The sequence below is a fragment of the Loxodonta africana genome, chromosome 14 (genome assembly GCF_030014295.1).
Source record: "Loxodonta africana isolate mLoxAfr1 chromosome 14, mLoxAfr1.hap2, whole genome shotgun sequence".
Taxonomy (NCBI): domain Eukaryota; kingdom Metazoa; phylum Chordata; class Mammalia; order Proboscidea; family Elephantidae; genus Loxodonta; species Loxodonta africana.
This window is the reverse complement of record NC_087355.1, coordinates 55,170,346-55,458,703: the sequence shown is the minus strand read 5'-3', so window position 1 is coordinate 55,458,703 and position 288,358 is coordinate 55,170,346. Positions and strand designations below refer to the sequence as shown.

Sequence of the window (288,358 nt, the reverse complement as noted above, 5' to 3'; positions counted from 1 at the left end):
CAAGTGGGTTGAGACCAATCGATGCATCTTAGATGGCCGCTTGCTAGCTTTTAAGACCCCAGACGCCACTCTAGATGTGAGAAGTATTTTGTTGGTCATATTCACTGGGTACAACGCAGGTGGCGGAGGCTCCCTGGATTTCAGCAGGAGCCAATGAAATGGGGAACACGGCATGAGGCTCAGTACTGAAGATAGTGAGGTTAATTTTTAAAGTATTGTAAAAATGCCATGGGGTGGTGTCTGACCTCCTCCAACCCCACAAGGGGAAAAGAGAACCAAGATCAATAGTGCAAGGCTGACTCCCATGAGGTACAGGCCAGACAAGCCTCCTCTCTCTGCCATTTTCACAAATTCTGACACTAACCATCCCTCGCACAACACTCTCTACTTCTCTCTTGGGTTTCATAATTCATTGCAGTGGCCACACAGAACTCACAGACCATACTCACAATTATGGGGTTTATTAGGAAGTAACAGTTACAACTCAGGCTCAAGAACACTCAGGATACAGTTCTTCCATTAGAGTAGGCTCTTCCCAGCCATGCTCGCAGGCACTCCTCTCCCTGTCCCTAAGCCTCCGCCCAAAGGCACTCAGCTTTCTCGATCCTTGAGCTGGGAAGCCCGCCACGCAGTTTCCTGCTGCTGATTCACCTTGCTCGTCTCTCCTTCCGTGGTAGTAGACTCCTCCTCTCTGCTCCGGAATTGGCTCTCTTTTAAAGCGAAACTGACCAATCCCCTTGGTAGGCCACAATTACCCTACGCACAATCACCTGGGTGAGAGTTATAAGACAATGGCTAGAAAGGCCACATACAAAAGTAATTAATTGTACTGCAAGTATTCATTTTGAGATGCCTGTGAAATATCTAAGAGGAAGTATGGTTAGATATATGGTTCTGGAGGTCAACTGAGAGATATGAGTTATGGTTATAAATTTATAAGTCATTAGAAAATATCTGAAGCCATGAGAATGATTATTTTACCTTGAGTAGCATGAGAAGAAATGAAGGTCCAGGGAAAGTCCTGAGACTTTCAGGTAAAGAAGGAAGAGCCTCAAAGAGGAAGAAAGAGAAAAACCAAGAAAGCATGGCAACCCAGAAGCTAAGGGAGGAATATAAAGGAGGAGTGGTCAATCATATCAAATAATGATAAGAAACAAAGTAGAGGTAGTAGATGACATGGTGCATCACCCAGGTGCACATTCTAGGGCTGAACCTCTCATACTTCCAGCTACTGGAACTGCTGGAAACCAACAGTTCTCCCCTGAATCCCTCTCTGGGAATTGCCCTCAGTTAAAGAGAACCACTTTGCCTAAAGTCATGCCTCCTTCCTGGGGTAGCCGGCAACTGAGCATCACAGGGAAAGAACAGCCCAGCACTAACCCCAATTCAGGACAACTCTGAAAGGGCATCTCAGCCCCAGAGTTACCCTAAGGATTGGGCTGCAGTCTTTATTGCAACTGCATCACAGGCTGATTTCTCCCTCTGCGAGCTGCCTTTACGGTTCCACTCCTGTTGAATGCTCCCTACTAACCACCCTTCACGCAAATCTTTATTTTAGAGCCTGTTTCCCAAAGAACTGAACTTCCACAGTAGGATAAGTACTAAGAAAAATTGTCCTTTGAATTTGTCAACATGGAGACATTGGTGACTTCAGCAAGAGAAGTATTTTTCAGAAATACAAATGCATTGTATTGCATGGTGTAAGGGGAATATGATGTTCTACTGATAGCTCTTCTGTCATTATTTTAAAAAACTATATCCTTGTACAGATCTGTCATTATGATAATATTGAACATCTTGAAGAATTTACCTTGCCTCAAGCAGGGTGTCTTAAACCAGTCACCTCATAGCAAAAACATAGGGAGGAAGCACTATCTGAACTCAAATCTCTCAGGTGTTTCTACAAATCCTGTTCTTGAGTATTCAGGTTCTAGGTTAAATCCATCAAACATATCAATAATGGGAAAAAATACTTTGCAAAGAAAACCATTTATTTCCTTTGGATGATTTAATCTGTGTACTAAAAGATTATTTAAGGAAATATATTCTCAATGCAATACCATACCCAAGGTAGATGTGCTCAGGTAGGTTTTTTTTTTTTTTTTTTTTTTAACAACATACATAGTTGCTTTCAGGCTTTGTATACATTTGTTATAGTTTTCTTGCCTCTCCACTTATTGAGCATACAGAGCCTGTTTTATAATAATTTGACATGCTTTGACCTAATATCTCTGTTGACATCCTACATCATTTGTTTTTGGCACTTGTCTGAATATTGTGAAGGTCTCCAAACACTAAAGCACATGGCACTTTAAAAAAAGATATCTGAAATGTCAATTGATACATTTCAGGTCCCTTGCCAACAATGCTTTTCCATGAGTCTTGGTAAAAACCCCTATTTCAGTGATTTTCCCCTCCTGGACTAGCTTTCTAATGCATTTTCACTATAATTTTGCTGCTTGGCAAACACTGCTTATTTGTTCATGAAGGTAGCATTGGTCACCTGTTGACCCTTATGGCCTCAAAAAGAAGAAATCACCAAAGTAACACAAGTCAGCATGACTGCCAAGCACAAGCCTATAAATTCATATTTGACTGTTGGAAAGTGTTTAAAAGTTCCAGATGTTCAAATGGGAACAAAAATGTATTTTAAAAGAGAATAAAGAAGGTTGTGTAAAGTAAATTAGAGCAAACCATAAGAAATGGAGATTAGAAAGAAAAGATAGGTTAAAAAGGGGAAGACAGGACTTCCAGCTTCAGCTTCAACATGTAAAGATCTTAAAAGTTGTCACTCCTACCCTTGCAACAAGAGAAAGCTGGACAAACTGAAAGTCAACGACTTTTCTTGGACTCATGAAAGAACAGAGATCTCCCGGCAAACCACCACTCCAAAATCTTGAGAGACAAGAACATATAAAGAGACAGAACGACAAAGTCAAGATCTGCTCATGTGAAGCAGAAGCTGCTGGAGTCATAAGCTGGTAGAAACAGTTAAATGACAATTGTGACAAAATGCTGAAGGCTGAGTATGCGCTAGCATGAGACCGAGAAACTCCTAGAGACTACAGTATTAAGGGCCTTACCTCCAGGAAACCCCATCAGGTTCTCAAGGTGAAGATCCTAGAAAGATCCCTTATGGTTCTGAAAGGGGGAGAGGAAATGTAATCATTGTGAAATACACCAACAGTCTTCTCAATAACAAAAGAATGTCATCCAGGGGAAAAGACTATACCAAAGCCTTATCCTACCTGGGGGAAAAGACATTTGCCCACTCCAGCCCCCTTTAGCCTTCCTGCTTCACCTAAAAATAGTGAGGGGAAAAAAAAGTCAAAAGAGGCAGAGGATTCAAGGAAACAGATTTCAAATGTCATAGCTAAAGCAGGGAGTAGAGGCATGGGGTGGAGGTAGCTATACCACTAAAGAAACAATTGTGAAGGTCACAGCCCCAAGACACAGGCTCACTAAAAGACTGACATTTCATTAGAAGATTATGGAACGCTACCTCTCCTGACACACCTTACTATCACACCAACTAAGCTTCGGTACATTAACAGTGGATACAGCTAAAAGAGCTGCAAGACCCAGACTCTGTCTAAGGAGGAGTACTTAGGAAAATCCAAAATCAAACGAGGACACTAGAGGAATTTGACAGTTCTGAAAAACATTAAACACGGCCCAATTCCTATGTAGTTTAACATAAATCCTCACACCAAAGGTCTATTTATCTCAGTTGCTATTACCCAATACATGTCTTGCTTTCAACAAAAAAATTACAAGGCGTGCCAAAAGGCACGAAGAAACACGGCCTGAAGAGACAAAGCATGCATCAGAACCAGATTCAGACATCACACAAATGTTGGACTTATCAGAAATAAAAATTAAAAATAATTATGATTAATATACTAAAGGCTCTAATGAAAAAAGTAGACAACATGCAAAATGGGAAATGTAATTAGAGAGATGAAAAGTCTCAGAAAAATTCTAAAGTAAATATTAGAAATAAAAAATACTGTATCAGATAAAGAAAGCCTCCAATGGGCTCATTAGTAGACACAACACGGCTGAGGAAAGAATCAGTGAGCCTGATGATAGTTCAACAGAAACTTCCCGAACTGAAGTGCAAAGAGAAGACAGGATTACTAAAACAGAATAGAACATCTAAGAACTATAGGACAATATCAAAAAGTGTAACATACACATAATTAGAATAACAGAACAGAGAGAGAAAGGACAAGAAATATTTGAAATAATAATGGTTGAGAACCTTCTAAAATCAATGACAGATACCAAACCTCAGATCCAGGAAGCTAAGAGAACACCTAACAGGAAAGGTTTACACAGCAGTTTATATTCCCATTCAACAATTTCTGCACAAGTTGTTCAGTGGCACTGGCCACATTCTTCACAATGCATCAACGGTCTCATTATTTGCATTCTTGTTTCATTTCCATTAATCTAGTTTCTCTGCCCCTTACATTCTCATCTTTGTTTTAATGTGGTTGTTGACCATTTGGTCTCATATAGGTATATAGGTGATTTTTTTAAAGGAGCACATACTTATAGGTGATATTCATTTTTCTCTTTTAGAAAATTAGTTATTTATCTACAAGGTGATCTCAGGGCTTAGTTTCAACTTAAGTCTGAAGAATATCTCAGGGCAATAGTTTCAGGGAGTCCTCCAAAAAAAAAAAATTTTTTTTTTTTTTCCAGTCTCAACCAGTCCAGTAGGTCTCTCTTTTTTTTTTTTTTTTTTTTTTAGGAATTCAAGGTTCTGGCCCACATTTTTCTTCCATTGTATCAGGGATCATCTATCATGGTCCTGATTAGAATGGTCAATAGCTGTACCTGGGCACCATCTAGTTCTTCTGGTCCCAGCGTAGATGAATCTATGGTTCATGTAGACTATTTGTCCTATAGACTAGTTTCTTAAGTCTTTGGTTTCCTTCTTTCTCTTTGTTCTGGAAGAGTAGAGACCAACAGTTGTATCTTAGATGGCTGCTCACAAGCTTTTAAGACCCTAGATACTACTCACCACACTAGGATGTAGAACATAACTTTATGAACTGTATTATGCCAGTTGACCAAGATGTCCCATGAGACTATGGCCCTAATCCTTCAAGTCCAGAAATCCAATCCTGTAGGATGCTTGGTTATACCTAAGAAGTATCTATAACTGTGCACCTGGCCTTTTTTTTTTTTTTTTAATTGGCTCTATCTTGAAAAACAAAATATCAGTACAAAAATCTACATGTATAAATACAAATTAACAATATTTTCCTATAAATATCTGGAAACAGGTATTGGACTATCATTCAATAACCATGTATGCAATATCTTATTTCACTGAGATTTAAATTTATTGATGTCAATCATATTGTCATTGAATACATGTAGAAATTCGGATTTTACAATACAGAAAACAAAGCAAAGCAGGCAAATACGTCTATGCCAAATCTGTCTCCTAATTCTTAACGGAGCTTTTCAAAAACCATGACTAGCTTCTGCTGTCTCATGCAGGAGTGAACAAACTGCCAGAAAAAGCCTCTCTCTGCTCTCTCTCCAGGGACATTTGCAGCCCTAGACAGAAAAACTGAGTAACTTGGGGCACAGGTGGTGTGTTCATCTTCAATCCCTGTATAAGGTCACAGCTTTGGAAGGAACAAAAGAGGACCAGCTGGCCATGTGGATGATGCTGAAGTTCAGAATTTGTCCTCAGACCATGGCTTATAGTGTGAGAACAATGAGGTCCTGGCAATGGATTTGATGCCTCTTAGGAAGACAGGGAAGAGTGACTCTGGCAGCAGACTAGCTGAGCTGACCAAAGCTGACCAAAACGGCTCTGACCTAAAAGGCAGAAGGAGAAAAATTCACCAATTAGACCCTAAAATTACTATTAGGAAGGACAAAAGTTGTGTTAAAGAAAGTGCAATAATATTAGAAAGGCTACAAATTCATTTCAGTGAGAATAATGCAGAATACAAAATTCAGAGCAATATTTAGATCTCGTGTCTTAATTAAATTTATAGAGTAGTCTAGGCCATTCATAAAATAAGTCTTAATAAATGTAAAGGGACTGAAGTCATATAAAGTATGTTCCCTGACCACCATGGAGTTAAGTTAGAAATCAACAACTGAAGGAAAGTCAGGAATTCACAAATGTTTGGAAATTAAGTAACACATTCCTAAATAATTTATGGGTAAAAGAAGAAATTTCAATGAAATTCAGAAAACATTTTGATCTGAATGAAATGAAATTTACAGAGAATGAATACAGTAAAATCGATGGCAATAAAATAACATCACAAACAGCACGTTTTGACTGTTCACTATTTGTCTAATGTTTTCCGCTATTTTCTCCTTTAATTCTCACAGCAGCCCAGTGAAGTAGGTACTACTATCATTATCCATCTTCAACAGCTGAACACAGTGAAGCTTAAGGAGGTCACACACCAAGGAAGCCAAGGAAGTGGCTCGGTAAGGCTTAAACTCAGGACTATCTGACGCCAAAATCTTTGTTTTCAATCACTTAAGCTATGCTGCCAACACAAGATTAATGTGGCCTATTGCTTAATTTTGCTTAAAACTTAGCAATTAATTGAAAAAAATATGTGGTGCAAGAGGTAGTGACATTTTGTTTCAAGAAGGCATTCTTGGGTTTGGAAATCCATGTTCCTGCTCATGAAGCTATGTTGTAGAGAATTTAGGTGAAGATAAGGGAAAAGAGGCAGAAGGCAATTTATGGATAGGAATTTCCCACTGTCCAGTTGGGAGGAAAATAGGTGATTTCCTAAGACTCATTTCAAAATTTTCACAGAGATAAGATAAGGAAGCATTTTTTGAGCAACTACCAAAAGAAAAAAAAAATTGCTATTGAGTCAATTCTGACTCACAGTGACCCTACAGGACAGGGTAGAACTGCCCCATAGGGTTTCCAAGGCTGTAATCTTTACAGAAGCAGACTGCCACATCTTTCTCCCATGGAACAGCTGGTGTGTTCAAACTAGGGCTTTGAGCCGGTTCATTCTGTTTAGAACATTTGCTTAGAATTTGCATTTCTAACAAGTTCCCAGGCAATGCTAATGCTGCTGGTTAGGGACCAACTCTGAGAACCACAGTAAAGTAGTGGTTCTCAAAATGTATTATACATAAGAATCACCTGGGGATCTTATAATTCTGATTCAGTGTATCTGGGGAGCAAATACAAATTTTCAGCAGGGGTTTGAGCTGGAACAAACCAGTCGAAAGCCCTGGTTCAAACCACCACGATATTTTGGTTGGCAGTTGAGTGCTTAACTGTTGCACCACCAGAGCTCCTTAATTGAACAACTACTGCCCTTTAAATATAAAGATAAATGAGACTGACTCTCTGCCCTTAAGATACTGACAATCTGCTAAAATTGGACCATGAAGATGAAAATACTCATGATTTAAATAGGGTTCCCCAGGGAGCCTAGAACTTACATTAGTGTACAGGAAGCTTACTGGGGAGTGCTCTTGTGAACCAGGGTTTCGAATTGGTTTGTTCTGATTCAAACCCCTGCTGATAATTTGCATTTCTAACAAGTTCCCTGCTGATATTTTGCATTTCTAACAAACTTCCTGTTGAAAATGTGCATTTCTAACAAGTTCGTGGGAAGCTATACATAAGAATCACCTGGAGACTTGCTAAAACGTAGATTCTGATTCAGCATATCCAGGTGGAAATGCAAATTCTCAGCAGGGAACATGTTAGAAATGCAAATTCTCAGCAGGCCTTTGAACCAGAAAGAACCAGTTGAAAGTCTTGTTGTGAACGTACCTGTGAGGAAACAGAGGCAACAGGATTGGCCTGAGGAAGAAGTAGAACTCCCATGTTGTCGCAACAGAGGCCTAAGCCAAAGACTAACAAAGACATTAAACTAAAACCAAACCTGCTGCTGTCGAGTCAATTCTGACTTGTAGCGACCTCATATGGCAGAGCAGAACTACCCCACAGAATTTCCAAGACTGACTGCTAACCAAAAGTTTGGAGATTTGAAACCACCAGCGGCTCTGCAGGAGAAAGATGTGGCAGTCTGCTTCCATAGAGATTTACAGCTTTGGAAAACCTATGGGGTCACTATGAGTTGGAATCAACTTGATGGTAGTGGGTTTCTTGGTTTTTTAATCTTTACTGAAGCAGACTGCCACATCTTTCTCCGTGGAGAGGCTGGTGGGTTCAAACCAGTGAACTCTTGGTTAACAGCCAAGTGCTTAATCGCTGTACCAACAAGGCTCCTTAATAAGGACATTAGGTCCATTTATTGACCAGACTTTGAATGAGGGCTGCCCTCAGAGAGAAGGGGTAAACATGGAAGAGGAAGCTCCCTTCTGTAGCAGGAATTCACCATGAAAAAAGACTGAACCATAAACCTCCAGCAGCCAATATTCTAAGCAATTGAGGGAGGGAGTACTTTGGTTCTGAAGGATGGGATCCTGGTGGCCCACTACAGTTCATCCCTGCATTGTTTGGATCTACTTGCTTCATATAATAAATTAATCCCACCTAAGACCAGCTCCTCCAGAATTCTTATTGGAAACTTATAAGAGTTAGTGGGACAAGCTGCAGCCCCCATGATTGTAGTTGGTCATGAAGTCATAACTTGTATTTCCTCTTCTATCCACTCTACATTCCAATTACTCTCATCAAGGACCTTTGCTCCTCTTGGGAACGATATCTATGAGGGAGTGAAATAAGTAGGATTGGGCAGAGCCAGAAGTTAAACTAACATGCAGTTAAAATGCAATATTAAGTCTCCCCACTGATAGTTTTGGGGCTTTGGTGCCATTTGGAATTGTCTTAAATTGAGGAAAAGGGCCTCTCCTTTGTCCCTCCACACTCACCAGGTCACAGGATGCCGGCTGCCCTGGAGAGCTACTCCCTTCAGCAGAGGGCAGCACTTTGGGAGGGGCTCAGCTGTCAACAATAATACTCCCAGTAGATGAGCAGATGAAAGACTGAATGCTTCAGTCTGGAGGGGGGATCTGGGTGGTACACTGCAGTATTCACTAATTAGTATTCTTTGAGCACTGATTAGGTACAGACACTGGGCTAAGGGCTTTGAAAAGATTTTTGGATTTAATCATTATAAAAGCCCTATGAAATAGTTATCATTATTTTATGGACAAGGTTACTATTCTGGAGGTTGTCCTAGGTCATACAGCTAGAAAGTTGAAGAAGGATTAAAACCTGGAGCCAAGAGCTTAACCAGTATGTTCCCAGGTGGCTATGGGAACAAGGACTGGAAAAGAATTAAATGACACATTTTAAACTGCTATTTGTATCAGTTGTTGTCAGGTACCTTCCTATAGGTTCTGACTCATAGCAACCCCATGCACGAAAGAACAAAACATTGCCAGGTCTAGTACCATCCTTACAATCATTTCTGTGTTTGAGCCCATCATTACAGCCACTGTGTCAACCCATCTCGCTGAGCGTCTTCCTCTTTTTTGCCAATCCTCTACTTTATCAAGCATTATGTCCTTCTCTAAGAACTGGTCCCTTCTGATAACATGCCCAAAGTACATGAGATGAAGACTGGCCATCCTCACTTCTAAGGAGCATTCTGGCTGTACTTTTTCCAAGACAGACTTGTTCGTTCTTGTGGCAGTCCATGGTATATTCAAAATTCTTCACCAACGCAATAATTCAAAGTCACAAATTCTTCTTTGGCCTTCCTTATTCATTGTCCAGCTTTTGCATGCATACAAGGCAACTGAAAATACCATGGCTTGGGTCAGGCATGCAACTTAGTTCTCAAAGTGACATCTTTGCTTTTTAAGACTTTAAAGAGGTCTTTCGCAGCAGATTTGCTCAATGCAATGTGTCATTTGATTTCTTGACTGCTGCTCCCATGGATGTTGATTTTGGATCTAAGTAAAATGAAATCCCTGACAACTTCAATATTTTCTCCATTTATCATGATGTTGCTTATTGGACCAGTTGTGAGGATTTTTTTTTTCCTTTATGTTGAGGTGCAATCCATACCGAAGGCTATAGTCTTTGATCTTCTTCAGTAAGTGCTTCAAGTCCTCTTCACTTTCAGCAAGCTATGCTGTGTCATTTGCACGTCACAGTTTGTTAATAAGTCTTCCTCCAATCCTAATGCTGCGTTCTTCTTCATGTGGTCCAGCTTCTCAGGTTATTTGCTCAGCATGCAGTTTGAATAAGAAAGGATACAACCCTACATACCTTTCTGATTTTTAAACCACTCAGTATTCCCTTGTTCTGTTTGAACGACTGCCTTTTGTTCTATGTACATATTCCTCATGAGCACAATTAAGTGTCCTGAAATTTCTATTCTTCACAATGTTATCCATAATTTGTAATGATCCACACTGTCAAATACCTTTGCATAGTCAACAAAACACAGGTAAACATCTTTATGGTATTCTCTGCTTCCAGCCAAGGTCCATACGACATTAGCAATGATATCCCTCGTTCCATGTCCTCTTCCAAATCTGGCTTAAATTTCTGGCAGTTCCCTGTTGATATACTGCTGCAGCTGTTTTTGAAATACCTTCATCAAAATTGTACTGCATGCGATATTAACAACATTGTTTGATAATTTCTGCATTCTTTTGGATCACCTTTCTTTGCAACAGGCACAAATATGAATCTCTTCCAGACAGTTGGCCAGGTAGCTGTCTTCTAGATTTCTTGGCATAGACAAGGGAGTGCGTCCAGTGTTGCATCTGTTTGTTGAAACATCTCAATTGGTATTCCGTCAATTCCTGGAGCCTTGTTTTTCACAAATGCTTTCAGTGCAGCTTGTACTTCTTCCTCCAGTAAAGCACCTTAGTCTTCAAAGTGATATCTTTGCTTTTTAACACTTTAAAGAGGTCTTTTGCAACAGATTTGCTCAATGCAATGCGTCAATTCCTGGACTGCTGCCCCCATGGGTGTTGATTTTGGTTCTTTATCATCTGCTACCTCCTAAAATGGCTACATTGAACAATTCCTTTTGGTATAGTGACTCTGTGTATTCCTTCCATGCTCTTCTGATGCTTCCTGCATAGGTCAATATTTTACCATAGAATCCTTCAATACTGCAACTCGAGGCTTGAATTTTTTTTTGGTTCTTTCAGCTTGAGAAATGCAAAGCATATTCTTCCCTTTTGGTTTGGGCATTTCATTATAATACTTTGTTTTCTTGAGTTGCCCTTTTAAATCTTCTGTTCAGCTCTTTTACTTCATCATTTCTTCCATTCACTTTAGCTACTCTGCATTCAAGAGCAAGTATCAGAGTCTTTTCTGATATCCATTTTGGTCTTTTCTTTCTTTCCTGTCTTTTCAGAGAACTTTTGCTTTCTTCATATATGATAATCCTTGATGTCATCCCATAATTCATCTGTTTTTCGGTCATTAGCGTCCAATGTGTCAAATCTATTCTTGAGATGGTCTTTAAACTCAGGTGGGATATACTCAAGATTGTACTTTGGCTCTCGTGGACTTGTTTTAATTTTCTTCAGCTTCAGCTTGAACTTGCTGATGAGGAATTGATGGTCTGATCCATAGGAACTCTCGCCTTCTTCTAACTGATGATATTGAACTTCTTGCTTGTCTCATTCCACAGATGTATTTGATATGATTTCTGTGTATTCCACCCAGCATGGTCCACATGTGTAGTCTCCATTTATGTTGTTGAAAAAGATAATTTGCAATGAAGAAGTTGTTGGTCTTGCAAAATTCTGTCATGAGTCCTCTGGCATCATTTCTATTGCCAAGGATATATTTTCCAACTACCAATCCATCCTTTTTGTTTCCAAGTTTCGCGTTCCAATTACCAGTAATTATCGATGCATCTTGATTGCATGTCTGATCAATTTTAGACTGCAGAAGTTGGTAAAAATCTTTAATTTCTTCCTCCTTGGCCTTAGCGGTTGGTTCGTAAATTTGAATAAATTCGTATTAAGTGGTCTTCTTTATGGGCATATGGATATTATCCTATCACTGACAGCATTGTACCTCAGGCTAGATCTTGAAATGTTCTTTTTGACAATGAATGTGACGCGATTCCTATTCAATTTGTCATTCCTGGCATAGTAGATCATATGACTGTCTGATTCAAAATGGCCAATACTAGTTCATTTCAGCTCACTAATGCCTTTGATATCGATGTTTATGTGGTCCATTTCATTTGTGACGACTTCCAATTTTCCCAGGTTCATACTTCATACATTCCACATTTCAATTATTAATGGATGTTTACAGCTGTTTATTCTCATTCTGAGTCGTGCAATGTCAACAAATAAAGGTTCCAAAAACTTTACTCCATTCACGTCATGAAGGTCAATTTTACTTTGAAGAGGCAGCTCTTATCCAGTAATATTTTGAGTGCCTTTCGACCTGAAGGGCTCATCTTCCCCTCATTCTTTTTCGGAACTAGACTGCCAGGTCCTTCTTCCCAGTCCATCTTAGTCTGGAAGCTCCACTGAAACCTGTCCACCATGGGTGTTCCTGCCGATATTTGAAATACCAGTGGCATAGCTTCCAGCATCACAGCAACACACAAGCCACCACAGTATGACAAACTGACAGACAAGTGGTAGAGTCTTTGCGTCTAGACTCAAACAAATTCTATACCTATGTACAATAATCTTAAGAAAAATTAGAGATTTTAAAAGATTTTAAAGACCAAAGGAAAATATTAGGTTGGGTATGAGGGTTATGACACAGAAAGCAAAGATGGAAAAGATTACTATGTCCTACTTAAAAACCAGAGCCCTGATGGTGCAGAGGTTAAGAGTTCAGCTGCTAACTGAAAGGTCGGTGGTTCAAACCTACCAGCTGTTCCTTGGGAGAAAGGTGTGGCAGTCTTCTTCCATAAAGATTACAGACTTGGAATCCCTATGGGGCAGCTCTACTCTGTCCTACAGGGTTGCTATGAGTCAGAATCAACTCGACGGCAATGGGATTGGTAAGGTTGGTTTTTTAGTCAACAAACATTTCAGTATGAGTCAACAGTACAATGGGGCTATGAAACAGTGAATGCAAGTCTCAGGCTGTGTCAGGATAGAGTCTATAATGAAAGATATATTAGATCTACTCAGCTTTCTCCTATTCAAACTGCTTCTGAACTTTTACATTCAGTTCAAGGTATCATGCTTGAAATCAGATAAAAGAGAAAAGGAAGCAAGTTTGGAGAAGGGGAGATATAATTTTGAATTAATTGAAACCCTTGTCTTCTAGGTACCAAACCAAATCTACTGCCTCACTGGTAAGTGGAGGATGCCGTGCAGTTCACGAGCTACCAAAAAAAAAAAAAAAAACAAACCCAGTGCCATTGAGTCGATTCTGACTCATAGCCCCTAACGGACAGAGTAGAACTGTCCCGTAGAGTTTCCAAGGAGTTCCTGGTGGATTTGAACTGCTGACCCTTTGGTTAGCAGCCGTAGCACTTAACCACTACACCACCAGGAGCTACAGGTCTGTTTAAATACAAGCCAGCAATCAGCATCAGGCCTGGAGTTCAGGGGCAAGAGAGCTAGCCTCAAAGGTGAGTGGTAACAGCAAGTAAGGAAAAACCAGGTACACGAAGGAGTGGGGGAAGCAAACTGCCATGTTGTGAGCTTTTCTCTGAAGAGATCCACATGACAAGGAACTTCTATCCCTGTCCAATAGCCAAAGAGGATGTGAAGCCTACCAGCCACCATGTGAATGAACTCAAAAGTGGATCCTCCCCTTCTGGGGAACTCTGACCGCAGCTCTGGCTGACACCTGGCTTGAAGCCTTGTGAGAGATCCTAAACCAGAGATACCCAGATTACTGACCCACAAAAACTATGAGGTAATTAATAACTGTTATTTTGAGCACTAAGTTTTGGGGTAATTGCTACGCCACCTGGATAATACAAGGGATTATGATTCTTTCGTCCAAAAAGACGAAATAGTGAGTGAAAATGCCCTGAAGCTAGAGCAGGCTTTGGTGAACTGTATTTGAAGAAGAGCAAGTAAGCCTGTGGGAGGAGCTTAGCAGAAGGAGGGTAGTAGGAGGCGGGAGCCATATAGGTAGCTAGAAACATGAGGTAAGGACTTTGGTTTTATTCTGCATTGGATTATAAAGTTCTAATCTATTGTCTTCATCCAGGCTGAAATCTCTTGCACCTCAGGTCTGTATGTGCTGGCCTGTATTTAAAAATATCTGTAGCTCCTGAACCTCACAGCATCCTCCACTCACCTGTGAGGACACCCCTGATACTTTATGTCAGCTACATCTCCCCATACCCACCCAACTACTTGCTTAATCACTAGATCTTGTTTGTTGCTAAATTACCTGGACACTTTGTTGTGTCTTCCAGACTAGACTTTCTCCAGGGTTTGACTACAGGGCTTGATGTCCTTTGGTGGGCAGTTCTTGGTGCAGGGCAGCCCCTTCATGCTTGACCCACTTTTATAAATGTAACTGTGTATCACCCATTTATGTCTTAACCAACAAGAGTAACCTGGATGACAGGTTTAGAAACCAGTTGATATGTAGAACACCAAAAGAAAATGGTGATGTGTAGCCAAATATGATCTAGAAAAGGCCTGAAAGGTAGCTTCAAATGATGGAATCTCTGTAATACAGAATAAGGGGGTTTCAAATTTGATGCAGCTTCTGGAGTTAGAACAAAGACCAGATTCAGGTTTTATGTGGAAAGAACTAACATTTAGTATAAAGAATAGAAGATTTCAAAAGGTAGAAAATTCTCAGTCATTGCATGCATTTATACAGGATATATGGCATCCGTGAAGGCTGTAGTAATAGGAATTCCTGTAGTCTTTAGGAGCCCAAATGATAGAGCTACTCCAGTCCCTTCCAATGTACACCACTTCAGCAATTGGAATGTATCATAGATAAATTTTTGCAAGCAACTATGACTGTTTTCTATATCTCAAAAAAAACTTTACGTTCAAAAGTTTCACGCATACAAAAAAACAACATGAAGGATCATCTATGCAATTGGACATTGCTTCTACATGATTATAGTCAGAACACCAGTTAAAAGGAAGTTGACTTGTGAGCACTGAGCAATTCATATTTTATCCCATCCCAAGAATTTATAAAACTACTACCACCAAAACTTACATGCAACAAGACAAACACATTTTTTAAATGCCATATTAGGTCAGAACAGCATTCAGCCAATACACTTTTCTATCTTTGGAACTGCCCCTTGGAAAAATGTGTTCTTAAGAGATGAAGGTTTTATGAAGCTCAGTTTCAACAGCACTGATAAAAGAAATAAATTTGTTATAGCAAAGACAGACTATGGCAGAGAAAAAATCTGGTGATGGCTCTAAAAATTCATACTTCAACTGAATTTTTATCCTATTTACATTACAATAGTGTTCTGAATAGATGCATAAAATGTAAAATTCTCCAAACTCTGTGTGATTTTCATCTCTCTCTGCTGATTAATGCCAAATCAATCGTCTCTAGCCACAACATCTTCCCGAAGCTCCAGACTTGTATATCCAGCTGGCTGTTGGGCACTTCCACGTGGATGTTCCATAAACACCTGGAACTCACTGAGTTCAAGGATAATAATCACATTATCTTCATGTCCAAACCTGACCTTCCTCCTGTGTTTCCTATTTCTATAAATGGTATCATTGTATGCCAAAGCCAAAAACTTCCTCTATCCCACATTCTCAACAACGCTTATAGTTTTGACCTCATTGTTATCTCTTATTAAGTCTTATTTTCTTTATTTCCAAGGCTACTACTATAATTCAAGCCATTATTTTCCACATCTATCTTATTACACTACCTGTAACTGCAAGTTTCCCAACTGATTTTCCTCCTTTGTTTCTGGTCCTTCTCCAGTCTTTTCTCATCAGAGTGACGTTTTAAACTACAAACATAACCTTACAACTTCTTCAATGACTTCCATTCCCCATGAAATAAAGTTCACATTTTTAGGGCGTATTATAGAGGCTAGTTATCCTAGCCCCTGCCTCTCCTTCCACCTCACAATCTACACTGCAGCTATTCTAAAATATTAATATCCCTGGAAATAATCTTGCTTCAAATGCTTGTTTCTTTCACTGGAACATATGTCATATTCTTCTTTTACCTGGATAGTTTGTATTTGTCATTCAAGACTGATTCAACTTAAGTGCCATGTGATGAAGACTAGGAAATATAGTTTACAGACCTCTATCCTCAGCATTATTACAGTACAAATTGCTGTTTCCACTTTGACTGCATTTAAAGGCTTTTTAGTTCCCTTAACCTCCAGGATAGACAGCATTATCTCAACAAGGAAGTTGAGATTTTACAAAAGACAGAACTAAGTGTTCATTAAAACAAGAAAATGTTCTACTTTCTTGTCTGCAAAAATACGAAGACAAGGAATTACTAAGGGTTTTTCTCCATAGATAAAGTAATGTAGGAAATTAAAAAGAAGAAGAAGAAAAAAAACACTATCCCAAAAAATGGTCCTTCACAGTGGCACTAAAGTAGCAGAGTGAATATGCAATTGGTTAAAAAAAAAAAAAAAATTGTAATCCATACTTTTTGGAGAATCTTTGCATCCCATAAACCAATGCCTTTTCCTTTCTCTATAAACCACTACCTCCCTCATAGCCTGTGGGTTTTCAGTAGCTATGTTTGTAGGGCATGACCTCATCTCTTAGTCACAGTTGATTTGACCAGTGGTGGTATCTTAGTTATCTAGTGCTGCTGTAACAGAAATACCAAAAGTGGGTGGCTTTAGCAAACAGAAGTTTATTCTCTCACAGTCTAGTAGGCTAGAAGTCCAAATTCAGGGTGTCAGCTCCAGGGGAAGGCTCTGGAAGAAGGTTCTTGTCATCAATCTTCCCCTGCACTAGGAGCTTCTCCAAGCAGGAACCCTGGGTCCGAAGGATGCACTCTGCTCCCAGCACTGGTTTCTCGGTGGTATGAGGCCCCACCTCCCGCCCTGCCCTGTCTGCTCACTTCCCTTTCCTTTTATCTCTTGTAAGATAAAAGAGGGAAACGCTGGTAGCATAGTGGTTAAATGCTATGGCTGCTAACCAAAAGGTCAGCAGTTCGAATCTGCCAGGTGCTCCTTGGAAACTCTATATGATAGTTCTACTCTTCCCTACAGGGTCACTAGGAGTCAGAATCGACTCCACGGCAGCGGATTTGGTTTTTTGGTTTTTAAGATAAAAGGTGGTGCAGGCCACATCCCAGGGAAACTCCCTTTACATTGGATCAGGGATGTGACCTTAGTAAGGGTGTTACAATCCCACTCTAATCCTCTTTAACATAAAATTACAATCACAAAATGGAGGACAACCACACAATACTGGGAATCATGGCCTAACCAAGTTGACACATATTTTGGGGGGACACAATTCAATCCATGACAGGTGGGAATCTTGATCTAGTTTGGGCCAGTTAAGATCTTTTCCCTAAGAATTTGGAACTGAGACCAAGAGAGATCTGACTTGTAACATGCGAATGCAGGAGTTGTGGGATGGCTATGGTTCCCATCACAGGCCTGAGAAGAAGAGAAACCTGGTCTGCAGAAAGATGTTATAAAAAAAAATGAAGCAGACATACACAGAAAAAAAGAGAAGAAAAAAAAGACTGCCATGATTTCCTATTGCTTTCCAGTTTTTAGTTTCACTTTTTTTAAGGACCTCCCAAACTTTTATAACCTTTGGTTCTATATACTTATAATTTATTTAACTTGTATTTATTTCTGTTACTTGCCACCAAAATAGTCCTAACTAATACAGAAATAATTGATTATAGTTCCTAAGCCCCATCTGTTTTAGTCTGGGTTCTCTAGAAGAGTGAAACCAGTGAAGTATATATAGACATACCTAGAAAGAGAAATTTACTTCAAGGAAATAGCTCATGCAATTGTGAGGAAACAGCTCATGCAATTGTGGGAGCTTACAAGTCCCAAATCTGTGGGTCAGATGACAAGCTGACAATCTCTGTCAGCTCATGTGGTTGCAGGGGCTGATGAACCCAAAATCTGCAGTTCAGGTGACAGGCTAGATGCCTCTGCTTGCTGACATCCCAAGAATTGGAGCTCAGACACGGAGAAGAGTTGAGAGAGAGAGAGACAGAGAGAGTTTTGCTAGACATCTGTTCATATACTGGGTGCAGGCCACACCCCCAAGGAAACTCCTCTTCCAACTGATTTGTCACTCACATCAGATCACAAAATGAGAGGTGATTGTGTAGGGTCTGCCAAACCACTCAGAATCATAGCCTAGCCAAGTTGACATATAACGTTAATCATCACAATCCACCCCATGTTAACTTGGCACCTATACACATCTCTTTAAACCATACATAAAAACCATAACCTATTGCTGTAGAGTCAATTCTGGCAGTTCAAATCCACCAGCCACTCCTTGGAAACCATGTGAGCAATTCTACTCTTTCTTATAGGGCCACTATGAGTTGCTCTGAGAGTGGTTAAGCGTTCAGCTGCAGACCAAAGAACTGGCAGTTCAAATCCATCGGCTGCTCTTTGGAAACTCTATGAGGCAGTTCCATTCTGTCCTATAGGGTTGCTATGAGTCAGAACTAATTCAGTGGCAATGGGTATGGGTAATCTCTAAATAAAAATTATAAAGTCATACTTGCACCTAATGATACAACTAGTATGAGCATAACCAAAAACACATTAGCCCTGTTTACATCTTTTATTTTATAATAAATAATGAGATAAAGGAGGGAAGAAAACAAAGATATTTACTATACCCTGGTGGTGTAGTGGTTAAGTGCTATGGCTGCTAACCAAAGGGTCGGCAGTTCAAATCCATGAGGTGCTCCTATGCTGTCCTACAGGGTCGCTATGAGTCAGAATCGACTCGATGGCACTGGGTTTGGTTTATATATACTATTTACCATACATATCCATGGACACACACGTATAACAAAACGTGGAAGTTATCTAGCTACCTAGTACTGTTGTAACGGAAATACCACAAATGGGTGGCTTTAACAAACAAAAATTTATTTTTTCACAGTTTAGGAGGCTAGAAGTCTGAATTCAGGGTGCCAGCTCTAGGGGAAGGCTTTCTCTTTCTGTCCGCTCTAGAGGAAGGTCCTTATCATTTTTGAGCTTCTGCTCCTGGGCGATCTTCATGTGGCTCAGCGTCTCTCTTCCCCCATCTCAGCTTACTCACTTGCTTGTTTAATCTCTTATATCTCAAAGAGCCTGACTTAAAACACATCCTACACTACTACTGTCTCATTAACATAAAGAAAAAACATTCACAAATAGGATTATAACCACAGGTATAGGGGTTAGGATTCACAACACATATTTTGGGGGACACAGTTCAATGCATAACACCACCTATGATCTTTACCCCTATTCATTCCTTCAGTAAACACTTACTGAATAAATTCCATGCCATGCCATATGCTAGTCAGTGGGGATCTAGAGAGGAGCTTGCCATTGTCCTTGGACAAATTGCTAAATCTGAGCCTCATTTTTCTCTTTTATTTAATCAGGAGAGTGATAACAACAACGCCATATCAGACTCATATATATGAAATAATTTTATAAATTGAGGGTACCAAACAAATGTTATGCACTCATTATGGCATAATTTTAGGCTTCCTCCTTTTCCTGTGTAACCTCTAGGATGAGTATGTTCCCAAGTTTGACATTTATCTCCAAAACCTGACTTTAATAATGAGGCATGTTAGTAGCATATTTCCAGGCCAGTTGACTCCAGATCATAAAACTATTTTACTGTAATGTAAGGAACTCCTCAGGGGCACAAAACACAAAGATCATCAAGGTGAGGCACAGAGGGAAGTGATCAAATCCAGCTTCATCTAGTTTAAGATGTCCTTCTGCTTAGAAGCCCTTCTGTCCTTTTGCCCTTCACTTTTCTGTCCACTGCCTTCCTCCTTTTCAAAGCCACACAAATGAGATATGTAGATTTTCTTCCTTACACTACTCAACTTTACTTCCAGCACAAGCTACAGATTTATGCCATAAATACCTATCCACGCACACACATCTGTATATATATATATATGCACACAGTGTGTGTATGTGTGTGTATTTCCTTTTAAACTGGATAAATTCTCCTCGTCAATAATGAAACATGTAATCCTTCTGGTACTTCAGGTCCTATCCCTAATTCAAATCCAAAGTAACCTCAGCACTGAGTGTCAAGATCCTCAGAGAGCCATTATTCTCACCAGCTGTAGAAATCTGACCACTCACAGAATAAAACTTTCTAACTTCCCTTTTCCGCTTCTTATACTATCTTGTTTTGGGATACGTGAGACTTAGACTCATCTCTTTTATGAATTTTGAAGCACTGTCACTCCACCTACACACCGCTTCCGTACTCCATTGGTGTAAATAAGCACAGAGTTTACTTACTGAAGGTGATAGTCTGCGTTTAGCAAAGGGATAATCAATGTTCTAGTCTAGTTCTCTATATAATTCTATTCTGTCACTCGTTAATGGAAAGGCCAAAGGTCTAACTGAGTCAAGGTTTATTTAAGAAGTTCTTGGAGATTCCTGACTCTAATAAACATTGAATTTGTGTCTGAATATCTGTAAAATTTACCTAAACAGTATTTGTTTAGTATTATTACCAATATACACCCCCGTCCTACAAAGGGTTTTTCAAATATCACTCAAAAAAAAAATTTTTTTTTTTTTAAGTTAATAATAATCAAAAGCAAACCAAGTGTTTACTAGGCAGCTAAGCAATATCTTCACTAATGGCCAAGTTCTTTTCCAAGAAGGTTATTGGTCTTCACTTTTCTTTCAAGTCTATAACTTTTATCTATGGGATATATTTTAGCCATAGCATTCATTGAAAATATGTTGAAGACTCATACAGATTTCAGATTATTAATCAAGACACGTAATTCATCACTAAGTACTAACCCAGCCTATCTTCTTAATGTACAGTTTAGTTAAAACAAGAATGATAGTGTATATTAACTCCAAAGGTTTACTGCACTTTAGGCAAAGAATGGTTGTACACAATTTATTAACAGTAGGTTGCTGATTCCCAGATGGTGTGTTACTGATTATAAAACAATTTGACTGTAATCATTCTGTTGCAGTGCTTAAAGCAATGCACATTAACAGAAGAGGAATTCTTGATTTATTTTATTTTTTTTCCTAGTATGGCTAAACAGTACAAATGTAAACACTGAAAATTCCCCAGTCAAATGTCACACTGAGTAAAGATTCTCCATATGGATCTTTGATGTAAAGGAAAAACTTATATGCTTTGTGGAGAAAACATCAGAGAACAGAGTAAGGCATAGCATCTAGTGAAAAATTCCTCTCCCTATTTACTCTGAAAGTATACAACCTCACCAGTTTTTGCTATACTAAAGGAGAGCCTATAAGGCAAAGAAGATGTAAACCGTCTTCAAATAAAAATGGCTCTGCAAAGTTTTACCTTTGTTCTCTGGAGACTCTTGGTTGTTGTATCTTGGTACCAGTTACACAATTAGGAATCTTGATCCCCACCCCAGAGAAAAAAAAAATAAGCAGAGCTATTTTTCCTTACGTACAGTTTCCTACTGAGCCCTAATCTCTAGGGACCTCCTCTGTTATTGGTATTCTCAGAGCCCTGGGTACCCTGCAGTATCTCAAGGACCGCCCGCAAGATCAGAAGAGAGAGGCAGGTAGGATGCTGGGCTTCTCATTGCTCTTCAAGTGAGAAAGCTCTTCTTTTATAAGTTTTATATATTTGCAGTTTATTTTTTGTTTTGTTTTGTCATTTTGTAAGAATGATTTTTTGTGAAACAAATTTGAAATCTGCTGCTATAAATAAAATAGCTGATAGACCCAATATAACAGACCAATATATGGCCCAGCTTAAATATGGCCTCTAAGGATGTGATCGGAAAAGACAGTCCCATCAAATTTTGCCCACATACCTACTGCATAATTTACATATCTCAAAATGTCAGAATTTCATGTTTGCACTGCTTTTTTTTCCTTTAGTCAATTTAAATATATGACTTTAAAGATGTCTCAGAGACTAGAATCATCTTTCCATAGATGAAAAATACTGTGAAAAACTTTTTTTTGTTTGTTTGTTTTTTTTAATATAATGCCTGTTTGGAGTCCGGGTAGTGTAGTAGTTAAAAGCTCAGCTGCTAACCAAAAAGTCAGTAGTATGAATCCACCAGCCATTCCTTGGAAACCCTATGGAGCAGTTCTACTCTGTCCTATAGGGTCGCTATGAGTCGGAATCAGCTCAACAGCAATGGGTTTGGTTTTGGTTTTGGTTTATTTTCAAAAAGATTCTGAAGCAATAAAAATAACAACAATTTTGAAATGGGGCAACAGTTTAAAAATTTCAATCTCCTTACCCCTCAATTTTTTCTTAAATTGTATTGATCACACACGTAAAATAAATATATATAGAGAGAGAGAGAGAAGAGAAAATATACACTTAAAAAGTATGATGCACTCAGGAGGAATTGCTTCTGAGATGAGTGACGTCCAAGTATAATTTCTCAGCTCATACGAAGCAAGAATTAGAAATCGAGTGATGTGTTTTAGGACAGTATTTTTTTTTTTTTTTTTAAGAAGAAGCTTGTCTGGGGAAAAGCAGACTGTGTTATTTTAATCAGTACAGCTCCTTGCAGGTTTAATTTTAATTGTATGAATTTTTACTTTTGCAAAAGTTCCTCCTCGTATCAAGAGGTGTGTTCTAGTACTTTCTTTGCTCAATGGAGCAGCTCCATCTGGTTCCTTCAGTCCCCAGTGGGCCTAGTTGTAAGGGCCTTTCCTTCTTTCACCCTGGTTCCTTCCCTTATTGTTTAAAACCCTGATCACTCGTCTGAAAGCAATGAAAGGAGTAGGACATGTAAGAAGCTGAGCACAATCCTGGGACATGGGCAGGAATCATTCCTGAGAAACAAGTCAGGGATGGCAAGAAGCTGTTGATAGCTGTCTTCACTGTGCAACTGTGAGAAGGGTGTTGCAGCAATACCGGAATGAACTCTACACCTCCTAGGGAAATTTAAGGCTGTCTTTTGCCTGCTTCCCAGACTCATAATTTTGCTAGTTCTACTACATAAAAAAAAAAATTTTTTTTTTTTTTTTTACTACATGGCATTTCAAGAGGACATGTCTACTAGGGTTTCCTTTTCCCTGGGCCTCATAAACCACATGAAATACAGGTTCTGTGTACTCTCAGATCCTCGGACTTAGAGCATATCTATTATGCTTCGTACCTGAGGCGTGGAACAAGAGAAAAGATCTATGTCAAGGGACAGAGACAGAACACAGAGCCTCCCACACAAACTGTGTTGCATCCTTACTATCTTTCCTCCTTCCCCTCCTTCCAAACTCAGAGGATCTGTAACAAGATAGGAGCAGATATACAGAGAACGTATATGATCATGGTCATTCCTACAGCTTCCAAAACCTTTTTTAATTTCACATTTGAATCAGTTGCCTTTGAACTTAGAAGCTATAAATTTTAAGTTTCAATTCTAATAACTGCCCCCTGGGGCTCATGGTAGACCTATGCCTTAGAGAAAAGAGAAATGATTGCCAAGATAGAGAAGTAAGGGGAGAAGAAAGAACAGCCTGATTAGTTTTCATTTAAAAAAAAAAAAAACAAACAAAAAAAGTTTTCATTTAGTAATTATTTATTTATTAACTACTATATGCCAAACACTATTCTAGGCACTATATTTCAAATGATTACTCTGCCACTTCAGTAAATACAAGATTTTTATTCTTTTAAAGTTGAACTGATCTCAAATCTAGAAGCAAAGCAAAGGTATTTATTAAAAAATGAGACCAGAAGAACTGCCATGAGACCAGAAGGACTGGATGGTGCCCGGCTACCATTACCGAACATTTTGATCAAAGATTCTATAGAAGAATCCTGATCAAAAGAGGGAAATTGCAGAATAGAATTTTAAATTCTCATGAACTCCAGACTTTATGGAACCATGGAGGCTGAACCCCCAACCCCCAAAACTATTGCCCCAAGATAATCTTTAAACCTTAAACCAAAAATACCCCCTGAAGTCTTCTTAAAATCAAACACTAGTTTAACTTAACTAGTAAAAAATGGCTGCCTTGAGAATGCTTTTCTGGGAACTATCAATATGGGATCAAATTGACAACAGCAACTTGAAAGATTAGATAGGAACCTTAGGGAGCAGAAAGTTTATGTCAATGGGGAAGGAACAACTTAGAAAAAGAGGGTGAGAATGGTTGAAGAACTCAAAGAATATTATCAGTGTCACTGAATTGTACATTCAGTGTACAACTGAATTCGTGTATGTTTTGCTGTATATATTCTCAACAACAATAACAAAATAAATAACATAAAAAAGTTTTCTATCTTATTTCATAGATTTGCAGTGTGAATTAATTCAAGTTCCAGATGTTTTGTGAGCTCTTGACCCTTTCCAGTATCTACTTAATTTCTTTCCAAAATGAGAGTATCTGAAGCTATAGAATGTTATCAATAGGCCAAAATTTTACCCTGAAATAAAAGGAAAAAAAAAAAAAACTATAAACTGTCTGGAACTACAATTACTTACCTGGGGAATAAGTCCTGGAGCGTAATCTGGGTTTCTCATACTTTGCTGTAGTGGACAGCAGTAATGCGTAATAATTGCCCCCCCCCCCCAGGAAATACGTTCCCCAGTCTTTAAGCCCAAATGCTTGTATCACAAATTATTCTGAAATGCCTGAAGAGTCATAATATAGGTCTCTCTTCCTCTCTTTATAAGTAATTTTTTGAAATTGCATCTTTATTTGGAAGAAAATGGACTCCACCTAAGACAAGTTTTGCCTGTAAGTCTCTCTCTGACACCTCTCACTTCGGAAAGGTTCTAGCCCTTTCTCCTATCAATAAAGAGACATTGTGTTTTCAGGGCTGTTAGAACAAAGAGATTGTTTTCCCTTTCCTGAGAAGCCACTCAAACAGGATTAAGTAGCACAATCCAATGGCCATAACAGAGACAGATGTGTGGGTCATAGGCAATGGATGAACTGGCTGAATGCTTGGAGAGACCATGTCTATCACTAGTGATAGAGAATGCTTGACTATTTTCAGAGAAAACTAAAGAAACCAGACCTTTGCTTAAATCAAGAAAGCCTTAGGCCATTTTCTACTATAGGTGCATACAGAGGCAATGTTTGAGGAGAGCTACTCAAAATATTTCATTGGCAAAGCTAAACACATACATGAAACTCCAAGAGTTTGTACTAACGGCTAATAAAGAATAGTAATTTTCAAATGCTCCCATTTGTGACCTACAAAACCTTGTTACTTTAAAATCCCTTTAAATGTAAACCTTCTAAATGGATTTTAGAAATAAGAAAACTTTAAACATTCATTTTAACCTCTATTCCTGAGTATATACTAGGTGTTCAGTAATTATTTGTTAAATTGCTCCAAAATCCCTCAAAATTTTCTGCCATGTTGATAATTGTCCTTATTCATTAGGATTTCAACTCTTTTGACTCTTCCTATCATTTTAGGGCCAAGTATATTAATCCATATTATTGGAGTGCCATGAAGTCAGAGGCTTAGCTGGTTTGGCTAAAGACATATCCTCTCTCTAAAATAATTATACTGATATCTTGTTAGATGAGTTGATTTACTGTGCTTTGTCACCTGTATAAGAAGGGAAATAAGAGTTAAACACCAAGCACCTAAAATTCAAACCTTGGAAGATGTTAAGATTGTCTTCTTAGAGCAAGCTTCTTGTAAAGTTGCTTCCTTGAAATAAATCTGAATCTAAAAATGTTATAACAGAATTTCTTAGTTGTATTCAAGGAGTTTAACCTTAGTAATTGTGTGAAACATTTACACTAGATAATTTAATAAGTCCTCAACTTCTTTTTCCAAAAAGTAAATGGTTATCTCCAATGGTAATACTTCTCTTTTCAATAGTATTTTCACATAAATAAATGTCCTGATCACTTAAGAAAAATTATGAAAACTGAACACAAAGTGAGTTGTTTGACCTTTTAGTAGCACTGTGTAATGTTGAAATCAATATAAATATTAAATTCTTGAAATGGTTTAGTTTGATATTCTCAATATCTGATTTGATAGCTGGAGTAGTTCATATATTGAAGCTATTCTACCAATGCACAGTGTCCTGTGCTACTTCAGTTACAATGACCAATAAAACACAGACTCTGTCCTCAGTAGTCTGACATTCTAGAATGGCTTAGAGGAGGAGGAGTGATAATCAACCATATATATAACTGTAGCATGAGACTGCATTTTATGTACCAAAATTGAGGTGTAAATGAAGTGCTAGTGTAATTGGAAGGAGGAAAGAAAGAGATGATGTGTTTGACAGGAGAAGTTAAATTATTAAAATCTTCATGGATTAAATGGCATTTAAACTCTACCTCAAAAGATGCCAAACAGATAGTATCTAACATACAGCATGAGCTTAATAATTACACAAATTAATTATTGATGAGATTTGTATAGACAGGGAGATAGGGATAGAAACTTCTAGACAGAGGGAATTACATTAGCAAGGGCTCAAAGGCAAGAAATGACAAAGTGAGATTGGGACACAGGGAATAGTTGAGATAATATTTATAGTATACAAAAAGAGTTATATCCATGTATATATATATAATGTATAAAAATGTATGGTTGGAGCAATAAAATATAAGGCTCTTAATAATCATCTGAGGAATGTGTACTTAATTTGAAAGGCAATCATTGTAATAACATCAAAATGGAAAAATTGAAAGATGGAAAATATTTCTAAATCTTTAAATTATTTCAAATTTGTCCATGTTAAGTACTACCATCACAATGTATATCTGCAAATACTATGGGGTGAAAATTCTATGAATTTTCTAAAACTCAAGTGTCATAACTTATCCACACTGCCCAGCCAACGACTTTTACTGGGCTCCTGAAATGTTTGTTCACTTGTTAAAATCCATGTCAAAAGCCTTCAGTGCGGCAGCTAATATTTTACAATTGATCAAATAGTCTTGGATATATATTCCAAATATGTGACTTAATGAAAACAACATAAAGATTTATGCTCCATTTAATGTACTTAGCTAAACTCGTGGGATTTCAAAAGAAGATAAAAAACAAAAGGCAACATGGGTTAATGCTTAGTTATCTTTTGGTTAACTTATATAGCTTAGCAATCAAAGAACATCAAAGAGGAACCTTTGATAAAACTTGGTTGCTTTTTAAAATCCATAAAAGGCAGCTGCTGTTCCAGGAAGAAGCATATTAACATTGGAATGTACAGCATTTAAACAAAAGTTCTTACTAAGCTTCATTTGTAATTGACAGCCAAGAAACAATTTTTTAAGCTATTGCCATCCAGTGACATTAACGAAATGTCACTGTCTAAAGTAGGAAGACCATTTTCTTTGCTTATTACATAAATGAAACTTGAGGGCCTTCTCCCAGGTTTCTTTAGGCTACTCAGTATTTGAGAAAGAGCAAGCATGAGTTTCTGGGGCTCACTGATAATAGACTCATAGACTTGGTAGTTCTGATGGACATCTGGAGGTGCCCACTCTGTCTCAGGGTTTCTTCCGAACGTAACTGAAGTTTCCATAACTTTATCAAATATATCTCAGCGTATAGGTCAGTCCAAAAGTTTCCTATAGCTGAAAATGATAATGAAATACTATAGTGTCAGCAACTCTAAAGCTCCGTGAATCTCCCTGGGAAGCTACCACAAAAGATGGCAGAACCTGGACCACAGGAGGGTGGGGTGGCAGAATTTGAGCTGTGAAAAGGAGTGGCAGATGAGGATCCAGGAACAAACATAGAGGGAGCGTTGATGTTGGAATGGTACTGCCAAAGTTCCATGGCATTCAAGGGGCTGGGGTGGAATAACAATAGCTAAATGATAGGACCTCTTTAAGTTGTTAAAAAGCAAAGATGTCACTTTGAGGACTAAGATGCGCCTGACCCAAGCCACGGTATCTTCAATAGCCTCATACGCATGCAAAAGCTAGACAACGAATAAGGAAGTCTGAAGAAGAATTGATGACTATGAATTATGGTGTTGGCAAAGAATACTGATTATACCATGGACTGCCAGAAGAACACACAAATCTGTCTTGGATGAAGTACAGCTGGAATGTTCCTTAGAAACAAGGTTGGCAAGACTTTATCTCATGTACTTTTGGACATGTCAGGAGGGACCAGTCCCTGAAGAAGGACATTATGCTTGGTAAAGTTGCGGGTCAGGGAAAAAGAGGGAAACCCTCAATGTGATGAACTGACACAGTGGCTGCAATGATGGAGTCAAACATAACAACAACTGTGAGGATGGTGCAGAACCAGGCTGTGTTTCTTCTGTTGTACATATGATCGCTGTGAGTTGAGTCATTGATCATCATACACCTGGGGGCATTTACTCACCAGGTACAGGTTCACCTATACCCCAGACTACAAGACCAACTGTATTCTTATCAAGGGGAAATAAAAGAAGCAGGGGGCTATGTCTCAACATTAAGTTGGATCAGAATGAAATGTTGCCTGGTCCTGTGCCATCTTCACGATTGTTGCTATGTTTGAGTCCATTGTTGTGGCTATCATGTTAATCCATCTCATTGAGGTTTCCCTCATTTTTACTGACCCCCTCTTTTACCAAACATGATATCCTTTTCTAGCAATTGATCTTTCCTGATGATGTGCCCAGAGTAACCGAGTCAAAGTCACACCATCCTCACTTCTAAGGAGCATTCTGATTCTATTTCTTCTATGTCTGATTTGTTCATTCTTTTGGCAGTCCACAGCATATTCAATGTTCTTTGCCAACAAACAATTCAAATGCATCAATTCTTCTGTCTTCCCTTTTCACTGTTTAGCTTTCATACGAAGTGATTGTATCCCCTGTACCTTTAAAACTGACTTTCTCTAAAAGTTCACCCAAAGAGAAAATTTCTTCCCATGGAATTCAGATCGATCTCATAATCTGAATATAAAATCTCTGTTAGGGAGGCCTGATGTGGACCAGGCCACCTGTGTAATGGACCTCTAACTGCCACAATCCGTTCCCAAGTTCCCTTTCCACTGAGAATGTTCACAAAACGGAACACTCAAAATTTTATGCTATTTCACTTTCCACCCAGCACCCAATCATTTTGAATATTTTTTTTTTAAAAAGCTCTCAGTCTATACATTTGAATAATTCCCCTTTCTTTCTTTCTTTTTTTGGTAAGTATCTATATACCTGGTTTCTTGGTTTGCGCTCTGTTTCATTTTATGTCATGAAAGTTCTTAAAATAGGAACACTTCTCATTTTTCTGATTTATACATTATGAATGAAAAGAAAGGAATAGAATTTTATGGGGAAGAAAGAAGGATAGAGTTGAAACCTTTGATTATTTAGACAGCAATGTTCATATAAGGATGCCTTTGATTTAAGGTTAGAGTTAGGGTGTCCAATTTACTACGTGCCACTAGTTAGTGTATATATTAGTTTCTTATTGCTGCATAACGAATTACCACGAACTTAGCATCTTAAAATATGACACATGTATTATTTCATAGTTTTCATAGCTCAGGAGTCTGGGCATGGCTTAATTGGTTCCTCTGCTCAGGGTCTCACAAATGTGATATAAAGGTATTGGTTAGGGTGCATTCTTATCTGAAGGCCTGATCAGGGAAGCTCATTCAGGTTGTTGGCAGAATTCAATCCTTGTGGTTGTATGACTGACAGTCCCAGCTGCTTACTGGCTGTCTGAAGAGGCTTCCCTCAGGTCCTAGAAACTGCCTACAGTTCCTTGCCATGTGGCCCTCTCAATAAGCAGCTGACAACATAGCTGTTTGCTTCTTTAATGCCAGCAGGAGACTCTCTCAGTCAAAGAAACTAAGACAGAGTAATATGTAACTCAATCAACGAGGTAATATCCCATCACTTTTGCCACAGTCTATTGGCTAAAAGCAGGTCACAGGTTACACTTGTACTCAAGGAGAGATTATAAAAGGGTATGAGCGATGGGATATCACCTTATGGTGTATCCACTAGGGTATCACATTAGGGTGTATCCACTATAGTGTACTTTTGGTCAAAAGAAATAAAAATGATACCGTGAATCTACCTTAAAAATTAAGGACAATGTATTAATCAAAGCAACTTTCACATTATGATTTCAAATTGAAAACTATTACATTGTCTAGGAAAAAATATATACTATTAATTCACCTGTTTACTGTGGCTCAGAATGATGAATGCCCTCTCATATTTAATTGATCTAATTCCTTCTCCCTGCAAATTTTCAATTAGATTGTTTCTCTCATGCCTCCTTGACCTCTGGGTGCTAAGTTCTGAGCAGTTGTCTGGAAGCTCTCATCTAAGTCATGGTGTCTACCAGATTCGGAACAAGTCGCTTGTTCTACGACAGTAAATAGAGCAACTATACCAGACTTCCTAATACCCAGCCAGAATTGCTAGTTCAAAAATATAAAGTTGGTCACCCTGTTCTTGGATCATTTCCCTACAGAGAGAAAAGCCGGCTTAGGAGGGCTGTGTTTTCATAGCATCAGGCACAATGCTGGACTGAAAGCAGAGCTCAACAAATCATGTTGGCATAGCTTGAAGAGAAGCTGAGTTTGAAATACCATTTCAGTCAATGGAGATACTTAAATTCTGCCATTTGATTCATTCTGGGGCAAAGAGATACATAGTTAAATTTAAATGCCTGATGTTCCTTCCCCTGGATCATGAACATTTCTATGAGGAAGAAAAAAATACTGGCATGAGCTTTTCTTTTGAAAATCTTTCCTGTGTAATCAAATATGCTGCCTTAGAAACCATTCATAGTGCCTGGTTGACTGCAACCTGTTTAACAAAAAGTAGAGTATCCTGATTATACATCCTTAGGTTGACTATACCTCAAACACTTTTTCAGTTATATTTTTTCCTATTCAACTACCCAGAGACTTATAGACGTGGCACATGTTGTTACGACTATATATTTTGCCTTGTAATATATAAGACTAAGTGATATTATAAACCTTTATTTCTTTTCATGTTTTAAGTGTACTCACCCCTGACCATACTCATGATAGCAGAGATCTACATGGGTATTAAGTTTGCTTCTTCCTAAAGGGAAATAAAGTTTCTATGAAAACCTGGTTCAACCACCTAAGTTGAATACTACATTCTTATAGCTCAAATTTCCTCTAACAGGTCATGAAATTTAAAGGCATCAAGTTCAATGCTAGGGTTATAAAGATCTAATCTGAGAATTCTGGATAACTGTACAGCTAAAACCATCTCTGACACTCCTGTTTTCCTTTGCAGTTCTACTCTGTCCTATAGGGTCGCTATGAGTCGGAATTGACTCGACAGCACTGGGTTTGGTTTTTTGGTTTTATACAACACTATAGAAATTTTTCAACATTATTAATTTGCTGATAATGATGATGATGGTGATAAAATTAGCTAATATTTATTAAGTACCTAAAACTTGCCAAATGCTTAAGTCAAGTAATTAACATGCATTATTCACTGAGCTTCATAATACCCTGTAATGGCCTTCATTTTACAAATAAGGAAACTGAGGCTTAGAAATTAATAGCATGCCCCAAAGTCATAGATGTGGCAGATCTAGGACTCAAACCCAGTTTCATCAAAATGCATGCAATTGGCCTCTGTGTTCCATTATGTCACTATGTCTTCATAGTTGCTCAATTTTAGAAGTCATGGTAATGATACACAGAAAAATGTATGAATCTTCAACATGTATATGCTGGAAAAATTGTAATGCTCTGTATACAGCCTTTACTATAGTATCTATTTTCCGTGAAATTTGACAATATTGCCACAAATCTGGAACCACATTTGGTGATGTACCAGATTAAAGTAATTTTAGCTTCAAAATATCTGTGTATGAAATGACCTTGGTCTCCTAGCTTAGCAGAATATGCACATTTCCCATGTGATACGGTGCTTTCTTTAAAGGTGTTAATTATACTCTGTGGTCATTTTTAGATGTTTCCATAGAAAAATGAGTGGCTAGGTACAATTACATGCATGTTGCTGATAAAGAAAATACATACAAGAGACATATTTTGCTATACAAAATGAAGAAGGCATATTGACTGTCACAATTCAATAATACTGTCAATAAATTTTAAGATTATAACCCTCTTAAATGGTTCAATAAAACAAGGTAGTAAGATGATATTGGAGGCATATCCTGATGACTGCCCAGCAAGTAATAAGAACACTTGACTGGGTTGGTGCCAGAGAATCCTTCCCCTTTCCTTGTGTGATTTCCTAAACAAAACAATCAATAAATTATGGAAGAAAATTCAAAAGTGAAAATACTGACAGACAAGTAACAGTTCTTACCCTTAAAATGAAACAAGCCATAAAGTGGTTAACAATTTCCAAAATGCAGAAATTTCCTCCTAAATTTCAGGTAAGTAGCCTAGAATCCACTTTGTACTACATAGTAAATAATTTTGACAAATTGTACAAGGTCAGTTTTGGTAAAGGAAATCATATTTTCCTACTGACTTTCGTTATGAAAGCAGAGATGCATCTCCTGGGCACCAAGGACTCCTCTGCCTTTCTCCTCTGAACGATTCGCAGGACCAATCATCACCGATCTTTTGCTTTTGGGTCAGTTCCAGTTACCAACACTTCAAAGAAGCAAGTGATAAGTAACAGTAACCCATATGGCTTCTATGTTGCACAGGGGTTTCAGATCTAATTTTTTTTTTTTTCTTACAGTTAACAAATAGTACAGCAGCCCTTGCTGAGTATGTGGTTGGGGGCTCCAGTGTCTTCGTTTTTTGCTAATTCATACTCATTTCTCACTCAGGCTAGAATTTGGCATAAAACTTGTGGTAGCAATTTAAGTTTGAAATCAGAGCTTTTGAAAGCATTAGGCAGTGATAAAGAAGAGGGTAGGGTGAACTCTAAAAAATGTAATACAGTAGAGGTTACTGTTAATCATTTTTAAATCATGGACTACTGTGAGGAACTGATAAAAAGCTATGGAGGCTCACTTGGCCACAATCGCACAAAATTTTACACAGCATTTCAAAGAGTTTAAAGATTTCTTAAAAATCAGTGGCCCTCAAGTTAAAAATGTCTTTCATTAAGAAAAAAAGGGGTAGGGAGGTTTGGAGACTCCAGTCTTAGCTCAGGAACACAGAAATCTTGAAAGCGCCCAACTCCTAATTAGACACAACCCCCGCACTAAAGGCCTAGCAGAAGGCCAAGAATGTTCGTCTCAAAGCGTAAAAACTATGTACTTTAGTCTTAGTCTCTACCACTACATAAGATATCTGTCTTTCAACAAAAAAACTACAAAGTATACAAAAAGGTAGTGGGAAAGAAAATCCCAAGAGACAAATCCACCATCCAAACCAGACTTAGGTATGACAAAGACATTCAAACTATGTGACAGAGAATTTAAAATGATTTAAAAGCATGATAAGTATGTTAAAGGATCCAATGGAAAAGATGGACAACATGCTAGTAATGTAAAACACAGTAACAGAAATGACTCGACACAGCCAAAGAAAGACCATTGAGTCAGTTCCGACTGATAGCGACCCTATATGACAGAGTAGAACTGCCTCATAGAGTTTCCAAGGAGCGCCTGGTGGATTCAAACTGCAAACCTTTTGGTTAGTAGCCATAGCTCTCAACCACTATGCCACCAGGGTTTCCAGAATAGCTGAATTTAGTTAGATATATAGAAATTACCCAACCTGAGACCAAAGAAAAGAGAGTGGAAAGGAAATAGAAGAGGGTATCCAAGATCTATTTTCTATTTGTTCTATCTGTTCTTTGTTTCAGTTAAAAATATTTTTTTACTTCCTTAGAGATTTTCTCTTCAACCTATAAGTTCTTTAGAAGCACGTTGCTTAACTTCCCAGTATTCGGATATTTTCAAAATTTTTCTGTTATTGTTTTCTAGTTTAATCCGATTAGAGTACAAGAACATACTTAATATGATTTTGATTCTTTCAAATATCATAAGGCATGTTAATGGCCAAGAATATGATCAATCTTGCTGGCTTTTCCAGATGTATTTGAGAAAAATATGTATTTGCTGCTGTTGGACAGAGTGTTCTAGAAATAAGTATCAGGAAAAGCTGTTTGATAGTGTAGGGGGATTATCTGTATCTTTACTGATTTTCTTCCTACTTGGTTTTTGAATACTGAGATAAGCATTAATGTTTCCAACTATAACTGTAGATTTTTTTATTCCACCTTTTAGATCTGTCAGCTTTTCTTTAATGTATTTTGAAGCTCTTTTGTTAGGTGAATACACATTTAGGATTGTTATATTTTCTGAGAGAATTGATGCCTTGTTCAAACTTCCAGAAAAAAAAAAAATCCTGTGTTATATTGGATTTGGCAAAGAACTTTTAGACACAATAACAAAAACAACAGCAACAAAATAAAATAACTGATAAAAAGAAATCTATCAAAATCTAAACATTTTTCTCTTCAAAGCACATCATAAGAGAATTAAAAGACAAACCACAGAGTAGGATAAAATATTTGCAAATCAACTCTCTGATAAAGGTCTTATACCTAGAATATATAAAGAACTCTCAAAATTCAACAATAAGGGAAAAAAATTAATGGCAAAAGATCTGAACAGGTATTTCACCAAAGAAGAGATGTGAATAATAATCATATGAAAAGGTGCTCAATATCACTAGTCATTAGATAAATATCAAAGAGAACCAAGTTACCACTACACACCTGTTAGAATGGCTAAAACTTGAGGAGAAACAAAATCATAACTGGCAACTCCTACTGCTGGTGAGAATGCCAAGCAATCAGGACTCTCATATATTGTCAGTAGGAATGCAAAATAATGCAGCTACTCCGGAGAGCAGTTGGACTATTTCTTATAAAGGTAAACGTGCACTTGCTATAACCTGCTGCCATGGAGTCACTTCCTACCCATAGTGACCCTACAGGAGAGAGAGCTGCCCCATAGAGTTTCCAAGGAGTGGCTGGTGGATTTGAACTGCCAACCTTTTGGTTAGCAGCCAAATGCTTAACCACTGTGCCACTGGGGCTACTGCACTTGCTATATGACCTAGCCATTCCTCTTCCAGGTGTTTACCTAAGTGAATTGAAAATGTATATTCCCATAAAAACCTGTATGTGAATATTTACGGCAGCTTTATTCATAATCGCCAAAATCTGGGAACAACCTAGATGTCCTTTAACAGGTGAATGGGTGAAGAAACCATGGTATATTCATACAATGCAATACTACTCAGCAATAAAAAGGAATGAATTCATCCACACAACACAGATGCATCTTAAATGCATTTTTCAAAGTGGAAGAAGCTAAAACCAAAAAGCTACATATTGTATGATTCAATTCATAGAACATTCTCAAAAAGAGGTTGAGGACAGGAAGGGTGTTGACTACAAAAGAGATGCTTGAGGGAATTTTGGGAGCTGTGGAACCATTTTATATGTTACTATGGTGGTAAAGAGATGACTTTGTGCATTTGTCAAAACCCACAGAAATGTACATCACAAAGAATAAATTTTACTCTATACATATTTTAAAATGGCACAAGACCAGGCAACATTTCATTCTACTATACACAAGGTTGCCATGAGTCAGACCCAAGTCGCGGGCAATTAACAACAACACAACGTATTTTTTTAAAAATCAACCGGATTGTCAAGGGTCTCCAAGATGGAATGCAAACTACTAACAATTGCACTGTGTAATATATTAACATTAAAGAAAGCTGGGTGACAACTATATGTGAACTCTGTACTATTTTCAACTCCTGTATAAGTCTATATTTTATTAAAATTAAAAGAAAATAGTAGCTGTCTGGCTACATCGCTATCACTTAATATAATAAATAACACCTTAACACCAAAAGAGAAAGAAGGATATAATAGCATAATAAAATTCTTAAAATTATTTCCTGTCCTGATGCATTTTAAGCAATCATTTAAAGGATAGATGTCTGGAAGGTGCTTAGAATAGGTTTCTGAATGAATAAAGAAGTAACAAATACTCAAAATTCAACTCATCATTTTTCCCTTAACCCCAGTGCCTTCTTCTAATTTCACAATTTCAGCTAAAAATAATTTTATCATTCCAGCGCCCCAGGCTCAAAACTTTGGCATGGTTTTGACTCTAGGTTTTCATCACAACACTTTTTCCCACACTACATACATCGAGTAAGTTACCAATGAAGCCATTTCTATTCCTTCTTTTCACTTGCTCCTCTTTACCACAATAGTTAAGGCTCCCATAAATTCTTATATGTGCGATTGCAATATCATTTCAAATGGCCCCCTTTTTAAAAAGTTGCTGCCAGATAAATATCCCTTATGTATTACTCTGTAAAAAAAAATTTTTTTTATTACTCTGATCATGGCATGATCATGCTACAAAACTTTCAAGGATTCACTATTTTACATTATATAAATTGCAACCTGTTTAGCACATTTAGTGGCTCCCAATATTTATCTACACAGGCAAGCTGAACTGTTCACTAAAAAAACTAAAGTTCACTAAGACAGTATCAATTTTCCCAGCTTTCACGCCATTGCTATTGACATTCCTTCCACTGGAATGTGCTCTTCTTGTCCATTCACAGAAGTCTAACCATCTCAGTCCACATTCCATATTCTTCATGAAGCTCTGCCTGAATCTCTGGAAAATGTATGCAAACCTTACCCCCACCCTTCCCAAACTTCCTACTGGTTTTTGCAAACCTCTCTGATTAAATTTATCACATTTCACCTTGCATTATGATTAACACATCTGATTTTTTGCTTCTCATTCTTCTATAAGCAAAATGAGAACAGGTGCTATGATTCATCTTTGCTCTTTATATTTCTTACTGGACAAAGCAAAATACCTGACACATAGTCATAAAGCAATAAATTCTTGCTGATTGAATAAATAAAGATCAGTAGATGAATGGGTGAATGCTGACTAAATTGTGATGGAGGAGGAGGTAAACGTTTGGACCAGAGTTTTATTTTTAAAATACAGATTATTCTTTCTCTTCTATCAAGACTATTGGAAAGGAAAATGAGCTTAATAGCAAAGAATACCAATGATTATTCACAAAATCTGCTGGCTATTGAACCTACTGTATTAATCATGATCGGTGACTACATGGTTTCTCCAAGGAGTTTCCACGATTAAAGGAGGCAGCCAGCCTCCCTCAGTCCTCAGAGCTGATTTTGTGGGCTCTGGCAATGGCTACTTTGATTCTTAGGAATATAAGATCTTCGAGTGCGCTTCCATGCACTGAAAAAAAGCTAGTATTATAGACACTTGTTTTATCTCTTCTACATAAAAGAAACTAGACCATAGAGAAAGAACACTAAAGAATTTACCTCAGGTGATAGCAATCTCAGTAAAAAGCACCTGCTGACCTACACAAAATTAAGACATCACATGACACATATATTAAAGATACACATCAAATCAAATTCTAATACTCCAAACGGCACTCTTCTTTATTAAGCATAACTGAAAGCCAAAGCTGATGAGTGACAGATACTTTTCTAGGCAGCCATAGGTAGAGGATATTTTATGGTTGAAACATGTTTTAAATATAACATAGAATGTACTAAACAAAGCATACTTGGTTTTTTTCTTTTAGAAGATAGTCTCAATCCTATTATTCTGCTGTGAAATGTTTTGCAAATTTATACAAAATTACTTGAAAACTCCTCACTTAAGTTAACAGATCTTGCCTAAAATCATTCATGACCACAAGAAAAATAGAGTACCCTGAGTTACTTCTGCTGCTTTGTTCATGAGACCGGTCAATGGCCCTAGACAAATGGCCTTAATCATGTGTTAGAGAGTTAAGAGTACAGTGTTGAAATACCAACAGCCTACCTACTTATCACTAAATTTCCCTTTAAAAATCTTGAGTTTCACGTATCCATATTCATCTCTCATTACTTTCATATCCCTGGAATAAAACACAAAAGTAGAATTTTATAAATTCAAATATATATGGCATTGCCATAGATATAGATTCTAAGGAGAGGCAAACTCTTTATTTAAAACCCAATGTCTGATACCATCTAGGTAAACTATATTTTACAGAACTCTGGGCACATGAACAATAATTCTATGGCTGGATTATATTTTATATGCACAGGCAGCATTTTAAATGGTTATCTATGTAGTAGCTTTCTCCAAACTCACGTCAACTTTTAAATCATTGGATTCTACACAAGCATCCTCAAAAGGTTAAAATATTTTGCACCAATAAATCTGGAACACACAGGTTCACACAAATTTTAGGTTAATTTACATTAAATACATAATAATTTTTAAAGTCCCTATTCTAAATACTGCTGAGTCCTTGCTTTAAGAAAAATTGCAATTAAAAAGGAAAGAGTATTTAAGGGAATTCTCTAGTGAATCCTTTTGTGAAGTGAGTAATCACATTCTAACTTATCTGTTCTGTAAGTTAGGATTCTTGTTTCTGTATCTTTGGTAGAGGAGATGAGAAGGAGGGCAAAGAGCATCTTTTGGATGGCCCAAGAGGGAAGGGTGAGATGAGAGGAGAGAGCAGTTGCCCAGGTTCTCTCCCTGGAAAGTTAAATGTCAGCAGGGTTAGGCCTTGCCAATATAAATACAATCACAATGATGGTATAAAAAGACATGCATTTTCACCTCTATTGACTTTTCACGTTCATGGGATAATTATTGTAACATTTTCTTAAAGGGCAAAAAGCTTTTGATGATGAATACATCTCATTACATGGAATTTTACGTGTAATCCTAACATGAATCTCATTGTAATTCAATGGATGAATTACGTGTTAATGCTAGCATAACAAGCCTTTAACCTATTTGACTTAATTACAGGCATATCATCAGATTTACTGGCAAAAGGTTTCTTCCCTATGCTCTAAAAAGTCTTTTAACTTTTTTAACCCTTCAGTTAAACCTTTGGAAGATAGTATCAGCTTCTGTTGCTCACAATGTTTTACAACCACTTCCTACAGACTTCACCCATAACTAAGCATAATAAAGAAAGCATTGCTTAATTCAATTTTGGGTGTGTCTATCTAGGTGTGGGGGGTTCCCAGAATCCCTGACTTCTTACGGACGAGACCTTTTACAAACCAAGAAATGAAACAGAATGAACTTTGGTCTGGGAGTTGGAAATCTAGCTCTGACACTCACTAACAGGGTAGTTTTGAAGAGTCGATTAAAATGAATCTCAGCTCTTTTTTCTGTTAAATAAATATCCACCTGCTTACTTGCAAGTTTTGGTGAAGATCCAATGATAGAATGTAAGTGTTGTAGTAGTGCTGTGTAAACAACAAAATAATATAATAAGAGAGTACTGATGATGTCGTCGATGAGGATGAAGAGGTAAGGCTGACTGGGAGGATCTCACTTTCAGTGGGGGAGGGCTCTAGTTTAGATCTGGTATTAGCATAAGTTGCCTTCAGATGGAACTCCTCTGGGGCCACCTTGGACATATCTGGTTTGTCCTGAGTTAATGGCTCACCTGACCACTAGGCAGGGTGCACACAACCTGACAATTAGACCCTTTCTCTTTACCACCTCATCATCTACTTATACCTTCCCATTTAACCTGCAAGGAAAAGCCGCCGTCTTGAGCTTTCAACTTCCGCTTCACCAACTTCCATTTTTCATTTCACCTTTAAACTCCAAGGCATAAACTTTGTTCTACTAAAGTCACTAACACCAGCCCACCAAAAAACCAACTTTTTCCCCAGAGGCTCTGCCCTGATCCCACAGCTGATTGTTATCTTCACCTTCCTTTAGTGTGTCCCTATAGGGGCTTATCAACTCCTCTCTGCTCCTACATTTCCAGTCCTAGCTCAAGCTCAGGTGATCGTCTCAATGCTTCTGGGTACACATTATTTTGTATACTCTGATCCAGCATTTGAAGATAAAAGGGCATGGAGGGGCTCACACAGGGTCTAATCAGAATTGCCACAGTGGGGATTCAAACATGCCAAGTTGAGGAAGACCTGGGAGGGAAGGATCCTATTTTACAGGGACCTAATGGGGACATGCCTGGGAGCTCTGCCTAGAAAGGAAGTGGCAGGGTTGAGACTGGGAAAAGAGACAGGGAAAACATTGCTTTTAACCTTGTGGGTAATTTAATGAATTGCAAGAGTGGCAACCTGAGGGAAGATGGTCCTATGCAACAGTTTGGGTCAAGACCACCAGTTAGATGTGGGTGAGAAGGACAGTGTCATTTGTTTTGTCTTTTGACCCAACTCTCAAAGGAATTTAAGTCACTGGGAGTCAAAAGTGGGGCAAGGCACCAAGATCTCTATCCAATGGAGTGACATCAATGCAGTGAGTCCTGAGGCCAAGAGGACTGAGTGTGCAATGTAGGGACAGCCAAACCCAAAAGCTCAGAAGGGTCAGATGGTGACATAATTGCAGAAAGTAGCCCAGTGAATGGCAAAACATGCTAAGAGGCTGGGACTGTGACTAAACCCCTAGTTATACTCTTTGTTTGGCCCCCAAAAACTGTGTGGGGTCCAAGCAAACACCTTGATGGGCCTGAATTCCTCCAAACAACAGCAAGTTTGCAAACCCTGCATATACTGTAGAGGGAACAGAAACATAGTACTAAAAAAAAATGCTGATAGGAGCCAGGCAGCTAGCTACTCACTGCTTTACATGAACAAACTCAATTACTTCTAACAATTTCACTCTGCATTAGATGCTACTTTTAATCCCATTTTTATCAATGATGCACAGAGAGGTTAAGAAATTTGCCCAAGCTCACACAGTGAGTGGTGGATCCAAGCTTTGAGCTCAGACAGCCTAACTCCAGAGTGCATATGATTAGGTGCTGCTTCAGTTAGCAACTGCCACAACATCGTGCATAACAAACATCTCCAAAACCTCAGAGATTTACATCAAAAGTATTTATTTTTCTAGCTCACAGGAAGGCAGTTGATTGGGGTTCAGATAATCTCTGGCTTTGCTCCAGGGTACAGATCAGGTTCAGATTTGTTCCACCATGTCTCTTCAAAAGGCCCAGTCTAAAGGAGCTGCAGCTACTCGAGGCATGTTCTCATGTCAGTGTCAGAAATATGACAGAGTTAAGCCAAACTTCAAAGCACATGTCACTCTGGTAATGTCCCACAGACCAAAGCAAGTCACATGTCCAGGACCAGATCCAAGAGACAGGGCAGTACATGAGGCCATGGATGTATAATGCTATTAGAGGGGATTGAAGAATTGGGACCAATTATTCAATCTACCACAGGCACTAAACTCAATTACCTCAACATCAACTTCAAAGGACAAATATAAGGGCCAAAGGATGTGCAAGTTCCCCTGGGAGTTTTCAAAGGAAGGGAGGTTCATGGATGTGGGGTCTGAGGTTTCAGTTAAACGAATGATGGTGCTGAGGCAGAATTCACTATTGTTGTGACCCACATTCTCTTGGTTGTACCCCAAGACTGAGGTAACCTTAGAACCACTGGCTGTATTTGAAAGATCCATCTATGGTATCCTGGTGACCTTGAGGACTTGTAGAATTATAACCATTTATTTTGTGGGTCAGTGGCATTGCCATGATGAGAGGACTTGGACACTGAGCAGATGAGAGTCCTCAAGATCACCACAGGTACACAGATGTAATTTCCCTGGCCTTTTTTTCAGCCAGCATTCTATAAATATTTATTTATAAGAACCATGAGAGGGCCTAGGGGCATGAGAGTGAATAGGAAAAATATCAGCTAAGGCTTCACATAGCCTTCAGACTAGTAACAGAAACCGAGAGGTAATTAGACAGTTATGATTCAATGCAGACAATTCCCATTTAGAATCAGGGATGTGTTCCTATAAATAAGAGCACTAACCGTGTTGTCTCTACACAAGGTCATTTTACCTGTGTCCCTAAAGCAATGCATTCCAAACATGGTGCATTGACAATTAGTATGCCTTTCTCTTTAATCATCTGAAGCCATGTCATGGCTCCAGCCATATTGGCTTCAGCTGCCTCTAATACAGTTATTGGTCAATCCTCCCAGGCTGCAATGATGTTTATGATCTTCAAAAGATCAAAGGAGAAATTCTCTCACTGATGTCAAACTTGCATTTCCCTTGGACATCTTCTGTCAGCTGTTACAGGTCAAGGCTGTTTGCCTGGCAAGAAATAAATGGTGGGAAGGGAGGCCAGAGCAAAATAGAGAGCCCACATTGCAGACCATACTCCACTCAGGATGCAGAGGCAAAGTACTTGTTGGCTGGGAGCTTAAGCAGTATGCGATGCTCACTCATTAGCCAAGAATTCACAGTGCAGTCTGCCTCTCTAGTTCTCATCTGCGGAAAACAAACAATGGCACTCATACTTACTTATACTTACTGGAATGGTAGTTTTATATATACATATATATTAGAAATTAATTCAGAGGCCAATAATATTACAGCAAATTACTTTACAGAACATTATTAGAAATGTCATGAATGTATATGCAAAAATAAGGAAAAAATGGAACACCCAAGGAGCACGTAACAGGGATATCTAACTCACAGAAGGGTTCTCAGAGCAAATGACAAGTCTGACACTTGAAGGATAAGTGGAAAGAATTAGAAAGGGAAATGTGTTGGGGGTGAGGTGAGTATGGAGGTAAGAAGTTGCAGAGTTCTCAAGATAGGGATTATAATTTGTGCCTTACTACAAAGTCAGGAAGGACCCAGTCAGTTTTTGCTGAATGAATGAAAAAGAGAACATATTTGAGCAGACAGTGCAAGCTGAAAAAGTGAAAAGAAGGTGAAAGAGTAACATAACGTGGTTCAGTTATAAAAATGTAACTCTGGCTACAGTGTGAAGAGCACTGTAGAGATAGTTAGGAGCAGGAGCAGGGAAACCAGACAGGAGGCTTTGCAGCAATTCCATGACCTTAGAGAGATAGAGAAGGACTTGACCAGTGACTGTATGTGGGGTGCGAGGATGGCCTGAGGAAAAGGTTAAGTGCTGGCATCCCAGATTTAACAAGGATGGAGGCACAAAGCTAGAGATTCTAAACTTCACTCCCAGTTACAGGAGCATATGAGAAGAAAGGCCAAAATCTTTGGGTTATCAGGAGAGACTTTTTTAAAGAACTTTCAGTGGCTGAGTTCTAAAGGAGCGGCCCCTACCTAGCAGAGACGCTCCTCGTGGAAAAGGAAGAAGTGCAGAAGGACAAATGAAATATTCAAGGCCTGGAAGCAGATTAGAACCAGCATACTATCACTTGTACCCATATGCCACTGGCAAGCAAGTCACGTGACCAAGGCCAAAGTCAGCTCTGGTGTAAGTACTGCAAAAACTTATATAGCTAAGGACAGAGATACAGAAGGTGGTAGGGCAGTGAAAAATGGGATCAACAATTCACTCTATCACAAAAAGCATTCAGCAGGGAGAAGGTGTATGAAGAAAGAGTGTGTGAGGTGATCAACCAGCAGTTTGGCTCAGTTATGGAACACAATGGAAAAAGGAAATAAGAGGAGAAATTGGGATGAAGAAAAGTGGGCTTGCGCTGTGCGAAGGGTCTGTTATAAGTCATGTTAAGGTAAGAAAGTGCTAACAATGCAGACAAGCACAGGGTGCTGTGGGAACAGATGAGGAGCAAATGGCCTCCTAGCCTAGACTTGGGGAGTTGCTGGGTAGACTTACAAGGCAGAAAGAATGGCTTGTGAAAGAACCATGGGTCACCTGTGGAATTGCAAGCTCTTTAACAAAGGGGAAGCTCGTTGGCTGAGGCACACTGCATTCATGGTCCTACCATACATGTTTTGTCAGGGATTATACTTAAGCAAAGTAACCAGGCTCTTCTGTTATACTTCGGTGGATACTAGGAAAGGTCCTCTACCCCCTAAAATGACTCTTCAACACATCTAGAAAGCCTATGGAGTCTGGCTTCTCTGCTTGCTGAGCATAGCCCACCCATGGCAGGAGCTCAGGTAGGATTAAACTGTTTGTTCTATCAATAGGCTAGTTAATCCTCCAAAACAATTGCCAAGAATATGCAGAGTAAACATTCTGTTTTTTGTGAGAGTTGTCCCATCAAAAACCCAAAGAGAGAGTTTACTCCTTTGCAGAACTGAAGACCTCTCTCAATCCCCTTTCCCTGCAATTATCAAAGATAACTGATCTCCAAAAACGATGACAGAAGCCTACAAATTCCTCTTTTTATCAGCCAAGGAGAAGCGTGTGTGTGTGTGTGTGTGTGTGTGTGTGTGTGTGTGTGTGTGTGTGTGTGACTGAGTGAGGCCAACAAACTCCCAAGAGTTACTTGAGGTCACAGAGAGTCAGTGGCTCAATGTGGATTAGAAAAACCTCATGCTCTGCCTGGTCCCCAATCCTTTTTTATCCAAGCACAGAGCAAGTTGCCATACAAACAAAACATAAAAGGCATTAACCTCTGATAAGTTACATTTATTTTCTTGTGTATTTGGCATTTATTTTGATTGTTTCAATTTGTGTGGCTTAGTATATAGAGTTCTGTACATTGTCCTCTGATTCTGGGTCTTTTGTTTCTGTTGGCATTTCCCTTATTCTTTAAAGTTACAGTTTTCCACTTCAATAAAAATTGTCTTGAAATCTGTGCTTTGGTGTCACTGGAACTTGGACTTCAGCAAGGTTTTCTCCACCCCACACTAAGATAGAAAGTCATTTCAGCATCAGTCATTATTGATCAACTGATTTGAATGTTTCCTAAGACAAAATTATTTTAACTGTGATTTCACACATTTTCATTGGCCATTTGTCTTCCCAGTGAAAGCCTCTGGCCTTTAAATATGCCCTAACATTTTCCCCACTCACAATGTAGTTGATGTCCATTTAAATCTTTGGTGCACCCATGTCTGTGCAGGCCTGCAGCTCATTTTCTTTGAAATGCTGCCTGTTGACTTCAGTGTGGCAGCACCACAGGCCAGACACTCTGGTTCCAGGGCCACCAAGGAGTTTCTTTCTGAGAACAACAGAATTGACTCCCAGAAAATAAAGGGTTTCACCTGATACAGTCTAAGCAGCTCATATGTATCTGCTTTGTGCTAACTACGAAGCACATGTGGTAAGATTCATAGATTGGCCAAGTACAAATGAGCATAAAGATGAACTCAATTCCCTTTGTTGCACCACTTGAGAAACATGAGCAGTTCCCAATGTCTCAAGATTACTGTTTAAATGATCTTATGGTGTTGGGCAAAACAAACAGCAACACAACAATTTCCAATAACGTGGTTTACCTTAAAATAGCTGAGCTTCTAAGTTGGAAAGAAAATCATCATCTATAAGTGTGATGACATCGTCATTAATGAGCTCATGACCGTCCATGTCTAAGAATATGCTGGCCTGCTGTACTGGCAGAGCCATGTCTAGGGCGAAGCAAGTAAGGTACTCAGTTTGAGTGTGAAATTTAAGGGACTCCAAAAACACAGTAATCAAGGTACATAACATTAAAAACCTAAATTAATGCAAAAAAATCCATGATGAACAAAATATGAAAATTGATCAATCAAAGCTGATTGATTGTAGCAGTCACTACACTTCAGAGGGCGACAACATCACATGAAGGGCAGGAAAGGTAATGTATGGTTGTGAGATGGCTGAAATATATGGTTATCAGGACAAAACTCTATATGCTCCAAGGGACTTTACAGAGAGAGAGAGATCTGTACTTGCTCAATTTTGTGCTTTACCTACCTTAGCTTAATCAGTTGTCTTGGAGTTGATCTGACTCATGATAACTCCATATGTTTCAGAGTAGAACTGCCCTCCATAGGTTTTCATGGCTGTGAGCTTTTAGAAGGAGATCACGAGACCTGTTTTCTGAGGTGCTTCTCCTCTTAGGGGCTTGAACTGCCAGCTTTTCAGTTTGTAGCCTAGTGCTTAACCATTAGTGCTACCCAGGGACTACTTCCTTAGATTAAAGGGGACTGGAATTGGGGAAAGGACCCCTGGTGACTCAGTGATTAAGTGCTCAGCTGCTAGCTAAAATGTTGGTGTTTAAACCCACTAACCACTCCACAGGTTCCATAAAGATTACAGCCTCGGCTGTGGGGACCATGGTCTCTGGAAACATCTAGCTCAATTGGCATAACATAGCTTCTGAAGAAAATGTTCTACCTTCTACTTTGGTGAGTAGTATCTAGGGTCTTAAAAGCCTGTGAGCAGCCATCTAAGATACTCCACTAGTGTCACCTCTTTAGGAGCAAGGAAAAATGAAGAAAACTAAACATACAAGGGTAAGATTAGTCCAAAGGACTAATGGACCACAACTACCACAGCCTCCACCAGACTGAGTCCAGTACAGCTAGATGCTGCCTGGCTACCACCACTGACTACTCTGACAGGGATCATAATAGAGGGTCCTGGACAGAAGTGGAGAAAAATGTAGAACAAAATTCTAACTCACACAAAAAAAGGCCAGACTTACTGGCCTGACAGAGGCTGCAGAAACCCCAAGAGTATATGGCCCCCGGACACACTTTTAGCTCAGTAATGAAGTCACTCCCGAGGTTCACCCTTCAGCCAAAGTTCAGACAGGTCCATAAAACAAAACAAGACTAAAGGGGCACAACAGCCCAATGCCAAGGACTAGAAGGCAAGAGAGGACAGGAAAGCTGGTAACAGTAACCCAAAGTCGAGAAGGGAGTGTGTTGCCATGTCATGGGGTTGTTAATCAATGTCATAAGACAATATGTATACTAACTATTTAATGAGAAAGTGGTTTGTTCTGTAAACCTTCACATGAAGTACAATAAAAAAAAAAAAAAGATTACAGCCTCAGAAACCCTATAGGGCAGTTCTACCCTGTCCTACATGGTCGCTATGAGTCGGACTCAAAGGCAATGGATTTGTCTGTTTGGACTTTGGGGAAGAAGAGAAAACATATGTTATTATCTGCTTTGAGTCGATTTCTGACTCATGGCAACCCCATGTGTGCAGAGTAGACCAGTAACTCCATAAGGTTCTGAAGGATGTGGCCTTTCAGAAGCAGATCTCTGAGCCTTACTTCTGAAGTGACTTGGGGTGGGTTTGAACCACCAGCCCTTCGGTTAGCACTTAACCATTTGTGACACCGAGGGACTCCTGAGAAAACCTATATGAAAAGGAAAAAGAAGGCTTACAGCTGTTCAAGGGTGTCATTAACCTTGATCTGTTCCATCTATTTAGGGACTCTGAAAAGATGACAGTCTCTGGATTCAATTCACGCTCTCCCAACAGCCCATCCCTTTGTTCACCAACTTTGTACTCTGGAAAGCTATCATATCCATGTCATAGCTCAGTGGTAACTGAGGGCCTGGCTTTCAGGCCAAGGGGATGTCCAAAGGCATCAACAATATCTCAGGTAATGAGGCAAAAGCATCTGACCAAAGTTATCTGGAGAATCATCTTGTGAAATATTTTAACTATTAAAGTTGTATTTGGAGACAGTGGAGAAAAAAATGTTTATTAAAAAAAATATGGTGTCACAATGTGTGCTATGTAATATTCAAATGTAAAGTGTTATCCATCACAATCACTGGAATAGGAAAAGTACACATGCCAAAGTACCACTCAGGGATAGGAAGTCCCTGAGAAGAGGACAAGCATGCACCCCATGTAAGGCAAGATGAGGCCACCATCTGTGTGCTATTTGATATTTTCTAATTAATTTCCACTGCTGAGAACTTCAGATCTTTTCATTATTAGTATATTTTACTGAGCTTGTGCCTTCAGGCTTTTCAAGTAAAGGGCACAATTTATAAAAATTTAAACTTTAAATCATCATGCATTAAAAGTTTTTCATTACCATGAATATGTGTAAAAGTGGGGTGCTGAAGTTACCACATAAATCTCCCAAACTGGAATCAGCTAAAGGGGAAATGTATCTTTGAGAAGAAAGGCCCTAGGCCAACAACTCAGATCAAAGAGTACAAGGTCCACATAGGATCAGTCTGACTGCCTTCATGTCTATTCAGGCACACCCAATGGGTAGATTTATAATAACCCATTCCATTCATTCAACCCTCAACAATATTTCTTGAGTACCGACTATGTGTCAAGCACTAAACTAGATCCTGAACAATACAGACCCAATCCCTACTCTCATGGAACTCATAGTTCTACACCTTTAAGCAAATGACCGCCTAAGTAAATGTAGAAAGACAGGCATAATAAACTTCAAGAACAAGTAACTGGGGAAAACTTATCTAAACTAGGGGTTCAGTAAAGAATTGCTTGAGGAAGTGAGATTGATGTTTACCCTGGATGAATGTTATAGCTAGTTGGTTAAGGGATGACCTAGATGGTACAAACTGTCAAATGCTCAGCTGCTAACCAAAAGGCTGGAGGGATTAGATCACCCAGAGGTACCTCAGAAGAAAGGCCTGGAGATCTACTTTCAAAAAAATCAGCCATTAAAAACTCTATGGAGCATAGTTCTACTCTGACACTCATACAGTCACCCTAAGTTGTGATCAACTCAAAGGCAACTTTTTTTTTTTTTTTAATTTGGTGGAAGGATACATTATGGGAAAAGATGAAGCATTTGTTAAAAAGGGCAAAGAAGGAGCCCATGATGAAACCGAATGGAAAATTTTAAAAATATATTTTTTTTAAGTGAATGCAGAGAACTTGCAAGAAAAGTAGACAGGTGTGGGCTTAATAGAGGAACTAGAGTTTACACAAAAGTGAGAGGAGCTGGACAAGTAAAAGTCTGGAAAGATACAGTTAGAAGATCAGAGAAATGGTTACCAATGACTTCAGGTTGGAGCACTGGAGTGCAGATGGAAAAATAAGCTTGCATGGAAGCTGACAAAGCCCACCTAAATTACAGAGTGGAGTTCCCAGAAAAGTCTGTGAAGTTGCTGCATGTGTGGCAAAGCCCGTGGGTCCAAACCTCATGGCTGCATGAGGATAAGCGTTCCCCCTCACTTCTACCTTTCAAACTTGCATCAGCTATGCTCATCATCAATTTCTCCCCCAGGATCATGAAGGGAAGGTGATTCTGGGAAGCTTTGCTCCCATCCTTAGGTAGGAGTGGCGATGGTGCTAGGAACAGCAAAGCAGGCACAGACCTCTTAGGGCTTGTTGTCCACCTCATAATTTGAATTTTAATCCCCAAAGCAACGGGACACCATAGTACGGAACAGCACGAATAGATGTTCATTTCCATCATTCTACTCTGGCTGTGTGGAAGGCAGCTGTGGAGAAGCAGGAATGTAGGCTAGGAGGCTGTTATACACAAGAGATAATAATTTGGACTAGAGTCAAGAATGAGGGAAGCAAAAAGATTAGGATGTAAGATAGATGGGCCTTTGTTATGAATTGCATATAGGTGGTGAAGATAAGAGAGGCAGCGATAGAACTGCCACACGGATTCAGTGCTGGGGCAATTCTTCCACAGTCTAAATTCAGGCAGATTGAAGGACCTTCAGGCCAACTCATCTCCCTCCCTCCCAATGTTGTTTGCCGTCTTTATTCACCATCACATTGATTAGGTGAATGTATACTGATTAGGTGCATGCATGCATGCTCTTTTCAAGAATTGGTTTCAATACACATAATTTCCACAACTTTGCATGAAAATGTCACTGTAATGGTACGAATTCAGGAAGCATACATGAACATTTTCTTTTACTGCACACAGGGAGCAGAGAGAGCAGCACATTAGATAAGAACCAGGACAAGCAAAGTCCAGCGTTCAGTGAAGACAGGTACCTCCCTTCTGACGAGTAGGCAGAGGATCAAGTTTAGAGATGGGTAAGAGTGGAGCTTAAAGGGGATTTGAAGGTGATGAGAAGAAACTCTATGTGGACAGAGAAAGCACCACTGCAGGCGGCGGAGCCAATGCTCCTTACCATTTCCCTTTATCTGCCTCGGAAGCTCCGTGGATAGGCAGGAGCTGGCTCACTGCCAGAGAAATGCTAAGTTAATCATGTGTTTGTACTTGATATCATTTGTTAGAAAAATGCCAACTTTTTACCATTCAGCAATGTAGTTGTTGTAAATGAGAAACTCTGATGATACAGATAAGCCATGTTCTAAATAAATTTGATGGTAAGCTTTCAAGTTTTTAAAACTTGATCAAATTAGCAGGAAGATGATTTCTTCCTCAAACCTTGAAGATTTTTTAGAGTTGTGAATCGTGTGTGAGACGATAAGACCTACTGGTAAAATGTGATGTTGTAACCTAGTATAACCTAGTATAGTTATGGGGAATGATGACCTAGGTTTGGCTTTACACAGTAAACCAAGAAAGAATGCAGAAATGTTTTGCTGAGTTTGAGAGGAAAGTCAAAGAATCAACAGAAAGAAGAAAAATATGTAGACCCTGTTGACCTAAGAAGAAAAGAAGATTAAAATCTTGGCACCTGACACCCAATAGAAAGGATACTGTCATGTGGCTTGTGTGTTGCTGTGGTAGCTTGGGTTCTGCTGTGATGCTGGAAGCTATGCCACTGGTATTTCAAATATCAGCATGGTGGACAGGTTTCAGGGGCGCTTCCAGACTAAGACAGTCTAGGAAGAAAGACCTAGTGATCTACTTCTGATAATCAGCCAATGAAAACCTTACAGATCACAACAGAACACTGCTCAGTTTGCTTGCTTTGGTTATGTCATCAGGAGGGATTAATCACTACAGGAGGACATCATGTTAGGTGAAGCAGAGGGACAACAAAAGCCCGGGAGACCCTCGGTGATATGGTTTGGCACAATAGCTGCAACGATGAGCTCAAATATGCTAGGGATTTTGAGGATGGCACAGGACCAGGCAATGTTTCATTCTGCTGTACATAAGACACTATGAGTGGGAGGCAACTTATTGGCAGCTAACAACAGTAAAAGTTTAAAAAAGTCACAAAAAGTAAAGTTCTATTAGTTCTATTTTAAAACTTTCTCCAGACAATATTGTATGAGTTCAGTGATGTACTGTGAGGTCCGCTAGCTCTAGAACTGGCAAAAAATCTTAAACATTTTTCCCAAAATACTTCAGATCCCTCCACTGATGAATTTTCCACTGGAGGAATTAATTTTTAATTTTATAACAAGCTCCAATCAGAAATAGCATCCACTTTTTAAGAAATATGTTTCATAAAACTTCATTATAAGACATATCATTGTGTTTTATAAATATTTTATAAGTACATCATAGATACATGTTTACAGTCATGAAAGTTCCGAATAGTATAAAATACCTCTGAACTATAAAACCATTATTTCAACTTTAAAATAAAAATATGATATGCAGTTACAAAAATTAAATCTTCATCTCCCTCATTCAGAAATGCAATGCGTCTCTCCTTTATAGTTCCTTAATATACAGTTGTCAACCAATGAAGTGTGAAGCTTTCAATCAAATTACTTTCGAATATAAAATAACAGTGTACTTTGAAAAGTTAATTTTATTTCTTTTACTGGAATCAAATTTTCAAAAACTGTGATGTGTTATTCAAACTCAGAAGGGCTAACACTGCAGGCTTCAGACAAAGATTAGTGGCAGCCTCTAAAATAGCAATTTTCGGTTCATGAATGACACAAAGCCATTTTAGATGGACCTGTTTGCATCCTGAGTAGGATCCTGATGATTTCTATAATGTTGAATGGTAATGTATTAATGTGCCCTGGTGGCCTGAGATTATTAACACCCATATACCTCTTAACAATACCCCAGGTCACATTCCTGCTGCATTTCTAATGCTGTGATATACTAAAAATAACCTAATGGTAACAGCCTCATAAGTTTTGGCAAGGATTAAATGAGATAATGCCTGTAAAGCACTTAACACAGTATCTGTCATAAAGCTAATGCTCAATAAACAATTGCTATTATTATAGTTTAACCTTTCTGCCAACCAGAGGAATTCCATTAGATGGACCATGAGTACAATTTTTCTACCGGAGGTTGAGGTGATCTCAGTAATTTGTGTTCTGTCATCTTTATCCAACCACAATAAAAGAGAACAACCCAAATCAGCTCATTATCCTTTGTAGGTAAATTTCAGGGAAGTATAAATCACACATATGTCTCAAATCTGAAAGAATCTAGTAAACATCAAATAAATACTTTAAAGTCCACAATAATTTGGGCTCTCTGTTTAAGTTGGGCACAGAATCAAAAGATGGAGTTTCTATTCTTAACTCACAAAGTAACTCACACAAGACCATAAGGCTCATCAGCAGACTTTTTGATGGAGATGTATCTCACTCTGTAAAGCAGAGTTGTTAATAATATTACCTCAAGGACAAACTATAAGGGCTATGAGGCCGGGAGTGCAGATGACTGTGGTTCTCCTCCTGGCCACTTGCCTTTTTCTTCATTTCTGTACTTTAGTAGGCCCCAGCAGTCACCCTAATTATTGTTTATTTTAAAGTGGTCAAAAAAAAAAAGCAATCTTTTTGGGCCCAAGTAGCAAAACATCCAAAACAAAATGGTTTAACTGGTAAAGGTACTGCATTTTTAATGTAACAGACGAATCCAGAATTAGAGCAGCTTCACTCCTGCTTTAATCAGAGCTACAGCTCAGTTTTTGCACAAATGCAGTATCTCTCTACCTTCATGAGTCAGCCTTGTCCTCAGGCTGACTTCCCACATCATGGAAAATGGCATCATTAATTCCAGGTGTTACAGCCACACATGACTTTTTCCAGGAAAAAGGACTTCTCTTCCTGTAGCCATCAATTATGAGTCCTGAGGTTCACTCTGGACCTCTTTTGTCCTGTGCCCATGCTGGAAACCAGTCCTAACAGTAGAGAGATGGAGGCATTGACTTAGGGCTGGGGTGGGAGGGTTGGTAGATTTACTGCTACCCACAACATGGATGCTACACAATGAAGAAGGGATAAATGTTGAGACAACCAAAAGCTGTACCCGACTGATAGATTTCACCACAGAGGCTAGAAAGTAGCTCCCTAAGACTTAGAGATCCTTTTGTGATCCAGTCTGTTGCATTCACCATGTCTGAGATCTACTCAAGTCCCTGAATGCCAAAGAACAATCTGAAAGTTATATTTCTTTCTCTGCTAAAAACTGGCATCCCTCAACAGCTCATTGTCCTGGGACCAAGCTTATGTATGACCTCCTTTTCGCATGAGATGAACATTTTTTTTTCTTTTCCATAAAATTCCTTTGTCTCTCATACAAATAGACCCTTGAGGAATTCTACCCAGAGTGCTGGGTATATAGCTTAAATTGATGTCTAGGACCTCTGTTGCACATTTATACTAAAACCTTATATATAAATGAAGAATTTTATAAGAACTAATTGGGATTCAAAGTCCCTGAAGAGAAGTCAATGAGTGAGAAATAAAAGGTAAACAGAAATTACATGGATTTTTCTTTGGAGGAATTTCAGTACACAGGGCCATGTGCATCCATTTTTTTAAAAGTCTTTTATAGGAAATGCTTATAAGGGTGTCATATTGTACTTTTTTTGAGACTCATTTTTTAAATTGTAAGAAAGATTGCAAAGTCCTGCAATTCTCTTAAGAGTTTTCAAAAATGATTTATATAACTTGAATGAAATATTTTAACATGTTTAAATCATTTCAAAAGAATTGTTTTCCTTTGCAGAGTTTAATTCAAAAGGTAATGAGTGTACTTCTTTCTCATGTATTTAAGGTATCAAAAACACTATCTCACTACTCACCTTCAAAAGCATAAATGCAAATCTCCTATCAAAAGGACCAACAGACACCAAAATACAGCTTATGGGGAATTGAGGGGAAATATTTGTATGTATATATGTGTGTGTGTGCATGTGCGTGTGTATTCAGACTATCTCAGGCCACCCAAGTATCTGTGTATATGTACATTTGTGTGTTTAGAAAATTTTTCTAAATAGGTTTTGTTAAAGTGATCGACTATTAACTGAAATGTCGGTGGTTCAAAACTACCAGCAGCTCTACAGGAGAAAGATGTGGCAGTCTGCTTCTGCACAGATTTATAGCCTCAGAAACCGTATGAGGTCAATATAAGTGGGAATCAACGGTATACAGGCTTTGTAAACTTGGGCTCTCTGGTGAAAGCTATGGGAAGTTCCTTATAAAAATAAGATTACAAAGAATATCAAGTATATTAAAACACAGCTGTCAAAATAATAAATTTGTGATGTGGTAATACATGTGCTTCTTTATTAATGTGTTCAATAATAAGATATAGAGGAAGGTCTACTAACTAGTGTAATTTTGAAGTAATTATGACCATGAATGATGTTTCAAGGTGTCTGAAAAACTGTAATGTCATATGAAAACATAGGTGAGATTGGTAGCCAAGTCACAGGTACTGCTGATACTACAATGTTTGTTGCCCTGACTTAGGTCACACAGCTGAGATTCAAACCCAGTCAGTCTGGCTCCAGAGTCCGTTCTCTTAACCACATTGCTATTCTGCCTAAAACAGACATGAGACAATTTAGCTCAACTCCTTCATTTTGCCAGTAAGATGACTGAGGTTCAGAGAGCAGGACTGACATGTACCAGCAACTACAGTTAAGAAGTGTTTTGTTTTGATTTTGTGACCCTGAAACTATGATCATTGCTTAATGACACATCATCATTATTGGTGCAGGCATGGTCCTCTTCTTCATTAACTAAATAACTTAAATAAAATACACTCCCCACCCAGCCCAAGGACTATAGAGATGTTGACAACTTATATCTACCTTTCCTATCCAGTCCTTTTCCTCTCCACCAGAGGTGGCCTGAATCCTGAATTTTATGTTTATCATTCTTTTACACACACACGCACAATGTACATTATTTTTATCATGATGTAGGCATGTATAAAAAATGTTTAGTTTTAGTAGTTTATGAGCTTTATCATACAATAGGTAATCTTCTGGAACATAGTTTTCACACTCAACACCACATGGCTAGGATTCATCCATACTGTTGAGTATGCCAATACTTCAATCAATGGTTTAAGAAAAACACAAAGTTCAGCTTTATGCTGTTATTTTTGCCCTTATTAACTACAGTAGAGCCAGTCCCTGACTCATGGGTACACCATGCATAATGAGATTGGACTGTTGCAATCCACAGAGTTTTCATGGGCTGATTTTTCAGAAGGAGATCATCAGGCCTTTCTCCCATGCTGTTTATAAGAAACAGGAAATAGATTTGGACCCCAACCCCCTAAACAAAAGACCCACACTTGCTCCACTACCCTAAAACTGCTACCTTTTTTCCATCCATGCATTCTTCACTTGTCTGGGCAGCATATTTATTCAGAGGGAGTTTTTCCTAGGAACTCTGAATCAACAGTACCCAGTAAACCCAGTGCCATTGAGTCGATTCCAACAGTAAGGTACTACCAACTATACCTTGGGTAAGACTGGCTTGTTATCTCAAACATGTGAATAAATTGGGAGTGAGCATCTCTGGCCTGATGGAGAGAAAAAAGAAAAGACAACTCACAAGGTATGCACAGGCCTAGGGTATGGGCCCACCTGGGAGGAAATAGTAGCACAAGGTCACAACTGATTGAGCAGTGGGAGATGGGAGTTGAGAAAGACCCTCATATTGCTTTACTTGGGCTAAGACCAAAAGCCAAGCATGGCTGAGACCTTTGGGAGGAGGATTCAATGCCATGTTGCTATGGCGATTCTTCCACCAGCACAGAGGCTTCCTCTGCTCTAGCAGAGACCAACCAGCTTTAAAAGATAGGAGGTGGTAGTAGGGGATAGGTGAGGGGAAGATAGGGCTAAAGAAGCCAAGGCCAGAAGAATTCTGCCGTAAAATTATGAGATGAATATCCCCTTCCACTATGTAGATGTGTGTGTGTGCAGGCGCACATGCCCATGATGGGAAGTGAGGGCTGAAGAATGGATATTCTCTGCTCTGCCCATCATGGGAATACAGCTAACTAACTCATTGCAAATGTCACCCTCTTCCCAAATGATGATAACTCAGGTACCTAACTCCATGTTACAAAATTTCTCTTTTACTGGACTGCAAACAGATCTTATATGAGTATTCTCCTCCACAACAAACACACACCCACAGTCACACACACACACACATACACACACACACAAATACACCCTTCTGCCATCTTTTCTAAACAAACAACAGATTGCTTTTCTGCTGTTCAGAATACCATGCCAGGAAAACAAGAAGGGGGAAAAAAAAACTTCTTCATCAAGATTCAAACCAAATGTATGTGCCCACCAAGTGATACACTGCACAATCATAAGCAGTTCATAAATGTTCATCTAAGCCCATGCCTGCAAAGATTCAGGGAAACTGTTCCCCAGCCGTACTCTCTGGGGAAGGGCCATATGTAAAAGTGAGTCATATTTGCCATCTGCACAATGCATTCCAGAATGCTCAGCAAGCATTCTCTTTGAGGTCACTCCTATGGCCCCCATTTTATGGATGGATAACCAGAAAGAAGAAGAGAGATGCTGTGATTCCTTTTGCCACTGCTTCTCTCAGGGTCCAAAGAAATACATAATCTCCTTTTTTATTCATTGAAATGATATAAAAATGTAACAACTTTTGCCAGATCACAGGGGTACAGTTCACAACATGATCATTTTTCAGGAAACATGACATCTACCATGACTGCCACCAAGTATAAAATGAAGAACTTCTTTCTTCTTTTTGTTGGGAACTCAATTTGAAACTTACATGGCACTATACCAACCAAAATCAACTCTGGGTAAACCACTCACAAGAACTAAGCCCCTGCTGTTTTGTAGCATCTTTGTGATATTACTTTAACGGTGAAGTGAAATTAAGACGCTTAATACCATAAATTTCTTTTCTAAAATGAACGTTTACAGCTATAGCAATATATACATATTCAGCAAGATTCTTTAATTACATTACTAGAGTAAGTCATTACTCTCTGTATGGCCCTGGACAAGTTATTTAATCTTCCTAAGCCTCATTTTTCTCATCTGTAAAATAGGGATAAAAATAGTATCAACCTCTTTGAGTGATTCTGATGATTCAATGAGTTATTGTGCATGTGAAGAACATGGTACAGTGCCTAGGACCCAGTAAGAGCTGAAGAAATATTAGGAAATCCCAGGCTATGCCAAGTTTAAATTACTTACTTGAACTGACCAAAGATTATCCTTCCCAATGGAAGTATAAAGAGATCCCTGCTTTGCAAATTGTTCATCTCGGAGCAGGCATTAGCGAAATACTGATCACAGACAAATACATCTACAAATTATTGCTGAGCACCCATTATTTATAATTTACACGAAAAGAGGGCTGCTGTATAACTTCTAAAATGATGACAGTACCTTCGGCCCCAAGGTGAACTCTGCTGCAGTACTTGGTGAGCTGCAATGGAGAAACCATATGCAGGGAGGAACGGAGGTTGTTCCAGGGCATAGATTCCACCTTTATGGCATGGATGTGGGCAGCTGGGCAACCCCAGCTGCATCAGCCTGGCAGCAGCAAAGACTGGAGCAGCTCCTTTGAATAAAGGGTTCCAGTTGATTGCACACCTAAGTGGCAGGGTCATGAAGGGCCTTAGGTTCTGGGAGGCTGGGCTATAACCACAGTTTGAGAAGAGCCTTTACTCCAAGGACATACAAAGAAAAGGGCTCACCTCCACCAGGATCTTGGGCCACAGACACATATGCTAGGAAGGAAGACCCCCCCCTTCCCCAAACAGTCACCTTTAAGTAACAGAGAATGGCCGGTTATTACGGAGAGTTTCATAACTCAGTGGATATATTAGTAAGTCTCCTAATGTAACATGATTTCTTCTTGTAGCCATCCTAAGAGACAAATTGCTATTCATCTCAATTAGCAATTTAGGAACATGAGGCAGTTAAATTAGTTTGTGTCCAATACTATCATGGAATCCTAGACTTGTAAGAATCAGAAGAGAATGTAGACATCACTTCACCCACTGTCTCCATTATACAAAGAAAATGCCGTCAAGGGAGATTTGTTGACTGGTCGAAGCCCTCACAACTTTCCCTAATACAGGATAATGCAAGAACTTGGTGCTGTTCCCAAAACTCACTAAGATTAATAATTCAGGTGAAAACCTATCTGCCTCTCCTCATTTCCCAGGGCCATGACTCAAATATTCTATCAGTTTAAACACAAAGAACATTCTATCAACCCCCATAGTTCTAGGAAGTCACAGAGGTCTTTCCAACTGCTCCTGAGATTGAGCAGCCTCTTCGTCTCTGTAAATTCCCTCCCCCCGCCACTGCTTGCCTACACACATACAACCAATCAAGGACTGCCGAAGATACTTAGATTCCAATCATAAAGTCTCCCCACCCTCCTTCCAAAAATCTCAAGCTAAGAGAAAGCTCACCAGTCAGAGGCTCCCTCAAGACTTGCCCTTTCTACTCTGTAAAACTCACCCGTCTTTCAAACCTTCTAATTTTTACAAAAGCGTAAATTATGGTCAATGGTTCCCTTGCTTCAGCAAGAGTATGAATAAACAGCCTTCACTAATTTGTTCTCTTAGTTTTATTTTTGCACAGGAGAATTTGAATTGGAAGGTGTTACTAAAAGGCTCTGCTCATTGAATAATACTTTCAAAATACAGACTTTAGAATCCAGTGACTCCAGAACATCTTAACAGTTATTTCTACATGAGGTACCTGCACAAAGTATCACCTTTCTCATGCAAACTTCTAGCCAAATTATTTAGTAACTATAAAAATCATGTCTTGATTTTATCAATTGCCCAAATAACAGAGAATTTTTGTAGACTCTTATTTAATTATTATTTTAGTCCTGCAAACCCACTACCCAACAGAAATGCAGGGTGGCCTTTATTCTTATTGCTTCCTTTCCCTTGCTTCTCATCTCCACCCAGAGAAGTTTTTCTAAGCACAGATTTAAGGATATACCTTCCTCAAGTCCTTCTCAGATCCCCCAAACAAGGCTAACCTAACCCCACTCTGCTCTCAAAACACTTTTTTATTTTTCTATTATAACATTTAACATGGGCTGACTTTGTATGAACAGTTACTATGTCTATGATTCTCTTATGTCTCCTTTAGCCCCTATACAAGGGCTAAAGCGTCTTAAAGATTGGATGATATAGACCAGAATTATGTTGCATCAGTTCTTTCCAATAAACTTCATGAATAAACATATCTTCGGTACTTTTTCAATGCAGGGTACTTTCCTAGGTATTTTAGTTAGGATGAGATAGGTTATAGTCCTGTTTTTAAAAAATCCCTACGGTGTGGTACAACTCATGTATATTTCTTACACCACACAGGCAAAATGGATCAGTATGGATCTCTGCACCATCAGTGACTCAGGTACACAGGATGACTGAGAACTTGACATGTGTAATGTGGTTGATGGTTGTGACCACGCATGAGCTTTGCACTAGCTCTGCCCAAATATGACATGTGTCACTTTAACTTGGTAGGATTGCTTACCAATCCTACACTGTGATAACATGACCCTTAACCAAGGGGCTCCATCAAGGTAGGGTTCTCCCTCACTGTGGTTATCAATAAACTTGGCTTAACTGAAGTAAGTACAAACTTGGCTTTGTCTTATCAACGGGCTTACTTGGAGATATTTTGGGGAGCCAGCATTTAACAACTGCCACCTTTCCAGTCTCCATTGTCTGTTTATTCACCACCTGTAACCTGATCTCTAAAGTGATATATTTTTGGCTCATCAACACTCTGTTTCTGGTCTCAATTTCTGTATTAGTCAATATTTCACTGTGGTAACAAATTACCCTAAAATCTCAATATCTTAATAAAACAAAAGTGTAATTCTTGCTCACATGACATGTTCAATGTGGGTCAAAATGGAGCTGCACACCATATAGCTACTCAGGAATACAGACTGATGGAGGCAGCACATTAACCTCCAAAACAGGAGAAACCGCAGGATCGTTCCTGGGTTTTTCATGCCTTAGCTTTTGGCCGTTGTTGTTAGTTGCCACTGAGGCAGCTCTGACTCATGGCGACCTTATGTATAACAGAATGAAGCACTGCCCATCTTCCCAGTCACTGGTATGTGTGAGTCCACTGTTGTGGCTATTGTGTCATTCCATCTCATTGGAAGTTTTCCTTATTTTCGCTAAACCTCTACTTTACTAACCATGATGTTCTTTTCTAGCGATTGGTTGTTTCTGACGAAATATCCAAAGTAAGTGAGCTGAAGTCTCTCCATCCTTGCTTCTAAGGATCGTTACAGTTCTATTTCTTCTAAGACTTATTTGTTCTTCCGGCAGTTCAAGGTATATTCAATGGTCTTGGCCAACACCACAGTTCAAATGCATCAATTCTTCTGTCGTCCTTTCTCATTGTCCAGTTCTCGCATGCATATGAAATGATTGTAAAGACCACGGCTTGGGTCAGGTACACAGAGAATTATCCACATAGCTCAACCAACTTGATGGCGTCAGGAAATCTGATAAGAAATATTGTCTCTGACAAGCTGAGATTTTGTAAGAAAAATAAAGAGATGGCCAGCAAGGGACATAAAGTCCGGTGAAGAAAAAACACTATAATAGCACAAGACACATGATAAATGCCTTTCTGAAGTCACTTCAGTCTGGTGCTGCCTCAAAACCAAACCACGATTATTCGTAGAATACTATTGACAGATAGGCTGGATCTAGACCCCCAGGTTTTGCTCCAATCCAGGGAAGAAAGAGTCTAAGTCATGTAGGCATGCTCTGAACCTCTCCTCTTTTACCCACCATGATGTTCCCTTGATCAGATTTGAACTTGGAAGGGAAGAGAAGCCAAGATTTTGGAGATTAAAAATGATCTGCTGACCTGGGAGACCTCTGAAAGTTCACTAAATTAGTTCAAGATAATAGTACAACCACGTTTAGCCTTGCTCAGGATGAATATGAATAAAATGACTAGGAAAGCCCTAAAATCATCCCAGACACTGATAGATATGAGTACAGCCTCCGCTCCACACCAGAAACTCTGTTGAATACGAACATCACTATCAACCCAATAGATGACTGAGTGGCACAAGCAGTTTGTTATTGGCTACTAACCTACAGTTTGGCAGTTCAAACCCACTGAGTGCTGCCTGGCGACCTGCTTGCTTAAAGATTACAGCCAAGAAAACCCTACGGAGCAGTTCTACCCTGTAACACATGGTGTTGCTGTGAGTCAGAACTGACTCCACAGCAAAGGGTATCATCCTGGGGTGGAGGATGGGAGACTCTCTTTATTTGTCTGCTGGATAATCTGGCTCCTCCATTGGATTCAGTGTTCCAGAGTCCTATCCCAGTGCTTTAGAGCTTAGCCATGGGTCTAATCAAGTGCACATACATTCGTACTTCTGTTCTCATTCATTCAGATGGCGAGATGCTTGTTGGAATTACCGTGATCCTAAGGCTCTGGATGTCAAAGGCCCGATAAACTGAGATAAACCACCGAAAATCAGGATGAGTGACAGCCTTTCTGCAGGAAGCCTCTTCTGAGCAATGGTGATGCCACGTTGGCCCCTTAAGATTCTCTCCATAACACTCTATCTACTCACAAGTCTATTCCAAATCTAAGAATAGCTGTAAGCGAAATAAAACAAATACCCAGAATCTAAATGCTTTTCTCTCTGCCAGGAGGACAAACTACAGAGTGGCAGGTGCTCAGAAAACCCAAGGCAGCCCTCTCCAGACCAGGCCAGCCATGGAAAATAAAAATCATGTTTGCATTTTTTAAAAATAAACATTTAAAGTGTATGCTTCCCTCTGCTTACTTCGTATTTCCTTTTGTCTTCCATCTCCCTGAAGGTGAGCCATGCTGGCAGTTCTGGCAATTATTTCAACCACCTGAAAAGACACCAACTTTGTGGAATCAGCCTGTCATGCTGTACATATCTATTCAGTATGGTATGAAATCCCTTTTTATTAAACTGTACAAATGAAATCAGATAGAGGAACAAGTGCTTATGCCTCATGTAGGGAGCAACTGAGGGAGCCCCACAGAGAAGCAAATTCAGATTGCATCAAGACAGAACAAACCTGGGTGGGGGGAAAAGAAAGTGAGGAGTTTTTCAGGGAAGGGGGCCTGGAATCCTGGCTGCTTTGTAGCTGAGGCTGTGACTATCAGCCTCAGAGTAGGGGGATTCGGTAGGAGGAATGGTACCCAGTGTCTGAGCTGATGACAGTTGAGAACGGGGTGCCCAAAGAATGGATTCAACAGGAAGACTTTTTAGAAGCTCTGCTTGCACTGGTTAAGAGGCCCCTGAAAGAAAACAGTCTTTACCAGCACAGAGAAGTAACACTCAGCAGTAAATTTCTGAGACAGTGCTGTGGTGAGACAGAAAGAAAGCCTAATTCAGGTCTTAAAATAATACAATATTAGAATGAGATTATTTATCACATCTGTTAATTTTATAAATAAGGAAACTGAGGCTTACTAAGATGGCATGATTTGCCCAAAGCCACAGAGTTCCTCAAGACATTGTTTTGCAAATAGATTTCAGGTGAATTCCCATAAACTTACATTTTAAAACGAAAGTAGAAAGCCCATAAAACCAAATCCACTGCAGTCAAGTTGATTCTGACTCATGGCAAGTCCAGGTATTGCAGAGTAGAACTGTGCTCCCTAGGGCTTTCCAGGCTGTGACCTTGCTGAAGCACATCACCAGGCCTTTCTTCCTAGGTGTCTCCAGGTAGGTGAGTCCAAACCACTAACCTTTCGGTTGGTAGTTTGTGCCACCCAGGGACTCCTGGAAAGTACATAACATAGGCAATTATCATAATTTGGGTTACCCCAGGTGCATACCTAAGACAAGGATTTGCTTGCAAATAGTTTATTTGGGAGATGCAGGAAACATCTATAGAAGCTGGGAAAGTAACACAGGGATGGACTTGATACCAATAAAACAGTAGGACAATAAAGGGTGTATATTAATCATGTTTCACCTCTAAGCAATTGGAGTTAATCCTGCTGGGGAAGTCTGGGTTGGAGTAGAACTCTTCTTTCTAAGTTCTTCCATATGTAGAATGAGGAAGCTGGGGTATCTATCCCATAACCCCCATTCCTCACTGATCGAGGGCTGTTCCTAAAAGGAGACAATTCCCTAGCCCTTCCAGCTTGCTCTGCAAGTGGGCCAGGCAGACTTCCTCTGCTTCATAGAAAGTCCTGGCAAATGGAAATTAGCATGAGGGCACAGAAATAAAAAAGCCCAAATGATATGGACAAGGAATCAACAATGTCTGCCACAGCAATTAGAAGTGATTGTTTGGATTATTCAGTACATATTTGGCTACACTTCTGCTCATCACTATTCCACAGATAATTAAGAGGTGGAGACACCCATTTATCTCTTGTTTACTATGCCACTCAATTCCTTATGGACATAAGGGTGGCATACACTAAAACACTGCTCAGTAACCGAGTTTTTCTTCGATGCAGTTTTTCAAACTCTGTACCATAAATGCTACGTCATTGGCTTGACATACACACAATGTATTTTATAGCCAAATGCCCCCACTTACCAACATGAATCATCACGATGCACAGCACAGATAACACGGGTACATTGTTCATTTTGTTAGCTTCCAAACTAATACAAGTAGTCCCCAAATCTGTGAATATTACAGTGCTTTAAATTTAATGAACTGTGAGAGGACTGCATTAATATCTATAATTCAGGTCATGGAATTTGGAAATATGACCTGATCCCCACTGTCTCTGTTAATACATCAAAGGAATACATAGGCATACATCACATCAGCCTTACAAATAAACGAGTATATCTCACCAAATTGAAAAGGAAGTCGTATCTCAAATAAAACTGTAAGCATTCTACTGCAGCTGTCTGGATAATGATTTGGAAAGTTCATTTCTAAAATAGTTAAATTTAAAGTCATTTTAATGTACAAATCTCTGACAAGAACTAGAACTGCAACCTATCACCCCGGAAAAAAGATAAAATAAATGTAGATTTAAAAAGGACTTGAATTTCTTTAAAGCCCTCAGAAAATGTTGCCATTTAGTAATGACATTCCCTATTCAGTTGACCTCAGTTTGACACGCTGAGTTGCTGTGAACAGCTGTGGCCAGACACGTTAAGTTCTACGTCTTAACTCTTGCTTTTCTAATTTGTACAGAAATGCACAATAAAAGAATGCCAAAGCTATGGTAAGAGACAATAAACAAAGCAAAGGCATAAATAATTATAAAATCCACATCAACCAGTGTAAAGATGTTAGCACCATTTCTCCTAAAACTTTGATAACATTCCGCATGGAAATAGCTCACATTCAGAGATATGTCATGCCTCTTACCTGATTTCACGCTTTCAAAATACCTAGATTAGTACTACCTGAACTAATGTCTCTCAACATAAAATTTTTAAACAAAAGATTCTCATGATTTTTGGACTACCCACTGGATTGTAATAGATTTTGAAGGGAGATGTGAGGTGTAGGAGGAGATGCTGGTTTTTATTTCAATATAGACAAGAAAATTTAGAAAATCAGTGACTCTATGAATTAATTTTGACAAATGTGTTAGCTGCTCTTTATCACGTGATACACTTGTGACTCAGCCCCATATTAAGTGGAGAAGAGCAAAAGATTTTGGGATCATAGCGTTAAGTGATTCTTCACGGTCTCAACCCTGGCTGTACATTGGAATTATGTGAAGAACTTTCAAAGTACAATGCCCAGGACTCACCTAGCATCTGTGAGGTTAAACCAGGGATTGAGACAATTCTAATGTTCGGCCAGAGTTGAAAACTACCACTCATTTTAGGAAGAAAAGAACAATGCAGGTGTCTTTATAGACATCATTTATTAATTTCCTGAAGGTTGCAAAGGGGTAACCCACTTTGCTGCCAACCGAAAGGTTGGAGGTTCAAGTCTACCCAAGGCAGCTCAGAAGAAAGGCCTGGTGATCTACTTCTGAAAAATCAGCCACTGAAAACCCTCAGGAGTTCTGTAAATAAAGGAGTTATTATTGCTGTTAGCTGCCATGGAGTTGGCTCCAACTCACTGCATCTTTATGTACAACCGAACAAAACATTGCCTGACGATCCTGCATCATCTTCATGATCGCTGATACCTTTGGGTCCATGTTGTGGCTATGATGTGAATCCATCTCATCAAGGATTTCCCCCATTTTCATTGACCCAGTAGTTTACCAACCATGATGTCCTTTTCTAGCAACTGGTCTTTCCTGATGACATGTCCAAAGTAAGTGAAACGAAGTCTCACCATCCTCACTTCAAAGGAGTATTCTGGTGTTTGTTCTTCTGGCAGTCCATGGGATATGCAATATTCTTTGTCAATACCACAATTCTAGTATATCAATTCTTCTTCTGTCTTCTTTTTTCATTGTATAACTTTTGCATGCATATGACCTGACTGAAAAGACCATAGCTTGGGTCAGGTACACCTAAGTCATCAAAGTGACACCTTAGCTTTTTAAAACTTTAAAGAGGTCTTTTACAGCAGATCTGCTCAATGCAATACATCGTTTGATTTCCTGACTACTGCTTTCATGGACATTGATTTTTGCACCAAGTAGAATGACAACTTCAATTTTTTTCTCCATTTGTCATAATGTTGTTTATCAGTACTGTTGCGAGGATTTTTGTTTTCTGCGCAATCCATATTGACCTTCAACAGTTAGTAAGTGCTTCAAGTCATGTTCATTTTTGGCAAGCAATGTTGTGTCATGTACATATTGCAGTTTGTTAATGAGTCTTTCTCCAATCCTGATGCCACATTGTTTTTCATATAGTCCAGCTTCTCAGATTATTTGTTCAGCACATAGATTAATAAGGTGAAAGGATACAACTCTGCTACACACCTTGTCCCATTTTAAACCACACAGCATCTCCTTGTTCTCTTCAAACCAAAGAGAAGGAAAGAAGACTATATAATAACAATAATATAATAATAGTACAATAAAAGAATTTGTATAGAAGAGTAGATTCTGATAATACAGTGTGAATTACTATTAAATTCTATAAAAGATTGTATAAGTCTCTTGGGGGTAGTTTAAGAACACATTTGGATACTCAGCTGGAGGAAGCAACCATTTGACTTAAGGCATTGGAACAGAAGGCTGAACAATGGTACACTAAAGAAGGTACTTTTCTTATATTTATACTGGGATAGGATGGTTATCTTAGGCTGGGTTCTCTAGAGAAGCAAAACCAGTGATGCACATATGTGTGTGTGTGTGTATGTAGAGAGAGAGAGATTTATCTCAAGGAAATGGTTCACGCAGTTGTAGAGGCTAGAAAGTCTCAAGTCCATGAGGCTAGAGGCTTCTCCTGACTCACATAGTTGCAGATGCTGAAGAACCCAAGATCCACAGGTCAGAGAGGAGGCTGCTGGCTCACAGCCTGAGAAGGCTGACGAATCCAAGGTCAGCAGGTAAGATAGCACGTTGCTGGCTCAAGTCCCAAGAACCAGAGGTCCGATGTTGAGGCACCGAATGCAGGATTCAGAGCACAGCAAAAGCCAGTGAGCTCTGCCAGAAAGTCCACATATATTGGATGCAGGCTACACCCCCACAGAAACTCACTTTCAACTGATTGGCTACTCATAGTAGATCTCATCATGAAGGTGATTACATTATATCAGATCTCATCATGGAGGTTATTACATCATTACACAACTGCCAAACTATACCATAACTGCCAAACCACTGAGAATCACAGCCCAACCAAGCTGACATATAACCTTAACCATCAATAGTACTCTAGGAGAAGCTTGACCCAAATATGGGGGGCCTGGGTTCTAGTTCTAAAACTGGACAGAACCCTAAAGAGCCATAAAATGGACTTAAAAAGAACAAGGAAGGTTGTTCAAGGAGAAACAGGAGAATTTGGTAAAAGCTGAAAAAAGGAGAGAAGTGGTAAGAGAGTGGTTAACAGAATAACATTTGCAAAACTCAAAAAAGATGATGGTTAAAACAAGCCATATGAGTGAAATAAGTCAGACACAAAAGGACAAATACTGTATGATCTCACTTTTATGAAATATCCAGTCTAGGCAAATGCATAAAGAACAAAGTTTAATAGTGGCTACCAGGGGCAGGTTGGAGAGGGAAAGAAGGTGCTGATTAAAGTGCATTGTGAGTTTCTGTTAAGAGTGATGGGAAATTTGGAAACAGATAGTGATAGTTAGCATGGTTGTTGTTGTTAGGTGCCATCGAGTCAGTTCCGACTCATAGCGACCCTATGCACAACGGAACGAAACTCTGCCCGGTCCTGAGCCATCCTTACAATCGTTGTTATGCTAGAGCTCATCGTTGCAGCCACTGTGTCAATCCACCTCGTTGAGGTTCTTCCTCTTTTCCGCTGACCCTGTACTCTGACAAGCATGATGTCCTTCTCCAGGGACTGATCCCTCCTGACAACATGTCCAAAGTATGTAAGACATAGTCTCGCCATGCCTGCCTCTAAGGAGCACTCTGGTTGTACTTCTTCTAAGACAGATTTGTTCATTCTTTTGGCAGTCCGTGGTATATGCAGTATTCTTCACCAACACCACAATTCAAAGGCATCAATTCTTCTCCGGTCTTCCTTATTCATTGTCCAGCTTTCACATGAATATGATGCAACTGAAAATACCATGGCCTGGGTGAGGCGCACCTTAGTCTTCAAGGTGACATCTTTGCTCTTCAACACTTTAAAGAGGTCCTTTGCAGCAGATTTGCCCAATGCAATGTGTCTTTTGATTTCTTGACTACTGCTTCCATGGCTGTTGATTGTGGATCCAAGTAAAATGAAATCCTTGACAACTTCAATCTTCTCTCCATTTATTATGATGTTGCTCATTGGTCCAGTTGCAAGGATTTTTGTTTTCTTTATATTAAAAAAAAAAAAAATTTTTTTTTTTTTTTTGTATTGAGGTGCAATCCATACTGAAGGCTGTGGTCTTTGATCTTCATTAGTAAGTGCTTCAAGTCCTCTTCACTTTCAGCAAGCAAGGTTGTGTCATCTGCATAACGCAGGTTGTTAATGAGTCTTCCTCCAATCTTGATGCCCCATTCTTCTTCATACAGCCCAGCTTCTTGGATTATTTGCTCAGCATACAGACTGAATAGGTATGGTGAAAGAATACAACCCTGACGCACACCTCTCCTGACTTTAAACCAATCAGTATCCCCTTGTTCTGTCCAAACAACTGCCTCTTGATCTATGTAAAGGTTCCTCATGAGCACAATTAAGTGTTCTGGAATTCCCAGTCTTTGCAGCATTATCCATAATTTGTTATGATCCACACAGTCGAATGCCTTTGCATAGTCAATAAAGCACAGGTAAACATCCTTCTGGTATTCTCTGCTTTCAGCCAGGATCCATCTGACATCAGCAATGATATCCCTGGTTCCACGTCCTCTTCTGAAACTGGCCTGAATTTCTGGCAGTTCCCCGTCAATATACTGCTGCAGCTGTTTTTTAATGATCTTCAGCAAAATTTTGCTTGTGTGTGATATTAATGATATTGTTCTATAATTTCCACATTCGGTTGGATCACCTTTCTTGGGAATAGGCATAAATATGGATCTCTTCCAGTCAGTTGGCCAGGAAGCTGTCTTCCATACTTCTTGGCATAGATGAGTGAGCACCTCCAGTGCTGGTTAGTGTGGTACAACATGGTAAATGCAAATAATGAATTGTACACTTAAAAAGGATTGAAATGAGAAACATTTTGTTATATATATATATGTGTCATAATAAAAAAAAATCTAAACAAAAAGCAAGCCATGTGATTAGTAATTAAGAGATTATTACAGAACTTAATGAAAGTTGTTTCATTAAAGTAGGAGGAACACAAACCAGATTATAGTAAAGAGTCGAAATGGAAGAAGTAAAACATTAACTGTAAAATATTTTTTAAAGAACACTGATCATAAAGAAATGATAGGATTGCTTGCGAGTAAAATTGGTGAATTAAAAAATAAACAATAAGCTAATATTTGCCAAAGCAAAATATATTTACCCATTGCTATGACAATTAATCCTGAATGAATTATTCTGAGTTTTAACAAATTGGTTCAAACTTCACGTTATATTTTGGATTAAGTAAACCTCAGACATTTCCTATCATATTTTTCAGTGTTCCTATGTCATTTTTAATAATCACAGGACCTTAATATCTACTAGAGTTTTGTAAATGGGATCAAATAATCTCATCTCCCGTCCCAATTCTACAATGCGCCGCATTTATTAAGCATCAGTGATTTCATTTCAAAGTCTTTTGGTTTTGTCTTGTCCATGTAACCCTCCGGAATGTAACCCTTGCATTGTAACCCTTTTATCAGCCACACCCTTCTACAAATAATCTTTAGAGATATTCTTTTCATATGCCACCTGCCTTGCAGAAAAAAGTACCACTATTATAAAGTTATAGGAAAAAATTTAATTAACAGAGACAATTCATTACAGCCAAAAAGATTACATGCTCAGAAAAGCCCTATGCTTCTTATGCAAAAATTTTTGTTCAATTCACAGGCAGTAGAGAAGAAAGGGAATGAGGAAATAGGGTAGTCTCAGTCCCTACATTGCCTACATCTATCCATAAACTTTGTTTTGTTTTTTAATTCTTCCACAATTGTTGTTTTGCTCCCTAATCACTGCCTGTTCCATCTTTGCTTATCATGCATTCTTAGCAAGGCCACCTCAGGGGACCTGCAGAGGGAGCTGTGGCAGTCACCTATACTTCAGCTTAAAAGAGCTATATTCAATTTCAACAAGGCCAGAGGCTCATGACTTGGCCACCTCCCAGGAAACACACACCTCTAATTGACATTAGAATTCTACAATCAGAAATGATTATACCTTGCAGAGCCTCTTAATCACTCTCATGCCTGGGACAGGACAAGTAGGTTGCCTAACAGGAGGTACTTTCTAACACAGAGCTGAAACTTCCTCCCCATTGGGAACATAACTGGACAATTGATCTAGCACTTGGACTTAAAAAAAAAAAAAAACAGTTGCCTTCCAGTCAAATTTGACTCATGGTAACCTCATTTATGTGAGTCAACTTTTCTCCACAGAGTTTTCAATGGCTGATTTTTTAGCAGTTGATCACCAGGCCTATCTTCCTAGGTGCTTCTGAGTAGACTTAAATCTCCAAACTTTCGGTTAGCAGCAAAGTACAGTAATCATTTGCAACACCTAGGGATTCTAGCACCTGGACTTACATTCTCAAAACTTTAAGGTATCTCAGTCTTGGCGCCAAGAGGTACATAATGCCAAAAGACCAGCCCTAGAAAAGTAGTCAATTATATAAACATACCAGGAAGGCCTGAGTCTAAATACTGTGGTTATACTACAATGCCATACTGGCTGGCCAACTTGGCCCATGCAAATTATTTAAAAAGGCTGTTACAAAGATGTTGGTGAGCCCACCTATGGCAAGAAACGGTTCAGGCATCAAAAATAGGCCTGGCCCACCCAAGGGATTGCTGTTCCTGGAATATAAGTACATTATAATACTCCGTTTTCTTGAGCCGCCCTTTGAAATCTTCTGTTCAGCTCTTTTACTTGATCATTTCTTCCATTCACTTTAGCTGCTCTACATTCAAAAGCAAGTTTCAGAGTCTCTTCTGACATCCATTTTGGTTTTTTCTTCCCTGTCTTTTTAACAATCTTTTGCTTTCTTCATGTATGATGTCCTTGATGTCATCCTACAACTTCAGCCTCGGTCACTAATGTTCAATGCGTCAAATCTATTCTTGAGATGGTCTCTAAATTCAGGTGGGATATACTCAAGGTAGTATTTTGGCTCTCATGAATCCTATGTATTTCATCTGATGAGGTCCATGTTTATAGTCGCCATTTATGTTGTTGAAAAAAGGTGTTTGCAATGAAAAGTCATTGGTCTTGCAAAATTCTATATGCAATCACAGGTGTTGTTTCTATCACTAAGGTTATATTTTACAACTACCAATACTACTTCTTTGTTTCCAACTCTTGCATTCCAATCACCAGCAATTATCAATGCATCTTGATTGCATGTTTGATCAACTTCAGACTGCAGAAGTTGGTAAAAATCTTCAATTTCTTCATATTTGGCATTAGTGGTTGGTGCATAAATTTGAATAATAGTATTAACTGATCTTCCTTGTAGGCATATGGATATTATTCTATCACTGACAGTGTTGTACTTCAGGATAGATCTTGAAATGTTCTTTTTGATGATGAATGTGACGCCATTCCTCTCCAGTTTGTCATTCCTGGCAAAGTAGACTATATGATTATCTGATTCAAAATGGCCAATACCAGTCCATTTCAGCTCACTAATGCCTAAATGGAACTTTATGCATTCCATTTCATTTTTAACGATTTTCCAGTTTTCCTAGGTTCATACTTCGTACATTCCACGTTCCAATCATTAATGGATGTTTTCAGCTGTTTCTTCTCATTTTGGGTCATGCCATGTCAGCAAATGAAGGTCCAGAAAGCTTTACTCCATTCATGTCATTAAGGTTGACTTGACTTTGAGAAAGCAGCTCTTCCCCAGCCTATTTTGAGTGCCTTCCAACCTAACGGCTCATCTTCTGGTACTGTATCAGACAATGTTCCACTGCTATGGCCAATTTTTTCAGACGTAGACTGCCAGGTCCTTCTTCCTAGTCTGCTTAGTCTGGAAAACTCATTGCCATCAAGTCATTTCCAACTCATAGTGACCATATAGGATAGGGTAGAACTGCCCATAGAGTTTCCAAGAAGTGGCTGGTGTATTTGAACCACTGACCTTTTGGTTAGCAGCCATAGCTCTGAACCACTACGCCACCAAGGCTCCAGTCTGGAAGCTCCACTGAAATCTTTCCACCACGGGTGACCCTACGGGTATTTGAAATATTGGTGGCATAGCTTCCAGCATTACAGCAAGCCACCACTGTACGACAAACTGAAAGACAACTGGTGGATATATATGTATGTATGGGAGTGTATATACATATATATATACACACACACACACACACACACACACAATACATATACACACACACAATACATATACTATTGATGAGATAAAAAGTTTTAATAATTCACGCAAAGTATCCGTACATACCAAATGCCCAATAAATTAGTTTCATTATTTCTGCTCAAAAAACTCTTGCTATCAAAAAATCAAGACATAAACATTCTTTTACTGTTTGCATTTGGTTATTATTGCAAGATTTAATGTAGTTCAAGAAAACAGCAGGAAACAATCAGGTTCTCCTTCAACTAGAGCACTAAGCTCATTGTGTTAAAAAAAAAAAAAAAACCCTAAAGAATAAAGAATCTTACACCTGGGGACAATTCTTTCAAAGTTTTTACCAATTTGCATTTATTGCAGGGAAGTTGAATAACCTCCTCCATACCTTACTCCAGCCCCTGTCCCTTCCTCTGAAATGTTATAATTTTTTTAAATGCCTTAGAGACATCCTATTAGGTTAGTAATTTAGAGCCAAAAATGTGTAACTGTTCCATTTTATTTGTTTTCCACTAGTTTGATAAAGGGTCTAATATCACTTGACTTCTCCCTAAAGTATTCAGTCTTAGATTTCTTTCCTTACCTAGAAAATGACAAATACAGTAATTCTTCCTCTACTGTGCGTAAATTCCAAATGCTACCTTAGCAGAATTATGAAATAAAAAATGAATGCTTTTTTTAAAGCATTTATGGAGACTGGGGAATAAATGATAGAATTTTCTTATATTTCTTGTGTATGCAGATAACAGATACATTTAATGCAAGAAGGAAATAGAATTTTAATAGAATTTTTAACTAAAGATCTTGAAACAAAACTAGGCATACATTTTAATTGAATTTCTGGCTCAAATTACAGCAAACCATTATAAATCATTAGGAATCAGTTTTAAAACTGCTTTCACTTTTCCCCGTATTACAAACACAGAGGTAAGCTTTTACAGCTTCAGATAAGTGTTAATAAATTACCCGAATTTCAAAATTAATGGCTGCCCGGCTGCTTTGGGGAGATATCATTGTGTTTCATGAATATTTTGATTTTGTGATTAGATCAAAATGCACTGAATTCCTAAACAGTCATAACCAAGGTCTGCTGATCATAAACTGTTCTTTTTTAATAAATTATATTCCTCACAAATCTGCTGATATGGAATAATTAGAAATTGGTTGCCTGCATTTACTGTAATATTTGCATGACTTTAGATCTCCACCTACTGATCTTGAGGCTGGCAGGAAATGTACATTTTGTACATTTCTAAATATACCTTGCCTGCAGAGATAATGGTTTATATTGTGATGGTAAGAAGGTTTTTTATTTGCAAAAAACAAAGAGGTGTCACTTGCGAGTTCTGGAAGACATTGATTAGGCAGTTTGTGTCATTCCTATTCAGAACTTATTATTTATAGCTTTCTTGTTTCCTTTCCTTTGTAGGAGATAAAGATCTGTACCTTGTAAACTGCTTAAAGAGTGTCTATTTTGCCTTTTTAGGGAGTTTCAAAATACATTTATAAAATGCAAGCACCCTGAAACTAAATGTAAACTGAGTAAAATATACTGTACCAATCTATTATAATATCTCCAAGTATAATCTTTAAATTAAGCGGTACATAAATAGTTACACTGAGGGGGGAAAAAAAAACCTAGTGTAAATCCATCCTTTACTGTGTAAATGACATGTATTTAAATTTGAACATGTATAACATATACTATATAATCTGGCAATTAAGTACAGTCATGTTGTAGAAACCCACTGATTGCAAACACATAAGGCTATTTTTACTCTTCCAAATCTAATCATCTTTCTCAAAAGTTGAGTGACATCCCAATACAATAATATATATGGAGCATTTCTGCAAGGCTCATTAACGAGAGGTTTTCACCAAGGGACAAGAACTCTTCTTGGCAAAACCCAAAGGAAGGCTCCAGGAGAAGGGTGCATGAGACTTTCAGCTACTTTTTACCATTTAGAGGCCTGGGAAAATAAAGAGGGGGCTGCTAGGGGTACGGTACACTCCAGTAATGGTGCAGCTGGTTTCCTCTGTGTCTTCATATGCTAAGGCCAAGGAGTCCAGGGTTCTGTAAGCACTGTGTTATGACATCACAGAGCAATCCCTCCCTGGGTCTTTAAAGTTGAGAATGGGCATTGGTTGTGGCTCACAGCAATTGTCATTTCTTCAAAGAGATTTAAGGCTTGGCCAGTCACAACTGCTCACTCTTAGGTTTCTTTGCAATTCCTTGACTAACCACAAACACAAGGGGAAGTGAAAAGAAGGCCTAGATTCTAATGATTAAGAGCCTGTGCCAATATAATTAATGTAATTAGTGTTACTGAACTGTACACATGAAGACTGGAGAAATGCCAAATGTCTTGTTACCTATAACTTATCACAATAAAATGTGTGTGTGTGTGTATATAAAAATAGTCTGTGGAAAGGTTTTCAATGAACATTTAACCTAATGAAAGATCCTACTCATCCAAAATAGCAATTACAAATGTTCATTTGTGCAAAAATATCTAGAATCTACCTCAAAATTCTGGTTAGAGACCAGAGAAGGAAGCTGAATGATGAAGCAGGAAGAAAGAGCATTTGAAGAACCACTAGGATACATGAAGCAGTAAAATGTGTTTGAGGAAGTTTGTGTACTTTCTTAAGTCTATGAAAGCTAATAAGAGATTTCAGAAACTGAGAGCATAAACTAAACTGACTGGTTATCTACCTCCCAGGTTGCGTCTGGATTAAATGAGACAAAGCATGTGAGTGCTTAAGTACCTGGAGTATAGTAAAAAAATAAATATTATATAAAAACAGAAAACAAGCAAACAACAACCTCCACACAATACTAAGGATTTTACGGAGGCAAACTTTCAGCATGGATTTTTTTTTTTTTTCTCATCTGACCTCCTTTACGCATTCATTCTGTTTTCATCCATCTGCAATTTCTATATAAATCTTTATTTATACTTACATTTGCACTGAAACAAATTCAGGTGAGAATCTTCTTTTTTTTTTTTTTTACTCAAAAGAGAGGGCACCTACATTAGTCATACATGTCAACATTTGCATATACAACAGAAAGCATCTCAATAGCCATAAGCAGCTCTGCGCTCCTTTACTTAAAGTGGAACCTGCATTGTAGACCTGCATTTTCCCAAAATCAACCCTGTGACAATGAAACTTAAGTCAAGTTAAAATATATTCTTCCCTCTCAATATGTTTATGCCCCATAGATGCACATTCTCAATATTTTAGCTAGTCTCTTCCAAACATGTGTTTACTCTTATAAAGTAAAGGTAATATAGAGTGGATTGTTACAGCGATTTATCCACTTACTCATTGAGCATCTGTTCTACTCCAGGCCCTTGGGATCTAGAGAGGAATAAGGCCAGGGACCACCTTCAGGAGGCTGAGTCTATTAGACAGAGAAAAAGCTATACCTCCCATTGTAGTTCATTGTGACTGACTTGGAGGTGGTGTGCAAAGTGTGTGTGGAACCAAAAGAAGGCCTCCAAATCAGACGAGGTGGTCAGCCAAGTCTCTCTGAGATGTTTAGAGTGTGGAAAGACCAGAGAAGGAAGCTGAATGATGAAGCAGGAAGAAAGAGCATTTGAAGAACCACTAGGATACATGAAGCAGTAAAATGTGTTTGAGGAAGTTTGTGTACTTTCTTAAGGTTGAAGCAAAGGATATTTGTGAGTATACCGCAAAGTATAATATTCCAATTACAATTCACTGGAACATGTCTGGGCATTATCTTAACCGGCCCAGGTATAACTGTTAAAGGTAGTTCTCCTTACCACTTTTCAAGAGTCAGTTGAAGTTACAGAAAAACAAACACCTCAAACATGAGCTTTTACAAAATGGAATTCTTGATCTTACCAAGCTTTGCAAGTTTTCCTTTCTTAATAAGTGGCACCCCCACCTACTCAGAATCGTGGAAGGCATTTGTGATGGTTAATGTTATGTGTCAACTTGGCTAGGTTATGATTCTCAGTAATTTGGCAAACACTATGCAATCACCTTTCATTTTGTGATCTGATGTGAGCAGCCAATCAGTTGAAAGGGAAGTTTGGTTGGGGCTGTGGCCTGCCTCCAGTATATAAATGGATGTTCTGGCAAAGCTCACTCTCTCTCATGACCCTGCACTCTTCTGGGTTCTTGGGACAGAAGCCTGCAGAAGTCTCTGGCCTACTGCCTGACCTGTAGATTTTGGATTCTCCAGCCCCTGCAACCACATCAGCCAACAGAGGTCTTCAGCCTGCCACCTGACCAATGGATCTGGAAATGCCAGCCCCAAAATTGCATGAGCCATTTTCTTGAAGTAAATCTCTATGTATTTACTTATATGTACTGGTTTTGCTTCTCTAGAGAACCCAGACTAAGACAGCATTCTTTACATGTTTCTCCTTCATACAACCCCCTTCACAATCCTTTCCCCAGTATGAACAATTATACTTCCAAGTTATGCCTCAACTATCTGCTTCCCTTCACTTCTATTACATGGCTATAGTCCAAACAACCCCCCTATCTTATCTGAACTATTGCAATAATTTTTAATCTAATCTCCTTACCTGTATTCCTAAATCCTTATAATCAATTTTCTTCACAGGGCCATTTAAAAATGTTCATCTGATCATATCTCTTTTTGTTTAAAACCCTGTAATGACTACTCTTTGCTCTTAGAATGAAGTCTAAATCCTCACTGAGAAACTTCTAATTATCTACTAAAATTTATTCTCCCCTTCTTCTCTGAGAATAAGTTGCATCATGGATGTCTGGATAACAACTGAAATTTTCAGTTTCTCTAGCACCTGGGTGTGTCCTTATGATTGGGTCCCAATGAATAATCAAGTATGAATGGGAGTGATATGTGCCACTTCCACATTTGAGCTTTAGAACATTGGACATCCACTCTGCCTATGCTCTCTTACCATCCCACCAACTAAAAAAAACAACTGTAGCAATCTTAGAAGGGAACTACTATGAATGGCAGAACTCTTCTGCTAGCCTGGGTCTCTTCTGTTTCCCAAGGAGAGATTCCCTAGCTTTCCCTGACTGTTTTGTTAGAGATAACTATACTTCCATCTGACTCAAGCCATTGCACTTGGGGTCACATTGTTCCAGCAACTTAGTATTCACCCTGATTCGCCCATTCATGCCAATTTATAAGCCTGGCAGGACTGGTCCCTAGCACCACTTCATCTTGTGGCACTCTCCCCTGTCCACAGCTGGCTTTCCTCCTTGAATGTGACAAGTTCTTTACTGCCCCATAGCCTTTTACACAGTCAGGTCCCTTGGCTCTGAATTCCCACCCCCTGCATCTTCACCCCTACTCTCCTTCCCCCAACTTCTATGTATCCTTCAAGTTGAAGCTTTAAGGTAACTCATCAAAGATGCCTTCCTTGAACTGGATTCTAAATTAAGTGCCTCTTGTTTTCTCATTCATGGTATTCTTCCTTCCTCCCCCCCTCCACTTCCTTTCTTTCAATGTGGTTTATTGAGACCAGCGTCAAATCCATACCAGTGACTGAAAACAAGGATATGTAGTCAGGCTATCAGCAGAAACATATAAAAGATATATAAGCAGATAAAATAATCACATAACTTCAAGTTTTTACAAACGTGATTAATAAATTGAGACTAACAGGGGAACTTTGCATTTATTATAATTTTAAATCATACTTTCATTTGTAAGTTTACTTATTTAGTGCCTGTTTATCCCACTGTAAGCTTTAACGGTAAGGTTCTATCCATTTTGATTGCCACTGTGTATTCACTGCCTTGTACAATGCCTAGACTATAATGAGCACTCAATAGTTGTTAAACAACAGAGCACCAAAATACATGAAGCAAAAAGTGACAGATGAAGGGAGAAGGCGACAGTCCAACAAGAGCTGGAGGAGGCAATACCCCAATTTCCATAATGGATAGAATAACTAGGCAGAAGATGAGCAAGGAAGTAGAATACTTGAACAACACTTTAAACCAACTAGACCTAACGGACATCTATAAAACACTGCACCACCAAAAGCAGATAATACATTCTTCTCAAGTCCACATGGAACATTCTCCAGAATAGACTGTGTGTTCTAAATCCTGGTTTCCTGGGTTCAAATCCTGTTTTTGCAACTTAGCAAACAGTATGACCTTGGGCATGTTACTTGGCTTACTTGTACTTCAGCTTCCCTATGTAAAAAAGGGTCAAGAATAACCACAGAAGGATTTCATAATGATTTAATTAATAGACACATTAAAAGCAGAATGCCTAGCATGTAAATGGATAGATGTTGGTCATAACCACTTTTTATGTATGCATACATGATCTTACTTAATTCTCATAACCAGCTTGTGAGGTATTTTATTTTCCCTTGACAAACTGAAGACTAGGGTCCAGAAGCGAAAGTTTCATGGATCCACACCTGTAAATGAGTTTAAAACCCAAGTTTTTTTCTCCTGTGCCCAATGCTTTTCATACCATTATGCTGGAAGGTATGCTAAAGAAAGTGCACAGGCTCTGTGGACAGGTAAACTTGGGTTGAGGCACAGCTTGTCCACCTTCTAGTCATATGTCTCTAGACAAGGTATTTTACTTGAGCCATGCTTATAAGATGGTATAATAATTCCTAGTTTCTGAGGTTACTATAAAAATAACTGAGAAAAAAATACCTAGCACAGTGCGTGTTACATTTTAGATGATCAACAAATGTCAATTCCATTCTCTTCACACCTCCTTAGCAGTGAAAATATTTCCTCCTTACACTAAGCTGTGTTGAAAAGGATCCCTCTATAGCTGCCAGATCAAGACAGTCAGCTTTGAAATGCTCTCAGTGCTTTGTTATACTAAACACACAATACAATTATTGTAACTAAGATGTGCTCATTATTACTGGATGGGAAGAATGCAAAAATATCAGACTTCTAATAGTAAGGCTGTCACAATTTTAATTTATAGAAATGCCAAACTTAGAGGCTGGTATAAGTCTTATTTTATTTTGTTTTTGAGTACTATAGAATACAACACAAAGAGCAAATCAATTAAAAAAAAAAAAGAGTGGCAGAAGCACTGGGAGAGGTATCATATATAGATCATATTAACCTAATCATGGGGAAAGACACACATTCCAACCGTTCCAATGAAAGCTGAATGCTCAGGCTTATGCTACTCAGTTGAATAGTCACTATAAATGGATGCAGGAAAAATATTACTAAAGGTATAAAAACCAAGTTTCTGTAATTGCATATAATTTCTCTGTCCCCTCAACACAGGAGACTAGATTAAAAAGTACTTGCCAAAAAAATCACCTATCTGAGACCAAGCGGTCAACAATCATTTTAAAACAAAGATGAGAATATAAGGTAACAGGGAAACTAGATAAATGGAAATGGAACAACCAGAACTGAAATAATGAGAATGTTCACACATTGTGAAGAATGTAACCAATGTCACTTAATAACTTCTGTAGAAATTGTTGAATGGGACCCTAAACTGCTGTGCACAACTTCACCAAAAACACAATAAAATACTACTTAAAAAAGAAAAAAAAGTACTTGCCAAATTAAATAACTAAACTAAAGGAAAAAACAAAGAAAGGTTCACTTAATATTATTTTCTCAAAGGGACCTGGCAGGAAAGAAAAGGTAGCCCAAGCCCTCTCCTCAAAGCTGAAGGTTGCAGTTATTAGCATCTGCACTCAGCAAAGAAAGGAAGTAAACAACAATTCATAAAAGAGGATATGGAGAGACTAAAATGTTCGGTTTAAACTAGGAAAATAATATTCTTTTGCCAAAAAATCTAGAAAAATGTGATTTGATAAAAGGCAGTCATCAAAACAGTAGCAACTTCCAGGTCATTCCTGGATTCAGATTTCAAATTGGGGCCCAGGCCAGAATCATCAACGTCAAAAAAAATTTTTTTCATTTTCTCTTTTTCCTTCCATCATTGCTAGCATTTGAGCAGAAAACAAGACAGCAATATCCAAGACTTGCCTCCACGGCCACACCTGAGTGACTCCAGAAAAATAGAACTCTGATGGTCATGATATGATATAATGCATTTCATCCAACTTCATTGATAAAGCTCTCTTACTCTCAAATTTTCGTAAGTTATTATTCACACCTTACAAAATGGACAAAGCATTCGCAATGACTCCACTTCTCTGGTGTTTAACAGGAACCAAGAACATCTGCAGAATCCTAAGAGGTCAAGGGAATATCACATTAAAATAAATTTATACTTCATTCTACAGTTTAGAGAATCAATTTCCCCCACTTGACAAATAGTAGTTTGTAATTTACATTTTTCTTTATAGAGCTTCTGAATTTATGGGTAGCAGCAAGGAACTATTTTTTTTTAATTCATTTGCGGTTTTTATTTTCCAAAGACCCCTGAAAAAAAATAGAGTTCCAAGAATGATCCAAAATTCCTATGTTTTCATAATGGTACAGCCTAAAATCCCCTTTGCACACAATACATATGGTGTTGTCTACAGATTACATACAACCGGATATTATCTGGGTAATAATCATTCACCACCTTTGACATTTCATGTACTGTACTTCTGCAGTATTTGCTAGCCTCTGCGATTTAACTTTTCTCATTCTCTTCAACTAGAGTGTCAACTCCTTGAATATAAGAATCCTGTCGTATACTTAAAGATGTTTGACACGTTGACGATGAAGTGACATGATGTCTCTGAGAATCTCCCAATTTTTAATATCACCATGTTACATGATTTACTCTCATAAAAATTCATTAAATTTACAACTGAGAAATGGAAGTGACCCCTCCAGCCCTTAAGTCACTGTGTGTAAACAAAGAACAACCGTGTTGCAACTTTGGCCAAGTCACTTGCCAGCTTAAACCCATTCATCATTTCCCTCATCTATGGCACAAATTCCAAAGTTTAAAACATGGCTCAGAAGTTTCTTCAAAAACCCTGCCTACTTCTCTGATCTACTTCATATTCTGCTGCTCTCTGCCTCCATGCTTTGATTTCAAGCAACATCTACCTCCTGCTGATGTCCCCAAACATGGTATTTGTTCAGCTATGCTCATGCTAGCTCCGAAACGTGAAAAGCTCTTCCTTCTTTGCTACCTGCAAATGGATAATTCTTCCTTGTATTACTCCAAAAATTTCTTATTCACCCTTTATCCCAAGCTACCCAACAAGTCTGGATTCCCTTCCTGCTTCCTTAATAGCTTGTACCTGTTTATGTATTGGTCATCTCCCTTGGACTGTGATATCCTTGATGACAAGATTGCATGCACTTTTTTAATATAATAGGTGCACTTATTTATTGGAAAAGAAGCCCCGGTTGCACAGTGCTTAAGCTCTCAGCTGCTAACCAAAAGGTTGGTAGTACAAACCCACCAGCTGCTCCACAGGAGAAATATGTGGCAGCCTGCTTCCGTAAAGGTTTACAGCCTTAGAAACCCAGTGGGGCAGTTCTACTTTGTTCTACAGGGTCGCTATGAGTTGGAATTGCCCCAACGATGGTGGGTTTAGTGGGTTATTTATTAGAAGGAAGAAAGGAAAGGAGGAAGGAAGGATTTCGACAGAGTTTTGAAAATCATTTTTGCAACCAACTGAGGTGTAGAATAAGGGCATTAGAGGCAGATAGAACCTCATGAGCAAAGGTATGAAAGGAAAAACTGAAGACAATGGGTGGAAAAAAATATATGGAAGGAGATGAGAGGGAAACAAAATGAAAAGAAAGTTTGGGCAGGTTGTTAAAGACTTGACTATCAGACTAGAGTGTCTGAACATTACTGAGAAGTTAACAGTGAACCACCAAAGAATTTTGAGTAGGCGTGACTGTACTAAAGCAACTTTATGAAAGTAATCTCCAGTTATGGGTAGGATATATTAGAGGAGTCAGAGTCTGGGGAAACCAGATAGAAACGTATTGTAGTACTTAGAGTGAGTTATAATGAGAAGCTGGATTGGGAGAGTAGATTTGGGAATGGAAAAAAGGAGATAAACTGAAAAGAAATTGCAGGGAAAAGAATTGCCAGGGTGATAATGGATTGGAAGTGGGGAGTAAAATAGGGAGCCTGGATGACTTGTAGAATAGTGGTATCATTAACTGACATATGAAATAATAGATGAATCTAGTGTAAGAGGACTGATGATGAATACAAATTGGGACTTGCTAAGCTTGAAGGTTCCTTGGGAGATACATTCTGAGTTGCCCAACAAGTCATTGGAAGTTCAACGTTGGAACTCGGGAGAGTGACCCTGGCTTTAGAAGTACATTAGGGAGTCATCTGATATTAGATATTACAGTTGAGAAAAATATGTGGATGACCTTATGGCCCACCATTCTGAGGGTATAAATGAGTTCACATTGATATTAATATCTAAAATGTATTAGTGCAAAGCCCTCATGTTGTTGTTGTTGTTAGGTGCCATTGAGTCAGTTCCGATTCATAGTGACCCTATGCACAACAGAATGGAACACTGCCCAGTCCTGTCCCATCCTCACAATTGTTGCTGTGCTTGAGCCACTGTCATAGCCACAGGGTCTTCCTCTTTGTCGTGGACCCTCTACTTTACCAAGCATGATGTCCTTCTCCAGGGACTGATCCCTACTGGTAACATGTCCAAAGTATGTGAGATGAAGTCTCGCCATCCTTGCTGATTTCTTGACTGCTGCTCCCATGGATGTTGATTGTGGATCCAAGTAAAATGAAATCCTTGACAACTTCAATCTTTTCTCCATTTATCGTGATGTTGCTTATTGGTCCAGTTGTGAGGATTTTTTTTTTTTTTATGTTGAGGTGTAATCCATAATGACGGCTGTGGCCTTTGATCTTCATCAGTCAGTGCCTCAAGTCCTCTTTACTTTCAGCAAGCAAGGCTGTGTCATCTGCATAACGCAGGTTGTTAATGAGTCTTCCTCCAATCCTGATGCCCTGTTCCTTGTCACATAGTTCAGCTTCTCAAATTATTTGCTCAGCATACAGATTGAATAGGTATGGTGAAAGGATACAACCCTGATGCATACCTTTTCTGACTTTAAACCATGTGGTATCTCTTTGTTTGGACCAAATGACTGCCTCTTGATACATATACAGATTCCTCATGAGCACAATTAAGTGTTCCAAAATTCCCATTCTCCTCAATGTTATCCATAATTTGTTATGACCCACACAGTTGAGTGCTTTAGCATAGTCAATAAAGCACAGGTAAACATCTTTCTGGTATTCTCTGCTTTCAGCCAGGACCTGATACCAGCAAGGATATCACTGGTTCCACGTACTCTTCTAAATTCGGCTTGAATTTCTGGCAGTTCCCTGTCCAAGTACTGTTGCAGCCTTTTTGAATGATCTTCTGCAAAATTTTGCTTGCGTGTGATATTAACGATATTGTTTGATAATTTCCGCATTTTGTTGGATCACCTTTCTTGGGACTAGGCATAAATATGGATCTCTTCCAGTCGGTTGGCCAGGTAGCTGTCTTCCAAATTTCGGGGCATAGGCGAGTGAGCACTTCCAGCACCACATTCATTCGTTGAAATATCTCAATTGGTATTCCATCAATTCCCAGAGCCTTGTTTTTCGCCAACGCCTTCAGTGCAGCTTGGAAATCTTCCTTCAGTACCATCAGTTCCTGATCATATGTTACCTCCTGAAACGGTTGAATGTCGACCAATTCTTTTTGGTATAGTGACTGTGTGTATTCCTTCCATTTTCTTTTACGGTTCCTGTGTTGTTTAATATTTTCCCCTTAGAATCCTTCAATATTGCAACTTGAGGCTTGAATTTTTTCTTCAGTTCTTTCAGCTTGAGAAATGCAGAGCGTTTTCTTCCCTTTTGGTTTCCCATCTCCAGGGTTTTGCACATGTCATTATAACACTTTGTCTTCTTGAGCTGCCCTTTGAAATCTTCTGTTCAGCTCTTATACTTCATCATTTTTTCCTTTTACTTTAGCTACTCAATGTTCGAGAGCAAGTTTCAGAGTCTCTTCTGTTATCCAGTTAGGTCTTTTCTTTCTCTCCTGTCTTTTAAATGACCTCTTGCTTTTTTCATGTATGATGTCCTTGATATCATTCCACAACTCCTCTGGTCTTTGGTCATCAGCATTCAACACATCAAATCTGTTCTTGAGATGGTCTCTAAATTCAGTTGGGATTCACTCAAGGTCATATTTTGGCTTTTGTGGACTTGTTCTAATTTTTTTCAGTTTCAACTTGAATTTGCATGGGAAATTTTTTTTTTTTTTTAATTGATGGTCTGATCTGCGGTCGGCCCCTGGCCTTGTTCTGACTGATGATATTGAGCTTTCCTATCATCTCTTTCCACAGATGTAGTCATTTTGATTTTTGTGTATTCCATCTGGCGAGGTCCATGTGTATAGTCGCCCTATACATGAAAGGATGTAAAAATTAAACCCTTGTCCATGAACTTTACGCATGTTATTCTGAGTACACTTAGGGATATCTCACATCAGGAATCTATATTCTTCTGCTCCAATCTCTTATTAATGTCTGCTTCCCAAAAGCCACTGGAGGGAGTAGGTGTAGCAAAACAAGTTCAAAGAAGATCAAAAAGAACTTTTTGGAGTACAGTATCGGAAATGGCATTATTCCAACCAAGTTCCATGGTGCAGGAGTGCCTAAGGATGTCTGAATTGGAATAAAGGATGGGGTCAGTGGAAGTTTGAAAAACATAAAACCATGTGGCCATGGTGTTAGAAGCATCAATAAGGTAGATGTGGAAGTCACCAAGGGCTTTCCACAAATAGTATGGAGACAAAGGTTGTAAGTGAAGTTAATAAAATCAATAAGAACATTGTGCAGTGTACTTAAGGTTTCAGAAATTATACTGGGAAAAGAATGGAATAAACGGATTTTGAAAGAAATGCATAAAGTATAAACTGGAAGTTATCATGTGGACCACAGATTACACTTTCTGTCTCTCAAGTCAATACAATTCCACCTATAAGAAAAAAAATTGTTGTGATTTCCAGTATATACAACTTTATGGTAGATACGACTGTATTTTCTATATCTTTTATATACCTAGTAGACTGCTAGCCATACAGCTAGAGTTTAATAAATATTTGTTGAACTAATCTGATCCAGAGATGACAGTACACTTCAGTAAAAGGCAAAAACAATTTCTAAAATATCAAATCTAGAACATGCAAAACTAGAGGGTAAAGGCATTTCAAAATATCCAAAGTCTTGCTAATTATTCAAAAGAGCTCCTACACTAAAGCATGCTCTTCTCAATTGCCTAAAATAATTTGTAAAACAGTGCTTTAAAGACAACTTTAAAGGTTTCTAAGAATGATGGTGGAAGCCCATTTTCCATAAGCTATAGGCATTGTTGGAAGTTTGAACTGTTCTGCTTATCAGATGTTGGGCATCTTTCTGAGTCCCAGTGTTGTTAATCAAGATAGATGGCAGACTAGTTAATGCTGCTGTTAGTAAGAGTGTGGCAAAGATTAGAAGGTTATCAAACAGATATAAACAGGAGTTTCAGGATTCCTATCTAACACATAAAATTAACTAATAGGTATCTTTCTTTGATAGTTGATTTGATTGAGTGCATGTGGATAAAAGTCAACAAGTGAACAACTTGATTGTCTGCTGAATTAATAGAATGGAAGAACTTTAAATGGTTCTGAAAGCTAATTTAATTCAAAAACCTCAGTGAGGGTTCCAGCTCTTTTGTGAAACTAGTGAGTAAAATGTTGGCAATTCATTTAGAATAAAAAAGTGAGCACTGGCTTCTTCTGTTCTTCAAATAAAAAAAATCATGTTTAAAAATGGTTCTTCCAAGGAGAGAGCATTGAACTTATGCGTATGTTCACATTATCTTCTGAATAAACACTGTAAATTAAAATAAAGGAAAACTGCCCTTTGAATTTGCCTTGCATTTACAGTCATTTCCATTTCAATCTCCCTCTTGAATTTGTCTTCCCAGACATGTTTTCATTTATATGTACTTCCTTCCCCAACAATTAAAATTGTTCCTTCCTTAGGCTCATTTAAATTTCAATTGCCAATATAACCTGAGTTTTTCAGTCCTCGGTGGGCATATCATTTATTAGTTTTTACTGTAGTATTAACCACAAGCTATAGATTTTTTTTTTTTTTTTTATAGAATAGGATGGAATATAGTTCCTGCCCAGACACTCCTCAAATCACTTGATCATTTGCTCCAACCACACTGACCACTTTTCGTTTTCTCAAGCCCCAAGCTGCTTACTTCCTTGGGGAATTTGCATGTTCTCCTCCCTTTGCCTACATAGTCTTCTTGTCCCCACTTCACCTGCACAGACCTTACTCATCCTTTGAGCCTTAAGTTAGATATCTCGTCCTCAGGAAAGCTTTCCCCACCAGCTACTGCCCTAAGACAGCACCTTCTGCTTTCCTTCCATAACTGTATTCTTTCCAAAACTTATACTTAGTTAAGTGGGCAAATAATAACTTAGTGCCTTTCTCACCTAAAAAAAAAAAAAAAACTAGACCACAAACTCTGTGAAAATGGAATTTGTGTCAGTCTTATTAACTGTGGCTACCAGAACGCCTGGTCCAGAGAGAGAGAGCTCAATAAACACTGTGTTGACTGAATGACACTAGGGGACAGGGAAGAAGCCACAGGTGATTCTAGAACAAACCCAAGCCGAAGACTAACCTCTTTGTATCTGGAGCCCTGGTGGTGTAATGGTTAAGAGCTCAGCTGCTAACTAAGAGATCGGCAGTTCAAATCCACCAGTGGCTCCTTTGAAACCCGATGGGGCAGTTCTACTCTGTTGTATAGGGTCCCTATGAGTCAGAATTGTCTCGACGGCACCCAGCAAGAAGAAGGACCCCCCGGGACCACTTCCAGAGGACAAGTCAAAAGTCTCGTGTCTACTGAATTTAAACATTTCCCCCATATCAGAGTCCTTGGTGTGCCTCCAGAAACGCTCCTACAAGAGAACTGCCATATAGAGTGAGCCGGATTCATACGAATAGCACCTCTGGGAAATTCCAAGCTATTTTGTGCCTATTCCCCACTGTATTTTTTTTTTTTTTTAATAAAAACCTATAATTTGGCTTTTTCATTCACCTTTAGTTAAATTGAACCTTTCTTCTCAATGAAAGAATAGCACAGGTCAAATTATAGTTTCCAAAAATTTCAAACAGTTATTCAAATTCTAGCTTGAATTACACCCAGGACATAATGTTAAGTGAAAGAGGTGGTATTCAAAACTATGTGCACAGTACGATCCCTGTTGTGTTACTTCAGATATCAATCTATTAATAGTAAAAAGATGGAGAAGAAATATACCAAAATGTCAATAGTGTTATTTCTGAGCTGTGAATTGCTGTGTTGTTTCTTATTTATGTTTTTCTGTATTTCCCAAGGTTTTTTTTTTAATAATGATCTTGTAATATTTCTATAATCAAAAAAATAAGTAATCGAGACTTCTGAACAATGCCAAGCACATAGTATATACTTGGTAACTCTTTGTCCACTCCAAACCCTCCCTTCCTTTTCTAGGTACTAATATCACGCACAATATCATGCACAATATCATGCAGGTGCTGATAATTTCTCATCCCCTCCTTTCATAAAAAGAGCCCTGGTTTTGATGGTAACTTACCAATAATTTCAGTCCTAGTTCCGTCACTTACTAATTTTGTAGCCTTAAGCAAGTTATTAATCTTAGGTGGCTCATCCATAAAATGGAGATAATAATGATCCCATCCACACCACCCATTGCCCTCGAGTCCGTTCCAACTCACAGCAACCCCATAGGACAGAGTAGAGCTGCCCCATAGGGTTCCCAAGGGGCATCTGGTGGATTCGAACTGCTGACTTTTTCTTAGTTAGCAGCCATAGCTCTAAACTACTACACCACCAGGGTTTCTGATTCCATCCACACTCCCATTTAAACACATATTCTAGTGCTTTTCCACAAGGGCCAGAGTCAGTAGTTCATTCCTATTCATGGTATTCCTAGAAAGAATCTGTAGGTTCCAGAAATTGAGAGAAAGGGGATTTCAGGCTTTGAATAGTAGAAGTAATTAACACTACCTAATAAGATGTTAATAAGATGATCCCTGATGGTGATGTGGTTGAGTGGTCGGATGCTAACCAAAAAGTCTGCAGTTTGAATCCACCAGATGCTCTGTAGGAGAAAGATGTGGCAGTCTGCTTCTGTGAAGATTTAAAGTCTTCGAAACCGTATGGGAAGTTCTACTCTGTCTAACAGGGTTGCCATGAGTTGGAACCCACTGGACAGCAGTGGGCTTATTTTTTGTTTTGGTTAATGGGAGGAGGAGGAGCCCTGCTGGTGCAATGGTTAAGCGGTCGGCTGCTAACCAAAAGGTCAGTGGTTAGAACCCACCAGCTGCCCTGCAGGAGAAAGATGTGGCAGTCTGCTTCCATAAAGATTACAGCCTTAGAAACCCCATGGGGCAGTTCTACTCTGTCCTACAGGGTCGCTATGAGTTGGAATCAACTCAGTGTCAATGGGTTTAATAATTAATGGGAGGAGAAATGAGTTATTTAAGCACGCAGACACTGAATTTCATCTAACTCCTCCACATCATGGAAAGAAGTCTAGAGATTCATAGTACTGAATTTTAACAAGGTAGTCAATATCTGAATGGAAGACTAGCCAGGGGAGGAAAAAAAAAAAGGCAAAAACCAGAAATCACAAAGTTTTTGTTGTAAGGTCCAGAGAGAAAGAACTGATCTATTTCGAGTTAAAAGGGATGGTAGATGAACATATAAAAATTAATTTTAAAATTTGGAAAACATGGTTGCTAGTCAATTCAGCATTTCATTCTATATCTTTAGTATTCTATCAATATTAATTTATTTTACTGAACAGAAATGTATTAATTTATTTGTTTGCTTGTTTATTGTAAGTTTTCATAGGTTGATCCCAATCATGTTTTTTCTTCACAGCTCCTAAACTCTTCAACTGAGAATTCTCTAATCACAGAGATTTTCACTAATCTTCATGTCTGGGGAAGGAGAGCTCTGGATTTTTAATTAAATAGCATCTTATATAATGCTTAATACATACTGGTCACTCTTCTCAGTGTTTTGCAAATTTTCATAAAAACCCTAGAAGACAGATGAAGCACTGAGCCTCAAAGGTTAAATGACTGGCCCTAGGTCACACTACCAATATGTGGTAAAACCAGGATCTGAGCCCAGCTGATTGACTCTAGAGTCTATTGGCTATATTGTCCCTCAAATTGAGGAAGTGTTAGACAAGACGCTTTTGAAAAAAATATTTATCAGAATCTTAGAATTAGGCAGGAATTATTTGACATGACTTTCTTAAGATATTTATCAGAATTTTAGAACTTCAGAGCAAAAACAGATCTAAAAAAAAATCCATTCCCACACCCAAATCACACAAGGATCTAACGTAGATGTCAGGTGAAACCCAGAGGCAAGTGTGTATGACTTCCTATATAAAACATAATCTTATAAGCAATACATGTCTAACTATATTTTGTTAAAATTTAAACATATTTCAAATATTCTAAAGAATTTGCTCTTTAAAAGACTCCTATCTTAAATTGTTTTATAAGTAAAGAATCTTTTTGGCAAAGCAGTTGCTCTATGTTATTTTTTTAAGATTTTAAAAACGTTCAACTTAAGTAAAGCAATATAAACCTGAATTTAATTATGTATGATATCATATTTTACTATAAATGTCAATAAAGTACAACTTTATGGATCATTGGCTAAGGTGTGATTTTTTTCATATTTTTATAAACATATTTATTATAAAAAGTTTATTTATATCCATATTATTATAAAAAACTAAATATTATAGCTTAAGTATAAATTTCATTGACATTATGATTAACCTGAAAGAGTTCAGCTGACCTCCCTTAACTTACTAAAAGTAAACTGAAACCTCCAATATCGGTGTTACTAAATTAGGAACACGAGGAGCCCTGGTGGTTCAGCGGTTAAGAGCTGGCGGCTAACCAAAAGGTCGGCAGTTCGAATTAACCAGCCTCTCCTTGGAAACCCTATGGGTCAGTTCTACTCTGTCCTATTAAGGTTACTATGAGTTGGAATCAACTTGACGGCAAAGGATAAGACAAGAGAGAAGCATTCTGGTGGTTCAATGGTTAAGCACTTGGCTGCTAACTGAAAGATCAGCAGTTCGAACCCATCAGCTGCTTCACAGGAAAAAAGACCTGGCAATCTGCTTCTGTAAAGATTACAACCTAGGAAACCCTATGGGGCAGTTCTACTTTGTCACATAGGGTCACTATAGGTTGGAATAGCCTCGACAGAACACAACAAGACAAAAGAGTGTTAGCACTCTTTTAGGCAAAACAATAAGAAATCATTCTCTCTGATTATCCTTTCCCCCATGTAGTTTTTTACATTTGCTATACCTTAATAAAATAAAATTTTATAACTTAATAGATATTAGAAAAAATAATTATCCAAATTGATAGATAAAATATGTATTGCCTTCTTCAGTGAATACTTCAGTACACTATAAGCCTCCAGTAATGAAAAAGCATATATTCAATACCTTAATTCCTACAAATTTTATGGTCTTAGACAGAAGCACATGAGATGTACCACTCAATAAACCTTTTGCATGACAATAATACTAAATATTGCTATTATCCTAATAATTATGAGTAGTACTAGAACCATAAGAAGCTATCCAAGATGCGACTTCCGTCTCTGCTGAGGATCTCGTAGTGCTTTCTAGAAAAGTAATGACCATGTGAAAAGATCTCCACTCTTCCTCCAGCAGAATGTCCAGCAAAAAATGGTCATTTTCCCCTTAAAATGATATAGCAGTAGTATATACCACATAGGGTCAGAATTAAATTAGTCATGTGCATGAAATATACTTATCAAAACACCAAGCACATAGAACGCATTCGACAAATGTTTACTGTTTTTGTTATTACTCATGAGATAGCAAGAGCAGAACCCCAAATCTATGAATATCTATTTTTTTAAAACAATTGTTTTCAGAGTCAAATTACCATTGGAACAGGATCTAATAACATGTATACCAACTGATATTACAATTTCAATTATAATTTGATTGTCCCTTCTATTTCTTACTCATACATCTACCAAGAAAATCTATTCTCTGATATTTCTGTGCTTCACCATAATTTTCCTGTATCCAAAGCTGTAATCATGGGTCACCTGTTTCTTGTGTTACTTCCCCAAGGATAAAGGCTAACTCGTTTATAAATATATGCCATTTCAGTTCTAGTCTTACCATTTAACCTAATATTTTATTCTCACAAATCATTAGTAAAATAATAATTTGTAGTAGTTGCTGTCAAGTTAATTCTAACTCATGGTGACGCCACACGTGCAAAGTAGAACTGCTTCATAGGGTTGTCAAGACTGTGACCTTTAGGAAGCAAATTGCCAGGCCTGTCTTCCGAGGCACTTCTGGATGGGTTTAAACCATCAACCTTTCAGCTAGCAGTCTAGCAATTGACTGTTTGCACCACCCAGGGACTCAATATAATAACAACTACCCTTTATTGAATGCCTATTATGTACCAAGTACTCTACTAGGTGTTCTAGAACATATGCTCTCCTTACAACCTGTCTTGGTCATCTAGTGCTGCTATAACAGAAATACCACAAGTAGATGGCTTTAATAAAGAGAAGTTTATTCTCTCATAGTCTAAGAGGCTAGAAGTCAGAATTCAGGGTGCCTGCTCCAGGGGAAGGATTTCTGTCTCTGTCAGCTCCAGAGGAAGGTCCTTGTCATCAGTCTTCTCTTGGTCTGGGAGCATCTCAGCACAGAAACCTCAGGTCCAAACGACACGCTCTGCTCCCAGCGATGCTATCTTGGTGGTATGAGGTTCCCATGTCTCTCTGTTCACTTCTCTCTTTTACATCTCAAAAGAGATTGGCTTAAACCACTATCTAATCTCCTTACATCATAGTGATAGGATTTACAACACATAAGGAAATCACAACAGGTGACAAAATGGTAGACAATCATACAATACTGGAAATCATGACCTAGCCAAGTTGACAGATATTTTGGGGGGACACAATTAAATCCATGACAAAACCTCACTGTAAGGCACCATTATTGCCCTTTTACATAGGAAAAAGAAGAGGTACACAGAAATAAAATAACCTGCACAAAGTCGCACAGGGAGAAAGTGATGGTCTCTGACCTCAAACCCCAAATCGCCTCCACTCTAACATACTCCGCCAGACAGAGCACAGGTATGATGGCTGGCCCCTCTAGGAGTTTGCAGAATGTTTCTGAGGCACAGGCAATAAGAAAACCAACCTGACGGTTAGCAAAAGGGTTACCTAACTACTACGTGATTACGAAGATGGCACAGAACCAGGCAATGTTTCCTTCTGTTATACATAAGGTCACCATGAGCTGGAGCTCAATCTATAGCAAATAACAACTACAATGTTTTCTGAATGTTTGCTTTTAAAACAAAATGGAAAAAAATAATTATTTACACTCACGAATTCTATCTCAGGAAGCAGTTATTGAAACGTAGGGCTCCTCACAGCAGTTCTTAGTAAAGGTGAGGTGACCCAGGTGAGGTAAGCAGAGTTAAACCCCTGATGCTCCAGCTGATGCAGAAGCAAACCCTGTCAGGCGTAAATCTGGGAGGAAAATTGAAATAAGTGAAAAGAACACCTCTGCCCCAACATAACTTGATTTGTTTTGTTCTAGAACTGCTGCATCTGTGCAAATCCTTAAATTTGACCCTCCCTTTTTTATGTATAACATGTTTACTGAGTGCTTAGGCAATACCCTACATCGGGCTAAATCTTTTGCATTCATTGTTTCAAATTCTTCATCTCCCACAGTATCCCAGTACAGAAGACATTGGTATTCCAGTTTTGCCAGCAGAGGACTGAGGTATGTAAGAAACCTGCTGAAGGTCACACAGCTAACAAAAAGCAGGCCCTTGATTCAACTCCAGGTCATTTGACCGCTGTGCTGTAGTAAGTATAAATCTTTAGCATTTGTTATTAAAAATAATAATAATTAGAGCTTTGCACAGATTCCCTATCTCCTTTCAGTGGAAGGGTCACTGAAGACCATCCAAAAAGTTCCCTGTACAAAGTGAGAATGTCACATGTTTCAGACAGGCTAGAAAACCAGTTGGAAGGCACTGTTTGGCATTCTCGATTTGAAAGGCCAAGTTCCACTAAATAAAACCTTCACTTTGCGTATGTGTGTGGAAGTGATTAGTCATTTAATACTGGAAGCTCTACCTGAAACACATTTAATACATTTTTTTTTTCACATGCATGATGTCTTTCCACAATTTATTGCCACATTTTATTAAACTCTTGTTACCTAGCGTGTAATTGGAATCATCACTGATACATGAAACACGAGTATACAAATCTGAAACAGAGTGGAGGCAGGTCAAGAAATAACAGCAAAGCTAAATTTTAAAATGAGGGAAAGACTTAGACTGCAGTGTTATGAATTGCTGCCTTCTTTACCAGCCTAGGGCAATTGCTTCCAGAAAAATCATCTTGCACCTTATACCCACACAAGCTATACACTCTGCGAGTAAGAAACAATGGGGCAAAACATTAAAAAGACACCAAAAGAGAGAGAATGGTAAATTACAATAAAAAATATATATTTTTTATTGTAATTTACAATACATGCCTTTATATGTTTTGATTCTTTGCAAATAGAAATTTTACCAGAGTCAAGTATAAATTTAATCTCACCTTGTCGCTATGAGTCAGAATCGACTCAACAGCAGTGGGTGTGGTTTAGTTTTACTTTCTACTTCATGAGGCTACAGCAGTTTTTCTCAGTGTCCTGGCATCTTGTTTGATAACCTACACCTTTGAAGTCTGCTCTGAAAAGTAATTTTATCATTCCTTTCATAGATCCTAGTACAGTCCTTGCCGCACAGCATAAGAGAAAAATGTTTTATGAATGAAAGGGTGGATAAATAATAAAACCTTGATTCCATCTACATAATCATCATTTTTATATTATTAAAAACATTACTAAAATGCCATGCATAAAGTAAATAGCAAAGTCCCTTTCTCACATTCTTCCAAAGCCTCTACATGAGGCAAACACAAGCATCAGTGAACAAATAGTTACTGAGTGGGCACCCACACACCAGAATTGTTCTTGCTGAACAAGAGAAAGAGAGTTCTAATGGCTAGAAAAAAACTGAACAAGCTAATTACAAAGGTAAGTGCTAAAAAGAAGGTAAAACCCTGCTGCCATTGAGTCGATTCTGACTCACCGTGACCCTACAGGGCAGAGTAGAGCTGCCCCATAGAGTTTCCAAGGAGCGCCTGGCAGATTCAAACTGCTGACCTTTTGGTTAGCAGCCATAGCACCTAACCATTACACCACCAGGGCTTCCAAGGAAAGAAGGTAAAGTAGGGTAAAATGGTAGAAAGTGCTCTGGAAGGTGCAATAGCAAGTGTGGTTTGAACGCATCTTTAAAGAAATGACAGAATTTAGATCTAGATCTCAGAGAAGAACATTACAAGTAAAAGGTGGATTCATGAACTAAGGCCCCAACAGAAGGACGAGTTTGGAGGATTTAAGGGGTAGAAAGATCAGTGTTTCTCAAGTCTGAGAGATAATGGAGAGACATGAAGCTGGAAAGTTAGACAAGGGTCAGATGAAGTAAACCCAGATTATACTCTGATTACAACGAGAAGTTTTTAGAAGGTTTAAAGCAGAGGAGCGAGACGGTGTGATTATGGTTTTAAAAGTTCACCATGGTAAAGATGCCCTGGTGGCACAGTGGTTAAGCACTCACATGCTAACTGAAAGGTCAGCGGTTCAAACCCACCAGGCACTCTGCGGGAGAAAAACCTGGTGACCTGCTTCCGTAAAGATTACAGCTTTGGAAACCCTATGGGGCAGTTCTGCTATGTCCTATACGGACACCACGAGTCAGAAATGACTGAGTGAAAAGTTCACCATAAAGGTGTCACTGTTTAGACGACTGACTTCAGGAAGACAATCAAGGAAATAGGGGCTGGTCATTAGGCTATCACAGTTGTCCAGGCAAGAGATGATGGTGGGTCAGACTAATTCTGTGGCAGTGGAGATGATAAGTGGTTGGAATCAGGAGGAATCAGTAAAATGACAGGATTTGCTGAGAGATCAGATGTGGTAAAAGGGGTGTATTAGGGCTGCCATAACAAAATATCACAAACGAGTTGCCCTAAAAAAAACAGGAACTTACTCTCTCACAGTTCTGGAGGCTAGAAACCCAAAATCAGGGTGTCAGCAGCATTAATTCTTTAAAGAGATTATGAAGCAAAGTTTGTTCCGTGCCTTTCCCCTAGCTTCTGGTGGTTGCTGGCAATCCTTGACATTCCTTGTCTTGTCACTGCAGTCTCTGCCTGTCTTCACATGGCTGTCTTCCCTCTGTGTGTATCTTTGTCTCTGAATTTGCCCCTCTTTATAAGGACACCAAATATTAAATTTAGAGCCCACCCTGCTCCAGAATGACCTCATGTTAATTTAACTGATAACATTTTCAAAGACTCTATTTCCAAATAAGGTCACATTTACAGGTGACCTTACTAGGGACTAGGACTTCAACATTATCTTTTGGGGGGACACAATTCAATCCACAAGAGGAGAGAGAAGAGTCAAGAATGATTTCGAGATAACTCCTATTGACAGACAGAATTCATCCATCTAGATGTTCTTCTCACACGTACCCTATTATAATCTGCATGATTTTTTTCATAGCCTAAATATCAACAATAACCAGCATTTACTATGTATTAGATAATTTATAGTCTCAGTTATTAATACTCATAACAACCTTATAAGATAGATATATGTTATTGTCAGCCCCATTTTATAAATTGTTGTTGTTAGGTGCTGTCCAATCAGTTCCGACTCATAGGGACCCTATGTACAACAGAACAAAACACTGCCTGGTCCTGCACTATTCTCATAATCATTGTTATGTTTGAGTCCATTGTTGCAGCCACTCCATCTCACTGAGGGTCTTCCTCTCTTTCAACGACAGTCTACCAAGCATGACATCCTTCTCCAGGGACTGGTCCCTCCTGATAACATGTCCAAAGTAAGTGAGACGAAGTCTTGTCATGCTCACTTCTGAGGAACACTCTGGCTGTACTTCTTCTGGCAGTCCATGGTATATTTAATATTATAGTATTTAATATTCTTTGCCAACACCGTAATTCAAAGGCATCAATCCTCCTTCAGTCTTCCTTATTCATTGTCCAGCTTTCACATGCATTAGAGGCAACTGAAAATATCATGGCTTGGGTCAGGTGCACCTTAGTCCTCAAAATTACATCTTTGCTTTTGAACACTTTAAAGAGGTCTTTTGCAGCAATTTGCCTAATGCAGTATGTCATTTGATTTCCTGACTGTTGCTTCCACGGGCCTTGATTGTGAATCCAAGTAAAATGAAATCCTTGACAACGTCAGTCTTTTCTTTAATTATCGTGATGTTGCTTATTGGTCTAGCTGTGAGGATTTTTGTTTTATGTTGAGGTGTAATCCATACTGAAGGCTGTGGTCCTCTTCACTTTCAGCAAGCAAGGCTGTGTCATCTGCGTAACATGGGCTCTTAATAAGTCTTCTTCCAATCCTGATACCATGTTCTTCTTTACATAGTCCAGCTTCTCAGATTATTTTCCCAGCATACAGATTGAATAAGTATGGTGAAAAGGATACTTTTCTTTTATCCATAATTTGTTACGATCCACACAATTGAATGCCTTTGCATAGTCAGTAAAACACAGGTAAACATCTTCCTGGTATTCTCTGCTTTCAGCCAAGATCCATCTGATATCAGCAATGATATTTTATTTTACAAATAAGGAAACAGGATTTGAGGTTAAGTAGTTTATTCAAAATCACACAGGTAATAAGTAGTTGAGGCAGAAAACAATCAAACCCAGGTCTGTATAAAATTAAAAGCCACTCCCTTAATTACTATGCAATGTATCTAATGAATGCACCAACATTTATTTAACCAATCCCCTTCTAACACATTTCATTATTTTTACATTATCCCTACTAAAAATAATGCATCTATGAGCATTATTGTACAAACACTTTATACTTTTGTGATTATTTCTTAAAGTAAGTTTCTAGAAGTGAAATTCCTATACCAAAATTATGGATATTTTTAAGGCTTTTGATACATATGCCAATTTTCCATCTGGAAAATTTTGCCAATTTAAAGTCTCACCAGGAATGAATGCAACCAATTTACACATCATCATTATTATCATGATTATTTCTTTCCAGATCTCTCTATTGTATCTTGACTGATGTCACACACTTCAAAAGAGACAGAGCTGGAATGTGAATTTAAGCAATCTTACTCCAGATACCTGTTCTTAACCAATTCATTATGCACTTTTCTTGCTTTTTAATATAATCTGAAGTGATTGAGTTAGGGACTGAGCTTCATTTCTATTTTCAAACTTTTAACCCTGTAAACCCAGCAGCTCCACAGGAGAAAGACCTGGCCATCTAATTCCATAAAGATTACAGGCAAGAAAATCCCATGGGGTGGTTCTACTTTGTCACGTGGGGTTGCTACGAGTCGAAAATCAACTCAACTACACATAACAACAACAATAATCCAGAACCACTTTTTTGAATAATCAAATTTTTTTCCCAATTGATCTGAAATAAATAATAATTATTGCTTTTATGATTATTATTACTCACTGAATATATTATAAAAAAATATTATAGGTGCTACGAAAAGCACAGGTTCACAGCAACCACAAGATAATTACCATTATAGGCTCATATTTTAGTGGAGTAAATTCTTATATATGTATATAGGCAAAAGTCTGTTTAGTATTTATATTAAGACTAGTTGCTATAATAGAAAAAAATGTCAAAATACCAGAGGATTCACACAATAGAGGTTTATTTCTTGTTCATGTCAAGTTGAAAACAGTTTTGCTGATTTCCAAGCTGTTCTCCTCCCTGGTGGCATAGTGGTTAAGAGCTACAGCTGCTTACCAAAAGGTCAGCAGTTCAAATCCACCAGGTGCTCCTTGCAAACCCTACAGGGTAGTTCTGCTCTGTCCTGTAGGGTTGCTATGAGTCGACTCCACGGCAACGGGTTTGGTTTTTTGTTTGTTTCTCCTCAAAGCATGGATTCAGGGCTTCAGAATTTCCATGCTGAGATTCCACTTCTTTAACATGTGTCTATTCTGGTCTGTGCTGGTCTATCTCAAGCCTGCAGAAGGAAAAAGGGAATGGAGATCTCCTCACTCCTCCATTTGAAGTTTTCATGGGGAGGTGGTGAATTCTATTGACTAGAACTCAAACGTGTGGCCACATCTAACTACAGGAGAGGTTGGGAAATATACTAGCACCGTGTGCCTAGGAAGAAGAGGAAATGCCTTTGGGTGAAAACACAGCAGTTCACGCCACAGTCTATTTCAGGATTTTTTATCTCCTCCATTGATCCATTTATGTATCTTTGTGCCTGTTCTGCACTGATTAATCCAGTGGCATGTATTTTCTTCATTATTATTCTTTCTCAAAATTATCTTGCCTATCCTCATAAACTTTACAATCTCTCATAAAAGTCAAGTCACAACAGTAGAAATATAAATGTCTATAAATAGTACAAAAATTGTTTAACCCCATCGGTAATCAAGCACTATACACTGTTAGGCAATGATTTAAAATATAAAAGTCATGTTTGAAGAGGATGCTATAAAACAAATATTCTTATACTTGCTGGTGATAATGTAAATTAGTATAAACTTTCTGTGTAGGAAAAGGGTGAAGGCTGGAGTTTGAAAATATGAAACAAAAGCCATAAATGGTCCATAGCCTTCAGTCACTTCATTCTTTCCTCTTTCATAATAAAAACAGCTTTAAAATCTGATTTTTTTCTCTAAGTATGGCTCTGGAAAAATCTCAGGTATTTTCTAATGCTGGTATTTTCTAAACAGTATATTAGCTACAGTTTTAATTTCTAACTTAGCCAACAGCTATTTAGAAGAATATTTTAAATTATTACTGGTTGCAAATTCAGAAATTTTTAATTTAATTACATTGTGGTTTAAAGAAAGAATATGACCTATTTAAATTCTGTTTTATGAAATTTAATGAGGTTTTTTGTGGCCTAATATGTGATCCCCCCACATGTCTGTCAGTTTGTCATACTGTGGGAGCTTGCGTGTTGCCGTGATGCTGGAAGCCATGCCACCGGTATTCAGGTACCAGCAGGGTCACCCATGGAGGGCAGGTTTCAGCTGAGCGTCCAGACTAAGACAGACTAGGAAGAAGGACCCGGTAGTCTACGTCTGAAAAGCATTAGCCAGTGAAAACCTTATGAATAGCGGCAGAACATTGTCCGATATAGTGCTAGAAGATGAGCCCCTCAGGTTGGAAGGCACTCAAAAGACGACTGGGGAAGAGTTGCTGCCTCAAAGCAGAGTCGACCTTAATGACGTGGATGGAGTAAAGCTTTTGGGACCTTCATCTGCTGATCTGGTGCGACTCAAGACGAGAAGAAACAGCTACAAATATGCATTAATAATCGGCACCTAGAATATACGAAGTATGAATCTAGGAAAATTGGAAATCATCAAAAATGAAATGGAACACATAAACATCGATATCCTAGGCATTAGTGAGCTGAAATGGACTGGTATTGGCCATTTTGAATTGGACAATCATACAGTCTACTATGCTGAGAATGACAACTTGAAGAGGAATGGTGTTGCATTCATCGTCAAAAAGAACGTGTCATCTGCATAACGCAGGTTGTTAATATACCATGGACTGCCAAAACAATGAACAAATCTGTCTTAGAAGAAGTACAGCCAGAATGCTCCTTAGAGGCAAGGGTGGCGAGACGGCGTCTTACATACTTTGGACATGTTGTCAGGAGGGATCAGTCCCTGGAGAAGGACATCATGTTTGGCAAAGTATAGGGTCAGCGGAAAAGAGGAAGACCCTCAATGAGGTGGACTGACACAGTGGGTGCAACAACGAGCTCAAGCATAACAGCAATAGTAAGGATGGTGTGGGACCGAGCAGCGTTCCGTTCTGCTGTGCATGGGGTCACTATGAGTCGGAACTGACTCGACAGCACCTAACAACAATATGTGATCAATTTTATTAGCATTCCACGAGCCACCTTGAAAGCCAGTTGAAAATATTCTCCATATTTACTTATATAAAAGTCAACATATATGCATATGTATATATTAAAACATTCTTATACATATTAAATCTTTTATATAATAATTTCTCAAATTTGATCTATCAATTAAGAAAGATGTATTTCAGCCCTCTAATAGTGTTTCTGACAATTACTCCTTATATGTTGATAATTTTTATGAATTTAAGAGTTACATGTCAACCATTTTTAAAAATACCGTATTTATGTTGATGTGATTTCAATGCTTACTATAAGTCAGCGCGTATGTAACTTTGTAATTCTTGAGTTTCACATTTTGATGCATTTCTAATTTAGCAAGACAGACTTTGAGTAACTCCTCCAGAAAAGGTCATGTGAAGTATATTTGAGCATACTCAAATTTGATTGTCTTTTTATTGCCTTCCCATTTTAGCAACAACATAGCTAGATATAAACTTCTTGAGCTTCAAACTTTCCCTTCCCAAAATTGTGTAAACATTGTGTCAAAATGCCCAGGTGTTAAATGTTAGGGAAAAGACGATAGCCAATCTGAATTTCTTACTTTGTAGGTATTTTTTTCTTGCCTAGAATCTTACATTGTTGTTAGTTACCATCGAGTCGATTCTGACTCATAGCAATACTACATACAACAGAACAAAACACTGCCGGGTCCTGCAGCAACCCCACAATCCTTGCTATGCTGGAGCCCACTGTTGCAGCCACTGTGTCAATCTATCTCTTTCATGACCCATTTTCGCTGACCCTCTCTACCTTATCAAGCACGATGTCCTTCTTCAGGCACTGGTCCCTCCTGATAACATGCCCAAAGTATGTGAGATGAAGTCTCACCATCCTTGCTTCTAATGAGCATTCTGGCTATACTTCTTCCAGGGTAGATTTGTTCATTCTTCTGGCAGTCCATGGTATATGCAATATTCATCACCAACACCATAGTTCAAAGGCATCAATTCTTCAGTCTGCCTTATTCATTGTCCAGTTTTCTCATGCATATGAGGTGATTGAAAACACCACGGCTTGGGTCAGTCACACCTTAGTGTGTAAGGTGACATCTTTGCTTTCTAACACTTTAAAGAGATCTTCTGCAGCAGATTTGCCCAAAGTAACGCATCCTTTGATTTCTTGGCTGCTGCTTCCATGGATGTTGATTGTGGATTCGAGTAAAATGAAAACCTTCGTAACTTCAATATTTTCTTGGTTTATCATGATGTTGCTTATTGGTCCGGTTGTGAGGATTTTTATCTTGAGATATAATCCATGCTGAAGGCTGTAGTCTTTGAACTTCATCAGTAAGTGCTTCAAGTCCTCTTCACTTTCAGGAAGCAAGGTTGTATCATTTGCATACTGCAGGTTGTTAATGAGTCTTCTCCAATCCTGATGCCCCATTCTTCTTCATATAGTCCAGCTTCTCAGATTATTTGCTCAGCATGCAGACTGCGTAAGTATGGTAAAAGGATAGGATCCAAACACTTACCCATCCTGACTTTAAACCACGCAGTATCCCCCTGTTCTGTTCAAACAACTGCCCCTTGGTCTAAGTACAACTTCCTTGTGAGCACAATTAAGTGTTCTGGAATTCTAATTCTTTGCAATGTTATCCATAATTTATTATGATCCACACAGTCGAATGCCTTTGCACAGACAAAAAACACAGGTAAACATATTTCTGGTAGTCTCTGCTTTCAGCCATGATCCACCTGACATCAGCAATGATATCCCTGTGTCCACATTCTCTTCTGAATCCAGCTTAAAATTTGATAGTTCCCTGTCAGTGTACTGCTGTAATCATTTTTGAATGATCTCCCGCAAAATTTTATTCGCATGTGATATTAATGATATTGTTCGATAACTTCCAAATTATGTTGGATCTTCTTTCTTTGGAAAGGGTACAAATATGGATCTCTTCCAGTCAGTTTACCTGGTAGCTGTCTTCCAAATTTCTTGGCATAAACAAGTGAGTACCTCCAGTGTTGCATGTGTTTGTTCAAACATTGCAATTGGTATTCCATCGAATTCTGGAGCCTTGTTTTTCACCAATGCCTTCAGTGCAGCTTGCACCTCTTCCTTCAATACCATCAGGTTTTGATCATATGCTAACTCCTGAAATGGTTAAATGATCAATCAATTCTTTTTGGTACAGTGACTGTGTATTTCTTCAATCTTCTTTTTATGCTTCCTGTGTCATTTATTATTTTCCCTTAGGATCCTTCAATATTGCAATTTGAGGGTTGAATTTTTTCTTCAGTTCTTTCAGCTTGAGAAATGGTGAGCGTGCTCTTCCCTTTTGGTTTTCTATCTCCAAGTCCTTGAACATTTCATTGTAATACTTTACTTTGTCTTCTCGAGCCACCTTTTGAAATCTTCTGTTCAGCTCTTTTACTTCATCATTTTTTCCTTCCACATTAGCTACTCAATATTCAAGAGCAAGTTTCAGAGTCTCTTTTGTTATCCAGTCAGGTCTTTTCTTTCTCTCCTGTCTTTTTAATGACCTCTTGCTTTTTTCATGTATGATGTCCTTGATATCATTCCACAACTCATCTGGTCTTTGGTCATTAGTGTTCAATGCATCAAATCTATTCTTGAGAAGGTCTCTAAATTCAGGTGGGATATACTCAAGATCGTACTTTGGTTTTGGTGGACTTGTTCTAATTTCCTTCAGTTTCAACTTGAACTTGCATACGAGCAATTGTTGGTCTGTCCACAGTCAGCCCCTGGCCTTGTTCTCTGAATGACATTGAGCTTTTTCATCATCTCTTTCCACAGATTCAGTAGATTTGATTCCTGTGTATTCCATCTGGTGAGGTCTACATGTATATTCACTGTTTATGTTGTTGAAAAAAAGTATTTGCAATGAAGAAGCCGTTGGTCTTGCAAAATTCTATCATGCAATCTCCAGCATCATTTCTATCACCAAGGCCATATAAGAATTCTTTCACTTTAAAATTTTAAACTCTCTCTAGGATATGGTTAGATAATAATCGCCTCCCCTTAATTTTTTCAGGTACACAGAGGTCTCATTCTACACACACTAAGGTATTTCCTTAACCTTTTCTATTCCATTTGTGGAATAAATATATGCTTCTATTCCATTTAATCTTTAGGATCACAAATTATCTGTACCCTAAATATCTTTCTTTGTCCTCTATAGCTATAATCTTCTCTTTCATTATTGCTACTGAAACAGGCTGCTCAGCCTTATCTTGAACAGTACCTGAAACAGTTTTTTTCTTCTTATTTCTCTTTTTTCCCTTCCCTACCCCATCTCTGTCTCCAAGTAAGATCGTGATGTTAGCACCTACAAAAGGTTAAGTGTTAACCAATGTTTCCTCTAGGACCATGGAAAACAAGTGATATTGATCTAAACCTGTCAAATAAGATGAAGGATGGCGCCAGCCACCCCCTGGGCCAACAGGATAATGGCAGGAAAAGATCAACGTGTTTGAGATACAACCACCAAAACCAAACAGAACTTATGGCCCCTTTTCCCTTAAAAGTCCTAGCTGATCTGTAGTTCAGCGAGACAGATGACTTTAGGAGGAGATCATTCCCCTCTGTCTCCATATACCGGTACATCTAATCTAGTTCTTGCTACCTACCTCATTCGTCTCAAGAATTGGCTGTTTGTGGCAGGCGGCTCTCACTCACGAAATTGCGGTAACAACTTGGTGGCCTATACGGGGAACCTAGCTGTTTGAGACGTGGTGGCTTTGTGGCAGGGCCCAGGCCTGATCGACAGTTCTCCTACCAAGTGGCCGCTGGGGTCTCTGTTTGTCCCCAGAGGCTGTCCCCAGACCCGGGCTCCCTGCAGTGCCACTGGTCGCCAAACGTGCCAGAGAGATGGGTGAAGGCAAGACCTAACCAGGATTCTGACTTGAGTCCACGGCCCTCTCCCTATTGCACTCAGGGCTGGGATGGAAAGGGCAGGCCAGCATGGCTTCCGGAACTGGACCTGTGCCCTTGGTTTCTAAGACGAGTGATGCCTTGGATGACCGTCCCCGTGAGTAGGATTGCACGGAGGGACTCTTGGTGACTCTACAGTATGGGCAGGCATATGAGTGTGTGGCAGCCATCATTTTTGTGTTTGGATGTTGTCTGTCTCTGGTTGGAGAACCCTTATTTTGGGGAGTGGATGTAGATATCTCTATCAGTTTAGATTGGGAGATTGAAGCCCCTCCATCTGGCGTTGGGGATAGGAGGTATCCGGAGGATTGAAGTGAAGATTCAGACATTCCTAGTAACGTGTTAGACCCCACTAAGATCATCCTCGTTCCCCCTTTTCCTTTCTGACTTGTCTGGTCTGAACACTTTTCTCTGTTTGTCTGGTTTGTCTGATTTGTCTTATGCATAACCTGGCTGGCTATCTGGGAGGTTGAGACTGCAAGGTTATCTCCATTGCTTTTGTCGGTCTGTCTGTTTGTCTTACATATGATTACTTGTCCTCGTAAGGTTTTTCAGTGTCGTCACCTCGTTAATCCCTATCTGTACAAAACCCCTCATCAGGTTCAAGAACAACTTTGACGTAAGTTTCTTGAGACTGACAATTAGTTTCATCAGTCTGAGAAAGTCCACCATGTACAGATTATTTTAGAAGTGTGTCCCCTGAAGAGGTTAGGGTCCTAAGATAAGAACCCAAGAAATCCTGAAAGAATTAAACCTAATTAGAGAAGAGATAAATTTCCAGGCAGATCAGGAAATCAACAAGCATTGTGCTCGAGAGGCTCAAACTCTCCCCTTTGTCAATCAAGGTTGATCCTGCCTGAGGAAGGAAAAGGAGAGTTCAAACAAAAGCGGTATTAGCATGCGGGGAGGACCATCTATTCCAGCTGAATCCTGGCTGGGCTGCATTTTGGCCAATTTGAAAAGGTATGGTTATGAGCCCATGACCAAAAAGTGAATGATTCTCCTGTTTAACAGCACATGGCCTCAATACCAGTTGGGGGACCAGGAACAGTGGGCCCCAGAGGGGTCTTTATGTTATAATACAATACTTCAATTGGATTTGTTCTGAAGGAAAACTAAAAAGTGGGATGAAGTCCCTTATATACAAGCCTTCATGTCTAACAGACCTTGCACCCCCCTAATCAGGTTTTCTTCCAGGGAAAATCAAAGGCCAAAGTACTCCCTGAATCCTCATCAGAGGACCCACTCTTAGAGGGATGGGCTCCAGCCTCCGTTCTGACTCCCCCTCCCCCATATAGAGGAGGCACGGTAGAAATCGAGGGGTCAGACCATGAAACAACAGTAAGGTCTATAAACAGAATGGCCGAGCCCAATTCTAGTTTGGCCAGCCCATCAAAGGCTGATGAAGGAGGAGTATCAGACAGTGAGGGTTCGACTTCTTCAGGTATGGTCTCCCTCTCTCATGCCCATCAGGGTACCATTTTCAGTGAGGGTGCCTCAGGAATCCATGCAGGGCAATGCCCACTAAGAGAAGTTCTGGCGGGAGTGGATGATGAGGGGTGGCCACAAGGACAATGCTGGTTCATACTCCATTTTCCACCCCTGATCTATATAACTGGAAGAGCCATAACCCACCCCGCCCCTCACTGGAGTGACCCAAACAGAATGGCTGAACTGTTTCTATTTTCTCTACTCACCGCCCTACCTGAGCAGATATGTAAGTGCTCCTCACCACTCTGTTAACTTCAGAAGAACGTGGTATGGTGTTAGAGCAGGCTCCAAAAGAGGCCAATAGGTTCCATAACTTAGACCCTAATAATGGAGCCCGACCCCCTGGGACAGAAGCCATCCCTACTAGAGAACTGGGTTGGAATCACAATCGTGAAGAAGGGGTGAGTAGATTTTAGTTCTTCAGATTACCTAATCGTTGAGTTGAGAAACGGGGCCCCCAAACCCAAGAACTTACAAAAGGTTAGAGAAATTATCCAGGGAGAAAAGGAAGATCCATCCACTTTCTTAGAAAGGGTGACAGACGCGTTTCGTCAATACACTTGATATCAACACCGAAGATCCCAACACCAGGCTTATAAACATGACTTTTATTTCGCAGAGTACCCCTAATATTCGGAAAAAATTACAAGAATTAGAAGGAGAACCTGGGATGCCAATAGGGCAGCTGCTTGAAAGGTGTTCAATAATCGGGACCAGGTAGCAGAACAGTGAGAAAAACAAAAGATGAAACAAAAGGCAGCCTTACTAGCAGTGGCCCTAGCCCACCTGAATGAAGAAGGGGGAAGAGAGATAACAGCCATAAAAAGGACCACGCCAGGGCAAGGTGGGAGACCTTTAGAACCTGACCAGTGTGCCTGCTAAAAGACAGCGCCACTGGAAGCAGGAGTGCCCAGAGACAAAGGAAAGGTGAAACAGACCAAAATCTGCCATTCTCCAGGCTTATCAGGAAGGGCCCTCACAGTTAGATGCTTCTGAATGATGGGACCCAGGGCCTCAAACCTCACCGGCTATCTCCCACTGCAAGCCCTGGGTAACTCTAAAGGTGGAAGGATGCCCTATTGACTTTATTCTGGACACGAGTGCCACTTTTTCAGTTTTGAACACCACAAAGTACTGTGTGTTCCACTGTGTAATCCACGTACTGCCCCAGTGGTAGAGGTTTCAAGGGAACTTTCAAACCGGTCCTTCCTCCAACTGATGAATTGTGAAATAGGAAAAGACTTGCTATACAACGAGTTCCTTTATAGGCCAGAGTGCCCTGACCCCCTCCTCGGGAGGGACCTATTGTCAAAACTTGGGGCACAAGTCACTTTTGGACCGTTTCGAATTTTGGTGCAAATTCTGCCCGAACAGCAATGCACTTTGCAGGCAGCCTTGCTGCTATAGGAACCAATGGCCCCTAGAGACATCTCTGTCCACATACAGCAAGAAGTGAACCCAGAAGTCTGGGCATCAGGGAGGCTGGGAAGGGCCAGGTTCGCTAAGCCAGTTAAAATTGCCTAAAGCCTAGAGAGAGCCTGTTGTAAATCAGAAACAACATCCCCTCCGTAGAGAAGCTCTGGAAGGGATTGCTTCACTGGTCCACCGATATGCAGAGATTGGACTTTTAAGACCATACCAGTCTATAACACCCCCATTCTGCCAGCATTAAAGCCCAGGACAGGAGAATATCGGTTCGTGCAAGATTTAAGAAAGATTAATCAAATAGTAGAAGACATTCACCCGGTTCTGCCCAACCTATATACTCTCCTACTAACCATACCCAGCAAGTATGCTTGGCTTTCAGTATTATATCTGAAAGATGCCTTCTTTTGCATTCCCTTGCAGCCTGAGTCTCAACTTTTGTTTGCATCTCAATGGACTGATTTAGAAACAGGGGCAAAAAGACACCTCACATGGCAGGTGCTGGTCCAAGGGTTCAAAAACTCCCCCACAATTTTCGGAGAGACATTGGTTAAAGACATGAGGGCCTTGCAACTAGAAAAGGGGATGGTCTTACAGTATGCAGATGACATTCTGGTGGCCAAGTGAAATTCAAGAAGATTCAGATCAAAATACCATCATGGTCTTAAACCATCTGGCTAGGTGCAGGTACTGAGTCTCCAAAAACAAGGCCCAAATATAACAAGAAGAAGATATCGGGGGTTCCAAATATCACAAGGGCAGCAGAGCCTTCTCCAGGACCGACGAGAAACCATTATGCAGGTAGTGCCCCCTATCTCTAAGCGACAACTTAGAGGTTTTCTCAGGATGGCAGGTTTTTGTCCAATCTGGATACCAAGGTTCAGACTCACAGCAAAACCCCTGTATGAAGCCCTGAAGGGAGGGGATAGGGAACCCCTGTTTTGGACTGCTGAATGTCAACAAGCTTTTGAAAACATTAAATATAAATTAATGATGGCCCCAGCATTAGGGTTACCTGATCTCCAAAAACCATTCAAACTATTTGTACATGAGAGACAGGGAGTTGCTCTAGGAGTGTTGACCCAGACTTTGGGACCAGCGAAGAGGCCAGTAGCCTATTTTTCCAAACAGCTAGACAAAGTGGCTCAAGGATGGCCCCCTTGCCTCCGGGCTGTGGCTGCAACATGTGACTTACTACAAGAAGCTGAAAAATTTACCCTCTGACAAAAGGTGATGGTTCACATGCTTCACACTGTCCTTCCCCTCTTAGAAGAAAAAGGGAGGTTTTGGCTTACAGTGGGATACATGGGGAAATACCAAGCAATCCTATTAGACAACCCAAATGTAACCTTAAAGGCCCTTTCTGATCTCAACCCAGCTACCCTACTACCCATCTTAGAAGAAGAGCCAATACATGACTGTTTAGAGATTATAGAAGAGGTTTATTCCAGCAGGCCCGATCTATCAGACACCCCTTTAACTGACCCCGAGCTAGAAATGTGCACCAATGGTAGCAGCTTCATGTATAAAGGACATCAAAGGGCAGGCTATGCAGTGGTGACTCGGGCTGAAATTTAGAGGCAGCTCTGCTTCCTGCTGGCACCTCAGCACAAAAAGCTGAGTTAATAGCCCTTGGGCGGGCCCTGTGCCTGGGAACAGAAAGGCGTGTAACAGTGTACACGACAGCAGATACGCCCATCTCGTGCTCCACTCGCATGGGGCATTGTGGAAGGAGAGGGGTCTCCTTACTTCTGCCAGCAAAGAGATAAAGCATGTACCAGAAACTCTTGAGCTCCTAGAAGCAGCCAATGACCCCCTCCAGGTGGCAGTGGTGTACTGCCCCAGGCACCAGAAGGGAAAATCCCCTGAAGCTGTAGGGAACCGGAAAGCAGACGCAGAGGTCAAAAGGGCTGTGATGCAAGGAGACAAGATAGAGAAAGAAATAGTCCTGATCCCTCACCTGGACCCTGCTGACCTTCCCGCACCTACCTACACCATTCAGGACTTAAAAAGGGCTGAAGAATGGGGTTTTCGCCCAGCTCCCCATTCCAACCAGTTAGTAAGCCCTGAAGGGAAACTGCTGTTACCAGAAGCCCAGGTATACCGTGTGAAGTCGACTTTACATGAAGAAGCTCATTATGGGAGAGATGCCAGTCTTCAGTGGATCCAACAGGTGGTCACAGGACCAAGTCTCCTCAAGGTCATTTGAGAAGTCACAAGATGCCACCTTTTTGCAAAGAATAACCCAAAAACTGTGCCCCTTCCAATGGAACCGGGAGTCCAACATCGAGGAACTAACATGGGAGAAGATTAGCAATTAGACTTTACAGTGATGGTCCGGGCACCTGGAAACTTCAGGTATCTGTTGGTCTTTATGGATACCTACTCAGAGTGGGTAGGGGCTTTCCCTTGTCAAACTGAGCAAGCTTGAGAAGTAATCAAGGTATTACTTAAAGAGATTATCCCTCGGGTCAGTTTGCCAATTTCAATTCAAAGCGACAATGGAGGAGCTTTCATAGCACAAACAACCCAAGAAGTCAGCAAAGTCCTGGATATAAATTGGAGGCTACATTCTTCCTGGAGGCCACAGTCAACAGGGAAGACTGAGAGGATGACTCACACCCTAAAAAAGGCCCTGACAAAAATATGTCAAGAGACTAACATGGTTACAAGTCCTGCCTATTGCGCTGTTTAGAATCCGAGTGGCCCCTCGAAGTGGGCTTAAGTTAAGCCCTTATGAATTGGTATATGAGAGACCATTTCTGAAAAAGTCTACCTTCCCCACCTCAGTAATGACAGAGGTGGAAAAGAGAGACTGGGTCCGTTCTCTGGGTGCTGTTGTAAACATTATTAACCAATATGCCTCTCTCCATCTGTCTTTTCCCTCTGATACCCCTCTTCACAGGTTCCGGCCAGGAGATCGGGTATTACTAAAGTCTTGGAGATACCAACACCCTGAAGACCAGCTGGTTCCCAAATGGGAGGGGCACTTTGAAGTCCTCCTGACTACTCACTCATCTTTAAAGTTGGTGGGAGTGACCGCATGGGTGCATCATTCCAGAGTGAAAATGGCTCCACTTGAAAAAGAAGGAACTGAAGAGTCACCTTATTCCTGCACACAGGTTCAAGGTTTAAAGTACAGGTTTAAAAAAAATTACCAAATGATAGTTTTAACCTTTGTTTTTCTCTTCTTCCAAGGCACATGCCACACCGTGACACCAAATCAGGCCTCTGCGATTCTGCAAGCCAGAGGAACCCTGACCTTAAAAGTAAGAGATGCCCTGACTCTCCCGTGTATGGTATCATCTCTAACTCCAGTTGGCCCCATTAAATGGATAATGCTTATCCCAGAAAAAGAACAGACAGTTGTCTGGGACTTTAAAACTGCTGGCTCCTCCTGAGTGACCCCCATGGCTGACACCACTCAATCGTACAATTGAGATTTTTTTGATCATTATTTCAGCTATAACCTTGTCCGATACAGGGTTTTATTACTCTGCAAAGTTTAAAAAAAGGGTTGCCAAAAGATATTGAAATCAGTAGGGGTGAAGGAATCCAGATGGTTGTTGTAGGATATCAAGAGCCTGCCCACCTCCCAGATGGGTGGGACTGGTCATCTAATGGCCTAGTCACCATGTTCCAAGTAGTGGCCATAGGAGGAAATCTCAGCAACTGCTGGATATGCCATCATCTTCCTTGGTCAGGAGCACCTTTGAGCTCCATGGCAGCCCCAGTTTTTGACTATAACAAAGATGTCCCTAACTGTAACTTGACTCACTGTGCCCCCAAGGCTCCAATCCGAGCTCAGCTTGTACAGTACCTATTTTCCATACCTTGTTTCCTCCTTGCTAATCTTTTAATCATACCATGGGAAACAAAGTCACAAAGCCCCAGAGCTAAGGTCACACGGCAGGTTTTTTGAGACTTCTGGCTTCTTTCGTCCTGTAACGAATCTTTGACCATAGCCCAGTTGATTTACATCAACTCTAGTATTCCCAATGGACCCAATAAGAATCCATCCTTATGTGCTCCACCGGGGTACACCTTCTTATGTGGAGGGAGATACTACCCCACCAGTAAAGTCCCTGTCCCTAGGCCATCACCTTACACCTGGGCCATTCAGTGCTTAACAGGAGTTCACTTTGTGGGACAGTGTACTCTAGGATTCCTGACCTTCCCAACCTAAGTTTATCCACCATTGCCTAACACATCGTGAAGATCCCACAAAAGAAAAGGCATGTGTTTTCAGTAGATCCTACATCCCTAGAGGTGACAGGGATGGAGAGTAACCCCATTCTAGAGGAAAACGGGTTTGGGTGGTGGTTCTTGAGAACAACTTTTCCAGGTTTAGGAATGTACCACATGGAGGCAGCCATTAGAAACTTCTTGGACACTATCCACCTGCTAGCCCTAAGAACTGAAAAGGCTCTTAGAGCCCAGCAAACCTCTTTAAACTCCTTGGTAGAGGTGGTCCTAGATAATAGAATAGTCTTAGATTTCTTCTAGCCAAATCTGGAGGAGTGTGTGCTGTGATTAACAAAGCCTGTTGTGCCTGGATAAACACCACCAGAGAGGTACAGGTAGGATTGGATGCTATCCACAAGGTAACCAAATGGACTGACCCAACACCTAGGCAAGAGAGCAAGTGGGATTGGTTCACTAATCTTTTCCCAATCTTGGGGTCCTGGTTGACCCCTTTAATAACTTTGGGAGCAACAGTCACTTTGGTCTGCATTTGCACTCCCTGTCTGATAAAAGTGGTTACCAGGGGCACCACCAGCACCCTCAAGACTAGAGAGAGAGATCTTTGCCCTGGTAGACTGAACTACTCCTTTCCCAGACTCCAGGGATCTGTGTCACTTAATCCAGTAAGACATTGACAAATTTCGTCTTTCCAAACCACCACCTATATATGACCCCTAGTAGATGTCAGGTTTCTCTCCCCAACCGACACCCTCATCCAACAGGAAGTAGCTAGAGAGAGAGAGATGGTGCCCTGTTTCCCAAGACTGAGAAACCTACAACAAAAAGGGAGGATTGAAACAGGCTGCTCAGCCATATCTTGAACAGTACCTGATAATTTTTTTTCCTTCTTCTTTCTCTTCTTTCCCTCCCCTAGCCCATCTCTGTCTCCAAGTAAGATCCTGATGTCAGCTCCTCCAAAAGGTTAAGTGTTAACCAATGTTTCCTCTCCCAAAAAAATAGTTCCTCTAGGACCGTGGAAAACAAGTGATACTGATATAAGCCTGTCAAGTAAGATGAAGGATGGCACCAGTCCCCCATGAGCTGATGGGATGATGGCAGGAAAAGATCAACATGTTTGAGATACAACCACCGAAACCAAACAGAAGAAAGAGAATGCACATTCCACAAGTCCCTAAAACTTATGGCCCCTTTTCCCTTAAAAACCCTAGTTGACCTGTAGTTCAGTGAGACAGACGACTTTAGGAGGAGATCATTCCCCTCTGTCTCCACATACAGGTATATCTAATAAAGTTCTTGCTACCCACGTCACTCCTGTCTCAAGAATTGGCTGTTTGCAGCAGGTAGCTCTAACTCACAAAATTGCAGTAACACTGCTTGTTTGAGTTTCTTCTCTATCTTCTATGAAACTTCTTAATATTGTCCTCCAAAATATTTTCACTATATGAACTATAGATTTTGTACTTCCCAATTTGCAGTTAATATAGTAGCTCTGTCACTGCATTTTAGTTTCCTTAAAAACTTTATTTTATCTAGCATCTTGTTTTCAAAATTACATTTTTATGTTATTCAGAAATAAAACATATATAACGTAAAAAAAAAATTTTTTAAGTTTACTCATTTGCTTTAATAAGCTGTATATAAAAAAATTTTTTTATCATAAATATGTTCTTCCTATGTGTTTTTTTTATGTATCTTAAGAATTATTGTCCTTCTTTTATTTTGCAGATCCCCCCACCCCACATCCCTTTTCCTTCTCTTTACTCTTCCAAAAATGAGGAGAGAGTAATCAGATCAGTTATTTATCCATAAACTGAGTTGACAGACTTTTCTCAGCTCTCTATTTTCTTTCTCTGAGATTTAAGTTTGAGAAATGATTTATGTAAATTAGTAACATCAATTTAACAATTCTGCAAACTGCAAATGATAAGTACAAAGTCAAAAAACAAAAAATCAAATCCACTATCAACGAGTCAATTCTGACTCATAGTGACCCTACAGGACAGAGTAGAACTGCCCTATAGGGTTTCCAAGGAGTGGCTGGTGATTCCAAACTGCTGACCTTTAGTTTAGCAGCTGAGCCCTTAACCACTGTTCCTACAAAGCCAGGGTGATGGAAATTACCAGTAAGAAAGTGATTTCTATGATGAGTCCAAAATGATGAGTACACATTATTCAAATTGACTGGAAAAAGTTGGGGTGAAGGAGATATTTAGGGAGGATTTCCAGTATGTACACCATGGAGAATAAAGAAAGCATACTGTATCAGGGAAATGCAAACTAAAGGTAGGCAGGTTCCAAATCATTCCAGATCATTCCTTGTTTTGCTCATAAATTTGGGCTACACTATAAACCAGCATTTCTAAAAATGTGTTCCACACCAAATTAGTCCTGCAAGGCATTCCATAAAAAAAGAAGTAGGTTCCATAATCAAATAAGTTTGGTAAACCTTACATGTTATATCCTTCACCCTTTTTGGAGACTCAGAGTAAACATTAGCACAGTGAGTGCCAACAGTAAGGGTCTTAAGACGACCTATTACAAATAAAACTACTTAATCTTAGCTTAATTAGTACTTAGATTTGTATTTAGTGAATTTTGTGAGAATAAATTAGTGAGGGCAAAAAGGTTTTCACAATCCAAAGAAGAAATCTAAGTATGGAAATAGAGAAGTCTGTAGACATCCTTTACTGTCACTAGGGAACCTTGGAGAGGGAACAAAACAAAACAAAACCAGTTATTTGGGGCTTACAGTGAACAACAGAAAAGACAGCAATGGATACATTTTCTCTGTCTAGAGGAGGGGGCCATCAAGAGTTGGTTTTAGAACAGTGGCTCCCAATCGAGCTTGCATCAGAATCATTCAGAGGACTTGTTAAAACACAGATTGCAGTGTCCCACACCCAAAATTCCTGATTTAAGAGTCTGGGGTGGAGCCTGAACATCCGCTTTTCTAGAAAGTTCCTAGGTATTTCTGCTGAGCTAGGGACCACACTTTGAGAAAAACCAGTTTAAAGAACTGATGAGCATCAGAACTTCCTATGTGCTTTTTTAAAAATGTAGCTGAAGGGAAAAAAACCTATTAATAATTACTTTATCTTTCTTTTAATAAAAATAGAAATACAACAACTGTGGTGTTGCCTTTGAATATCTCTGAAAGATATCAATACTGATCAGTTTACCAAACTTCTAAATGGGAGCCTTTATACCTCAAAATAAATAAATAAATAAGTTGAATAAATGATTCTGTTATTATTTGCACTGATAAAGAAGATTTGAATATTTGTATTTGTTTTGCTTCAGAATATTTTTATCTTCTCTTCCAGCAAGAGTAAAGACTAAATGATAAGAACTCCAATGCAATTCTCAATAATAATATTATTACCTGCCATCAAGTTGCTTTTCAACTCATAGTGACCCCATGTGACAGGGCAGAAATGCCCCATAGTTTTCCGGGCTGTAATCTTTACCGGAGCAGATCGACAGGTCTTTCTACCCCAGAGTCACTCCTCGCAGTTAGCAGCTGTGTGCTTACGATTGTACCACCAGGTCTCCTCTTTAATAATGCCAGCACCTGGAACAGTCATACATTTTGCATTTTGTAGAATTGAGCCCACATGAAAATCCTTTTCAGACAGTGTTAACATTCCCCCTATTAGAGATTAGGAAAAATGATTTAGACTGATTTAAGAGGTTAAATCATGTGTCTGAGTTCATATACCTGGTTGGCTTTGGAACCTGATTTCAAACACAGGTCAGGCTGATTTTAAACTAATGAACTCTCCATGTTTCTCTAGCTTACCTGATAACAATCACCAGGAGTGCTTGTTAAGTAGAGCGGCTGGCGGGTTCAAACCACTGACCTTTTGGTTAGCAGCAGAGCGCTTTAACCACTGAGCCACCAGGGTTCCAGAATTTCCAAGAAAGAACCCTGGAAATCTATAATGTTTAACAAGCAACACAAGTGATTCTTAGTATAGGCAGCTTTGAGAAATACGGCATCATTCCCTTTCTAGAATGCCTAGAACAGTGAAGATATGGAGGATAGAAGTTGTAGAAGCTTCCAACTTTTATCTCATTCTCAAGGTATTAATAAAATGAAGTAATTAATAAAATATATTTATGTAGTTACAACGCCATTATTGTTATTCCCTTCCAGCAGTTTTTGGTAATGCTAAACATTTTTTTACTCAACGTAATAGCTTTTTCCAATTATCTTTAAACTATTTTTTTATTAATTTTTATCTGTGTTGCTCAGGAAATATAAATGTTATGATACCAGAATAGCACAGATCATAAATCCTGCATATGAATTTAAATTAAAGGAAGAATACATTTGGTACTAAGGAAAGGAAAAAAACATCAGTGGAGGTAATCATATCCTCCATGCAGCTCATTTCTGAATAAACATTGAGTTAATATACCAAAGTTACATCACAGAAGGAGAAAGTTCTCCTCGACTTTGTTAAACTGAGCAAAAAAGTATTTGGCCCTTAAAAAAGAGTAATTTTCTCAACTCCAGTTTTACCTCTTTCTTTTCTGTAAAAGAGAATCATTTTCAGATTGAAAACAGTACAGCTAGTACAGGTAAGCCCAGGAGTGAAAAATGATAAAAAGGTGTCCAGATACTCAAAATAAGTTAAAGTCACTTGTTTTAACCAAAGTACATTCCAGTGCAAACATGACATTGCTGGAAAAGATGTCAGTATATTCAAGATGCACATATGCCATTCTAATTTTTAAATGGGGCAGGAATGGAAGTATAGGATATACAAACCATATGTCAATGAGTTGGATATTAAATCCTGAGCAAGGCTCAACCACAAATGTTTAAAGGGATACATCAACAACGGATCATTAAATGGTCACAAAAGCCCAGGATAGGTCCTCTAACAGTGAGATAAATCAAAGTAACTTCTTTATATCTCAGGATTAGTAACCTACGGAATCATAAATGTATGGTAAATACAACATATCTGAAGGTGATCAGGGTTTTGGCAAATTCTTTCATTAGTCTTTGCGGAAAAGTGGAAGAAATATTCACTGAATGAAGTAATAATTATGGTTATACAACTTACCAAAAAGTGTGCTAATAAATCCAAAACAGACCAACATTTTTATATATACCATGGATGAAAATACAGATGGCGTTCCAGATTTTCAGAAGAAATGAAACTCAAAAAGATATGGAATATACTGGTCCCATAATGGTCATCTTAGAAAAACCACATAGGTTGGACTGAGGGGCCAAAACTAAAAAATTACTTAAACGTTTTAAATGTCAAGGTCTTATATTTAGACATTTGGATTCCTATATCAGTAAAGGTTTCTTTGAAGAAGCAGGGCCACTATGACTTATAAGGAATAATGCATTTATAATAGGGAATACACCTTACATAATAGTGGGGACTACCAACGAAGTACAGAGGAAGACAAACCAGGAAGAAAGGCCTGGCAACCTACTTCCCCAAATTAGCCAAAGAAACCCTACGGATCACAAGAGAATATACGGTCCAGTGTAGTTGGAATCCACTCAATGGCAACGGGTTTGGGTTTGGGTTTGGTTTTGTACCGTAAGGAGCCCCGAGGTTGGAAGGCACTCAAAATATACAACGGGTGCAACAATGGACTCCAGCATACCAGCGATGGTAAAGATGGCGCAGGACTGGCAACATTTTGTTTTGTTGTGTTGCACATGGGGTTTCCATGACTCTGACCTGACTGGAAGACAACTAACAACAGTGAAGAAGTCTGGTCCTGAACTCACTGCAGGTCCGCAAAGCAGACCATGGGAAAGAAAATCTTTAGCGAAGCTGGGGGTGGGGAGTGAGGGACACAGGTCGGATTCGCGGAAGGCAAAATGGAATCTGCAACTTTTTTCACTGCCTGCCAGCTCGATGACATACGCGACCAAAAAAAAGAGCCGTGTTCTTCACCCGAAGCTGCTCACATACCTGGCCCAGAACTAGGTGGAACTGAAAGAGGAAACTGATGAAGTGCGACAGCAGCAGCCAGGTAGCTGGCTTACGTTCACAAAAGGGGTCAGCAGATCAACCGCAATGTGCGTGGTCTGCACAGTTGAGGGAAAACTGCCTCTTCATCCAGCCTTTTGTACAATTTTCCTAACCAGGAACCATACAGTGAAGGGAATTCTGGGAAATGTAGTTCCAGCTGAGCTCATTTGCCCCTGCAACAAACAATCAGAGCCCAACCCTTGTGCTTGGCAGCCATACATCTCTTTTAACCCTTATTTAACTTCTAAATTAAAAAAAATAGCAAATTTTTGTTTTGCCTGACATGATGCAGCTGTCCCTCATACAACTGAAAACATGCTAACTCTCTCAACAAGGAGAAAAAAAATGGTTGCCTAGGAGTTGATTCCGACTCATGGCTACCTCATGTGTTACAGAGTAGAAAGGAGTTCCATAGGAAGCAGATCTCCAGGACTATTTTACCGGGAACTGCGAGGTGGATTCTAACTACCAACCTTTAGGTTAGTAGCTGAATGCAAGCCATTTGTGGTACACAGGGACCTTCTCTCAACAATTTTGTCATCGTTGTGAGGTGCCACTGAGTCGCTTCCGATTCAGTGACCCTATGCACCACAAGGAAACCCTGGTGGGGTAGTGGTTAAGAGCTACAGTTGCTAACCAGAAGGTCAGCAGTTCAAATCCACCAGGCGCTCCTTGGAAACTCGATGGGGCAGTTCTACTCTGTCCTGTAGGGTCGCTATGAATCGGAATGGACTTGATGGTAATGGTTTTGTTTTTCTTTTTTTATGTACAACAAAACACTGTTCAGTCCTGCACCATCCTCACAATCTTTTCTATGTTTGCGCCTGTTATGGCAGCCACTGTGTCAGTCCATCTCCTTGAGGGTCCTCCTCTCTTTCCCTGACCCTCTACTTTACCAAGCATGATGTCCTTCTCCAGGGACTGGTCCCTCTTGATAAGTCCAAAGCATGTGAGGCAAAGTCTTACCATCCTGTCTGCTAAGGAGCATTCTGGTTGTACTTCTTCCAAGGCAGATTTGTTCATTTTTCTGTCAGTCAATGGTATATTCAGTATTTCTCATGGCAGAAACTACATATTGTCCAGTGTTGTATCCATAGCAACCAGCACATTGACATGTGCTCAATATATATCTGATGAACTCTGTATTTCTATAATTTTATCATTAATTACGGCCCTGGTTGGTGCAAACAGTTAAGCATTCAACTACTAATCAAAAGGCTGTCAGTTCCAGTCTATCCAGAGGTGCTTTGGAAGAAATGTCTGGCAATCTGCTTCTTAAAGTCCACAGCTTTGAAACCCCTATGGAGCACAGTTCTCCTGTGCACACCTGGGGTCACCATGAGTCATAATCTACTTGACAGCAACTTTTATTTTTTCTCTCAACAACAGAGGATACAAAAATATCACCTCATCCATCTTTAGGGCTGAGTGTCCCACTTGAATATCCTGTAACTTAAATACTGAAATATCACGCTAACTACTGTTAAATATTTTATGTTAAATAGAAGGGGGGTGACAGGGAAAAACTGGTTAGTATATACACAAATATATTCATCCAATATAAGGAAGTAATACTCAAAAGCTATGTCCATCCATTCTTCCCAATTACCCTCAAACTATTAAAAATGGGTTCTGTTTATACTATAAGTTGTTGTATTTATTTGAATTACAATTTGTTTACAAATGTATTTCTCCCACTGAGCTGTGAGTTTTTTCATAGCAGAAACTATATATTGACCAGTGTTGTATCCATAGCAACCAGCACAATATCTTATATGTGCTTGATATATATCTAATGAATTCTGCATTTCTATAATTTTATCATTAATTAGGTGTAACATTCTTACAGTACTTATCAATGGATAAAAAACTGTTTGCATAAGGCTTTTAGGTTTTTGACTATCAGAATAAGAGAGAGAGAGAAAAGATGGGGGTTAAAGGCCAGGAGCATGAGAATATGAGGATGGAAGCATAGGTCACCCATGTCCTTTGAGTTGAGAACCCCTATGGAGCCAGTCAGCAAGAAAGCATCTGTTTCCAAGAGACAACAAAGTGCAGAGGGGGAAAATAAACACTAGTTTAGGAATCAGAATACTCATATTCTAGTCTCAGCTACCACTTTAACTCATTGAGTGACCTTGGACATTTAACCTAACCACTCTGGGCTTTAGTTTCATCTATATAATTGAGAAATTGGACTAGAGAATATCTCAGGTCTTTTCCAACTCTAATGCTATTAAATCCATAAAGTTTGCTTTCCCACTTGCCTATTCTAAAACTGTCTGCTATTAGAGATCCTCCTTCAAATTAGGCAAAAGCACTAGGGCCCGGATCCCCAAAAGGCACTAGTGACTAGTGACTAGAAGTCGCTAATCCTTACTTGTATTGAAGGTGGGTTAGAGTGAATGCTTTGGTTATGTTACCAGATTCTCTGTCAGCTTGGCTGTAAGAAAGATAGATAAACCAAAACACCCATTGTCATTGAGTTGATTCCGACTCATAGTGACTCTATAGGACAGAGTAGAACTGCCCCATAGGGTTTCCAATGAGCGACTGGTGGATTCGAACTGCCGACATTTTGGTTAGCAGCCATATAGCTCTTAACCACTGTGCTGCCAGGGTTCCAATAAATAGACAGACAGATAAAGATTAGATAGTTGCTGATGAGTCAGCTCCAACTCATGCAACCTTATGTACAGCAAAACAAAGTATTGCATGGTCCTGCATCTCCTCATGATTGTCAGCATGTTGAAGTCTATCATTATGGCTATTTTGCCAATCCATTTCACTTAGAGTTTCCCTGGACCTCAATGGACCTCGGCTTCACCAAAGATGATGTCCTCCTCCAGCAATTGATCCCTCTTGATGAAGTGTCCCAAGAGAACAAGTCAGAAAATGGATAATTTTCAGAAGTAGATTTCCAGGCCTTTCTTCCTAGTCTGTCTTAGCCTGGAAGCTCTGCTGAAACCTGTCTACCATGGGTGACTCTACTGGTATTGGAAATATCAGTGGCATAGCTTCCAGCAGCACAGCAACACACAAGCAACCACAGTGCACAAACTGACAGATGGTTAGTGGAAGAAGATACACAGGCATACCTCAGAGATATTGTGGGTTCGGTTCCAGATCACCACAATAAAGTGAATATCACACTAAAGAGAGTCACATGAATTTTTGGTTTCCCATGCATATAAAAGTTATGTTTATATTGTAGTCTATTAAGTGTGCGATAGCATTATGTCTAAAAAAAAGTGTATATACCTTAATTGAAAAAAAAAAACTTTATTGCTAAAAAATGCTAACCATCACCTGAGCTTTCAGCGAGCTATAATCTTTTTACTGGTGGAGGGTCTTGCCTCAATGTTGATGGCTGCTGACTGACCAGGGTGGTGTTTGCTGAAGGTTGGGTTGGCTGTGGCAATTCCTTAAAATAAGACAACAATGAAGTTTGCCACATTGTTTGATTCTTCCTTTCATGTGATGCTATTTGATAGCATTTTACCCACAGTAGAACTTCTTTCAAAACTGGAGTCAATTCTCTCAAAGGCTCCTACTGCTCTATCAAATAAGTTTATGTAATATCCTAAATCCTCTGTTGTCATTTCAACAATGCTTCTTCACCAGGAGTAGATTCCATCTCAAGAAACCATTTTCTTTGCTCATCCACAAGAAGCAACTCCCCATCTATTAAAGTTTTATCATGACATTGCAGCAATTCAGTCATATCTTCAGGGTCCACTTCTAGTTCTCTTGCTGTTTTCACCACATCTGAAGTTACTTCCTCCACTGAAGTCTTGAAGCCCTCAAAGTCATTGATGAGGGTTGGAATCAACTTCTCCCAAACTCCTGTTAATGTTGATATTTTGATGTCCTCCCATGAATCACAAATGTTCTTAATGGCATCTGAGATGGTGAATCCTTCCCAGAACGTTTTCAATTTACTTGCCCAGATCCATCAGAGGAATCACTATCTATGGCAGCTATAGCTTTAAGAAATGTATTTCGTAAATAATAAGACTTGAAAGTTGAAATTACTCCTTGATCCATGGGCTACAGAATGGATGTTGTATTAGCAGGCATGAAAACAACATTAACCTCCTTGTAAATCTCCATCAGAGCTCTTGGGTGACCAGTTGCCTTGTCAATGAGCCGCCATATTTTGAAAGGAATTTTTTTTCTGAGCAGTAGATCTCAACAGAGGGCTTAAAATGTTCAGTAAACCATGTTGTAAACAGATGTACTATCATCCAGGCTTTGTTGTTCCATTTATAGAGCACGGGCAGAGTAGATTTAGCATAAAATTCTTAAGGACCCTAGAATTTTCAGAATGGTAAATGAGCATTGACTTCAACTTAAAGTCATCAGCTGCATTAGCTCCTAGCAAGAGAGTCAGCCTGTTCTTTGAAGCTTTGAAGCCAGGCATTGACTTCTCCTCTCTAGCTGTGATAGTCCTAGATGCATCTTCCTCCAGTATAAGGCTGTTTCATCTACACTGAAAATCTGTTGGTTAGTGTAGCCCTCTTCATCAATTATCTTAGCTAGATCTTCTGGATAACTTGCTGCAACTTCTACATCAGCCCTTGCTGCTTCCCCTTGCACTTTTATCTTACGAAGATGCCTTCTTTCCTTAAACATCATAAACCAACCTCTGCTAGCTTCAAATTTTTCTTCTGCAGCTTCCTCACCTCTCTCAGCCTTCATAGAATTGAAGAGAATTCGAGCCTTGCTCTAGATTAGGCTTTGGCTTAAGGGAATGTTGTGGCTGGTTTCATCTTCTATCCAGACCACTAAAACTTTCTCCATATCAGCAATAACTGCTGTTTCGCTTTCTTATGACTTTTCTTTTCACTGGAGTAGTACGTTTAATTCCACTCAAGAACTTTTCCTTTGCATTCACAACTTGGCAACTGTTTGGCACAAGAGGCTAGCTTTCGGCTTATCAGTTTTCAACATGCCTTCCTCGCTTTTTCCTCGCTAAGCTTAATCATTTCTAGATTTTGATTTAAAGTGGGAGACAACTCTTCCTTTCACTTGAAAATTAGAGGGCCTATTTCAATATTTTCATGTCTCAGGGATTAGGGAGGCCTGAGGAGTGGGAGAGAGATAGGGGAATGGCTGGTGGGTGGAGCAGTCAGAACACACACAACATTTATCGATTAAGATCACCATCTCATATGGGTGTTGTTTGTGACTCCCCAAAACAATCACAGTAGTAACATCAAAGATCATGGATCACAGATCACCATAACAGATACCATAATAATGGAAAAGTTTGAAGTATTGCGGGAATTACCAAAATGTGACATAGAGACACAAAGTAAGCACATGCTGTTGGAAGAATGGTGCTGATAAATGGTGCTTAATGCAGGGTTGCCACAAACCTTCAATTTGTAAAAAATGCAGTATCTATGAAGTGCAATAAAGAAAAGCATAGTAAAACAAGGTATGCCTGTAGTAGGGTTCAAATGTTAGGGTGAAATGGAATCACTGAATTGAATCTATGCTATCCCAGATAAAATAGGCAAAGTTTCACAGCATATATAAGGACTTGGAGGTCATGGGGATCATGGGTGGTACAAGCAGACCCTAGGTGACCAACGAGTATCTTAAAGCTCTAGAGGAGAAATTGGGTCCTTGTAAAGTGCTCCAGCCTGAACTCTGGTCCTAGATTTCCTGGAAGTACATGTGAGTAGATGACAAAAAGGTCCAGACAATGGGATACCAGCCAGAAGGTGGATGCCAAAAGATGGGTCCAGGAAGAGCCACCAACATGGAATCCCTATTTGTTCTGACCTTTACAAGGATCACATTCCTTAATTCTCCCAATAACCCAGTTAAGTAGGAACCGTGATCCTCTTTATAGGTAAGGAAATAAAAGCCCAAGATCACACAGGTCATTAGAGAAAGAGCTAGGACTGAACCAGTTCTACCTGACTCCAAAGCCATGCTCTTCCCACTTTACAAAGGCCATGTTTGCACTGTAATGCCTCAGAAATTTGCCCAATATCAACTTTGTCTGGAGACGTGCCAATTTTAATAAAAACAAATTACAAAAAATAATTTTTAATCATTATCAGATGACTATCATTAACCAGAAACCCTGGTGGCATAGTGGTTAAGTGCTACGGCTGCTAACTAAGAGGTCGGCAGTTCAAATCCACTAGGCGCTCCTTGGAAACTCTATCGGGCAGTTCTACTCTGCCCTATAGGGTCACTATGAGTCGGAATCGACTCGATGGCAGTGGGTTTGTTTTGGTTTTTGGGTCATTAACCACAGATTTTTCTACTTTACCAAAGTATTCCTTGAATCATTGGTTCAGCTCAATGTGGTGACTACCATTTTTTACCAATCACTGATAAACAAATAATTTTTCAGTCAACTTAAGGTCCATCAGAATAAAGATAAGAAAAACTAGTCTTGGTAAGGAATCCCTGGGACGCTTCTCTCTTCCACGGGCCTAGGCTCTGCCAATCTAGAGCCTAACAAGGGTGAAATTTTCTTCCTTTGGTCACCAGACTGTCTCCAAAAGAAGTCAAAGCCTAATATACAAACATGACTTATACAATTTAACAATAGCACAGCAGTTTGGTTTTAGCTTTCAAGGCCTCTTCTAAAATCAAAGATGTGATTTGTCACTTAGCATAATTTTTAAGGATAGATGGGATATTTTGCCTGAGTGTGGGGTGATGGTAAACCTATGTATCTGGACTCAAATTTTTAAGGACTTCGGCCAACCAACCCACCACTGAACACCAGCCACTCTTGTTTTTTTTTCCAAAAACTTTTAAGTAAAAATTTATTATTTTCATTTTTGGTGAAAATACACCCAACAAAACATAATCATTCAACAATTTTTACATGTATAGCTCATTGACAATGGTTACATACTTCACATTGCGTCACCGTTCTCCTTATCTCTGCCCATATTATTTCACCATCGTTAATTTAGACTCTGCCCGTTAAAGTTCTCATTTGTGTTTTAGAGTTACTGTTGTCCATTTAATCTCACATAGATAATTCTTTAAAAAGAGCACAATGTTCAAGATGAACCTTCTTTATTAATCGAGTTAAATTGTTGTTTATTTTAAGATGACTTCATGGGATAGTTTCAGTTCAAGGCTTAAAAGTTGTGTCAAGGCAATAGATTTGGGAGTTCCTCCAATCTCAATGTATCCAGTAAGTCTGGTTTCCAATAAAAATGTGAAGCCCTGTTCCACACTTTTACTCCTTTTGATCAAGAGCACCATTCGCTCTTGATAGGATTAGTTTTCAAGCCTTTGCTCACCTGGCCATTACCAGGAAGGACAAGTGTGTGCATGTGTGTGTGTGAGTAGTGCATGCATGTGTGTATGTGTAGTGTGTGCATGTTTATGCATGTATGAATGCAGGTGTTAGAAATTAAAGTTTGCTTAAGCTTTTATCCACACTTAATGAGCCTCTGCCTCTGTATAATTATTCATCTAGGAGAAAAAAAAAAAAAGACTACTCTAGCTGTACCTCAAACTAGATAGCATTTTACCAAACTAATACTGGACATCTTTGAAAACATAATATAAGTCTACATAAAAGTTAGATTCAATTTATAAACACTTTCTGCTTTCAATTTTTTAGTATCACATCCATTGTATAACAGAAGAATACCTAGATGGGCAATACAAAGATACAGAGAGGAAAAGGAGAAAGCATGTTCGCAGCAAAGCAGGGTATGAAGTCATTAAGACAAGAGGAAAATCTAAACAGCCCACAGAGCATAAGAACATAAGACAGAAGAAAAATAATATAGAAACAAAAGGAAAGGCTTCAAAAATATTGAAATACATAAGGATACCATGCATGGGATAGTAAAGAAAATAAAAAGAAAAGCATAGAACCAAAAATAAGAATGGAATGAAGTCCTACACATGGAAAAGGGGATCTTGAGGTGTTTCTAATTCTCAAATCCTGTAGTTTATACAATTCTATAGTTACAAGATATTTGTTTAATGAATTACCTTCAAATCATAATGCATTTTCCATGGAGAAAAGACAAAAATGCTGCTTATTCCCAGGTACCAGCTGAGACAAAACTGCCTTTCTGGATTCCTCCTGAGCTGGAGCCCATGTTTCAACCCGCTTCCTTGTTTATAAGTTGACAGGTGTGGCACACACCGAAACCTCCTAAAATATAAACTGATAAATTGCAAAGCCTGTCAAAGGCTTGGCCCTGTCAGATGGCTGGAGGGATGGAAAGTACCCCAGACTCCTGTACACTGAAACTTTCTAATGAGAGCAGTAACGTAAAACAGTACACACTTCAAACCACCATGTTATAAACTTCTGTCTCATGAAAGCTGTTCACAAATATGTCCTTGAACTGGAAGAGCTCACCATGAATCTTTCTTGCAGGCAGTGCACATTTTAATGGATGCTAACATGTTTGCAAACATAATGAAAATAGTATTTCCCACAGAGCAGTATGAGATTATTTGAATAAAATATCTGCCTTTGGACATGATCGCAGTAGGATCTGTGCTTTATTTGTGGATTAGAAGCCACAGTGCAGCGTGGACACGTGCTTTATGAGAACTGGTTGTGGAAACCTCTCACCCACTGACATCTGCCCAGATTGTCACTGGTTTTAAATCTCTGCATCTGAATTTTAGAAGCTAAAACTTTGGCACTGCTAAAGAGCCAGGTCTCTAAATGGGAAAGTCTCACGAGGGGATGGAATTCAATACCAGAATTTCAAATGTTTTATCATTGTAGAACAGAAACCGACAAAAGAAAGGGAATACAATGAAAATGCCTGGATCACAGGACTCCAACAAACTGAAAAGTGGTGGCATTTTAATTATAATGGAACTACTACTCCCTTGGGAAGGATTAACACATGTCTCATAGACATTTATTTTGATTGGAAGATACCTTCTTCATACGCAGGGAACAGGATCTAGATTCTATTACTCTGATGCTATGTAAGACTGTGTGCTTGCTAAATGAATATAGAACTCTCGGGGTATTTGTTCCTGCTAAAAAATTGCCCCATGGTAAACCGCTAATATGACGAATGTAACTAATGTCACTGAACTGTACACAGTGGAAATGGCAAATGTTTTCTTACATATATCTTACCACAGTAATTAAAAAAAAAAAAAAAACTGCTTCAGACAGTGGTCCACATTTCTCTCCAAATCTCTCCCATTCTAAATATTCTTTAGTTACTTCTCTATGCATTTAATGTACATCTGGCTTGTGTCATATGCCTCTGTCTTAGGCTGGGTTCTCTAGAGAAGCAAAACCAACAAAGCCTATATATAGAGACAGTGCACAAAGTAGATTTATCACAGGGAAATGGCTCACACAGTTGTAGAGGCTGGCAAGTCCCAGGTCTGTTTCGTGAGTCAGGTGTCAGGCTGGAGACTTCTCCTGACTCACATAGCTGTAGGGACTGAAAAACCCAAGACAGACAGGTCAGAGAGCAGGCTGCTGGCTCATGGGCTGTGGAGGCTGGCAAATTCCAAGATCAGCAGGCAGTATGGCAGGCCGTTGGCTCAAATTCCAAGAACCAGAGGCCAGATGATGGTGAGCTGGATGCAGGATCCATAGCAAGCAAGCAAATTTTACCAGAACATCCATATGTATTTTGGATGTGGACCACACTCCTGAAGAAACTCCCCTTACAACTGATTGGCTGATAACATCATGGAGGATGATTACATCATTATATAACTGCCAAACTACTGAAAATCATGGCCCAGCCAACTTGACATGCAACATTTAACCATCACAGCCTCTCTTCAATAAATGCTCATCTCCCTTTTAACAAGGTCTGGACTTAGCTCTTCCTATAGGTAGAAACTACAACAGAAGGAAGAGCTGGAAGTAGAGAGTTGATTTGGCATCAGAAGGCAGGAAATAAATTGAACTTATAAAAAGCCACTGAAATGCACAGAGAAATGTTCAAAACCTGACCCACATAAGAAATCAACTGTCACAGACAAATTCTCAAACCTTGGTGGTTTAACACAATAGGATTTTATCTGTCACCCACATGAAGTCCAATTGGCTGGAGTGGGTGGTAGTCATGGTTGTTGGACTCCATATAGTCATTCAGGATTCCAAGCTGACAGAGTCATCTTCCATACAAAGCTTCCAATGTTAAACTGGGTGTCAGCTTCCAGCCAGCTAACAGGGAAGGAGAAAGGGTGAAGGACCACATGAGAGGTCCAGAAATAATGTACCTGTCTTTTGCCCACGTCCCATTGGCCAACACTCAGTCATGTAGCTACACCTATAGTGCAAAAGAGGCTGGGAAATATAGTCCAGTGATGTGCCCAGAACAGCTAGCCAGTCACTGCTATACCAAATTAATTTGGAACAAATTCTTCATGCATTTCAGAGGAATTTGAGTTGATCTACAATACATGCAAATAGCACCAAATAACAGTAATAAATTTAATGAGAGACATCATATTTTGAATATATTTAACCTAATCCTTTGATGCCCCCAAATAGAATAAGTTGGAATATATTGATGATGTATGCTGCATTACATTCATTTAGGTCCAGGACCATGTCAGTCTTGCTATGAACTATATTTTGACAACACCTCATCTGGAAAATTATGTGCTCGATAAATATTTCTTAAAGAGATCTCTATTTGCTTGAATATTTCTTGAAGAAATTGAAGAAATCTTCACAGCATCAGCCAATGCACACAAGCATACAGCAGTATCTCCCTAAATATTTGTAGAATAGATGGATATATGCGGAGATGGATAAATGGGCAGATGGATGGACAAAAATTTGATACACAAGCCCTGACACATTTTCCTTCCCTAATTAAGATACCAGTAAGTTTAATCACAATAAATTCAACTTAAAAATCCCCAAGTGCCTTATAGTACGATGTTCAAGAGCATAAATGTAGTAACATTAATAAGAAGTCCATTCTAAAATAATTTGGAATGTTTCTATTTTCTTGGGCTCCTTAATGGTGAAGCAGGCACTTGATTGCCTAGCTCACCTATCTGTTGCGTATTCACACTGATGAAGAGGCAGCGATGCAGAAGAAACATAACATCAGATAATCCAAAAGTCATTTATATTTGGCTCACGGATGCTTTGCATAATAATTTTGCAGCTGATTGATCCTCCTGGGTTTGCTTGTGCTGATATTCAGGCTGTTTCCATCCTGAGAAAATACTGACAGGAAATAGTGGGATGTATAGCCAAACCTACACGTGAGAAAATCATTCGTTCATCAGATGCGCACTGTGTGCCAGGCACTGTGATAGGTAAAAAAATAAAGATAAAAAAGATAAGTGAGGTATTTAAAGTCCTTGCCCAGGAAACTCACTGCCATCAAGTCAATTCTGACTCATAGTGGCCCTATAGGACAAAGTAGAACTGCCCCATAGGGTTTCCAAGACTGTTAATCTTTGTAGAAGCAGACTGCCACATCTTTCTCCTGCGGAGCAGCTGGTGGCTTTGAACAGCTGATCTTTCAGTTAGCAGCAGATCGCCTCAACCACTGCACCACTCGGGCAGAGCAGGTAGCCACCTGCTAGAGTAGAACTGACCCATAGGGTTTCCAAGGAGCACCTGGTGGATTCCAAATGCCAACCTTTCGGTTAGCAGCAGTAGCTCTTAGACTGCTGTGCCACCAGGGTTTCCAGGGCTCTTAGGGCTCATAAATAAATATGATTAAGAGTTAGCCATATGTCGTTTAGTTCTCTGTATATGTATGCCATTGTTCTTCAGGTCATCTTGCCATGTACAAATATGTTTATCATACCTGAAATAAAAGTTGTTAGATATACATATTTAAAAACCTGCCCAGGTTATACTGTAATATTTATCCTCACAAAGAATTAATAATAACAGACATATATAGTGCTTACTACATTCTAGGACTGTTCTGAGTGGTCTACATACAGTAACTAATTTAATCCTGACAACAGCCCCTATGAAAAGTAGTATTATTATCACCTACATTTTACAGATGAGAAAACTGAGGCATAGAGAATAACTTGCCCTATGTCTTAAGTGGCAGATCTGGGATTTGAACCGAAACAGCCTGACTCTAGAATCCATGGTCTTAATTACTGTACTCTGCTGTCCTTTTAAATCAAAAAACCAGAATAAATAGGATGTAAAAATATCAATGACCGTTGTGGAAGAAATTAAATTAAATCCCTATTCCACACCTACAAAAATTAAATTCTCAGTTGATTAGAAAACTTGGAACGATAGCTTTATTGCTGCAGGATTTCTTTCAAAAGACACTAAAAGCACAAAATCAATTATGTGAGTGTATGAAAATAAAAACATCATTTCATATTAAAAGATATCGTAAAGTTTAAAGGCAATGCCTCACTTAGAAAAAAACTTGTAATTCTCTTGCAAATTACGCTGTGGAGAAATCATTAGTATAACCTAAAAGAAAAGTGGTGGAATGATACAAAGTATATGCATAAGAAATTCAAATGATCACTAAATCTTTGAAATGATGTTCAAACTCACTAGTCATCAAAAACAACAAATAAAAACATCTGTCAGATTGGCAAAAATGTTTAAAGTTTGACCACACCACACCAGCCGGAATGTAGAGAAATAGGAACTTTCAGGCGCTGATGTTGGAAGTAGAAAGAGGTAGGGCTATTTGGAGAGCAATTTAGTAGGATCTAGTAAAAGCTTTTTTTGGGGGGGTTTAGTAAAAGTGTCTCATAGGGTCGCTATGAGTTGGAATCAACCCAACGGCAACAGGTTTGTTTTTTTGTTTTAATAAAACTGTAAGGAGCTCTAGTGGTACAGTGGTTAAAGCATTCGGCTGCTAACTGAAAGGGCTGCGGTTCAAAGCTACCAGCCTCTGGTGGAGAAAGATGTGGGAGAAAGATGTGGCAGTCTGCTTCTGTAAAGATTTACAGCTTTGGAAACCCTATGGGGCACTTCTACTCTGTCCTACAGACAGCATCACTATAAGCCAGAATCAAAAATGGCAGTGGGTTTGTTTTTTTTGTTTCATTTAGTAAAAGTTTATACCCTGCAAGCCCTCATTTCTATTACTAAGCATCTGCCCTAGAGAAATTCTTGCATACTTACAAATAGACACATATACAAAGACGTTCATTGCAGCATCATTTCTAATTATGAAAAATTGGAAAATACCTAAATACCTATCAGTAAGGGGATGAATAAATAAAAGGAGATGAAGTTCCAAGTGGGGATACTAAAGCAGAAATAAAGGTAGTGAACTAGGGCCTTGTCTGTTTATTTCAATTTGTATTTATCTCAAAAATAGAAATGTTGAGTGAAAAAAAGCAAGATCAAGAAAATTTAAAAGTATGATACCACATATACATGTTTGGAAAAACAGAGCGAAAACATACATAGATACAAATATATATGTGTAGAAATACTAAACATGGGCTGAAAGGGCACACACCAAATTCATAAGAGTAATTGCTACTCCAGATGGGCCAAAAAAAAAAAAACCTGTTGCCATCGAAACGATTCAGAGTAAAACTGCCCCGTAGAGTTTCCAAGGAGCGCCTAGTGGATTTCAGCTGCTGACCTTTTGGTTAGCAGCCATAGCTCTTAACCACTACGCCACCAGGGCTTCTGGAGATGGGCCAAGGGGAACAGAATTGCAGGATCAAAGGAAATTTCAATTTCAACTTTTTTAAGTTTTTTCATTCAATAAATATGCTCAGATAAATATGATAAAAAGAGTTTAAAAACAATCAGTTTTGGGTGACAGAAATCTTCTAAATATTAGCTTATGTACTTTTTTTTGGTGGTCTTACTATATATGTAATATTTCAACAAGACAAAGAACTAAGGCAAGGATATCCTCTGGGGCAGTGACTTTTTCATTTTAATTTGAACGTGAACTTATCTTCATCTACTAGATGGCATATACTACTTTCTACCCTGGATTGTTATTGTTTGCATTTGTGTCTTATCTCTTACACTGGATTAAAATACTTGAAGGTAGGATTCAGATCAGTGGCAGCTTTGAACCTCCTCTAATTCACACACACAGCACACACAACACATATTGCGGTGCAGTGAATTACTTAATATGGCCCCCATGGTCTTTGTGACTCACACAAAATGCAAATAAGGTATATGGAGCCTGTGATAGGGTTATGTGTCAACTTGTCTAGGCCATGATTCCCAGTATTGTGTGGTTGCCCTCCATTTTATGTGTTGTGGATCCTGACCCATACATGTCGATTTGGCAGGATTAATGTAAGCTGTGTCTTGGGTGGCAGCCTTGCAGGATGGCGTGACTCAAATCCCACCCTTCCTAAAGTTATACCCTTTCCTGGGGTGTGGCCTATATCTAAGATATATGTGTGTGTCCTGGTGAGGCTCTCTCTTTCTGTGTCTGGTTCCCGAGTCCAGTTCATGATCAATTGACCTTCCCAGAGGCTTGCTGTCTGACCTACTGATTCTGGGGTTTGCCAGCCTCCATAGCCCCTTGGGCTGGGTGGTCTATCACGTGACCTGATTCACCACCTTCCTCAGCCTTCTGAGCCAGCAGTTTGTGGTCTGAACTGCCGATTTGGGTTTGTCACTCCTGCAGCCATGTGGGTCAGGAGAAGCCTATGCCTGGCCCACCAAACTTGGGACTTGCCAGCCTCCACAACCACATGAGCCATTTCCTTTATAAGATTCGTGAGTTCTGTGAGATGTTGCAGTGAATTAGCAGACCCAAAGACATGAGGGAGAGTACCGAAGGGAGAGGAAGTAGTTGAGGTTAGAGATGATGGAGCGGTATGGTAGCTTGGAAAAGTTGGACATTTGGGACATCTTTAACCTCTGCCTCATAAGAACCAGCTTTGTGCTGATCCTTATAAAAGAAATTATTCATTTACATAGTCACACATACACACATGTACCCCAACCAAGCCCATTGCCGTCGGTTCGATTTTGATTCATACTGACCCCATAGAACAGAGTAGGACTGCCCCATAGGGCTTCTAAGGCTGTAAATCTTTACAGAAACAGACTGCCCAATCTTTCTCCCTTGGAGTGGCTGGCAGGTTCAAACTGCTAACCTTTTGGTTAGCAGCCAAGCACTTCTGTGCCACCAGGGCTCCTTACACACATGTATGCCCTCACACGTACACACACATGTACGTATACATATGTACACATATATATGTGCACTGTACATGCACACACACATCCACCCATTCATGCAGATATGCTCATACACACACAAACCAAACAGTGCCTTGCATGTAGTTGTTAGCTGCTGTTGAGTTGACCCCCAACTCATGGGTAACCCCACACACAACAAAAGGAAACACTGCCCGATCTTGTGTCATCCCCACGATCAGTTGCAGATAGGCCCATTGTGATCCATGGGGTTTTCATTGACTGATTTTTAGAAGGAGATCCCCAAGCCTTCCTTCCTAGTCTGCCTCAGTCTGGAAGCTCTGCTGAAGTTCTTGTTCAGCATCATGGCAACAAGCAAGCCTCCACTATCAGATGGGTGGTGGCTACACTTGAGGTGCACTGGCCAGGAATCAGACTCGGGTCTCACGCATGGAAGGCAAGAATTCTACCACTGAACTGTTGAGTGTAGTAGACTTTCAACAAACATTTATTGAAGAAATAAACTATTTGGAGAAACTACTCTTTCTTTGAATATCTTGACTCAATATTATGTTCTGATAAGCCCATTTTTGATGGGAATGGGCCAACAGGTAGCAAACTAATCCTGTCTTGCTCAGTGAAATAATGTCTTTCAGAAGTTTTGAAATGTTTTTAGGAGTTATTCTGTTTTCAAATGACATCTTACTTAGAAGCATAAAAAAATAAAACATAATAGGAGAGCTTCTCTGGTCAAACCAGGAGAAGAGAGTCTATATCCCCAAACATACTCTCCATCCTATGGTTTTGGAGGAAGTTCCAGAAAACCCTTACAATGCAGTCCATGAAAGGGTTAAAGTGAAAATAGCATCATGTTCTAATGCATTGTTAGCAAATGGCTTGTGCAAGAAGTGTTGATATTTTCCTGTGTCTTTTGCTGCTCTGTGCATTAACTTGGCCTTCCGTTCAGCCCCACCCTATCTCGCCTTTGAAACCATTGTCTCCTTGACATGAAAAATGTACTTTAGAAAGCCTAATGGCTAATTACATCAAAGGGAAGAAAGTCCAAACCTCAAACATGGAATGATTAACTGCATAAGCTTTAACAGAAGCTATCATACCCTTGAAACTACTCCTCTTCTTTAATAAAAATGTTTCCAGTAATTTATTTTCTGACAAAGTTTGTGTTTTCTGCCTAAGAATGACGTCTGTTTTGTTCACTCCAGGGTTGTAGCCTATCGAGGGCTGGCCCTGACCACGGGCAGAGCAGGCAGCCACCTACATAATATGATTTATGCAAATACAGTCCATTGAAGGAATAGATACCAGGCCTCATGGGAGAGGAAATCCTGCTTGCTTCAATGGCTGTTCCCAAATTGTGTCTAGTGGCATTTTAATGGGTTTTCCATCAAAAAACAATGATGGGGGGAGAGTGTTCTATGATGAAATAACCTTGAGAAGTGCTGGGTTAAACAAAAGTAAACAGGCTTAATTATCAACAGAGCTTTTGATATCTGTTTTCTTAAAACCAGCACCAGGAAAGATTCCTAAGGCATGTGTTTTCCTTCTAAACGTTGCTTAGAGGTAGGAATGTCTGTAGCAGTCAACATTATACCCCAAGCAATCAGCACAGTACCTGTAATATAAGACAGTTATAATATTCCCAAATAAATTAGTAAATGTGTAACCACTGATGTTGTCAACAGTAATGTCTTACAATGACTTGAGTTGTTCATAAACTTTATTCCAACTCTGCCTTGTAACCACCCCAGAGAGACACAGGGTGAGAATTAAAGTCCGCATCCCACAGGCCAGAAAGCTGAGGCTCAGAGAGGTATGAAAGGAATTAAGGAAAGAAGCCACAATTTTTGAGGATCTTCTACAGGTCAGCTACATGCCAAGCTCTTGATATATATGACTTCACTTCATCCTCACCACAGTCTTGTTAGGTGATTGGTAACTTGCCCAAGGATACACTGGGAGGCAAGGGCAGACTGAAGAGTAGTACCTTCGTCTTCTGGTTCTTGACCTGAGTTGAATTTGACTACTACATACTAAAAAGGCATCATTAAAACCGTACTGGGAACAAAGCAGCAAGACTACCTTCTTATAAACATGAGACAAATGCCATATGTGCTTTTGGGTATTTCATCATTTTCTTTCTCTCTTTGATTTTATTTATTTGTTCTTTTATTTTTGAGATGCAACTAGAAATGAGTCAAAAAACTATGGTAATGGTTTTTTTTTTTAATGGTGTGAGAACAATCTGAAAGAATTGGAATGTACAAAGTTGAAAAGATGAAGGCTGAGACATGACTGATAAGTCAACGGTATAAATCTGTTCACTATGTCCTGAAATCCTGAAATGCGATAAAATAAAGTAATGCAAATCCAGGCACAATAGAATGATTTTATAATGTAGAAAGTGGTGATCCTTGAGATTCAATGCTTTAAGACTGTCGTGTCTAAAGGATAAAAATAGCAGATATTCATAGGCTGCTTTCTATTTCCTAGGCTCTGTGCTAAGCATTTTACATGTATCATCTAATTTTAACCTTAAAACAACCTTGCGAGGCACCTACTCTTAATAAGTTCTTTATACCAATGAGGAAGTCAAAGCAGAGACGGGGGTTAAGTAACTTGGTTGTGACGGCACAGCTAGTAAATGGTGGGGGCAGGAAAATAATCGTGATACTACCTCTTACGTGTATAGCACTTAATTTCACTGGGTGTTGGTATATATAATCTGCCTAGTTCCTAACATCAGCCCTGTGAAGTAGGCAGGCATTATTATTCCCGTTTTACGGAGGAGGGACCTGAGGCTGCGCCCCAAGCCAAGATCACACCTAATGTCGAGAGAAGCCACAAAAGATCCAAGTCTCCACACCCTCAGCCAAATATTTTTTTGCTTCACTTTCTTTATTGCTTTACTCAGAGCAGAATATTGGACAGACTCTTACGACTGAGGTCACACCCACTTTCCCAAATTTACTCAGGTCAAAAATCAGACAAACTTCCCATGTGACTGTGGTTGTTGTCGTTAGGTACTGTCAAGTCGATTTTGACTCATAGTGAGCCCATGTGACAGAGTAGGTATTCTAATCTGTTATGTTAAGGGAAGAGATTGCCAGGTCTTTTTCTCCCCCACAGAGCCACTAGATGGGTTTGAACCACCAACCTTTTGTTTAGCAGTCAAGCGCTTAACTATTGTACCACCAGGGTTCCTTGTGTGACTGTGGGCACATTACTTAGCGCCCTCACACAATCTCTCCTCTTCTTTCACCCAAAAGAGGAATCCTTTAGGGGCTAAGCAATGCAAGTGGGATAATATTTGTACAAGATTACTGTTGAAACATGTATATTTTACCTCAAAGGTGAACAAGGCTTCAGCAGTCTCTTCTGGCCTTTTTCGGGAAGCTCACATTATTTATCCTGAGGGTGTGGTAGCCATTTCAATCAAAAAAAAGAACCAGCTCTGACCACACACCTATTACATAACAGGACAAATAAGTGTGGACTCTCCAACAGTAATTACCAACTATCACAATCATGTTTATATCACTCATATGAGTGACAATTTCAACATTTTAATCAAAATAATCAATCCTGGAAAGGACAGAGGTATCTAAAGATGACTAATTAGAGCAAACCCAGTCAGTTCCACCACCAGACCCCTCCTCATCTTTTTCCGTTCTGTGGGATCTGCCCTGGCGTCAGCGACTTTTGCTTCCAGAGTCCACACCAGCCTTTTAGAGGACCACCCATGAAGTACTGGGGCTGCTTTGTCCACAAACACAGAGGAAGGGCATGGGTAGGGGTTTCTGTCCTCCCAGGGTGACCTTTAGGCAGTGATTGACTAGTGTAAGATACGGACAACTTAGAGGCAAACTCTACACTCCAGAATTCTCCTGTGGCATCAAGTGCAAGCACCCTCCACTGGGCTTTGCCAGAAATTGCAGACTTGCATGACATCTTCCTCCTCCCTGTCCTGTTCCCCCATCGTTGTGGTTAGGTGCCTCCGACTCAATTGTGCCTCACAGCAACCCCAGGTGACAAAATGAAACTGCCCCATAACATAAGGATTTCTAGTTTTTTTTTTTAATCTTTATAGGAGCAGTTTGCCAGGTCTTTCTCCAGCGGAGCCACTGGGTGGGTTCAAACAGACAAGCCCTTAACTGCTGCGCCACCAGGGCTTCTTCATTTTTCCCATTACCCCACCAGTTTTTCCTAGGAATGCTTAATTAAGAAATCACTTCCATCCAAATCCTCACCTCAGGGTCTGCCTCTGGGAAACTAAACTGAAGATAACAACCTAGCACAGCTAAAAAAGACAAAATAATAAGTGGGCTGTGTTGCCTTCAGTTATAACTACAGCATGGCAATAGTTAATGTTGCACATAGTCCACAACTGAGAACAGATTTGGCCCCAGAATCTGCCTTAATTGACATGTTATATTTCTTTCCTCAAATGATCTTAGAAGAGGCTACAGATTCCATTCATTCCAATATACCGTCACTTTATCCATTCATTTACCTCTACCTTAACCTAATGTCTTCATCTCCAGAAATACAAAAATGCCTAGGTTTTATTAAAGTTTTGCAATAATGAACTGTCTCCAATCATTTTCCTTCATTCAACAACAATTATGAAACATCTTCTGCCCCATAGAGTTTCCAGTGACTACCTAGTGGATTCAAACTGCTGACCTTTCAGTTAGCAGCCATAGTACTTAACCGCTACACCACTGGGGTTTCCACCTACTAGTGCTAGACTCTAGAAAAAGGAGATGAATATGGTACAGTTCCTATCCTCAAAAAACCAACACTGTTGCTTTACAAAAGACAATTCTGCAAACACCCAAAGCAAACTGGAAGGAGTGAGAGGGAAACATGAGCTCAGCCCTGAATGTGTTCAGTCTGAGTGTGGGATGTCTAAGTAAAGATAGTAATACAAATGTAAGCTATATGGATCTGAAGCTCAGTAAAAGATTTGGTATCTCAGAGGCCAAGGGAGTAGAAAAGATCTCCCAAAGAGAGTGAGGAGAATGAGAAGGCTTCTATGTGCAGGAACAATGACGTTAAAGCAAAGGAAAGAGGAAGAGGAGACCATAAGCCATCTTGAGAAGGAATGTTCAGAGAGGGAGGAGAGAACCTGTAATGTTTTTGAGAAACCATGGAAACAGCATTTTGAGAAGGAAGGTGTGGTCAACCATGTCACATGCTGTTGAGAAGTCAAGATTAGATAAATTTTGGAGTGTTCATATCAACATGTAATCAAACCTACAAATCTTGTTCACTCTTCTTCCCATACATGTTGAAAAAGCAAGTATCTGGCATTGTTCTCCCCAGTCTTTGACAAGGGCCTTAGAAAAAGAGATAAGACTGTACAAAACCGTGGCCTACGATCTCTGACCTCCCAATTTTCTTATGGGGATGGCCTCACTGCTAGAAATATTCTCCTAATAAAGCCAGTTTATCATATATGTTTTTGCTCTTTCACAGAAGACTATGATTATCTGACCACTTGGGTCTACACCCTGGAGCTTTGCATGCTAATCACCTGAGACAGCATGTGTGAAAGCATGAAAAGTGGTGCCAGGCACATAGAAAATGCTTAATAAATGCCAAGTGAATAAGAATCTTTTCACGGTTGGACCAGTCAAAATTCTAACATTCTCTTATTTCATAATATTGCCTGGTGTCCAGAAAAGACTGTAAATATACCTAGAATCACATGTCTGTACATGTGTGTTTGTGTGTCTGTGTATGTATGCATGCCATTTATGACAATTGGCAACATGAAACAGTTACGGACTTGGAGGATTGAGTTATGAATGATACAGTATGGAAGAAACCTGAAAGAACACATTTTTAAATGCAAGGTCTGAGTGCTGATTGACATACTTTGTATGATAGTAAAATCTGGCAGGTGCATTAACTTGCATTCCTCTGATCTGTACACATCCACACTTGTCTTCTTAGGGTACTTGGTAATAAGCTTCTTTAAAGATCCCTGAGTAAGCACTGAAGATAATATCTGGAGTGTGTAGCACTCAGTCCTTTTAGAATGGCTTTTTTCTGCTCCTTTCGTTTTCTTAAGAAAATGTCAGTTTAATCATTTCCTAATGCTTTGATAATGTGTTTCTTTACATAGCTGTAGAACACTCACTTCAGTGTTTTAAAAGCATGAATGTAGATGTAAAAGTGCCAGTTAAATGAGATTACTTTTTCCTAATGAAATAACCAAAGAGGAGTGTAAAGTTTCCTAAACTTGTCTGACATTTTTCAGACCAAATAAATGAAGTTCCAGCCCTCTAATGTGTCTCTTATTTGAGAGATTAACATTTCAATATCATATCTTGCTGGAATATAAATAATGATTGGCAAAGAGGGAATTCATTCATTTCAGACAATCTGTCAAACATTAGGTGGGTTTAGCCTCTAGGTGAGTGGGGAGCGAGTAAGGTGGGACAATAAAAAGGAGAAGGAAGCTAAGGACAGATAGAATGGGAAGCTACCATCACTGACCCTGATGTGGGGTTGACTTCAGCAGAAAAAGCAGGGAGTTTAGCAGACTCAGACTTTATGGAGGCAGGTGACAACACAAAACATCTAACCCAGCAAATGAGGAACCAATGTAAGAGGCCAAGTGGCAGAAGCCTTCACGATAGGGAGGTGTTTTGTGGTTCTGCTCAATCTCTCCATGTGCATCCATCTTGATGGGAAGTTAAATTCTCAGTTTGGAGACAGAAGCCCAGGCACATGGGCTAGGCTTTGGAGCAGGAGTATGCAGGTGGACAAAAAGGAACAAGTCTCTCTTTGTGAGACCCCGAATGGTGGACAGAGTACAGCAGCAAAAGCTCAGAATAGCAGCAAGAAAGATGATGGAGTCATGATCCAGAGCCTGTTCAGGAGGGAGAGATGTTCTGGCAATGGCAGGGAAAATACCAGTTCCTCAGTCAAGAAAGCTGAGGTGCAGGGTAGGACTATGAAAGTCTACAGATTATAAACCTACCTTGTCACCTGCTGCACCCCATGGCTGGGGTCAGTGAAAGCTCTGGGCACCATAGCACACCCCAGAACTTTGGATTCAGAGTTAGTGGCAGTGAAACTCAGTTTAGCCTTCAACAAATATTGGGCCAAAAATGCTGAAATGCTCCCAGTGCTGGTAGGATTAGGTTTGGAAATGGGACAGGGCGAAGACTGTCATGGCAAGTGAATAGAAATGTGGAAGACAGGCACTGATGTTCTCTTGCATGTTTTCGTGAATCCCAGAAGTTCTCTGGAGCAAGATTTTTGCCACTAAGAGAAAGAAAGAGAGCTGCATTAACACAGGCTCTTCCACATTGTTGGATCAATAAACATATTAAAATAATTGAGCCATAAGTACCTAGAAGTATAGATTTCAGTTTCTGGCAGTAGCTGGACCTCCAAGAAAAGCTTATTTTAATATAGCAGTCTCTCTATATTTGCAGGGCATTGGTTCCAGAACCCCCTGTGGATACCCAAATTCATAGTTGCACAAGTACCTTACGTAAAATGATACAGTATTTGCATGTAACCTACCCACATCCTTCTGTATACTTTCAATCACTTCTAGATTACTTATAATACCTAATACAATGTAAATGCAGTATAAACAGTTGTTATACAGTAGTGCATTATTTAGGGAATAATGACAAGACTGGAGACAAACAATGCTCAAACAAGTGCTGGACAGAGACTGAGGATCTGTGAAATGGCGGGAGGCTACAGCAGGGTATGCCTACCCATCACTTCATTTGTGTGGATTCAGCGTAGTGCTCGGTATGTGGCAAATTGAAGTTTTGCTTTTTTGGAACTTTCTTTATATTTCTCTGAATATTTTTAATCCGAGTTTAGTTGAACCCACGGATATGGAACCCGTGGATATGAAGGGCAAACTGTTCTCTTCTTGTAGCTAACAATAAAAGTAATACTGTCTTTCACAAAAGCCACTGAAATATAGGAGTAAGGTCACTTACTTTGCTTCTGAATTTTAGAAGGGACAACGGAAGCTTTTGCTTTTCAGATTGACCTTTGGAATGGTCCTGCATTCAGATTTACATCAAGGATCCCCTTAGACTCCCTGTTGATAAAAGATAATATAATCACAGATAAGATTTTCTACTTCAAAAAGTTAAGCAACCAAATAAATATTAGCTTTCCCCTTATTACTTGACTCCTTCTCTCTAGGACGAAAGGCTATATTCCTTTTATATGTTATGTGGGGCATATGGCCTTTTTCTAGAGGATGTTGCTGTCATATATCTTCTCTTTGTTGACTTTTTAAAAGTATCTCTTCCAAAAGACACTGTCTTGCGTTAGAATGCAAGGGCTGGTGACCATGACTGAATCATCTATCCCATCATTTTCCTCAACCTTTCCAGGCTGGGTATTCATCATTCATTCTCTGGATCCACTCTTTGCCCTTCTTTACTCTGTTCTGTGCCCAGGACACTGATATCTGGGGATTATATCAACAGGTCTGTCTTTTCTCTAGCTTACAGATTGGTCTGGCCAGTGGGAGGCACTGGCAGGAGATCACAGGGTGAAAGCAGAGAGAGGTTAGGTGTTTACTGCCCTGGCCCCCACTCTATGGAGTCATGGTTGCCAGTGGCTGCCTTCCGCTAAGGAAGACCACAGCTCTTGCCAAGTAGCCTGTCCCATAGTCAGGTATCGGTTGGTTCTACTAACAGCTCTCTCCTCTTACTCCTTCATTCCATGGGGTGATAGAAGCTTCTGGTTATTGCTAACCCCAGAGTGTTTCTCCATCCATTTTTCTTCCCTTGGCCCTGCTCACACCACTGAGAATGGTCACTTCATTAAGCTCTTTTAATCACCTTCTGAGTGTACCACCTGTTTCCTGTCAGGACTCTGAATCATACAGCTTCTTCTGTCCATTTATTTCCTGCTTTCTCAAAATTTTGGGGATCTGCTGATTAGCCAATATCAGAGAGAGGAGATGCAACTTGTCCCTGGATCTCTTAAAAGGCTTGCAAGGCAGTCAGTAACAATTGAGGGTTAAAATGGAACCTGCGGATTATCTGCGGGTTTTAATTATCCTTGGTACCCTCATTCTATCTTCCACAGAGAATTGAGAAGCAGCTGTGTCAAGACTAAGTTGACACACATCACAAAAGCTATACAGCAGTCTATCTGCTCATTAAGAGTTTTGAGTATGTCCCACTGATCTTCTACTTCTTGCAATGCTTTTGATGTGGGTTTAATTCTGAGTTCTGACAGAGAAATGTTCTCACATCTGCAGTCCCCAATGCAATCTTCACATGACTGTCAAAAAACAACTACTCGTCCCCAGGCTTAAAGCACCAGCTCCAAAAAGGTCAAGGATTCTCCATAGGCGCATAGACAACATTCTAGCATATACTTAGGATCTTCATTTTATCTTGTACTTTCCTTCAATCTAATGTTTTTTGATATCATGTTTCCAGAGGCCCAATATGTGCTCAGCACATTCTAAAAACAGAGAATAATAACTCAGTTTTTGTTTCCTTTCTAAGGCCACAAGTCTACCTGCTGTGCTAGAGAAATAACAATACAGCAGATTTAAACCTGAGAAATGTAGTGACTAAAGAAAGTCACTTTTCTTTAGTGATTTCTACATGTAATTCTCAGAATTATTCCTTATTTCCATACTCAATAGCTTATGGTTTAAAGAAGAAGATGAAGAAATAAAATCTTTAACAAGCAATAAATAGCAAGTTTTTCCTCATTAATTATCAAGGAATTAAAATACTCCTATTACTTTTTTTTATGGGTAATGTATTTTATTTCCTTGATATGTGGAAATCCTGGTGGTGCAGTGGTTAAGTGCTAGGGCTGCTAACCAAAGGGTCGGCAGTTCAAATCCACCAGGCGCTCCTTGAAAACTCTATGGGGCAGTTCTACTCTGTCCTATATGGTCACTATGAGTCGGAATAGACTTGATGGCACCGGTCTGGACTGGGTATGGGTAATGTTTTTCCACATATAGCATAGTTTTGCTTTTTTTTTGTTAACCTTAGATCAAAATTTATGTAAGTAATATCTTTTACACTATGCGTTTTTTATCGATAGGTAATATAATTCCTAGTCTTGAATTGTTCGAAGAATTGAAGTCTCCTTGAAATTCGAAAATTCCCTAGGTGAACATAATCAACATCATAGAATTATTCATGTAAAATTGTTGAACTGGCAAATGTTTTGTTATATATATTTTTATATTTTGTTATATATATTTTTACCATTTTTAAAAATACCCTAGAAATGGTGGTTGTCTATAGCATTACCATTGCTAATTAACTTTCTCTATTTTTTTTTTAGTAACACCTTTGTGAAATATATAAATATGTTTCTGGATTCAGAGAGGATTGGTAACTTGGCCAAATAGAGTTTCTCGATTCCATTAGAAGTTCTGGGATTTTGACTGCCGTTCTTATATTCAATCCATCATTTATCTTCATCCTATCCTTCACTTTTAAACTGCTAATCTTGAATTGAGGCAAATGGTGTCATTTGTTTGGCTCTAAAATAAGCTAGAATTGTATAGGATCAGCTCCCTAAAATGTGGGTTTTTGGAACCACTAAAGGTGGCTTAAAGCCAGGGCTTCAAGCCAGTTCATTTCTAGCATTTCTAACAAGTTCCCAGGAAGTTACACCTAAGAACTACCTGGGAATCTTGTTAAATGTAGATTCCGATTCAGTATATCTGGGGTATAAATGCAAATTCTCAGCAGGGAACTTGGTAGAAATGCAAATTCTCTGCAGGGATTCAAAGCAAAACTAACCCATTGAAAAAAAAAAAAAAAACCCATTGAAAGCCCTGCTTAAATCCTAGTTGTGTGACTTATCAGAAGTGCTGTGTTGTTTCACAGTTACACAAACACATGAGGGTAGATGTGGCTTGGAATACATTTACATCTCCCAAGTTTATCGGCTTTATGAAAAATGTACTGGCACATGGCACTAAACAAATAATGGCTATTCTGACTGGTATTATTATGACTATTCTTTAGGAATTCTGTTCACAATTAATTAATTGCCTTCAAGTGGGGTGTTGCTGTTGAATGACACTGCCAGGTGATGAGATTTTTCACTCCAAATTTGTGGAAAGAAAAAAAAAACCCACACTTGTCTCTTTCTACCAAAGATAAACAATTTAAACACTTTGTGGAGGAGGTTTTCAAAAACAAAACAAAACAAAAGTAGCTGTAGCATAATGCAGGGCAATGACCAGACAACTAACTGGGTTATGGCCACAGCTTTGTGAATGAACAGGCCTTTAAAAACCAACTAAACCCATTGCCGTCAAGTCAATTCCGACTCATAGCGACCCTATAGGACAGAGTAGAACTGCTCCATAGGTTTTCCAAGGAGCACCTGGTGGATTCAAACTGCTGACCTTTTGGTTAGCAGCTGAAATTCTTAAGCACTACGCCACCAGGTTTTCCAAACAGGCCTTTAGCCTTGAGCAAATCAATAAAACCGTATGGGACTCAGTTTCCTCCCCTGTTAAAAGAAGCTAAACTTAAATTAGTTCAGGGTTCACCTAAACCTTTCAACATTATAATTCAGCTTTTGGCACAAATAGCATAACAGTTAAACACATGGGCTTTGGGGTCTCTGCCAGGGCTTAAATTCTCACTCTGCCACTTACTCTCCGTGAACTTGGGTGAGTTAGTTAACCTTTACAAAGCCTAAATTCCTCATTAATAAAAAGGAGATTCAGTGGTGTGTGGGAGCCAGCTTACGCAGACTCAGACTCTGGAGAGGATTCCATACAACTCTGCCCAACTTCATGTCTGGTGGCAGCACCCTGGTAACTTGAGATCAGCTGTGGTGGGAAAATTTACATTACAGACAAAGAAACTGGCAGAAGCTATAAAGCCACACCCCCACTGCAAGAGCCAGTTGTTAGGTATTTATCAGCACACCACTGGAGAAAATAATACATGCAGTAGTTATTTAATATTTAGAGTTATTTGTTTCTTAGTATCATAGAAAATAATTAATTTCAATCATAAATCATTTAGCACAGTTCTGGGTATGTATTATGCTTTCTATAAATATATATTTCATTTACAAGGTAGAGGGAGTTGTGATGGTGTTCTAAACAAATTTTGCTGATTTTAAAAACAAGTCTAAGGTCCTATTAAAATTTAAAGGAGCCTAACTTTTGGTCAATTATTGAGTTCAAAAGCAAGGAAAATAATCCCACATTTAATTCTGTGTTTACAGTTCCTCCATTAAGCATTATCCCCAGTAGACAGTTTTCTTCTTTATAATTTCAACAAAGATTTTTCTTCTTAGTTTCTAGGATCTTCATAAGCCTGGTAGCAACCCAATGATATTTTGCTGCTGCTGTTGTTGTTTTAATACGGGAAAAGATGACTAAACTATTTCCCAAACAACCCTCGTCCTCATTTAGCGCTCCCTGTCTTACACCATCTTATTGTTCAGTCAGAAACCTAGATCTTTGGTCCCACCTGCTCCCTCACCTCTTATCCCTAAGGCCAGTCAATTTTACCTCAAATTTCCTCCCCAATATGTTTACTTTTTTCCATCTCCACTCCCACCACCCTTATCTGAGCCATCAGTGACCAATATCTGGACTACTGGAGCAGTCTCCTCACTCACCTCCTTCCATGCCTGCCAGCCCCCTGCCCTCTATTCTTTCCAGCATGCCCATCTGACCATGTTATGCCTCTGCTTGGAACCTGTCAGTTCCTTCTTACCACTGCTAGGATAAAAGCATGACCTTCCCCTGGCAAGCAAGGCTGTGCTCAGGCAGACCCCCACTCACCCTGCCACCTGCCTTGCGCCTATTTTCCACCAACAGCTGTGCTCCAGGACACTGGCCTTCTTTCTGTTCCTCAAATGAACCAAGCTTCCTTTGTCTATGGAATCCTCTTCATTCTGACCCTGACTCCCTTTCACTTTATTCTTAGACTTCACTTCAAGACAGCATTTTTTTAATCAAGAAATTCATTCTTGGATACCTGAGGCCCCTTCTTTACACATACCCATCAAAAGGTGTCCCAACTTGCCAAGTGCATATGGTTGAATTTGAATATATTAAACGTAGATATGACTTCACCGTAATCCAATGGAGGAAGTAAATATTCAGGAATTTTGTTAAAGAGTAATGGGGGACACATTCTTTGAGACTACCTTATAAACGACAATAATTAAAACGAGGTCTTTTTGTGTTCAGCAATTATATTCTGTTTATAATAACCACAGTTCATTAATCTCCTACCATGTGCTTGGGCCATTATTCTACCTCTCTATAGGGTCGCTATGAGTTGGAAGCGACTCAGCGGCAATGGCTTCTACCTAATCCAGAGCCCTTGTGGCACAGTGGTTAAGAGCTTGGCTGATAAACAAAAGGTCAGCAGTTTGAATCTACCAGCCACTCCTTGCAAACCCTATGGGGCAGTTTTACTCTGTGGTTGCTATGAGTCGGAATTGACTCCACAGCAATGGGTTTTGCTTGGTTATACTTAACGCAGCAAGAAATTTTCCCTATTTTACAGATGAGGAAATGGAGGTTTTGAAAAGCTAACTGGCCCAATCTAGGCTTCAGACTCATACTGATTCATCTCCAAATGTCTAACTATTTATACTGATTGACCTACCCTGCAACAAATTCTACCCTTGGTGAATTGTGTCCTACTGAGATTTCAGAATATAAGTCTTTTAACATACTTGAAATATCTTGTTACTTTTCAGCGCAATTGTGTTATTCCATTTGAAAATTGTCATATATAATTATGTTTTCTTCAAAATATAGACAAGTATAAGAAAATCTAAGATCTTCTAGATACTAATCAAGTTATTAAATTCTCTTAGTAATAGAATATATTAAGCTAATTAATTATATATTTCCTAAGTACATTACCCTAACTATATCAAGATCCTACAGTGCATTTAAATAATGTACACTGTCTCAGTGTACTGTTATTTTTTAAAAGTCAGAAAAAATGTCAGTGATCTAAAAGAAGTGTGCTCCTATTAATGCTTACTTTTAAAAGTCAGCTTCCTCGGCCTTTTATTTACCATTCAGACTACAGAGAAAAAATTACGGGTAATCTCCTTGGTCGAAAGTTACCCTTTCAAAGCAAAGATAAATAATTACCTTTATTCTTATCTTTCTGAAAGTTTCTACTAAAAAATATAATTACGTACTTTGGATATGGGAAATATTATAGATGCTCTATAACTGGATTGGTAGGCAAATATCATTTAATTGATTTTTAAAAAAAGACCAAAAAACAAAAGAAAAAGGTGTTCCAATTCTTCAGCACACATATCCGTTTGTAATTTTATATTTGTTAGTTTTATTATGTGTTTTATGTCTATAATTCTCAACTAGATTGTGAGTTCCACAGGCTAAATTTATTTCATTGTATTCTCAGTGAAAAACATGTTAGCTTGGGACAACTGGATTTTCATATATAAAAAGAATGATGTTGGATCCCTACCTCACACCATATATAAAAATTAACTCAAAATGAATCAAGGACCTAAATATAATAGCTAAACTGTAAAGTTCTTAGAAAAAGAAAAAAACATAGAAGTAAATCTTCATGACCTTGGATTTGGCAATGGATTTTTATATACAACACTAAAATCAAAAGCAACAAAAGACAAAATAGATAAATTGGACTTCATCAAAACTAAAAACATTTGTGCATCAAAAGTCATTATCAAGAAATAGAAAACACAACCTACAAAATAGGAGAAAGTATTTGCAAATTATGTATCCGATAAAGGTTTAAAAACTAGAATATTTAAAGAACTTCTACAATTCAAAAACAAAAAGACAACCTAATCTGAAAATGTGCAAGGGACTTGGATAGACATTTCTTCAAAGAAGATACATAAATGGCCAAAAAGCACGTGCGAAGATGATTAATCATTAGTCATTAGGAAAATACAAGTCAAAATCACAATGAGATACCACTTCACATCCACTAGAATGGCTAAAAACCCATTGCCATCATGTCAATCCCAACTCATAGCGATCCTATAGGACGAAGTAGAACTGCCCCATGGGGTTTCAAAGGAGTGGCTGGTGGATTCAAACTGCCGACTTTTTGGTTAGCAGCTGAGCTCTTAACCACTGCGCCACTAGGGCTAGTATCAGAAAAAAAGGAAAAACGATGTGTTGGCGAAGATATGGAGAAACTGGAACCCTTGGCATTGCTTGTAGGATTGTAAGGTGGTACAGCCACTATGGAAAATAGTCAGGTGGTTCCTCAAAATTTTAAACAAAATTACCATATGACCCAGCAATTCCATTCCTAGGTATATACTCAAAAGATTTGAAAGCAATGACTCAAACAGATGCAGACACTTGTACACCAATGTTCGTAACAACATTATTCACATATTCAAAAGATGGAAAAAACCAAAGAGTCTATCAACAGAAGAATGAATAAACACATATAATGGAATACTATTCATCCATAAAGGGAAATGAAGTTCTGAAATATGCTACAACATGGCTGAACCTTGAAAACATTAAGCTTTGTGAAATAAGCCAGACACAAAAAGATAAATATTGTCTGATTCCACTTACATGAGGTTTCTAGAATAGGCAAATTCATAAAGTCAGGAAGTAGATTAAAGGTTAACTGTGGCGTGGGGAAGGTGGTTTAGAGTTATTGCTTAATGCATACAGAGCTACTCTTCATGATGATGAAAAAATTTTGGAAATAATAGTGAAGGTTGTCTAATATTGTGAATGTAATCAACGCCACTGGTATGTATACATAAAAATGGCTAACTCCACAAATGTTATGTGTATTTTACTACATTAAATTTTTTTGAAGTAAAAACAAACAAAAAACAACATGGTAGCTGGCATATATTTGGATGAATGAAAAAACAAAGGAATTAATTTTAGCCAGATCTTTCATTCTAATGGTTCCTGTTGCACTTAAAGTAAAATCCACTGTGGTGGGAGCTCCCAGTGATCAGACTCCTGCCAGCTTTTCCCTCCTACTCACCAAACTCCAGTGACCCTGGCCTTCTTTACATTCCTCCAGCACACAAAATTCATTCCTGCTTTAGGGCCTGTGCACTCGTTCTCTGAAAACTCTTCCTCTAGCTATCTCATGTCTGCCTTCTCCCATCTTTCATTGTGTTATTGTTTTAACTAATCCTGAATTGAAAGGAGGAGTACTAGCTCCCCAATTCTGCCCATAAAGAAACTAGGCTCCTAAGAGGTTATGTAGGCTTAAAGAGAAAAAAAGAGGGTGGTAGGCTACACTTAAAAAATACATACATATATATATATATATACAAAATATGACAATATGGGTAAATGGCAGGCATATGGAAGAAACACATTGCTATTTGATTTATAAAGAAAAATTTAGCATAGAAATTCCTTCCTCAGACTATAAACTCCATAAGGGCAGGGCTGTCTTATTTTTAGCATCCTAGTGTTTAACACATACTAAACCAAAAACCAAATCATTGCCATTGAGCTGATTCTGGCTCATGGAGGCCCCATGAGTTACAGAGCAGAACTGCTCCATAGGATTTTCTTGGCTATAATCTTTATGGAAGCAGATCTGCAGGTCTTTCTTCCATGGTCCAACTGGGCGGGTTCAAACTGCCAAACTTCAGGTTAGTCATCAAGTACAAATCACTTGTGATACCTTAATACATATTATATACACATTACATACCTTGCTAAGTAACATAAATAATAGGAAAAACAGACAATTGCACTACCATATACTTCAGATCCTATTAACCAAAAGTTACACTTTCAAGGGCCCAACTACTACTTGAACCCATTGCTGTCCAGGTGATTCCAACTCATAGCGACCCTATAGGAGAGGGTAGAACTGCCCCATAGGGTTTCCAAGGAGAGACTGGTGGATTCAAACTGCCAACCTTTTGGCTAGCAGCTGTAGCTCTTAACCACGATGCCACCAGGGCTCCAACTACTACTTGAAGTGGAGTTAAATGAAATGTGTCCTGTGTTTGATTTTGCTGCTTTATAAATGATGGTTTTGGGGGCACTTGTGAAAATTGTACATTAAAAATGTTTTAAGAGGCCTCATACCACCAAGAAAGCAGCACCATGAGCAGAGCACATCCTTTGGACCCGAGGTCCCTGAGCCTGAGAAGCTCCTCCGACCAGGGGAAGATTGATGACAAAGAATCTTCCTCTAGAGCTGACAGAGAGAAAGCCGTCCCCGGGAGTTGACACCCTGAATTTGGACTTGTAACCTTCTAGACTGTGAGAGAATAAATTTCTGTTTGTTAAAGCCAAAACAAAAAATGTTTCAAAGTATGTATGTGTGGTGTGTATGTGTATATATCTGTAATAAGGAGTTTTTTCTTAACAAAAAGTTGACCTGTAAGAAAACCTCAGAAGTTTAAAAACCTTTATCTAAAAGTTTAAAAATAATTCTTAAATACTTGAGCTTAATAAATCCCTATTAGAGATAAATATCATGGATATAATTCCGAGTTAAATTTTGCAGGGAAAATAAAGATAAAAGAAAGGAAGTATGAAAAGAATCCAAGGGGATAAAAAGCAATAAAACATATTCATTAATTCACCAAGTATTTATTGAGTACCCACTATGTGCCAGGTACCTGAATGCTGGGGATACAGCAGTGATCTTGCTTTCATGTCATTTACATTCTAGTGGGCAAGATGGTAAGAAAAGAAAACCATAGTTAAGATTATTTCACATAGTTAAATGAAGCAAATAAAATAAAACAGTGTGGAAGAGAGCTATTTTAAATTGGGTAGTTAGGGGGTGGGTGGGCATTTTTGATTTGCTAATCAGGGAATACCTCTTTTTAGCATAGCCTCCCACCCTTTTTTTCTGTCTTTAAGATTACATCATCTCTTAGAGCCTGGTGTCTTTAAGTGCAAAACTGGAGAATTATTATTCCTCCTTTCAATTCAGAATTAGCTAAAACAAATAACACAATAAGAATTTACAGAGCAGCACAAACCAACTGCAAGATGTTATAAATGCCTGAGACTTTCTTCCCTTTCTGGGACAAGTTTCCCAGAACAATCCACTGATCCTATTGCCAGTTTTTTTTTTTTTTTCTATGTTGCCTATAAACATTTGTAGCAGTTGTTCATTTATTTGCTGTTATGCATTGAATTGTGCCCCTCCGCAAAAATGTGTATCAACTTGAATAGGCCATGATTTCTAATATTGTGTGGTTGTCCACCATTGTGTGATCTGATGTGATTATCCTATGTGTTGTAAATCCTAACCTCTCTGATGTTAAAAAAACAGGATTAGAGGGCTGTTAACGTTAATGAAGCAGGACTCAAAAACTAGAGGATTAGGTTGTATCTTGAATCAACTTCTTTTGAAATATAAAAGAGAAAAGTAAGCAGACAGGAGAGGGACCTCCTACTACAACAAAGAAGAGCTGGGAGCAGAGCACATTCTTTGGACCCAGAGTCCCTGCACTGAGAAACTCTAGACCCATGGGAAGATTGATAAGGACCTTCACCCGGAGGTGACAGAGAGAGAAAGGCTTCCCCTGGAGCTGATGACCTGAATTTGGACTTCCAGCCTCCTAGAATGAGAGAAAAAAATTCTGTTTCTTTTTTATATTTTTTTACTGTGCTTTAAGTGAAAGTTTACAAACCAAGTCCGTCTCATACAAAAACTTATAGACACCTTGCTATATACTCCTAGTTGCTCTCCCTCTACTGAGACAGCACACTCCTTTCCTCTACTCTCTATTTTCGTATCCATTCTGCCAGCTTCTGCTCCCCTCTACCCTCTCATCTCTTCTCCAGACAGGAGCTGCCCACATAGTCTCATGTGTCTACTTGATCCAAGGAGCTCACTCTTCACTAGTATCATTTTCTATCCAGTAGTCGAGTCCAATCCCTGTCTGAAGAGTTGGTTTTGGGAATGTTTCCTGTCTTGTGCTAAAAAAAGGTCTGGGGACCATGACCTCTGGGGTCCTACTAGTCTCAGTGGGACCATTTAGTCTGGTCTTTTGACAAGAATTTGGGGACTGTATCCCACTGCTCTCCTGCTCCCTCAGAGGTTCTCTGTTGTGTTCCCTGTCAGGGCAGTCATTGGTTGTAGCCAGGCACCATCTAGTTCTTCTGGTCTCAGGCTGATTTAGTTTCTGGTTTATGTGGCCCTTTCTGTCTCTTGCGCTAATAATTACCTTGTGTCTTTGATGTTCTTCATTCTCCTTTGCTCAGGTGGGTTGAGATCAATTGATGCATGTTAGATGGCTGCTTGCTAGCATTTAAGACCCAGATGCCACTCTTCAAAGTGGGATGCAGGATGTTTTCTTAATAGATTTTATTATGCCAGTTGACTTAGATGTCTCCTGAAACTATGGTCCCCAAACCCCTGCCCCTGCTACGCTGGCCTTCGAAGCATTCAGTTTATTCAGGAAACTTCTTTGCTTTTGGTTTAGTCCAGTTGTGCTGACCTCTCCTGTATCGTCTGTTGTCTTTCCCTTCACCTAAAATAGTTCTTATCTACTATCTAATTAGTGAAAACCCCTCTCCCTCCCTCCCTCCCTCCCCACTTTTGTAACCATCAAAGAATATTTTCTTCTCTGTTTATTTTTTGAGTTCTTATAATAGTGGTCTTATACAATATTTGTCCTTTTGCATCTGACTAATTTTATTCAGCATAATGCCTTCCAGATTCCTCCATGTTATGAAATGTTTCACAGATTCATCATTGTTCTTTATCAATGCGTAGTATTCCATTGTGTGAATATACTGTAATTTATCTATCCATTCATCTGTTCATGGGCACCTTGGTTGCCTCCATCTTTTTGCTATTGTAAACAATGCTGCACTGAACATGGGTGTGCATATATCTATTCGTGTAAAGGCTCTTATTTCTCTAGGATATATTCCAAGGAGTGGGACTGCTGGATCATATGGTAGTTCTATTTCTAGCTTTTTAAAGAAGTGCCAAATCAATTTCCAAAGTGGTTGTACCATTATACATTCCCACCAGCAGTGCATAAGTGTTATTATTTTGTATTTTTTGGATTAATGGCGGCCTTGTTGGAGTGAGATGGAATCTCACTGTAGTTTTGATTTGCATTTCTCTAATGGCTAATGATCGTGAGCATTTCCTTATGTATCTGTTAGCTACCTGAATATCTTTTTTACTGAAGTGCCTGTTCATATCTTTTGGCCATTTTTTAATTGGATTATTTGTCTTTTTGTAGTTGAGTTTTTGCAATATCATGTAGATTTTAGAGATCAGACACTGATCAGAAATGTCATAGCTAAAAACTTTTTCCCTGTCTGTAGGTAATCTTTTTACTCTTTTGGCGAAGTCTTTGGATGAGCACAGGTATTTGATTTTTAGGAGCTCCCAGTTATCTAGTTTCTCTTCTGCATTGTTAGTAACGTTTTGCATGCGGTTTATGCCATGTATTAGGACTCCTAGCATTGTCCCTATTTTCTTCTTCCATGATCTTTATCATTTTAGAAAAAATTCTTTTTTTTAAAGCCACCCACTTGAGGTATTTCTGTTATAGCAGCACTAGACAACAAAGACACTGGCCCAATCGGTTGTTGCCCAATGCTTGGGCACTTACCATGAGAGAAATTGTGTTAGGCTTACAGTAGCACGAAACTTCACAGTCTTAAACTAGTATATCTGCTAACCATAAATATGTAAACCAAAAAATAGTTGAAAACTTTCATTCAAACAGACCTTTAGGGAAATACGCACTTAGGGCTTCTGTCCTTGAACAGGCTAACTTTTACAACTACCACCCACTGCCATCCAGTCGATGCTGTAATGAAATGCAAATAACTATGTTAATGCAAATGTTAAGGCTACAAATTCAAACATAAAATAGTCAAGAAATGCAAAAGTTAAGGGTCTCCTAGAAACATTAACTCACTCAAATTGTACATATAGAATATTTTCAATTACACTGATGACAGCAAAATGTGACCCCTTAATATACAGTATGTGCAACATGGGTAAGTTAATGCTGTTACGAGGATGTTAAATTTTACAACCTCTGACTTTGTTTTAAAAGTTACAGCCTGAATACTGCATTATTTCTATTTCCATAATACTATTTTCTTAAAATAGAAAAAAAACAAAAGAGGAACAAATGTCATTGTATATTCCATCTATATAAGATTCCAAATGTATTCATTATTTTGTTTAATGGATGAGACAAAAATATGTTTGAAGACTTTATGAAATTTTTCAGTTGAAATATTTCCACTTGGCACATTGAGATATTTTAGATTACGGATTTGCAGAAATGTACAATAAATATGTGTAAAGCTGTTTGTGTTGTTATGTATTATATTACATAAATTATGAAAAGGAAAAAATTCCATTCACAAAGGGAGAATTTTTATAAAACATATTTCGTGCAAACATTCATCAAATGATAAAAAAATAAAATAAAACTCTATGATTTTTTTTTTCCTGATCTAGAACCAAAGTCATTTGTATAGTTTTTCCTCAGGGCCATTCTCCCTGAATGTTGGAGGAAACATAGTGTTCTGTTTACATATTTCTGGAAGCTGAAAATAATAGATTTCACTATATATTTTCAAATTTGGCTAGCCTTTCTTCTACAAATGCTCAGTGGTGCCACAAAATGTTTCATTAATTACATAGGTTGGACTAGATAAATCTATCTTAGTTAAATTAAAAATGAAAGACCTATAAATGTTTAAGCTGGAAAAGCATGTGGTAGTGTTATTTGGAGTGATAATCTCTGAGTGAGAACAGGCAGAGGTCCCGTGTTTCGGGCAGGGTCTCCTAGTGTCTCCTGTGGCACACAGTAACTGAGAAACCACATCACCCAGGTCCCAAGAGGGAGAGGTGCTCGAATGAATGGGGACTTGAAAACTGGAAGGATGTGCAGTCACCGATAAACAAAGCCCCAAACACACCCTGTAACCACCGCATACAATGTTCTAGATGGATTGCTCATTTCCAGCCCTGTGCTGAAAGCCCTTGATGACTGCAATTTTCTACAGTGTCAGTACCCCATTTAGCAGGATCCCTTTAAAAATTTGTCGAGCTTTTGAACTCCCAATATTAACCTGCATTTTCTTGTCTTCTAGTGACAATTATTCAATCAAACTTCTTTTGTGAAGAGTGTAAGATAAATACTTCCACAGTCTGAAAACTAGTGTCATGCTTCAACAGCCTGATCTTAGACTTCATGCTACAAATAAATTGGTATGTTCTAAATAATTACCAGGTAGTTTGTCTACCACCTCTCCCGACTGTTGAAACGCATAACATTATCTCCAGCACCACAGGAGAGCCCCACGGTCCCACTCCACGCCTGCTGTTTTCTCTTTTGCGTGACTTATCCATCATTGGCACAGAAGGTTGAGAGATGGGAATTCAGACTCTGAATTACCCACTTAACCTTTTTGTTCTTTGTCCATAAAATCAGTGCCATCCTATGGATTTACTTCATGGGGTTTCTGAGAAACTTAATGTATCTATGTTCGTTAGGGCTGGGAAAGACCAATATCAGAAATTCTAACTTGTATCATATACTAATTTCTTACCTTTTTATTTGTTTGGAATTTTTGTGGCAGTATTTTTACAAAATATTTATTTTAGGATTGAAGGGTTAGTGTCACACCGCCTGCACTGGCTGAGGGGCTGCTACGGATTTTAAAGGCTTCAATCAAAGTTAAAAGTGGAGATTTTCCAAAATAGAGGCAAACCAAAAAAAAAAAAAAAAGAATTTATAAACAAAGAGGCAAAGAGAGAAAATTTTTTTTCCTCCATTTCTACTTGGAACTGCTATTTTTTACAGCGAACTGAAATACTTCAACATTTGAAAAACATCAAAATAGCTAGAATTCATAAGTCTTAGAAGGGAAAAAGAAAGCACTTTGCTAAAGTGAAGTAAGTTCAGCATTTGCAATGTAATTCAAATTGTGCTTGTAATTCAGGTCCTGGAATTAACCCACTCAAGCAAAGCTTGAAAAGATTTAGATTTACTCAGACTAGCAACAATACAATACTGCCCTACAATGGCACAACCTCCCTGTCTCTTGGTGATACATTCAATACACTCTAAATTATAATTCTAAAACTCAGTTTGCTGTCAAAAAAAAAAAAAAACCCGTGCATCATATCAGAGTCTGTCTTGTTCCAATTTATAAGGGGGAGGGGGACTCACCACCAGTTTTAATCAGGCTGGGATAACACCTGAGCTGCTCCTGTAAACACTTTTTAAAATGATTGTTATCACAATTTTTAACTGCAGAGAGGTGAATTTGGAATAAAACTCCTGTATTTTCAGCCCATTGAGTAGAATGAAAAGAGTAACTTTCACGGCATTGTGGTGTGTGGGGTACAATTCAGGTCACCTGAGATGCCATTTCATTTTGCAGGGTTAATTCTACTAGGAATTCTTCTCATCAAAGATGGAAGGATGAATGGGTTGGGGGAAATGGATTCAGAGCACCGCGTGTTTAGACTGCCAGTCCATGAAAGTTATTTGAAGGTTTTCCATGCAAGCAATTAGGAAAATTCAGCCATTTTTAGCTTTATCTAGTTTGGCAGCTGTTCAAAGCATCCAGGAAAATTTGAAGTTTTCGTTTTTTTTTGTTGTTATTGTTTCTTTTGATTTTGTTTTTGTTAAAGGAGAAAAATGTCTGGCAAGCTCTTGAAAGCGCAGTTCTATAATTTCCTCATTTTTTTTTATGATGGACATTTTCAGAAAGTAACAAAATTTAGGTAGACTTTTTCGTTTTTTTTTTTTTTAATGAAAAAGAGATTCCTAAATGTTTAAACCAGGCTATGAATGGAACTCATTCATTTTTGTTCACTGGCACACATGCGTCACAATATTACAATGTAACACAGTGTTAGAATATTAGTGAATACAGTCAGTTTGGTGCTTACATTCCAGACACACCAACCAATTTAGAAATAGGCAATATTTTGAACTACATGCTGAAGATTTTTTTTTTTTAAAGATGAACAGCTAGGCGGCATTTTGCATGATATTCTAAAATGCTGATATTTGATTGTATAAAATATCAATTGTTTGGTGAAGAAAAAAACCCCAATTTCACTTTTTTAATCTTGGCAAAGCAGCATCTTTCATATTTACTTAGCTTAGTGCTTTCTTTCTATTTAAAACATTTATTAACCAGGAAGACCTCAATGATATGTATATTTCATTTACCATGCCCTGTAGATTAAAATACGTCTGTTTCAGCCATCATTCAGGAAAGAAATAATTTTAATAGTTCATTTTATTAAAAAAAGATTTATGTCAGCATTCAGCTATGACAAGACAAGGCAAGTGGCTTGCACAAAATACTAGCAGGCAGCTTTTTTCTTCTAGAATTTTATCCATATTGAACAGAGCTGTGTCCCTAAAACATATGAAGGAAGCCAAGTAACTTTTTTTTGCCTCCTACTCTGTAGTTTGGAAACCCTGGTGGCGTAGTGGTTAAGAGTTATGGTTGCTAACCAAAAGGTCAGCAGTTCAAATCCACGAGGTACTCCTTGGAAACCATATGGGGCAGTTCTACTCTATCCTAGAAGGTCATTATGAGTTGGAATTGACTGGACGGCAGTGGGGTTGCTTTTTTTGGTTAGTCTGTGCTTCCCAATACTGAGTCACTGAAACAGCAGACCTCTACCATTCTCGTATTTGCACTACGCCATAATCAAAACAATATGACTCTTTTTAATGTGGACTTCTGCCTTGTGTTAAGACAAAATATTTAGGGATATATTCTGAAATCTGGCATTTAATGAATTTTCTTTGCTTCATAATGTAGAGTGTTTAAAAGAAAATGTTTATATGAAATGTCTAGAATAGGCAAATCTATAGAGACAGAAATTAGTAATGGTTGCCTATGGCAATAGAAATGGAGTTTTGGGAAAATGTGGAGTGACTACTATGGGCATGGGGTTTCTTTTGGGGGTGATGAAAACTTTCCAAAATTGATTGTGGTATTGGTTACACAATTTTGAGAATATACTAAAAACCACTGAATTGCCAACTTTAAATGGGTGAATTTTGTGGTATATGAATTTTATCTCAATAATGCTGGCTTGATGTCTCAAGAAATTATAATCTTACTGAATGAGAAGACAGATGTGTGAACAAGTAATTGGAATAATAGTGATAAATAGGAGCACACAAAAATAGAACTGTTTTTTAAAGAGTTCTCTGTCTGGAAGAATCCTTACAGGAGAGATAATGTTTGAGCCAAATCCCAATAACAGGGATGAATAGAAGTTTGCCAGGTATATTTTGAGAATAACCGGAGCTATTAAGGAAATGTTTTCCTGACTGACTGTTCCTGACTGAACAGTCCATGCAAAGATAGGAGGGCAAAGAGGCAGGAAAGAGCATTATATTTCTAGAAAGATACGAATAATTTAACTGGAGGTAGGCAGTGTTGGGGAAGTTTGTGAAAAGGAATTGCCAGAATATTTCCGTCTTAGCTTAAAATTATAAAGGGAAAGAATTAACATTCATAACAGTTGAAAGTTAATGATAAAGACATCAAATTGTAATTAGGTGCTTATTTTCTTGTTCTAATTGCATATTCTATACAGGGATATTAGTAGCCTGGCCTATGTTTATGCTTAGTTATTTTAACAAAAAAGAGTTCTAGCTTCCTTCAAACAGACCACTGATAGTCAACTGTCAAATTGTTACCCTCTCTTTTTCTTCTCAAACGCTCCTCCCTCAGATTAGCCCCACCCACAGTGAGGCTGGCTACTGAACCATAAGACCACAAATGAAGAACCACCATTCTCTTCACCACATATTTTTGTAACATCAAAGAAATAAACAGCCTACCTAGCACTGGCCTAACAAGCCCAAGCCTATTAGTACGTGATGTCAAATGCTATTTAGATCTTTTAAATCTATGTGAAGGAGGAAACAAAACCTGGTAAGAAACGTATTTTGGTAAAATGACTATGAAAATATATAGAAAAAAAATTAATGCCTGACTGGAGAAGGTTTATTGCATGTTGAACATGTCGTTTCAACATTGACAGTTACATATGCCTGATGCCTGATTCACCTCAGTCCTTGGGGATCACAGGCCTAGCCAAAAAAAAAAAAAAAAAACCATTGCCATAGAGTTGAGTGGGACTCATAGTTGACCCTATAGGACAGAGTAGAACTGCCCCATAGGATTTCCAAGGCTGCAATCTTCATGGAAACAGACTACCACATCTTCCTTTACGGAGCAGCTGGTCAATCTTTCGATTAGCAGCCGAGCCCTTATTTCACTCATGGGACGTACAGTATCCCACCCACTTTTCTGGCTCTCGTGTTTCTTGGGAGTTTACGTTTCCCACTAAAAGTATTTGCTGCCCTCCAGTGGAGACTTGTGTAATGCTGAAAGGCAAAAGAAACATTCATTGAAGCACCATCAACCTTACATGTGAGGTAGTACATCCAGGAAGTATGATTAGGTAAAAATTTTGTCTCTTTTGGCTTTTGTGCAGCTAGATAAGCCTTGTAAGCATATTTATGGTTTTCTTGTGATAGTTAGGGAGCCTGGTGGGTTCGGTTTTCTTGTGTATGTGTCTCAATAAATCCTGCAACCCATGACCAGTGGCACATGCACCTATCAATCCTGGCACCGAGAAACCCCTGAGGTTTGTGGGACTCATGCATTCCCAAATAATTTTTTTCAAAATCCATATTACCCATTGCCATTAAGTTTATTCTGACTCATAGAGACCCTATAGGACAGAGTAGAACTCCCCCATAGCATTTCCAAGGAGTGGCTGGTGGATTCAAACTACTGACCTCTTGGTTAGCCAGCCAATAATTTAAACATGCTTTCATTAATGAAAACACATGGTATCAAAAAAATTTTTTTTCTTTCAAAGCAGAAAATAATAGAGTCTTGAAAGGGTTAACCACTGCACCACCAGAGCTCCTTGGTCACACACCCAGAGATGCTGCTAAATGCAGAACAACCTGTTACTCCCTATCCTAGTTGGGGTAAGACCCCTTCCACTTTCCACCCCCTTTGCTCCCTATTTATGTTCTGTTTCCCATCACAGGGAACAATGAAAAGCCATACATGGAATTAGAAGCTAACATATTGTCAAGGATGTCTAATGAGCTATTCTATGCTAAGTGCTCAACATGCATGATTCCTCTGTGAAATTTCACCTACTAAAAGTAATAAGCCACCCACACAACTTCTGTATCATTTAGTACTTATATCAGGCATCTTCTCATTAATCCTTCAGCAACAGTACAAGATAGGCACACTTACCTTCAACCCAAATGCACAGATGAGGAAAATGAAGCTGAGTTAGACTAAATAATTTGGTCAGGATCAGATACGTGGAAGTGGCAGGTCCTGGACTGATTCCCAGATCTGTCTAAAGCCCGTGCCTGTATTCTCAGCCATTTCGCAGTTCTGCTCATTACCCAGAAGACCAAGCTTCACACTGGCACAAGCAAAGGGCAACAAGGAGAAGGAAGACACTGCCAAGAAACTAAGAAGCAGAGGAGCTAGGAAGTAGCCAGACACTCCAGACCATGGGGTGGCTTGGGAGGAACTAGACAATTAAATGACACTACCCGACTGATTTGAGGGGTGGAAAAATTGGAACATCCTTGTCTGTTGACTAGAGTCCTTGGGTAGCACAAATGGTTAAGCACTTGACTACTAATCAAAAGGTTGCTAGTTCAAGCCCACCCAGAGGTGCCTCAGAAGAAAGGCCTGGTGATCTCTTTCCTTGAAAACCCTATGGAATGCAGTTTTACTCTGCAACACATGGGATCACCATGAATCAGAACTGACTTGACGACCGCTGGTTTGGTTTTGGCTTTTAGTTTGTTGAGGCTGTAAATTGACATTGCTTCTCCTTTCCTGTACCTTCCACCTCTCCTGTTCTTTCTTTTCTTTTCTTTTTTTCAATTATGTCATCATTTCACAAATATTTATCAAGCCCCTCCCATATGCAAAACCATCTTCTAAGCACTAAGGGTACAACAGTTAATAAAACATTGGTGTCATATACCTCACATTCTAGTAGTCTCAGAAAGATCACACACAAACAAGCCCCCGGGGTCTAGTTGCTTTCTAAAAATGTTGCGAATTCTTAGAAGGTTTGAGATCCAAAGACTTGAGCTTTATGAAGGGAAAAATATAGAGAAAGAGAGAATCAAATTAGAAATACGTGCTCAGGAATTTTTGCTATCTCCATAAAAGAAATGTAAGGCTGAAGTCCACTATGCAGATCTGTTAGTTTTTAAAAGCTGGCAGAAGAACCAGTTCCCATGAAGTACCAAACAAAACTATTGCCACTTATGTATACGGACTTATACAGTCACCGTCCTTGACAGAATCAAACTGTTATTGTTTCTACTTTTAAATCAGTTAGCTTAGTGGTCTCAAATGGAAGACAACAAATCTATATTTTGTTTCCATCATTAAAGAATTTAAATGCAGCAGTCTTCTAACAATTGAGAGGTACTCAGCTGACAGAACTCAACTTCTATAAAATTAACTTCTTAAATATAAGAGACAATCATCCCAAGCTTAAAATAGATCGTGTCACTATTTTGGTAAGTGATATATGACCAACTCTGAGGAAAATTTGAGAAGTAATGTGTAGACACAGAAAAAGTTGCATAAACTGTTTCCCATACAGAATTGAATAGAGAAGTCTATTTATGATGGGGCAGACATGATTTATATTCCTTCATAGATGATAGTTATGAAAAGAACACTGTTTTCAAAATGTATGGACAAAGGAATCTGATCTTCTACCCAACTGTGTCTATTGTCAGGAAAGATTAAAGAAAAATGGAACCCACACACCTAAAAAAACACAGATTTGCTAAAATTCAGAGCCCCGGAGCGTGTGAATATGAAGTAAGAAATCTTTTCATGGTCACCTTTCTCCTGTCGCCACCCCCCCACCCCTCCCTACTTTCACTTGAAGATAAATTTAAGTAGAAAAATGTAACTAAGGTGCTAGAAATTCCTTTTCCTTACACAGCGAGATCCACATTTCAAAAAAATAAAATCATATTTTTAAATGAACAAGGGCCTGCTCAATCATCTGGACCTATGTAATAAAAGAGCAATTCAATGAAATAAGGTTATTAACTTATTAATAGTTTAGTAAAAGATGAAAGAGTTGCTTTTGAAATTTTACAAATCAATTACTTCCAGTTGAGTTTTAAACCAGGTCTTATAGTCAAAATCAAAGATTTTATAGAGAGAGAAAGAGAAACTGAGATCAAAATCCAACTGCGCATGTTTGGAGCCAATTAAGTTATATTTCAAAGGCACAAGAGATAGTCTTGCTTTTTTAAATTTAAGGTGTTTCATTAAGTGATACTTTAGGCAGCTTTTCCTATTTTCAATATGTTACATTTACTAAAGACCATTATGAAAAGGCATTTGTGATAAGAATACATGGATCTCAGCTGAAGGGTCACTTCACCGAAGAGAATAAAGTCAAAACATCACAGACCAAAGTCGTATGCTTTTGTTTCTATACATGTAAATGTGTTTGAACTAACTTCTCGAGGAATTTTTAGTTAGATGATGACACACTTAATTCTGACCAAATAGGCATTTTGTTTTGGGGGCAAAACGAAGTGTAATTTCATTCCATTAAACATTCAACTGTGGTTAGCCAACTTTTTATAACAATAGTGAACAGTTTTTCTAACTCCTTTACTGTGTCAGCCACAGGGTGGACACTGCATTTCCTCATTTAATCCTCGCATTTTTAACCTCATTTTTCAGGTGCAACACTCTCTGGAGGTAGCAGACCATACATGTTCACACAAAGAGTATATGGCAGTGCTCAGATATAATAGAAGTCCCTCTGATTCCGGAGGCTCACCATCAACCAGTGACCTATAGTCTCACGCGAGCAAGTGGGAATCGCTGAACGTCTTTGTTATTGCCTCATTGTCAAAAAAGATCAAATACGAGCTGTTTATCAAAAAGCTACCACAGGCATTCTTATAATTCATGAAGGATAGTTAAAATTTGTGACCGCCCCCACCAAAGCAATTGATAAATATGTGAGCCAAGGCTGAAACACAGGATTTACATCTTCAAACATCATTACAAAGAAAGAAGAACAAAGGCTAATAATTTAAGATATGGGGTAATTTTTAACATCACAATAATAGCAACTTTATTTCTCTTTTTCCTAGCTTTGGGCTAACACAACGTACTGTGGTGATACTTGGGGTTTGTGCTTCAGAAATTTCCATGGACACATTAGCTTAGCTGGTTTCATTACCCACTCTCATTATTAAGTAGCATTCAATTACTGAGTGTTGTAATGCCAAAGAGCATAAAAGGAAGACAAAATCGCGGTAAGATCTAAGAGGGAAATGGCATTTTTATATTGCTATAAAGATTACTTAACTCTAGTGCAGTACTAATGATCATTTCTGTGACTAAAAACATCCCCCCATGATTAATTGTGTAAACTCTCATCATTTCAAGCCCAATAAAGACTTTCAACATTTTTCATGCATCTTGTATTCCCAGCATTTTTTTTTTTTCCATTTACTCACATTAGAATTGACTCTAAAGTAACCCTTCACCATTACATTAAAATGGCGTACCATTGGGGAATATTCAGGTATTTGTGTACAATTCAGGTACAGTACATGTGGAGTGGGGTGTTTAAATATGGAAAAAGGGAAAAATGTTGTATTACTTACAAATGTTGATTCACCTTCTTCATATTCCTATAAGAGGCATATCTTCTTATATGAGAACAAACTTCTCAATAGTCAGTACTCCAAATTAGATATTTCTAAAAATTAGAATACATAGTAATAATCTCCCTTGAATATTAATTACTGTTGTAAAATTGGGGGAAAAAACTATTGTCCAACAACAGCGGATTGTTTGTAATAGAATACAAGGCAGTCATTAAATATGATGTTATATATAAATGCTTGGTAATATGGAAAGGTATGATGTAGCATTTTGTAAAAATAGAAGTCATAAAGCTGTATGTACAGAAGGACCCCCATTTTTGTAAAAATATTTTATATATATACCTGTAGACCTTTGGTTTATAGAAGGATAAACAGAAAGGCATAAATAGGGTTTACTTCTAGATGGCAGGATTACAAATAATTTTTAATTTTTTTCACTTGAATTACCTCTGTTTAGTAGAATTTTTTTTTTTTTTTCTGTAACGAACATGGTTTGCTTTTGTTTAAGAAAAACAAATCTAAGGAACAAGTAAACCAAAATATCCTTTCTCAATTTTTGGAGTCCAAAATTTGAGATATTTCTTGGATAATGTCCCACAGTTATGAAAATCAGTTCAGAGAGTTATATGACAAACTCCTTCTTTAGTCACAGCCAGGTTCTGGAGCCTAATTCTCTGCCTGGATAGGTGGAGACGCCCTAACAGGTGGTCACTGTGGAAGGCCTTGTGGTTAGGAAATTGCGGCAGACATAAGAAAAGGCGGTGAGAAGTGAAGTCCGTATCATCCCTTATTAAGCAGCTTTGAAGAGGCTGCAAAAGCAGAACAGGAAAGAGAAAAGCAGGGCCTCTGGCTTGACACTTTAAATCACAGAGGTTCAGATGTGCCCACGGTTAGAACGTAGGGTCCTTGGACTGTAGGGTGTTCAGTCTGGATCACTAGAGTCATTTCCTCCAGCGTGATACCTCACGATGTATAATTTTCTTTTCTTCTCTTTCTTCCTTCCTTCCCCTCCAACCGGACCCATCTGGAAGCAGGGAAGCCTCTATCTATATGGCACAGGAATTCCGTTTTCAGAAACGTAGTTCTGGGCACCTTCTGAACAGAGGCTGGCAATAATCCCAAACTGCATGTTTTATTATGTGGGCTTTATTTGTGTTTCTTACGAAATGAGCGGAGACACTCAAACTCATTTCAGATAGCAGCCAAAGCTAAATGGCCACATTGTCCCTAGGAAGAAGGTCAGCACATTACAGGCAAAACTGTCCAGCTCCTGAGTTTGCCGGAAAACTTACACGTGAAGACAAGCCGCTTCAGTCATTGCTTTCAGCAGACTGAGGATTTTATTCCAGAAAGATGTATTTGACTGCCTTGACAAATAAAAGAGAAAGGCAAAGGTTTTTTTCTTCGTACTTTTATACTTCTATATAAGGTCAAGCTGTGATTAAGTATAAAAATCCCTTGGGAATTTCATTCAGAATGAAGAAGAACAAAAAACATTAGCTTCTGCTACTACAGTTTTATTTTTTAGAAAAAGCAATTGAAACTGCTTCTTCTATGAAAATAAAACAGTTGAGGTCACTTGTTGGCTGCAGCAAAGTAATTTCTAGTGAAGATTTTTTCTTTTAATCAATTATAAGGGGAGTCTTTACAAACAGCCACACCCTGTGGGGGCAATGAAAATAAACACTGGTAGCTTCTGCCAGAAATAAACAGCAGGTAAATAGCACGCAGCCAGCCCGTTAGGGGCGCTTCCACCTCCCCAGGACCCCAGATGAGAAATTAATTAAGCTAATACATTTAAAACTAAATACATTTTACTCCAAATTACCATCCCCAAAAATTCAGCAAAAACGTGAAATGCCAAAATTGTAAACTTGTATTATACGTGTCTTCAGACTCTAGCAAAACAGTCAAATGAAGAAAACAAACAAAAAAAAGCCAGCGATCATTGACTCAAGATCCCCATCTAGTGACACTGTTCTGAATAGCAGGTTGTTTGTATTTCCGGATAGGTGTTTAAATCAAGTGAATCAGGCATATATTTCATTCATCAGTGAGACTCCTCTCCTTATTATGCCCTTTAAAAAAGTATCCTTGGGCTATTGCTGAAGGAGCACTGAGTTTCTGTTTGGGGTGATGTAAAACTTTTGGAAATGGATAGTGGTGATGGTAACGTAACATGGTGAATGTCATTAACGTCACTTCATTGCACACACACAGAAAATGGTTAAGATGGCACATTTTTGTTACATCTATTGCACCACCATAAAATTGGTTTTAAGCAGCCTTGGGAACAAGTTATGCCCTTTTCACAGTTATGGTGATCCCCCTGTGAGTCTGGTTCATCTGTTTGTGACTCAGTTTGATGTTTTTCCCGGATTCGCCACATATTCCCTAACCTGTGTGGCACCCGGTTAAAGAGATTTGAAACTCTAAACATGAGTTTAAGTCCTCTGAGTAGAATGGTGCAGTACTTGTTGCATGTAGCAGTACACGTGACAACAACCAGGCAACCTATACTATAGGTCAGCAACCATGCTGGTGACCACAGCAGTTACCGAGAGATGCTCAGACCAGACAGTAACATAAATGGTTACAATGAAGTGCACCTACAGGCTTCTCTGGCCAGACACAAGATATAAATACTGGATGAGTCCACTGATATGAAGCATAAGAATGGACAAAGTCAATTGATAGACAGAACTCAAAATAGCAATGACCTTGGGGGAAGGGGACATTGACTAGAAAGAGGCATGAGGAAATGTGTTCTGGGATGCTGGGATCCTCTATATGTTAACCTGGGTGGTGGTTACATAGGTGTGTACATCCGTAAAAACTGAACCAATTATATTTATGTTCAGTGTACTAATGCATGTTACATGGTATACCTTAGTTAAAACTTTTTTTAACTGAAATTTCTCCATAACTGCTGTTTTACTCCAATCCTGAGAGGTAACAGCCACAGAATAACGTTTTAGTATGCTAGTAAGAACTAAGACCCACACAGATTTCTGATGAATCTTCAAGAATTTGGATAAGAAATGGAACAGCTATCAAACCTAAATATCATCAAGTAAAGGATTTGGGGCCTTGTAATTAATTTGACTGCAAACTTTAGGGCAACTCCTTAACTCAGGTTTTAAGCAAACAAAAGGGAACTGTACTCATCAGTATGCCATGGGGGCAGGGCCATTACTCTGTGAGGAGCTATGAGAACTTCTTCAAGCCGTCACTGTTTAGGGCAAAAGTGGAAACAATGGCAAGTGGAAAAACGAGCATGTGGGTAGGTTTAGAATGCATGCTTTTATAATTTGTGTGACACAGAATGTTAGAGCTAGAAGGAAACTTTGTGATCTCCTAGTTCATTCCCTTGTTTTTAAGAGAAGACCCAGAGAGGTTGTACTTAGTCCAAAGTCACAAGACTGGTTAATAACAGCTAGTCCTCCAGTCAGTCTTTCTGACTTCCAGTCTGTCTCCTGGGCTCCCAAAGTTTCCTAAAGTACTGTACAGAAAACACAGCTCAAAATCCTCAAAAGTGTTTTATAACTACTTTCAGAAAGAGTCTGACATCTGCAAAAATTCCTGGATTAACTTTTTTCCAGATTTTTTCCTTACTTCTTTCTTTCTTAGCTTGCATCTTTCCTTCTTTCTTTTGTCTCTGTCTCTCTTTCTCCATGATTTACTAGCAACTAAAGTTCTTGGCGTGCCTCATCGAGAATTAGGGAGCAGTATGTAATTTAAATCATTGCTTTTCAGACTTTATCCTTGAATTGCACTCAAGGATGACACAGCCCCGGCTCTCCCTCCAACCCAAGAACAAAAGGTTTGTATCGCAAACAGACCCAGTCAGAAGTTCAGTGTTCCATACATGGTTTCCCCTGATGCTGCAAAAACAGCTTTGGTGTTTATAATAGGAAGGAGGGAAGGGAAACGTCTCTGGACAGAGGCAGGTAGACTCATTCTTCCTGTACTGTGTTGCTCTGCAATTCTGATCATCTTGAGGTGATTAGAACTGATCCTAGAACCATTCCAGGCTTTCATGCCACACTGGAGAAATTCCATGTAAATCCAAGGTGGTCTTTTTGCCTTCATAGCCTTCCACACCCCAATTAATCCACAAAAGATTATGTATTGCTTCTTGGATTCTCAGAAGGGTGTAAGAGTTGTGTCTCATTAAAAAAAAAAAAAAAAAAAAAAAAGTCACTGTAATGCTTGGTTTCTGGTCCCCAATCATTTAGAGTGTAGCTGAACTCACAAAGCTGTTAGAGAAACAGCATAAGACAGTATCATCACCAATAGCATCTTTAACAAAAAGAAGCTTCATTGAACCCCTACTTTGGGCAGAACCTGGGTTTTAGCTGCCTCAGAAGTTTCGAGAAGGAAGAGAACGTTGCAGGATGGAGGACAGAAGTTTAGCATGCAGGGAGAGAAGGAACTTGGAGGTCACCTGGTCCAGGATGCCCCAGGACTTGAATAAATACAAATAAAACTCATACTCTTTTGAAAAGAGTTTTTCCGATAATTCATCAAAGTAAAAAGGAGAAAGTAGAAACCAGCTTTAATCACTTGAATATCACCACTTTCCCCGAAACATCTACCTGTAATATTTTGGTGTAATGACCTCCACACTTTTATCTATGCATATTTTAATTCATTCATACCAAATAACGTATCTTAGACAACTTACCATGCTGCTAATAAATATAAGTCTGCATAATCATTGCAATGCCAACATAAAAACTCTAGATTCATTTGCATATATTTTTTTAAATAATTTTAATAATTTATTTTTGTTGTTGAAAATATACGCAGCAGAACATACACCAATTCAATAATTTCTACATGTACAATTAAATGACATTGATTACTGTCTCAAGTTGTGCGGCCATTCTCACCCTCCTTTTCCTAAGTGTTCCTCCCCCATTAACTCACTGCCCCCTAAGCTTATTAATAGGTTCGTGGTTTCCAATGCTGGGGTCACCTTCTCTGCAGATACATACTTTCACACTTGTCTGATCATTCTATTTAGATAAATTTCTAGAAGAATTTCTGGGTCAAAGGGAAACAATTTATATTTTGATCCATGGTACCAAATGGCCCTCCAGAAGGTTTTGAACAATTTATACTCCTGAGAGCTTTTCTCACTGACACTGGATGTTATCATTCTTTTCTCATCTTTACATCTGCTTGATTACTTGTGAATACTTGTGACTTGTAGAGTCTCCCACCAACCTCTCTCCTTGTTTTATGCTAGTAAGCTGCATCTCCAATGATTCTACCCATGACTTTCCTCCCTGTTGCTGGATAGAATGTCCTTATGCAAATTTATTGGATTACAAAGCTAGTGGAGTTGTCTCTGAAGTATCCCTGACCACTTTCCCTCCCAGGGCCTTGTCTGCTCTCAGCCACTTCCTTGTCAAAGTAATGGTCCTTTTCTCTCCTGGGCAAGTAGTGACCTAAAGCTTCATCAGGCTGAAGAACAGGATTTTCTTATTAAGGAAGCAATTCCTAGACTGAAAAGAAAAAGGGAAACTGGACCATTGTGGGGCATGGAGTGGCCATCCTTCACCTCACCAGCCTATCTCAATTATTCCCAAATATCACTTCACCAACTCAGATGTTTTTGTTTACACTAAACTTAATTTCTATTTTGAGCCCCGTTTTACTGAGGGACAGTACCTTAATCTGCACCAGTCCAGGAACCCCTCTGGCTCTCACAAGGTCTAAATTAAGCAGGAGTGGGGGGGAGGGTCTTCCATAACATTCAGGTATGGGAACAGGGGGTGTGTTGGGTCTCGCTGTCCTCCATCTACACTGGCATCTGTTTGCATGTTCTCCTTACCATCTGCACCTTGGTTATCACTCCACACAGTTCAAAGCTGTGCCCCTCATGGCCCCAAATGCAAGGCCCCTTTAATACAATGGCTGCCTGGACATTTTGTCCAGGCTTCTCTGGAGGGAACACCTTCTACATACCCCACACAGGAAAGTGCCTCAGGGCCCCTTCTAGGGGCATCATTATATTGCCCTATATCAACTGGAAGCAGAGGAAGATCTAGAGATTTACTACTTCCCCAGGCTCTGCCCTGGAGTCTGGAGACAGAGGTAATCTCTGCTCTCAAATTCCCCAAACTAACGAGAATTCCATTACCTACCTCACCGCCAGGATTTAACCTCCTGAAAGCCAGCTTTTTAGAGACCCAGTTACATAAAACCTCTCCCACTCTGATTCTGTGCTTTTGTTTTCCTCCTCACCAGCCCTGGGAACTTTTATCTTTTTTCAGTTTTGTACTTATTTACCATGCAATTTTTAAAATATTTATTTCTAGGGATAAGCTTTGGAAATAAAGCCCAAGTATTGATGTCTGCCATCTGACCTAGGGGTGAAAGTTGCAGGCCTGACCACCAAAACTGAGGACAAGGCAAAAAGGAATAACAGGAAATAGGTGGAAGAAGTATTCGTTGTTTAATTGATGGAAAGAGGGCATCCCAGGTGTGAGAAACAGCATGGTCAAAGGCACATGTGCTGGAGTCTGGCCTTGCCAGAACAGAAGCCTCCATTGAGGTCCAGTAGGATAAACATTTTCATACATAAGTCGGCCAACACTTGCAGAACATTGTCAAATAACCATGGTGATAGCAGGCGTGCTGTGTTATCTCTGTGCAAACTATCGACATAAAAGTTCCATCTAGCTTCGTAACAGGATAGTTTTTTTCTCTTTAAAGGAAAGTAGAGCACAACGCTAATGGGCAGGACTTGGACTTCAAATCAGACAGACCTAGGCTTGAATCTGGACCCTGCTGCTATTGTCTGTGTTGTTAGGTCAGTTCACTCTTCATCACACTGAATAGCTCTTTCTGTGATGGGACATATATAAAGCACCTGGAATAGACAAGATACCAGTTTCCTTCCCCTTTGCCTGTTTTCAGCCCTAACCCCCAGGCTCATTTATACCATGCCCCATCCCTACCCAAATTAATCTACCGCTAATATTCCATGGATTACTAGAAATTATATGCATGAATTTTTATGCTGGTGGGTCACATGTGTTTCATGTCTTCTCTAAGGAGCTCTGCTATGCTTTTTAATACTCAGTAGGATTCGTAGGAAATATTGATGAAGCATTTTATAAACTGAAAGTAATGTCCAAATTTGCATTACAAAGGTTCTACAATATCATGAACTCTAGGGACAGCTCAAGTCACCTCTTCTCACAACTCTTTGCTCCCTCCTTCCAGCCACTGCCCAGGAAGATCACAAGAAGGATCACAGCCAAAGATGCTTCCGGGTGGCAGTGCTAGAAGCAGGGCTTTTGTCAAACTGAGCAGGGACTGATACTCTGTCATCTGTTAGAAGGCTGCTCTGGCTTGCCTACTTGGACAATGTGTTTTCCATGGGGCTAGTGGGATATGAAAGACTTGAGGAAACGTCTTTCACTGAAGATACCCCCACCCTAGGAAGACCAAAGGATGGGGTGAATCTGCTCCAGGACGACAGCTCTTAAGGCAGAGACTCATTTTACTTTTCCTTCAGATTCTGTTCTCACCACAGGAGGGGTAAGAGTACAAACACAAGTTTAGGGTCAGGGTCCAGGAATAAGATCTTTGTTTCTACTATAGTCTACTTAGGCAAGTAATAATAACAACAACAGCAATAGCGGTGATAGCAGTATCAGTACCAGTTGGCCATGGTGTGAATTCCAACTCATGGCAACCCCATGGGTATCAGAGTAGAACTGTGCTCCATAGGGTTTTCAGTGGGTGTAATCATTTGGAAGTAGATCTTCCAAGATGCCTCTGGGTGGACTTGAATCACCAACATTTCAGTTAGCAGCTGAGTGTGTTACCCGTTCACACTACCATGTAGCAGTAGTAGTAGTTAGTATTTACTGAGCAGCTGCTCTGTGCCAGGTATTGTGCCAAGTGTTTTACAATCATTTTCTTATTTAATCTTCACCACAATTCTAAGAGGTAAGTGCCGTTACAGTATATTTCTTACAGATGAGGAAACTGAGGCTCAGTGGGTTTACAGAACTTGCCTGAAATTATAAAGGTAGAAAATAAGGGAGCCTGGTTTCAAATAGAGGCAGTCTGAGCCATAGTAGTGTCATGTGGCCCAACCCAGCTGGCCAGAACCAAGGACCCAGAGCCAAAGCTCTCATAAGTGTCCCCTCCTCAGAGCACCCAGGAACTTAAAGTTATAGTAAAGAGCTATGAGGATTAAGGATCCTTGGCCCCAGCAATCTCTCATCCTTTTCCACATTTGAACATCTGGCCAATAAACACAATCACTCCCACAAGCCTGGGGCTGGGTTCAGAGCACAATGCAACCCCAGCACCAAACTTGGAGTCTTTCATAAGAAGAGAGAGCCAGGACTCTTCTTTCACTTCCTCTTCCCCTGAGAAATGCAAACATTCAGGCACATTTCCCTATAAAAGGGAAAAGATGAGAGGTATTTTTCAGGGGTATTTGTTAAAACCATGTGTCTTTCCAAAAGGATTTACACTCACCCTACACATCCTCCCAATCTGTGGAAAAATGATCATTTATATTTTCCATTTCTATGAATTCTTGTCTTTCATAAGGAGCTTTAAGGAAACATTCTTGGCACCTCATTGGATATGCAGGAGCAATTTGAATTATCCCCATCTATTCAGAAAAAAAAAAATTTTTTTTTTTTTTTTATTCAGAAGTCTGGAAACCCTGGTGGCAGAGTAGTTAAGTGCTACAGCTGCTCACCAAAAGGTTGGCAGTTCAAATCCGCCAGGCACTCCTCGGAAACTCTATGGGGCAGTTCTACTCTGTCCTATAGGGTCACTATGAGTTTGAATCGACTCGATGGCGACAGGTTTTTGGTTTTGGTATTCAAGAGTCTCTCAAGTTGGCTGTGTCTTAGAATAGATCTAACCCATTCTTTCTTTAGTTCTCTCTACTTTGTCATCCACAATGGTAGCTAAGGCTTAAACCACTCAGATTTATAAGATGAAAGGCTGTCATCGGCAATCAAGGCTATAGGCTTTCTCACTCTGGTCTAGTAGAGGGGAAGGGTGCCTCCCAATCATCAAACAAAGACCCTTCCATTAAATCTGATTGGGTCATCGTAGGTATTATGACAACATTTGGGTTACATGCATGTGCCTGAACCAAAAATTCTATCAAAAAGCTGGGATTATTTTGAAAGACTTAGGCCAATTAAGACCATTCCTAGAGGTGGACTATGCATAGGAGGAGCCTAAGTGGTAGACAGTGGTTAAGAGTTATGGCTGCTAACCAAAAGGTTGGCAGTTTGAATTCACCAGCCACTCCTTGGAAACCCTATGGGGCAGTTCTACTCTGTCCTATAGGGTTGCTATGAGTTGAAATCGACTCAGTGGCGATGGGTTTGGTTTTGGTTTTAGGTAGTACAAGTGGTTTTCGATCAGCTGCTAACCTAAGGGTTGGTAATTTGAACCCGCCTACCAGCTCCACATAAGAAAGGCCTGGCAATCTGCTTCTGTAATGATTGCAGCCAAGAAAACCCTATGGAACAGTTCTACTCTGCAACACATGGGGTTACAAGAGTTGGAGACGACTCAACAGCAACTAACAACAACAAAAACAACTACAGATAGTGGTGAATGAGTGTTCACATCCAAAAAAATCCAGGCGAAGTTAGGAGAGAAAAAGGAGGGGGCTAGTTCTAGGTAGAAAACCAACAAATGTCCAAAAAAAATATGAAGACCTGAAAAATATGTCAAAATATTAGGAGTGTTCAGCTCAATGTTAGGATTAGACATAATTGTTTGATCTTTATATGAGTATGAAATTCTCATATTATTGGTGAATAAAATAAAGTTATTTTTAAAACAATTTCAATGCATAATATTTGTTACGAGTAAAACCAAGTGAACAAATATTAAAAAAAGGAAAATCCTCTAAAATGCCATGTTACAGAAGGGCAATAGTATCATGTCAAAATGTAAAGAGGAGATCATACTTCTCAAAGTTTTGCTAATTGGCCAGTTGGAGTGAAGACACGCTAACCAAGAGGTATAGGAGAAGTGGAGCCTCTGGTTGGTGCAAACAGTTGACACACCTGGCTGCCAACCTTTTTTTTTGGCAGCTCAAGTCCACCATTTAGAAAAAAGTCCTAGTGATCTACTTCTGAAAAAACGGCTATTGAAAACCCTATGGAGCACAAATCTAATCTGACATACATGGGGTCACCATAAGTTGGAATTGACTCTATGGCAACTGGAACTAGACAGAAGAAATGGTTTGAGGACCTACAAAAGCGAAGCCTTACATGGTGTGAGATTGCTATAGAATATTGAACTGGAGCCCAACAGACTGGTGAGATGAATTACAGTCCAAGATGAGAACCATCTGTAATAATCTTAACCTTACTGTTACCTGTTGCCATCAGGTCGATTCTGACTCATAGTGGCCCTATAGGACAGAGTAGAACTGCCCCATAGGGTTTCAAGGAGTGGCTGGTGGATTCCAATTGCCAACCTTTATGGTTAGCAGCCTGAACTCTTAACCACTATGCTACCAGGGCCCCTATAATAATCTCAGCCAATTTTTATTAAACTTTACTATATGCAAGTGGCTATGCTAAGTGTTTTTGTCTGATCACTTTGAGGTAAGTGTTACTATTCCCATGGAGGAGGTTCTATTGGTATCCTGTCTGTATTCTCTTAGCACTCACCATTCCCAGACAGGTCAACAGCTTTCTCCTGCAAACACCAGCACTTCTCTGCTTCAGGATATTCTCTGGCTGCAGGTGCATGTGAGGCTGTGCATGGAGTAGGCCAGAAATGTTAGGGAGTTAACATCCCAGGAGCAGCCTCCAACCAGTAAAGAGCTGTGCTTGATAGATTAATACCCTAGCTTTCTTGCCCCTTAGATGGGTTAACTCTGAGGCATATTCCTCACTATCACTCACGGGTCCCCAGTGGGATCCAGTCCCAAATGTCCACAGTGGTAACCTGCTCATTAACATTTCCTGTGTTGCCATTGGGGCCCTGGTGGTGCAGTGGTTAAGAGCTTGGCTGCTAACCTAAAGGTCGGCAGTTTGAATCCACCAGTCGCTCCTTGGAAACCGTATGGGGCAGTTCTACTCTGTCCTATAGATTCGCTATAAGTCAAAGAGGACTCGATAGCAGTAGGTTTTTTTTTTTGGCGTTGCTTTCCATTTTACCTTGCAGCTCACTTTCCCTTTGCTCTACCATTGCTTTTTAGGATCCTCAGTATTATTTATACTCAATTTTTTGTCTCGGGGTCTGATCCTAGGGGAGCCCAACTCAAGACACTATTTTAAAAGATGAAATAACTGAAACTTATCAAGCAAGTAACTTGCTCAAATCAAACTACTAATAAGTGAATAAGGCCAGAGTCCAACCCACAACTGATCCCACTTAATTCCAATGTCAATGTTACCTCAAACATGGCACATGACCCACTGGAGGTACTTGAGAAGTTTTTGGGTTGTATATGGGTAAATTGTCATGGGTTTATTTTAATGCATATTAGAAAATAATGCAATATTCCATCAAATTTAAGACACTTTCAACTGCAATATGCACCAATATTTTACTCGATAGCACCCAACAACAAAAGGAAAAAAGAAAATAATAAAAAAAAACTGCCACAACCCAATATGTTCTTATCACTTAACATTTACATTTTATTCTTACTGAAAGAAATCTTTTGTACTTCTTTAGACATTGATTTTCAAAATAAATTCAGTGGGGCATACATAAAAAAGAATATATAAGCAAGTTAATTGGCTAAAATATTCCTTAATTTCTTTTCAATCAAGTTTTCAATTTTTCTGGATTACTTTTAAAATCAAAGTTAACAATGTCCACGTTTTCCCACATAATATCATTCTCTATGCCACCAATAGGCTTGGTGTAGTCACGTTTCTTAAAGAGCGATCTCCCCTTGTCTTGGGATTTTCAGCCAAGCCACCTACATCCATTCTTCAAGTTTCTATTTGAGGCCTTCTTCTTCTCACCAGAAGGTGTCAGGCAATGACTGCTGCCTGGTCTACAGAGAGTATAGGATGGTAATTGGCATCAATTGTAAGACACATCATGACCTCAGATCTGCTAACAATGTGAGAAATGGTTCCATAGAACTAATGCAATAAGGGATATAACTGGCACATCAAATCTCTGCTACTACTTAAGATGGGACTAGAATGGTAAATGGAAACCCTGGTGGCATAGTGTTTAAGAGTTCAGCTGCTAACCAAAAGGTGGGCAATTCAAGTCTACCAGGCATTCTTTGGAAACCCCATGGGGCAGTTCTGCCCTGTCCTATAGGGTCACTACAAGTCAGAATTCGACTCGATGGCAATGGATTTTTGGTTAGAGTGGTAAGTAGATCTTTTAAATGTGAGTTAATTTAAAGAAAAGTGTTAAATAAAAAAAATGCACAGGTGATACACTGGTATGGCAAAAATTGTGAAGACAGCAAGCCAGTTACTGACCTTTGAGAAACCCAGCATTGCATCATCCCTCAGTCCACGAAGAATGTACACACCACAAGCAGTGGTCTCTGTACCCAGCAATGACTGTACATAGTACATTGTTCACATATACCCATAATACCACCCACTGGGCCTAATTCCAGGAGTCTCTCAACAACTGAACCTACATCATGAAAGGGGCTCTAAATTGCTATTTAAAGAGTAATTAAAATTTGGGGGTGGAGCAGAGGAGCATACCCCTAAAAGAACAGGATCAGAACAATTTAATAGACCAAATCAAGTTACAGATCAAATTAGGATTCATGTACTGTAAGTAAGGAACAAATGCTTGGTGGCCAGTAAGACTAAATTTCAGCGTTGGAAGGGAATTGTACCCTGTACTTGCCAGCAAAGTACATAGCCTTAGTATTTTCAGATGACAGATGTTTCCATGGCAGAGGGGCTTACTTAGACTGATAAACAGTTATGCTCATTATCCTTAATAATCAAGCTCAAACAGAACCCCAATTAAGGAATTTTCTCATAGTTGTCCCTTTAAGACATTAACTCGGGTTCAGAAACTATAACAGACATATGTTCAAATTGAAATCTGAACGTGGCAACAACTAAGATGCATGATTGTTTTAAATCTACTGCAATGCTTGCAGGAAGTAAGGGACTGTGAAAGAAAATGATTCATACTGTGTGTGAATGTACCATCTGCCAGATACGTTAAGGTCTACTACCTAGAGCTAATTAAAGGAAACTAAAGGACAGACAGAAAAGAAAAAGATCGGGTGGCATGCCTTCTTCATATTTTAGGTAGGTCAAGTATTATAAGTGTCTCATGGCTCCTCAATAAAATATAAACATCTCATTTCCTCTCATTTAAAAGTGTTCTGATTGTTTTTTAAGTAAAAGTTTACAGTGCAGATTAGTTTCTCATTCAAAAATGTATACACAAATTGTTTTGCAACTTTGGTTGCAATTCCCACATTGTGTCAGCACTCTCCCCCTTTCCCTTTCCACCCAGGCTCCCAGTGTCCATTCATCCAGGCTCCCTGTCCCTTCCTGCCTCCTGCCTTCACTTTTGGGTAGGTGTTGCCCATTTGGTCTTATACACTTGATTGAACTAAGAAGCACGTTCCTCATCCGTGTTGCTGTTTGTTTTAGACCAAAAAAAAAAAAACCAAACCCAGTGTCGTGAAGTCAACTCTGACCCATAGCAACCCTATAGGACAGAGTAGAACTGCCCCATAAAGATTCCAGGGAGCCCCTGGAGGATTCGAACTACCGACCCTTTGGTTAGCATCCATAGCACTTAACCACTACACCACCAGGGTTGTTTTCTAGTCCTGTTTAATCTTTGGCTGAAAGGTGGGCTTCTGGAGTGGCTTTGGTTCTGAGTTTGCAGGCTGTCCCGGGGCCACCATCTTGGGTGTTCCTCCAGTCTCTGTCAGACCAGTAAGTCTGTTTGTATATATATGTGTGTGTGTGTGTGTGTGTGTGTGTGTGTGTGTGTGTGTGTGTGGATATGAATTTTGTTCTACTTTTTTTTTTTCTGTCTGGGACCATTTATTGTGATCCCTGTCAGAGAAGTCGGTGGTGGTTCTGATTGTTTTTAAAGGTTCTCCCCAGATCCTACCAACTGATGATATGAAACAAAACAAGGTCTAAATTATTTGATTATAGAATTTAGGAGTAAAGTTTTCTTTCTCTTTCCCTACCTAAAAGGTAAAAGTGGGAAATTTTCTCTAACAGACTGTGTTTTTGTTGTTGGGTGCTGGTAGAGTTGATTTTGAATCGTCTGGACTAAAAACAGACTCAAGACAGAAGTTTACATATGCACACCCCTCCTGGGACAGCCCACAGCCAATGACTAATTGACACTGGAGTACAAAAGACCAGTCCCCTTGTCTTAAGATGGAACCAACTTCATGGCATAATTCATGCTCTGGAGCTCCCCATGGGGTCAAGTCTCCTGCTGAAACCATATCCTTGTTTGGCTTTCCACAATGGATGCCCATATCTGCTTTCCTCAGACCCCTTCTCCTAAGAGCACCCCCCCCCCACACACACACCAAATAAATCCCTTGCACAAGAATCCTTAACAGTTCTGCTTCCAGGGAACCTAACCTAAGATATTACTCCTTCACCCTGTCCCCCTTCCCTTCACTCCTTCTGGAAAGGAAACATATCCCAGGGGCAATATTTGAATCCTCATTAAGCTACACCTAAAGCTAACCTGGGAACCCTGGTGGTGTAGTGCTTAAGTGCTATGGCTGCTACCCAAAGGTTTGGGAGTTCAAATCCACCAGGCGCTCCTTGGAAGTCCTATAGGGCAGTTCTACTCTGTCCTATAGGGTCACTATGAGTCAGAATTGACTTGATGGCACTGGGTTTGGTTTTTGGTTAAAGCTAGCCCTACCCCTGGATTTTTAATTTAAGTATTGCATTATATTTTTTCTAAAGCCAGTTTGGATTGGGTTTTGTATTGCTTATAAACTAAGGTGTATTAAAACATTGAAGGCCAAATCAAAAAACCAGAATAGTTGCCGTCGATAACTATATCCTGGTTTATTTATTCTTCATTCCATAAATATGTATTGAACATCTACTGTGCTCTGGCTACTATGTTAGGATCTGAGGATATAATGGTGGAAAGGCACAGCGTCTGTTCTCAAATAACATTCCATCTTCAAGTAAATCAAAAGGGCAATGCAGAGTGAGAGCGTAATGAAAAAGGGTGTGCTATGGGAACACAGGGAGCCCTGGTAGTGGAGTGGTTAACAGCTCAGCTGCTAATCAATAAGTTGGCAGTTGGAATCCACCAGCTGCTCCTTGGAAATCCTGTTGGGCAGTTCTACTCTGTCCTATAGGGTCAATATAAGTCAGAATTGACTCGTCGGCAACAGGTTTTTTGTTTTTTTTTTTGTTTTTTAGGGGAACACAGAAGAGGACTAACTAACTCCTTATAGAGATCAGATGTACAAATATGCAAACAAACCAATAGAGGGCTTTAAGCAGAAGAGCGATGTCAGCATCACTGTACTTCAGAAAGATGCATCTACATTGCCCTGTGAAGTACAAATCTAAGCAAGAGACCACTTTGACCTGAACTAATAGAAAGATAGATTCAAGAACAATGAGGGAAACGGAACTGACAAAACATAATGCTTGACTGGATGTGGGAATTGAAGGAGAGGAAATAGGCAAGAATGCTGGCTGGAAAAGGAGCAAATGATTACAAGGAAGCCCTCATAGGCAGCCTTGCTCCTTGAAGAATAATGTTAGGTGACTAATCTTGAACACCCGCTAGTTGTTTACCATGAGTTCCTTTATTTATTTATTCATTCAGAAATATTGCATCTCCTACATCCCAAGTTGTAACAGATATTCATTTAATACTATAGTATCCACGGTACTATAAGGAGTGTCACAAAGAACACATATGCGTTCACACACCCATACATACGTGTGCTTGAGCATAAATATGGCTCTTTACCTAAAGCAGTTTACAAGCTCCTTGAGTAGAAAAGACCTAGCGATAGTAAACAAACAAGCAAGCCTAAGTAAGGTAAATAAGTGTATAACACTATCATATAAATGACATATAAGTCCTGAGGGGGTTGCCCCAAGCAAAAGGATGGACAACATGGACTAAAGTTTATGGAGAGGGTGAGCATGAATGGTTTATTTGCTTATTAAAGTTGATTCTATGCAAGGCAGAGAATTTTACATATTATTTAATCCTTACATTAGTCCTTTAAGATCGATACTGTTAATTTCATTTTTTATTTTTCAGGAATAATTCCAAGTGAGAGGAATAGTAAACAAATACACGTGGTGGGGATGGTAAAGAGTTTAGTCTATCTAGAAATTGTGCTGAGGAGTACTTAGTAGGAAGGAGAGGCAGCTAGACAATGTAGATTCCATCATACTTGGCTGGGGTTATGATAGGATGGTGTCTTGGTTATCTAATGCTGCTTTAACAGAAATAACACATGTGGATGGCTTTAACAAAGAGAAATGTATTTCCTCACAGTAAAGTAGGCTAAAAGTCCAAATTCAGGGCTTCAGCTCCAGAGGATGGCTTTCTCTCTGTATTGGCTCTGGAGGAAGGTCCTTGTCCTTAATCTTCCCCTGGTTGAGGAGCTTCTCAGGTGCAGGGACCCTGGGTCCAAAGGAAGCACTCTGCTCCCGGTGCAGCTTTCTTGGTGGTATGAGGTCTCCCTTCTCTGCTCGTTTCCCTTTCCTGTTTATCTCTTGAGAGATAAAGGGTGGTACAGGCCACACCCCAGGGAAACTTCTTTTACAGTGGATCAGGCATGTGACCTGGTAAGGGTGTTACAAGCCCACCCTAATGCTCTTTAACATAAAATTACAATCACAAAGTGGAAAACCACCACAGAATACTGGGAATCATGGCCTAACCAAGTTGACACATATTTTGGGGGGGACACAGTTGAATCCGTGACAGATGGGACACAGTCAGAAATGAGAGACACTATATATTCTTAGGGTAATAGCAGATTGTAAAATACATTGATAAAATATGGCTCCAGCAGCTTCATGCCAAGTATACTGAATTAAGAAGAGTGGTTTAAGACACTATTAAGAAATTAAAACATGTAGTCATAAAGGCCTGGACTGCCTGAATTGGAAAATTAGAGAAACCTGGAGAAAGATCTGATGACCAATTTGGTGTAGGTCTCAAAGAACAAATAAAGAAATTTCTAAGTTTAGGCCAAGAGTTCTGGAAGGACAGTGGTCGCACTGAACATAATACAGAGTTTGGAGTGGCAGTAAAGAGAGCAAGAGTGTAGCTCTAGGAGAAACTTCCATGGTTCCTTTAGGACAGCAACAACTTTCCCTCACTCTTGCCTCATCTCTATCTTCCAAGTGGGAAATAAGTTTGTTGTATGGTCTTGTGTATGTTAGACATACAAAAAAAACCTGCTAAAAGGGTGGATGAATTTTTGAAAAACCGTTAACAAACAGCAATGAACAACATCCCCTGTCTGTGTTTACTCCCAGCTGTAGGGGAGACCCTGGTAAAGTGAGGAAAAAACATCAAATCCAGAATCAGATGATCTGATTTCCAAATCTTGGCTTCTATTCTTACCACTTTTATACTTAAAAATGGTAGATCAGGTCAATTATTATCACTAAGCCTCAATTTTCCTCTTGTGTAAAATGAAAATAAGAACACCTGCCCTCCCCATTTAAAAAAGACTGTTAAATCACACATACTAGTAGGGGAGCCCTGGTGGCATAGTGGTTAAAAGCTATGATTGCTAACCAAAACTTTAGCAGTTCAAATCCACCACATGCTCCTTGGAAACTCTATGGGGCAGTTCTACTCTGTCCTGTAGGGTCACTATGAGTTGCAATCAACTTGACAGCAACAGCTTTGTTTTTTTTAGTAGAGCCGGCACTACCAAATATTTTAATTATTTACACCTGAGTATTTCCTCACCAGGCACTCTGTGTGTTTTCTTTCATGGATCCAGTTCTCGCTTTCTCTGCCATCCTCTGGATGTTTCCAACACTTTGTGTGTGATAACTGAAACCATAGCCCAAATCTCCCCTTTAAGAAAGGACAAAAGCACTTCTCTCTTCTACTCTCCTCCCTCAATAAACTGATAGTTAATAAGAGCATGACTGCACTTAGCTAGTACATTTAAGGGAACCTCGATTAGGATTCATTTATTCCCAACAATGAATTAACAAAATGATGAACAACAGGACGAACAGTGAGGATTTACTCTACTCAACTTCTCACTTCATTACACCGAATAAGCATATTCAAACGTAGAACTATAATCACAGACTGTAGTCAAGGGCTTATAAAGGTGTACTGGTTGCATTTGTATGTAACGCTGACATACTTTCTTCTTTCCTTTTTTTTTTTTTTTTTTTTAACAGTGTACCTTACCTCCTCCAAGTTACTCCAAATGGATTAAACTCTTGGAGGAAAGAGACTCAGATTTCCAAACTTTAAAGCCTTTACATTCTTATTTTACCAGCAGTAGTTGCCATCTAGTCAACCCCAATTTATGGCAGCCCCAACTCATGGCGACCCCATGTGTGTCAGAGTACAGTCGTGCTCCATAGGGTTTTCAGTGGCTGATTTTTTTGGAGGTAGATCACCAGGCCTTTATTCTTTCTTCCTCTGGGTGGACTCCAACTCCCAAACTTTCTGTTAGCAGCTGAGCTCCTTAGCCGTATGCATCACCCAGAGACTCACTTTAAGGCCTTTAAGCTCTTAGCACAATTCTCTACACTGAATAAGCACACATGTTTATAGAAGGAATGAGTGGGAAAAAAAAAAAAAAGGAATGAAAGTAATTATTTTATCAATCTACAAAGTAAATACTTAAAAGTAGAAGAATGCCACTGACTCTTTTCCTTCTGTTTTGGCAAAACTCCACAAGATTTTATAAATCTGGGCATTGTTCTTATGCTATAAATCTTATGGCACTCAACCACGTTATGAAATACAAGAGAATATCTATAACAGATAACTCTACATCTTTATTTCATACGAATCTTCAAAAAAGACATGCAAATTCAGGAGCGAGTGGAGTCTAAGAAAACTTAATAAATTCTCTAATTACCGCCAGTGAATTGGCTACATTGAGCTACACAGGCGTTTTGGTTGCAGAAGGATTGATGTAGCTAGAGCTACGAAGGGGAGAGTTGTGGCTCGAAGGTGAGAGTATGGTGGAAAACATAAACGGTCCTGTTCTTCGTAAAGACAAGGCCAAGTGCCGCAGACCACGTTAAAATACTGTTGGACCCCCTTGCTAAATAGGTCTGTTCTATAAGGATTATCTCCCAAGTCGGTGGCAAAGAAACTGCTTACGCTACATACATATGATAATGCTTCTTCCTTATCCTGACAGAGTCCGCCACAACGTGCCTGTCTGTGCACGAAATTCTAAATGAGAGACACATTTCTTTGAGTCTTAAGCGGTATTTATTCACCATTTATTCAATAGATATTTATTCAATGGCATTGACTATGTTCCAAGGATCGTATTAGGTATACAAAGGCAAATGAGATATAGTCCTTGCCCAAAAGAGACTTGAAACTGGTAAAAATACAGCAAAGACACAAATACCACTGAAAAGAGAAACTTCTTAAGTGCTTATCAATAACATTTGGTCACGTCTTCTGTCCCTGAAAGGAATGAACTACCTGTTAAACCAAAAAAACCAAAACCTTTGCCAACCAGTCAATTCCGACTCACAGCAACTCTACAGGATACAGAGCAACTGCCCCATAGGTTTTCCAAAGTCACAAATCTTCACGGAAGCAGACTGCTACATCTTTCTCCCCCCAAACCGCTGACCTTTCAGTCAGCAGCTGAGTGCTTAACCACTGCACCACCAGGCCCAAAAAGCTTTCTCAGGATTTTCACCTGTAGTTTGAAGTTTGTAACACCAGGTGGCACAATTGAGTCTTATGCCAAGTGATTAACTTCTCTCAGTTGGGAATATTAAGACAGATCATGGCTTAACGTGTGTCTCTTAAAATACAGCTTATCATGTATTGTTGTTGTTGTTAGGTGCCGTCGAGTCGGTTCTGACTCATAGCGACCCCAGGCGCAACAGAATGAAACATTGCCCGGTCCTGCGCCATCCTTACAATCGTTATGCTTGAGCTCATTGTTGCAGCCACTGTCAATCCACCTCATTGAGGGTCTTCCTCTTTTCCGCTGACCCTGTACTCTGCCAAGCACAATGTCCTTCTCCAGGGACTGATCCCTCCTGACAATATACCCAAAGTGTGTAAGACGCAGTCTCGCCATCCTTGCCTCTAAGGAGCATTCTGGCCGCACTTCTTCCGAGACAGATTTGTTCGTTCCTTTGGCAGTCCATGGTATATACAATGTTCTTCGTCAACACCACAATTCAAAGGCGTCAACTCTTCTTCGGTCTTCCTTATTCATTGTTCAGCTTTCACATGCATATAATGTGAAAATACCATGGCTTGGGTCAGGCGCACCTTAGTCTTCAGGGTGACATCTTTCCCTTCAACACTTGAAAGAAGTCCTTTGCAGCAGATTTACCCAATGCAATGTGTCTTTTGATTTCTTGACTGCTGCTTCCATGGCTGTTGATTGCAGATCCAAGTAAAATGAAATCCTTGACAACTTCAATCTTTACTCCGTTTATCATGATGTTGCCCATTGGTCCAGTTGTGAGGATTTTTGTTTTCTTTATGTTGAGGTGTAATCCATACTGAAGGCTGTGGTCTTTAATCTTCATCAGTAAGTGCTTCAAATCCTCTTCACTTTCAGCAAGCAAGGTTGTGTCATCTGCATAACGCAGGTTGTTAATGAGTCTTCCTCCAATCCTGATGCCCCGTTCTTCTTCATATAGTCCAGCTTCTCAGATTATTTGTCCAGCATACAGATTAAATAGGTATGGTGAAAGAATACAACCCTGACGCACACCTTTCCTGACTTTAAACCAATCAGTATCCCCTTGTTCTGTCTGAACAACTGCCTCTTGATCTATGTAAAGGTTCCTCATGAGCACAATTAAGTGTTCTGGAATTCCCATTCTTCACAGTGTTATCTGTAGTTTGTTATGACCCATACAGTCGAATGCCTTTGCATAGTCAATAAAACACAGGTAAACATCCTTCTGGTATTCTCTGCTTTCAGCCAGGATCCATCTGACATCAGCAATGATATCCCTGGTTCCACGCCCTCTTCTGAAACCGGCCTGAATTTCTGGCAGTTCCCTGTCAATATACTCCTGCAGCTGTTTTTGAATGATCTTCAGCAAAATTTTGCTTGCGTGTGATATTAATGATATTGTTCTATAATTTCCACATTCGGTTGGATCACCTTTCTTGGGAATAGGCATAAATATGGATCTCTTCTAGTCAGTTGGCCAAGAAGCTGTCTTCCATATTTCTTGGCATAGATGAGTGAGCACCTCCAGTGCTGCATCTGTTTATTAAAACATCTCGATTGATATTCTATCAATCCCCGGAGCCTTGTTTTTTGCCAATGCCTTCAGAGCAGCTTGGACTTCTTCCTTCAGTACCATCGGTTCCTGATCTTATGCCACCTCTTGAAATGGTTGAATATTGACTAATTTTTTTGGTATAATGACTCTGTGTATTCCTTCCATCTTCTTTTGATGCTTCCTGCATTGTTTAATATTTTTCCCCATGGAATCCTTCACTACTGCAACTCGAGGCTTGAATTTTTTCTTCAGTTCTTTCAGCTTGAGAAACGCTAAGCGTGTTCTTCCGTTTTGGTTTTCCATCTCCAGCTCTTTGCACATGTCATTATAATACTTTGTCTTCTCAAAAGGCCCTTTGAAATCTTCTGTTCAGTTCTTTTACTTCATCAATTCTTCCTTTTGCTTTAGCTGCTGGACGCTCAAGAGCAAGTTTCAGAGTCTCCCCTGACATCCATATTGGTCTTTTCTTTCCTTCCTGTCTTTTGAGTGCCCTTTTGCTTTCTTCATGGATGTTGTCCTTGATGTCATTTCACAACTCATCTGGTCTGAGGTCACTAGTGTTCAATGCGTCAGATCTATTCTTGAGATGGTCTCTAAATTCAGGTGGGATATGCTCAAGGTCATATTTTGGCTCTCGTGGACTTGCTCTGATTTTCTTCAGTTTCAGCTTGAGCTTGCATATGAGCAATTGATGGTCTATTCCATAGTTGGCCCCTGGCCTTGTTCTGACTGATGATATTGAGCTTTTCCATCGTCTCTTTCCACAGATGGAGTCAATTTGATTTCTGTGTGTTCCATCTGGCGAGGTCCATGTGTATAGTCACTGTTTACGTTGGTGAAAGAAGGTATTTGCAATGAGGAAGTCACTGGTCTTGCAAAATTCTATCACTCGATCTCCGGCATTGTTTCTATCACCAAGGCCGTATTTTCCAACTACTGATCCTTCTTCTTTGTTTCCAACTTTTGCATTTCAACCGCCAGTAATTATCAATGCATCTTGATTGCATGTTCGATTGATTTCAGACTGCAGCAGCTGATAAAAATCTTCTATTTCTTCATCTTTGGCCATAGCGTTCGGTACGTAAATTTGAATAATAGTCATATTAACTGGTCTTCCTTGTAGGTGTACGGATATTATCCTATCACTGACAGTGTTGTACTTCAGGATAGATCTTGAAATGTTCTTTTTGATGATGAATGCAACACCATTCCTCTTCGAGTTGTCATTGCCAGCATAGTAGACTATATGATTATTTCAAAATGGCCAATATCAGTCCATTTCAGCTTACTAATGCCTAGGATATCGATGTTTATGCATTCCATTTCATTTTTGATGATTTTTAATTTTCCAAAATTCATACTTCATACATTCCAGGTTCTGATATTATTAATGGATGTTTGCACCTGTTTCTTCTCATTTTGAGTCATGCCACATCAGCAAATGAAGGTCCCAAAAGCTTTACTCCATCCTCATCATTAAGGTCGACTCTGAGGAGGCAGCTCTTCCCCGGTCATCTTTTGAGTGCCTTCCAACCTGGGAAGCTCACCTTCCAGCACTGTATCAGATAATGTTCTACTGCTATTCATAAGGTTTTCACTGGCTAATGCTTTTCAGAAGTAGACTGCCAGGTCCTTCTTCCTAGTTTGTCTTAGTCTGGAAGCTCAGCTGAAACCTGTCCTCCATGGGTGACTCTGCTGGTATCTGAATACTGGTGGCATAGCTTCCAGCATCACAGCAACACACAAGCCCCCACAGTACGACAAACTGACAGACACATGGGGGTATCACGTATTATATAACATTAATATAAACTAAATAAAGAAATAAAGCATGTTGCGGTTGTGTGCTGTCAAGTGTATTCCAATTCATAGTGGCCCTCTAGGACAAAGTAGATTGCAAAATAATTAAACATAAAAATAACGGAATAAGAACTCAACAACTATAGCCCAAGGCCTTTGGGTAAACTTTCAGTCTCCTGGACACATTTATTCCTTAATTTTGTTCATTTGGAAACTCCCGGGTCTTTCCTTATCAGGCACCAGTCTTTCCTTCACCCTTACTTTTGGGTCTTTAACACTTGGTACTAGTTATGTTGCACTGCTCTGTCCACTTCCTTGACCTCCAGTGTTGTTTCATGCCGGTATCCGTTAACCTAATTACTGTATTAAACTCTGTCTCAAAGTATGGCTTATATTCTTCATTCCAATTCAAAACCTGACATTTTCTGAACCTCAAACATGAACTCTTCCAAGATACAATAGGTCTCTATTCACCTGGAGCAAGAGCAGAATAAGGAGAATCAGGAATAGGGGGAGGAAATGGAATGTGTGGCTGATTGCTTCTATGAACAAATGTCTCCTTGGCCATGAGACCAGAACTGGGTGGTGCCTGGTTACCATTGCTGAACATTTTGATCAACGATTTATAGAAGAATCTTGATCAAAAAGGGGAAGATGCAGAACAGAATTTCAAATTCTCATGGAATTCAGGCTTTCTGGAGCCACTGAGGCTGCATGAACTCCCAAAACTATTTCCCTGAGATCATCTTTAAACCTTAAATGAAAAATATCCCCTGAAGTCTTCTTTAAATAAAAAATAGTTTAGCTTAATTGGTAAAGACTGTTTGCCTTGAGCATAGTGTTATTTTAGATAACTATATGGGATCAAACTGACAACAGCAACTCCAAACTTAGGAAGCTTTGGGGGCAGTGAGTTTATGTTAGTGCAGGAGGAACAATTCAGAAAAGGAGGGTGAGGGTGGTTGCACAACTTGAAAACTGTAATCAGTGTCACTGAAGCATACATTTAGAAATTGTTGAATAGATGTATGTTTAGCTGTATGTATTTTCAACAAAAAATAAATATATAAAATCAAATAATAAAAAAAAAACATGAACTCCTAAACTAGTGGCTCTGAATTGGGTGATGATTTTGCCCCCCAGGGGTTACTTGGCATTATCTGGAAATATTTTGGGTTTTTACAGACTGGGAAGGAGGGGTTGATGCTAGTTGTATCTGGTGGGTAGACATCAGGGATGCTGCTAAACATCCTGTGAAACCCAGGACAATTCCTTGCCCCCAACGAAGAATAATCCAGCCCCAAATGTCAATAATGCTGAGGCTGAGAAACTCTGGCTTAGAACAGGATCCCAAGGAAGCCATGGAATCCTATCAATGCAAACCTGGGTGTGTGAAGAAAATACAAGTTTCTTCCCTTTATGGCAGGGAAGATTTCCGTGTAATAATCCAGGAGAACTGTCACCTGTCAGAAGCTTAACTTTTAAAGGTTACTATAAAAATGGGTCTCCGTTCCTCTACATCAACAAAAAGAACATCAAAGAGGAAATCACCAAATCAATACCATTCACAGTAGCCCCCAAGAAGATAAAATACTTAGGAAGAAATCTTACCAAAAATGTAAAAGACCTATACAAAGAAAACTACAAAGTACTAGTGCAAGAAACTAAAAGGGGCCTACATAAGTGGAAAAACATACCTTGCTTATGCATTGTAAGACTTAATATAGTAAAAATGTCTATTCTACCAAAAGCCATCTATATATACAATGCACTTCCGATCCAAATCCCAACGACATTTTTTAATATAATGGAGAAACAAATCACCAACTTCATATGGAAGGGAAAGATGCCCCGGATAAGTAAAGCATTACTGAAAAAGAAGAAGAAAGTGGGAGGCCTCACTCTACCTGATTTTAGAACATATTATACAGCCACAGCAGTCAAAACAGCCTGGTACTGGTACAATAACAGGCACATAGACCAATGGATCAGAATTGAGAATCCAGATATAAATCCATCCACGTAAGAGCAGCTGATATTTGACAAAGGCCCAATGTCAGTTTTGGGGAAAAGATAGTCTTTTTAACAAATGGTGCAGGCATAACCGGATATCCATCTGCAAAAAAATGAAACAGGATCCATACCTCACACCATGCACAAAAACTAACTCCAAATGGATCGAAGACCTAACCATAAAGACTAAAACAATAAAGATCATGGAAAAAAAATAGGGACAACGTTAGAAGCCCTAATACAAGGCATAAACAGAATACAACGCATTACTAAAAATGATGAAGAGAAACCAGATAACTGGGAGCTCCTAAAAATCAAACACCTATGCTCATCTAAAGACTTCACCAAAAGAGTAAAAAGACCACCTACGGACTGGGAAAAAATTTTCAGCTATGGCATCCCGACCAGCGCCTGATCTCTAAAATCTATATGATTCTGTTAAAACTCAACCACAAAAAGACAAACAACCCAATCAAAAAGTGGGCAAAGGATATGAACACGCACTTCACTAAAGAAGATATTCAGGCAGCTAACAGATACATGAGAAAATGCTCTCAATCATTAGCCATTGGAGAAATGTAAATTAAAACTATGATGAGATTCCACCTCACTCCAACGAGGCTGGCATTAATCCAAAAAACACAAAATAATAAATGTTGGAGAAGCTGTGGAGAAATTGAAACGCTTATACACTGCTGGTGGGAATGTCAAATGGTACAATCACTTTGGAAATCGATCTGGCGTTTCCTTAAAAAGCTAGAAATAGAACTACCATACGACCCAGAAATCCACTCCTTGGAATATATCCTAGAGAAATAAGAGCCTTTACACGAACAGATATATGTACACCTATGTTTATTGCAGCTCTGTTTACAATAGCAAAAAGATGGAAGCAACCAAGGTGTCCATCAACGGACGAATGGATAAATAAATTATGGTATATTCACACAATGGAATACTATGCATTGATAAAGAACAGTGATGAATCTGTGAAACATTTCATACCATGGAGGAACCTGGAAGGCATTATGCTGAGTGAAATTAGTCAGGTGCAAAAGGACAAATATTTTATAAGACCACTATTATAAGATCTTGAGAAATAGTTTAAACTGAGAAGAACACGTTCTTTTGTGGTTACCAGAAGGGGGAGGGAGGGAGGGTGGGAGAGGGTTACTTACTGATTAGATAGTAGATAAGAACTACTTTAGGTGAAGGGAAGGACAACACTCAATACAGGGGAGGTCAGCACAACCAGACTGGACCAAAAGCAAAGAAGTTTCCTGAATAAACGGAATACTTTGAAGGTCAGCAGAGCAAGGGTGGGGGTTTAGGGACTATGGCTTCAAGGAACATCTACATCAATTGGCAAAATAAATTCTATTAAGAAAACATTCTGCACCCCACTTTGAAGTGTGGCGTCTGGGGTCTTAAACGCTAACAAGCGGCCATCTAAGATGCATAAATTGGTCTCAACCCACCTGGATCAGAGGAGAATGAAGAACACCAAGGTCACAAGGTAATTATGAGCCCAAGAGACAGAAAGGGCCACAAGAACTAGAGACTACATCATCCTGAGACCAGAAGAACTAGATGGTGCCCGGCCACAACCAATGACTGCCCTGACAGGGAGCATAGCAGAGAACCCCTGAGGGAGCAGAACAGTGGGATGCAGACCCCAAATTCTCATAAAAAGACCAGACTTAATGGTTTGACTAAGACTGAAAGAATCCTGGTGGTCATGGTCCCCAAACCTTCTGCTGGCCAAGGACAGGAACCATTTCCGAAGCCAACTCAGCAGACATGGGTTGAACTGGACAATGGGTTGGAGAGAGATGCTGATGAGGAGTGAGCTACTTGCATCAGGTGGCCACTTGAGACTATGTTGGCATCTCCTGTCTGGAGGGGTGATGGGAGGGTAGAGGGCGTTAGAAACTGGCAAAATGCTCATGAAAGGAGAGACTGGAAGGAGTGGGCTGACTCATTAGGGGGAGAGTAAGTGGGAGTATGTAGTAAGGTGTATATAAGTTTATATATAAGAGACTGACTTGATTTGTAAACTTTCACTTAAAACACAATAAAAATTATTTTTTTTTAAAAAATGGGTCTCCTTTTCATCTAAAAGTCATAACATAGTCCAAACATAACCTTACAAATACCATTTTCATAAGATCAGAACCTTAGGTTTTTCACATTTAATTAAGAATTAACTGACAACTAGCTGCGAGCAAGATAGGAAGGAGGCCAACAGTGTGAAAAGAGGCCTTTAACTGTAGGGGTGGGAAATAGCAGGATGCACATATTTGCTTTACGGTTTTCCCTCGACAATGTTGAACTTTATCTGAGCCCTGGGTTCCCGGAAAGCAGCTACAGTTAAGAAATTCCCTTCAACATGACTGTGTTCCAAGAAAGGGCAAACCACAGAGGACTATCCCCCATCCTCTGCTCTTTGTGACTCAGATAAAACTCACTGTCTACCTTTCCTCAGGACACCCCTGTTAGGTGGTTCAGTGGTAGAATTCTCACCTTCCATGCAGGGGCCCAGACTTGATTCTTGGCCATCCTTCAGTGAAGGCTTGTGTGTTGCTATAATGCCAAACATGTTTCAGCTGAGCTTCCAGACTAAGACAGAGTAGGAAGAAAGGCCTGGCAATCTATTTCCAAAAATCAGTCAATGAAAACCTTATAAATAACAACAGGACAATCCACAACGGTATCACTAGTGGATGCAGGGGGTGCAAAAAGCACCCCCAATACTGTCAGGGGGTGTGACACCAAAATGACTTTAGGGTCTGCCCAGGTGGCTGGCAGGCCAGCACCACAGTTGGAGAGGCAGCCAAGGCAGTGGTGTCACCACAGTTGATGTCACCCAGTGTGGATGCTAGTCACCCCCCCCGCCCCCATTACCCACCAGTCAAGGTGCCAGTTGCCAGTCTGGTCGCCTGCCATTGGGTGGAGAGGAGGGTCTCCAACTTGGAAGAAGAGAAGAGCTGTGGGGGAGCCACAGGGGGTGGGGCACGGAGGGGCAGGCTGTGCAGGGTGGTGCTTGGCCCTGTGTGGGGGCGGGTCCAGGCAGCCTCTCCCTGCCTCACCCACGGGGGGGTGATGACACCATGAGTCACCACACTAGGTGACACCAACCCTACTGACACCACTAATCATCAACCAGTCATGGGGATGATGCAGGACTGGACAGTATTTTATTCCATCGTGCATGGGGTCAGCACTGGAGGACAGCTAACAACAACAGCATAAAGCCCCAGGTTTTCTTCCTTTTATTTGAGGTGTTCCTCACTAATGTAACAGCCTTGAAGCCTCCATCGAGACCTTCCCCAGCTCCGCCATGGTTCGCGCCCCCACACCCCCCCACCCGCAGCCCGCCAAGCCACAGCTTCTGACTGCGCTTTGGCCAACCACGCTGTGGCCCTAACCACAGTTCCAATTTGGTGTCAGAATCCTGCGCATGTGCGAACCAAGATTTTGGCACATGCGCAAGACCTGAAGAGCTGTGTCCTCAATCTGTCCTTGGACCTGAACATCACGGACACGGTACAACATCCAGACCTCCAAATGTGGACATGGAAGGGCCAAAGGTGGAGAGTTCCAGGTACCAAATCCAACCTCTAGACCCCCTTGGAAATAAAAAGCTCCCCAACCCCCTCAGACAGTGAGCACAGGGCCTTATGGTCACTAGACCCCGCGTGGCTTCTTGTCTGTACAGACAATAAATTTCCACTTTCTGTTTCCCTTGCAGCTGGTGGTGTGGCGTCCATTCTTATTTTGATTGGCTAATTGTTCCATTACAGATTTTGGTGACTCTGTCTGGGACTTGCAGACTCCGAAACCTGAGCGGTGAGCATCCGGACCCCTGCAACCCCTTAAGGTGTGCCCCGACGCCGTTTGGTCAGTAAGGAGTTTCCAGTGGCCACCATGACCCCCCCTGGGGTGAGGTCTACTGGGTCCCCACCTCGGCTCGGAAACAGAAACTAGAAACTGGATGGAAAAGGCCTCTGAATTAAGTAAGCGCGCGGGACCAGGTTGTTCCACTGGTCATCTCGAGGGGGTTAAAATCTCCCCTGAGGGGGGGTTAAGTTCTCCTGGGGAGCTAGGCAAAGAGGAGGGTGGCAACAGCGCAGTCCTAAGGCCCGACCCCAAGGGTTGTAAAACAAGGGAAGTGGGGGTTGTGGCCTTAGGGACCCATCTTCAGCCTAGCTGGGGGTCCTTTGCCCCATCTGAAACCAAGGATATTGGGTCACCTTGCCATCGGCGACAATCTTTGTCCATCTGTGATCACCCAAGGTTGATCAGTAGTTGATGGAGGGTATTTTAGTCCCTCAGAGTTTGCCCTGCCATGGCAACAATCTTTGTTTCAGAACACTCTTCTTTCCCTTTCTTTCTCTCTATCTCTGCTCTCTGATAGCAGAAAACGGGTAACTTAACTTATGGTCATTGATTTTGGTTAAGTCCTGATTTGGGTTCAGGTTTTAGTTTTTGGTTTAGGGGACATCCTTTTTGCATTGGTATTCTCTGTCTGTCTGGTGGACATTCCTTTAGGTTGCGGGGGCATCTTTCTGTCTGAATGAGTTTAAAACTGGGGTTCTTTGTATGTCTTCATGTGAGTGTGTAGGTGTAGGAACAGGGATAATCCTAAAAACATTCCAAAGCCTTCACCCTTAAGGTGTACTTCAGAGAACAGAGATAAATTCGGTTGTAATCGTGGGAAAAAGAGAAAGTCAACTGTGCTGCCGCCAGGGTTAGCGATGAACAGCCCTTACAACTCCAGTAGCGTGCGTGGCTCACCTCCTGAACCTGTGCCGGGGCAGGGTGGCGGGTAGAGGAGGGTGGAGAATTAACCAGAGAAGACAGTTCAAACGTCCTGGGAATTTTCCCTTGCCATCTCCCCATAGGAGGGCAGGGACACCCTGTGGAGGGACAGATATGGCCCTGGGTGCTGCAAAGCCAGAACAGAGCCAACAGGGAGGGCTAGCCCCTGAACAGTATCCCCTCCATGAAACAACTCCAGTGGCGAATAGGAGCCAGGTTCCATTTAGTACAGTGGACCTGATTAACTGAAAGAAAAGCACCTCAGGATGTCAAGAGAAACCAAAGAAATTGTATGAACTATTTACTGCCTTCTTTTTTTTTTTTTTTTTTTTTTAACTCTTGTGATTCCACTTGGGCAGGCCGTTAATCTCTCTTAAGCACCTTTCTCCTCCCAGAAGAGAGGAAAAGGGTCCTAGACAAGCGGGAGAGGAAACCCAGAGGTGACATGATGCTCAATGGACCAGAGATGCTGTCGATGACATCTTCCCCCATCAAAACCCCACTGGGACCACAATTACACAGTGGAATACGGTAGGCTCATCCGACATCGGGACTGTCTATTAGTGGGCCTTGGATGTGGAATGCCTAAGCTCTTAGATTGGAACAAAGGACACAAAATTAACCAGTGTAAAGACAAGAACCCTGCAACCTTCCTCAAAAGAGTTATAGAGCCTTTAGACAATATACTGATCAAGATCCAAAGGACCCAAGAAATGCTCACATGGTCAATAATATTTTTATAAGACAGTGTGCTCTGGATATCGGGAACCAACTTCACAAAATAGAGGGAAGAGTAACTATGAGTATCGAACACCTAGTCGAGCTGGTATTCAAGGTCTATAACAACAGGGAAGAAGACAAAGGCAGGAAGTGCCAGGTTGCCCTACTGGCAACAACAGCAACCATACAGAAACAGTATAGGCCTGCCTCCTAGGAAGAAAAGACCCGCAGCCCTAGTGAGACCCCACCCTGACCCCTGCTGAGAGAGAACCAGTGTGCATACTGTGAGCAAGAGGGCCACTGGCAAAGACAGTGTCCCGAGAGAGTGACTACCAAGTAACTCAATACCAGACCTCTCTAGTCGGTGATCCCAGCGCACCAGTACAATCTGTTGCCGCTCCAGATTCAGCCACCCCTCTTCTCACTCTGTCCCCGGGAGACTCCGTCCACCATGACTGTGTCCAGACGGTGGGCCCGGTCCATGCCAGCTGTCCAGACCCACAAAATCAACCTCTAAGAGACACCAGTTTAGAGATCTTCGGAGGTAGGAGTAGTTTCTTCCAGGGTGACCAAAGGAGAGTGGGCTACGCAGTTGTCAGCTACACCGAGATCCTCGAGGCAAATGTTCTCCCAAATGGAACCTCAGCCCAAAATGCTGAGCTGGTTGTGGTGATCCAGGCCTTGTGGCTGGCCAAGTCCCAGCAAGTGACCATTTATATAGATTCAGAGTACGTGTTGTCAGTTTTACATGTACACGAGACTTTGTGGAAGCAAAGAGAGCTTTTAAATTGGGTCAGTAAAGAAATCAAACACGGCCAACAGATTTCACAACTCTTTGAAGTGGTGTCACTCCCTGCTCCTCTGGCTGTGGTACACTGCAAAGGACATCAACAGGAAGATACAGTAGTGGCCCAAGGCCACTAAAGGGTCGACTTAGAGGCCAAGCGAGCAGTGAGAACTGTGACCCCAGTACTAGTGACTGATTCTAGCTTGCTGTAAGCTACAGAAGACCTTTATAGTTGCAAAAATAGGGGCCAGACAGGGCAGAAACAACTGATGAGGCTTAGAGGAGTAAAAGGGTAGAGAACAAGAAGAATGAAAACAAAAAGGTGAGAAGGAAGTAGAAAGGTAGAAAAGAAAGGGAGGGATGGCTCTAGACTAGACTGCCCTGGGTTTCCAGGAAAAACCTAAATGTAAATACATCGATTTATTTTGCTACTGGATCAGGTTTTATGGTCTTGTGAGCAGCTGGCTCTGTACCACTTGTTACTCTGTACGGTCACTCTCAAGATTAAAGACCACCAAAAAAAAAAAAAAAAAAAACCATTGCCATCCTACAAAAAAGAAGAAAAAAGGGAGACAACAAGATCTTCTTGGCAGTGTAAGAGGAGATTAAGCACCAGGAATATGTTCCAGAAAAAGATTGCAGGAAGAAGGTAAACTGGACTATTGAAGCCCACTGGGCCAAACCTTACAAGAAGACCTAGTTAATATGGGCTAAGACCCTTCCCTTGGCTCTGTTCAGGACTAGGGTGGCACCTGAAACCAAACTTAAGGTAAGCCTTTTTGAGCTTATATGGGCGTCCCCTCCTCCGTAACTTGTGGGAGGGCTTGATTACTCTGGGTCCCGAGACTACCTTGGAGACTAGAGACATGCACAAAGCTAGCTCGCTATTAAACAAGATTTGTATTCTGTGGCAGGGGCGCTTGACTCTCTTTACAGGTAAGTGATGTGACAGACTCTTCCACAACCTGAAGTCTCTCTCTCCGTGTCAAGACCTGGAGCACTACAGACCGGGCAGGAGAACAAACCCCTGGCGCTGCTGTCAAGATTGCCAAAAGGGAGCATAGATCCACAACTCTCGCATCGAGCCAGCTCCTACTCATGATACCAACCTGCAGACCCTGCAGAACAGTAAGAATTGGCAAGACAGTAATAATTGAGAAAGTCAGGCTTCAGAAGATTTAAAGTGATAGACAATTGTGCCAGTTGACTGTCATCCCCTGGTGATTATACGGGTTGTTATTTATGACTCTGTTCATGTTTACCACCTATATGCAGCCTTATACCCTGCTTGTTTATTTGCTATTTCTTCCTACAGGAAAAGCAAGGACCCCAGAATGGCAAAATAATTATCTCATAAGCACCTCAAACACTCTCCACTTAAAAGATCACTGAGTCTGCCTCACGCCTGTACCAGAACTAAAGACAATGTAGAGGCAGTCCTGGTCCAGGTGCCCCCGCCTACTAAAAATATCACTAGATTCCTCATGCGATGGGTCTACCCCTGGGACCATCTTTCATTAATTACAATAGAGACTTTGTCCAACAGACTATCCAGGGTCTCACTGACTTCACTGCTAAAACTCCAGACATTAGAATGAGACAACTTACCTCCAAACTAATCTGACCAGCCAAGTCCGTTATACGTAGATACCTACTGAGAGAAGATATCCAAGAATTTCCTGAGGACTTTTTATTTGCTCCTTGACTATTGCTTGCCCAACCACATGGGGCCTACACCCCCGGGCACACTCATTTACCTCTGAAACACATTTACAATACCACAAAAAAAAAAACAAAAAACCCAAAGCCCCATGTGCTGAGTGTGCCAACCTGGGCTTTGTGGTCCCTTGACCCCAAACTTGTGGTGCAGCACTTGGCTCAAGTGAGCTGGTACCACCCTTGGTGCTGTGCCATCACTGAATCTTTGTGTGGCCCCGGTCGGTGTGTCTGAGTGTGTGGGTCTGGCTCCTGCCTGAGTGACTGCAGCACAGTTTGTCGTTGTCCTGGCTGCAGATGGACAGCTTCTTACATCGGCCCTGTCAAAACCACTGGTCAATGTTCCCTAGGATTTTTGTTCCTCTCAGGCACCAGTGTCTGCATGTACTGGGCCTCCAGCCAAGCCTCAATTTGTAGACTAAAGAGGGCACTGGGTATAATCCTAACTGAGGCAGGTACAGTAATAGGGCTTCTGGCCCCTTCTTGAGGACTCAAGTCCCTCCATGATAAATGGCTACACAAGTTCAACCAAAGCCTAACTTCGCAGGATATCTGAGATATAGTAAAGGCAGCAATCCCAAACTTAACACGGTGTCTTCCCCTTCTGAGATCGTTGGCCATGGTCATCCTGCTGCTTGTATTCAGACCTCATTTGTTTAACCTTTTAGTAAAGTTTGTGTCTTCCAGGCTTCAGAAGTTCCACCTGCAGATGATGCTGCGATGGGGGTATCACCCCTTCTCCCCCGAGCAGGTTCCAGCTGGAGCCTAGTTCTACACCAGTGTCCCTAGCCAGCAGGAAAAACTATAGAAGATGAGACTTTCGGCCCTAAACCCCTTTTAAGATTAAAAGGAACCTGTTAGAGGGGGGATTGAAGCCTCCATCGAGACTTCCCTCGGCTCAGCCGTGGTTCCCCACTCCCCTCACACCCCGCCGAGCTACAGCTTCTAACTGTGGTTTGGCCCAACCATGCTGTGGCCCTAACCACAGTTTAAATTTGGTGCCAGAATCCTGCACATGCACGAATCAAGATTTTGGCACAAGCACAGGACCTGAAGACCTGTCTCCTCAATCTGTCCTTGGACCTGAATATCACCAACATGACTCAATATCCAAACCTCCAAATGTGGATATGGGAGGGCCAAGGGTGGAGATTTCTGGGTACCAAACCCAACATCCAGACGCCATTGGAAATAAAAAGCTCCCCAAACCCCTCAGACAGTGAGCATATGGCCTTATGGTCGCTAGACCCTGTGTTGCTCCTTGTCTGCGCAGACAATAAATTTCCACTTTCTGTTTCCCTTGCAGCTGGTGGTGTGGCGTCCGTCTTATTTCGATCAGCTAATAGGACAGGACAAGAACCCTCGGTTGGCTACAGCCTGAGCAAAATCATCTCCTTAGTGGCCTTGGTGGTCACTAATGCAACAATCTAAGCAAAATCATTTCCTTGTGGTCTTTCATGCCTTTATCTCTCCCAGTGTTCTTTCACTATATTTTAAGCGGCTGGACCTTAGGAATTTGCAAGAGGCAATTGATATCTCCTAGAGCCCTGGTGGCACAGTGGTTAAGAGCTTGGCTGCTAAACCAAAAGGCCACCAGTTCCAATCCACCATCCGCTCCTTGGGAACCCTAGGGGGCAGTTCAACTCTGTCCTATAGGGTCTCCATGAGTCAGAATCTACTTGACGGCAACACATTCTTTAGGTTTTGGATCTCCTCCAAAACAGCCCTGGTGGGCAGTGGTTAAGCACGGGCTGCTAACCAAAAGGTTGGTAGTTCAAATCCACCAGTAGCTCCTTGGGAAAAAGATATGGCAGTATGCTTCCATAAAGATTACAGCATTAGAAAACTTATGGGCAGTTCTACTCTGTCCTACAGGGTCGCTATGAATTGGAATCAACTTGATGGCAATGGGTTCGCTTTGGGGTTTAGATTTCCTCCAGGAGCCTTGGTAGCGCAATGGTTAAGAGTTTGGTTGCTATGAGTTGAAAATCTACTCCATAGCATCTAACAACAAGCCTTTACACACTAACCCAATATACCCCTCTCCAAGTCACTCCCCTCCTTGCCCATCACCATCTAATCCAGGTGACATCACCCTTTAATCCTCCCCTTCAATTCTTCTTCTACTCTTTATTTTCACAGAAACAGTAAACCCTACTTGCTCTGGGGCTTTTATTTTTTATTCTCTAGGGCCTGGTCTGGAAGTCAAAAAAACAGAAAGCTACCTGTTTCCTCTCTTTACATTCCTGCATAGAAATCCGAATTTCCCTGTAGGCAATGTTGATTGCCTTAAACAGACTAAGGCCAGGATCAGAAAGTGGGCGCAGGAGAATAAGAAAAGCCCAAAGATTAATACCAAGTGACACTAATACAGTAGAACCTGCAAAAGACAGAACCTATGTAAGGCAGTAACCTGTCAGAGAAGGAAAACTCAAATATTTTCCACTAAAATGAGCCACTGAAAAGTGGGAAGACCGCACCCTGTCAAAGGCAGAAAACTTTCGAGACCCAGAAAACCTAGGCAGTCCCATTGAGTTCTGGCTCTCACAGGTTTCACTGCTACCTTTGGATTTCAATAACTGGTAATCATTCACCCAGTAAGTACTGGTAACTGGATAGATATAAGACACAAACATGAAAGAAGATGATTCGAAGGTGTTAAGCCAGGTTAACTGTGACAATGGAAAGTTAAGACCTTGCAAAAAAAGTTGGGAGGTGAGATGGGTTTAGGAAAACGAAGATCATGACTTATGCTCAGGACTTGTTGAGGTTGAAAGGATCAGAAAACATCCAAGTGGAACGTCTTCTAAACTGGCAGGATACAAAGTTCATTAGGGCTGAAGGCATTATTTCGATGGCAACAGGTTTGTTTTTTTTTTAATGTTTAGTACCATATGTGTATTAGTAGACATTGAAAATAAGATATGTTTATTCAGGGATAAATAGAAAAAGGGAGCCGCAGATTGTCAAAAATCAAAACTGGGAGGTCACCCACATTTAGGGGACAAGAATAAGAAGAACACTTGGCAGCGGTGAAAGGGGCAGTGTGAGAAAGAGATTGTAGGGGCCTAATGCCCTGGGTATGGAAACTGTGGTGGCATAGGGGTTAAGTGCTACGGCTGCTAACCAAGAGGTCGGCAGTTCAAGTCCAACAGGCGCTACTTTGAGAACTCTATGAGGCAGTTGTACTCTGTCCTATAGGGTTGCTATGAGTTGGACGGCAGTGGGTTTGATTTTTTTTTTTTTTTAACGTCCTGGGTATCATAGCATTGTTTCTGCATGGCTTGCATAGTTAGCCTTTACATACCCCAGTGATTTTGTGATTTGTGGTTTGTTTCCTCCTTTCCCTCTATCATTCTCCATGATTCTATGAAGTTTAAAATTTACGTATGTTCCTCTTGGAAAAGCAGAAAAACAATCAATAAGATCTGGGATGACTCAACTACACAATGGGGGCCCATCTTGTGACAGAAACCAGGATGGCATCAGAAGACCTCTAAGAATACCCGCAGAAGATCAACATGTCTGAAATGTGGTCAACATGCCCCCCTCAAAGGAGAGCTGCCATTCTCCAGATTCTTCAAGCCTAAGCCCTAACTCTGTAAAACCCTCTGGTCGGCCTCTGACAGACAGGTTTTGGAGGAGCACATTCCCCTCTGTTTCTTGTATACCGGTATGAAATAAACCCCTCTTGCTGCTTACCTCATCCATGTCTCAGTATTGGCTTTGTGACAAGTGGCTCGAATCCGTGTTTTGCGGCAAAAGCGGTGACAGCAGAAACTAGAAAACCAACTAGGGAAGTGCATTCTCACAAACGTCCAAGACAAAGTTTTTTCAACCTGAAAGAAGTAGTCCCCCATGACCAAGTGCCACAGAGAGGTCAAGGTAGATGAGTTTGATAAAAGTCATTGAATTTGGTCTTCAGAACATCACCAGAGACGTCAGAAAAGGGCTACAGGAGGTGGGGCTGGGTGGAATGTGAAGCAAACCTCTGACCCTGCTTTGTACTTACAGAGCCCTGGGACGTCATCCAGAAGTTTGGGAAGCTTCCAAAGGTATCATTATTTACAAGAGTCATGCTAAACAGTGTTCTTTCACATAAAAACAACTTCTAAAATAAAAGCTTGTGTTTTACAATTTGGATTTGAACGGAACCAAATGCTATCAAACAATTTAAATTTGAAGTTCTTTTTTCAGTTGATGTTCACAGTCTGCCATCTACCAACTGTAGAACTTGGCCAAGTCAGTTTCTTTGGACCTATATTTCTTCATCCATCGCAGGGGAGGTTATTGAAGGATTAAATTAGCCTGAGGATGTGAAAGTCTTTGTTTCGCTTTTTACTACAGCACAATCTGGAGCCCTGGTCACGCAGTGGTTAAAGTGCTTGGCTGCTAACCAAAAGTTTGGGTGGTTTGAACCCAAGAGCCACTCCATGGGAGAAAGTTGTGGCAGTCTGCTTCTGTAAAGATTTACAGCCTTGGAAACCCTATGGGGCAGTTCTACTCTGCCCTATAGGGTTGCTATGAGTTGGAACAGACTCAAAGGCAGTGGATTATTGCTTATTACAGCACAATTTATATGTGTGTCTTAGTTTCTTAGTGCTGCTGTAATAGAAATAAATGAAAGGGTGGCTTTAGAAAACGGAAATTTATTTCCTTAAGTTCAGGGCACTAGAAATCTGAATTCAGGGTGTGGCTCTAGGAGGAGATCTTTGTCTATTTCAGCTTCTAAAAACAAATCTATCGCTGACCTTTCGGTTGGCAGTTGAGCTCTTAACCACTGTACCACCAGGCTTCCATGACCTCATTAATAAAACAAAAACCTCCTGTTTCCAAACAGAACACATGCACAAGTCCAGAGGCACGTGTTTTGGGGGGACACGATTTAATCCATAACAATGTGTAAAGCTTTTAATAGAACTTCCATAGAACATTAAGTCAAATCTAATCTAGACATAGGCAAACACATAAAGACAAAGCAGATGAGCAGGCCTGAGGGAGGCAGAAGTAGGGAGTAATTGCTTAATGGGTACAAAGTTTCTGTTTGGGGTAACACCAAAAAGAAAAAAAAGAAGTTTGGGAAATAAATAGTGGTTAAAAAAAAAAAATCTTGTCTAGAAACAGAAAACTGAGAATTTTATCTCAAAGCGCCACAGTGAACAGGATTCTGTCTTTTGGGCATAAGGCTTCCCATGTGAGACCCTCCTGCTTTCTTCCTGCTGTTTGCTGCCAACTAAAGTCCTAAAATAAAAGGGAGAGGATGTGCTGTCCTCACACACAGAGCGTGCAGACCCAAAAGAGAAACGAATCATTTGGAACAAAATCAGCTTCTGATGAATGAGTTGTTTCCTGCTTTTCCCAGTGAAGTTTTCAGCTCCTCAGCTGGGGTGCATCCTGCACAGACTAAGAAATGACTCCCAAGGATAGCTGAATAAATTCAGCAAGGCTTCCCAGAGCATCGATGGTATTCAGATTTTGGGCAGAGGGCAGTATTTTTATAACACACGAGGTAATGGGGTACATGTGATACAGAATCCAAAATGTACATGATTTGAGGGGACTGAATCCCAGAACTTTAAATAATTTCAAAACTATAGCAGGCCACTTGGGGGCCACATAGCCCCAGTTGCCTGGGAACATTTTTTCTCTTTCCTAACTTTCATTTCCTGTTATACTTGTCCCTTGTCCCTTGGTATCTATGGGGAATTGGTTCCAAGACTTCTGCAAATACCAAAATCTGCAGGTGCTCAAATCCCTCATATAAAATGGTGTATATGCATGTAATCTATACACATCTTCTCTTAGACTTTAAATCATCTCTAGATTACTTGTAATACCCAACACGATGTAAGTGCTATGTAAATAGTTATACAGTACTGAATTGTTTAGGGAATGATGACAAGACTCCAGGCAAACAATGCTTAAATAAGAGTGCTGGAGAGAGACTGAGGAGTTGTGAAATGGCGGGAGGCTACAGCAGGAGACGCCTACACATCACTTCATTCACTTGGATTCAGAGCAGTGATCGCAAAGCCAATTGAAGTTTTGCTTTCTGGAATTTTTTTTGAATATTTTCAATCTACAGTTGGTTGAAGCTAAGGATGCAGACCAGTGGATACGGAGGGCCAACTGTAATGTACACTGGAAAAGTTTGAATAGCACTATCACATTGTCCCTTATGCTCTTTCTCACTGGTGGAGACCTACCTCTAAAGTCGGTGTTTACCCCTACTTAGGACCGATACGCAGCTCGACCGGCAGGCTTTCATCCTCATTGTTGGATGCCTATTGTTGTCGTTGTCAGACATCGTACAGACCACTCTGACTCCTAGCGAGTCCATGTGACTCCATTGTGCTAGGTTCATTTTATGTCAGAAGAAAAAAATGTGCCAAGGAAAATGCTGGAATGGAAGTAGTGGAAGAGCCAAATAATTGGAGCAAATATTTGGACAAAGATCTATTTAAAAACTCAATGTGTCTCATTGGGGATAAGGTCCAACACAACCTCATTAACATAAGAATATGCTTCTTTATTATCTTGTTTTGCCATAGACTTGAATTTTGATGGGGCAATTTTCAGGACTTAAAACATTTGATTGCTACTAATACCTGAAATAATAGCGCAACTGTGTTCAGGGTTAATTTATGGGTATTTAACATAAGTTCAAGTATGGATTTCTCCAAATGGACTTGCTATTTCACTGGGGCTAACCTGTAAGGACATCGAATCCTGCTGGAGTAATCACCAGCAGTGCGAATGGACCCATACACTTATCTCCCCTTTACAGACCCCTTTTAATATAGAGCATGATAGCCAGCAAGTGTTAAGGCTAATTTGACAGGATTTCCCTCCTGGAATCTTATTTAAGTAAAGCCTCAGTAGTAGGGACAAGCAAGGTTTTATATTTTATTCCCCTAGTTTTTTAAAAGAACGCTCTTACCTTGGTTTCTTTACTCATACAGCAGGAGGCTGGCAAAAGCCTGTCTTTACAGTTGGGCCAGCCGACTGCTCCTGGAGTCCACCAGGGGGCACTATCCTGCAAGCGGTGAAATCTCCAGGGACAAACTCGCCTTCCACCTGCATAAAAGACGCAATTGCTGGTGGATGGCAACAAAAGTACTTCTTTCAAAATTTATGTTTTCCAGTGTTCCTAGCTTTCTGACGTTTACACCAGTTCTGCTTCCTCTCATATTTAGAGATCATAAATTGATCAGTCAAGAAACCACATCAGGTCTATGTTTGTTAAATCTTCCTTTCGAATGGAAGTAGTATCTCTGTCCTGTTCTCATCTCCCATCCCCATCTCACACCCTCTCTGGTCCACCTTTTGCTCCAGCTACAGCTGTGGCGATAGTATCTGCAGGACGTTGCCGGGCAATCCTCTATGCTGACCTGCAGGGATCTTGACGCTCCAGGGACAACGCCCGATGAGTGCGGGTGAAGAGGCAGTGGACAAATGCTTCCTTCTTCTTGTCCCCTTGGCCGGACAGGTGAATTCTACAGGCTACTTAAAAGGTTCCAGCAGAATTGAGCCCCAGTTTCTCACAGCAGTGACCAACTCAAGACCATACCCCCTCCTTTCCTGTTTCACTCTTTCCAGTCCCTTACTCTGATCCCGGGGATCGTGTCCCAAAATAATTACCAGAATGCAAGCCCCAACCTCAGGATCTGCTTTGCAGGGGTGTTATGCTTGTCAGGGAGCCCGCTGCTCAGAGAACACAAATCAGATGGAACAGGTGATGGGGTCCCTGAGGTTTTCAGCTTCCGGCACAGCTCCTCATCCTGGCATTCAATGCTAGAGTCAAGGTCCACCATGTCTGTAACATAACCTATAATACACCCCCCACCCCTCACTTCCACCCCTCTACCACCTCCATCCCTCACACCCCAACCACCCACCCCCCCCACCCACCACACACACAGTTTCCCATCCTTCTTTTTTGTTGAGATTTTTCCTAAGAGATTTCATAGTTAGACCATTGGAATTTACGTACAACGGATATAGTTTCTTCTTTTTTTTACAAAATAATACTTTATTGTGTTTTTGGTGAAAGTTTACACAGCAAATTAGGTTGCCTTTTAACAGTTTCTAAGCGTATTGTTCAGTGACACTGGTTACATTTTTCACAAGGTAACATTCTCATTATTTCTGTTCTGGTTGTTTTATTTCCATTAATCTAGCTTCTCTACCCACCCCCCTGCCCCCCGGCTTTCTAATCTTTGCTTTAGGGTAACTGTTGACCGTTTGGTCTCACATAGATGACTTTTTTAAGAGGAGGACAGTACTCACAGGTGATATTGTTTATTTCATGAGTCAATCTATTATTTAGCTGAAAGGTTACTTCCAGGAGTGGTTTCAGTTCAAAGTTTAAAGGGCCATCCTTATTTCTTGATTAACAGGAGAGAGTCGGGTGCATCTGAGGAAGGTGTCTGACCTTGAAATCAGGAATTCTGAGACCAGAGCCAAGGCTGCGCAGTTCACTTTTAGCTGTGTGACTTTGCCTAGAATTGTCTATAAAGTGAGGCTAGCACTGACTTTCTGGAGTAGCCATGAGGCTTAGATAATTAAGTCTTCAAATCAAGTTATATAGTAGATAACTATAGAGTAGGTAGTTTCTTTCTAAGAAGCCCTGGTGGCACAATAGTTAAGCACTCGGCTGCTAAACGAAAAGTTGGTAGTTTTAACCCGCCAGCCACCCCACAGGAGAAAAGACCTGGGGATCTGCTTCCATAAAGAATACGCCTTGGAAACTCTATGGGGCAGTTCTCCCATGTCCTTTAGGGTCCCTGTGAATCAGAGTCAGCTTGACAGCACACAACACCCCCAACAAATTTCCTTCTGGTATACCTGATGTCTTGCTTCTCTCCTGTCGAAAATTATGTGACCAGTAACCCAGAAACAGCCTAGGCTTTGACAGCAAATGGGTCCGATTTTGCATCGTGCATCTCCCATGTGGAGTCTCTGGGTGGTGCGAATGGTTAACAGGCTCGGCTGCTAGCTGGAAGGTTGGAAGTTGAAGCCCACGCAGAGACACCTCAGAAGAAAGGTCTGTCAACCTACTCCCGAAAAACCAGCCATTAAAAAATCCATGGAGCACAGTTCTCCTCTGACCTACGTGGGGTTGCCATGAGTCAGAATCAACGCCACAGTGACTGGTTTTCGTTCCCCAGGAATTCGCTGAAGGCCTTGGGCAAATTCTCCATCCTCTCTTTTTCAGTTTCCTGTACTGTAAAATAGGGATAATAAACTTGCTTCACATGAGGTTTAAATGAAATAGGAGCTATGTACAAACCCTGGTGGAGTAGTGGTTAAGTGCTACAGCTGCTAACCGAAGGGTTGGTGGTTCAAGCCTGCCAGGCGCTCCTTGGAAACTCCATGGGGCAGTTCTACTCTGTCCTATAGGGTTGCTATGAGTCAGAGTCGACTCGCCAGCACTGGGTTTTTGGTTTACTCACCTGCCATGTATAGTCAGTACTCAGTGAAGAGTCAATTCAGTTTTACCAATCTATACTAATCCACACCATTTTAGTGTTCTTTCAGGGCCCGTCTTAAATGCTACTTCCTATACCCAGCCATTTCTGATACCTTTGTCTTCTTTACACCTATCATCTCGCTAAACTTCCACAATATACTGAGTTGATACCTCACTGACTATATCTATCTTGATCTGTCTGACACAACAACACAATGTGTTTTTCATTCTTCCCTCATTATTTCTGTACAACCATTTGTGATGTAAGTGTCTTATGGTAGGAACACTGTCTTACTCAGCAATGTAGCACCTGTAGTCAGGGCTGCCTCATTGCAGAACTCCAGGGCAGTATTTACTTTGCAGGGTGTGGGGACTGCATTCTCTGGAGTTGTCTAAGGTGCTGCCCTGCCTGTAGTAATGTCTCATACCTAGTGGATTCTCAACAAATAATTTGTTGTATTAACCTCCATTGTCCTCATTTAACCAGCAGATTCTGTCTTACCTTGACTCCATGTGGGTCAGAGGAGAATGGTGCTCCATAGAGTTTTCAATGGCTGATTTCCAGAAGTAGAGCAAGCCTTTCTTCTGAGGCACCTCTGGGTTGACTCGAACCCCCAACCTCTCAGCTAGCAGCTGAGCACAGTAACCGTTTGTACCACCCAGGGACTCACTGGGCCTCCTTTAGTGATCTGTAAGTCAGGGTTTTCTAGCCATGGAAGCTTTTTTAAACACACATTATAAAATACAGATCAAAATAGAAGTAGCCTACTGGAAGGGAGAGAGGGATTGGTACTGACCTTCCCAGCACCTTACAAGTTCACCCTCCTAGAAAAGTTTTTGATACACCTCCGAGGAGCCCTGATCCAGATAACCTCTGCAGTTCTAGACAGAGCTGATATTCTTTTCTACTTTTTCAGTACCTAGAAGGCAGTTGCAACTGTGAATTTATGTAGCCCTCAGGGGCACTAACAAACAACTGAGCAGGGCCCAGGGAGTTCTATAAAACATGGTCTGTACAGCATCCTCTTGAATATATTATTCTGATGACCAGGCACTGGTGAACGTGGGATGAGCGATAAGGGAAAGCTCAAGAAGTAGTAGGCCCATGTGTAGTGTCCATAACAACGTAACCTGAAACTTTCCAAAAACGAATTGAAGGCAAGTGTAAAGAAAACGTAGAGGGATGTCTTTGCTCCTCCGTTTCAAGATGCCACCATTAGTGGAGTGAATCTGATGAGGGCTGCATCATTGGGACTGGGTCTAGTGGCAAAAATAGAAAATCCAACACAATGTGGATTTATTTTTTCTCACATAACCAGACTTGACAGGGCTGATATGGTGGCTCCATTATGTAGCCAGGAACACAAGTTCCTTTTCGCTTTCTAATCAGCATCCCTGGACTTGTGGCTTTTGACCCCATCCCTGAAACTTTGTGCCACAATTTCATGCCTCATACCGGTGTTTAATGTAAGAGCAAGGAAAATAGAGGCAGCTCCATCATTGTCTGTCATCTTAACCAAGAAGTAAAGATGATCATAGGAGCCCCTAGAATACTTCTCTCTAGTGTCTTTCTCAGGCTCCACAGCACATGCCTTTTAATATTCTCACTTATTATTAGCACCTCATCATTTACAAAGCCAAGCAGCTCTCTTTTATTGCACACTCCTTTATAACGAGTCCTGGTGGCACAGTGGTTAAAAGCTCTGCTGCTAACCAAAAGGTCAGCAGCTAGAAACCACCAGCTACACTGCAGAAGAAAGATGCAGCAGTCTGCTTCTGTAAAGACTACAGCTTTGGAAACTCTATGGGGCAGTTCTACTCTCCTATGGGGTCGCCATGCGTCGAAATTGACTCGACAGCAATGGGTTTGGTTTTTTGGTTTTATTATGAGCGAGGCACTCTGATATCTCATTTTCTCCGTCATTCCTTTAACAAGTACTTATTGAATTCTTACCACGTAAAAATAGTAAAACTTAGCCAAACTCTGACAGGGAGCACAGTCAGTCATGACGCAGAAGAGGTTTAATTTCTAAGAAGACTTGCATCCTAAGACATTACAGAGTCTTCCCAAAAGTTTTCTATCTGGAGGTAAGCCACACACACACAAACACAAACACAAAAGAACCAGGAACGTTCTGTTCGTATTTTATCCTAATCAGAGACAACAGCTTCTGTTTATCAAACCTGACCCAAAATGTATCCAGTCAGAATTATCAACTTTTTGTATAATAATTTGAACTACATATATCACTTTCTGTCTTTACTCAGGAGTCAGTTAGCCTGAAAGCTGGGCTCCCTTACGTGTGATTTACATTTGTCAAATAAAGAAGAAGAAAGAAAATTCTTCACTCAAAACTCACACGTGGTCTGTGTAGCTTTTCTATCATGGGTGCCAGGAAGTGAACCAAAAAAATCAAAGACTCAGGCCTTGAAGAGCCTATATTCAGTTGGGTGCCTCAGTTCTGGCTACATATACATAAAAAATATGTGGGTTTTATTATTTTATAGTCATACCTTATATATGTTACGACTCTTGTACATTAAAACACCCTAAGTAATAGTTAGCTAACTGAATTTTCAATTTACACAGCACTTTGTAAGTAAGAACCCCTGGTAAGAATCATTAATTTTACGAATGAAGAAACTGAGCTCAGAGAAGTTTAGGGACATTTTAGGATCAGGTAGCCAGGACTCAAAGAAGCTATACCTGGATTTCACAGTTTTATGTCCAGGGCTCTCACTATCTTATTTCTTCCAAAGACATAACTGAAGAGGCTCCAGGCTTATTCCCAATTCTAAAAGCCCAGTCCCCTTGTTTCCATAAATATACTTATTGGATCAAATAACCCAATTTTTAGTTCAGAAAAAAAGTGCTAAAAATCTTGACCATGCTCCGCACAATGCTGACCACTTAGAGTCCTCAGGCAATGTTCCGGAACAAAGCAAATAAGTGGCAGCAAGCTGCCAGATACCAGCCACTATCCTTCATTTGATGTGGAGGGGAAGAAAAGGAGGCAGTGAGTTTATGAAGACCATTTGCTCTGCTAGCTGACCCAGTCTGTTTCTATTCCACTGACAGAGTCTTTTAGAAGCCATCTTAGTCACCTAGTGCTGCTATGACAGAAATACCACAAGTGGATGGCTTTAACAAAGAGAAGTTTATTTTCTCACAGCCTAGCAGGCTACAAGTGCAAATTCAGGGCGTCAGCTCCAGGGGAAGGCTTTCTCTCTGTGTCTGCTCTGGCGGAAGGTCCTTGTGATGTATCAGTCTTCCATTGGTCTGGGAGCAACTCAGCACAGGAACCTCAGGTCCAAAGGACATGCTCTGCCCCTGGCACTGATTTCTTGGTGATATTAAGTCCCCGTGTCTCTCTTCTTGCTTTTTTCTTTTATATCACAGAAGACATTGGCTTAAGACACTATCTAATCTTTTAGGCCTCATCAGTATAACTGCTACTAATCCACCTTATTACATCATAGTGATAGGATTTACAACACATAGGGAAATCACATCAGAGGATAAATGGTAGACAATCATACAGTCATACAAAGGAATAATAACCTGGCCAAGTTGACAGATATTTCGGGGGTACACAATTCAATCCATGACAGAAAGTCTACCAGACGTACCCAGCTCACATATCCAGGAGAAAAAATATCCTCTTCCTCGTCTCATCCCTCACAATTTCTTTGTACTAGCTTCATTTGGGCAGTATTTTCTTCTATAGCAGTGCTTCTCAATTCAACCTGGGCACTATAGGCTGGATAATTCTTTGTTGTAAGAAGCTGTCCTGTGCATTGTAGGATGTTTAGTGGCATCCCTGGCCTGTAACCACTAGACACCAGTGGCATACAACCTCCCTATCCCCACAACTGTGACAACCAAAAACATCTCCAGATATTGCCAAATGTTCCCTGGAAGGTAAAATCACCCCCAGTGAGTAATACTGGTCTATGGTGGCTAGAAGAGAAGATATAAAAGCAAAACTATACTGCTTTATCTTAGTAAAGACAAATGGCAGACTGATTTTCTCTCATTACCCACTAATAATAACACACTAATGTAAAAGGTTTTTTTTTTTTTAATGTAAAAACTAAGATTTGAGGACCTAATATGTGCCAACCACTCTTTTAGTGCTTTACTTAAAGTACCTTTCATTTTCATCAAAGCCTTGCCAGGTGTCTATTTCCAGCCCCATATTAAAACTCACGAAAAAAAGATGCGTACAGCATTTAAATAGCTAATCCAGAGCTAGCTGAAAAATGGTAGATCCCATCCAGATTTGGATTCTCTAACTCTATATCCCTTGTACCTTCAACCACACCATCAGGCTCTAATCAGTTTGCTCATTTCTGCTGCTTATCATCGCCTTGTTCCTAAAAAAGCTGAGCTTCTTGTGCAAGGTCACACTGCTAGTAAGGTCAGTGGTGGGATACAAAGGTTCTTTGTAGGACCCAGCCCTGGAGAAGCTTAAATAATGTAACTCTGAGTTCCAAGCTTCCCATATATGCTGTACGTAACCCACCTGGGCATGTGGTGAGAAAAACAGCTAAGAGGTGAAGACAACCTGAACAGTTGAAAAATGAAGTGTCTCATGGCCAAGCATGCTAGCAGCATCCCTTCACTAGAGGCAGGACCAGAAGACAACTCAGTGGACACCAGGGAAGTGGATAGGTAAGGGATCTGGTATAAGGTCAGACTGATCTGAGGCCAAATCATACCTCGGCCACCTTCCAAGTGCATGAAATTGAGCAAGACCCTTTGTTTATCTCAGTTTCCTCACCTGTAAAAAGAGAATGATACTATCCACTTCAGAGGTGCTTGAGTTGACTGAATGAGTTAGTATAAGAGAAGAACTTAGCATGGAGGCCAACACACAAGAACAGCTCAAAAATTGCTAGCTCTTATGATTAAGTTTAGTTAATATCCAATTTCTGCTAAGTGATTCCTGTTTGTCAACAACACTTCTACTTGGATGATCCACCAAAACCAAAATTTGCTGTTGATTCTGACTCATGGCGACCTCATGTGTGTCAGAATAGAACTGTACTCCACAGGGTTTTCAATGGCTGATTTTTTGGAAGAAGATTTCTAAGCTTTGCTTCCAAAGTGCCTCTGGGTGGACACCAGTCTCCAACATTTCACCATTCGCACCACGTTCATGTTTACCATTTGCACTCCGGTTCCCCATAGGGTTTTTAATGGCTGATTTTTCAGAAGTAGATCACCAGACCTTTCTTTCAAGGCACCTCTAGGTAGACCGAAACCTCCAACCTGCCAGTTAGCAGCCAGGTGCATTAATTACGGACAATACACAAACATCCAAAAATAGACGCATTATCCGAGACAGTGTAGTTGATGGCCTCACCACTCACCACATTCCCTTAATAAGTATTGATCATCTGCTACATACCAGGCACAATGGTAGGTGCTGAGGACATATCCATGGGCAAACAAAGTCCTTACTCTAGTGAAACCTATATTCCGACTAGAATCTTCATTTCATTCTTCTTCCTCTCCTAATTGGCTCAGATCCAGTAAATTTTTATCTCAGAAATATATCCTAAATTCTGTTCCTCCTATTCATCACTACTAAAGCTCTCATCATCGCTCACCTTTTTGTTTCAGCACCCTAGTATTTGCCTTTGAACACCCTTCACCCGTCAGAGTATTCTCCATATGAATGCCCAGAATTTGCTTCATGAACAAAAAATTGTTTCCTTTCATTCTCTTGCTTCAAATCCCTGCTGGCTCACTCTCACCGGATGATAAAATTCAGATTCCCTAATTAGGCACATGCAGTTCTACACAGTCTGGTCAGAGCCTTCCTCCTGAAACTCCTCTCCTCCCCCTCCTGCTCCCACTCGTCTCCACCCCAGCCATGCATCTCAACCCCAGCCACACCAAATTCTCACACTTCTCTGGACACAGCAACATTTTCACACCTCTATTTTTTTATCCCTTTGTAGGAGCCCTGGTGCAGCTGCTAACCAAAAGGTCAGCAGTTTGAATCCACCAGGTGCTCCTTGGAAACCCTATAGGGCAGTTCTACTCTGTCCTATAGGATTGACTATGAGTCGGAATCCACCCGATGGCAATGGGTTTGGTATCCCCTTGAAAATGCTGAATCTCAACTGTAAATGCTATGCTTCTCCCATTCCACTCCTTCCTTTTTTTTTTTTTTCTCTAATGATATCCTGGAAACCCTGGTGGCATAGTGGTTAAGAGCTGTGGCTGCTGACCTTTTGGTCAGCAGTTCAAATCCACCAGGCACTCCTTGGAAACCCTATGGGCCAATTCGACTCTATCCTATAGGGTCACTCTGAGTCAGAATCAACTTGATGACAATTGATGTGTGTGGGTGTAATGATCTCCTACTCATTCTTCTCTATTCTGCAAATCATCATCTCTCTGACACCTTTCCCAGTTCATCAAGCCATTGTTATTTATTCCATCCTCTGGTTCTCAAATCTCTCTGGTGATCACGTATTATGTTTGGGCATTTTAAAATATGTCCAATATGTCCATTTACAAGTATGTCTTTTCCATAAGCTCTTAAGGACAGGGACCATGCCCCATTCTCTGTTGTATTTCATAGAATCTAGTACAATATCCCACCACCTGCCTGTCAGTTTGTCACAGTGTGGTAGCTTGTGTGTTGCTGATGCTGGAAGCTATGTCACTGGTATTTCAAATACCAGCAGGGTCACCCTTGGTGGACAGGCTTCAGCAGACCTTCCAGACTAAGACAGGCTAGGAAGAAAGGCCTGGAAATCCACTTCCAAAATTAACCAATGAAAACCCTATGGATCACAGAATATTGTCTGAGGCTTCGATTCACTTACTTTAGATTATCAGGAGGGGTGCTTGCTGAAGAAGGACACCTTTTTTGGTAAAATGAAGAGTAAGCAACAGAAAGGAAAACCCTTGACTTTGGATGGATTGACACCGTGGCTGCAACAATGGACTCAAACATACCAACAGTCCTAAAGATGGCACAGGACTAGGCAACATTTCGTCCTGTTATACACTGAGGCACCATGAGTCACAGCCGACGTGAGGACAGCTAACAACAACAGTACAATGTCAGCATATATCTGGTTATAATGAGGAGGAGAACTAGCTAGCAGTTATTCAGTTTTGTATCAGTTACTGTTGTATACAACAGAAACCACTATAGCTAGTTTAAACATAAAGAGATTTATACCAGGTACTAGATGGCTTACAAAATTCCTAGAGGGCCAGAGGAGCAAGCTCTAGATTGAGCTTGCAGGAATAACTCTCAGTCCCCAGAATCACACTACCTTTGCCACCATAAGAGAAGTGGATGCTGCAGATGCAGGAAGCTACTCCCCCAGGAAGCTGCGACTGCTGAGTCATGTTTTCCCTATTACAGTCTGTGCCAGCAAAATGGGTGTTTCACTCCCTGCCAATATCTCTCTTTCCTTAACTCAGTTCCACATTCAAGCCTGTGTGAGTGCATTCAATTAATGGAAACTAAATTATATCCAGGACTTCAGCTGCAAGGGAGTCTTAGTAGCAAGAGAGTTACACCATAGAGAGTTTGTGATGGATATTCAATAGGCCAATCCCTAATATCCACCACAAATCAGAGTTATCAAGGCCAAGGCCAAAGAGGCCAAGTTCTATCAATATTTTAAGAAATATGTGTGTGGCTATAAACTGGAGACAAAAGCAAGGGAATCAGACATTAAGTAGATACTTGAATGCTACCGGAAGAAAAAATAATGACTGAATTAAAGCCTGGAGTGGACGACAACTATCAATTTTCAGATTACTCAAGCTTCAATAATATTGATTAATGAGCACCTGAGTTATTGTCCTTTCTTTACTATTTACCTTCCAAAATCCTAATTCAGACAGGCATCATACTGTCTGACCACACCTTCTTCTTCCAATTTACCTGCACAACCAGCCTGACTACAGCTTCTCTGGGACCTCACCAAGACTTTAAATAACATCCCTATCTTCACCACTCTCCCTGTTTCACTGGGGTTCTGTGCTATATCTTTTCAATCACTTCCTTGTCCACATACTCAATGTCCTTGCTTATTCACCCTTTCTTCATCTACTCTTCTGTCAAACTCCCATCAGTGGCTGAGCACATCTCACTGCCTTCTTCACACCTCACCTAGGATGCAGAAGGGCAAACCACACAAGTGGAAAGACTGGTTTCAATAAAAAGCCATAGTCCACAAATTTAAATGGGTACCCAGTAAAAATCTGGTAAAGAAAATTTGGGGGTGAGGCCAGATATGTATGTTTTTACAAAGCCCTAATATGCTAGAATAGCCTTTTACAGAGAATTCCCTCTTTCCCCCTTCCCTTCTCCTTCTGTGTCTCTATCAAATAACCATAATAATGTGAGTTCCTAACTAACCTGATGTTTTAATAATCCCTGTGTAGAGATAGGAAACCCTGGTGGTGTAGTGGTTAAGTGCTACAGCTGCTAACCAAAAGTCGGCAGTTCAAATCCATGAGGTGCTCCTTGGAAACTCTATGGGGCAGTTCTGCTCTGACCTATAGGGTCGCTATGAGTCAGAATTGACTCAATGGCCTTTTTTTTTTTTTTTTTTTGTAATGTAGAGATAAGCATATAAGGAAGACAACTCTATGAAAGAGAGGGGGACAGTCACCCAAGCAGCATCGGCATCTAGAAGTATTGCCATCCTTGGGCAGCCAGCATACTGGTGGTTAGGGAAGGACACAACAGCAAGAGGTCATGTCAGGTCAAGGTGGACTACTAGGCTGAAGATCTCTAGGCACTCCAGTAAAAAGGGCATATAATCATTGCAGCCCTTGGATAAACCATTCAGCCAGGACCAGCCCAGGTAAAGGCTCAAGAAAATACTGCTTGAAAGTGGGTAAGGCTAGTGGATATTGGGATTTAACAGGCATTGATGATAGTCACTCAGCCTAGACTTAATCAGTTGGGGAAAAAAGCCTAGAAGGATTGTCTCCAGAATGGAGGCACCCCTCCCATGCTTCCATTTCTGCTTTGAGAAAATAGGAGTCAGTGCCAGCTCAATAGACTTTATCAAGGGTTCCAGAAGCTGTCCTGAAGAGGAAGATGTACTAAAAAGTATGGAGCACAGCTACTAATGGCCTCAAAATACCTATCCTAGTCTGAGTGGGAGTAAGCCATTGGTCAGATAAATTCCAAGAATTTGAAATTGAGGAAGGACTCTTTGGATGAGTTTAATTCTAACAGGGTCATATTTTGCAAAGAAGGTGAAAAGAACACTTGGCAGAGTGTTCCAAGAGGAAAGCAGAGAGCTCTTTATGCTCCCAATGAGGACTCTTGAACCCCCATGAGCCCTCAGTGTTTCTAACACTAGGACTCCTTCTCCCCTCAGTTGTTAAATCTACCTTTTAGATTATGTGTTCATAATCTAACATGTTCAAGACTTTATGTAGCAATATCCAGTCTACTTTTGGGAGATTAGTTCTAACTCTCCAGGTCCATCTGACAATAGAAGTCAAACAGATTTGTCTCATGATCCATGATTGATAACCAAGACTTAGCATCATCTACCACGTAGTTGCTCCAGTTTATTGAACCCATCTTTGTGCTGGGCTCTTCACCTACATTATCTCCTGTAATTCTCACAACAACTTTATGAGGTTAGTACTATTATCATCTTTATTTTTCAGGTGAGGATTTGTAGGCAGGGAAAAAAATAACTTGCACTAAGTCATTGCAGCTATGCAGTGCTAGAATCAAGATTAGAGTCAGAGCTGCCCTCCAAATTATGCTACACTGCCTCTAACCAGCCCTAAAGGAGTAAAAACCACATTGGAAAAGATGCAGCAGCCCAGACTAGGCAGCAGCCTTTCCTGAAGGATGAAAGAAATCATGGCATCCTAAAGCAAATTAAGCCATAGCTTAAATGAAGTGCATATATTTTACCTCTCTAATACTTGACTCTAGAGTCTGGGTTTTTACAAAAATCTGTGCTCTAAACTCAAAAGCAGTCAGAAGCGTTTGTCTTTAATCTGTCTTGTAAATTGATGTACAGCATAAATGGTGAGAATAATGACAATATGGGACCTTAACCGCATGTCAGATGTTACGCTCCAGTTTCCACATACTGCCTCATCTATTCCTCCAACAACCTTATTAGGCTGGTGCTTAGGAACTCCCATTTCACAGATGGTTATACAGAGAAAATGGGTATACAGAGAGGTTATTACACTCCCTTAAGTCACGTAGGTAGTGAATAAAGGAGCACAGATTCAAACCTGGGCCATTTGATTCCAGAACCTGTGATCTTGGGCCTCGTTAAAGGCTGTCAGGAGTCAATGCAAACTTGAAGAAAACAGGGTGTTAAATAACACTTTTTTTTTTTTTTTCAGTCGAGTTGCTAACACTCACATTTTCTGCAGGATCCACTGAAACACTGTGCAGCTGATTCGGCCCCCTTATCCCACCCTCCACCTATGGGCTATTTAAGAGATGATAAGCAATTCTCTGAGAGTTTACAGAAGCAGGCAGGGAGGACTGAAGATCACTTGGCATAGAGTTCTCTGCTTTCTGTTTGAGTCCCCCACCCCATGCAGAAGGGAAAGGAGGTGATCCTGCCTCATTGTCCAAGTTAAGCCAAATGAAGGGCTTCAAAAAAACTCATTTAGGTAGCCTCATCAAGATTGGAGGATCCCCAGTGAACCTATATAGGGACCCTTGGGAGAAACAGTAAATGCTGGATATTCTCCAACCATAGAAGGCCCCAAACCATAAGTAAGACTTCCTGCCCCTTGCCTGTGCTCCCTGATCCTGTAACTGAACCTGGAGGAGCCCAAAACAGTAGATGCTGGCAACTGGAAAAAAGCTGGAGGAAGGAAAGGAAAAGCTGACCATTCTCATCTGCCCACCACAGACCCCAGTCTGAGGCAGAACCAAGCTGGGGGAGCGGAGGAGCTTTGGTTTATTTTTTCCAAAGACAAGAGCCTAAGACAGTTAGGAGGAGGAAAAATGCTCTTTAGAGCCCCAACCAAAACCAAACCAAACCATACTAAACCCATTGCCATCTAGTTGATTCCGACTCATAGCGACCATATAGGACAGAGTGGAACTGCCCCCTAAGGTTTCCAAGAAGTGTTTGGTGGATTCAAACTTTGAAGAAAGACACACGTGGGTTCAACTCTAGCTTTTCCACTTATAGATTATGTGATCTCAAGCAAGTTACTTACTTTCTGAGACTTGGTGCCTTCATTTTTGTCTGTCTTGTTCACTGTTTCACTGTTTTTAACCCCAGTGCCTAGAACAGATAAAAGATGCTTAATAAGTATTTATTGAATGAAAAAATTCTTCCAGAAAATGGCAATAACAATACCTCTCTCACACTGTTACTTATCCCTTTTAGTCTCACACTGAAGATTAGAGGGGATAAGGCATACGGAAAGATAATATACTGGTATATTAATTTTTACCTATTTCTTGCTTCTCTAAGTAATTCCAAAAATTGAAAAGATGGTTTTTGTTTTCTTTTATTTCTTTCTCCTTTTCCACATCCTGGGGTGACAGGCCTTTGTCTTGACTTCAAAGCCCCAGGGGGAAAAAACTTCTTTGGTTTCATGAGCTGCTCTGAAGACAACACCCATGAGGCCTGTCTGGGAGAACTCGATTGGGGCGGGGGGGGAGTTATGAAGAAGAAATGAGGAGGAAACTAATGCTCTGAGGAAGAAGAAAGTATTCCTTTCCCCTAACCCTACAGTGTAGACTGGGGGCCTGGAGGAAAGCCAGGCTCTAGAGAGCCAGAAATCTGCTCCAAAGATGGCAGAAGCCCTAATGAGGTACCTAATGGATGGCTGGGACATTAAGCTCCTTGAGGTTGGGAGGCCTGGGAAATGTCCCAGGGACTAAGCTGACAAAGAGAGTTGGCAGACAAAATAAACATCTTGATAACAACAGACCGAAGACAGAGGGACTTGCCAAGTCTCCTGGATTATATAAATCCCACGGTTATGGGACTCCCCCAAAGAAGGGGAAGAGGCCCAGCAAGAATTAGAAATGAATTTCTCACCAGCACTGGCTGCCATGGGCCAAATCAGACATAATTTGATTTAATTAAAAAAAAAAAAAAAGAAATAGGATGTTTGTTGCGCCTGAATGTTGTGGAGCTAATTCACATGGGTCATGTGTATGTACAACTCCTGATCCAATGTCTCCTGCTTAGTGAAGCTTAAACCAAAAAAACCAAAGTCATTGCCATCAAGTTGATTCCAATTTATGGCAACCCCATGAGTTATAGAGTAGCACCGTTCCATAGGGTTTTCTTGGCTGTAATCTTTACGGAAGCAGATTCCCAGGCTTTTCTCATGATACCACTGGGTGGGTTTGAACTGCCAACTTTTAGGTTAGTAGCCAATAGCAAACCGCTTGTACCACCCAGGGCCTTGTTGTTGTTAGCTACCATCGAGTCAGTTCAAACCCATAGCGAGCTTATAGCACAGAGTAGAACTGCCCCGTAGTGTTTCCAAGGCTGTAAATCTTTAAGGAAGCAGACTGCCACATCTTTCTCTCATGGAGCGGCTGGTAGGCTTGAATTGCTAAACTTTCGATTTGCAGCTGAGAACTTTAACCACTGTGCCACCAGGGCTACCTTAGTAAAAGTTTAACCAAACTCATTGCCGTAGAGTCTATTCTGACTCATAGCGACTCTATAGGACATAGTAGAACTGTCCCATAAGGTTTCTAAGGCTGTAAGCGGGCTGCCACATCTTTCTACCGAGGAATGGCTGGTGGGTTTGAGCTGCTGACCTTTTGGTTAGCAACTGAGCGCTTAACCACTGCTCCACCAGGGCTTAAACTCATCATCCGTTGCTTTCAAGTTGATTCTGACTTACAGCAGCCCTGTAGGACAGAGCAGAACTGCCCCATAGGGTACCCAAGGAGTGGCTGGTGGATTCAAACTACTGACCTTTTGGTTAACAGCCATAATTCTTAACCACTACACCACCAGGGCTTAGCAGATGCTAATTCTTTCTTAGGATGTTTTCCTTACAAAGCAGAAAATTCTTTGTCTAGTTCTTTAGTCTTGTAGATGATGGAAGAGAACAACTCTAGGTGGATTCAGCTTATGCTGGCAGAAGAAAAGGAGTGTTTGTGTGGGATTTAGGTGGGCCATACAAGATGGTTGTCCTGACATCCACAGCCATAAGATCTGGCCAGAAGAGGGTGTGCAGTTCTGTTAGCAGGTCCCAGCAGGTACAATACCCAGTCTGGTATTTCATGTGTGTTAACGTAGTTAATGCAACAATCCCAATATTATTATTTCCCATTTACAGATAAAGGAACCAAGGCATAGAGAGGCTCAGTAACTTTCCCAAGGTTGACAGAGTCTGTAAGTAGCTGGATTCGACTCAACAGGAGCCAAAGTGAAAACTTTTAGCCACTACAACACACTGTCATCAAAAGTATGAAGTGATATTTGCCTGGAATGGTGAAGACCCCAGCAAGAGGAATATCCCAGGTACCCCTTACCAAGATGGCCATTTATAAGCATATGTGTATCTCTAATTCTGATCTGATACTGAAGGAAGAAGTCTAAAGTGCACTGAAGGTATTGGCAAAAAACAAGGCTCCAGGAATTGATGGAATACCAATTGAGAGGTTTCAACAAAATGATGCAGCACTGGAAGTGCTCACTCCTCTATGCCAAGAAATTTGGAGGACACCTACCTGGCCAATCGACTGGAAGAGATCCATATTTATGCCTATTCCCAAGAAAGGTGATCCAACCAATTGTGGAAATTATTGAACAATATCATTAATATCACACATGAGTAAAATTTTGCTGAAGATCATTCAAAAGCAGCTGCAGCAGTATACAGACGGTAACTGCCAGAAATTCAAGCCAGATTTAGAAGAGGACATGGAACCAGGGACATCATTACTGATGTCAGACGGATCCTGGCTGAAAGCAGAGAATACCAGAAGGATGTTTACATGTTTTACTGACTATGCTAAGGCATTCGGCTGTGTGGATCAAACAAATTATGGGTAACATTGTGAAGAATGGGAATTCCAAAACACTTAATTGTGCTCATGAGGAACCTGTCCTTGTATCAAGAGCAAGGGGATACTGCGCAGTTTAAAGTCAGGAAAGGTGTGTATCAGGGTTGTATCCTTTCACCATACCTATTCAATCTGTATGCTGAGCAAATAATCCAAGAAGCTGGACTATACGAAGAACAACAGGGCATCAGGATTGGAGGAAAACTCACTAACAACTTGCATTATGCAGATGGCACAACCTTGTTTGCTGAAAGTGAAGAGGACTTGAAGCACTTAACTGATTAAGATTAAAGACCACAGCCTTCAGTATGGACTACACCTCAACATAAAGAAAACAAAAATCCTCACAAATGGACTGATAAACAACATCATGATAAATGGAGAAAAGATTGAGGTTGGCAAGGATTTCATTTTACTTAGATCCACAATCAACACCCATGGAAGCAGCGGTCAAGAAATCAAAAGACAGACTGCACTGGGCAAATCTGTTGCAAAAGACCTCTTTAAAGTGTTGGAAAGCAAAGATGTCACCTTGAAGACTAAGGTGCCCCTAACCGAAGCTGTGGTGTTTTCAATCGCCCCATACGCATGCAAAGGCTGGACGTTGAATAAGGAAGACCAAAGAACTGATGCCTTTGAATTGTGATATTGGCAAGGAATATTGACTATACCATGGACTGCCAAAAGAATGAACAAATCTGTACAACCAGAATGCTCCTTAGAAGCAAGGATGGCAAGATTATGTCTCACATACTTTGGACATGTTATTTGGAGGAATCAGTCCCTGGAGAAGGACATCATACTTGGTAAAGTAGAAGGTCAGTGAAAAAGAGAAAGACCCTCAATGAGCTGGATTGACACAGTGGCTGCAACAATGGGCTCAGGCATAGCAACAATTGTGAGGATGGTGCAGGACTGGGTGGTGTTTTCTTCTATTGTACATAAAGGTTCGCTATGAGTCGGAACCAACTTGAAGACACCACCACTACCAACGATTCTGACCTCGTTCCTAAATTCCAAACCATGTTTCACAGTGGGTCCTAAAGAGTTTCACCGGATTATCTCACTAGCTGGTTAACCTCAAAATGTCTGAAGGTGAAATCATATCCTTGTTTTCCAAACCAGTTTTTCTTCCTCATGTTAATATTATCTTTACTTTTTTCAGTCACACTCTCTGCAAATATTAACATCTGCTTTTCTCCCTCCCATTCCTTTTTACTGTACCCAAATCAATGGTCATATAGATTTTGCTTCTATAATATCTTTAAAATATGGCCCCTCTTTTCAACTGTCACAGCTTCAACCTTGGCTTTCAACCTTCACTGCCTAATAGCTATCAGCCTTCCAACTGCTTGTCCTGCAGCATTCTCTCTTAAACCTACTCAGTAAACCTCTATTATATTAGTCTTTGTGGAGCACAGTTCTAATCACATTACTATGCTGTTCTAAAGTCCAGCCTTCAAAGACCATTGCTTGCCAAATTACATACAGATTCCCTTACCTGGTATTTATTTCCAAGTCATCAATCAAGCCTGTTCTCCTACTAGTCTCTCTCACAAACTCTATGCTCTGGCCCAATGGCATTGTGTATTCATTTTACTTCCATGCTTTGGTTTAAATACCCTCACCTTAGTCTTCTACCTTTTGAAGCCCTCTTAACCCTCAAAAAAGCCCACTACAAATGGCACTTTACTGAGCTCCCCCACTTGCCCTGCTTTCTCCCTCTCTTGAACCCCATAATGTTTCTCCATCTTTGACAGCACTTCTATTCTAAACTGCCTTCCCTACCCTCCCTGCCTTCAGTCTCGTTTCTTCCAATCCATCTGAGGCCAAAGGAACATTTCAAAAATCTAAATCAACCTTGTGAGAATTCTTTACACACTCATATACACAGAGGCACACTTACACACATCTCTATATGGCTTCTCCATGTTTTATTTTTCAAGGGTTTCAGGGTGACTGAAGAGGAGGGACAGCAGGAAGGTGTCTGTGGTAGATTAATTACTTTTGTGTGTGGCTTTTCTAGCCTTGGTCTTGTAACTCACATTCAGGTGACTGGCCGGGACTGTGTGATAGGGTAATTGTGGCCTACCAAGGGGATTGGTCAGTTTTGCCTTAAAAGAGAGCCAATTCCAGAGCAGAGAGGAAGATCATACTACCACCAAGGAAGAACAGACAGGAACAGAGAGTGTGATCTTTGGATCCAGGATTCCTGCATGGAAAAGCCCTTGGAAGCAGGAGAGACAGAAATGGAGAGAGAAAGCTGTAACCCTGAAAATGGTGAGAAGCAGTGTCAGGAGAGACCTGGAAGCAGAGACCTGGCAGCAGGAGACAGCACGGTGGGCATCCCAGGCGCACGGAGAGAGAAAGCTGAGTGCCTTTGGGGAGAGGCCTAGGGCCAATTCAGGGAGCCTGAATTGTAACCTGTTACTTCTCTAATAAACCCCATAATCGTGAATGGGTCTGTGAGTTCTGTGTGGCCATTGCAATGAATTATTGAACCCAGAAGAGAAGTAGAGTGCTGTGGGAGGAACAGTTGGTGTCAGAATTGGTAAAGATGGCGGAGAGAGGAGGCATGCCTGAACCTCACCTCATAGGACTCAGCCTTGGGATGTTAGTCTGAGTTCTCCTTCCCCCTTGTGAGTTAGAGGAGGTTAGACAGAGTTCCCAAGTTTCTTCAGCATCAGTCAGGACAGTTCCGGGAAGTTCTTATCCTACTGCCAGTCAACCAAATTGCATTTGTTCCTCACCGTTGCTTTCAGAGTGTTTGCACACCAATCCATGCCGCTCTCAATCACCAGCACCATTGTATTTACGCCGTTCCTATGTACAGAAACATCAATAAGCCCTACCGTCTTCCATTTAATTCACAAAGCCCAGTCTGTTCCCAGTTGTCTACTGCTTTCCTACAGATCTCCTGCTATTCTACTCTGAATTTCTTTCTTTGCTCTGAAACTCTTCTGGCCATTCCTTCTACCCGAAATGTCTTTGTTTTGGTTACTCCAGGTGTATGTAAACTCCTGTTCCTCAGAACCCCTGTATCTCCTTGTTTGCATTCTTCTTATGACACATACCACATACTATTAGTACCTTAGTTTTTGTGAAAATTTTATTATCCCATTATAAAGTTGGAAGAGCCTATGTTATACAACCAGTATGTCCTGTTTCCCCAGCTTGGGGTACATGATAAGCTCAATTAAAAATTTTTTTTTTTTTTACCTAACCAGTTTGGACCCCTATTTCCACTTATCCCAATAATGTATTTCCTTCCTCACTAGACCCCCCCCCCACCACCACCTTTCCACCGCAAGCTAAGAACTCCAATGGGCTGGAAAGTTGTGTCTGTCGTCTGAAAAGCTCTGTTTTCTGCATCGTGGGTTCTTTGCTAAAACAAGGTCATTAACCACATTCTCTGGCAATCCTGAGTAGTTCCTGTCCACTCCTTTTCATGTCCTGGTGATGTGGAACTTGTGACTATGGCTATGCTTTCTCAGGGTACAGGGAAGATCTGGAGTAAGCGTCTCTCTCAGGCTTACACTTAGTAGTACTCACATCACACTAACCAGTCTGGTCTTCCAAAGCCATAATCTGTTGTTGACTCAGCTCTTAAGTCACACATACACACATGTATGTCAAGACTGCCCTCCTCCTTTAAGTCAGTTTCCTCTTGAAGCCTTCATTTATAAACAACATCCTCAACCACAGCCACTTCAGTCCATCAGACATGCTATCAAACATTGAATCTCAAATGCAAAGGGATCAGTACCTTTCCTCCAAGAGCCATCCTTGACTCCCATTAAAATTTGCTCCACATCTATATAACTAAAAGACTCCACCAAAGCTGGTTATTTCCAAAACAAAAAAAGTGTGCTCCAAAGTGAGTCAGTGCTTCTGCCTCTAGTACTAGAAACTACCAACAACTTATTAATGGCAGATTTTCTATATTTAAAATTCTTTTGAGTACCATTCACCATGCATCTCCTTCAGTTACTTTTCAGGAAATACATCACAAATAAATCAATGAGTCAATAAATCTGTTCCCCTTTGTTCCAAACATTCTGTCCTTTCCTGTTACTCTAAATAGTTACTGTAGAGTGGACTCCAATTCATCAAGAGTTCATCCGAGTAGCACTGTGCTCTAAAGGGTTGTCAATGGACGATTTTCTGGAAGTAGGCATTTCTGCTGAGGTGCCTCCAGTGGACTTGAACCTCCAACTTTTCAGTTAGCAGTCAAGCATGTTAACTGTTTGCACCACCCAGGAACTCCTCCTCTCCTCTTACTCTAGGCCTCAGAAATTTCTCCTATATCTGAGTACTATATTTTATGGCATTTACATCTATTAAAAGTAAGTTGCAATCTCACACTTGGCCTGTAGGCATTGGGTATATGTGGTTCAAAGCCAGGCAAGGGAATCATACTTAATTTGGTAAGCAATGGGGAGCCGTTGAACCTGAGCACTTAATTTCAAGGTTATAAAAGACCCTGGACAGTTCTCTGCTTTATCAAGTCTACAAATTCAGCACAGTGTATACTGAGATTTTTTAGAACAAGGGATAGTTCTGTTATTTTATTTATTTATGATGCTGCTGGTAAGCCTTTCATGCCTGCAAAGCAGAATCAGGGTTTCCATAAACACTTGTAAAAAACAGTTCTAGATTGGAGAATTTTCAAATATTCCTCATTTTTGCAAAATCTCATTTTGAAAATCGTTTGCATATTCAGGGTGAAATCCCATGGAAGTATGCCACCTGCCCAGTTTTACAGAGTAATTATTTCTACATTTTTGAACTGCCACCACCTTCAAAACATGTCAGCTCAAACTGCACAATAGACATAGGTATTAATTAGCCAGGCTAATTACCCAGACTTGTTTAGACTAATCAAGTGATGAAACAGCTTCAATCTGTTGGATTTTTTTTTTCCTTGAACAACTAACAGTAAAGCATGAACTTGTTATTACTAGTAAATTACACAAACACAATTTGCGACTGAGAAAGCCATACTCTTTTCCCTAAACGCAGGTCCTTGCTTGCAAAGCCTGGTCCACTGCCGATTCTACCTCCGAAGGTACTTTGAAGAAAAGTCTTTCCATCTCCTCACAGCGGAAAATCAATACTGCACGCCGGAGGGGAAGATGGAGAGTTAAAATGTCCTCTTCACATGGGTGAGTAAACACTACCTCTGAGCTAGGGATGGCACATCTCAGAACTGCAGGCTGCAAGGCAGATTCCAAATAAAACCCTTTACCAAGCAGAGTGGCCAGGGAAGCTCTCATCCCAAAGCTGGCACCGCGGAGCCCTTTGCCTCATATAATTTCATTTCTGTGCAACTGCAAATGCGTGTGTGCCTGTAAAATTGCATAATTTGCCATTTACCCAGCTGTTACTCCAGCAAACCTATTCTTTGCACACTGATTTGTCTGCCTGCCTGCCTGCCTGCCTGCCTGCCTGCCTGCCTGCCTGCCTGCCTGCCTGCCTGCCTGCCTAATAAACCCACAGGAAAGGAGGAAGGGAGAGGCAAACTTTTCCCTATCGCACTGTGTTCTGGGCCTCGTCTTCATCTCAAGTACCTGCCCCTCCCACCTTTAGAGAAAATCACAGGTCTCAAAGCCTCAGTGAATAGAAGCTTGGCATGGGTTCTTCTTTACACAGGATTCACCGCTTTCTGGGCAAAGATGTGTATTTTTCATGTCCTTTGTATCTTAACCTGGTTATGTCTCCTGACCCTCAGGTTTAAAACAAAGCTGCCTTGGCTCTGGGTTTCTCCCCTGCTGCTCTCATGTTTTTTTCTGAGGTGCCCTAGTATTTCTGGCTTCTTCCCACATTGAGTCAAATTTGAGTACAGATTGCAGAAAGCATCTAACGTCATCACAAAATACTCGAGGTAGGCAGCCTCTGACAGCTTTTAGCAGCCCACATCCTCAAGCTGGTATTTTTCTGCTACACTGATGATAAAAAGATAAGACATTGTTCAAATGTTCTTATGCTGCAACCATCTAAAAGCAGGGCTTTGAAAATACAAAACCCTGCTAGTTCCCAGGGACAATATTCACATCTTCCATTGTGCTACCACAAAGCTCTTCCACACCCTGGAGGAACGGAGTACTAATTACTCATGGCACTCCAGATGAGCTGTGAGGGGCACAAAAGGTGCATAATGATGAGGGACTGGGGAGCCAACAACTGGGTGAATTTGAAGTCAACATAAGCTGTTACCACCTTTTCTCAACAGAGCCCTCTAACCCCTGCTCAGAGGGACTAGTTTTTTCTACTCATCTTATTCACCATTAAACCGGATGTGAAATACTTTCTGAAATATTAATCTCTGCTAGTGTTAAACTGTGTATGTATATATGCTATTTAGGTTGTAGCATATAAAGAAAGCAAAGGAAATGCGTATTTGTGCTTGGAAATACACAATAGACATGTTTTTGGAAATGTGGGTGAATTGTATTTTATAAATCAAATCAAAGCCCTTGGGGGCTTTGTTATTTAAAGACATTACTGTGTATCTGCTTATAAAACACGTGATTTTGGTAAATACGGCTTTTCTCATGCCTTTTTTCAAGTAGAGGCATATCTTTTCTTTTTAAAAGGGGCCTAGTATCATAGTTCTTCAAACGGAAAATTTTGGAAATCTTCTTAGACTCCTGTCCAAACCATGGCAGTGGACATTAAGGCCAGGTATTGAATAATCTACAACCAAGTGCTGTAATAATCCTAGACACAACTGCTGTATCCCACACAAACCCTTTTGTTTTACACCCAGAAACTGCAACAACCCTCCTTTATATTGGAACATGTCTTTACATAGCTTTCCTTGCACGACTGTTGCCTCCTTCCCAGAACTGCACACTTGTACTAAGGCACAAATATAATTGTGGAGAATGTATGAGACACATGACACCTTTTTTCATTCTATTACTGGGCAAATTTTTTTTTAACAGAATATAGATTTTAATTCACTTTAATAGTGGCTTTGCTAACAATCCAGGCTCCCAGAAATGTAACTTACTTTTGAGATGGTGATTTCCTTCTCAGTGAGCATATTCAAGTACAATCAGGTATGTTGTAGAAGTACCTTAGAGATGGAAGTTTGTATTAACCAACCTGTAAGGTGGTTTTTTGTTTTGTTTTGTATATGTGTGTACGAATTTTTTTACTGTGGTAAAATACACCTAACATAAGACTTAACACATGACATTTAGAACATTAACAGTGTTGTGCAACCATCACCAGTATCTAGTTCCAGAACATTCTCATCGGCCCAAAAGGAAACCCAGACTCACTAACCAGTCATTCCCTATTCCCCCTCTCCCCCCAGCCCCTGGTGGCCACTAATCTGTTTTCTGTCTCTATGGATTTGTCTGTTCTGGTTATTTAATAAAAAGGAATCATACAATATGTGGCCATCTGTGTCTGGCATTGTTCACTTAGCATCAAAAACCCTTCTGGGTACAAATCACCCCTGATTAGTTGCATTAAAGATACACCTCTTACTCCCATCCCCGCCTCTTCCCTTCCCAGGCCCTCAGGTGTGTTGCTTGCATCGCGTGCCACCCCTCGCCTCATAGGAGCTCCTTGGGGGGCCCCTCTCTGACAGTCCTCTCCCATCGAGTGTTTCATGTCTGACTCTGGGGACACCCGTGGAGGTGGAAATGCAGCAAATAGCTCTCAAACTTTTCTGAGGTTTTCATATTTTAAAATAAGATGTGAGAGGTGCTTTTTCTCTTCCTGACAAATTTAAGTGATAATTAACTGGTAACAGGAAGTCTCCCCTGAAGCAGTGGCATCACTAGGGTTGGTGTCACCCAGTGTTGGTGTCCCCCCTCCCCGCCGGCGGAGCAGCCCGGCCCAACCCTGGCGGCTCCCTTCAGCTCTCCCCGCCTCTTACGCTGCCCAAGGTGGAGATTCTCGTCTGTGCCTAATGGCAGATGCCGCGGCCCAGCCACCTGCACCCTGACTGGTTGGGGGTGGGGGGTGGGGGGTCGGGGGTGGGGGGTGACAAGTTACCACAATCGGTTATGGGTAAGACCAACCCAAGTGAAGCCACTGCTTTGGCAGCACCTGCCCCAACAACTCTGCTCACCTGCCTCCGCCACCGCTGCTGCCGCCGCTGCCATAGACCTGAGATCATTTTGATGTAACCCCATCTGACAGTGTCAGGAGTGTGGTCCACACCCCCTCCCCACCCTCCTAGTGACGCCACTGCCCTAAAGTGTCACAACGTGCTTCTACTTAGCAGAGCCATCCTTTAGATCTACACCACAGATTAGCTCCCAAACTAACATTTGCTTATGGCCAAAAGAGCTGGCATTGCCCCATTATCCCAGACATTCATACCTATACTCACTATTCATATTGCACGTGCATTTTCTTTTTATTAACAGAAGTGACTTAAGAGCAGGCTGTGATGAGGTGGAGAATAACGGATTCCAAGTGAAAAAATTTAGTTTTGAATCATTTTGCCGCCATTTATTAGCTACATGACCATGGGCAAGCCATGAAACAGCCTGAACTTCAGGTTTAAAAAAGTGGATCACCTTATACAGTGGCTAAGCACACCAGCTGCCACCTGTCAGTTTGTCATACTGTGATGACTTGCATGTTGCCATGATGCTGGAAGCTATGCCACCAGTATTTCAGATGCCAGCAAGGTCATCCATGGCAGACAGGCTTCAGTGGACAAACTAAAACTAGGAAGAAAAGCCTGGCAATCTACTTATGAAAATTAGCCAGTGAAAACCGTATAGATCACAACTGAATATTTTCTGATATTGTCCTGAAAGGTGAGCCCCCCAGTTAGAAGGCACTCAAGATACACAGTGGCCACAACAATGGACTTGAATATACAAACATTGTGAAGATGGCACAGAACTGGGCAAGGTTGCCTTTAGTTGTACGTGGGGTTGCCATGAGATGGAGTTGACTTGTAGGCAACCAACAACTTCACCAGGCTGTTGCCAAGATCAAAGACAAGAAATTAATTGCATACACAAAAGCTCTTTGTAAGCTATGATCATATTCCCTAGACGTCCATTAGAATGTAAGCACAGTGCTGGTGGGAACTTTGTCATGTTTTCTGCTTTCATGCCTAATGCATTGCTCAGGATGTAGTAGACATTCAGTAAGATTTTAATTAATTAGTGAAAGACAGAATGATGTTACTATTATCAGCAACAGGACCACACAATTAGCCCTGAAAAGGTTATCGTCTATAGGTAATTATCCGGATCGTTTTTATGCATTGTAGCCAATTTAGTGCCTTATCCCATTTACCTCTCTTCTAAATACTGTTATATGTAGAGAAGAAACAAGAAACATTTCTCTATTGTACAGAAGAGGAAAGAAAAAAACAAAACAAAACAAAACCTGTTGCCATCCAGTCGATTCCGACTCATAGCAACCCTACAGGACAGAGTAGAACAGCCCCATAGAGTTTCCAAGGAGTGCCTGGTGGATTCGAACTGCCAACCTTTTGGTTAGTAGCTGTAGCACTTAACCACTATGCCACCAGGGTTTCTGAGGAAAGAAAAGGTGACTTCAGTTTGAGACATGGACTCTTGTTATGAGCCAATGAAACCTGACTCAAAATTTATCTTCTTTATGATCTTTTCTGCTAGGTCTCTGTCCACGCAGTGACTATGCTTTTACTTCATGCCTCCATCACAAAATGAATTTACTAGTGTGTGTTAAAATGTGCACGATGTGTTTTCAAGTCTGTAAGGTTCTCCTAGGCTGTAACTACTTCCTCCTTTCCTGCCACCCTCCCTCTTTTCCTCCTTTTTCTTTTCTTTCGTTCCTCCTTCCATCTTTTCTTCTTTCTTGTTATTTCTACAGTAACTTATATATTGTCTTAGTCATCTAGTGCTGCTATAACAAAAATACCACAAGTGGATGGCTTTAACAGAAAAAAATTTATTATATCACAGTCTAGTAGGCTACAAGTCCAAATTCAGGGCATCAGCTCCAGAGGAAGGCTTTCTCTGCAGGCTCTGGAAGAAGGTCCTTCTTGTCAATCTTTCCCTGTACTAGGAGCTTCTGCACACAGGAACCCTGGGTCCAAAGCACACGCTCTGCTCCTGGTGCTGCTTTCTTGGTGATATGAGGTTCCCACCTCTCTGCTCCCTTCCCTTTCCTTTTATTTCTTGTGAGATAAAAGGCGGTGCAGGTCACACCCCAGGGAAACTCCCTTTACATGAGATCTGGGATGTGACCTGAGCAAGGGTGTTACATCCCACCCTAACCCTCTTCACCATAATCCAAACCTGCCTCATTGAGGAAATTCAATCACAAAATGGAGGACAACCACGCAATACTGGGAAGCATGGCCCAGCCAAGTTGACAGATATTTTTGGGGGACACAATTGAATTCACGACATATACATATATATTTTGTTTTTTAATAAGATTTTTCAAGGCATGAGTGACAATATTTTAATGACAATCCCTGAAACAATATTATTTCTCCCCTAAGTACATTCATTTTTACCAGTAAAAATAAAAAAAGATTTTTTATACAACCACAATGTATACTGAGCAAATAATCCAAGAAGCTGGACTATATGATGAAGAACAGGGCATCAGGATTTGAGGAAGACTCATTAACAACCTGTGTTATGCAGATGACACAACCTTGCTTGCTGAAAGTGAAGAGGACTTGAAGCACTTACTAATGAAGATCCAAGACCACAGCCTTCAGTATGGATTGCACCTCAACATAAAGAAAACAAAAATCCTCACACTGGACCAATAAGCAACATCATGATAAAAGGAGAAAAGATTGAAGTTGTCAAGGATTTCATTTTACTTGGATCCACAATCAACAGCCATGGAAGCAGCAGTCAAGAAATCGAAAGACGCATTGCATTGGGTAAATCTGCTGCAAAGGACCTCTTTAAAGTGTTGAAAAGCAAAGATGTCACCCTGAAGACTAAGCTGTGCCTGACCCAAGCCATGGTATTTTCAATCATATGCATGTGAAAGCTGAACAATGAATAAGGAAGACTGAAGAAGAATTGATGCCTTTGAACTGTGGTACAGGTGAAGAATATTGAATATGACATGAACTGCCAGAAGAAGGAACAAATCTGTCTTGGAAGAAGTACAACCAGAATGCTCCTTAGAAGAAAGGATGGCGAGACTGCATCTTACATACTTTGGACATGTTTTCAGGAGGGATCAGCCCCTGGAGAGGGACATCATGTTTGGCAAAGTATAGGGTCAGTGGAAAAGAGGAAGACCCTCAATGAGGTGGATTGACACAGTGGCTACAACAATGAGCTCAAGCATTACAATGATTGTGAGGATGGCGCAGGATGGGGCAGCATTTCGTTCTGTTGTGCATAGGGTCTCTATGAGTCGGAACAGACTCAACCACATCTAACAACTACAATACAACGTACAACCACAATGGCATTACCATACTTTACAAAATAACACCAATATCTCTTAACACCTAATGCACACTCTATACTCTCTAGCAGTATCAAAATGACTTTTTACGGTTAGTTTTTTAAGTCGCAGCCTGTAATTAGGGATAGGAATTTATATCTTTTCTTACTCTACTACTTGGCCTTAGTGTACCTGGTACTTACTGCTCAGCGGGCACCCATGAATGTTTTTTGTTCTTGGAATATATATTGAGCACCTCTCTGTGCCAAACAAGGTCTTAATTGCTGGTGATGCAACTATAAATAAGAAATGCTTTTGCCCTCGAAACCCAAATCTTCAAAATGGGGTAAATCAAAAAGAATATTGAAGTAAATGAATAAAGACAACCAAGATGAATCTGTCAAGCCTGGTATTTGCTATTTTTCCTTCAGAGAAATCTTTGAGGTAGAGTGTGCTCAACTTTCCCAATCATGGCATCACTGTATAATCCCATCTAGCTATAAATAGCTATAAATACAGGGAAGTTCCATTGCATGAGCAACATTTCAGAAAGGTTGCTGAACACACATTGTTTGTTTTTTTCCCTTGGCTTAGAGCTGCTCTTTATATTTTATTTTTGGAGGGGGAAAAAAAAAACCCTAAATGTTTAAATATTAGATTTCTCTTCTCAATGGATGAACAACCCTTCATGTAGTAGTTTTCTCTTATCCGAAGGTAATGGATCACCTTCACAAGCAGCTTGTGAGTCTCCCAATGATCCAGGCCTTGCCTACTTCTCCAGATGTATTTCCTGCCTCACACGTTAGGCTTCACCAATACTCAACAGCTAAATTGACTCGACGGCACTGGGTTTGGTTTTGTTTTTTTTAATGTTACTCCACCTCGAAATCTCCCCACATTCACTCCATGATGAATGCCCTTTGTCCTATCATGCCTCTTCTCACACCATTTCTCTGCAAGAATTGCTCTCCTTGCCCTTTGCATGGCCTCTTATCTCCTCAGCTGGCTCCCACACATCATTTAAAACCCAGTTCAGGTGACCCTTCCTCCAGGAAGCCTTCCCTAACTCCCTTGGACTTGGTTGGGCACCCCCTCTTTGAGCTTCTAGAGAATCACATACAAATCTCTCTCCAGAGCAAATGAAGCATTGTACTGTGATAATCTGCTAACAGTGTGACTTCTCTCTCCTTCCCTCCCCCTAGACCATATATGACCTTCTCCAGGACCAGGACTATGTGATCTACATCTCAATTTCCTCAAGGCACAGCCTACACCTGGCAATAGGAAGCCCTCAAGAATTCTTGGATCTTAACTTACTAGAAGACGACAAAGAAAATCAAGTAGGCAGTTTAAAAATTTAGGACATAAAGATCATGATGTTCTTTTTAGCCATTTTATTCAGAGAATCATATAATGTTGGAGCTGGAAAGGTGGAGGAAATGTTCTAGTGATTCCCTCTCATTTGGCAATTAGAAAAAAAAAAAACATTGCTGTCAAGTCGATTCCGACTCATAGCAACCCTATAGGACAGAGTAGAACTGCCCCATAGGGTTTCCAAGGAGCGTCTGATAGATTTGAACTGCTAACCTTTTGGTTAGCAGTGTAGTTCTTAGCTACTATGCCGCCAGGGTTTCCCATTTGGCATTATAGGAACCAAAACCCAGAGAGGACACGACATGGGTATTCACGCTCACCCAGCGTATGAGTCAAAGCCCCAGCAGGAAAGAGACAGCACACTTGAATTAAGGTAACTTCAGAAGGGTAGGTTTGTTTATTTGTTTACAAAATGACTATTTACAAAGGTATGGTTAGAGCGTGGAAGCCCTGGTGGCATAGTGGTTAAGTGATATGGCTGTTAACCATGAGGTTGGCAGTTCGAATCTGCCAGGTGCTCCTTGGAAACTCTACAGGGCAGTTCTACTCTGTCCTATAGGGTCGCTATGAGTCAGAATCAACTCGACAGTGGTGGGTTTTTTTTTTTTTTTTTTGGCTGGTTGGAGTGTGGAGAAACCACAAGAGATATTTTGATTACCTGAATCTAGAAACAGCAAAGGAGCTAGTAACTGTTCCTAGGGTTAAAGTGACCAACTCATCCCAGTATGCCCAGGACATTCCCAGCTTTAAAATAGAAAGTCCCATAACGTGGGAAAGCCCTCATTCCCAGAAAACCGGCGGGGGGGGGGGGGGAGGTTAGTCACCCTATATAGGACCAAGGTAGGAAAGAAGGGAATGGTTATTAGACCTAAAAGGAAAGACAGTCACCTTGAGAAGAAGTGATATTCAGATCACATTAACCCAAAGTGACCTCACAGGGAGGGAGCCAGGGGCATAGAAACCCTGGCCTCATTCTCCTCCCTCATTCTAAACTCTGCAGAGGCACTGCAGTGGGCTCCTCAAGAGACAAACCTAATCAGGGGCCAGGTCCACAGAGGCCAGACTCCCAGAACAGGGAGCAGGATGGACAAAGGTGGAGACTGAATTTGAAGAGGCAAACAAAGCTACCCAGCTCACTCTCATGGGCACACAGAAGAGCCAGGATGAAGATGCCCAACTCCCCATCCAGCATAGACTTCACAAGTCTTATTCAAGTAACAAGATGGTGTTACTCAAATCCTCAAAACCTCCCCAAGATTTCCAAACATTTCCAACAAAATGGGAGTGGAGATAAAGGGTGATTTTAAATTCTTGTGCTCCCCTCTGGCTCCTGCTTCTACTTTAGTCTACACATCACCTTGCCATCTCATGGATGTTATCTCTGGTCCACACTGCACACATTCTGATGTAAGATGCAGCTCCCTCCTTGAATTCCACAAAAACATCCACTCACAAAGGCAATTTCTGTGTTTATCAGATCTTGCTGTCTGTTTGGAGGGAGACTGAAAGAGTTCATGTAACAAACAACTTTGATGTGAAGAAGACATCCTCTGTTTGGAAGCCCTTCACCCCTGGTACCACCAGGAACGCTTCATGGGCTCCCTCACCCTCTATAGCCTCAGCCTCACACTATCGTCTTATACCTCCGTGCCCCTCCCTGCTCTTCCCTTCTCCTCTCAGACCCTCTTCCAAGAGCACAAATGCCTCTCCTTGTTGTGCTGAGCAGTTTGCTGTCTCCTCCACACCCTCCAACAGGGCCAGACAACACCCAAGCCCTCAGGGTCTCACCTTCTTCTGCAAGAGATGTCTTACAATCCTCTGCCTAACAGCACCAGCTCTCTTCCTGCGGTGAATTCTGCTGCCAGCTGTTAGGAAGTTTTTCACCACCTGTTGCACATTATTCTAGAGAAAGCAGTTGATTTTGGTGTAATCCTTTGAGAAGTTTATTAATCAACTTGCATAAAAGCCCGTATCAATGGCTTTCTTGTCTCGTGGAATGTAATTCTTCCTCTGAACATGTCACAGTGCATTACTCTGCTCTGAGCTAGCATATGTGAGCCTCTTGTAGTCACTAGAGGAGCGCAGCCATGGCATAATGAGCTAGTCTTTTTCTTTCAAAGGCTGATTCAGGCAGCTTAGGACCTCAGCTCTTTAAAATTATATTGAGATGAATCTTACTGCATACAAGCTGCCAGTCTAAAGTAATTTTGATTTCTAAATCCTATAAGGTTCTGTGTCTTAAAGAGTTATATTCAAAATGCAATCTGCACACCTAGGCCTTTTAACAACTTTACATGTACCCTTAATGTAGGCGTAGTTGTGAACAAAAAGCCAAGTTCCTTCAAGGATGCTCAGAATGTTAGAGAGAAGCTTCATTAGAAATACTGCTAGCCTTGATGTAGAAAGCCAAAGAGAAGTGGATAAACTTGACTCAGAGCTAGGGAGCTGCTCCCTGTTTTTTCTTTTTCTTTTTTTTGGAGATTCTGAGAGAATGATCCCTACGGTACCCTCTAATCGGTTGACATCAAGATGGAGAAGGACCTACAAGAGACTATAGAATTAAAGGGATGGGAGCAAATTAAATTGTAATGAATTCATTTTAGCCATCAGAGTACCGGATTTGGGAGCTTCTGTGTTGTTTTGTATTAATCCAGACTTAAATATTGCACAGATATTTTCATCTTTAGAACCTACTCTCAGCCTTGTTTTTACTGTTCACTGGGTTTTGTCAATTTTATAGGTCCTTATAAAGTAATCATAATTTTAAATTATGTATCTTCCTATGTCTTACTCGTACCTTGTACATGTGTAGAAGTATTCTATGTGTACTTTTGATTTCATAAACTACACATACAGAGTTACAGAGGCATAAAGGCAGAGGGTTACACTAGAGGTCGAAAGCCCCAGGCTTCACCATTAGCTCTGCTAATTAGTGTGTGAGCTTTGACCTGAGCTGTAGTTGCTGTTGAGTTGCTTTCAGCTACAGGTAATAGAACCACCCCCGGAAACACCTACACTAAATTAAATAATCAGTGTCCTTACTTATGTTCTCATGGGTTAAGCCCCTGTTTGTTGTATTTTCTATTCCACTGAAGTCCCCAATCTGGCATCTCTGCAATTCTCTTGAGGAAAGACCTTTCCTCATGGTCACAAGATGGCTGCTAGAGCTGCAGCCATTTTCACATGTATTGAAAGGCAAGGAGCAGATGGGTAGTTAGGGCAGTGAGAGCATGGTCCTTGCATATCCTTCTCCTCTTAACAATGAGGGGAAATCTTTCCTAGAAACTCCTCCACCCTCAGTATACTTCCTTCACCATCTCATTGGCCTGAACTAGGTCATATGGAAATGTCTAGATTCAAGGCAGCCTGGAAAAATGGGTATTAATGTTTTCAGCCTTTGTAGTGAGAGGCAGACAAGGGAGAAGGAGCTTAGCCATGGCTGGGACAGCAGCCGTTCCTTAAAACCCCACATTACCAAGTAAAACCACCCATGAGAAAAGTCTACAGAGTTGCTATATTTAAACCTATATTTAAGCTTTGTGACTCTCCTATGATGCAAATGTATACATCAGTCAAGCCATGTCCTGCATAATTCAAATGGTTAGCTATAAAGAAAATCTTCCTATAAAGGGGATAATTCAAAAAGAAAACCAGAATGAAATATGGAAGGATATTCAGAGGGGCTTAAAGTTGCCAACCAAATGATATCTTAGGCCTTTTATTATCCAGGGAATCACTTATGATAAATCCAAAGTGGAAGAGTGAGCAGCAATTCTTTCACAAAATCATACATGCTGTGTATTAAAAATAGATTGTCCTGTTGAATTTAAATCAGAAAATAATCTGGTAAAGGCCTGGGTGTCTCCCTTTTCAGATAGTTCACAGTCCCCCAAGTGGCATTCCTGAGTCCACTCTCTGCACACAACCCCGGCAGGCTTTGTGTGCATCAAGCTGAATTAGTCAGCATAGAAATTAAGCTACAGCTTAACAATAAGCAATTGGTGAATCATAGAGACACATGATGAGAGAAATGTCACAGGCTTGGCAGATGTAAATGTCTAAAAGAAAACATTACAATAGAATGTACTGAAACTCAAAATGCAAGCAACAAGCTGAACTTTCTGAAATAATCCAAGCATATCCAGGGGTTGGGAAGATTAGACAGATAAAAAACCGTAAGATACTAAAGTTCAAAATTAACACTTCTTCATTTGTATATGGAAATTCCACATCTGGGGTGATAGTTACTGTGGTCAGAAAATTTAGCTGCTCATTAAATACTTTCTGATTGATTGGTGATAGAATTTTTTCTACTGACGAATCCCTATCACCTTTTCTACTTACTCAATCCAGATCAGAGAAAAATCCAATGAAATTCAGGTATATAAAATGTTCCCCTGCAGTTTAAGTAACAGCCACAGAAACTTGCTGTTTGTGTAGCTAATATACACTGAACCAGAAGAGAAGACACCATAGGCCTGTCTTTTGCTTCTTTTTCCTGGAATATAGGAAATGGAGAAGAAAAGGTGAGTGTTCCTGAGGCAAAGACCTTACAGGCAGGGATGACAAATAGAGAAATCCTTACAGAAGAGACAGGGCAACAATCCACTATGGCTGGAGACACCAGAGCAGGGCACACCTTGGGGCCCCAGGAGCATCCGTGCAGACTACATGCAGCCCAGAACCTCAAATACCCCCGCACCCAGTCCCTCTGGGACTGATGGCAGAGGAGCGGCTAAGGGCTCAATGCACGCAGAGTGGAGACCCTAAACCAGCTGATCTCAACCAGGGATATTTGGCAGTGTCCCGAGACATTTCTGGCTGTCACAACTGCAGGGTAGGGAATGCTACTGGCATCTATTGGGTAGAGGCTAGGGATACTTCTAAACATCCTACAACCCACAGGACAGGCACCACCACCCACCCCCTACCACCTAACAACAAAGAATTATCCAACCCAAGATACCACTAGTGCCAAGGTTGAGAAACCCTGTCCTAAACCATGGGAAAGGAAGTCCAGGTTGGAAAAGAGGGAAGAACCACATCTTACTTATCTCTGTGTCTCCACTACTCAGTACGTTCTGCTGAATGGAAGAAACTAATTCGAAATCTAAGTTTGTGACTAACATATTTAAAAACCTTGAACTTGATCAGTTCCCTTCATCTCACTCTGCCTTAACTTCCTCACCTGCAAATTGGGAATGACAGTAATCGCTACCTAAGAGAGTTGTTGTGATTAAATTAAACAATTCATACATTATTTTCTGAGCTTTATTATGGCCTTCTGCTAATATTGTTCATCTTCTGGGATTTTATCTAGGACAAGATGAAATAATACACGTGAATTTATTTTTTAACTCTAGAACACTATACAAATACAATGGGTAACAGATTAGAAAGCTGCCTCTGTATTTGATGTAAAGGCAGTGCCCAGGTTAGGGACTTCCGATTTACTGACAACTGATACTTGGCCTTTAACGTTATGTAAATCTGCCCTCACTGTGAAACAATTGAACCAACCCCTAAAAAAAAACCCTACTCACAACAAATTCTTCCTCACAATCACCTTCACTTGCTGCGCCTGCAACTTTTATTCTGACTCATAGCGATCCTATAGGATAGAGTAGAATTGTCCCATAGAATTTCCAAGACTGTAATCTTGACTGGAGCAGACTGCCACATCTTTCTCCCGATGAGAAGCTGATGGGTTCGAACCACCAACCTTTCGGTTAGCAGCCGAACACTTAACCACTGTACCGCCAGAGCTCCTCTCTTGCATTAAAGTAAAGCTAAATGCGAACCATATGCCCTTGTTCTGACTTAGCTACAAATTTTACTTAAAGACTTAAAGACACAGTTAGGAATGGATCTTGTTGGTAACCTGGGGATTGCCTGTACAATCGAATGCTAATACTATATTTTAGAAGGTGGGGGGGAAGAAAGAGTGCGTGTATTTCTTTATCGACAGTTTTCTATTAATTAAAGGAGGATAGTCGAGCTATAAGAATACATATTCCCTACTCTAGATTGCATGGATCGCAATAAAGATTTTTTCTGTTTTTATTTTTTAAAATAGGGTTCTCAAATATTTTTTAACTTTTTTAAAGATAATTATAGATTCACATGCAGCCATAGCAAATACACAGAGAGACCCTGTACACCCTTTCCTCAGTTTTTCCCAGAGAAAGGAGAGAATGCTACTGGAACCAGCGGTGCCCCATAGATTCACAGATCACCATTGAAATATCTAACAGGCATCTTAGACTTAGCATGTTTAAAACTGAGCCCCCTGATTCTTCTTCTAATCCCCAGTCATCCCTGTTCATTAGTAGCTCCATCCCTCACATCACTTAAGGCCAAAAACGTAGGAGTCCTCCTCTGACTTCCCCTTTCTCATCCCACATTCAATCCATCAGTAAATATATCCAGATCTACCCATTTCTCATCCCTGCCACCTAATTTATCTTAGTCTAAACTGCCATCCCCCAGCTCTCTCTTGGACTGTTGCAGTAGATTCCAGATGGCCTGCCTACAGCAGATTTTCATCAGAGCAATCAAAGTAAGCCTATTACAAAATCAGTCAGATCTCATCACTCCTGTGCTGGAATCCCTGCCCTGGCTCACATCCCACTCAGAGTAAAAGATACAGTCCTTACAACATCCTCTAACGGTTGCTATGAGTCAGAATCTACTGGACGGCACACAACAACACAACAAGTGTCTCACAAAGGAGATCTGGAGGTTCAAAGGTTAAGTACTCTGCTGCTAACTGAAAACGATCGTGTTCAAACTCACCCAGAGGCTCTGTGGGAAAAAGGCCTGGTGAACTAACTCTGTAGAGATTACAGCCAAGGAAATCCTATAGGACAATCCTACTCTGTTACATGTGGTCGCTATTAGTTGGAATAGACTCAATGGCACCCATAAACAATGTCTCACATGTCCCACCCCTCCCTTACCTATTTGACCTTATGTATCCCTTTTCTGGAGCCCTGGTGGTGCAGTAGTTAAGCACTTGGTTGCTAACTGAAAGGTCAGCAGTTTGAACTCACCAGCCCCTCCCTCCACAGGAGAAAGATATAGCAGCCTGCTCCAGTAAAGATTACAGCCTTGGAAACACTATGGAGCAGTTCTACCCCGTCCTATAGGGTCCCTTTGAGTCGGAATTGACTCATCAGCAATGGGGTCTCGTTTTATCACTTTTTTGCTCTACTCTACTCTCTGCTACCCCTCTGCCTCCCCACCTTTCCTCGTGGCCTTTGCATTTGCTGCTCCCCATTTCTGTTGTAGGAAAGGCTCGCCCCCTCACATCTGGGCTCATGCATTACCTCCTCACTATTGTATTTAAAATTTCAACCTCCTCCACACCCCTCTCACTTTTGCCCTTTCCTGCTTTGTTTTTCTCCCTAGTACTCCTTTGCATCTGACACACTACTTATGTTGTTACTTAATTATAACTTTGACTTTCTTCCCTCACTACAATGAAAAAATTCCAGGATGGTAAGAATTTTTGTCTGTTTTGCGTGTTACTTTATTCCCAGCAACTACATCGATGTCTGATACCTAGTGTTGTTGTTGTTGTTGTTAGGTGCCGTCACCGACTTATAGCGACTCTATGTACGATAAAACAAAACCTGCCCTATCTTTAGCCATCCTTACAATGATTGTTATGCTTGAGCCCATCGTTGCAGCCACTGTGTCAATCCACCTCGTTGAGGTTCTTCCTCTTTTCTGCTGACCCTGTACTCTACCAAGCATGATGTCCTTCTCCAGAGACTGATCCCTCCTGACAACATGACCAAAGTATGTAAGATGCTGCGTCATCATCCTTGCCTCTAAGGAGCATTCTGGTTGTACTTCTTCCAAGACAGATTTGTTCCTTCTTCTGGCAGTCCATGGCATATTCAATATTTTTTGCCAACACCACAATTCAAAGGCATCGATTCTTCTTCAGTCTTCTTTATTCATTGTCCAGCTTTCACATGCATACGATGTGATTGAAAATACCATGGCTTGGGTCAGGCACACCTTAGTCTTCAAGGTGACGTCTTTGCTCTTCAACACTTTAAAGAGGTCCTTTGCAGTAGATTTACCCAATGCAATGTGTCTTTTGATTTCTTGACTGCTGCTTCCATGGCTGTTGATTGTGGATTCAAGTAAAATGAAATCCTTGACAACTTCAATCTTTTCTTCGTTTATCATGATGTTGCTCATTGGTCCAGTTGTGAGGATTTTTGTTTTCTTTATGTTGAGGTGCAATCCATACTGAAGACTGTGGTCTTTGATCTTCATTAGTGTTTCAAGTCCTCTTCACTTGCAGCAAGCAAGGTTGTGTCATCTGCATAACACAGGTTGTTAATGAGACTTCCTCCAATCCTCATGCCGTGTTCTTCTTCATATAGCCCAGCTTCTCAGATTATTTGCTCAGCATACAGATTAAATAGGTATGGTGAAAGAACACAATCCTGGCGGACACCTTTCCTGACTTTAAACCAATCAGTATCCTCTTGTTCTCTCCGAACAACTGCCTCTTTATATGTAAAGGTTCCTCATGAGCACAATTTAGTGTTCTAGAATTCCCATTCTTTGCAATGTTATCCATAATTTGTTATGATCCACAGTTGAATGCCTTTGCATAGTCAGTAAAACACAGGTAAACATCCTTCTGGTATTTTCTGCTTTCAGACAAGATCCATCTGACATCAGCAATGATATCCCTGGTTCCACGTCCTCTTCTGAAACCAGCCTGAATTTCTGGCAGTTCCCTGTGGATATGCTGCTGCAGCCATTTTTGAATGATCTTCAGCAAAATTTTGCTTGCGTGTGATATTAATGATATTATTCTATAATTTCCACATTTGGTTGGATCACCTTTCTTGGGAATAGGCATAAATATGGATCTCTTCCAGTCAGTTGGCCAAGAAGCTATCTTCCATATTTCTTGGAATAGACGAGTGAGCATCTCCAGCGCTGAATCTGTTTGTTGAAACATCTCAATTGATATTCTGTCAATTCCTGGAACCTTGTTTTTTGCCAATGCCTTAAGAGCAACTTGGACTTCTTCCTTCAGTATCATCGGTTCCTGACCATATGTCACCTCTTGAAATGCTTGAACATCGACTAATTCTTTTTGGTATAATGACTCTGTGTATTCCTTCTATCCTCTTTTGATGCTTCCTGCATCGTTTAATATTTTTCCCATAGAATCCTTCACTATTGCAACTTGAGGCTTGAATTTTTTCTTCAGTTCTTTGAGCTTGAGAAACACCGAGCATGTTCTTCCCTTCTGGTATTCCATTTCCAGCTCTTTGCACATGTCGTTATTAAACTTTACTTTGTCTTCTTGAGACGCCCTTTGAAATCTTCTATTCAGTTCTTTTACATCATCAATTCTTCCTTTTGCTTTAGCTGCTCGATGTTCAAGAGTAAGTTTCGGAGTCTCCTCTGACATCCATCTTGGTCTTTTTTTTCTTTTCTGTCTTTTCAATGACCTCTTGCTTTCTTCATGTATGATGTCATTCCACAACTCGTCTGGTCTTCGGTCACTAGTGTTCAGTGCATCAAATGTATTCTTCAGATGGCCTCTAAATTCAGGTGAGATGTACTCAAGGTCATATTTTGGCTCTCGTGGACTTGCTTTGATTTTCTTCAGTTTCAGCCTGAACTTGCATATGAGCAATTGATGGTCTGTTCCACAGACGGCCCCTGGCCTTGTTCTGACTAATGATATTGATCCTTTCCATCATCTCTTTCCACAGATGTAGTCAATTTGATTTCTGTGCGTTCCGTCTGGCAAGGTCCATGTATAGCCGCCGTTTATGTTGGTGAAAGAAGGCATTTGCAATGAAGAAGTTGTTGGTCTTGCAAAATTCTATCATTCAATCTCTGGCACTTTTTTTATTGCCAGGCCATATTTTCCAACTACTGATCCTTCTTCTTTGTTTCCAACTTTCACATTCCACGTGTCTGTCAGTTTGTCGTACTGTGGGGGCTTGCGTGTTGCTGTGGTGCTGGAAGCTATGCCACCAGTATTCAGATACCAGCAGGGTCAGCCATAGAGGACAGGTTTCAGCTGAGCTTCCAAACTAAGACAGACTAGGAAGAAGGGCCTGGCAGTCTACTTCTGAAAAGCAGTAGCCAGTGAAAACCTTATGAATAGCAGCGAAACATTGTCTTATGATACCTAGTAGGCACTCAATAAATCTTTGTTGAATAAATGAATGAATGAACTATCAGAACACACACATCTCCCAAAGATAAACAATAATTCTTGGAGACACCATCAGTCCAATTTTATAATGAGAAAAGGAAACCATTTTCATTAATGTAACTTGACCTGTATAGCTTTCCCATCTGGAAATGGATATGCCATTTAACACCGTTTTCCAGAATAGCTTCAGTTCCCTTTTCCTGGTTTCATACAATGTCTAGTGGCCTATTGTTAGGTGCTGTAGAGTTGGTTCTGACTCATAGCAACCCTGTGTACAACAAAACAAAACACTGCCAGGTCCTGAGTCATCCTCACAATCATTGTTATGCTTAAGCCCGTTGTTGTAGCCACTGTGTCAGTCCATTTCATGAGGTTCTTCTTCTTTTTTGCTGACACTTTACCAAGTATGATGTCCTTCTCCAGGGACCAGTCCCTCCTGCAAACATGTCCAAAGTATGTGAGACAAAGTTTCACCATCCTTGCTTCTAATGTGCATTCTGTCTGTAGTTCTTTCTAGAGATACATAGAAAACACCAGCCATTATAACATTTGTCTCACAGAAACTTCACCGTCTACCACTTTCATCTGCAGAAAGACCAAGTAAAAGTTTGTAGTTAAAAGTTTTCTTTACTTTGGACAGATCAAATTCTTTGGTGTAATGTCCTTTCCAGCACCCCTCAATCTGTCTATCAGCTGAAGGGCTATAGAATAAGAATTGATTTTTGAGTTGTCCAGATAAAGCACTGGAGGACTTGGATAAAAGAAGAGTTCTTCGGATGTGGATGACTTGGCCACAGCTCTGCTTAAAAGAACGTATTCATTCTATGTTAAGAAGCCTCAGGAGATCACTTACTGCAATCCCCTCTGCCCAGGCAGTTAAAACACAGGCCCTGAGGCCCTTGTGGTTTAGTGGAATTATTCAGAGTTTAGGGTCAAGTTCCTTAATCTCTTTGATCCTCCATTTGCCCATCTTCAAAACTGAAATAATGGTACTATCTTAGTACCTGCCAGGGTTACAGATGGCCCGCTATCTGGACTGAGCCTTATTTTATTTCTTTTAATTGCAAATAGAAGGAACTTGCAGGAGCCAGAGACCGGTCAAGTTTTCTGTCCTGTTAGTCCCCATGCAAGGAAATGCTAAGCAAAATGCTGATATTACCCTTGTGCTAAAGTTGGACTTCTTGGCTGTTTAGCATCCCAAAGCCCCTGAACTGGCACAGCTCACTTGGTCAGAGAGAAGAACCCAGAGGAGTTTGATTGCAATCCTCAGACACCATAGATACAACTGGGCAACTGCAAACTGACGATGTTTTGGTCCCTTTAATAGAATTGCTCATTGTGGGAATTGTGAACCCATGGAGACATCCTATTTTATCTCTCTCCCATTATTCGGGATACATACGCGTACTCGCACGCGTACACACACACACAAACACGTTTCTTATTGTTGCTGTTTTTCTGCTCCTTAACAGAAATGCTGGAAAGCAAACCAGCATAATTTTAGACAAAGAAAGACTTTTCCCAGGAAATTTGCAAACAATGCATGTTCCTTTTCCTTTTTTAATATGTTTAGTCTATGTTCTGGGAAAGGGCACAAGGATCTTTGTAGTATCTTCACTAAAAAAAGTATCAATAGCCACAGCCTGTGGGATTTAAATAATTCTGTATTTCATAGGGGTAACCTGTTACTGTCATGTTGATTCCAACTCATAGCAACCCTATAAGACAGAATAGAACTGTCTCATAGGTTTTCCAAGGAGCACCTGGTGGATTTAAACTGCCGACATTTTGGTTAGCAGCTATAGCTCCTAACCATTGTACCACCAGGGCTGCTTCATAGAGGTACTGTGAGTTTTTAGTGAAATAAATATAAAAATGTCTAGCACAGTGCCTTGAATATATACTCTGTGCTCTTGGTAAGTGCTAGTTCACTTCTGTTCTTTCTCTTGTAGTCATATTACAGTGATAGCTAGTGAGGCTGATCCCTTTTCACAGCTCTCTAATATCTCTTATTCCCCCTAGAAAAGGATGGCAAACACAATGATTTTTTTTTTTTTTTTTTTAATTTAAGCAGCCAGCAAGAATGGGATGAGACAGGAACTGGAGGAGACAGGGATCTGTCTTCTCTGTGGATTGATTCCAATACATGTACACGATGTAATATGAACAAGATTAGAGAAGCAACAGGTGAAAATCAGACTATTAAAATATTTTTATAACCTTATAAATGATTAAATTATGCTTTCATTAACAGGGAACAGTTAAATGAATTATCATACATCCATAGCATGAAAAACCAACCAAATGTTACCAAGAATGATCCTATTTTTTGTTAATTAAGAAAAATATGTATATGTTACAACCACACAAGTGCATATATCATAAAAAAATATCATAAGCATTTTCATATATATGTGTGTGTGTATGTATAAACCAAAAACCAAACCTGTGGCTGTCAAATGGATTCCGACTCATAGTTACCCTACAGAACAGAGTAGAACTGCCCCATAGGGTTTCATATATCTATATCTATATATGTACATGTCTGTGTGTTTATGTGCAGGAGTCCTGATGGTACAATGGTTAACTGCTCGGGCGCTAACCGAGAGGTCAACAGTTCAAACCCACCAGCAGCTCCGTGGAAGAAAGATGTAGCAGTCTGTTTCTGTAAAGATTTACAGCCTTGGAAACACTATGGGCAGTTCTACTTTGTCCTATGGGTCGATACGAGTCCGTATCGACTCAGTGACAAAGAGTTGTTTTTAGTGTTTGTGTGTGCACGCTCATGTGATAACTCATGTGATAACCATGTAATTTTGAAGGCAAAATTCAAATCTCTCTGACCAAGAATGAAATGTTTGATAGCGAGGAAAAGAGATTTTCACCTCACCTTTTATACACGTATCAGAAACATTTAATTCTCATTGACTGTCGATATGCTCCTTCAAATTTCTATTTTCCCTTGCCTTTAGGTTTTTTTTTAGACACGTGACTGGTTCCAGCCAAAGAAAATGTGAGCAAAAGTGACATATATCACTTTTTGTCTGGCATACTTAAAGTTGGGAGTTTCCCAAGCAACCTCCCTGCTACAAGAGAAAGCAACCTGAATCGCTAAGTTATCCGTAGAAGACAGCTTCCCAGGGGAGTGCCTGACTTGAACTAAATATGTAGTGTGTCTAGGTGTGTGTGAGTGTGTGTGTTATAGATTGAATTGTGTCTCTCCAAAATATGAGTTGGAATCCTAACCCCTATACCTGTAGATATAATCCCTTTGGGAGTAGGGTTTTCTTTGTTATGTTAATGAGGCCATATTGATATAGGGTGTGTCCTAAACCTAATCACTTTTGAGGTGAAAAGAGGAAGTTAGACACAGGAAACACAAACAGGGGGAAGATAGATGCCACTGTGAAGACTGGCAAGGAACTGAGGAATGCCAGAACTATAGAAGCTGAAAGAGACAAGGGTCTCCTCCAACGGCCAACAGAGAGCCATTCCCTAAAGCCTGTGCCCTGAATTCAGATTTCTAGCCTCCTGAACTGGGAAAAAATTGATTTCTGTTCTTTAAAGCTACCCATTTGTAGTATTTCTTACTACAAGTTACAGCAGCACTAGGAAACTAAGACAGTGTGTATATGGAAACTCAATGTTTGAAGCCACTGAGATTTGGGAGTGAATTAGTTAATGTAGTGTAATAGTTATCTATTGGAGCATAGCAAATTACCCCCAAAACTTAGCAGCTAGAAGCATCAAAATTTTATTATCTCATAGCTCAGGAAATCAGGACTGATTCTAGCTCAGGGCCTCTCGTGAAGCTGTAATCAAGGTGTCAGACAAAACTGTAGGTATCTCAGGGCTCTACTGGAGCTGAAGAATCTGCTTCCAAGCTCATTCACATAGCTGTTGGCAAGCCTCGGGTCCTTGCTGACTGTTGGCCAGAGGCATCAGTGGCCCCTCCATTGGGTTGCTCATGACAGGGAACTTTGCTTCCCTATAGTGAGAGATTTAAGAGAGAGAGAATCCCTAAGACAGAATCCACAGTCTTTTTATAACCTAATTTTAAATGTGACATCCCATCACTTCTGTCTTATTCCGTTCATAAGCAATCAGTGACTAATTCCAGCCCACACTCAAGGGGATGGGAATTGCATGAGGTTATAAATACCAGAGGCAGGATTACTGGGGCTATTTTAGAAGCTGGCTACCACACATAGCATAGCCTAGCTCACCCTGAAAAATGCAATATTCTTCTCTACTCTGTAAATTTTTTTTACAGCAAGCATAAGTTACTTTTAGAACATAAAAACGAAAGATTAAAACCTTATACACCACAGTTTTACAAAGAAGCTACTCTGCCAGAATCTCAGAAGTTCTCTTCCAAAAAATAGCCATCTAACGTGATAGCTAAAACGTAAAATTTTCCATTTTTCCACTATTCAAAGTAACCCGTTAATCTTAAATGAACATCTTGGAAGTGACTCATTTTATCCCTGCTCCATTTGTGCTTCTGTGGCACTTAAGACAGTCCCTTTGCACTGTCTAAACTACTGGGAGGTCCCCTGAACATTTTCTGCAGGAAAACACTTTCCTGTTCATTGCCTACATGTTAATTACATGGAGCAGCAGTGTCTGAAGTAAAAATACAAAGTGAACCAGACAGTAGCTGTCTTCTAAAGTCAGGTCCCCTAAGTTTACGTTGCACTTTGGAGGTACTTCCTTTCAGTAATTAGCTATAGATTTGCTCATGGCTGCTCCTGTACAGCCTCCTCCCTGTTTACCTTCGCTTGCACCATAGGTTAAAAAAAAACACGCTGCCAGCAAGTTGATTCTGACTCATGGCGACCCTATAGGACCGTACAGCTGTCCCATAGAGTTTCCAAGGAGCACCTGGTGGATACAAACTGCTGACCTTTTGGTTAGCAGCTGTAGATCTTAAGCACTAAGCCACTAGGGTTTCTGCTACTTGCACCAAAGCTCTTCGAAATTCTAAGATAATAAGGCAACCAGGAGATTAGGCTACAAATTGACTTGACAGCAACAGTTTTTTTTTTTTTTTTTAGAACCTGTCAGCTCCCCAAGCCATCAGGATTTGGGTCCTCTTACAGGATTATCGCTCATCTCAGGTATTTATCTTTCTTACCGAATATGAAAAGGAAGAAAGGAAAAAGGCGAACATAATTAAAACCCCAAACCCATTGCCATCAGGTTAATTCCATCTCATGGCAGCCTCATGTGTTGCGAAGTAGAACTGCTCCATATGATTTTCTTAATCTGTACAGAAGCAGTGCCCCAGGCCTTTCTTCCATGGCACCGCTGGGAGGGTTTGAACCACCATCTTTAGGTTAGTAGCCCAGAGCAAACTGCTTGTGCCACCCAGAACCTCCAAATGTAATTAAATACCTCTTTAAGTAAGGGGTAAAGATAAAAATTTCAAGAAATTTATATTTGGAAGGAGAGAACTAAACAGGCAAAGGCCCATAGATACCTTTAATGAGGGAAAGTTCCAAGGTAAAAATAAGCTGCTATAGGAGATGAGACCAAGGAGATAGGAAATAAGATTAAATAGAAGAGGGGGTGTTGGGGAGATAAGATTGACACTGAGAGTATAGTAGATTTTGACTTTCTAAATAAGTAGTCATCAGATTCCAAGTCATTTTATGAGTGAACATGCTCTGACCGTCTGTACCATTTTTTAGACCTGGAGAAGATTCAAATGAATTGCACCAATGCTAACAACATGAAAAAGTTGGCAAGTGACGGTAAATCATTTTTAATAGTTGTAGTTTGTAAAATAACGGGTCCAGTGGGAAAAGATCGAGTAGTTTTCACCACAGCTGGGCAGTCCCTATAAAAAAAAAATAATTTCCCTTAATTTCCTTTTAAAAGTCCCACATCAGCAATCTAATTGTCTCACTGTCTCCCTTCTACCCCAGACAGAAGAGAGATCATTGAAGAGAATAATAATGTGGCATTCAACAGTGTTCTCAACAAAGCCCTGAGCTGGTCTCGAGAGTGAGGAGTAGAATCCAGAGATGAAGGAGATATAGCAGCACTCTGAGCACAGACCTGTGCTTCACAGGGCCAGAGGGATTCGCTGGAGCCCCTCCGGGGCCAAGAGAGGGAAGATAAACAATTCTGGACTTGGTCATCATTCTTCTGCCAGAGCATTTTGGCTTAGGTTTCTTTTCCTTGCTGGTTTCCTTCCACTCAGGTTTCATTTGACAGAACTTGGAGGCAAAAAAAGAAAAGCATTTTTTTCCCCTTGTTTTTGTGTTGGTGGACTATCCCAAAGATCAGCATTATCACTTTTTTTCTTTCTTCTAAGAGCTGAAATTCTTTTAGGCATGTTGTTGTTCGTTGCTGTTGAGTCAATTTTCTTCCCATAGCAATCCCATGGGACAGAGTAAACGTGCCTCATAGGGTTTTCTTGTAAAGGTTTGGCTGTAATCTTTACAGGAGCAGATAGATCACCAGCTTATTTTCCCATAGAGCCGCTGGGTGGGTTCGAACCACCAGCGTTCTGTTTAGCAGCCAAGTGCTTAATCATTGTGTAACCAGGGCTCCTTCTTTCAGGCATAAACAAGAGGAAAAAAAAAAAAAACTGTTGCCGTCTAGTTGATTCCAACCCATAGTGGCCCTATAGAACAGAGTAAAGCTGACCCATATGGTTTTTAAGGCTGTAATCTTTACAGAAGTAGACTGCCACATCTTTCTCAGGAGGAGCAGCTGGTGGGTTTGAACTGCTGTCCTTTTGATTATGCCACCAGGGCTCCTTCCTTTAGGCATAAACCGTAACCCATTGCTGTCAAGTTGATTCCAACTCATAGCGACCCTGTAAGACAGAATACAACTGCCCCATAGAGTTTCCAAGGAGCACCTGGTGGATTCGAACTGCCAGCCTTTTGGTTAGCAGCCATAGCACTTAACTGCTAGAAGGAGAAAAAATATCAAAATTGGCCACAGATTCACATTCTGAAAATAGCCTAAATCTTCCAGGAGACAGTAAAAGCACTCAACTGACCTTTCTGCATTTGACTTCTCTTCCCCAGGTCTTCTTGCCCTACTGACAGAGGATTCATTGATTGTATTAGTTAGAATTAAATGCAACTGTGTGTGGCAGGTAACTTAACCTAGCAGTGGTCTAAACAAGATAGAAGTGTGGTGGCTTCACAAAGTCATTAGGGGGTCTATGTGCCTTACAGCTAAGTGTTCTGCCATCCCTAGCTTCTAGACTTCGCTCATCCTGACTCCCTATAAAAGTGGCTAGAACCTTAAAATTCTGGTTTTCCAGACAGTAGAACAAAGGAAGGGAGCACACGCACTAGCCATTATTTAAGGAGGTTTCCAGAAGCTGCCTGTCTCAATCAGTTACTGCCAAAATAATGTGCTAGATTACTCTTGTGCACATGGCTTTCTGATCTAGGCTGGGCTCAGCAGTGTGTCTCCGCTTCAGGCTGCAGGTCTGACCAAGCTTCACACCACACTGCAGCTTGGACTCAGATTTGTTTCACGTGTATTCATTCTGTGCCCCAGGCTAGAAGAGTCAACAGTTTACTGAAACATGTTCTTCTCATGGAGGTTGTCAATTGCTCTCAGAAAGGCAAACAGAAACTGGCACACCATCACTTCCATACACATGTCATTGGTCAAAGCAAGTCATGTGGCCAAATTCAATGTCAATTGGATGGGAAAGTATACTCTTCCCACAGAAGTTGAGGAAAGAAGTGGATCCGAATTTTTTTTTTAATTGTGTTTTAGGTGAAAGTTTATAGATCAAATTAGTTTCTCATTTAACAAATTGTACACAGAGTGTTCCATGTTATTGGTTGCAATCTCCACGCTGTGTCAGCATTCTCTCAATTTCCTCCCTGGGTTCCCCATTTCCTTTTGTTTGGTTTTCCTGCCCCGTCCTGCCTTCTCATCTTTACTTTTGGACAAATGTTGCCATTTTGGTTTCATGTAATTGTTAATTCTATGGTGCACATTCTTTTCAGGTGTTATTGTTTATTTTATGGGCCTGTCTATTGCTTGGCTGGAAGGTGGTTTCTGGGAATGGTTGCAGTTCCAAGTCACAGGGGTGTCTTAGGGCCAATAGTCTTGGGGTTCATCCAGTCTCTATCAGACCACTAAGTCTGGTCTTTTTTTATGAATTTGATTTTTTGTTCTACATTTTTCTCCTGCTCTGTCCAGGGCCCTCTGTTGTGATCCTGGTCAGAGAGATTGGTAGTAGGAGTCAGGCACCATTTAGTCTTCTGGTCTCAGGGTCATGTAGGCTGTGATATTTGTAGTCCATTAATCCTTTGGACTAATTCCTTCCTTGAGTCTTTGGTTTCCTTCACTATCCTTTACTCCAGATAGGAGGAGTCCACTAGCTGTATCTTAGATGGCCGCTCACAAGCTTTTAAGACCCCAGATTCTACTCACCAAAGTAAGATACATAACATTGTTTTTATGCACTATCTTATGCCAATTGATATAGATGTCCTCTGAGTTTATGGTCCTTAGCCTTCAAGCCTGGTATCTTTGTTCTGGGAGGTGTTTGGTTGTGCATAAGAAGTTTCCATGACTGTGCCCCTTATGTGTTTTATTGTCCAAATTATATACGTGCAACATTTACAAATATATATGTAAAGATATCCACAACTTTACCTATATATCTGTAGGTAGGTGTACTCCCTTACACCTCCCACACCTCTTTAGCATACCTATCTACCTATGTGTCCCTTTGTAAATTATTGTATGTTAATACTGTTGCAGCAGGGTTGTCTATGTTATAGTAATTGCCATAGTTATCCTTGGTCCTTGTGTTCCTTTCAGTGCCTTCCTTTGCCTTTGTCATGTAGTGCTGATTTCTACCACATAGCGTATTGCCCTTCCCTTCACCAATATTACCACATAGCTTCTATGTAGTAATTTTTCCTCTTTACCCCTCCCTTCCCTGGTAACCATCAAATAATTTTTTTTCTGTATGTAAACCTTTTCTTGATTTTTATAATAATGGTCTCATATGATATTTGTCCTTTTGTGGTTGGCTTATCTTACTCAGCATAATGTCCTCCAAATTTATTCATGTTGTGAGATGTTTTGCAGATTCGCCATTATTCTTTATTGTTGCATAGTATTCCATTGTGTGTATGTACCATAGTTTTTTTTTTATCCATTCATCCACTGATGAACACTTAGGTTGTTTCCATATTTTGGCTATTGTGAATAATTCTGCAATGAGCATGGGTATGCATATGTCTATTCATGTCACAGCTCTTGTTTCTCTAGGGTTTATTCCTAGGAGTAGGATTGCTGGTTCATATGGTATTTCTATTTCTAGCATTTAAAGTAGTGTCATATTGTTTTCCATAGTGGTTGTACCATTTTACATTCCCACCAGCAGCGTATAAGAGTTCCAAACTCCCCATGACATTGTCACCACTTGTTGTTTTCTATTTTTTGATTAATGCCATTAATGTCGGGGTGAGAAGGTATCTCATTGTAATTTTAATTTGCATCTCTCTAAAGGCTAATGATTGCGCATGTTGCCTGAATATCTTCTTTGGAGAAGTGTCTGTTCATGTCCTTTGCCCACTTTTCAATTGGATTGTTTGTCTTTTTGTTGTGGTGGTGTTCACGTTTTCTATATATTTTAGAGATTAACCCATAGGATATGTTGAATTTTTTTTTTTTTTTTTTTGCTGGATCATATGGTAGTTTTATTTCTAACTTTTTTTTTCTTTTTTTTTTATTGTGCTTTAGGCGAAAGTTTACAACTCAAGTTAGCTTCTCATACAAAACTTTATACACAAATTGTTATGTGACCCTAGTTGCTATCCCTATACTGTGACTGTACATTCCTCCTTTCCACCCTGGGTTTCCCACGTCCATTCAAGAAGCCCCTATCCCTTTCTGCTTTCTCATCTCACCTCCAGACAGGAGCTTCCCATTTAGTCTTGCATATCTACTTGAACTAAGAACACATTCTTCATAAGTATCATTTTTATGTCTTATAGTTCAGTCTATTCTTTGTCAGAAGAGTTAGCTTCAGGAATGATTTTAGTTCTGGGTTAACAGAGAGTCCAAGAGCCATGTCTTCTGAGATTCCTCCAGTCTATATTTTCAGTTTCTTTTTTTTTTTAATAATTTTTATTGTGCTTTAAGTGAAAGTTTACAAATCAAGTCAGTCTGTCACATATAAGCTTATATACACCTTACTCGATACTCTCACTTACTCTCCCCCTAATAAGCCACCCACTCCCTCCTCCCAGTCTCTCCTTTCATGACAATTTTGCCAGTTTCTAACCCTCTCTACCCTCCTATCTCCCCTCCAGACAAGAGATGCCAACACAGTCTCAAGTGTCCACCTGATACAAGTAGCTCACTCTTCGTCAGCATCTCTCTCCAACCCATTGTCCAATCCCTTCCATGTCTGATGAGTTGTTTTTGGGAATGGTTCCTGTCCTGGGCCAACAGAAGGTTTGGGGACCATGACCGCCGGGATTCCTCTAGTCTCAGTCAGACCATTAAGTCTGGTCTTTTTATGAGAATTTGGGGTCTGCATCCCACTGATCTCCTGCTCCCTCAGGGGTTCTCTGTTGTGCTCCCTGTCAGGGCAGTCATTGGTTGTGGCCGGGCACCATCTAGTTCTTCTGGTCTCAGGATGATGTAAGTCTCTAGTTCATGTGGCCCTTTCTGTCTCTTGGGCTCATAGTTATCGTGTGACCTTGACGTTCTTCATTCTCCTTTGATCCAGGTGGGTTGAGACCAATTGATGCATCTTAGATGGCTGCTTGTCAGCATTTAAGATCCCAGACACCACACTTCAAAGTGGGATGCAGAATGTTTTCATAATAGAATTATTTTGCCAATTGACTCAGAAGTCCCCTTAAGCCATAGTCCCCAAATCCCCGCCCTTGCTCCGCTGACCTTTGAAGCATTCAGTTTATCCCAGAAACTTCTTTGCTTTTGGTCCAGTCCAGTTGAGCTGACCTTCCGTGTATTGAGTATTGTCCTTCCCTTCACCTAAAGTAGTTCTTATCTACTAACTAATCAGTATATAACCCTCTCCCACCCTCCCTCCCTCCCCTCCTCGTAACCACAAAAGTATGTGTTCTTCTCAGCTTATACTATTTCTCAAGATCTTAAAACAGTGGTCTTATACAATATTTGTCCTTTTGCCTCTGACTAATTTCACTCAGCATAATGCCTTCCAGGTTCCTCCATGTTATGAAATGTTTCACAGATTCCTCACTATTCTTTATCAGTGCATAGTATTCCATTGTGTGAATATACCACAATTTATTTAACCATTCATCCATTGATGGACACCTTGGTTGCTTCCAGCTTTTTGCTATTGTAAACAGAGCTGCAATAAACATGGGTGTGCATACATCTGTTTGTGTGAAGGCTCTTATTTCTCTAGGGTATATTCCAAAGAGTGGGATTTCTGGGTTGTATGGTAGTTCTATTTCTAACTTTTTAAGAAAACACCAGGTAGATTTCCAAAGTGGTTGTACCATTTTACATTCCCACCAGCAGTGTGTAAGAGTTCCAATCTCTCCACGGCCTCTCCAACATTTATTATTTTGTGTTTTTTGGATTAATGCCAGCCTTGTTGGAGTGAGATGGAATCTCATCATAGTTTTAATTTGCATTTCTCTAATGGCTAATGATCAAGAGCATTTTCTCATGTATCTGTTAGCTGCCTGAATATCTTCTTTAGTGAAGTGCGTGTTCATATCCTTTGCCCACTTTTTGATTGGGTTGTTTGTCTTTTTGTGGTTGAGTTTTAACAGAATCATATAGATTTTAGAGATCAGGGGCTGGTTGGGATGTCATAGCTGAAAATTCTTTCCCAATCTGTAGGTGGTCTTTTTACTCTTTTGGTGAAGTCTTTAGATGAGCATAGGTGTTTGATTTTTAGGAGCTCCCAGTTATCGGGTTTCTCTTCGTCATTTTTGGTAATGTTTTGTATTCTGTTTATGCCTTGTATCAGGGCTCCTAATGTCCCTATTTTTTCTTCCATGATCTTTATTGTTTTAGTCTTTATGTTTAGGTCTTTGATCCACTTGGAGTTAGTTTTTGTGCATGGTGTGAGGTATGGGTCCTGTTTCATTTTTTTGCAAACGGATATCCAGTTATGCCAGCACCATTTGTTAAAAAGACTATCTTTTCCCCAATTAACTGACACTGGGCCTTTGTCAAATATCAGCTGCTCATATGTGGATGGATCTATATCTGGGTTCTCAATTCTGTTCCATTGGTCTAGTACCTGTTGTTGTACCAGTACCAGGCTGTTTTGACTACTGTGGCTGTATAATAGGTTCGAAAATCAGGTAGAGTGAGGCCTCCTACTTTCTTCTTCTTTTTCAGTAATGCTGTTCTTATCCAGGGCTTCTTTTCCTTCCATATAAAGTTGGTGATTTGTTTCTCCACCACATTAAAAAATGTCATTGGAATTTGGATCAAAAGTGCATTGTATGTATAGATGGCTTTTGGTAGAATAGACATTTTTACTATATTAAGTCTTCCTATCCATAAGCAAGGTATGTTTTTCCACTTATGTAGGTCCTTTTTAGTTTCTTGTAGTAGTACTTTGTAGTTTTCTTTGTATAGGTCTTTTACATCTTTGGTAAGATTTATTCCTAAGTATTTTATCTTCTTGGGGGCTACTGTGAATAGTATTGATTTGGTGATTTCCTCTTCGATGTTCTTTTTATTGATGTAGAGGAATCCAAGTGATTTTTGTATCTTTATCTTATAACCTGAGACTCTGCCAAACTCTTCTATTAGTTTCAGTAGTTTTCTGCAGGATTCCTTAGGGTTTTCTGTGTATAGGATCATGTCATCTGCAAATAGAGATAATTTTACTTCCTCCTTGCCAATCCAGATGCCCTTTATTTCTTTGTCTAGCCTAATTGCTCTGACTAGGACCTCTAGCACAATGTTGAATAAGAGCAGTGATGAAGGGCATCCTTGTCTGGTTCCCGTTCTCAAGGGAAATGCTTTCAGGCTCTCTCCATTTAGAGTGATGTTGGCTGTTGGCTTTGTATAGATGCCCTTTATTATGTTGAGGAATTTTCCTTCAATTCCTATTTTGGTGAGAGTTTTTATCATAAATGGGTGTTGGACTTTGTCAAATGCCTTTTCTGCATCAATTGATAAGATCATGTGGTTTTTGTCTTTTGTTTCATTTATATGGTGGATTACATTAATGGTTTTTCAAATATTAAACCAGCCTTGCATACCTGGTATAAATCCCACTTGGTCATGGTGGATTACTTTTTTGATATGTTGTTGAATTCTATTGGCTAGAATTTTGTTGAGGATTTTTGCATCTATGTTCATGAGGGATATAGGTCTGCAATTTTCTTTTTTTGTGATGTCTTTACCTGGTTTTGGTATCAGGGAGATGGTGGCTTCATAGAATGAGTTAGGTAGTATTCCGTCATTTTCTATACTTTGAAATACCTTTAGTAGTAGTGGTGTTAACTCTTCTCTGAAAGTTTGGTAGAACTCTGCAGTAAAGCCGTCCGGGCCAGGGCTTTTTTTTTGTAGGGAGTTTTTTGATTACCTTTTCAATCTCTTTTTTTGTTATGGGTCTATTTAGTTGTTCTACTTCTGATTGTGTTAGTTTAGGTAGGTAGTGTTTTTCTAGGAATTCATCCATTTCTTCTAGGTTTGCAAATTTGTTAGAGTACAATTGTTCATAATAATCTGATATGACTCTTTTAATTTCAGTTGGGTCTCTTGTGATGTGGCCCATCTCATTTCTTATTTGGGTTATTTGTTTCCTTTCTTGTATTTCTTTAGTCAGTCTGGCCAATGGTTTATCAATTTTGTTAATTTTTTCAAAGAACCAGCTTTTGGCTTTGTTATTTCTTTCAATTGTTTTTCTGTTCTCTAATTCATTTAGTTCAGCTCTAATTTTTATTATTTGTTTTCTTCTGGTGCTGATGGATTCTTTTGTTGCTCACTTTCTATTTGTTCAAGTTGTAGGGACAGTTCTCTGATTTTGGCTCTTTCTTCTCTTTGTATGTGTGCATTTATCGATATAAATTGACCTCTGAGCACTGCTTTTGCTGTGTCCCAGAGGTTTTAATAGGAAGTGTCTTCATTCTTGTTGCATTCTATGAATTTCTTTATTCCCTCCTTAATGCCTTCTATAACCCAGTTTTTTTTCAGGAGGGTATTGTTCAGTTTCCAAGTATTTGATTTCTTTTCCCTAATTTTTCTGTTATTGATTTCCACTTTTATGGCCTTGTGGTCTGAGAAGATGCTTTGTAATATTTCGATGTTTTGGATTCTGCAAAGGTTTGTTTTATGACCTAATATGTGGCCTATTCTGGAGAATGTTCCATGTGCGCTAGAAAAAAAATATACTTTGCAGCAGCTGGGTGGAGTGTTCTGTATAAGTCTATGAGGTCAAGTTTTTTGATTGTAGCAATTAGGTCTTCCGTGTTTCTACTGAGCTTCTAACTCGATGAATATTTTTTTAGTAATAATATTAACTATCTGTTACACTATCTTTGTCAGTGGTCCCTAAGACCACCTCAGTGATTCACTATAAAGGCTGACAAAATTCAGAAGTCATTATGCTCACAGCTACAGTTTGTTATAGTAAAAGGATCCAAAAAAAAAAAAAATCAACAAAGGGAAAAGGCACGTGGGGTGATGTCCAGAGGAAGCCAGGTGCACGCTTCCAAGAGTCATTCTTCCAGTGACATCACACACTAACACCAAACCAAATCCAGTGCTATCAAGTGAATTCCAACTCATAGTGACCATATAAGACAGAGTAGAACTGCCCCCAGAGAGTTTCCAAGGAGCACCTGGCAGATTCAAACTGCCGATCCTTTGGTTAGCAGCTGTAGCACTTAACTACTATGCCACCAGGGTTTCCGGCATCACACAGGATGTACTTAATTCCTCCAGCAATAGGTTGTGAGAACACACGTAAATTACTGTCTGTCAAGTTAGCTCACCTGAGCCTAGGAGTCCAGGGTTTTAATTAAGTCATTGAAGCTCCAGGCCTCTAGAAGGAAAACAGGTATTCACCATAAATCACATTGTTTGCACAAACTGTCTAGACAAACTAGTACTACAATGTGATTCAAAATACTCTTACCAGTTAGAACATTCCAAGAGCTCAATTCCCAGGAGCCAATCATGGTATGTTAAAGGTTCTAACAACTCAGGCCCGTTGAGTTAACTCTCTCCTACACAATATCCCATACCCCTTCCTCTAATCTGCAACCACATTGGCCACATCTAACTGCAGGAGAGTCTGGGGAGAAGAAATTTTACTCCAGGTGAATACATACCAAGCTAAGAATCAGGAGTTCTACTTTTAAAGAAAAACTTCAGAACAGATTTTGGGGTGCTACACTGCCTACTTGAGGTGAGCTGTGCAAGTGGGGATAAGAGAAAGATCAGACTCAGGAAAATGCTACTTGTCAGCCAGTAATAATAATGATTATTATTATTGTTATTATTACTCCTATTATTTCTATTATAGCATATTTTATCTTGACCAGGCCCTCCTTGGAAACTCTGTGGGGCAGCTCTCTCTGTCCTGTAGGGTCACTATGAGTCAAAATCCATAGCACCAACAATCAGAACAGCTGGAGGATGTGTGCATTGGTAAAGAGAATACAGACTGAGCATCAGTAGTGCTTACTAGAGTCACAATACCTAAAATTTATTGAACACTTACTACATGCCAGGCACTGGAGCTTCTCTCCTTTTTGCAAATGAGGAAACTGACGTTCAAAGAGGTCAATTAACTCACTCAGGGTTACACAGCTGGTAAATGACAGAGTTTGACCACAGGCAGTCTAACTCCAGGGTCCCTGCTCTTCTTGACCATACTGTATGATCTTCCAAATAAATCCAACAGAGGATCCAGGACATTATTTACCTGGGCAAAAGGAGAAGCCACTCATCTACTCATAGGTGGCCAAATAAGCAAGACAGGAAGATTATATTCATTTTTTAAATACTGATGATTTTTCTAACCCCCCGATTTTGTTTTGCCTTCAATCTTTTCTTTGGGTTTCTAGGCAGATTCTCACCTCATCTGTGGGGCAAAGGAAGATGAATAAAAGTAATTGTTAATATTTCATATGCGGACATTGATCATCACCTTTGGGCTAGCCCTCTCAGACTCTTGAGTCACTTTTCAATTCCTGCCGTATAGGAGTGACAGTTAAATTGGGGGTCTTAGGATCATGGAGGACCTTTGTAATACATGGTTTTGCTATAGTAGCAATGATTACCTTGGTTCTTTGTAATCTTGATGTTCATTAATTTCCTTCTTTGACATTCAAAACAGATTCTTTCCGCATTTCCTCCACAGCTTTAGATAGCACTTCATAGGCACAGACAGCAGAAGGCTGAGAATCATCTTTGTGTCTACTTGGTTGACTTGCCCTCAGAAGAAGCACGAAAGTTGAGTTTTTGCAAAACTGCATAGTATCATATTGAAATTCTCATCTAGTTTTTTGGCCTCAACCATCACTGATTCATCTTTTCCTACCTCTTCATCCTATATCAGATTCCTGGTGGCACAGGGGTTACGAGCTACAGCTGCTAACCAAAAGGTCAAAAGATGCTATTAAAAAGAAAGCAGCACCTTAAAGTGACAAAAAGCCCCACATAAACCAAGACAACATGTAAGCCTCTGGCTCAAAATACAAAACAGTGACTAAACAGGCTTGCACTAGAATCCTTCAAATCAATCCCAGGGTACCCAGACTTCTCTTAAAATAAGGAATGCAAGCCCAAGATTATCAGGATTACCCAGGGACTATACTGAATCCCAAGGTAGCTCTTCTGCTTACATTTGGTAGCGGCCTAGTCCCTCACAGTCAACTTTATGCTTCACAACTGAGATGAGTTATTTATAAAAAGCAAAATTGTTGTTGTCTAGTCAATTCTGATTCATGGCAACTCCATGTGTTACAGACTATAACTGAGCTCCATTGAGTTTTCTTAGCTGCAATCTTATTGAACTAGATTGCCAGGCCTTTCCTCTGCAGTGCCACTGGGTGGGTTTGAACTGCCAAACTTTCAGTTAGTACTCAAGTACAAACCATTTGCACCACCCAGGGGACCTAAGATGAGTAATACCCATTGCTGTCAAGTTGATTCCGACTCATAATAGGTAATCCAAAATTCCAACGTTTCACTGATAGCACATTAAAAAAAAAAAGAGGAAAAAAATGGTGCTAAAATGTTGTCACGAATGGGCTAGGGTAGTTGGCTAAAGGCAGAGTTTCTTGGAAGGCAAGGCACTCTAAGGGCAAAATCATTTTCCATCTTGAAAATCGTGTTTAGTTTCCAATTTTCAAGGAAGGCATGTAGAGCGAGATAAGAACTCACAGGCCCTGATGCCCAGCATCTTTCACCATGTTTGGAAAGAGTCACTGGGTGAGAAGGACAAAAGGAATTGTTGCTCTGCAGGGTAGCCTGAGGTAAAACTCAGAGGGGATAAATTTGATTTCCAGCATCTTTTCACTTCCTTTATCATAGTCAGTGCCCTTTCCTTTCCATTGGCGCCTGGTGCTCTCTAGGCCTCAATTTCTCCTTTCTTCTGTGTGACAATTCAAAGGGATTTGAGTAGAAATTATTCCATAATGCAAAGAAACAGAATAGCTAATGCTGTATTTTTAGGCAACAGTTTCAGAAATTTTAGAGACTAGAGGGGTATTCAAGAAGCCCTGTGGTGGCACAGTGGTTAAGCACTCAGCAGTTAACTGAAAAGTCGGGTGTTAGAATCTACCGGCCACTCCGTGGGAGAAAGGCAGTCTCCTCCCAAAAAGATTACAGTCTTGGAAACCTTACGTGGCAATTCTACTCTGTCCTATAGGGCCACTATAAGTTGGAATCGACTCGACACCAATGGGTTTTGTTTTTTGATATTAGAGGAGTCTTCGGGCTTCAAGCTGATCATACTGCATAGGCAACCACAATAACAAGAGAAACTCTGGTGTTCTGGAAAATACTGTAAACAAAGACATTTAAGAAGTACAGAATTCTTGTCTCTTATTCGTGGTTCTGTGCTGTTCTAGCTGCCACTATTGTGTTTCTTAATCTTGATGGGAAGGAAGACAGCTGAGGTCTGGATTCCCCACTCGATGAATGTAGATATATAACAGCAAAAGGATTTGCTTCCTTGGTCAGAGGAAATGGAACAGTGTTGGTTTTTTTCATAGTGATTCAAATGAATCTTGGTATCTTTGTTCTGTACGCTAATAAACAAATCTCCTTAATCCTGGGCAATGATTCCAATATTTATACAGTACTTAGCAAAATGCCTTCCCAAATATTTTCTCGTTTATCTTTCTACGAAGTCTGTGAACCAGGACAACCTGTGTTTCATTATCCCCGCTTTAGAGATTGATCGACAGGCCTATGCCTACACAATAGTTGGCGAATATATCAGGACTGGTCCAGTGGCCCTTCCACCATATCACTGGATCTCTGATTTGTGGAGAAGCATGTTGTTGTTTTAGCAGCCATCGAGTCAGCCCCCAACTCATGCCATCTCCATGCCCAACAGAAGAAAATTCTGCCCATCCTGCTCCATTCCCATGATCAGTTGCAGATCTCAGAGTTGTGATCCATAGAATTTTTACTGGCTGATTTTTGGAAGTAGATCACCAGGCCTTTCCTCCTTGTGTGTCTTCATCTGGAATCTCCACTGAAACCTTTTCAGCATCATAGCAACAAGCAAATCTCCTCTGACAGACAAGTGGTGGCTGCACATGAGGTGTATTGGCTGGGGACTCCCACACGGAAGATGAGAATTCTATCACTGAACCATCATTGCCCCTGTGGAGAAGCATAAGGGAAGGACTCAATATTTTTGCTTCTCCCTATGAGTCTGAAGTTTGATCACATACTGAAATCTGTGACAATTATCTCTTATCTGTTTTTCTGAGCCTGGTAATAGAGATTGGCTTTTTCAACCAATTTTTTCAAACTAACTCCAGGTGTCTTCACATTCCTCCTTCTCATTTCCACTGGTTTTTGCCTAAGTCAGCTCACTTGATCCCCCTTCTTTTTCCTTCTGTTAAGATAAAACACCCAGATTAATTGTCTCCTCCACCTGGGAAAGAAGTGAAGTGAGAAATTGAAAAGAAAAACAAAATAAGGGGAAAACTAGAAAGGAAAAAAAATTATCACCTACATCTGAAAAGAGACTGCTTTTGTGATAAAACTACTCTGAATAGCTTCTTTAAAATACTAGTAAACAATGCTAACAGATTATTTTAGTGAAAGGACCATTTTCAAGAATTGAAGATCTGATGTGTGAGTGAAATATGGTTGTTATGGGAAGTGAGTTTGATGAGCCATCTTTTCTTCCCTGGAAATTCTGACTTAGCTAATGACTAGTACAGAAATAAGTGTATTCTATGCTTCATCAGTAGAATGGGTGCTTAGTATAAATCAGTGAACAAAAAAGATAAATAGCCCTACCCTCAGAGACGATGAGCCATAAAATAATGAATAATTCAGTATTATACTGTGTTAGTGCTGTGGAAAAAGAAAAAGTAGAGCAAGATACAGGGAAGGGAGTACTAGAGTGTAGGGCTCACAATTTTAAATAGGGTAATGGGGTAGACTTCATTAAGAAGGTGACATTTACTAAAAGCCTTAAAGGAGGTAAGGAGGTCAGGTAGGACAAGCCAGTACAAAGGTCCTGAGACAGGAGTGTGCCTGTATATATTTTTTTGAAGAATAGTAAGGAGGCCAGTGTGGCTGGAGCAAAGAGAGGAGCAGCAGGAGATAAGTTTCAAGAGGTAGCCTTGGGCCTTGAAAGGCATTGCAAGGATTTGTAATTGGGGAGTCTCACTCACACATAATTGACTTGGATTATTCTGGTGGCTATGTAGAGAATGCTAGGGAGAAATGGTGAAATTGCGGAATCTGGTTTGAGAACCACATCAGTTAATAAATTCTTAATCTTTTCTTTCATAGACTAGATTTTGCCGGTGTTGCTGTTTTTAGCTGCGATAAAAAAAATAATAATAATAATTTTTTTTTTTTTTAGAGTCAATCCTGACTCTTGGTGACCCCAGGAGTAACAGTGTGGAACTGTTCCATAGGGTTTTCTTGGCTGTAATCTTTAAAGAAGCAGATCACCAGGGCTCTTCCTCTGTGGCACTGCTGGGTAAGTTCAAACCACTAACCTTTAGGTTAGCTGTTGATTGCATAGTTTTTGTTACTCCCTTTGCAAATTCTTTGCAGATGATCTAATACCTCTTTTAGAATGTGGAGATACTTGGAGTCCTTTTTTTTTTTTTTTTTTTTTCCAGCTTTGAGGCTTCAAACAAAGCCCCAAGACAGTTCCATTTTAACACCTTAGCATACTCACTTAGAAAGGGCTTTTCCTCCTGGACCAGATATCCCAAGGGGCACCACTATTCTGTGTGCCAGGTACAAGAATAACGATGATTTCAGGGTCAGCAAATGTTATCATGTGCTGTTGGATTGATTTTTTGACTCATAGTGACCCCATGTGACAGAGTAGAACTGCGCTATAGGGTGTCCTAGGCTGTAATCTTTACCAGAAGCAGCTCTGTTGGTCCAGTAGTTAAAGCACTTGGCTGCTAACCGAAAGGTTGGTGGTTCAATTCCACCAGTTGCTCTGTGGGACAAAGATGTGGCAGTCTGCTTCGTAAAGATTACAGCCTGAGATAACTAGATAGTGCTCAGCTACCGCCACCAACTCTCTGACAGGGCTCACAATTGCAAGGTAGGCTAAGAACTGTGGAGGGTCCGGCAAGGCTGGTTTCTGGTCAACATGGGCTAGTATATGATGAAGGGTGAGAGGACCTATGAGGAATGGTAAGACTAGAAAATGTGCCAAACATTGGGGAACCAACAGCAATCTTTAGGCCAGGAAGTGATAAAAATCTCAGAAATTATCCAGAGCGTGGAAGATGTATAGAAAAGGAGAGAGAATCACAGAATGGTATTTTTTAAGATAAGAAATTACATGAGCCTGAGCTAAGGCAGTGAACCATGAAATAAAAAGGAGACAAAGTCAAGGGACATTTTGCATGCAGGATATAAAAGGGCTGTCATCTGATTATTAAGTACATGATAGACAAGAGATAAGAATTTGCAAAGGAATCACAGGACAATGATAGCATTAACAAACTTAGAAACTCAGGGGAAGTGTTGGACTAGGGAAGAGGTCAAGGTTGATGATCACAGTTTTCTACCTACTAAGATCATTTTTTCACTTAACAAATGTTTCTTTCCATGCCAATGTTTCTGTACGGCAAATGTATCATGCTACTAGAGCTTGAACATAAGAAATCAGGTAAGAGCAAGCAAGCAGAAAGAAAAGGTGCAGACAGGTGAGATGCCATATCCACAAAAATTGGTTAAGATCTCAAGTGGCAGCAGGTGAGAGTCTAGGTGAGCAGAAGCAGGAGTCTAGAGGCCTTAGGCCAGAGCAAGCACATAAAAGTGTTGACCTGGGATCTGATTTAGGAAATAATATCGGAATCATTATTCCCTATCCTTGGGCATAGAGAACGTGACCCAGCTGGAGCTGGGCTCACAAGGGCTCACAAGGACACACCAACTGGGCCCTCAGGTATAAAGACAATAGCTAGGATAATCTTGGAAAATATCTTTTAGGGAACATTTTACATACACCAATCAACCAGAACACAAAAGACTTTCCACCTTTACCGTTTTCTGTTAGGATTTAGTGAATAGAAAATTTCTTGGACCAGTGAAAGCCCTCTTGACTGAAACCTGTACCAGTGATTATTAAGAAAGGTGATTCAAAATGTAGAATCATGTTGATCTTAGCAGCTTTTAGCCAGTCCATGAAAAGGAGCCGCTTTCAATGATTCTACCCATTTTGTGATGTTAATATACACTGATGATGCCGTAACCTTCCTCAGATTTGGGCAGACATTAGCTCTGACAGCAGGCTTGTCTGCTTTCCACTTTTGCTTTTTTGAATATATGCCAAATAAAACTTTCTTTTTGCTCTACTAGACTTTATGATGTTTCTTCCCTACAACAGATCTGAGATTAGGAACCCCATGTTCCATGCTCTGTTTCATCTGCCATCAAAGGCAGAGAGCCCCGGGCCATTAGGTGTTCATGGCAGCTCAAAGGAAATCGAGAACCCAGGGTGTGGCTCCTGACAGAGGCCTCACTGGCTCTTTCTGCCAGGCTTGCTCTTCACACAGACTGCACTCTGGCATGCAGGGAAACCATTATTTTCCTTTCTAAGTATTTTAAAGTACTTCAGCACATTCAGAAAATACAAAATTGTAAAGTACAGAACAGCGACTTCTCCCTGATAAGGATACTAAAGGAAGCACAGAATAAGGCCAGAACTTATCCTCAACTCAGAATTCCCTTCCTGCCCTTCATTTCTCTCTCTCAATTTAGAGAGAGAACTGGAGGAGGCAGAGAGAAGAAGCAGCAGTTCAGGGAGACACAGATGTGGGTGGCCTAAAAAGGAGGCAGGAAGGCAAGTCAGAGAAAAGATGGGGGGCAGAGGAGGGAAGGAGAGGCAACCTGAGCCAATTAAAATGCTGAAGAGTAAATTCTACATGAAAGCTGTAAAGGAAGAAAAGAGGAAAGAAAGAGAGAGAGAAGGAAAGAAAAAGAAAGAAGGAGGGAGGGAGGGAGGGAAAAGGGAGGAAAGGAACATCTAATTTGAGCTGGGAGCAAGGGGTGGGGATCATCCTTGCAAACAACTTTCAGTGATATATTCCTGTTCCACACAAGGCTTGTCTCAAGAGTGAGCTCAGAGGGGGTCAGGGAGGTGGGACTTGCACATCCTTTAGAACCATGCCTGGAATCAGACCAGACAGATATTACCTTATTTATGTCCTGATTCTAGCAATTTCTTTCAAGTCGGCACTTCCACCGTACATTTGCTTCTCTTTTCTCAATTAGTTAAAAAGCATCAGCTTGCTTATCTGCCTCCTCATCTTTTCCTAATTGCTTCACCAAGCTCTTCTCTCAGTCTTCTGGCTGACTCCTGTGTCCCAGGCCATTTCTTGGTCATTTATGCAGTGGAGAAAGCAGTCAGGCATAGAAGGATATTCTCATCATAGACCCTTATTTGTTCTTTGTCCTTCTGTAGTCACAAATAGCTCGAGTCTCTAGCTTTGTGTTTTAGAAATGGAAACACTCTGAAATGTGGTTATACCTGTATGATTTTCTCACTGGGCTTTCAGAAGGTAGAGACACCTCCTAGGAGGCAATGTGATATGACAGAAACTGGGTTGTCCTTTTGCAATCAGAATACCCGCATTCAGGTCCTTGTTAAGCAGAGTATGACAAGCCTTTTCCTTTGCCTCTCTTGGCTTCATCTCCTCATTTGTGAAGTGATGATGATGTCAAAGCTTTTGTTAGGATCAGATGAGATCGACTATGTGAAAATGCTTTATAAACAAAAATATTATTTCTTGTTGTTGTGTGCTGTCAATTCCAGCTTATACTGACCCTATAGGACAGAGCAGAACTGCCCTACAGGGTTTTCTAAGTTGTAATCTTTATAGTAGCATATTGCCAGGTCTTTTTTTTCCCACAGAGCAGATGGTAGATTCGAATTGCCCACCTTTTGGTTAGAATGAGTGCTTAACCATGGCAACACTAGAGCTCTTTATTATTTAAAAATGCAAGCAAACATTATAGCAGGGTTTTTAATTTGTATTTCCGAGAAGCCTGGAATTCCTTAGGAAAGTCCCACAGGCTGGGGAGAGGTTATAGAACTGTCTTCCTGGATGCCTACCCCCAGATCAACCACTGCAGTTTAGCTTTTGTTAGAGTTTTATATACAATCAAATTCAAAGAAAAAGTGTTCAGCAACTTAAAGAAAATCTTTTTAAAAAAGAAATTAAAATTTAAAAGAAATGACAAAATAAAAGAGCTGAATGGAAGGTTTCAAAGAGTGGCTCAAGAAGACAAAGTAAAGTACTAGAATGACATGTGTAAAGACCTGGAGGTAGAAAACCAAGGGAAGAACACACTCTGCATTTCTCAAGCTGAAAGAACTGAAGAAAAAATTCAAGGCTCGAGTTGCAATACTGAAGGATTCTACGAGGAAAATATTAAATGACGCAGGAGGCATTAAAAGAAGATGGAAGAAATACACAGTCACTACACCAAAAAGAATTGGACGATGTTCAACCATTTCAACCCAACCAACCCAGTGCCGTCAAGTTGATTCCGACTCATAGCGACCCTATAGGACAGAGTAGAACTGCTCCATAGAGTTTCAGGAGTGCCTGGCAGATTCGAACTGCCGACCTTTTGGTTACCAGCCATAGCAATTAACCGCTACTCCACCAGGGTTTCCTCAACCTTTTCAGGAGGTAGCATATGATCAGGATCCAATGGCATTGAAGAAAGAAGTCCAAGCTGCACTGAAGACATTGGCAAAAAACAAACCTCCAGGAATTGATGGAATACCAATTGAGATGTTTCAACAAACGGATGCAGCACTGTAAGTGCTCACTCATCTATGCCAAGAAATTTGGAAGACAGCCACCTGGCCAACTGACTGGAAGATATCTCTATTTATGCCTATTCCCAAGAAAGGTAATCCAACTAAATGCAGAAATTATTGAAAATATCATTAATATCACATGAAGTAAAATTTGCTGAAGATCATTCAAAAGTGGCTGCAGCAGTACATCAACAGGGAATGGCCAGAAATTCAAGTTGGATTCAGAAGAGGATGTGGAGCCAGGGACATCATTGCTGGTATCAGATGGATCCTGGCTGAAAGCAGAGAATACCAGAAAGATGTTTACTTGTGTTTTACTCACTATGCAAAGGCATTCGATTTAAGTGGATCATAACAAATTATGGATAATATTGCTGAGAATGGGAATTCCAGAACACTTAATTGTGTTCATGAGGATCATGTACATACATCAAGAGGAGTCATTCGAACTGAACAAGGGGATACTGCATGGTTTAAAGTCAAGAAAGGTGTGAATCAGAGTTGTATCTTTGTACCACACATATTCAATCTATATGCTGAACAAATAATTCGAGAAGCTGGATTATATGAAGAAGAATGGGGAATCAGAATTGGAGGAAGACTCAATAACAACCTGCGATATGCAGGTGACACAACTTTGCTTGCTGAAAGTGAAGAGGACTTGAAGTACTTACTAATGAAGATCAAAGACCACAGCCTTCAGTATGGATTACATCTTAACATAAAGAAAACAAAAATCCTCGCAACTGGACCAATAAGCAACATCATGATAAATGGGAAAAGATTGATGTTGTCAAGGATTTCATTTTACTTGGATCCACAATCAGCACCCACGGAAGCAGCAGTGAAGAAATCAAAAGACACATTGCATTGGGAAAGTCTGCTGCAAAAGGTCTATTTAAAGTGTTCAAAAGCAAAGATGTCACCTTGAAGACTAAGGTGTTCCATCCAGACCCAAACCATGGTGTTTTCAATCACCTCATATGCATGCAAAAGCTGAACAATGAATAAAGAAGATCAAAGAATTGATGCCTTTAAACTGTGGTGTTGGTGAAGAATATTAAATATACCATGGACTGCCAAAAGAATGAACAAATCTGTTGTGGAAGAAGTACAAACAGAAAGCCCCTGGAAGCAAGGATGGCAGGACTACATCTCACATACTTTGGACATGTTATCAGGAGGGGTCAGTCCTTGGAGAAGGACATCATGCTTGTAAAGTAGTTGTTGTTGTTAGGTACCGTCGAGTTGGTTCCAACTCCTAGGGACCCCATGTACAACAGAACAAGACACTGCCTGGTCCTGCACCATGCCCACAATCATTGTTATGCTTGAGCCCATTGTTTCAGCCACTGTGGCTGGTAAAGTAGAGGGTCTGCGAAAAAGAGGAAGATCCTCAACAAGGTGGATTGACACAGTGGCTGCAACAATGGGCTCAAGCATAACGACAATTCTGAGAATGATGCAGGACCGGGCAGTGTTTCTTTGTGTTGTACATAGGGTTGCGATGAGTCAGAACTGACTCCGTGGCACCTAACAATAACAACAACTTAAAGGAAAGTTGGAAAATTGTACTTCACGAATTATTTTTTTCCTCCAACTTTTCAGCTCCAGTACAACCTTCCTTAATTCCAATGAAGATCCCTTATCTCCCATCCATTTCCCTTCATTTTGGGTGATGTTCAGAGAGGATGGAGGACAGTGCTTCCCAGCCCATGCAAGGGACTTTTGGGTTCTCTAGAAGATTCACTCTATTTCCCCTCAGCTTTATCTCCTCTGGGCAGAATCATCCCACTTTCAGGTCTCCTCACAGGTATTTCCAACCCCTTAGATGCCTGTGCCTCCATAACCACCAGCTCCCTCCCCAAGTGAGCACTGTACAGTGAGGTTAGCAGGTTCTACCAGAACCAAAAAGGCCACAGGGTAAGCTTCAGAAAGTCCCAATAACCAAATGCAGAAGGAGCTGGGGAGCAATCCTTCAGTAGGGCGAGTATAGAAAGAGTAAGAGACTTCAGAGGGCTGGAAAATGGACAATGTGGAGGGAGGGCAGGAAGGCATTACTGCTTAAGCAGGGTCACACACTGGCCCTGCTCTCCTAGTAACTACCTTCCACCCTTGGGTTACTCCCCTAGGGCTGTGCAAGCAAAGAAGCAACAAATAATCCCTCCTCTGCCAAATATCCACCACATTCCATTGGATACATTTGTTGTTTGACTTTTGGCATCTCTCATCTTCCCTTTCTAGTCTCTTCCCCACATCCTCACCACTCACTCCAGATTCATTCACACTAAGGTATTAAATGCCTTAATGAGTTGCCTCACTTGTTAAGATTTATATTTTTAAACAGGCAGCTCAGCCAAATCAAAATTTAACCCAAGGATCCTTCGGGAAACGTTAGACACCAATATCAGGCCAAAAAGGGAGATGACTGCTGCTGCAAATCACAGCCCAGTGTAGTCTGCCTTCCGGGCTCAGGAGAACTCAGGCCTCAGGGGAGCCCTGGCCCTGGCCCTGACACAAAGGCCTTTGCAGAGAACTCTTTTGCATCTTCAGTTACACCTCCCAGGCCTGCTGTTGTCCTTAGGTGCCTGGGGTTGGAATTCTTAGTGACCCTATGTACAATAGAACAAAATACCGCCTGGTCCTGCTCCATCCTCACAATCATTGCTATCTTTGAGCCCAGAAATACCCTAGGCCTTCTTCTGTGTGTGGGGGGGGGGTTGGGGGGCTGGGGGGGTTGGGGATGGGGATGGTAACTGCAAGTTCCTTGTCTACAGCTGACAATCTGACCCTTCTTTTCTGTGTTTTTGAATCGTACTAGGCTACTGCTAGAGAGATGTAGCTTTTGAAAGCATGTAATGAAGTGGCGATTGCAAAAGGGCAGCTTGATGGCTGCTTTGATGAGAGTACCATTCTTCTAATACATAGAAATGCAAAAAAGCATTTGAAGGAGTTGTGTGACCTTCCATCCAGCCCTATAGGACAACAATATAATTAACTTGCTTAGCCACCTATCCTCCCCTGAAAAAGATTTAGTACACTAGTCTGTGGGCATATTTATAGTCTATATTCTCTGGAATAGAGAGTTGTTATTTTCCATGAGAATTGTAAACATCTTTATGTTTATTTTAAGCTGTCTATTCTCTGAATTTGTAATTCTTTAAGTATTAGTTATGGCTTATCTGGGACTTAAGAACAAGAAATAGGCTACTACTCCCAAAGTGCAGTAAATAATGTAATATGTAAGCTCCAGCTGGGTAAAGAAATTGTAAAGCTAAAGAATTCAATTTAGTCTCCAGCTCCCTCTGGGCTATGTAAACTTACAGACTCTTTGAGGCAAGTTTCAGAATTCTAGCAGGGTTGAACTGGAATATTTTGAAAAACATTTCCTTGAATTAAATGAGAATCCTGGTGGTGCAGTAGTTAAGAGCTCAGGCCTCTAACCGAAAGGTTAACATTTCAACTCTATCAACCACTCCTTGGAAACCCTACGGGGCAGTTCTCTGTCCTATGGGGTCACTATGAGTACTATAGAAGCAATGGCAGTAGGTTTTTGGTTGAATTAAACAGGGGTGGGCTCCCCAGGATCCTGCAGGAGACAGCCTAAGAGTAGACTAAAATAGTGTTCCCACAAAGAAAAGTCTCCTTTATCCAAGAAATAATCTATCTGTAAATTAATGGCCTCAATCTATCAGAGAATCCCAGGAAATCACTTCCCCCACCCCCAGATTCTTAATAGAGCCCCATTGACCCATTCCCAATATCAACAGAACTTAAAATTTTAAGCTCATTTAAAATTTTCTGTACCGACTGGCTCAGAGATGCCTCAAATGACCTAGATGCTGCTGTCACAATCTGCTTTTGGTTGGTTATCTGGGAAACTCCCAATACAGCAAATTGAAGACAAATACAAAATTCTTCCAGGCAGTTGTCTGGAAAGAGAGAAGGCAGCCGTCCTGCCTACCAGGGCTGGCGTGTAACTTGGCATCTGTACTTCAAGCCTGAGCTAATTCACACTGCCTTTGAAAGATGTCTAATGAAGTGGCCAAAAGTGATACAAAAACGACTCTGCCCTCCTGTGCTTTCGATGTGGTTATGAGTGCAGCTCAGTAGAAGAAGAGGTAAAAATACCTTAAGTGATAGCAACCCCTTGCCCCCAAGCACAAACACACACACAGTAATAAATAGCCCACATTACTGTAATGACTTTGGCATTGCTACATATGGCATACAAAACAGGATTACATGCATTGTCGTAGTCAATCCTCGTAACAAATCCATGAGATGAGGGCAGATATTCAACCCGTATTTTACTAAGAGGTTGTCCAAGGTCTAATGAAAAGTAAAACGCGGGTTGAAGCCAACGCATTCTCATTCTGATTCTTGGTTTTGTGCAACTTTCATTAGTCTCTATTGCTTCTCAGCCTGACTGTGCAATAATCGCCTTAAGAAATCTAGAGTCAGGGTACAGAACTGTCTGCCATGTCACTGATAGTAGAGATGGCCAAAGGCACGAAGAGGCTTGGCTGGAAGCTGCCAGAGCAAGTTATGTTTCTAGATGCTAGAAGGACAATTTGCCTAACTGAGTGAGTGATTCAATCAATACCTGTTCGGTGCTGGGGAGTCAATACCTATTAGGTCCTGATGAAGATTTCCAAACTGGAAGCCCATTCAAAATAAGATCCATGGCTTAGGGATCCACTTCAGGGCATTTATTTTAGGGTTCTGTAGGAGTGCATGGGTAAGGATACTTTCATAGACTGGGTCTTAGAAGATAGGATTGGACAAGCGGCCATGGACTAGCCAGATTCAAAGGAGATAGGACTTCTATTATTTGATACTAATCTTTATGATGTGCAAGATAAAGCCGAACCTAGAAATTTCCACTGAATGCTAACCTAGAGGTTCTCACTGTTCAAGATTTTTACATTATTTTAGGCAATCTGTATTCCTAACAGGGAATGTTAAAGCAGTTACTAAACAAGAACAACAACAACTTTTTAAAATATATGTACAGAAAAGTGCCCATATTATAATTATACGGCTTAATTATTTTCATCAACTACACACACTGTAACCAGCAGCCAGGCCAAGAATACTAGCTGCATCCCAGAAGGCTCCTACCCCTGCCCCATCACCACCCTTCCCACAAGAGTAACCTGTCTTCTAACTTACTTCTACATTTGGTTTAGGGCAATTACTTTTTAAAAACAAGCAAACTAACCTCCTGTTAAAATACTTCACCATGAAGCACTTCTCATTTGTGTGCATGCTTAGGAAGGCCTTTAATAATTACCAACTGGCAATAGACTGCTGTAATAGCAATCCAGCCGGTACAGTTGAAGCACAGAAGACCAATTTTCTGAGGCCTTTTACTCTTCCTGGAGACCACAGGGGAGACTCAGACATGCTATATTTGGTCAGGCCTGACATCTGAATCTTCAACTTTTTTCTCAGAAAGTATTCTTCTGTAAAATGATAAACAAGAGTAAATATTTTCAGACTGTTTCAAGAAATGCTTTCAAAAATTCTCCTCTGCGAGGCTGGTCAAGCACTCTGTTCTATCCATTTTCATTCTTTCTGTTAAAATCTTGATCTATTGTTCAGCACAAGGATTATTCCCCTGTCAAACCCAGAGCTACATATGTGTTGTTAGAAATGTAGTTAGTATTCAACGTACCAGCCGAAGCCCTTTCTAAAGTAAATGAAATTTCAGTGTAGTTATATAATACCAAATCAGATTGTCTGATTTTAACGGAGATTTGGTTAAACTCATTTTATATGTAATTTTCTATTTGTAGAAACTAATAGAAGGAAATTGTAATAGACATGAAAGAGAACAGGAATCTTAGAGAGTTTGTCAAATTCTGCTATGTATTAAAATGATAACACTGATTTCATGGTCCACTATTTCATTAAATTTCCTGCTGTCATTAATGCTTTTATAATTAAAATAACCTTAAATTTAATTCAGAACTTACTACATATTTACAGTGTTCTTCTAACATTTGGCCATCAGATTTTAGAGGGTTTTCCCCTTAAAGGGATGTGATTAACCTTTGCACCAGAGTCTGTATTTGATTTAAGCAGTCCTAAGAAACAGGAAAGAAGAGCTTATTCGATGGAAATTTTGCATAAAATATTCCCTAGTGGGTGGGATTACATATCCAAAAAGGTTTAGTGTGCTCTGAGGTGTTTTCTTTTGACTTATTAGCCTGTTGGAGGTTACCTTTTAATTGAATGCAGCATGGACTCCCCGCCTTTTGAAGTTGACACCTTATTATATTTGTGTATGTATGTAAATGTGTATATACATATATACACACATATATGTATATACATACACACAGTGTATAACCATACTACATATATAAACATAGGTTTCCCTTCTCTATTCACCTGCGATATTTTCTTTATTATAAATATTTGTGTGTTTGTACACTATAACTATGTATATTGCATGTGCACTGGGTTCTGGGTGTGTGTGTGTGTGTGTGTGTGTGTGTGTGTGTATCCTTTCTCTAGTTATCTGTGATGTTTCCTTTATTATACATTATATTGTCTGTGCGGTTAGGTGGATGGATAGAAAATGATAGGTAGATTCTGATTCATTTCTCTGAATTTTTATGCAGTTCCAACTAGCTTTATTACATATTTTAATATCAGATACAACTAAGAATTCGTTGAGTGCTAACTAAGTGTCAAGTATGTTGCTAAGTGCTTTAATCCATATAACACCCATACAACATCCTCACTGTTATGACCCCCATTACGCACATGATAAAGCTGAGGCTTAGGGAAGTCAAGTACCTTGGCCAAGTCCCACAGTTAAAAAGGACAGAGCCAAAGCTCAAATTCAGAGCATGCTAATGATAAAGCCACATTATTATCCACTCTGCTATACTGCCACTTCTATGGTCTTAACCTTTGTGCTGCTCATCCCTCTCCTCTTTTCTAGAACTTTGTTTGATAAACTCCTTGGTGTATACTTCCCTATTAACTTTAGAATTAAGTAACAATGATTCAAGCATCCTATTTGGATTTCAATTGGAGTTGCAATAAACCTATAAAAAATACCTGGAAAGAATTGATATTTTCGTAATATTTCATCTTCTCCTGCAAGAATATGGCATTGTTTTCTATTTGCTCACCTCCTTTTTTAGTTTCAATAAAATATTGCTTTTTTCTTCATATAGGTCTGTCATGGACTGAATTATGTCCTCCCAAAAATGTGTGTATCAATGTGGCTGGGCCATGATTCCCAGTATTACGTGGTTATCCTCTGTTTTGTGATTGTAATTTTATGTTAAAGACTATTAGGGTGGGATTGTACCACCCTTACTAAGGTCACATCCCTGATCCAATGTAAAGGGAGTTTCCCTGGGGTGTGGCCTGTACCACCTTTTATTTCACAAGAGATGAAAGGGAAACAAGCAGAGAGTTGGGGACCTCATACCACCAACAAAGAAGCACCAGGAGCAGAGCGTGTCCTTTAGGCCTGGGGTTCTTGCACAGAGAAGCTCCTAGTCCAGGAGAAGATTGATGAGAAAGACCTTACAGAGCTGACAGAGAGAGAAAGCCTTCCCCTAGAGGTGATGCCCTGAATTTGGACTTCTAGTCTACTAGACAGTGAGAAAATAAATTTCTCTTTGTTAAAGCCATCCATTTCTGTTATAGCAGCAATAGATGACTAAGACAAGCTGAAACATATTTTTTCTGTAAATTACCACTCAGTAGTCCATATTTTTTTTTAATTGTGCTTTAGATGAAGGTTTACAGAGGAAATCAGTTTCTCTTTAAACAATTGACAGACATGTTGTTTTGTGACATTGGTTGCCAACCCCAGGAGACATATCGACACATTTCCCTTCTCAACCTTGGGTTCCCCATTACCAGCTTTCCTATTCCCTCCTGCCTTCTCATCATTGCCCCTGGGCCGGTGTGCTCGTTTAGTCTCGTTTTGTTTTATGGAACTCTCTAATGTTTGGCTGAAGGGTAAACCTCTGAAGTGACTTCATTACTGAATCAAAAAGTGTCCAGGGGCCATACATTCAGGGTTTCTCCAGTCTCTGTCAGACCAGTATGTCTGGTCTTTTTTGTGTCAGTTAGAATTTTGTTCTACATTTTTCTCCAGCTATGTCTGGGACCCTCTATTTTGATCCTTGTCAGAGCAGTTGGTGGTGGTAGCCTGGCACCAACTAGTTGTGCTAGATTCAGTCTGGTGGAGGCTGTGGTAGTTGTGGTCCATTAGTCCTTTGGACTAATCTTTCTCTTGTGTCTTTGGTTTTATTTATTCTCCCTTGCTCCAGATGGGGTGGGACCAGTGGAGTATCTTAGATGGCTGCTCACAAGCTTTTAAGACTCAGTTGTACATATTTTTATTGCTGCTGTTAGATTTGTTTTATTATCTCTTCTGTTAAATGTCTATTGTAGAACCGTGAAGCATCTGAGGTTTTGCACTAATTATAAACTAATAAACTAGCACATTACTGTTTTATGAATGCTGGCAGAAGACATGAGACTCCTGGGTCAGAGAAAACGGGACTTTATTATTCACAGCAAAGGCAGTAGCCAGAGTGTCAGCATGGTGTTCATGCAGGTTCCTCATGTCCCTCGAATCCTTTTGGGATGACTCAGAGGGCCCATCATGGATGCCTGCACACACAGTGGGCTGCATTTACAGGAGAGGACCACTGAGTGTGGGCAATTCTCCATTTGAACAGCAAGCAGAAACAAGCCTGGGTGGAGATGTTCTCTCATCCTTCAAGGCTGCTTGCTGCAAACACAACCCTGATGGGTGGCCAGGGTGATTAGGGCTTTGTTTGTTTGGCATACCCAGCAAGAACATGCACGGACATCTTTTAAGATTCATTTCAAATTTCACCTTTTATAGAAAGCTTTTCTTAAATACCTCTCACAGTAAACTAACCATACTCTTTTTTATGTCTCCACTGAATAACGATCATACCCATGGCCATGGCCTCTCTCAGGTATATGTGAATGATGTTCGGTTTTATGTATTTGTCTCATATGCAGTAATTTTATCAAACTCCTATTAATTTGAATGGCTTTTTAATCGATTCTCTTAGATAAGGTACAGTTGTTATTTCCTTTGCATATACATATTTTAAATCTTAGCTGTTGGTATAGGTCATGTGATCAAGATTTCCGAGATAGTAAATTCTATATCTGAGGCATAAACCCTGGTATTTCAATTCAAAGGGCTTTACCCTTTCTTCTTCACTATGCTGAACAGCACAAATTATATGACTATTTTATACGAAATATTTATTTTTTATAATAACACTTACATTATCATATAGCATTGCCATCATCTGTTGTACATGTGCCTCAGGGTTTTGTTTGTACAGAGGCTTAATTTACGCATCTTTGCAGCCCTGGTGTCTCATATAATGCCTGGAGTGGGCCGGAAGAGATGTGGATGGATGGATGAATCAACTGATATATGAATGCACCTTTGTTCTACACTTTCAATATATCTAAGAATATTTCTTTTTGTGCTAAATGTGTTCCAAGGAAATTCTCTAACCAATTACATTTTATTAGATTGTTTCTGGATAAACAGAAACCACCAGACTGGATTTCTGAAGTTGCCTAGCAAAGGTTAATTGATTTGTTTTATTTTAATGAAGACGGTAATGTTGGATAGAGCTGATAAATATGAACCCTCAAGTTTACTTTTTACTTAATAGAAAAAGGAAGGTATGAAGAAAAGTCAGCATATTCTAAGCACCATTATTCTCAGCTTTCATTTCTGGAGTACCTGCAGCACTTACATAAAATGAAGGCTGTGGTGGTTACTTTTATGTGCTGAGGTGCTTCCTGAGGGCAAAGGGAATATGGAATGGGTACTAGAAGAAAGTAGTTATAAATATCAGCTATGACCACTTGACCAGTTGCAGAAATGAGGACTGTAATTGTTATTTTGTTATGAATATATTTGTGTGGATACATATGGATATATAGACTTTGCTTCCCTCTCTTATCTCCTTACTTGTCATATAACATAAGATGTATCAACTTTATATCATGGTATTTAAATTACAGGATATCAAGAAGAGTGAACGTCTCCCAAGGACTTTGCATCCTCTGCTAGGGAAAGAGTTAGATCAAGAATGGGTTAAGGAGATGTGTGTGAGTGCTAAGCTCACAAGGAGTTGGCTGTGGTGGTTAATTTTATGCCAGCTTGGCTAGGCCGTGGTGCTCAGTTGTTTGGTCAAACACTTGTCTAGATATTGCTGTGACAGTATTTTGTTGATACGATTAACATTTACATTCAGGTGACTCTTAGTAAAGAAGATTACCCTCTATAACATGAATCGGCTGAGTCAATCACTTGAAGTCCCTAAGAGCAAGAAACAGGCTTCCTGAGGAAGAAGGAATCTACTCAAGACTGTAAAACAGCTATTCTGCCAGCCTTTTCAGCCTATGCCCTGTCCTACAGATTTTGGACACACAACTGCTTGAGTTTTCCAGCCTCTCACCTGACCTATGGATTTTGGACTCACCAGACTCCACAGTCACTTGGGCCAATTCCTTAAAACAAATATTTCTCTTTCTCCATATATATATAATCTTATTAATTCTGTTTCTTGGAGAATCCTGACTGCCCCTTAGAGAGTTTACAATTTGCCTTAGTCTAATACTGGTGTGTACTGCCAAACTGAATTCTCAAAAACACACATTTGATCATGTTACTCTTCTCTTTAAAGAGGATATATACATTTTTTATGTATGTATTATGTATATAAAGGGGAACCACATAGATGTCAAGGTACAATCACATTCTTTTGCAAAGTATAAAAACCTCCATGATCTGCCTACCTCTCAGGCTTTGCCTCTCCCCATGACATTCCTCCAAACCTAAGCTTCAACAATGTCAAAATTATTGGAGTTTCCAAAGCAAGTCTATGTCTCCAGGTCTTTACATATCCTGCTCTCTATCTGGATGGCTTTCCTGCACCTTCTTCTTGGCCAATATTTAGTCATCTTTTAAGATTCATTCCAAATTTCACCTTTTATAGAAAGCTTTTCCTAAATAGCTCTCACAGTAAATTAACCATACTCTTTTTTATGTCTTCATTGAATAATAATCATATTTCATCCAGACCACCCATAACACTGTGTTGTGATTACTTATTTGCAAGTCTGTGTATTCCTACTGTCATATTTATCTTTTTGTCTCTAGGGCCTAGCACAGGCATATGGTAAGCACTCATTTATTGGTTTCTCTTCCCTTCTCCCTTCTCTTTTCTTTTCTTCCTTTCCCTTTTCTTCCTTTCAAGGGACAAAGTCTTATTACCAATAAGGGTATTCATGAACTTTCAACTCTGAGATCTACATTCTGTGAAACTGTGCAAAGAATTAGCATCTTAAAGTTGCTCAATTTGTTCTATTAGCACTCTTTAGTAACCAGGAAGCCCAAAAAGTCAGGCAATATACAATACATGTGAGAGCACAGATCTTCGGATGGAGGGGTAGGAGGGGTGGGTATGGGGGTGGGTGGGGTTATTTATATATACCAGAGGAGGTAGAACATCAATGATTGCACGAAAGCAGAACCAGCCTTGGGTGGATGTAGTGATGTGCCCCTATATGCCACCTGTGTCGAGGGTTGACAACTAAGCTGAATCTCTTCCTGGAAATCTCCCTCTCTCTCTATTGCACACACATACACACACATGCAATTCTTATGGGACATTTATCTCCTGAGCTCTCTGTGGGACTGGCTGAAGACTTCCTTACCGACCAGTCCTACTTCTTTCACTGCCTCACAGGGGTTGCACCTGGGAACACTCTCTAATAAACTTTCTGCATGTATTTTCTTGATATAAACCGGCTATTCTATTCAAACAGCAAAATCTCGAGACCAGAGAATCAGGGTCAACATTTTGACTGCTATCATGTTTGAAGTACCGAAGGAAATCAAGGAACGCTAGAATGGTTTTATGAAGTTTATTAATGAAGTTGGCTGTTGATTAAGGCATACTCTATGTTGACACAGTTAACCTAGAGCAAATCCGTGAGATGAGTAAATTGTCTTTGGAGTCCTCCACTGCCTTTTTAAAAACCATCCACTTTACTCTCTCCTTTAAGGATCTTCATTTCCCAAAAACAGCCAATTTTTGCTGCCCTGACCTTCCTTTCTTTCTATAAAGACAAGCCTTCCAAGTCTGGGAGTCTGGAAGTAATTCCCAACTCATTCAAAGAAAAACAACAAAGACGTTTTTGTAAATTCAGATGCGAGGTTCTCCTTCTTAGATATTCTGATTCCTCCCTAAATCTGTGGTGAAGCCCTGGAATCTGTATGCTTAACAAGTACTCCAGAGGATTGGGATGATCAGCTAGATTTTTGGACCACCAATCTGAGAATTTTATTAACAACTTCTTGGTTAGCCTTCTCAAAGGGATTTTCCTTTCAAAACAGCCTCCTAAGCAAGGCAATGCTTACCTCAATAAATAAGAACAAAAAGTAGAGAAGATATTTTCGGGGCAATCAGCTAATCTATGTACTGATCGAATCAAATCCCACAGAAATTATCCACTCCATCTGCCCTTTGAAGCCCATTGAGGTAATCTGGTACCCATCTTGCAACATCCAAGATAAAGAAGAAAAAGAGAAGAATAGCTTTCTCTCTTTCCCTCTCTCTCTCTGTCTCTAACAGTGCAAGCATACACACACATTTCAGAGATTTATGTACTAGTCCTTTCCATTTAAAAAAAAAAAAAAAAGCCACAAGAAGCTGTAATTTATAAAGGAATTCAAAGGACAAAATTAAGCTAAAGAGCTAAAAATTACAACTGTACACACAAGGACAGGCGACCTAAAACGGCCTCAGATATGAAGTACTGCCAAAGAAGGTGGCAGCCACTTCATAGTGACTAACACTAGACAAATGACTCCCATGCTTTGAAATTGCGTATGTGCTTCCTAGCTGCCCACACTCTGATGCAGGCAAACAACAAAATGTCTTGTCAAAAATAAACTATGAGCTCTTAGAGGAAATCTCCTTGAGGACATACCACGGGGTCTTAGGACGGGGGAGGGTGCAACCCCTGGCAGTGAGAACAATCACAATGGGGACAACTGCCCCCACCAATCCCTGAAATAAACCCGGGCAGAGATGACTGCTTCAGAACCAGGAAAGGGACAAAGAAGCAATATTGTTCATGTCCCTGAATGGTAACCATGTCTGCCTCTAGATTTTAGAGAGACAAAGCCAGCCTGGTAGGGGTTAGAAGTCAGGTATCTCTAATTTTCTTGTATTTGACACTTGGGTTCAATAAAAGTTCCTGCAATTTTCCAAGGATATTTTCCTCTGCATCTTGAGCTCCTGGGTAGTTTAAAGGAAGATTAATCCAAGGGCTTTCCATATTATACTCACCTCGTTAAAATATTGCATTAGAAGACGTGTTTAATACCCAAGAATCCTGCTGATCCTCTTTATTAAGCTCTTTAAAGGAACTCTTTAAACAGTGAACAGAGCTGAATATCACAGTTTTCATTTGAGCTCAAAATTTACTTTCTACTGTGGTGCTTACACTCAAGGTTAGATGATCCCTGAGGACATTCAGACAGGGGCTCCGTAATCTATCCATTATCCCGAACTTTTTCAAAGACAGAGAAAAGGGAATGGTGTGTAAGAAGAGAAAAGCAGCTTACTTGCCCCATCTCTGTCTTCAACCACTCTAAGTGTTCATACAGAACAGAAACAAAAACAGCAAATTTTTACGAAGCACTAAGTACTGTTCTAACTCACGTAAACCTCACAAGATTATCGGGTGGGTACTATTGTGATCTCTATTTTACAGGTGGTTGTTGGTGTTAGGTAACGTCAAGTCAATTCCAACTCATAGCAACCCCATGTGACCATGTAGAACTGCTCCTTAGGGTTTTTTAGACTGTAATCTTTACAGGAGCAGATTGCCAGGTCCTTCTCACATGGAGCTGCTGGGTGGGATTGAACAGCTAACCTTTCAGTTAGCACCCAAGCACTTAACCATTGCACCAACACTACCAGGGCTCCTTTTTTACAAATGAGAAAACAAAAAAAAATAACTTGCTCAAGTGACTTACCTAAAGCCGCCAAAGTCCATTGGTCTTTCAGGATATCACTAATTCCTTAAGTCTCTCCCACAGCCATTGTAGCCCTGAAAGATCTTGCCAAGCTCACCTTCAGCATGCTTATTGCCCTTTACTGAACTCCCAGGCATAGCCCTGTGCTCCCTATTCAATCTTAAAGACATGTGTGATGTAAAGGGAAGTCAGAGCTTTGTAGCAGAAAGAACTTTCCTTGGCCTGAGAACCTGGCGCCTTTACTAACCTCATCACTTTTTAGCTGAGTCATCTTGGGCAAGTCTGAGCCTCAATGTTTTCATTTTTAATGGAGGTTGTTCTGAGATTTATGTGAGATAACATATGTAAAAATTATAAGGCAAATTGCAAACTGGTGACCAAATATTAGTAATAATTGTTAATAAAATGTGAGATACATTCAATTGCAATAAAAGAAAACATTACCAGTTCTTACACAGCCAATGTATTTGGTAGCAAAGCAGGTTATGTTGACAATTGAATAAGGTAATAAAACAAACTACCATATATACATATACATATATTCCTAGGACCCAGAGCTTCCAATGTTGAAAGAAGGTGATGAATAAATCTTTGTCATCTTATAAAATTATATCTGTATAATATTTTACAGTTTATAGAGCTCTTTGATGATGGTGTTTATTTTATTATATACAAAGTATATAACATATGCAGGGTATTTTCAAGTGGAGTGTGGACCAGGAAAATGATTGCTATGGAGAGATATGTCCAGATAAACATTTGCTGCAGTGAACTAATTTACTGGTCCTTGGAGGAGCCTGAGCCTTCTGGAGTAATCTGACTGCTTGAAGTATTAAAACCAAGGCTGAGAATAATGGGGGGTTCTTAGAAATATTTCCCCCATCTTCAGTCTTGGCCTTCATATTTAGATGTTTTTGTGAGAGAGTGGCCCTCCAGGAGCTATATGTGTACTAACTCTTGTTGTCTGTGTAACTGAGAAGTGACCAGGCCAGAAGTAAAGGCCATGGCAAGCTCATACCCAGCTGTTCCAGGACGCTTTATGTGTAGACTTTAGGATCCTGGCATACATGAAAGGGTTTCATTGATGAGGCCTGGGAAAAGAGGATTCCTCCCATGATGAGTGGACCATATATTTTGGAGGGCACAGATTGAGGCCTGCTTCCCAAGAGGCAACTCTAAGACTTTTAAGGCTTAGAAGAGAACAGTATCTCTAGTTGTCAAGTATATCAGTCAAGGTGTATTCAGTTGCAAATAGCAGAAACATTTAACTAAAATGTACAGTTTAACAATACAGTTACAAGCTCACGTAATACTTAAAAGTATCTGGCACATAATAGCTTTTCTGGCTGTTATTACTATCATTACAACAAGAAAACCAAGGAGTGGCAGTTCCTGAGTTTGGCAACAGCTCAAGGACCAGGTATTTTTCCTCTTTGAGCTCTGGCCTTCGCAATATGACACTGATGACTACCTCAAGGCTCCAAAAGACTATAGCAGCTCCAGGGGTCACATGCGGATATAATCACTTCAGAAAGGAAAACAGGATGCTTTCTCTCTTCTAGGGAGAGAAGCCTTTCTCCAAGGCCTAGCAGACATCCTCTCCAGTCCCATGGCCCAGTACTGAGTTACCTGCTTATGCACTTACTGATTGCAAAGGGGCCTGGAGAAAGACTAACTGGCATTTTCTGTAGAAGAAGGACTTGTCCAATAAGGAAAAGGAGAGGGTACGGGGGTTCCTGGAAAGGCTACTAATAGTGTCGACCACCCATAATAGATTAGTTCTCCCATTAGCTCCTGTTCAGAAAAGACGGGGAGTTATCAATCTGGTGATGCTGGGCCTTCCTCTTCAGATACTGAATTCCCAAGACAGAAAGAGATGCTGTTGGGCAACCTGAGGTTTGGATTAGAAAATTTACACTTTGTAGTTTTTTTTTCCCTTTTACCTATATTAGGAAAAGTCATTAGGAACCTGAAGAAGGAATGCCACCCACCCTTAGCAAGAGATCAGAGTCACATACTGAGCAGACTTCCTTGGGAAATGGCAACTTCCGTAATGCCAGAAACACAGCAAATGACTTCCAGCACAGCATCTGCTGGAGCCTGTCACACTGGGAGTCACACACCCAGGGCGGGGCAGCCGTATACCACAGAAGAGGAACTTAACAGGAAGCCACAGCCACAGGAAACCAGGGATTGATCAACATCTGGTAGCCATGGGAACGCTTGATGAAGAAAGGCATTATTACAACACTACCTTCACGCTCACTTGCCTGCTAAGCTCTGGTGGTTGGAGAAAAGGAAGAATACCAACCACTGATGAAGTAGATAGAAGACTTTAATCCCTAGGAGAAGATATTGTTCCATGGGTTCAACCCACCATGGAAACGCCTGGGTGTTGAGGCAACCTGGTCCAAAAAGATTATTTTGAGAAAACAAACATTGGGGGCTGGATTTCTATGACTCCAAAGTGAAGTACCATTCTAATTTATATCCCCATTGTACATCCTTAAGAAGTATTTATTAGAGATTTGTCTATAGGTAGGCTGAGCACACTAATGGGGAATCTAGACCTCAGGGAGATCCAGGCAAGCAGTTGGTTGGCTATTTACCTCTGCAAGCTATCAGAGGTAGGAATGACTCAGAGCTTGTGGGCATCAAAGGACATCGCCTCTGATTAAAAGTTTATGGTCTTAATATCAGTTCAAATCCCACTGACTAGCTGTATAAACTTCAGCAAATTATTTAACTTCTCTAGGTCTCAATATTCAGACACACAAAAAAGGAATATGATTGTACATTCCTCTGAGGGTTGATGGGAGGATTAAAAGAGTTGATATATGTAAATTTCTTAGAACAGTATCTTGTACATATAAATATTTGTGGTTGTTAGCTGCCCCAAACTCATGACTACATCATACACAATGGAACCAAACACTGCCTGGTCCTGTGCCATCTGCAAGAGCAGTTGGGGATTGGACCATTATGATCCACAGGGTTTTCACTGGCTGCTTTTTGGAAGTAGATCACCCGGCCTTTCTTCTTAGTCCATTTAAGTCTGGAAGCTCTGATGAAATCTGTTCAGTGTCATAGCACAACATAAGCCTCCACTGACAGTAAGGTGGTAGCTTTGCATGAGGTGCGTAGGCCAGGAATCAACCCAGGTCTTCTGCACAGAAAGCATTAATTCTACCACTGAACCATATAAATGCTAGTGACTCTTTTTCTTTATTAGAGAGCAGATAAAGACAAGGTCTGTGACAGATCCCAGCCATAATCAGTCTCAAATAAACCAATGTTTTACAAACTTGATTGTAGTAAGTCAGCTAATAAAGGGGCCCAATGCAAGTGAATGTGAGTTGACAAAGAAAATTTGGCAGGCACAACCACTTTTCTCAAAATTCAGATATTTTTTTATCACATTGATTAGAATTCTTAGAGGTTATTTCCCTGTTTGGGGGTGAAGATCAAATGCCTATGAATTCAATTAATCAAACTCCCTTGCCAACCTGCATGGGGACAAAGCATGGGTGCTACTTAAACTCTTTATGTTACCTTGTCACCACTCTTCTGTCAGTTTGTCATACTGTGGTGGCTTGCGTGTTGCTGTGATGCTGGAAGCTATGTCACTGGTATGTCAAATACCAGCAGGATCACCCACAGTGGATGGGTTTCAGTGGAGTTTCCAGACTAAGACTAGGAAGAAGGAGGAGCTACTTCTAAAAAAAAATGACCAGTGAAAACTTTATGAATAGCAGTGGAACACTGTGTGATATAATGTTAGAAGACGAGTCCCTCAGGTTGGAAGGCACTCAAAGTAGGACTGGGGAAGAGCTACCTCCTTAGAGTAGAGTCGACCTTAATATCATGGATGGAGTAAAACTTTCGGGACCTTCATTTACTGATGTGGCACAACTCAAAATGAGAAGAAACAGCTGCAAACATCCATTAATAATCAGAATGTGGAATGTACAAAGTGTGAATCTAGGAAAATTGGAAGTTGTCAAAAATGAGATGAAACGCATAAAGATCAATACCCTAGGCATTAATGAGCTGAAATTAACTGGTATTGGCCATTTTGAACAGCACAAACTTATGGTCTCTTATGTTGGAAATGACAAATTAAAGAGACATGGCCTTGCATTCATCTTCAAAAAGAACATTTTACCAACTTCTGCACTCTGAAATTGATCAAACATGCAGTCAAGATGCATCGATAATTATTGGTGATTGGGATGCAAAAGTTGGAAACAAAAAGAAGGTAGTTGAAAAATACAGCCTAGGTGATAGAAATGATACCGAAGATTGCATGACAGAATTTTGCAAGACCAGTGACTTATTCATTGCAAATACCTTTTCTCAAGAACATAAACAGCAGCTATACACATGGACGTAGCCAGATAGAATACACGGGAATCAAACTAACTACATCTGTGAAAAGAGACAATGGAGAAGTTCGATATCATCAGTCAGAACAAGGCCGGGGCCAACTGTAGAACAAATCATCAATTGCTAATATGCAAGTTCAAGTTGAAGCTGAAGAAAATTAAAACAAGACCATGAGATCCAAAGTTTAACCTTAAGTATTTCTCATCTGAATTTAGAGACCATGTCAAGAATAGATTTGATGCATTAAACACTAATTACTGAACACCAAATGAGTGGTGGAAAGACACTGAGGACATCATACATGAAGAAAGCAAGAGGCCATTAAAAAGACAGGAAAGAAAGAAAAGACCAAACCAGATGTCAGAATAGACTCTGAAACTTGCTATCAAACACCAAGTAGCTAAAGTGAATGGAAGAAATGATGGAGTAAAAAGCTGAAAAGAAAATTTCAGAGAAGACAAAGTAAAGTATTACAATGAAATATATAAAGACCCAGAGTTAGAAAACCAGAAGAGAAGAACACACTTGGCACTTCTCAAGCTAAAAGAACTAAGGAAAAAATTCAAGCCTTAAGTTGCAATATCAAAGGATTCCACAGGCAAAATATTGAATGAGAAAGAAAGCATCAAAAGAAATTGAAAGGAATACACAGAGCCATTGTACCAAAAGGAATTGGTCAACATTCAGTCATTTCAGGATGTAACACAGGATCAAGAACTGATGGTATTGAGAGAAGTCCAAGCTGCACTAAAGGCATTGGTGAAAAACAAGGCTCCAGGAATTGACGGAATACCAATGGAGATGTTTTAACAAACAGATGTAATGCTGGAAGCACTCACGTGCCTATGCCAAGAAATTCAGAAGAGAGCTACCTGGCTAACAAACTAAAAGAAATCCATATTTGTGCCCATTCCAAAGAAAGGTGATCCAACAGAATGCTGAAATTATCAAACAATATCATTAATATCACATACAAGTAAAATTTTGCTGAAGATCATTCAAAAGTTGTTGCAGCAATATATTAACAGCAAACTGCCAGAAATTCAAGCTGGATTCAGAAGAGGACATGGAACTAGGGATATCATTGCTGATGTCAGATAGATCTTGACTGAAAGCAGAGAATACCAGAAAGATGTTTACCTGTGTTTTAAGCACTGTGCAAAGGCATTTGACTGTGCGGATCACAACAAATTATGGATAACATTGCACAGAATGAGAATTCCAGAACAATTCATCGTGCTTATGAGGAAATTTTACATAGACCAAGAGGCAGTAATTTGAACAGAACAAAGGGATACTGTGTGGTTTAAAATCTAAAAAGATGTGTGTCAGGGTTGTATCCTTTCACCATACTTATTCAATCTGTATGCTGAGCAAATAATCTGAGAAGCCAGTCTATATGAAGATGAATGTGACATCAGGACTGGAGGAAGACTCATTAACAAACTTCAATATGCAGATGACACAATGTTGCTTTATGAAAGCAAAGAAAGGTTTTAAGCACTTAAAGATGAAGATAAAAGACTACAGCCTTCAGTGTGGATTATACCTCAACTTAAAGAAAACAAAAGTCCTCAAAACTGGACCAATAAGCAACAACATGATAAGCGGAGAAAAGACTGAAGTTGTCAAGGATTTCATTTTACTGAAATGAAGGTAGCAAGGTATGAACATCACCCTTAAAACTGGACCATGAATTTAGCAGGCACTCTGAGGCTTAATCTATCCACTGGAATAATTATCTCAAACTAGAAACTAAAACAGAGTAGGTAGATATCATCTAGAACCTTCAATGCCCTTGGAAACAACAGTCAAGAAATCAAATGTGGTATTGCAAATTGTGGTGTTGGAGAAGAATATTGAATACACCAGGGACTACCAAAAGAATGAACAAATCTGTCTTGGAAGAAGTACAACCAGTACATCCTTAGAAGCAAGGATGGCAAGACTACATCTCACATACTTTGGACATGTTGTCAGGAGGGATCAGTTCCTGGAGAAGGACATCATGCTTGGTAAAGTATAGGGTCGGTGAAAAAGAGGAAGACCCTCAATAAGATGGATTGACACAGTGGCTGCAACAATGGGCTTAAACATAACAATGATTGTGATGATGGTGCAGGACTGGGCGGTGTTTCATACTATTGTACATAGGGTCGCTATGAGTCAGAACCGACTAGATGACACCTAACAACAATAACATTGCATTGGGCAGATCTGCTGGGAAAGGCCTCTTGAACGTGTTAAAAAGCAAAAATGTCACTTTGAGAACTAAGGTGCTCCTAACAGAGGCCATGGTTTTTTCAATTGTCTCATATGCATGCAAAAGCTGGACAATGAATAAGGAAAACCAAAGAAGAATTGATGGCTTTGAATTATGGTGTTGGCAAAGAATACTGAATATACCACAGACTGCCAGAAGAATGGAAACCCTGGTGGCGTAGCGGTTAAGTGCTACGGCTGCTAACCAAAGGGTCGGCAGTTCAAATGTACCAGGTAAAAGGTGCTCCTTGGAAACTCTATGGAGCAGTTCTACTCTGTCCTATAGGGTCGCTATGAGTCAGAATTGACTCGACAGCACTGGGTTTTTTTTTTTTTTTTTTTTTGCCAGAAGAATGAACAAATCTTTCTTGGAATAAGTATAGCCAGAATTCTCCTCAGAAACGATGGTAGTGACACATCATCTCACATACTTTGGACATGTTATCAGAAGTGACAATTCCCTGGAGAAGGACATCATGCCTGGTAAAATAAAAGGTCAGTGAAAAAGAAGATCCTCTATGAGATGAA

General features: G+C 40.1%; 1 long non-coding RNA gene across 7 annotated transcripts; it reads right to left on the bottom strand.

Annotated features, from left to right (window-relative positions):
• Positions 1–114,262: 114,262 nt before the first annotated feature.
• Positions 114,263–283,893, bottom strand: LOC111750081 (uncharacterized). 7 transcript variants are annotated; one of them, XR_010317821.1, is made up of 7 exons: positions 281,183–283,893; positions 222,213–222,445; positions 216,796–216,863; positions 203,052–203,188; positions 140,083–140,186; positions 139,095–139,381; positions 123,407–128,259 (listed from the first exon to the last, which is right to left on the bottom strand). It is a non-coding gene; the product is annotated as an uncharacterized LOC111750081 (long non-coding RNA). The 7 variants fall into 7 exon arrangements; XR_010317822.1 differs by lacking the exon at positions 281,183–283,893 and adding an exon at positions 226,638–227,438; XR_010317819.1 differs by lacking the exons at positions 123,407–128,259; positions 222,213–222,445 and adding an exon at positions 114,263–114,551 and having other exon boundaries at positions 281,183–283,863.
• Positions 283,894–288,358: the final 4,465 nt, after the last annotated feature.